The 276,439-nt window shown below is 51.2% G+C and overlaps 14 protein-coding genes and 1 non-coding gene across 26 annotated transcripts; 7 read left to right on the plus strand and 8 right to left on the minus strand.

Annotated features, from left to right (window-relative positions):
* Positions 1-8,794: 8,794 nt before the first annotated feature.
* Positions 8,795-17,392, minus strand: D2HGDH (D-2-hydroxyglutarate dehydrogenase). The gene is made up of 9 exons (XM_059479302.1): positions 16,969-17,392; positions 15,750-15,807; positions 14,700-14,839; positions 14,072-14,265; positions 12,774-12,942; positions 12,054-12,197; positions 11,502-11,644; positions 11,211-11,376; positions 8,795-9,616 (listed from the first exon to the last, which is right to left on the minus strand). The coding sequence occupies exons 1-9, from the start codon at positions 17,237-17,239 to the stop codon at positions 9,342-9,344; spliced, it is 1,560 nt and encodes a 519-aa protein (XP_059335285.1). The 5' UTR covers positions 17,240-17,392; the 3' UTR covers positions 8,795-9,341.
* Positions 17,393-17,562: 170 nt separating this feature from the next.
* On the minus strand, positions 17,563-26,197 carry ING5 (inhibitor of growth family member 5). Of its 3 annotated transcripts, none has more exons than XM_059479761.1 (8): positions 26,016-26,197; positions 25,395-25,466; positions 24,607-24,773; positions 23,153-23,264; positions 22,372-22,465; positions 20,782-20,917; positions 20,540-20,601; positions 17,563-20,000 (listed from the first exon to the last, which is right to left on the minus strand). In XM_059479761.1, exons 1-8 carry the CDS (start codon positions 26,050-26,052, stop codon positions 19,958-19,960), a joined length of 723 nt encoding a protein of 240 aa, XP_059335744.1. In that variant the 5' UTR covers positions 26,053-26,197; the 3' UTR covers positions 17,563-19,957. The 3 variants fall into 3 exon arrangements, with proteins under 3 accessions (XP_059335744.1, XP_059335745.1, XP_059335746.1); XM_059479762.1 differs by lacking the exon at positions 26,016-26,197 and adding an exon at positions 25,621-25,772; XM_059479763.1 differs by lacking the exon at positions 26,016-26,197 and adding an exon at positions 25,604-25,739.
* Positions 26,198-26,223: 26 nt separating this feature from the next.
* On the plus strand, positions 26,224-31,755 carry DTYMK (deoxythymidylate kinase). The gene is made up of 5 exons (XM_059479764.1): positions 26,224-26,369; positions 27,008-27,116; positions 28,236-28,326; positions 30,558-30,755; positions 31,237-31,755. Exons 1-5 carry the CDS (start codon positions 26,240-26,242, stop codon positions 31,345-31,347), a joined length of 639 nt encoding a protein of 212 aa, XP_059335747.1. The 5' UTR covers positions 26,224-26,239; the 3' UTR covers positions 31,348-31,755.
* Positions 31,756-32,917: 1,162 nt separating this feature from the next.
* ATG4B (autophagy related 4B cysteine peptidase) lies at positions 32,918-52,162 on the minus strand. 3 transcript variants are annotated; one of them, XM_059479632.1, is made up of 14 exons: positions 52,114-52,162; positions 47,067-47,165; positions 46,572-46,643; positions 44,492-44,590; positions 43,969-44,070; positions 43,506-43,578; positions 43,126-43,205; positions 39,814-40,010; positions 38,827-38,905; positions 38,058-38,203; positions 37,003-37,059; positions 36,498-36,591; positions 35,526-35,606; positions 32,918-34,669 (listed from the first exon to the last, which is right to left on the minus strand). In XM_059479632.1, exons 1-14 carry the CDS (start codon positions 52,121-52,123, stop codon positions 34,596-34,598), a joined length of 1,263 nt encoding a protein of 420 aa, XP_059335615.1. In that variant the 5' UTR covers positions 52,124-52,162; the 3' UTR covers positions 32,918-34,595. The 3 variants fall into 3 exon arrangements, with proteins under 3 accessions (XP_059335615.1, XP_059335616.1, XP_059335614.1); XM_059479633.1 differs by lacking the exon at positions 35,526-35,606; XM_059479631.1 differs by lacking the exon at positions 35,526-35,606 and having other exon boundaries at positions 37,899-38,203.
* A 654-nt stretch (positions 52,163-52,816) lies between these two features.
* THAP4 (THAP domain containing 4) lies at positions 52,817-70,118 on the plus strand. Of its 2 annotated transcripts, XM_059479688.1 has the most exons (6): positions 52,817-52,974; positions 53,828-54,984; positions 64,386-64,545; positions 66,389-66,498; positions 67,483-67,586; positions 69,790-70,118. In XM_059479688.1, the coding sequence occupies exons 1-6, from the start codon at positions 52,898-52,900 to the stop codon at positions 69,907-69,909; spliced, it is 1,728 nt and encodes a 575-aa protein (XP_059335671.1). In that variant the 5' UTR covers positions 52,817-52,897; the 3' UTR covers positions 69,910-70,118. The 2 variants fall into 2 exon arrangements, with proteins under 2 accessions (XP_059335671.1, XP_059335672.1); XM_059479689.1 differs by lacking the exons at positions 52,817-52,974; positions 53,828-54,984 and adding an exon at positions 57,888-57,981.
* A 7,352-nt stretch (positions 70,119-77,470) lies between these two features.
* Positions 77,471-99,400, plus strand: TRPM2 (transient receptor potential cation channel subfamily M member 2). The gene is made up of 33 exons (XM_059479076.1): positions 77,471-77,545; positions 80,385-80,651; positions 80,986-81,071; positions 81,503-81,671; positions 82,227-82,407; positions 83,191-83,357; positions 83,801-83,981; positions 84,585-84,646; positions 84,829-85,029; positions 85,313-85,415; positions 85,629-85,750; positions 86,639-86,989; positions 87,294-87,431; positions 88,775-88,904; positions 89,173-89,318; positions 89,434-89,546; positions 90,005-90,224; positions 90,805-90,923; positions 91,203-91,335; positions 91,471-91,642; positions 92,042-92,225; positions 92,406-92,584; positions 92,737-92,869; positions 92,988-93,075; positions 93,716-93,803; positions 94,088-94,239; positions 94,729-94,805; positions 94,893-94,994; positions 95,378-95,464; positions 95,592-95,697; positions 96,538-96,639; positions 97,302-97,418; positions 98,230-99,400. The coding sequence occupies exons 2-33, from the start codon at positions 80,457-80,459 to the stop codon at positions 98,353-98,355; spliced, it is 4,530 nt and encodes a 1,509-aa protein (XP_059335059.1). The 5' UTR covers positions 77,471-77,545; positions 80,385-80,456; the 3' UTR covers positions 98,356-99,400.
* Positions 96,497-96,581, plus strand: LOC132077897 (Z6 small nucleolar RNA). Its single transcript, XR_009419158.1, has one exon. It is a non-coding gene; the product is annotated as a Z6 small nucleolar RNA (small nucleolar RNA).
* A 2,488-nt stretch (positions 99,401-101,888) lies between the features above and the next one.
* On the plus strand, positions 101,889-102,737 carry LRRC3 (leucine rich repeat containing 3). Its single transcript, XM_059478891.1, has one exon. The coding sequence runs from the start codon at positions 101,889-101,891 to the stop codon at positions 102,735-102,737; it is 849 nt and encodes a 282-aa protein (XP_059334874.1).
* A 3,227-nt stretch (positions 102,738-105,964) lies between these two features.
* TSPEAR (thrombospondin type laminin G domain and EAR repeats) lies at positions 105,965-120,553 on the minus strand. The gene is made up of 12 exons (XM_059479536.1): positions 120,436-120,553; positions 116,761-116,981; positions 116,449-116,687; positions 115,122-115,212; positions 114,218-114,374; positions 113,418-113,549; positions 110,797-111,029; positions 109,344-109,530; positions 107,267-107,496; positions 107,003-107,190; positions 106,380-106,481; positions 105,965-106,199 (listed from the first exon to the last, which is right to left on the minus strand). The coding sequence occupies exons 1-12, from the start codon at positions 120,551-120,553 to the stop codon at positions 106,046-106,048; spliced, it is 2,052 nt and encodes a 683-aa protein (XP_059335519.1). The 3' UTR covers positions 105,965-106,045.
* A 10,338-nt stretch (positions 120,554-130,891) lies between these two features.
* On the minus strand, positions 130,892-149,226 carry UBE2G2 (ubiquitin conjugating enzyme E2 G2). Of its 4 annotated transcripts, none has more exons than XM_059479105.1 (6): positions 149,146-149,226; positions 143,618-143,653; positions 143,487-143,532; positions 138,108-138,226; positions 134,523-134,663; positions 130,892-132,809 (listed from the first exon to the last, which is right to left on the minus strand). In XM_059479105.1, the coding sequence occupies exons 1-6, from the start codon at positions 149,186-149,188 to the stop codon at positions 132,697-132,699; spliced, it is 498 nt and encodes a 165-aa protein (XP_059335088.1). In that variant the 5' UTR covers positions 149,189-149,226; the 3' UTR covers positions 130,892-132,696. The 4 variants fall into 4 exon arrangements, with proteins under 4 accessions (XP_059335088.1, XP_059335090.1, XP_059335091.1 ...); XM_059479107.1 differs by lacking the exon at positions 149,146-149,226 and adding an exon at positions 145,590-145,700; XM_059479108.1 differs by lacking the exon at positions 149,146-149,226 and adding an exon at positions 144,327-144,345.
* Positions 149,227-150,185: 959 nt separating this feature from the next.
* On the minus strand, positions 150,186-152,934 carry LOC132077652 (small ubiquitin-related modifier 3-like). 3 transcript variants are annotated; one of them, XM_059479476.1, is made up of 5 exons: positions 152,914-152,934; positions 152,475-152,613; positions 152,040-152,097; positions 151,131-151,254; positions 150,186-150,827 (listed from the first exon to the last, which is right to left on the minus strand). In XM_059479476.1, exons 1-5 carry the CDS (start codon positions 152,932-152,934, stop codon positions 150,765-150,767), a joined length of 405 nt encoding a protein of 134 aa, XP_059335459.1. In that variant the 3' UTR covers positions 150,186-150,764. The 3 variants fall into 3 exon arrangements, with proteins under 3 accessions (XP_059335459.1, XP_059335460.1, XP_059335461.1); XM_059479477.1 differs by lacking the exon at positions 152,040-152,097 and having other exon boundaries at positions 151,131-151,202; positions 152,485-152,613; XM_059479478.1 differs by lacking the exons at positions 151,131-151,254; positions 152,040-152,097 and having other exon boundaries at positions 152,485-152,613.
* A 7,866-nt stretch (positions 152,935-160,800) lies between these two features.
* PTTG1IP (PTTG1 interacting protein) lies at positions 160,801-170,249 on the minus strand. Its single transcript, XM_059479132.1, has 7 exons — positions 170,149-170,249; positions 167,685-167,737; positions 166,296-166,404; positions 163,624-163,729; positions 163,453-163,518; positions 163,020-163,066; positions 160,801-161,562 (listed from the first exon to the last, which is right to left on the minus strand). The coding sequence occupies exons 1-7, from the start codon at positions 170,225-170,227 to the stop codon at positions 161,519-161,521; spliced, it is 504 nt and encodes a 167-aa protein (XP_059335115.1). The 5' UTR covers positions 170,228-170,249; the 3' UTR covers positions 160,801-161,518.
* A 16,509-nt stretch (positions 170,250-186,758) lies between these two features.
* LOC132077415 (diacylglycerol kinase beta-like) lies at positions 186,759-217,504 on the plus strand. The gene is made up of 25 exons (XM_059479114.1): positions 186,759-186,976; positions 192,591-192,842; positions 195,132-195,208; positions 196,562-196,727; positions 198,435-198,665; positions 199,799-199,969; positions 200,681-200,730; positions 201,266-201,340; positions 201,445-201,564; positions 202,678-202,795; positions 203,070-203,158; positions 203,472-203,588; positions 203,701-203,799; positions 204,145-204,258; positions 204,343-204,416; positions 205,086-205,160; positions 205,744-205,829; positions 206,681-206,770; positions 207,865-208,025; positions 209,297-209,361; positions 210,835-210,925; positions 214,295-214,496; positions 215,014-215,134; positions 215,243-215,303; positions 216,451-217,504. Exons 2-25 carry the CDS (start codon positions 192,776-192,778, stop codon positions 216,547-216,549), a joined length of 2,619 nt encoding a protein of 872 aa, XP_059335097.1. The 5' UTR covers positions 186,759-186,976; positions 192,591-192,775; the 3' UTR covers positions 216,550-217,504.
* A 4,098-nt stretch (positions 217,505-221,602) lies between these two features.
* ETV5 (ETS variant transcription factor 5) lies at positions 221,603-233,568 on the plus strand. The gene is made up of 12 exons (XM_059479209.1): positions 221,603-221,751; positions 221,925-222,012; positions 222,121-222,168; positions 222,271-222,321; positions 227,072-227,201; positions 227,295-227,558; positions 228,984-229,243; positions 229,854-229,913; positions 230,303-230,371; positions 230,731-230,900; positions 231,525-231,626; positions 231,761-233,568. The coding sequence occupies exons 1-12, from the start codon at positions 221,707-221,709 to the stop codon at positions 231,980-231,982; spliced, it is 1,509 nt and encodes a 502-aa protein (XP_059335192.1). The 5' UTR covers positions 221,603-221,706; the 3' UTR covers positions 231,983-233,568.
* A 16,519-nt stretch (positions 233,569-250,087) lies between these two features.
* BOK (BCL2 family apoptosis regulator BOK) lies at positions 250,088-275,861 on the minus strand. 2 transcript variants are annotated; one of them, XM_059479256.1, is made up of 5 exons: positions 275,642-275,861; positions 274,430-274,773; positions 267,611-267,739; positions 256,884-257,047; positions 250,088-251,185 (listed from the first exon to the last, which is right to left on the minus strand). In XM_059479256.1, the coding sequence occupies exons 2-5, from the start codon at positions 274,650-274,652 to the stop codon at positions 251,165-251,167; spliced, it is 537 nt and encodes a 178-aa protein (XP_059335239.1). In that variant the 5' UTR covers positions 274,653-274,773; positions 275,642-275,861; the 3' UTR covers positions 250,088-251,164. The 2 variants fall into 2 exon arrangements, with proteins under 2 accessions (XP_059335239.1, XP_059335238.1); XM_059479255.1 differs by having other exon boundaries at positions 250,088-251,189.
* Positions 275,862-276,439: the final 578 nt, after the last annotated feature.

Raw genomic sequence — 276,439 nt, forward strand, 5'->3', positions numbered from 1 at the left:
GGCAAAATCCCTTCTGCTGCAGGAAGGCAGGCTCTGTAGACCTCTGCACCTTATCACCTCAAGGCATCCCTCAATATTTTAGAGTTATTTACTTAAATAAAGGATTACACAGTGCCATTCTGCCTCCAAATATTCACATACATTCAGCACACACTCCAGCCTAACTGAATGCTCCCAGAGACCCATTTTGTCTGGACATGCCCCACACCAAACAACAGCTAGATTTTGTCCCTGGAGACACAGGGAGGAATGAAGGTTTGAATTATCTAGGCCAAAACTATTTTCTCCTGGAATGGTGAGTTTTAAGGAGCAAGAGTGACTGATCTCTGCAGGACATGGTCCATGCAGGTGCCAATCATCACACAGAAATGGCAGGCTCCTTGTCCCAGGGGTGACAAACACTGCACTATCATGGCATGGTGCTTGTTCCTGGGATGGATGGATGGATGGATGGATGGATGGATGGATGGATGGATGGATGGATGGATATCTGCCTTCATGTCACCATGATATTTTCTGAAAAATCTTCTTTGCCCAGGATTCTTCTCCTGGGAAGCTGGGAAGCTTCAGCATCTCCCTGTTTTTCTGCTTTGAAATGTGATTTGGAGAATTGCTTACCCAGGAAGTGAAATTGTTTTAATTTAATGACCAATCATGGTCCAGGTGTCAGACTCTCTGGTCAGTCATGGGTTTTTATTATTCATTCTTTTATAGCCTCTTGATGTATACTTTCTCTTTCTTTAGTATAATTTTAGTATAGCATAATATAATATAATATAATATAATATAATATAATATAATATAATATAATATAATATAATATAATATAATAATCAGCCTTCTGAGAACTTGGGAGTCAGATTCTCATCTCTCACCTCATCCTGGGGACCTCACAACTCCACACCACCTTCCAGCCCAGGGAACAAGCAGGGAGTGGTGACATGGAGGGGGCTCTGCTGCTCCTCAGCCCAGCAAAGGTGGGCAAGGAAGGTGTCCAGAGGAAGAGGCAAGGGCACGGATGCAGGAGATCCCAGGGAGCAGTGTGGGAAATGGAGACCCTGGGGATGAGAGAAGGGCTGCAGGTACACAGGGTGCAGGTCAGTGCACTCATGGAGTCCCGTCCCCATCACCCCCTGGGCTTGGCCACCCACAGTTGCACTGTCACGGCTGTCACTGGCTCCAGGGTGACATCCCCACACACACTGGGGGAATGGGGGGCTGAATAAACAAATCTCCCACACAGCAAATTGATGGCACCTTTCTCTTGCAACAAGCCTCCATCATTTCTGCACATCTTGTGCTTGGGAACAAATGAGCTCCTGAAATGTTTCAGGGTTTTTACTGACAGAAAGGGTGTAGGATCTTCACCTGGAGCATACACAGTGTTTTGAACACAGAGTGACTGCTCTCCCAGAAAACAGCTCAGGGCCAGTGTGGGATTTGCTACCAGACCTGCTTCCAGTGCTCATTCCAGAATAAGACATGACAACTGTTTGAAATTCTGCAGAGAATGATTACATCTCATGCTCTCTGTGCTTCAAATGCATGCAATGGAAATTATGAGAATATCAAGAAGCATTTGGAAAATGCTCTCATGCACTTGGTGTGTGGTATTTGGGGTTGTCCTTTGCAGGACCAGGAGTTGCACTCAATGGTCCCTGTGGATCCCTTCCAGCTCAGAATATTCTGATTCTCTGTCTGCAAACCTGCACTGGGTATTAACCCCAGCTTGGCCCCCACCATCCTGGAACATTTCTGTGAGAGCCTTAAGCTGTGTTCCCTTAGTGTCACACCCCCTTTGTCACAACATTGCAAGTGTCTGACCTGCACAGCATCATGGAATTGTTTAGGTTGTGAAATACCTCTAAGATCTGGTGCAGAAAAGTTCAGGAGAGAAAGCCCAAATCTGAATGCTGTGCTGAAGTTACCTGAATGAGCCTGGAAAACCTTTGAGCAGCACATGGGAGACACAAAATTCTAAGAAGCCAAAAAACCCACGGAGCACTTGGCGCCAGAGGTTCCACCTGCCTTTCCAGCCTCTGTTGTGTTTTTTTTCCTTCTGGCAAGAAAACATGGAAATCTACCTCTCTTACACAAAATCTACCTCTCTTAGAGGTGCAGCTATAGATGCTTTAAGGCCTGTGACCCCCTTCTTGTTCCTTTGGCTCAAGCCAAAAATAACAGACATCTGCATCAAACTAAAAAAGTTCTTTTAAATTGGAAGACCTGGAACACAGGCAAGAAATACTGATGGCAAAATGAATCCCTTCCCTGGAGCAAATTGTAACTAACTCTATAGTTATTTACAACTCCCAGGGATGTCTGGAAGCAGACCTTCCTGCAAAGCAAGTTTTAGTTGGGCACCCCCAGCCCTGAGCACCCTCTGCCCTTACCTTGGAGTGCACCCAGGGCTTTTCATGCTGCTGCAGGCTGGGAGATCTCTCCCTTGCAAACTGACTCCAGTGCCTGTTTGTCTCCTCTGGCTCTCAGTGGCCAAGTCTCTATTTCTAGCATCTGCTCCCTGCTATAAATGGCTGGGATAGGTGAGGATGAAGGAGTGGCTAGGTGTTCCCACAAGGGCGTGGGAGTTAATTAATAAGCCATGAAAAGTGCTGGTATCCAGGACATCAGCAGGGCTATAAAACAGCTGCCTCGGGACACGGGCGTTTGCAGCAGCTTTGCTGGGAAGGAAAGGCTGAACTGGGATTCCTTACAGGGAATCCTGGCTGCAGGAGGGAGGCTCACAGGGGCTGCTGAAGGGCACTGGACCTTTGTCACTCTGCACCAGGGGCCACGGTCAGTGCCTGCTGTCCCTTTTGTCTGCTTCTTGCTCGGTGGGTAAGGACAGGAATTCCCTGCCAGATGTATTTGGCAAGAGCAAATTAGGGACAACAGCAGAACAGGAATGGTGTTCACCTATGGAAAATTCCTCTTAAAACATTAGACTTCAAATTTTGGGTAAAAAGGCAATTATTGTAGCTGGAGGTTAAGAGCTTAATAGACTTGGGATATCCAGGCCTTGGGAGGGAGAAATTTTGCCCCTAAAGGGGCATTATTTTATGCTTAAACTTTAAATTATTAACAACTGTTACAATTGGTATTATGCAGGAATTTTAGATTCCACTGAGGCTGCTGTACACCAGGACTCCACAAACTGGGTTTGATGGTTGCAGTTTGCCCTGGGAGAGCAGAATCTGTCCTGCAGGTCTGGAGGTGTCATCTCCCTGCTCCCCATCCTGGGATGAAGCCAATGCTCTCCTCATTTGGGCAACTAAAAGTGCACCCACACCTCCCAGCCTGGATTAGGGGGCACTGAGCTGTTACTTTGGTCTTTTACAGCCATGCTGAGTTCCATGCACCTCCTGGTGGTGCCCTGTCCCTCCCCTCACACAGTGCCACCTTTCTAACCCTTGTGTGCTGCTGGCCCCTCACCAACAGCCAAACCCTCAGCACTCCAGCATCCTTCACCTACACTGCTGCATTTCCAGAGCACACAAACACACAGCAGCATTTCTTTTTAAATCACAGCTCCCCCAGACCAGCCCCAGTGCTTACCAAGATGCAGAGATTAGCAAGGTGTAGGGTTGCTTTCCTTGAGTTTCTTGGTAGAAGCTGAGTCAATGTGCTCTTTTATGGAGAATTTCTAGGGTTACTCCTGGCACAGCCCCAGCTGCTGCTGGCAGCGGGGGCAGGTTTCACCGACCTCTTTCTCCTGTTACATTACACACGTCAGCTCTGCCATTTCTTGCTACCAGGAGCTGGTAGAGCCCACAGATCACAAAAGCCCATTTTTTACACTTTTACAATTGATTCATTGCTCTCTCCTGGGGTGTCGTGCACGAATTGTCAGCTTTGGTTACACCAAAAAAAAAAAAAATTATGCCGGGCATGAATACTTGTCCTGATGTGGAGGTGGGCTGGGGCAGGGAAGGGCAGCCAGGTGACACAGAATTGGTGAGCTGGGGTGGGATTCATCACTCCATCCTGCTCTGCTTCCTGTTGGGGTCAGGCCCTGGGGGAGTCAGCCCTTGCAGCAGGATGCGGACAATCAGAAGGTGGAAATGCAATGTGAAAAATGCATGTAATTTTTATTGGCTTTTTGCAAATATTAAAATTAATATTATATGTGTTGTGTTAGAAAGCAATGCTGTATTAATCCTCTTAAGTAGTGTGTTAAATATAGTTTTAGGTTACAACAAAATGTTAAAATAGAAACTATGCTATGTAGGATACTTTTTCTAAAGAAGGGCTTGCACTGAGATAGCAGCCACAGGACACCTGGATCTTTCAGGGAAAAAGAATTTATTGCCCTCTTATCAGAAGAAATGAACTTCTTCCTGCCACCAAGGCGCTGTCAGGATTCAGAGGAAGAAGCTGGCACTGACCAGACAGAATCCTGTGTTTGAATGGAATTTATGCATCATGTCTGAGGTGTATGAATATGCAACAGGCTGTTGCTTTTAAGGGTTAATCCTCTGTTAACGTGGGTCCTTTTTCGGGCTTATTTTGCCCAGAAAAAGTCATCCGGACGTCCATAACTCTTTGTATTTATTGTCTCATATTGTCCTAATTCAATTTGCCCAAATTATTATTACTCTAATTGTATTACTATTAAACTTTTAAAATTTTAAAAACAAGTGATTGGCGTTTTTCACATGCAAAAACTCGCGGGTTGTGAAAAGGGCAGCTTAACAGGTAAAGGAAAACCTGCACAAACAAGCGAATCGAAAGGAATTCATTCCCTGCCTCCTGCCGCAGGTGGGTGTTCAGGCACGCCAGGAGAGCCGGGCTCCATCACGCGTAAAGGTGATTTGGGAACATCCCCTTGGTCCCTCCTTCCTCCCCGGTTTTATTGTGAGCGCCGCCTCCTCCGGTGTGAGAGAGCGCTGTGCTCGGCCCGGTCAGCTGTGCCCCCTGCCAGCCCCACGCTGGGGAGGAGCAGAACAGACCTTGGTGTTGTGTAAGCAGCACTCAGCAACAGCTACATCATTCCTGTGCTTCCATCGCTGATCCAAACACAGATCCAGACCAGCCGCTGTCGAGAAAATTAACTCTATCCCAGCCATAATCCTGTACACACAAAGACAAAACCAGTAGAGGCAGCCAAGAGGACCACTGGTTCTAAGTGCAGAGCATTCACAGCATTCTAGTATTTAAGTCTGTCTCAGAAAAATTAGAGTTTTGGACAAGAAATGCCTGTCACAATGATTCTTTTTAAAAATACACATAGACACACCCTGTCTCTCCCTGCTATAAACAACAGTGACCATTATGTGAAAGCATCACTGAGAACCCAGAATAAGATTTAGGAAAGATAAAATAACCCTACACTCACTCGTCCCTTGTATTCCCCCAGGAACTGTTCTATTGTTCAGTGAAACAGTAACACTTACATGGAGCTTTAGGATCTTCAAGTGTAAGGAAGATGTTAAATGGAGCTGTGCCAGAACTTCCCTGGCCACAGCCAAGGGTTGTGTGTGTCCCTCCTGAGCACCCTCTCTGTACACAGCTGAAAAAGAGAACTATGGAAAGTTCCACTTCCCTTTCTCTTTTTCCCTCTGAAAAGAGCCTTTCATGTGGAAAGTCTGTATTTTACACAGTGATGGTCAGTAGTTTAGGGGGGGGGAAAAAGAAAGAATGGTGTAGGAAAAGGGCAGAAAATGTAAACAGCTTGATTCAGAGCGAGCTAGCAGCATCAGGCTATCCTGGCAGAAAGCAAACCCTGGAGATTTCTTTTCCAAGGACATCTTGGACTTCCCATGGCTTTTCATCACCCACACCCAAGCAGCACAGGCTGACTGTGTTGCACAGGCTGTCTTCTCTTTTCACAGAGCCACAGAATTCCAGAACCATTTGGGTTGGGAGAGACCTCCAAGACCTTTGAGCTCAGCCTGTGGCCAATCCCCACCTTGTCACCAGCCCAGAGCACTGAGTACCACATCCAGGTATTCCCCTGGGCAGCCCCTACCAGTGCCTGACCTCTGTTTTCATGATAAAATTCTTCCTCTTTGCAAATGATGGCATTGTTCACTTTGCTTCAGCCCAGAAGAGGACAATCAGCTCCTCTCTGACTGGTCCTGAAGGATGGAGAGGTGGGGAGTGTCCCATAATTCAGAGAATGGGTTGAACGGCCAAGAGTGGAGAGCAGGACTAGGTACTGGCAGGCCATGGAATATATGGAGGTATTTCTGTCAAAAGCATCCATGTGGCCAAGCTGAGAGAGATGTGATCTTAGAACTGTATTGAGAAAGGCATTGCAACACATTGCTGAACACAAGCCAGCATCCTTAGTGCAGTCTGACAGCGTGCAGCCTTGTAGAGATTGTGTTCTGCCTTAAAACAGAAGAAAACACTCTTTAGGATGGTTTTTCTTTGAAGAACAAGGCTCTGGATGGAACATTTATTTTACTGCTCTGTGGAACAGCCAATATCACAAAAAGCAGGTAGTGGAGAAGATGGCTACTGCATGAGATACCACCTTCCCTTCCCTACTCTCATGGCATCCAGTAAGGCTTTCCAAACCAGTACACCTGAGTAAAATCCACCAATGGGCTCCCTCTGAGCACAGCCTGAGCCAGCTTGTTACCTGTCCCACGGCTCACCCAGGCAGTCCAGGGGAGTCACAGAATCACAGGATGGTTTAGGTAGGAAGCTCACCCTGTTCCAACCCCCCTGCCATGGGCAGGGGACACCTTCCATTAGGCCAGGCCACTCAAATCCCTGTCCAGCCTGGAGAGGATTTGTGGGAAGGAGCATAACAGGCTTTGCTGACATCCACTGCTCTGCCCATGTTGACAGAAAACATCCTTTCGTTGTAAAAGATTATCAGCTTAGTGAGACTATTTACCTTTGGAAAATGCCCTGGCTCTTTCTCATCACCACCTGCTTCATTTGGATACAAGCTTAGGAGTGACCTTAGGTTAGGAGTGACACGTATCAGTAAATAAGGATATAACTAACAAACACCAAGTAAGCCAGGAGGTGAATGACTCACTGCCTCTGTGGCAGAAAGGTGACTGTGGTTTTGTACAACAAACCATAAATTACAAAACAGACACTGTAGCAAATAAAACCAAACCCCAAAACCAACAAACCCCTTCATGTTAGAATAGAACAGTTCAGCTGGAAGGAACTTAGGACAATCATCTGGTCCAACTGCTTGACCAGTTCAGGGCTGCCCTAAAGTTACACCACTGCTCAAATGCCTCTTGAACACTGACAGTCTGGGGCATCAACCATGGTGCAGTATTTCATTATTTGCTGTATAAATGTCCAGCCTGAACCTCCCTGGCCCTGCTTTGAGAGCAGCATTCCCATGAGATCAGCACTTCCCTCTCCATGCCCCCTCCTCAGGAAGCTACAGAGGGGATGAGGCTGTCCCTCAGCCTCCTTCTCTCTAAGCAGACAAACCCAGAGCCCTCAGCCTCCTTCTCTCCAAAGCAGACAAACCCAGAGCCCTCAGCCTCCTTCTCTCCAAATCAGACCAACCCAGAGCCCTCAGCCTCCTTCTCTCCAAATCAGACAAACCCAGAGCCCTCAGCCTCCTTCTCTCCAAATCAGACCAACCCAGAGCCTTCAGCCCCCTCCCAGGTCACACCTCCCAGCCTGGTTCTCCTCCTCTGGGCACACTCAAGCCCCTTCCCCCATCTCTGACCCTGGAGCTCTCTGGGTGAGGCTGCCCAGAGCTGAGCACAGCCAGGCCATGCCCTCTCCTGTGTCGGTGTCCCCAGGATGCCACCTGCCCTCCTGGCCATGGTTCCTGCTCAGCTGCTGCCCCAGCACCCCCAGACCCTTCCAGGGCTGCTCCCCAGCCTCTCCTCTCCCAGCTCAGCCTCGTGCTCAGCCTTGCTCCCCCCTGAGTGCAGAACCCACACTTGGACTCAGCAATTCTGTGCAGAGCCCTCTGCAAGGCCTCTCATCCCAGCACAGAGTCACAGAGTGGTTTGGGTTGGAAAGGACCTGAAAGCCCATCCCATTCTACTTCTCTGCTATGGGCAGGGACACCTTCCACTAGACCAGGTTGCTCCAAACCCATCCTTCTGGTGGGTTTATCACTCCAGGTTATCCCAGGTATTATCCAGCCAGGTTGGGAGGGATAATTTTACACCTCTATGTGAGAGCAAATCCAGAAGCTGGGTCTCCAGCATCCTCTCCTCTCTGGCCAGTCCTTCCAGCACTGCAAACCTGTACATGGGACAACACTGACGCTTATTTGAGACAGCCTGGAGGCGGCACCACTAAAGAGGCCATGGCCAGATGTTGTTGTGGGCTTTGGGACAAGTGTATTAGATAAAACAAGTGAGGAAGTGTCTCAGGTTTAGCTGGGTGTGTATTAAATTACCATCTGTTAAAGGCAGGGCAGTTTTTCTCTGTTAATTGGCAGTTTATTTTATCTCTCCCCCAGCCAACCCTCCCTGCAGGAGATCTCTGCTGTCCATGGCCACTGAGTGTCCCTGCAGGGCTGATCCAATGCCAGCATCCCATGGGGAGATGCTGCGCCCAGGGGAGGAGCCAAGCATTCCTGCCTGGATCCAATCTGAGCCTGGCACAGCACAGCAGCCTTTGCCCCCTGCACTGCCAGAGGAGCAGCTTTCTGCTGCCCTGCATGGCCAGAGGGAGCCCAGGCCCATCTGCAGCAGCCCTGGAGCTGCAGAGGAAAACTCCCCCCTTGTGCAGGATCCCTGCTGCAGCAGAGCCACAGCTGGCACTGCAGGAGGGCTGAGCCCCCCTGGCATGGGGCTGGGACACCTCCCTGGCACACAGGGGGCAGGGACTGCTCTGACTCTGTCAATGGTTTTGTTTGTATTATAGCATTTTTATTTTAATTTTCCTAGTAAAGAACTGTTGTTCCTATTCCCATAACTTTGCCTGAGAGCATCTTAATTTCAAAATCATAATAATTCAGAGGGAGGGGTTTACATTTTCCATTTCAGGGGAGGCTCCTGCCTTCCTTAGCAGACACCTGTCTGTTCAAACCAAGACAGGAAAAGCAACACCTTCACTTGGAAGATTTACATCCACAGGCTCTCCTGTGTCTCTGATGCTTCACTTGCACAGCCGAGTGAGAAAATGCCTCCTTTGGCTGCTGTCACTGATAAATCAAAGCAAATCCAAGGGGACAGAGAGTTGGAACACTCATACATACACACAGTGTTTGGTTTCAGTGTTCAGACTAAGAGGAAACCCAGCAGCGTGTTCTTCAGCAAGAGCAACCCCATTCCTTTACTTGTTCCATCCCACTAACAAAATCAAAAAATCAAAATCCCACTCCATGTTCTTGCTGATCCAGAGTGCTTATGGCCCAAGTGCAGGTGCAGAGCTGGAGCTGCTCTGCTGCCTCCTCAGCACGTGCTCCTGTCAGGAGCTGAGGGCAGAGTCTTGTAGGGGTTGAGGATGCCTTTGGGGTCCAGCATGGCTTTGAACTGCTGCATGAGCAGCACTGCCTCGTGGGGTTTGCTGTAGTGAATGAAGTGCCTCTTCTTGAAGCCCAGCCCGTGCTCTGCACTGATGCTCCCACTGCACCTCGCAGTCCACTCGTACACGAAGGGCTCGATGGCCTCCAGCAGTGAATGGCTGTAGGACTCTGCAGTGATGTTCAAGTGCAAGTTCCCATCTCCTGGAAGAAAATATTGCACAGCTGGGTCTGGGAGAAAAACCTGGTGGCCCTGCAATGGATACTCATTCCTGTTCTCAAACAACAGGGCCTTTGTTAGTCTGCAAGCAGTGCAAAAAGGACAAGCTCACTGTCCTACAAACGTCAGCCTCTCCGTGCACAAATAATTCAAATAGGATCTTTGCTTTTCCATGCTCCAAGTGCAATATTTGAGGAAAGGTTCTGAGTTAAGCTACTTTCAAACTCCAACTTTTGTGATTTTCAAATTCCCACTGTGCTGCATTAACGTTAGTGCCACCACCGTGATGCAATGACAAAGACATGCCCAATGGCATTTCATAATGATTATTAGATTTTAACAGGGTCCTTCATCACTTTTTCTCTCCCTATTATGTTTGTGCAATGCTCTAAATGTGCTTTGGCACTGTGTCAATAGAAACAAAGAAAGCAGAACAATTTCTCCTTTTGCCACCGTGTGTGACAGTATTTGATTAAGCACAGAGCTGCTGGGTACTCCAAAAGACAAAACACACAAAGAAAAATACAACTTGCTCATCCTCCTCCTGCATCCTAGCAAACCCTCACTGCACACAGCTTAGTCCTCAAAGAGCTACCAACAGGAAGCCTTTGTTATGCAACGTGTCTTTCAAATGATCCCTAATCAAGTGTGCTCAACAGTGTTCCATGGTGTTTTTTTGTAAGAGAACAGCTCTCCTAAATGCCCAGTTTACCTGCTTGTAAAATCCGATTTGTTTCCCAGCAAGCTGATGAATCTATCAGCCTTTCTGTGCATTTATCATTATCACTCTCTGTTGGAGAGATATAAAAAACTCACAAAAAAACTGATTTCCAGTAGGATGAATCACTTTGGACAATAAAGTGGTCATCTGCCAAATGTGTCTAAGTTCATCAACCAAATTGATGGTCCAATTGAACAAATCACATATTTAAATAGAAAGTACACAGCAAGAAGATACAGATGACCAGTTCCATGGCTCACTGGCCAGCAACCTGCCATCAGTATATGGAAAACAATCTGAAAGCAGTGAAATTCAAATACCCTGATGCACCTTCCTCTTCCACAGCCCTCAATTTAAGCCTCTCACCCACAGCATAGAGGGGCCATCACCTCCTTCCCCAGCACCCCTGTGGCATTCACATTCTCTGACAAAATCCCTTTGCCCAGGATTTTTCTCCTGGGAAGCTGAGAAGCATTAGAGAAAAGGAAAACAATTCTTATCTCATTTGCTTCTCCTCTGTTTTGCTCATGTAAAATGAGTTTGGAGATTGTTTACCACAGGTGATTGTTTCATTGGATTCTGGTGTGAGTTGGTTTGACTCATTGGCCAAGCTGTGTCAGGACTCTGGAAAGAGTCACGAGTTTTCATTATTATCTTTTTAGGATTGTGTAGGTATCCTTTCTGTATTCTATAGTATAGTATAGTATTAGTATAGTATAGTACAGTACAGTATAGTATTCTTTAATATAATATAGTATGATAAAGTGATAAATGAGCCTTCTGAGAACATGGAGTCAGACTTATCATTCCTGCCTTCCTCAGGGCATTCCCTGCAAATCCAACACACCCCCACTTACCCAAGTGGCCATAGCCCACCACGTTTTTGGCACTCTGGCCCAGCCGAGCCCTCATGTCAGTGACAAGGTCATAGAGCTTCCCCACAGGCAGGGAGATGTCGTACTTGTACACGTAACCCTCGTGAGTGAGGGCCTCGGTGATCCTCTCCCGCAGGCTCCACAGCACCTGAGCAATGAGGGATCACAGAAATCCAGTTAGCTCTTGGGTTCCATGCATACACCAAGAACACCTCCCTATATAAAACACAAATCCACCCAAAGAGATTTGTAGGACAGGAAACACTGACTTGCCTTTATTTTCTTCTTGTCCGTTGCCACAGTTCCATCAGTGACCAAACCAGAAGCCATGGCCTGCTCTAGGAAGTTGTGCAATTTTTCTTCATCATGAGTTGAGTTGGAGCCCGAAGTTTCAATTAAAACATAAAAAGGGCTGTCTGAGAATGAGAGTAAACAAAATAAGTAGATGCCCTGGGGCAAAACAGAAGAATTCAGGGCAGATTTTGGAACTTTCCCCACATGTTATGTGCCCAGACTCCCTGGTGCCAGAGAGAGCACTTCACTGACATGCTAGATCATTTATTAAGCAACCACTTCCCAGAAAGCTAGCAGTTTTGTGAGGACAAATACAAGTAAAAAGTCTCATCTTAAAAGATAAAAGGTGTTTGGAATTGATATACTAGATACGAAAATTATGAGGGACGCCCACACTATCACCAACCTTTTAAAAAGTCAGTGAGTCAACTTTTTAAAATGAGTCACTTTTTAGAAGTGTTTAAAAGTAGTCTAAAAATCCCCAATAAGGGGATTCCCTGCCCCTTTCTGCAGTGTGAATATCACTGGTACCTGCCACTGGGCTGGACAGCTTGAGGTGTGTCTCAACCAGTTCCATGCACTTCTCATCCATGAACTCGTAGGCAGACAGGATCTCACCCAGCATGGCTCTGCAGGTTGTGAATGTTTCCAGAACCTTGGCAAAACTCTGACACCCTTCAGACAGAACAAACAGCAATCAGGACCAAAAAAACAGACACCACCCCAAACCCTCTGCAGGTTTCTGAGAAGTAAAACAACCTCAGTGAAGGTTCCCCACAAAGAATTCTGGACCTGCTGAGGGACATCCAGAAGCAGCTTTTAAGCAGCCTGGCCACATACTGATCCAGAGCCTGACCTGCAGATGTGATTTCTCAGCCTTGCCTCATCACCTGGTCACTCACCTGACTCCTGGATGGTGGCTGCCTCTGCCTGCTGTCACAGTTTTGTCCTGCTCATCTCCTGAGTCTGTCAGGCCAAGGCCCTCCCTCACCAGTGAGGGGACTGTCCTGCCTGCCTGCTCACCCTGCTAAGCTCCTGGCTCCACTTTCCTTACAGAACAACCTGCCCTTGCAGATATTTCAACAGATATTAAATACCTGCACAGGTATTTCAGCACAGAGTCCTACATTATTTCCCAGAAACCAGTTGATGCTGGCAGTGCAGCTCAGCAGGCTGAGCAATGCTTTCCCCTCTCTATCCCTACTCCCAGCCTTTGAATTCAGGTGTGAAATCATTCATATCAGCTTCTACCTAGGAATGCCACATTCACAGCCTTAGGCCTCTGAGGACAGAGGATGGAGACAGCAGTGATAACTCCCAAGGTGCCCTCGGATCCGATGAAGAGCTGCTTGAGGTCATAGCCCGTGTTATCTTTGCGCAGAGAGGTCAGGCAGTCCAGAGCTGAGCCATCAGCCAGCACCTGTGGGAACAGGGGCCCAGTCAGAGCACCTGGATAGGAAACTGCTGCCTTTGGGCATGAACTTATCACCAAGTGATGGGAAATGTCACTCCCCTTGAGCTGCAGCCCATTCCCACACTGCTCCTCCATTCCCAGCTCTTCCCCTGTCTATGACCTACCCAAGCAGGATAGAGTAGGTATTTCCCTCCTATTTCTTTCCTTCCATCAGGACAAGTAATAACAGGAGATCCACTTTGCTTTGCTTTTCTTACTAATGGTGGAGAAGACCAGCCATTCTCTGCAGCCCTAGCTCCCACTATCCAGCAGAAACAAGGAAAGCTACTTGAAACAGTGAACAGTTAAGCAGAATGAAGTAAACCCTCTGCCACTTAAATTAAGGCTGAGTATCTCCTAGACAGGTTATTAAAGGCTATTTTCACATTAGAGCCAAACTGACCTCAGACAAATGCTCTCCTTTCTAGTCTTCACAGTAAAACAAAGCCATGCTTTTGTTCCCTGCCCAAATTTTGTCCCCAGCCATAAAAACTTTCATAACTCCTAATCCAGCCTTTACATCCCAACGCACTTGCCAGCAGGACAGGAGCAGCTGAGGAGCAGCAGAGGCTCTAGGGCAACCAGCAGCCAAATGAACCCAAAGCAGACAGCTCTGTTATGGGGTGGGCTTTAAACCCTAAGGTAATCCTCAAAGTCCCATCCAACACAAACCAGTTTGTGATCCTATGATTCTATTAAAATCCAAGAGCAGCCACTCTTGGATTTAGAGTGGATTTAGAGCAGCCACTAGGAGAGAGTGATGCAGGACGGATTTAGCAGAGTGTTCCAGAGGAACCAACTCCATGCAGATAACCTGGGATGCTCCAACCCTTCCCTACCTTCTTTTCACTTGTCTGGATCAGAAAAACGCCTAACACCACCTCTGTCAGCAAGCACTGGAAGTCAGAAACTGGAAACTGCAGCAGCAATAACATGCTACAAGCATGAAGATGTGCTGGCCCTTCTCAGAAGAGCCCACCGAGGAAAAGAGTGGGAGCCTGGAGAGGAACGTGGCAGTGTGCTGGACAGTTAGAGGAGCAGGAAGCAGCACAGCAGAGGATCACACAAGAAGGGAGCTGCCAGGTACTCGCCTTACCACTTGCAGGCCCAGCACGGTCCCTCGCAGAGAGCCGTACCTCAGCAGCCGCAAGCCGCCGGCGTTGGTGGCCACGTTCCCCCCGATGTGGCAGCTGCCCTTGGCTCCCAGGTCCAGGGGCATGATGAACCCCTGCTCCTCCAGGTACTCACTGAGCCTCTCCAGCACACAGCCTGCCTGGCACACAAGGATTCCTGCAACACAAACACCATGCTACAAGCTGATGGCCAAGAAGAAGGTGCTTCCTCAAGAAGCAGGAGCAGTTTGAGCAGATACAGCCACCACTTTCTTCAAAACTTCCTGGGATTCAGTTTAAATGCACAAATCTGTGCATGATCCAGGGAACTGCCCCCTCCTCAAGCCTCAGGGAGTTTTGCTATTGTCTCAATATCTCATCACCCACAACTCTGGACTGGTAAAACACAGGCACATTAAATGCATCTCTGCCTGTTGTTCTCCCTCTTTGAACAGAGATTCTCACACCAGCCTGAACCCCCAAATCCAAACAAACCTCCTTATGAAGCTGCTGGGCTGAACCCTGCTGATCCTGCTGCTACCTGTTCCCAGGAAAATGCCTGCTTTGTGGCCTGGGGCTCATTTCTGTGCTTCACATCCCTGGAATATTTACCAGACACCTTGTCAAAGCTGATGATCTGGTTCATGAGAGCAGTGGAGAGAATGATCTCATCAAAGACAGGAACACTGCCCCCAACAAGGCCTGTGTTGCCCCCCTGAGGGTTCACTGCCAGGTTCCTCTCATGGCAGTACCTGGAAAGAAAAAGGTTTCTGAAGTTTTATGCATTTAAAAGCCATAATCAGTCTGTCAGAGAAGTTTCACCTCTACGTGAATGTTGACTGTTGTGACAGCACTCCTTAAAATTAAGCAGCATTTCACAGAAAAATGAAATTGATGGAAGGAGAGAGTTTCAATGGCAAAGTGAGAAAGAGCAGCTCCTGTCTGAACTCAGCCCAGGGCTGAGAAAAGAACCAACACCTGAGGTTAGGGCCCTGTGGATCTACACATCTGGCACACATCTGCCTGGAAAGCACTGCTTATGTTTCTACAGCAGTCTGTTTTAACAGCTTGGGCTCCCCAGCCATCCTCTGGCAGTGCTTTCAGACATGCTGCCCTCCTCATCCCAAGAAATTATACCCTGCAGGCGACAAAATGTGCACCTGTGCCTCGGCACCTGCCACATCCCTGCCAAGCAGCACCCAGCACATCCCTCTGAGCTCACTGCAGCTCCTGCACAAGGGATGGCACAGAGCCCATGGCACCAGAGCTCCTTGAGCAGCCCTGCCTGCCTTCCCTGTGCTCTGCATCCTGTTCTAACAGAGCCAGGAGCACGTTCCTGCAGCTGTCAGCTCCTCAGCCAAGCAGTGACCTGGCACAGCACTGCCCAACACGGGCTGTGCTCACACCAGTGAGGGTAAAACAGACCTTCAAACTGCCTGGCTCTGCCCTAACCTTCTTCATCTTTTCAAACAGACCCTCCTGAATCTTTCACAAAACTGCTCTTTTCTAATACCTAATTTTAGCCATTTATCAGAGCAGAAAAGTCATGAAGAAAACTAACTCAGCAACTTAAGGAATTGATGTCTGAACACCTACAAGCTCCCTTCAGGTGCTGGATCATCCCTGAGTCAACCCAAGCCCAGCAGAAAAGGTGTGTGTTACCTGAGAATCTGAGACACCTCTGCCGTTGTCTGGGGCTTCAACACCAGCTGGCTGCAGCCTGCAATGAAAGCAAGGGACTCTCAAGGCAAGCTGTGGCTCTGCAGAGGTCAGAAAGAAACAGGGGGGAAAAGATGAGGTGGGAAATAACAATGTTCCCTCCACTGTTAGGCATTTCAACCACTTTGAAATAACAGATATTTCAACAGCAGCCTTTCCCTTTAAGCCCTGCAAAAAACTATGCATGTATTAGGTAGACTTGGCTGCCACTGGAGGCAATGGGAAATTATTTAAATTCTCATGAAATCTTTGAGAGAAGCAAGAGAGAATTCACAATGCTTGATTTGGAATCACAGGATGATTTGGGTTGGGAGGGACCTACAAGTTTATATCATTCCATGGGCAGGGACACCTTCCACTATTCCAGGTTGCTCCAAGCCCTGTCCAGCCTGGCCTTGGGCACTTCCAGGGGCAGCCCCAGCTGCTCTGGGCACCCTGTGCCAGGGCCTCAGCACCCTCACAGAGAAGAATTTCTTCTCAATATCCCAGCCAGCCCTGCCCTCTGGCAGTGGAAAGCCATTCCCCCTTGTCCTGCCACTCCAGGCCCATATAAAAAGTCTCCCTCCCTCCTTTTAATAAATCCCCTTAAAGTACTGAAAGGCTGCAATAAAGTCTCCCAAAAGCTTTCATATTCTTTTCTGAGGTTCAGTCAAAACTGTTGGCTGAATCAACTTGTCTCAGGAAAAATTAATTATTAAGTTAGAGGGTTTCGATTTTTTTTTTTTTTTTATTTTTGAGAAAGCCTTTAAGTTTACCAGCTATCAGGTAATTCTTAATGGAATCAATTTATGAGAAAAACTCATTTTGGATGCGCAGGCACTCATCTGCTCTCTGGTGACCAGTGACAGGACCGAGGGAAGAGCTGGAGCAGTGTCAGGAAAGGGTTAGGGTGGATATCAGGGAAAGGTTCTTCCTCCAGAGAAGGCTCCCCAGGGAATGGGCACGGCCCCAGGGCTGCCACAGCTCCAGGAGCATATGGATAACACTCTTAAGCACAGGGTGCGATTGTCGGAGTGTGTGTGGACTCCATAATTCTCATGGCTCCCTTCCAACTCTACGGCCTGTACAGATACGATCCGCCATCAATAAAGATAAGCTTTCCTTTAGCAAACTCCTTAATTAACAGAGGCACGGAGGAGGTTTCACCCCGCAGCTCGCTTACCTCGCACCGACTTCAGCCAGTCCACATTAAATGGCTTCACCTCCTCCTCGCCGGTGATGACCCTGCCGGGCATGAGGCGCTCGAAGAACGCCACATCGCCATCCGCCAGCCGAGCAAAGGGCAGCCTGCGCACCGCGTACCGCTCGCAGGTCGGCACCACCTCCCGGGAGCCAGCACAGCCCCTGGCCCGGGGCACACCGGGGAGCTCCCGGTTCGCTCGGCAGCTCCTCAGCCAGGCGGCCCCGCGGCGCCACACGGCTGCGGCAGCCATGGCAAAACCCGCGGCTCCGCTCCGTGAGGGCAGCGCGGCACTGAGGGCAAGCGAGGCTCTTCCGCTACTCCCACCGCGACACGCAGCCTCCCCAGCGTGGTTTAGCGCGGACCGGGAAGGAAAATTCAGAATTAGCCCGGTAAAACGGGAGATTCCAAGGACGCTCGGCGGCGGGGACGCGCCTCACTCCCAGCCGCCAGGGGGCGCTGCCGCCCGCCGCGATGAGCGCGAACGCGCTCAGCGCGCGCGGGCGGCATCGCCCCCTGGCGGCCGGAGGTTGCAACAGCACCCCCCTCACACTCATTCCCGCCAAAAATAACACATTTATTCCCAAAAATACTTTATTTATAATATAATCCAACATCTCCAAGATTCAAAAATACAGATATACATTTTTTTTCTTTTAAACTTTACATTCCTTAATTTTTTTTTTTCGGGAATTGGGTGAAAGTCGGTACGGACCTCCAGTTTGGATGAGCTGCAGTAAAGCTGGGCCCCCCCCTCCTTTGTGGGGTTTTTTTTGGGGGGGGTAATGTTTAGTGGGGTATTCCTTTTGTAGGAAATATTTTAACACTGTACATTCAAAAGTCAGAAGGTTTCAATCTTTTAGTAAGCAAAAATGAAGGCTGCTGGTATTTCTGTCTACAAGGAGTTGTAAAAATTCTCTACAATCAGGTGTAAAAGGGCAGGAGATGCTCCTGAGCCCATCCAAGCCCTGAACTGGCATGTTCCCAGTGGGAGAGTTTATTGCTGGTATCAGATCTCAGATGCTTTACACATCACAGGTGTTGTAAAGAACAGAATATTGTACCTCACACTATTCATCATTCCTAGCAAATTATTCTTTCTTTTAAGGGCTCTACCTTCCAGAGCTTGTTTTCCTTTTTGCTTTGCTGGTTCAAGTGGAAAATGCTCATCAAAACACCAAAAATACTTCTAAAAATGTGGGTTTTTTTATCCTACCTGACCAGAATTTTAGAGCTGAGGGAAGTCATCTCCACACTGGCTCACCCAGAGCTGCTCCCTTCCCTCATGGCACATTTCCAGCAAGATCTCCAGAGTGAAATTTTGAGATTGTTTCCAATCAAATGCTTAATCCACAGCAATAACAAAGCTTAGGAAAACCAGGAAGAGAAGCTGCCTGCAATACCATTGTGTGGGAGGGGAAAGATTACAGGCTGGCTCATGAGGTACCACAAATTTGCTCTCATGAAGAGGCACGAAGAAGAAGAAGAGGGCTCACTGAACCCCAGGTTTGTGTGACTGCTGCTCCTCCTCATTCCATCCAACACTCTGGCTTAATAATTTCCATGTGCTACTCTGAGGGAGAAATGACAAATGTGTATCAAAAATGTGCATTTTCATGCACAGAACTGCAGGAATTTCATCTCTCTGTGATACAATGCAGTAAAGACACCTGCAACACCACACTGGAAATGACAGCACCCTGAAGACAAGGATTTTTGCCCAAAATCCATCTCTTTTTCCTGCCATAAATCAATGTTCATGGAAAAGTTGCCTCACAACTGAGAAATTTCTTCTACATCAGCAGCAGGCACAAAGCCCCACAAAGAGGGAAGGAGAGGTGGCAGGAGCTGTGTTCTACTTTCCTTCACTGCTAAACACGAGTAAGAGGCTCAGTGTAACAGGAAAAGCCTTCTTTCTTTTGAAAGCAGGTGCCAGAATCTGAGTAGAAGTGTTTTTAACCTTCTGTGCTGTTTTTTCAGCAGAAGAAAAATTTATCTGGGAGTTTCTTGGTGCCTTTCAAGCAGCCTGTACCAAGAGCTCCTGCAGACTGGTATGGAAAGCAGCACACAGCCCTGCAAAGAGCTGCCACCAACACCCACTGGGCACCAGAGCCAGCAAAGTTCAGGAGTTTGGGGCTTTTTTTTTTCCTCCTTTCACCAGCAGGAAGGAAACCTGGAATACTTTCCCCACTACATCTTTCATTGAAGGCAGGGAAGCCTCATGATGCAGGAGACAGATACAAAAGCAAGACTTTGCTCTTCCCTCAACCTCTGTATCTCAGAGGAAGGAAAACACAGATTTTTGCTTTCCAGCTCCTGATTTCCTCTCTCTCTTCTGCTACAGCCACTAACACTGTGCTAATGCAAGGATTCACATTCATCATCTGAAAGGCAGCTAGACAAGTCAAGAACATGCAAATGTGGCCAATTAAAAAAAAAAGACAAGAAGTTCTAACAGAACATTCCTGATGGCCTTCTTCAACAGCAGAGCCACACCATCATGGGAACAAATAAATATCCTCATGGAGCCTTTCCCTAAAACCTGATTTCCTGATTTACCCATGGGCCACACAGGCAATCACAGCTAGCAATTCAGGCCTTCATCTTATTTGGTGAATAAATCCAACTTTCTCTCTCTCTCCAAGAATACTGCAGGTTTCATCTTCACAGTGATGTACTCCAAGAATCTTCAGGGAAATGGAAACAGCCAGAAAAGGCAACACCCTCCCTCAGTATTATTGTGCAAGACTAACATAAATAAAATCTCCGTGGCAAAGGGATTTGGGACTCCCTCCCAAAGTCATTGTCTTAGGAAAGAACAGGAATTTCAACTGGCCACTGGATAATTAAATATCATACCAGAAAAAGATGGAGGATAGACTAACAAAAAAGAATCAAAGGTAATATTGCAACATGAATGAAGGAATATATTAAATTCTTCTTGCCTCGGCGCTGTATCCCCCTCTACTCCTTACTTCTTTTTCTTTCTTTCCTGAACACAACGAGGACAAAACCTGTAGGAAAAAAAAAAGAGGCAGCAATTAGCTCCTGAAATTAACAGCACAGAGACTGAGAATTGTTTTTAACATTTGGGCACAATTAAGCCTATTTCTGACAGGCAATTTGTTAATTTGATTAAAACGGTCCATTAGATAAAAGTAACAACCCCACAATCCTTTCCAAGATAAGCACATAGTAAAATCCTGACAAGTCTTCAAAATTTGCCTCCAGAAGTGAAACAAAGAGGCACCTGGGTCTGTTTTAGGCACAGCCACAAGCAGTGACAATGCAAACCTCAAATGAAACATGTCCCTGTGTATACAAGCCTCAGGTCAAAACCTGCTCTGTTTATCAGGCAGTTTTGCTCCCATCAGTACCTAAAACTTCTGTAGAAATAGATTTTAACAAGAAGGTTAATCTTGTATCTTCTACCCTCAAATTAATCCCCAATCACAGAGGATGCAAACTGTCTGGGTCACAGGAGGGTTTTAATTCTTGCTGAAGCAAACTGCAGCCTGATAAAGACCCCAAAGCTGAATGCTGTCACACTCACCATTTCCCTTTTGGTTTGGTGGTCAGGTCCACACATGCAAAGTGGAACCACTCGATTGGGCACTGCAAGAGAGAAAGGAAAAACCCACAGAGGAGATTGTTAGTGGCTCACAAACATTGCCATCATTTGGTATGAGCTTAGTGAGCAAGGACTGAGCTAACTGAGCAAGAACCCCCTCCTTGGACTGTACAGGGTTGGGAGGCAACAAACACCTGAAAGTCACTAATTTCTCAAGTGCTTACATCTGGGTTGTCACAGCCAATCATCTCTCCATAGGACACCTGGTGACACAGGCAGTAGGTGGGCTCGTTGGGATCCACTGGCATGTCCAGGACATCTGAGGGATGCACTGACAGGATGGTGTCAGCAAACTCAGACCTGTGGGCAAGGACAGAGTCAGGACAAAACACTTCTCAACTGCAGACAGCACTGTGTTACAAGGGCATGGCTTCCCACTGCCAGAGGGCAGGGTTAGATGGGGATACTGGGAGGAAATTCTTCCCTGGGAGGGGAGGGAAGCCCTGGCACAGGGTGCCTGGAAAAGCTGCGCCTCCCTATTAATGAAATCACAGAATCACAGAATCACAGAATTTTCAAGACTGGAAGAGACCTATAAGATCATCTAGTCCAGCCGATGTTCTAACTGTTCAGCTAGATCATGGCAGCAAGTGCCACATCCAGTCTTTTTTTAAATTCTTCAAGGGATGATGCCTCTACCACCTCACTGGGTAAATGATTCCAGTTTCTGACCACTCTTTCTGTGAAGTATTTCCTTCTTACTTCTAACTTACATCTAGCTTGACGCATGCTCCTGGCCAGACTTGGAACAACCCAGGTTAGTGGAAGGTGTCCCTGCCTACTGCAGGAGATGGAATGGGATGGTCTTTAAGGCCCCTCCAAACCCAAACCATTCTGGGATTTGATGTTTTCAAGATGTAAATCCTACTTGGGAAAATCAGTGTTTTGCAGTATCTTCCCTAAACCACACTGGGCCTGTTTTAGAGTTTGTTTTACATTACCACAATCCATAATTAAAATCATAAGGTAGGTTGGATCAAACACAGCATGACAGGAAAGAATTAAGAGAGGGATTTGTAGCTGTCATGAGTAAAGTAACAAAATTACCATACAGATCACTCCTGGCTGTGGGTACAATAATCTGTTTGGGGTTTTTCCCAACCTGTTTCAATATAGATTTTTTTCTCATTGTCAGGTATGAGTGAACTCTCTTACCCTGACAGGGATGTGCTGACATGCCTGTAGCAGAGCATAGAAACTACTTTTAGTTTCCTGGCACCTGAAAATATCATAATAAACCAAGCCCCTATAATATAAATCCCATCTCAGAGAGGGGACAAGCTTTCCTCCTTGCCTCTCAAAATCAGATTATTCAAGGCTACCTAGGACACAAGTCTGTGAAAACAACCCCCCAAAATTCTCCAAGATTTCTAGAACAGCAGCACAACATCAGTTTCTGTCCTGATGGCCAAGTGAATTTCTTTTACCATCACAACCACAAGCAACTGTTAAAAATAGCCCTGTGACAAAAATCAAAGCTATTTTCTCTCAGCTTGCCAACAGCAACAGGAGACTGATCTTGTCCTTCCAGTCAGAGTGTTCCAAGCATGCTGAGCTTCCACATGCCAACCAAGGAGTTAATTAACAATGCTGGCCTGTCCTAAGCAGGACATTAATGAAATGGAGTAAGACCAGAACACTCTTAACACTGCTCACCATCTGGACATGACTCATAAACAGGGTAATATGAGCCTGTGGAAAATTCATCAAGTGTCAAGCCCAGGGCCCTGGAGCTGTGCCTGGCTCTGCCTTACCCTCCTTTGAGCTTCTTTTTCTTTGGTGTATCTTCTTCAGATGTTCTCCTGCCTCGACCACGAGAGCTTCTTTTGTCTTTCTGACTTCGTCCCTCTAGAAAGGAAAAACAACCCCATCACTTTATCTGAGTGGCAGAAACATCCCCAGCTGCTCTTTTGATGCATGAAATCCCTATTTAATATGCAACTGAGTAATCCTTATTATATATGTAATTGAATATGCTGCCTGAAATGCATTTTAAGCCACAAGTACACCAAATTAATAACAACTGAGCACCAAGCTCTTGTGCTTGTAGTTTTGGCAATAAAGCATGTCATAAACAGCATCACACTTGATTAGACATGCAGTGGTTTTTTTCATCTCAGTGTATTTTAAACACAGTTAATAGATTACTCAATAACTAACATAACTTTTATCTCCACCTTCTTGCTCCTACCCCTTATTTCATTGTTCAAAGGCATAAAGCTGCGCTGCTGCTTTTAATTTTAAATCATCTTTTAATTCCTAATTTCTCCCAAAGCTAAGACTGTCACAGCAGTGCAGTTTTGGCACAGCACCCTCTTTAGAACCAGTAACAAGCTCAGGATGAAACAGTGCCAGTAAATTTGATCCCAGCACCACATTTCTCTTCATCTCTTGCCCACTCTAAGAGCATTAAAAACAAACAGAACAACACATTTCTTTCCTTCCTCCACAAATAACAGCTTATTTTACATCTCAGCTTTCCTGCTTTGATACTGTGTGCTGAAAAAGGTTCCCAACTGTGTAAAATTCACCCACTTTTCAGGCTCCTGGATGCAGGGGTTTCAAAGTCGCTGCCTTCCAGTTTATCTTTGAGATCAGCTTCAAAGCGCGCCAGGTCCGCATCCAGCCGGCGGATGTGCTTATCCACCTGCCCCGAGAGGAAACCACAAACTGAACTGCACAGAAACACCCAAAAGCAGAAAAAAAAGAGCCCCAGACAAAAACAGGAAGGGCTCAAACTCGGCTGTTATCAGCAGGAGCAGTGTGGTGGGGCAGAGCGAGGCAGGAAAGGGGTATGGGGTGGGGAAAGGGAAATGGCACACGCAGAGGAAACGAGGAGGAAAAGCACAAGGATCCAACCCCTCCACAAGCAGGCAGAAAGGAAGAAGGGAGGCAACAGAGAGTTAAAGCAACTCAAACTAATGATTTTCAGAACAAAACAAGATGAGAGATACTAAAAAAATTGGTTTTGTCCCTGCAATTTTCAAAATTGAAAGGTAGTTCTTGAAATGTGTCAAGCTGAGCAGTTTGGGTTTTTCCCATGGTATCCACTGTCATGTGAATCAAAGTTTAATAATAAACACAGACAGAGGGTGGCTATCCTCAATATCAACTCAACACACACTAATTAAGTACCTGGTACTACTCTGGCTGCAATAAAGTGACTTTCAGAACAGGGATTTCAAGTCATCTCCCCCAAACTGACTGGCAATTTGTTAATTGTGCTGCTGCAATAGTTTGTCATTAAATGAGTTCATTAGTTATCCAGGGCATCGATATCCTGGGACATCATTCCCTTTTTTGCAGTGTTTGATAGCAGCCAAACACCTACTGCAGCTGCAGCAAAACCCCAAGCATCTCTGCAAGCTGGACAACAAACACTTAATACAGTCAAAAGGATTCCCCTCACTCAAATTTCATCCAGGGGGTAAAATAAGTGGAGATGAGGATTATTCAATGGACAGAAGGAAAAAAAAAAAAAGTGGAAAGATGCATCTTAAGAAATGGGATGCATCTTAAGGAATGGGGTTTTCTCCCAAGGTCCACAGAGGAAATTTAGATGTCCAATAAACCAAGGCAACAGAGCAGAATTCCTGCTGTTCCTCCACAACACAGCACAGCAGTTGGCTTAAAAAAAAAACCCAATTTGCTTTTAACTAAGTGTGTGCCACATAAATTATCAGTGACAGAGAGCTGCTGGGGAGGAGGGAGTGGGGTAAATTTGCTGGCATTATCACACAGCAGAGGAGTACTGCTGATAAAGCCACCTCCAAGGGGGATAATCTCACTAATTCTTCAGCAAAAGAGAAACCTGGTGCCAAAGGAGAAAGTCTTTTGGGAATGGCAACAGAGAGAAACATAAAAAGGACTAATAATTTGTTTTGATAGTAAATGTAGGTCAGAAAAAAAGAAAAAGTGAGGGTAAGCTGACACTGTGAAGCATCTCCACGTGCAGCATTCCAGAGGATGCCCATTTTTCCATGGCTCACCATCTCATAGGTCTGCATGGCCAGCTGCACTTTGTCATCACTGTACTCCTTGCACTTGCTGTAGGCACTCTGGATCTTCCTCAGGTGCTCCACCCTCTCCTCAGGTACCATGTTCTTCACAGACTCAATGTAAGCTGCTGCCAGGCTGTCAATCTCTGCTTTCTTGTCTGGAAAAAAAAAAACAACAGGCATTTTTGCTTTTCTATTTCCATTTAGGAGACCCTTCCTGACAGCTGTTATGCTCCCCTCAATTCCTTAATGCATTTTCTTTTTTAAAAACAAACCCAGTTAAGCTAAAGGTGTTCATTCTTTTCCACTTGTGCTGTGATTCTGCTTTCTTGAGCGTTCTACAGCTAATTCAGAAGTTGATTTACAGTTAATTCACAGTTAAGATCATGAACTGAACCTGTGGGTTCACAAGTTTCAGAACATTTTACTAGTTGGGCCATCACTTACTGCTCTGATGGTTCCAAGTTAAAATAATTAACGTGCAGACAGATACCAACAAAAGCTTCAAAAAGGAAGAAAAATCACCCTGTAAGACACACAGGAGTCTAGAACTTGTAAGATATGGAAACAAGTGGAAGGAAGGCCACTGAGTAGAGTGATCACAGAGCTACGAATGTTAACTGTAAACAAAATCAAGTCGTGCCATGTGAGCTGGATCCTCACAGGAGAGAGGCAAACCCTGAAGAGCACTGAGCCTGAGAGGAGGAACAGCCATAACCTCTAAAGCCCGGCCTCCAGGGGGCTCTCCCGGCTCTGCCTGCCGGAACACCTGCACGTACCTTCTGTCCTCTGATCCAGCTCCCGCATCAGCTGGAAGTTCCTCTGCAGCTCGCACGGCAGATTCTCAATACCTACAATAAAAACGCTTCTTAATTCTCTGAGCAACCTTGCCGATGAAAGGTGTCCCTGCCCATGGCAGGGGCTGCAACGAGATGAGTTCTATACCAAACCAATAAACCAAACCAAACCCAGCCTGGGATTCACGCACCGTGAGTGCCCGCTCACCTCAGTAGGCTTTGAGTGTTGGAACCACCCAGAACCACGGCCCAGCCGAGGGGGCAGCGGGGCCGTGAGCAGAGCAAAGGGGCGTGAGCGGGGCCCCGAGCACAGGGAGGGGACGGGAGCAGGATCCCAAGGGGAAGGAGCGAAACCCCCACCCCGCAGACCCCCAGAGCCGCCATGGCTTCACTCCCACTCCCCAGCGCACACCGCTGACGTAACCCGACGCCGGCTGATGACGCAATCCCCGTGCCGCCCCCCCCCCCCACTCCCCCGCGCTGCCCATGGCGCAGTTTTAATTCCCGCGCTGCCGCTGCCGCCGCCGCCGCCCCCGCCCCGATCCCGCCGCCCCCGCCCCGTTCCCCGTCCCGGCCCCTCCGCCGCCCCCGCCCCGCGCTCACTGTCCAGGTAGTGCTCCAGGTACATGGCAGTCGCCATCTTGCGGCCCGCGCGCCGCTCCCCGCCGCCCGCCGGGCCCGCATGACAAGGCCCGCGGCCTCATCCCGTATTCACGGCCCGCCCGCCTCCCATTGGCCGCCGCCGCCGGGGGCGCTGCATATTCATGAGGGGCGGGGCGGGCGGCGATTGGCGGGCGGGGCGGAAGGGGCGGGGCCGGCGGGCGGCGATGGCGGCGCGGCGCGGGGCGCTGATCGCGCTGGAGGGCGTGGATCGCGCCGGGAAGAGCACGCAGGGCCGGCGGCTCGTGGAGGCCCTCAGGGAGGCCGGGCACCCCGCCGACCTGCTCCGCTTCCCGGGTACGCTGGTGAGGAGGGAACGGGCGGGGAACCGGCCGGAGGATCTCCCGGCGCGCCCGAGCTCTGGGCGGGCCCGCGTTTGAACGGAGGGACCGCCCTGCTCTGAGCGATAGAGCCCTCCCACCGTGGACGGACAGACCGCCTCCCTCCGACAGACAGACCCCCGGGTGGATAGACCCGTCCCGGACAGACAGACAGACTAGGGTGGATAGACTCCTCCCGTCCCGGACAGACAGACGGACAGACTCTCATCCTGGGTGGACCGAGCTCTTCCCCCCCAGCCTGTCACAGGCAGGTAGATCCAGCCCTTTATGGACTGACATTCTCCCACTGTGGCAAATAAACATCCCCCTCACTCTGGACAGACCTCCTGTCACTTCTGATGAACAGACAGACAGACTGATCTCAGCCCATCCTGACAGACAGACTGACCCTGCCCTGCTCAAACCAGCCTCCCACCCCTGACAGACAGATCCCCACCATGGATGGACTGACCTCATCCCATCCATGACACACAGACAGACGCTTCCCTGCTCTTACCAGCCTCCCACCCCTGACAGACAGACCCCCAGACAGACAGACACCCCTCTGGGAAGAGCAGTTCAGGACAGCCTTTGCATGTTCTGTGTTTCCTGCAGACAGAACGACAGAGATTGGGCAGCTGATCAGCTCCTACCTGGGCAGGGAGAAGAACCTGGAGGACCACACCATCCACCTGCTCTTCTCTGCCAACCGCTGGGAGCACGTGTAACGTGGTGTCTGCTCACTTGGGAAAGGAAAAGGGCTGGGGTGGGGTCCCATGGGGTTTGAGCTGGCAGGGGGCACAGAAATACAAGAATGTGATCCTGTTGAGACAGAGGAACAGGCTGGAAATGGGGTCTTAAGGGCTCAGATTTAATGACAAAATGGTTTGGGTTGGAAGGGACCTTAAAGCCCATCCAGTGCCACCCTGGCTTGGGCAGGGACACCTTCCACTGTTCCAGGTTGCTCCAAGCCCTGTCCAGCCTGGCCTTGGACACTGCCAGGGATCCAGGGGCAGCCACAGCTTCTCTGGGCACCCTGAGGTGCCTGCCCACCCTCACAGTGAAAAATTTCTTCTCAATATCTCATCTAACCCTGCCCCTGTAATCTTAGATCAGATCCCACAGTTTGGGGTTTTTTTGGAATCATTGGTGCCATATTTCCAACTCCTGTGCTGGATTAAAACATTGGGCAGCTGAGACTGAACCAGTTCAGGCTGTGAATTTATTCTCTTTCCTGAAGGTGCCCTGCTTTGCCAGGCAGCCCCTGTGGGTGACAGGGCTTAAGGAATTGTGCCCAAATTTCCCCTGGAGCCAAAGGCTGTGTTCAGCCATGACTGGCTGTCCTTGCTTTAGTCACAGAGCCTGTGTATGGACATGGGGAAATCACTGTTGGCTGTTGTTTTTACCTAGAAATACAGATTCCAAAATGTTCTCATTTTGCAGAAAAGCTTTGCTGGCTCTGCTGTAGTGGCAGTAGAAGACACACAAGTGAGCTCTAAGAAGAAGTGTCATAAATAAAGGTGGCAGAGCTGATCACAAAATCTGCTGTACCACCTACAAAGGGAAGAGGACCGAGCTGTCCATGTCAATATAATTAATTTGTGATCTCGCTTGGAATCCCTGGAGCTGCCTAGAGCAGTGCCCAGTGCTGGCACCCTGAGTTTGGGTGTCATGAAAAAGAGTGTTTGGTCAGTGCCTGGTGGGGAATACAAACAGCTCTTCACCTGCATCACAGCTGACCTCCCTTAATGATGAGATATTTTGGAGTTTTAGCTGAGCTCCTTCCATTCCTGTCACCACAGAGGAGTGCAGCTCTGTTATTTTATCTCCCCCATGGTTCCAGACCGATGATGAAGGAGAAGCTGCAGCAGGGCATCACGGTGGTGGTTGACAGATATGCCTTCTCTGGAGTGGCCTTCACGAGTGCCAAAGGGGTGAGTGACACCTGCAGCAGCCCCTGCCCCTCTCTTGCACCAGGCTGTTGGTGTGGATGGCCCAGGGGCCATTCCTCTGGGAGGTGAGGGGTGGAAGGGTCAGCTCAGATTTCAACATGGCCCCACGCACCCCCACACCAAACAGAAAAACTCATTTGGTGACTTTTTGTAACTCTGGACTGGAAGCTGACCTGTGTGACTCTGGAGAATGATTCTGGAAGTTTATTAAAGACTCTGTGTACTTGCTCAGGCTGCTGGCCCATCAGTTTGTGGAACAGAACCACATGCATTAGAAGGGACCTGTGGAATTCAGCCTCCAGCAGGGCTGACAGAAGCAAGCCTCTTGGGCCTACATCCAGCCAAGGTCTGAGTATCTTCAGGGATGTGGATCCATTCCTTTCTCTGCTCACCTTCAGAGTAAAAGTGGTTTTCTTCATTTAGCCTGAATTTCCCACTTGTCCTTGCCATGGGCAGGGACACCTTCCACCATCCCAGGTTGCTCCAAGCCCTGTCCAACCTGGCCTTGGAAACTCCCAGGGATCCAGGGGCATCCACAGCTTCTCTGGACACCCTGAGGTGCCTGCCCACCCTCACAGTGAAAAATTTCTTCTCAATATCCCATCTAACCCTGCCCTTGTAATCTTAGATCAGATCCCACAGTTTGGGGTTTTTTTGGAATCATTGGTGCCATATTTCCAACTCCTGTGCTGTACTGGATTACAACATTGGGCAGCTGAGGCTGAACCAGTTCAGCACCCTCACAGGAAAGAATTTCTTCTCAATATCTTGGGAATTCCCCCTTGTGCCTTTTGGCTTTCAGAAAAGTCAGCTCTGTCAGCCTCCCTTGGAGCCATTCTGCACAGACACTTGTCCCACTCCCTCAGAAGTGTCCTGTTCCTGCTGAGCAGCCACCAATCCTCTAGGAGTGGCCACAGAAGCTCCAGCCATGCCTGCAGCACCAGCTGTGACCTGCATTCATTCCTGCCCAAGCCTTTTCTGCTTCCTGGAAGGATTGATGAGATCCTGGGCCCCCAAGCCCTGCACCCTCACCTGCATCTTCTCCCACCCTCCTGCTTTCCTGGACATTGAGACAGATGCATTGAAGCATTTAGGTGCTAATTGGGTGTCTGCAAAAGCCCCAAATTAAGAGCCAGGATGTGTAACACAAGCTGATCACCCCAAAATAATGATCCCAAATCCACATGGGCACAGCAAGGAATGCCCTGCTGCTTTCTTGTGGGGGAAAAAGGGTGCTTAAAGTGTCTGCATTTCTTTGGATGTAGCTGGTGACCTGGAGGTCTCAGCTATGTGGATGCCACCCTTGGGAACAGGGATGGCATCCTTTGCTGCTGGAATGGGCCTCCTCTGCTTCTTAAAAGCTGGAGTTTGGCATGTTTTTCACTCAAGAATCATTCCCAGGAGAAGGGGAGATGTTGATGCCCATACCTAACACAGAAGTCTGCTGGCTGCCAGATCTCACACCCAAAATGTTGTGGCACTTTCAGCTCCTCTTATCCCCTCATGGCATTGAAAAACCCACTGCACATACATGCCAAAAATACCCATTTACCAGGATACAGAACATCTGGGGAGAAACTGGAGGGCAGATGTGCCAGCTCTCTTAGAGGGATTTAAGATGTGGATGAGCAGTAAGTGGACTCTGTAGTCTCACCAACATCATGGATTCATTCATGGATGCCCTGGTGAAACTCTTCAAACCTGTCAGCAAAATGCAAAAGCTGGCAAACTGCATCTGTTGTGTCTGGGCTGAAATTCCTGGGGAGGTGAGTATTGGGAAGGAGCCTCCATGGGCTCAGAGAGATCTGCATTGCAGCTGTGTGGTGTTTGTGTTTGGGAGCAGCTTTCTTCTGGACTCAGCAAGTTCTGGAGTGGTAAAGGCTGTGTGGAGGCTCAGAAGGTGCCTTGGTGGAGCTCAGATGGGATCTGCAGCAGAGGCATGAAAAGATTTCACTCTCTCCAACTTAAATAGGCACAGAAGGTGCTGAACACCTGACAAAACTTGCTCAGCCCCAAATGAGCAGGGCTGAATTCCCACATGCTCAGCTGGGCTATCACCTGTGCAGTTCACAGCCTGTGCTGAGTTTTGGTGTTGGCAGGGTTGCAATCCCTGCCATCCTGGGCTGTTCCTTCCCCACCTCACTCTCCAGCCAACCTGCTGCTGTCCTGTCTCTGTGTCTCACCTCACACTCTCTTGTCCTTGCTTGGGGCAGAACTTTGGCCTGGACTGGTGCAAACAGCCTGATGTTGGGCTCCCAAAGCCAGACCTGATCCTGTTCCTCCAGTTAAACCCAGAAGCAGCAGCAGAACGAGGCAACTTTGGACAGGAACGTTATGAGACCAGCTCCTTCCAAGAGAAAGTTCTTCAGTGCTTCTATTGCCTCATGGAGGACAAGAGCCTCAACTGGAAGGTGAGAATTAACTCTAATGGGTTTGTCATGGACTGGGATGGGGGTCTTTAGTGAGAGCTCCCAGATTTTGCCTGTCACATCCCTGTGCTGCCCCTTCCCACTTTGCTCAGTTGGACCCATTGGGGACCAGCCAAGGGCACTGTGAGATGTGGCAGAAAGGGCAATTCCCTGTTCCAGGAGACCTGGGATGAATCCCCAGCTTACCTGCCTCTGTCACAAACCCCAGACACTGCCACCAAAAAACATCCAGCAGCAGCTCCTTCTGTTTACCTTCACCCATCCTCACTTCTACTTCTGAAATGTCTATTCCTACCTATTTTGATTTCTCCAGAAACTGCAGAGAGGAGGTGTAATTAGCTCATTTCACTACTCTGGAAGAATAACATTGAGTAATGGGGGGTAAGCAGATGTTAACAGCAAGGTTTTTCTGATTTCTGTGTTCTCTGTTATCTGTCCTGTATTTTTGTTGTCTTGGAAACAGACAGTGGATGCTTCAAAGAGCATTGAAGACTTGCACAGAGAAATCAAGTCCATTGCAAAGGAAACTATGCAGGAGGTTCAGAATAAACCTTTGGGAGAACTCTGGAAATGAAACTTCACACAGGTCTAAAAGAATAAAGGAAAGGTCACTTTTTGTATCTTCTGCACTTGGATGACTGTGACATGCCAGCAGCAAAGATCCTGTGTATTCTTTTGGGTCCAACATGCTGCTGATGTCCTTTTTATTTTCTGCTCCTCCCTTCCAGCGTGCAGAGTCCCTTCTGCATTTTTTAAATGAGCATGCCATGAGTGTGTATAAAATTCCTTGTCAAAACCTCCCTGTTCCAGCTCCAGTCCTGGAGTGCAGATGTGGATGTGGAGCTCAGGGCCATCCCTGGACACAGACAATTCCCATTTTTAGGGAAATGCCAAATTTCTGATCATTCATCCTCTAGAAATGCATCCCCCCCTGCTCAAACCAGTTTGTAGAGGATTTGCTAATAAATTACTCTTTTAAGCATTTGGCACAGGGCATTTTTTTCAGTATGATCATTTATCTTCTAAAAGGATATATGGGAGGTGAAAGTGCTGCAGTTTAGGCACTAAACCCAGGGAAAACTGTTTGTTAGAGCTGTGGGAAAAAAGGGAGAGGAATTCAAGCCTTCTCCCCAGCTGTGAGCAGGTAAGAACCTGAAATAAGTGGATGTGCTCATAGCAAGGCCAGTCTGGAGGACAAGTGGCACATAAATTATTTTAGAGTGGCCAAGATGAGAGGAACAGTCACTGGTGGCTCCTGCACACACCCCAGTGCAGTTTGAAAGCAGACCAGCTGTGAATCACCCAAATCACCAGAACAAACGTGAATATTAATAATTTCCAAAGGACACTGAGGGATGGGCATGGCCAGGGGAGTTCAGATCTCTCTGCTGAATGTTTGACTCACTTTCCAGCAGGGTGGACTGCTCTGATCTCCACAGACTAAACCCTCTCTAACTCAGAGAGAGGCAGATTGATTCAGGAGCAGGAAGAGGAAGCTAAATATTTAAAACATTGCTAGTACAAGCATCAGCTATAATGGCAACAGCTTCCCCTCACAGCTGCCCAGCACTTGGCAACCAGACACTCCTGGTGAAGGAGGTGAGCCCTGCAATGCTGCATCAGGCCCTGACAGTAACACTGGGACAAGGCAACACTGAACAGCCAGAAATGCCTGTTAAAGATCTAAGGGAGCTGAGCTTAGCTCTGTCATTGGGGTTGTGTGAACACTCAGGTAAAATCTTGTCTGGCAGAGCTGTCCTTAAAACATACAACCATGAATGTGAATTAACAGTAGAATCACAGACTGATTGGGGCTGGAAAGGGATCTTAAGGATCATCTTTTTCCATGGTCAGGGACACTTTCCACTATCCCAGGCTGCTTCAAGCTCTGTCCAAGCTGGCCTTGGACACTTCAGGGATGGGGCAGCCAGAGCTGCTCCGGGCAACCTGTGCCAGGGCCTGCCCACCCTCTGAGTGAACAATTCATTCCCAGTATCCCATCTAAGCCTGCGGTGGGAAGCCATTCCCCCTTGTCCAAAGTCCTTCTCCAGCTCCCCTGGAGCCCTTTACACACTGGACTCTCCTGGTGTACTCCATACCACCCACCACTGCCTTCAATGTGTGCAAGGACATCTGGACAGGCAAAGATTTTACATCTGTTTATTCAGATAGAAATTGAAAGCAGATGAATGGAGCACAGCCCCACTTCCTCTGCTGCCTCTTCCCCTGACTACAAGAGAGAAGAGGAGAAGCAGGCAGAAAGCAGCAAATAATAATTTAGTGACAGAAGCATTGTGGTTCCCAGTTCAAACCTCTGCTTTCGGGTATCACAGGGACAGTTAGAGCATCAGTAGGTCAGTCACAGGGGAAACAGGACATTTCTAGCCTGGTGGCACCACCCTTGGGCACACCACCATCATCTGACAGGTTCCAAACCTGAATGCACAAACCAAAGCCTTGTAAACAGGGTTGAAGTGTGCAGCACACACCGAGGAAACCATGGCAGCACTTCCCTAGCAGTGTGCATGGAGACAGCTCTCCTCCACAGTTTACCCTTCTCTCTGTGGAAGAAGGGCCCCAGGCAGAGCTACCAGCTTAAAGTAGCTAAAATTTCCAGTATATTTGGACCTTTTCAAGGCACTCTGCCGTTCCTGGGATGGTCACCTGACAGGGGTTTCTCCAGGTTAGCTCCTACAGCACCTCTGGGCACACTCCACAGGGAGGGGAGCTGGCAGAGGCAAGGCAGCAACACAGCTCAGAAACCTACTCGACCTTCAGGTACCTCTTCTGCTTTGAAAAGGGAATGTCTGACAGGAGGAGCTGCAGGAAGTGCTGACCAACCCATCCAGGGCACCTCAAGAGGTTTTACAGCTTGCGTTTCTGACAGGACATCACTCCCTAGTCACCATGCCAGCACACTGGTGGGCAGGCAGAAGTCTGGAACATGCCTGGCAGAGCTCTGCTGCCTTGTTTCAGCTCTCCCAGCTCTTTTTTCCAGGGCTGTGGAATTCAGTTTTCTGTTCAAAGCAGCTTTCCTGAAGGTACTTGCAGTAGAGACTATTCCATTGTAGAAGCACATGGACTGACTCACTGAGCAACACACACATTTTCTACTCTTCCATTCCTTCTGTTACTTAAACTGGGATTGAGATGCTCTCCAACAGCACAGCACTGCTCCAACACTTCACTTATTGAATTCTCAGTCACTTGGAAGTTCCCTCAATCCCCTTTCTACAGGCTGTGGACAGGAGAGGTAGTGCTGAGTGTCCTGCAGAGCATGAACAGGAGTTTGTACCGTAGGGACCTGCACTCCGGAGGCTTCACAGCTGTCTGTGGGACGTGGCTGCTGTTCCTGGCATTGTGAGCTGCAGTCCAGGCTGGCCAGTGAGAAGGGAAGCTGCTAAAGGCATTAACTGGACCTTTCTCCTGCTAAATGATGGGTGGGCTCTACTAAAGCTTCAGAGGGGAGTCCCCATGGGAGGATTCAGCGCTCTAATGATTTCCGCGCCTCCCGCGGAAGGCCCGGCTGACCTGCTGCTGTAACAGATAGGCTTGGAGCTCCTAAGCACCACTGCATCCACTTGCAGCAGCTGTTTGCTGCTGAGCCATTGCAACTGCAGCCAGAAAGGCTGGAACACCCTCTGGGTTCTTCATCCCACTGCAGACACCGCTCCGAGGCTGCACGGAATGCCGGCATGGACGGGAGGCAGGGATGGCAGCAAGCGCCTATGAAAACCGGTAGCCCCAGGCTCTCGAAGGAGCTTCCCTCCCCCCTTCTCCCCACACATACACAAATTTGCAGAGTCAGTTTCCTATTTGTTTTCAAAGGGACAGGATTTCAAAGTCTTCATCTTCCGAGTCAAAGAACCTTTCCAATCTGTCGGCATCAGAGGAGTCTGGAAGAAGAAGAAGCAGAAAGTGCTGCCTCAGTGGGATGCTGTGACTGGCAGTGAGACCAGCAACTGGAGGGCATCACAGTTTGAGTGCCAAGGGCCTACAAGTTCTAAAACTCAGTGACAAACCCTAGTGAGGGCTCTGACGAGGATAAGAAGGTGTCAGTGGTATGGAAAATGCCCTGGAGAGAATTACATGGAGCACAGAAGCACGGCATCTTTCACAGTTCCAAACACATTTCTGCTGCCACTGTTTTGTACAACCTTCCTGTGCCCCAGCTCTGCATTAGCAGGAGACTGTTCTGCCTCAAGAGGCTCAGAACAGGAGCACTTGCCAGGTCTGGACTAATACCTATGAAGATTTCTGTCCCAGTTAAGAGATACATTTACCCCTATGTGTTAGAGAATCGTTTCTGCTATAGTTGGTTTTGGTGCAACTGTTAGGATATGTAATTACAACGTGCACTCTCCTAAAAGCAATTAGCACAGTTCACTTTGTGAGGAAAGGTAATGTCAGTTGATCCCACCTCTCCATCTTCCAAGTATATGGTGAAGAAGGAGCTCACACTTAAAGCAACTTTAGCACAGGGGGAAGGAGAAACCTTTCTTAGTTCAGGCTGGACAGTTACAGAATCCCAGAATGGTTTGGGTTGGAGGGGACCTAAAGATCATTCAGTCCTGCCCCCTGCCATGGGCAAGGACACTTTCCACAATCCCAGGTTGCTCCAGAGCCTGTCCAGCCTGGTCTTTGACACTTCTAGGGATCCAGGGGCAGCCACAGCTTCTCTGAGCAACCTGTCCCATGGCCTCACCATCCTCACAGGGAGGAATTCCTTCCCAATATCCCATCTAAGCCTACCTTCTGGCAGTGGGAAGCCATTCCCACTTGTCCTGTCACTGTGTGAAGTCCTCTCCAGCTTTCCTGGAACCCCTTTAGGCCCTAAAAGGAGCTCAAAGTTCAATTACTCCTTCTAGTGAGAGACAGGACTAACAGAAAAAAATGGCCTTGGCAGATGGGAGAGGCTCTGCAAGCCAGGGAAGAGGAAGAAGGACAAGCAGTCCATTAAAAAACATTTTTAAGAGTAGGAAAGACATTAGGGACAATTTAAGACAGGCAAGGATCAATTGGCAGTTTAAGGGAATGGAGCATGCTTAACAACAAAGGACAGTGTGATAATGAAGGCTTTTAAGGAAGGAGGGCAGAGAAAGAGAGAGAAAGAGAGAGAGAGAGCAGAAGTGCAGGTTGCCAGGAGGCCTCTCCAAGCCTGGTGACAGGATAGGCTTGCCCACACACTCACTGCTTTTGGCAGAAGCAGCCAATGGCTTTATCTCCTGCAAAGTTTGCTCATGTCATTAATGTGATAAGCAGAGCCTGACAGGCAAGGTTAGGGCCCAGCACTTGTCCTTTTTCCCACTGGTAATGGTAATGCCAAGAAGGAGGGAGTGCCTTATGCTGGAACTGAGTGTGACCAGCCCTGTCTTGGAGCATTTTCATTACCCACAAACTCAGTTTTCAGCCTTTTCACTGGACACTTTTGATTCCTCCAAACTTCTCCTCAGAAACCACAGAGTCACACTGCCATGACAGCCTGTGAGCTTGTTTGTTCTTCTGCTCAGTGAATTATTTTTAGAATAATTCCCATCCTGAGACACTGTGGGATCTGCAAACCTCTAGCTGAAAGCTGAAGAACGATACCAACTGACCCAAGAACTCCAGGTTAAATTCCAGTGGGAACAGGAACATACCAGCAGTCATAATATAATTCCACATGATCTGCAGACAGCCAGAGGGAGGGGCTCACCCCCAGCTGTCCCTCCCTGGTGGCCTCACCTGGTGTGAGATTCAGGACGTCGGGGTTGGAGAAGTGGGAGGGCTGGCGTTCCACCAGCTCGAACATGGGCAGCGCTCCTCTGACCAGGGACAGCTGTGGAGACACAGCACAGCCATGAGAACCACAGCTCTGCACTGCTGGGCTAACAATCATCTCTGGGCACTTCACTCTAGCTTTTGAATCACATCATTAACAGGATTTCAGAGCTATGCTCCTTTAGGTAGTTTAATAAACTTTTTTAGTATGCTTAAAACGGGGTCATGCTACAGAGAACATGGTCTCTATGCAGTGGTTGGAAACAAAACAATACCTGATATTCCTTTCCCAGGGACAGAGAATCAGAGAGAGGGAGATCAACCATTCCCTCATCACTGCCAATGTCACCACTAAACCATGTCCCCAAGTGCCACATCCACATGCCTTTTGAACACTTCCTGGGATGGGGACTCCACCACTTCCCTGGGCAGCCTGTTCCAATGCCTGACCAGATCTATTAACACAAACCTTTTTGATTTGCTGGCACCAGTCATTAAAGTCTGCCTCTGTGTTGCAGAAAAAGCCCTGAAAAAATAAAAAAAGAAGAAAAAGACTTTATCTTTTTATATTTTAGATTGATCATCTCAGACTTAAGGCCCTGTGTCAACGCCAAGTACCATGATCGGGATTGGGAGCAGTTACTACTCCTGACTGCCTTGCTTTAAAAATGTGCCTCAAGCTGCCCTGTTAAACTGAACAGTCCACAAAGGCTTGATGTGAGTGATTCTCCAAGGGCTGGAATCATCAGTATTTTCTTTACTGCAGAAGGAAAACCAGGGGGAACAAAGGAAAGGCATCTCTGGTTCAACAGAAAACAAGCCATGGTGCCTCATCATATGGATCCAGGAATGGAATCAGATCTGCCCTTCAAAAGGCTGGAATCTAAGTCCAGACTAAACCCCAGAGAATGACACTGCTCCACGAGGAATGGTATTTAACTGCCATGCAAGGGGGATGTCACTGTCGAATTTTATGAAAAATCCCTTCACCAGGATTTTTCTCCTGAGAAGCTGAGAAGCCTCAGAAAAGAAATGTAAACAATAATTATCTGCTTGCTTGGAACATAGTTTGGAGGTGACTTACCAACAGAGGCACCTTGGATTGGTTCCATGTGAATTGTTTTAACTTAATAAGCAACCCAGTCCAGCTGTGTCAGACTCTGAGTCTGTCACAGGTTTTTATTATCATTCTTGTCTAGCCTTCTGATGTCTCTCTTTCTTTAGTATAGTTTTAGTATATAATTTTCTTTTAATATAATAGAATATCTTAAATAATAGAATATCTTAAATAATAGAATATCTTAAATAATATCTTAGATAAGAAATCAGTCCTCTAAGAACTTGGAGTCAATTCTCATCTCTCACCTCATCCTGGGGACCCTCACACCAACACCGCAACAACGGGTGACCACAGTGGGACTTCCCTGACACAAGCCCCTGTCTGTGAGGAGCTGCTTTACCAGTGTCACCAAAACCCAGAGCAGAGCAGCCCAGAGGGCCCAGCCCATGGGCAGCAGGACCCACCACGGCGATGGAGGGGTCGAGCTCGGCGATGCTCATCCTGCACGGGGGGTGCTGGCAGTGGAAGCTCTCGTCGGGGAGGCAGCCGCTGTCGCCGGGCTCCACCGCCGGCTGCGTGGTGTGGGGGTCCAGGTAAATGAGCTCCTCACCTGCCACCAAGGCAAGGACACATCAACAGCATGCCACAGGCTGAGGAGAGCTGATACAAGGAGGAGGAAGGGCAACGGCAGAGCCAGCTCTCATAACCACACAGGGGAATTCACATTCCATGGACGCCTTCCAGCCACTTCCCCAAATGCTTCTCAGCCAGGCACAGCTGCCAGCACAACCACAGTGGCCACTCCACTGTGACACTGGCACTATTTGGGGTTTTGTTCCTGCTCATCCTTTTCTGGGTGAGCTCAAATAGACCCCAGGAATCTAAAGCACAAATAACATGAGCTCTCTGGCAGACAGGAAACCAGAGAGAAGGAGGAGAGTAATAGGAGTTTGTAGGGTTTGAGGAACACCTAAAGAACAGTTAAATCCAGCCAAGCTGCAGAGGGAGGTCAGCTCTGAATGCAGGAAGCAAGCTCTATGCACTCCACAGACCACATTTATGCAGTGGAAATTTATGGCCACTGCTCAAATCTACATCACTCAGCCCACAGCAGCCTCCCACACTTCCAGCAGCATGCACCACAGGCTAAGCAGGAGTGTGTGCCACCCCACAAGCATTTTTTAGCCAGGGGGAGATTCTTTGGACAGCCTTTGCAGGCCTCTGGGCACTCACCTACATAGCCAATGAAGTAGTGAGCACTGTTTGGCTTCCCTCCGATCACTCCCAGGGACTGGGGCATCATGAAGCAGTGCTGGAAAAGCAACACAGAAAACACACAGCTGACAGACAGTGAAACAACAGGTGGCAACAAAGGCAAACATCCAAAAATGCAGTGGGAAAGATGGACAGGGACATGGAAAATCAGCAACTCTAGCAGCAAAACCAGCCATTTCTGGAGAAAACTCCACACAGGGCTTTCTAGGAATGTGGAAGCAGCTCAAAAACACTTAACTGCTGACAGGAGTAGACAGGTGGACCAAGTGAAAGAAGCTGCACTACTCTAGGACTTGGCTCTGCTGCATTCAGTGGCAAGATCCCTGGAGCTGTCATCAGGTTGCAACAATGCTCTCAGGAGAGAATTCAGGAAACAGTTTAAGTTCTTTATCCACCTGCAGCAGCCAAGCCTGATCTACTGAGTTAAGGGAAGTAACCTCCCACAAATCTGAATCTGGAGGTCTCTCACCCAAGCTCAAAGCTTGCTAGCATTGTGCTCCCTAATTTGTGTACACCCTAAATTCTGCAGCTTCTCAATACTCCAACCTGCATCCACCTGACAGCTCTTAGCCTCAGTCTGTAGCACAAACTTCAGCATCTGAGCCAAGGGGAGTGTGCAACACTGTGTTAATTAACACTCAGGGTATAGCTGTGCTGAACAAAGGCTTCAGCAGCTTGGGACCATCTGCACACAAAGAGAGGCTGAGAGCTAAGCTGTGAAGTAAGATCCTCAAAAGCAAAAAAACCCAACCCAACCAGAAAAGGCCCAACCCCTCAAGCCCTTCCATTTTCCTGACTACAGCTTGCAAGAACCCATATCCTGACCTCTGACAAGGACTGTCTCTAAACACATTTTTCTTTTGCAATAACTTCTGAGCAATTACTTAATTCATAACAGGATCCTTTATCATCCCCCCAGCAGGAATTGAGCTCCAAATTCCCTACCTTTAGTGTTTCAATGTAGGCTTCATTGATCTCTGTGAGCCCGAGGCGGAGAGGTATCAGCAGCACCAGTGGTTTCCACAGGGGGAGCCTCCCTCTGAGCCCCAGGTCCTCTGGGCACCCATTGTAGAGCACATCTGACTCCAGGGCAGGGCATGCTGCAGCTCCAGCACATGGCACATTGGACTGGCACAGCCTCCCTGGGGGAAGGGAACAGCAGCACAAAGCATCAGGACTGCTCCCAGACCTTCAGCCATCCCTCTGATCAATAACTGCTCTTTACCAGAAACCTACAGCATTTAAACCCAAGAGGAGCTTGAAGAGGTTGAGTGCTGGGGCTGTGTGATGTGTGCTGAGCTCACACCAAGCCTCAGCAGCTTGTACTCACAGCTACCAACTGCTGGGCAGCAAAAATGCAAATTCTTCCAGAATGCAAATTCTTCTGAGCAACCACCTGTGCCAACAAAGCTGGAGGGGTTGATTAGCAGGTCAGACAACTGTCCTGAATTCACAAAGCTTGTAGGCAGAAAGAGGAAAGTTCTGGAGTGTTCAACTCCAGAAGAGTTCATGAATGAACAGCATTATGAGTTAACACAGGAAATATTCACCTGTTAAGTGCTGCAGCAAGATACAAACATGGTATTTGTCTAGAGTAGTTATAATCTTCCTAAAGGTCACAAAAAGCTTCATAAATTTTCTTGGAGATCATTCACAAACTACTTTACAGACCTAAAGCAGTATGGTCATTAAACTCTGCATTTTCAGCATGAGCTCTGCCTCTAAGATATGGGGCAGCAGAACTCCTCAGGGCATACACATGGCACAAGCACTCTGCATCCTCATCCTAAAGGCTTGACAGACACACAGCCAGGCTGTAATGCACCCAGGTTATGTAAATTCTGGTCCAGAAACACCTCCAAGCCTACCTGTCTCACTGGCCAATTTAATTACTTGCTGGGTGTGTGGAAAAAAAAACCAAACAAACCCAACCCAAACCCCAAAGAAACCCACAGCATGATTAAAGAATCATGAAGCCAAGGCAGCTGGACAGAATGCCAGAGGCTCATTTAATTTATTCCCAGCTTAAACTGAATGCCAGGACACTCTAGCAGGTAGGATGTGATGTAAACAAACACCTTAATCACCAGCCACTTGTCAGTTCAGGGTATTTGCTCACTACTGACACCTTCAAACCCAGCTGAATGAGGACAATATTACACCCAAATTTAGAAGAACCAGGACTTTGATTTAAAGCCTCAGGACTCCTCCTGAGGAGACAACCTACACATATGTCTGCAGTTCCTCAGGGAGAAGGTGTATGTGTGCATCTGATGCACAGGCACAGGTTACCAGAGGTTCTGAGGAAACTCAAAGCCATTATTTGTAGCCATTTCTCCTGCTAAATCAGGTTATTTGTTGCAGTAGCCTGCCTGTCCAGATGATGTGAAATCAGCTGCCAAGCCAGGGCTGCTGCTGAATGGGGTGTCACTGCAGGTTTCCTCATCTGGCAATCCTGCAGTGTGGATGAACATACTTACCTGCAGTTTAAGCAGCAGAGAGCTTGGCACAGGCTAAATTCACCTTGCTATCTGGCAGGCTTTGCAGTTCTGTGTCCCACAGCAAAGCAGAACCTACCTAAAGCTTCCCAGCTGGATCCAAATCATTTACTGCAAACATATTCCAGCAGATCTGACATGACACCTCTCCTGCTGGCAGGTGGATTCAGCTGCCTTGGATTTTCACCACCTTTGTGATTCTCCTCCCTCTCAGGTCTAGCTGAGATGCCCTTTCTCATGGATAAAGATTTATGTTTCTTCACTGCTGTAACAAAAGGCATTTCCTGTGAACCTTTGACTGAACCCTATCAGTGACAGAATTAACAGATGTATGAAACAACACTACTTTTATCCACAATGTTTGGGGCACAAGGTATCAAACACAAACCTACAGATATGTAACACATCAGAACCACTCTCACAGTGACTTTCAGGCCCTGAGCAGGTACATTATGATCCATTTTTGAGGAAAACAAGCACACACACCCCTGCCCATGACAAGTTGTATGGATATGTCACTTGAAGCAGCATCAGTGCTGAGCAGCCAGAGCCTGCAGCACACCTGAGCCTTGCAGCCAGCATGCTTCAGCTCTAGAAGTGATATTTGCAGGCTGAAGATGAAATAAAATCCAATTTCTGTTTTAAAACTAGCCTTTGTTTAAGCCAAGGGTATGAGCATATGCCTTCAGCTAAGGTTAGGCTGAAGGCTGAGGCCCAACTGAGCCTACCTGACAAGAGATGTGACTTTACAAAGGGACTGTCCTGCACTCCAGGCAAAAATTGCCTGGCTATTATTGATCCTGGCCTGTGGCAGCCAAGCCAGCCTAAATGGTGCCTGCCACCATCTCAGCTGTAACCTACCCCAGCTGTTTCAGCCCTGCCCTGGCAGAAACACTGCAAGGTTTGTGCTGGGTAGGCTCACTGCCTCAGGAATTAGCCTGGAGCAAGGCATGGGAAGGCTGCTGAGGCCAGGACCATGCAGGGCTGCAGCAACCAGCAGTGCAGGAGCTCAGCTTTGTAGCTTTGGTTACTGCAGTGCTGCAGGCAGGCTCAGGATGGGCAAGAAGAGCTGCTCCAGCCTCCAGAGCCAGCCTGGGGGCAGGATGTCCAAAAAGCAAAGAAGCAAAAAAGAAGAAACCACCAGAGAATATTCCTTAAAATGATGAGATTGGTGGATTCCCTTCTTATTCTCTCCCCTTGCCAATTTTGGCCTTTTTCTTCTTCAGATCTGTTCTGGCTTTCTTACTCTGTCCAATAGCAGAAACCCCCCTACCAATTATGTGAGAGCCATTTACTGCTTGCTCCTTGTGGCCATAAACAAGTCTGACACTGCCTACCAAGCAGCTCCCATAGGCTGTCTGAAGGTCAGCAAACCTCCTCTCCAGATCCAGAGGCATCACCAGATTAAATGGAAGTCAAACAAGGCCCTTCCTTGCCCTAAAACAGCAATTCTCACCTTGTTTTAGCACTTCTGGACACAGGTTTCACAATGAAGGGACCTTAAAGCTCATCCAGGCACGGACACCTTCCACTATCTCCCAGGGAAGTCTAAGCCCCATCCAACCTGGCCTTGGACACTTCCAGGGATGAGGCAGCCACAGCTTCTCTGGGCAACTTTGTCAGGGCCTCACCACCCTCACAGAGAATAATTTCTCAAAGACAGAACATGTACTTCATGCTTGCTGTGCTCTCCAGCTCTTTTCTGGGCTCTTGTTGCCCAGGATTTACCAACCACACTCCAGCTCTGTGTGACACTTACGGATTTCTTCCATCACCACTGTGTTGTCCATGGCTATGTGCACTGCCAGGGAACTCCATGTATCAAAAGTTGCAAGTTTTCTAGAGGAAAATTAAAAACAGATAAGTAATGAAGGATTAATACAACTACAAGGCAGAGATGGTGGTGTATCAGAGTGGAGAAACTGGATTAGGAGAGACTGGTGTTATCAGTTAGGTGTGAAATGTGCTTTGACATGGGAAAGCTGCTGTTAGGCAACTCCAGCCTATTCCAGGGAGCTGCCTGCTCATCTACTGATGTGAGGGGAGGATGTGAGAGGAGGGAGGGTGTTATTAAAGGCAGAAGGTGCCAAACACCAACAGCCCCTGATTTGACAGAGAAAAGGAAAGGGCAGCACTTACTTGAGCACCTGTGCCACCGTGTTGGGGCCGTACCACTGGCCTATGGATTTGCCCTCCCCGACTCCCATCTGGGCTGCAGCACAACAAAAAACCAGAATAACACAGTCAATAACTTGACCCACACTGCATCCCCTCCTAATCAGGCCTGTATTTAATAGGGAAGAGTTCTCACTTGGAAACTTTATTGAATCAGCAGTATTTAGTGTTTTGTGGGGGTGAGAAGGAGACATCCTGAAGGACTGCAGAGCAAATCTTTTCTCTAAAGTGCAGCAGCACAGAAGTTCCAGGGCAGTGTTGCATCAGAAGAAGCTTTGATCACTAGACCACCCCTATGACCTGAGCTCTGTTCACCCCACAGGAAACACTGGATCAGGCTGCTTCTCTGATTTTTCAGGGAAGTTTATATCAAGGTGAGAGCCTTCCTTAGCCCATTTGCTACATCTGAGCATTTCTCTCTTCTTACCTATCTGGTGAATGGAGTAGTAGCTGTCTTTTTTGTCAATGAAGGCATTAAGAACATTGAAGTAATTATCCATCTGCCTCTTCCCTTTTATCCACCTCCAGTCTAGGACAGACAAGGTATATATGAAATAAACATGGTACTTATTAACAACCAGAGGCTGCAAGCGGCAATTCTCTTCCTGTGTATTGACCAACTCAATTTTCACATTGTCATATTATTACTAAGCATCTGAGGCATTCCCAACAGTAAAGGGCTAATTTTAAAATAACAGAAAACATTCTTACAGCTGGGGTAAGATCCCATCACCCACAGAAAAGCAAATAAACAAACATAAATCAGAAAATATAAATATTCCCAGAGTTCCAAGTAGACTATTCTCTTAACAGCCCTGAATTTTAGAGGAAAAAAGTTACAGAAGCCTCAGCAATTCCCAGCTGTGTCTTTGTTATCTCTGTTCTTCCAAGTGTTGCACTCCTGGGAGCACATGGCCCTGGAGGTCAGTGTGGGCTGTGCACTGCTTTACCTCTTCCCAAATGCCTGCAGACCAAGGCCTGAGCAAAGATCATCTGGCCACAGCGCAGCATGCAGCCCCAGCCCGTGTCAGAGGTGGGACCTGTTCCTCCTGCAAACGAGGACAGAAAATAAACAGGGGATGAGTGGTGAGACAGAGCCAAGAGGGAGGAAAATGAATGAGCAGCAGGCTCACCAAGAGATGAGGCAGGGAATGAGGGTGAGCTTAGCTCACACAGCCAAGAGTGAGAACCAAAAATGTGGTTATCGATGAGTAACTTAGTGGCATCCTTTAAAAACAAATAAATAAATTCCTCTAACACTAACTGAAAGGGGAAAAAATCCCAAGGGAAATCTAAACAGCCCAAGGGAGAGCTGAATTTCTCAGGAGAACAACAGCCCTTGAGCCTGGCTGCAGACTCTCAGCCCAGTTCTGACATTCCTACATGAAGGTGTTCGTTAAAGATGACTCTTGTAATCCTCATCATGAGAAGGCAACTCACCCTGCAGAACAAACCAGTCCCAGGGAATTCCCACTTCAGAAGTGGCTACAAATAAAATTCTGAAGTGAACAATGTAGTCAGGCCAAAAAAACCAAGGCACCAGCCAAAAAAACCCTACCCAAGCAGTGAAAAAATACACATCCTACATATTGTTGGAGAAAGCTGGAAAATTTAAGACAAGCTTGTGCTGGAAAATCTAAGACAAAGGACACAAGGCTGAAAGCATTTCCCTGACAGATCTTCCAAATGAAACTGCTGCTCCTCCGCTGCAGCTCTGGCTGTTAGTACAAATAACAGAGATCAAATGTTCAGTGTGATCACAGCAGGTAATCTGTGCCTGGGCACAGCTTCTGCAAGTATTTGTAATACTGCTTCCTTCTTTTGGTCCCAAACAGGGAGAAAAATTACCTGGAGGACTATTTAATCAGCTTCTCAATGGTCACCAGTTGTATTCTATAATTTCACCAGTAATTCATAACATGTACAAATTCCAAAAGTGATAATGCTTCACAAAATTAGCATTAGACTAATTAGTTCCCTAAGCCTTACAATAATTAAGTGGGCTAGCACAGAGGGAAGGGATGAACAGTAACAGGGGTGACTGAGAGAAAAAATACTAGAAAAGGTTTACTGTATATGACTTGCAGATCATATCTGTGGTGTAAATGGGAAATGACTCAGAAAATGGGGTCTGTGTTCACCCCACATGCCTTTAATGACTCACAAGGAAACCAAAACTGTGTCTGTGAGCCAGTTAAACATGTGCTAACCCTTTGTTCTCAAACATGTGTTTAACTATGGTGCACAAACATGAATTTAAAGGGATTAAACTGCATCAAAGATGTCTCAGAGCTTGTGAGGCAGGGAGCTTCCCATCAGGGAAAGAACAGCACAAGCCAGAAGGACCAGTTAGGAAGAAGTCTCTTTTCCAAAGCTGAGCCATGTTCCTTTCCCACTGACTGCTGGGCATGACAGGGACAGAAGGGGGACATGGAGTCCCATTTACCTGCTCTTAGATCTCCTCTGACACACCTTGCACCCAGCACACAAACACAAATCCCAGAAGAGGCCATGCAGAGTATCTGAAGGAACCCAGACATCCTCCTTTGAGCTCACTGGGAAACACTCCCCTGTCACTACAGCTCCTGTGTGTGACAGACACTGCAGGCACAAAACTCCCCCTAGACAAACAAAACCCCCACACAGAGCCTGGAGCAGATGCACAAAGGCAGCAATTTCTGTAGCATTCTCCAGGCTTCATCATTTTAATCCACTCAAGACCATCATTCAGCAAATATTTCACACTAGACTGATGTAGGATGTGATGAAGCACAAAAATCCTCCCATGTTGCCTAAAAAAAGAGCAGACTTCCCAAACTTCTCCTTATGTCCCTTTAAAAACCACTTCTATCCCTCCTACCCAAGGGGATGAGGAATTCTCATTATCAGATAAACAAAAAGCCTGTCTAATCAATTAGATGAAGCAGATTTCACACTCATGAATGGAAATGATGTCATGTTTGTGGGGACTGCTTTATTAGGCATATCCAGATTATAATCATTTATTTTAGAGTCCCCCAGAGTACATACCAATAGCAGGGAAGTTCTTTCTGTAGGTGAACCAAAGCCTAGAGGTCACATCCAGCAGGATTTCTTCCTTCTCTGCAAAGTGTTCAGCATGGAAAGGCACACACATGAGGGGGGCACCCACACTGCTAAACCCACATCCCACCCACCCTCCCAAGGGATTCTGCTCCTTAGTCTGCAGACCCAGAGGCAGAGGCTGCCTGAGGAACAGGGCAGTACTGCTGTGCACAAAGTATTTCCTTTGCCCCCCAAAATAGCTGCCATCAACCCAAAGACACCAGGGCCAGAGGCAAATTATGAAGCAGCAAACCATCCTTCTGCCCCCTGGCTGCCCTCATGACATGCCCCAACAACTCCCACATGGTAACTTCCTGCACAAAAATATTCCTGAGCCCACGGAAATGGCCAGACAGACAGAAGCATGGCAGCTAAAACCCAAGTGCAACACTAACAAAGTCCTGTGGAGCCTTAAAGCATTGCACTGAGCACAGAAAATACCTGTAAAAACACTGTATTTCCTGCCAAGGATCCAAACAGGTTCTTTGGTCTCAGGGAAGTCTTCATACTCAAACCTGAGGGTGTCGTAGGTAAGCGTAGCTGGAAAGGAGAAATCACAGATATTTGATAGATTTTCCTTTTGTTTTTAAAACCAGACAAAGCTGCAGAATCAGAGCTGCTGTGGCCCAGGGAGTCCCAGACACCCCCAAAGGCCCTGGGCTGGCAGGAATGGTCCCAGGGCTCTGCACTCAGCTCTGGGGGGCACAGACCCAGCCCTGGCTCGCTCCTGGCTGCTCCACAGGCAGAAGAGCAGCAAGATTTCCAGGTTAGGCCAGCTCCAGCTTCTGCCTGGGGCAGAAAACATCTAAAGCTTCACCTGGCAGCTACACCATTCCCCAGAACAGGCAGCAGCATGCACACCATCAGCTACAGCATTGATGTTGAGGGCCTCTTTTCCATCCAGCAAAGTGGCTCAAATCCTCTTGCAGAGAACACAAATTTTGAGGGAAGAACATGCAAAACACAGATCACATTAAGGTGGAAACTAAATCTTGTTCAAGAAGCACAATACCCAGCAGAAACTTATACAGGTGTCACCCCACAAAGTGAGGAACACAGAGCTGTGAAGATGTGCTCATGCAAAGGTGAGAGGCACATCTTTTGTCTCTTTTACTGATTTCCTTCACAGCCTGGCATCCATCAGAGCCTAAAAATCCAGGACCATGACAGAAGAACCCAGCAGCCCAGGCTGCCCTTGGATCAGGATTCAGCTGCTGTCCACAAGGTACAAACAACAGGGAGGAAAAACCAGAGGAGCTGGATGAGCTGTGCTCCACTAGATCTGTGTTTGGAAACATGGACTTGAAAGCAGTCTGGGAATTCTGGAAAAGACCCACATGATTTTAAAGGTGACAAATCTGTAACAAAGCACCTCTAAAATTTAAAGCAGAGCTAAGGCAGACTGTTAGAGTAGTGACTGAAAACATCTCTCACAGCAAATGCAATCTGTGGTAATGTGATGAGTTTAAAGCAGGACAAAGGAGCCACAAGCTCCTGTCAGCCTGGTTCTCTGCACAGCCACCCCTCTCCATGGGACACACATTTTTGGTTTCTCCAGAGTAACCTGCTGCTACAGAAGACATTTTGGCCTCCTGAAGTAGCTCAGCTTTCTAATGTGGGCTCCCTGACCTGGAATTCCAATTCCAAATGTCCAAGAAAACACTCCAGCAGATACCATCACTAAGACCAACAATCAGGAATCACAGCAGCAGAAATGACAACAGGCTCCTACATCAAATTTTGAATCAGATTCTGCCTTGATTCCAGCCCACAAGACTTAAAGCACATTCTTTGTGTGAATTAGTCCTTAAGATTAACTTTAGGTACCTTTAGGATTGCACAGGCCACATGTTCCCATTGCCACCCCATGATGGGACTCCTCAGCAAGCTAAACAAAACAATTCTGCTTGCACAGAAATGTCCCAACAAATTACTGCTGCAGTCTGCTCCTCTAACAAACTTCAGCAGGGAAAGGAAGGATTTCTTTCCCATTTACTACCCAAACTTGCAAATGTCCAGATTTGAAAAGGTAAGTGACATGATTTTAACATAAATACTGATGTTCTCAGGAAGGTTTTGAAGCTCCAAGGAATATTCTGTGGTTTGTCATGTATCCAATTCTCTGTCAGGAGTCTCAAATAGCCTGAAGAAAATGAGTGAAACAAGGATGCTACACAGGAACATCCAGCTATCCACAATCCCTCCTTCTCCTTCCCAGCAACATTCCCTGAGCTGCTCAAATATCACAACCTCTGCAGCTGCACACTTTGCAAGGACAGGATTTGCAACTGGACACCTCACAGCAAGGATCAGCAGCTGGAAAGGAGCTGCTGGAGTCTTTGCCCTCCCACCAAAGCTCAGAGAGGAAGGGGGCAGCAGATAAAGGGGGATTTCCAGCTGGACCAGCCACGTTGTGTTCAGGGAATGCAGCACGTGTGTCATGACACGGCACATTGGGGAGGAGAGTCCCAGGTTTGCAGCCCAACATCTGGCTCTGTACAAGGCTCTGTGTGTCCAGCTGTGCATCCCAAAGAGGTGGTCAGACATTTGTGTTGGCATCTGGGGAGAAAATATTTGAAAAGAAAGGCACAGATACTAAATGCAGGAGTTCAGGTTTCTCCTTCACAGGGATGAAAATCCAAGAGGTTGCTCCCAGTTAGTATCAAGGACATTCTAATGGGAGCAGTAAACTCCTCACAAGGCCTGAGGTCACTGAGTGCTTCCTTTACAAGCCTCCAGCACTTTTCCAAAGTCCATCTATTGTGCTATTGCCCAGATGGGTTAAATTCCAGCCAGTGGGACCCAAACAATTCAGGCAGGGCACAAAGAACATCACAGACTGCACAGGAGCCTTTCTCTCCTTCTTACAGCCAGAGATGAAGAAGAGAAATCCATCTGGAAATTCACCAAGCAGAAATCCTGTTTGAAGCTGCAGAAGCTGGGTGAGATCAGCACATTTCTCAGGCAGTGCTCCAAAGCTTCACCTTCAGAAAGCCCTCAGTCTATTTTAATTACCGACCTCTGAGCATCCAGGACAGTGGAGCAGCAGTTTCTGCAGAGAAGGATGTGCAGTCTCTGCACATCAAACACAGCAGCTCAACTTCACAAGGTTTTAGAGTTAAAAAGCAGAGTGTGAGCCCTGCACAGCTCACCCTGAAAGGCAGCCTTGCTTTCCAGGAGCCCTGCACACACTGGGAGTGAGGGGAGGCTGCCTGGATTGCTGCCCCATGGCATCTGCAGAACACCTCACCCCAGAAAGCCTCAGCAGGAAAGGCAAAGCTTTGTACATGCCACAGCAGAATCCCAGGATGGTTTGGGCTGGAAGGAACCTTCAGGCTCATCTCATTCCACCCCTGCCATGGGCAGGGACACCTTCCAATAGACCAGGGTGTTTCAAGCCCTGTCCAGGAACAATTCCAGGGATCCAGAGGCAGCCACAGCTTCTGTGGGCAACTGTCCCAGGGCCTCATCACCCTCACAGGGAACAATTCCTTCCCTATATCCCATCCAACCCTTTGGCAGTGGGAAGCCATTCCCTGTCACTCCATCCTTTGTCCCCAGTCCCTCTCCAGCTCTCCTGGAGCCCCTTCAGGCCCTGGAAGAGGCTCTCAGGTCTCCCCAGAGCCCTCTGCTCTCCAGGTGAACACCCCCAGCTTTCCCAGCCTTTCCTCACAGGAAATGTGCTCCATCATCTCTAAACACACAGGATCAGGGTAGAAAGCGACATTTCCCATTTCCCCTCCTCTCTCATAGCCTTAATCAGCACAATGCCACACTGGAGACAAAAACATTGTCCCAACTTGTATCAAGCACACCCAGAGGCACAGCTGGGCGCTGGGAGCAGCCCCTGAGTGCTGCTGCCAGTTTGCAAACCTGCTGGAGGCCAGGCCTGTGACAGCCCCTGAGGGACCACAGCCAGAGCCATCTGCTTCAGCATCAACTCTGGGAAACAAGTAACAACAAGTGCAGGCTCGGGTGACTCAAACAGAAACACAGCAGGTGATTTTCACAGCACCAACCACCACGGGCAGCCTGATGCTGAAGAACTCCTCACAAAAAATAAGAGAAGCTGAGCTTTGAAGCCTGGCACTGCCACGCTTCCCTTCCCAAACTGCTCCAGGGGCTTCTCCCTTCTCTGAAAAGGCTCTCATGCCTTCCCAAATCCTTTCACATCCAACTAAGGATGAGAAATGAGGTGGATGATCTCTCCTTTAGCTGATACAGGCACCTCACCCAAGGCACAGGAGGAACACAGGTGGATGTGGAACATTTCAGAGATAGTCAAGAAGAGAAGGTAAATTTAACACTTTAGTAAAACACATTGCTCAAAAACACCAAACAGCTCAAACCCTTACTTCTGCCCCTTGCAGAAGAAAGATTAAATATTTTCAACCTCCTTCAAACAAGACAAATCCTGATTATCTGCGCACCAACAAGGAGTTAAGAGACAGACAGTGAGGAAAGTCAGGCTACTGAAGGGTGGTGCTTTCTTGAAGGCCTGAAGCAAACAGTTCCAAGTTTTGCTGTCAGCTCGCTGACCATCTCAGGAGCAGGGCTGGACACAGAGGGGCTTGAGCCCAGACATTCTCCTCCTCCTCCTCCTCTCAGGGAGGAGGCCCAGCCCCACCACCCACCACAGCCAAGTTTTCCTTTGCCTTCACACCAAGGGAAAGCAGACGCATCTCCCGGAGCAGGGTGCAGGCTCAGATGTGACATTGGGGACGCTCTCAGCCGGACCACAGCGACACCAACAGCGGCACAAAGGCCGAGCCAAGCCAGGAGAGCCCTGGGGAGGGACAGGGGACAGGGATCCCGGCACGCCGTGCTGGCCATGCGGAGGAGGAGCCCAGGGAAGCGTTTGTTGCTGTGGAACAACACTTCTCTCCGCCGAGGGGGTGGGAGCCGCTACTACGCTCAGGCTGGAGGGAAGCGGGTCCCAACACAAGTGCGAACATTTATTTTTACTTTACCCCGCACGAAACCAAAATCTCTACCACCAGCAGCTTTGCTAGAGCCCTCTGTGAGGGTGATGCGTGCCTGGGTCGCCTTTCTACCCCCGAGGCACCTTCTCAGCGCTCCAAAGTCCCTCTCTTACCCCCCACGCTGCCCTCCTGCCCCTCAAGCACTGGGGAGACTCCAGCCCTGTCCCCGCTCCGGTTCCCCCCGGGCAGACCCGACCCGGCTCCGGCAGAGCTCCGAGCTTTCGAGGAACGACGGCAGCAGTGGGGCTGTGGAGGGCAAGGGGGACTCGCCGCCCGGCGGCCCCGCAGCCGCCGCCTTCCCCTTCGCCCCACCAGAGGGGCGGCCGGTCCCGGAGGGCCGCGGCTCCCAGGGCCGTGCCCAGGGCGGAAAGCGGCGCCTTGCCCGGGGAGGCCGCGCCGCGGAGCCGCGGGCCTCGAGCGGCCGCCGGGCCGGGCTGAGCCAGGCCGGGGAGCCCCGAGGGGAAGCGCGGCCGCCGCGCCGCGGGCAGGGCCCGCCCGGGACCCACCTGCGTCCATGGCGGCCCCACCGAGGCTGCGGCCGCCGCCGACTCTCACGCCCGGCGCGGCCCTGCGCGGCTGCTGGCGCGACGCGCCTCTCCCGGCCAATGGGAGCGCCGCTCGCCGCCGGCCCCCGCGCTGATTGGCTGTCGATGGGCTCGTCACAGCGCGGCGCCACGCGCTGGTGCCCGCGGGCAGGGAGCTGCCATGTTGCCGTACGGAGCGGCAAAGCGGAGCGCAGGGCGGCAGCGGGCAGGCGGAGGGGCTGAGGTTGGGGCTAGAGGGCGGCGCGGAGTGTGAGCGTTCGGCTCCTTGCGCAGAGCGCCGACGGGCGGGTCCTGTGACACGTACACCTAAGAATGATGTGATAAATGGGCGCCGCCATGGTGTTGTACGGAGCCGGCCCAGCCCCGCCCCTCCGTTCCCCGTGAGAGTAAGCCCTTCCACCATGCCCGCCCCACTCGGAGACGCCTTTCAGGGCTCGGCTGCCAGGGACCGAGCGGCTCGTCGGGAGGCGGACGCCCAGCTGCGCCGACGAGGCAAGAGAGAGGCCCCGGGAGCGAACCCCCCTTTCCCCACCTGCCTAGCGCCGTACAGCTGCAGCCCGGCCAAAATGGCGGCGGCCATGTGGCGGCCGCCATGTTGTGCCGTACAGAAACCCCTTCCCCACCGGCGAGGGGCGCCGGGGTGACCCGGCTCCGCCATCTTGCCGTACGGCGGCGCGGCGGGGCCGGGGCCGGGGCGGGGGCCGGGGCGGGCCCGGCCTGCCGAGGGCGGCGGCGGCGGTCGGAGATGGTGATCTGCTGCGCCGCCGCCAACTGCTCTAACCGGCAGGGCAAGGCGCGCCACGGCGCCGTCTCCTTCCACAGGTAAGGGCGGCCCGCCGCAAGTGCCGCGGCTGGGCCGCCCGCTCCCCGGTCCCAATCCCGCTCCCTTCCCCGGGCCCCCACGGCAGCGACCGCTCTTTGTTTCCCTCAGGGGAGACCGGCTCGGGGCTCCCGGATCCGGCAGCCCCGGGCGGGCAGCGGGAGCGCCCCTCGCCATGGGGCCGGGCCCTCCCGGCCTGTCACCCCGACCCTCCCCCGGTCCGTGCCCCGCCGCCTCAGCCCTCGCTGGGGATGCTGCCGGCCGTGAGTCCCCGGGAAAAGTCCCTGTCTCGGGAGTCCCATTGGAAACGGAGCCCGGCTCTCCTGCTCAGGGGCTTTCGTGTACTGCAGGCATTTCTACAGCTAATTAAATGTTATTAAGCACACTCGGTGTGAGCAGCAGCCGGGTTACGCTGGGCAGCACGCTGGCTGAGCTGGGTGCTTTGGTGGTGGGCACATCCCCATTCCTTGGGCACAGGCTGTTTGTTCCTCCTGGGGCTGGTGAGCGGAGTAATGGATCGATTGCTGATGCAAATGGAAACAACACCTTTGTGTCCTACGCTTGTTGTGAAGTGGAGCTGTTGATGCAGTGAATGAATATGAAATGTTTCAGACCAAAGTGAAATAATTCTTAAATGAGTGTAATTTCATTTGTAAATGAGCGTAACTTCCCAAAACACAACTTTCCCCAAAATCTCCTAAACCAAGCCGTCACCTTGGACTTGGTCACCTCAAAGGTCTTCTCCTACCTCAACAGTTCTATGATTCCATGGTTCTGCAATTCGTAAAGTACCAACCCTTCTGATTCCCAAAATGTAGCTTGTTTTTTAGCGGGTTTTCTCTGTTCCCCTTTCAGATTCCCTCTGAAGGATTCGAAGCGCTTGATTCAGTGGCTGAAAGCTGTTCAGAGAGACAACTGGACTCCCACCAAGTATTCCTTTCTCTGCAGCGAGCACTTCACCAAAGACAGTTTCTTCAAGCGGCTGGAAGACCATCACCGTTTGCTGAAGCCCACTGCTGTCCCCACCATCTTCCAGCTGGTGGAGAAGAAGCACGGCAAGCTGGATTATGTCAGGAGCAGAAGGAAAATAGCCAGGCAGGTGCTGGTGAAGGATGGGGAGGCCCCGCAGGAGGGAGGCGGTGAGGTAGCACATAGGTCTCCATCTTCTGGCCAGGACTTCATGGTGATGCAAGGGACGAAAGAGATGGAGGAGGCCACTCTGAAAGAGGAAATAGGATCCGTGCCCAAGGAGGAGCAGGCCCTCCACAGCCAGCTGGACGGCCCTCGGAGAAGGACGTTAGGGGATCATTTGGGCACCAAGGCTGGGGTGCAGGTGAAGCCCGAGAGGTCTCCTGGCAAGGACTGTGCCAGGGGCAGCTGGGCAGGGAGCTGGGTGGCAGACAGGAGCGGCGTGTCCGTGGACGATTTCACCCCTCCAGCCTCCGGTGCCTGCAAGTTCATCGGCTCCCTGCACTCGTACAGCTTTTCCTCCAAGCACGCCAGGGAGAGGCCGTCTCTCCCCAAGGAGCAGCTAGAAAGGAAAAGGCCAAAGAGAGACGTGGAGCCCAGCTGCAGCAGCCAACCGTTGGGGCACGACAAGGCCGTCGCAGAAGCGTCCCCGACATCATCCCTCACGGCCACCCCCCAGAAACCCTCGCAGGGTCTGTCGGCGTCCCCGGCCGACCTGACCCCTCGTCCCGCCGCCGAGGCCGTGCTGGGGCGCAAGGGGGACACGGACGCCAACCCCATGTCCATCAACGAGGTGATCATGTCGGCCTCGGGCGCCTGCAAGCTCATCGACTCCCTGCACTCGTACTGCTTCTCCTCGCGGCAGAGCAAGAGCCAGGTGTGCTGCCTGCGCGAGCAGGTGGAGAAGAAGAACGGCGAGCTGAAGCTCCTGAGGCAGAGGATCAGCCGCTCCGACAGCCAAGTCAGGAAGCTCAAGGAGAAGCTCAATGAGATGAAGCGCAACACTTTCCCTTACTTGAACAGCCTGATATCCCAGGACTGTGGTCAGTATTGCCAGGGGTGCTGTGCTGCACTCAGGTGGAATTCCCTGCTTTCTTAAGTTGGGGGCTGTGAAAGGTGTGATGGGGAGAAGGTGTGACACTCTGGGAAGGAGGAGTAGCAGCTTCTCTAACACCAATGGATACAGATTAAAAAATTCGCTCAGTGGGCCCACAAGTTAATTCTTACACCCCTAACCTTTCCAAGATGTGGAATCAGAATTTAGATTGTGGTGTTACAGGCAACTCTATATGAATTTATTTTCATGAATTTATTTTCTTTTCTTTCTGAATTATTTTAACTTATTTGTGATACAGTGGCTCCTACTAGGATTTTCCTTCTTCCTTTGGCAATGCCTGTGATTTTTTTTCTGGTGTGTTAATGAGCTGTCCTAGCAGCAGGTATCTGGGAAATCTGTTATTGTCCTCAGTGGCATAAGAAATACTTTTGGTATTGGATTTCATATACTGCACTCAGTATTGAGGATACAGGAAATGCAAGTGAAGTGGGAGGTATCAAATATGACAATGTCATGAGGCACATTGAGGTCACAATTTGTGAGCAAATGTCTGATCCTTTCCTCCCTTTTAAGGCAGAAGAAGTCAGGAAACATAATAAAGCAGGGAGTGATGGAAGATACTTCTCTATCAATTACAAAAATAATAACTAAACACCATAAAGCATAGGGGAACTCAGTGAGGGATCAGGTCATGTAAAAAGTTTGTTAGAAATCAAATGAGGCCCTTCTTCTTCTTCAAAAAAAAAGTGTCTTTTAATGTACAATGTGTACACAGTGACTGATTGCAAGGTGCATTTCAGGGCAGGAGTTTGGGACCCTCTAATGGTGGTGTGTGTGTGGCTGATGAGAAAACTTTGGGTTGCCTTGGGAAGGATTTGTGATGTGGGGCTTGCTTGGAGAAGTTGTCACCTGTGGAGGGTTGGTGTCTCCTGCTGGCTGATTCTCACCTTTCCTTTAGGAGAAACACTCCATGGCTTCTTCTGGGGATGTTGGGAAGTCAGAAAAGTGATGCTGGCATGGACAGCATGTTGTAGCATGGCCAACTTCCTCACTAGGGGAGGAAAGTAGACTCTAAAATTCATGAAGGTTGACACCCAGCACTACTTTTCCCATAGGTATCTAATTTTTCACAATATGGGAAAACTCACACTTTTATTTGGGTGGAGAGGGGAAAAGTTTTGCCCTGGGAAATCAGCATAGTCTTGTTTGTACCTTCTGGTCTGTGTTTTTATATTGTTTAGGTGTCAAACTAAAGAAAATAACTAAATACAATTTTAGGGTTCCATAGTTGTCATTCATATATATACATATATTTATTTATACATTTATTTTAAAAGGTGTCTGCCTTTGTTGGAATACCTTCAATACTGAGATACTAATTGCAGAAGGAGTATCTTTAGAGATTTTTTTTTAATTCTTGTAAGCACTATGATTTTTCTCCTTTTTCCCAAGATGAGTGTTTTCATAGATATGCCTTTAAGAAGTGAAAATTTTATGTTCTTGTAAAGATATTTTTAATATATGAGTTACATACTCTATTTTATAAGGGAAAATGTAAGTTTTCCTAATGAACTGACCAATTCATTACCCATTCTCCCATCTTTTATCAACAAAATAGAGATCAGTGTGTGAATATCAACCATTTTGGCAGTTTTAGCTTGGCAGGATGGGAACTTTTTTAATGGGTTGGTTGGTGACTGACTGGCTTTATAAAAATTTTTTTAGCTTCATCTTGGTGTTTTTCTGTTTTGGACTCTTTTTTTGTGTGCTTGTAGTACTAGTTCATGGCAGTGAAAATAGCTGATGAAGTGCAGCCAGATGAGTCTGGTTCATGCCCAGACACCAAGTTTTACTGTAACACAAAGCTGAGTTCAGAAAGGCTTTTCATTTTCATAAAAATACATCAGGTAACACATTAGGTTAATAATAGTCTTTGTTAGCAGCCCTGTCTCAGTTGTCCCAGCTCATCTGATGTGTGGTTGAGGTGATGGCTTTAGCTGTGAACCTGAGCCTGCATATTTTTTTCTGCTGAAGGCAGTTCCTTGTGTGTAAGTACCAGACTGGGCTGACCATGCAGGTTGTTACCTGTCTGCATCCCTCACCTTCAGCTGCTCCCACAAAATCCTGAGCACAAAACACCAACTTTAGGCCCACACCCACTCAGCAGGACTTCATTTCAGTGCTAGTTCTCACATATTTTCCTCTAATGAGACCAATAAATTTCTGCTGGCTGTCTCCAAGCTGCAGCAGGCTGGGAAGAGCAGGTTTGTGCAGGGCTGCTGCCCAGCACTGCCTGCCAGCCACACTTGGGGCTGGGTGACTCAGGGTGCCCAGGTGGCTCCAGCTCCAGCTGTCACCATGTGCTTGAGGGCTGTTTCCCAACCTGTCTCACCCTGGTTTAGGAGAAGCCCCAGGCTGTCTACAGCACAGCTGAAATGGTGGCCTTTTCCATCTGAATTTTGAATTTAGGTGTTTGTTTGGTAGGAAAATATTTCTTTCTGCTTCATGAGGTCCATGGAGGCTGAGGAATGCTGCCGGTGGATGAGTGTGGTTAGGCACAGTGTGCCAGGCAGGACAGGGTGAGATGTGGCTTCTGGAGGATCACAGGATGCCCTGGGAGAAATGAGGGAGAGCCAGCAAACCACCAGAGATGTGTCCTGGAGAAGTCCTGGGTGTCCTGACAGCACTGTCTGACCTTCTTCTTCTGCATGAAGGTTTCACAGCTCTGCTGTGCTCACTCAGACAGGAGATCCCAGCAGCTCCTTCCACAGCCCCACCTCCTCCTGCCGTGCCCCAGTTTGGTCTGGTTGCAAAACTACATCTCCCAGCAGGCAGCAGGATCAGTGTTTTACCCAAACATGAGCTCACTTCCCTCTTGGCCATCTTGGCACCCTGCACAGAGAGCTTTCTGGGGCAGGGGGGGCTGCAGGTACAGCAAATAGCAAAATATCTGCAAACATGGCTGGGCATGGAGCAGACACAGGTAGGATTCCATGGCATTTGAGTTTCTGGGTTCGTCAGAGAGGTAAAACTTGGAATTCAGCTGTTTGGGGGTATGAGGAGCCTCTTCCATGCTGCATGTCTGTTTTCATGAAGGTCATATTAAAGGCAGGAGAGTTTGCAAAATGAGTTCATGTGAAAAACGCTTAGAACTTTACTAGGAATCTGTGGGAAATCTGGCTTGGATTTGTCTTTGAGTACCTGTGCAAAGCCAGTGTAGAAATGGGGTCATTTACAGTTTTACATGCAAATGAGGCATAGTTGGCAAACTTTGGGCAAGCAGAATAACAGAGCACTTAATGCATGGTTTTGTGCTGAGGCGGAGTCCTGAGACCTGGCCTGTGGGGCCTGAGGTGGTGGCAACAGATTTCATTCATGCTGCAGAAAAGGAAAAGCAAAATCCCATTCCTGACTGGCAATGAGAAATGGGATTGTGCATGGTTGGAGGTGCTGTGCTTTCACCTGGCTGAGAAGGATTGGTGTCCAGCTCAGCTTGAAACTGAAATGTGTCTCATGGGTCACAGAGATGTGCTGTCAGGAAAATTGCCTCCAGGAGGCAGTTGCATGTTAACTTGGAGCTAGATTTTGGAAGAAAACTGCTTTTATTCTGAGCCAGCAGGTGCTGCTTGTGATTTTTTTTTTGTGCCCTGTCTGGGGTGGGAATGGCTGGGGTAGAAAACTGGTCTGTAGGGTGAGCATTGCAAAGAACAAGAGAGACATAAAGTAAACTGAGAGTGAGATAAGGAGTAGAAATATGTGTGCACAGGGCTGAATCCATGGCAGGAGGTATCTTGAGAGATTTCACTTGGGTGGGAGGTGAACTGTTTTGTGCTCAGCATGGTGCAGACACACCAGCTTTGGGACTTGGTTGAGGGTGGTGGCTCTTTGACCTCCTCCTTGGAGAGAAAGGCAGTTGGAAGGGAGCAAACAAGACTTTTTGCACTGCTGTTGGTTGGGTTTTTTTCAGTGGGATGGTCTTGTTCTTTCCAGGTGGTATTTTTTTTTTTTTTTTTTTTTTTTTTTTTTTTTTTTTTTTTTGTTTAATAGTCTGTAGAGTTTGTGCATTAAGCATTTAATTTTGCAGTGAGTTGGCAATGACTCACAACAAAAACCCAGCTTGCAGCTAGGAAGCAATGAAACAGCAAACTAAGGAAAACTGGAGAGAAAGTCAGGCTGAGCTCAGGTAGGGTGTTTGGTTTCTCATGATAGAGTAGAATTTAAAAAAATATTTAAATATTTTCTCTGTGTTATGTAAAGCAGAACTCTGGCAATGACTACAGGCAGTGGAGCATTACCACCTTGGAACTTGGCTAGGAAATTAATTACTGAGTGTGAATATAATGCCATTTCCAGCTTTTGGAGCAGAGATGGGATGATCTGTTCAACAGCTGATCTGCTGACACACCTGGTGGGATGCATCTTTCTTGGGGGAGAAAGTTCTAGCACAGGAGCTGGGAGAGCTTGTTGATAGGGCCTTAAACTAGCTTGGAAAGGGGAAAGGGACAAAACCAGGGTCAACAGCGAAGGGCAATGGGCTGGAGTCCCTAAACTTGAGGGAAGCAGCACTAATAGGATCCCTAAATCTGCATCACCAGGTGCTGGTCACAGTGCACCACGCCAGAAATGTCTCTGCATTAATGCACCCAGCAGGAGGGACCAGTGAGGAGCTTTGGCCCAGTCTCAGAGATCTGGCATCAGTGAAACCTGGTGGGAGTTTTCCCTGTGACTGGAGTGCCCTGAGGGACAGTTCCAGGCTCCTCAGGAGGGACAGAGGGGTGGCACTGTGTGTGACAGAAGGGTTGGAGTGTCAGGAGCTCACAATTGGCAATGGCACAGTTGAGAACCTTTGGATAAGAATCAAAGGGCAAACAAATAATGCAGTTTCACTGTGGGAGTCTGCTCTGGACTTCCCAGCCAGGATGATGACACTGACAAATTATTCCTTGAGGAATTAAGGGATGATTCCAAGTCAGCTGCCCCAGGGGACTTCAACCTGCCAGGAATTAAGTGGGAGCATCCCACAGCTGGTACAGCCTGGGCCAGGAGGCTCCTAAGACACCTGCATGACAACTTTATGGAGCAGGTCCTCAGGGAGCTGACTTAGAAGATGATCTTCATCTCCTGCTTGTCATCAGAGAGGATCTCATGAGCAAAGTGAACTTTGAGACCACAGAGCCATCACCAAATCTCTGGTGACAGGAAGAAAAGTGCCTGAAAAACCTCAACTCTGGCCGTGAAACCTCAGGCTGCTCAGGGAATTAATGAGTAAGGTGCCCTGGGAAATGTTTCTGCTGGGGTCAGTGCTGGTCACTTTTAAACATCATCTCCTAAGGGCACAGGAACAGCAGTTCCTAAATGTCAGAAGGCAAGCAGGTGAGGCAGAAGGCTTGGCTGGCCAGGGATTTCTCTTGGAAATAAGATGGAATGGTGGAAGATGCCCAGTGGAAGCAAGGTCAGGTAATGTGGGAAGGACACAGAGGTGTTGCTCCCCACTGTATGAAAATTCATACAGGCAAAGCTCAATTGGAGTCAAAGCTGCCAAAACTGCAGAGAAAAATAATTTTTTTTCAAATATATAAATGGCAAAAAGCAGTTTAGAAATAACATTGCCCTGCTCAAGGATGAGGATGGTCACCTCACAAACAGGGACAAGGACAAGGCAAAGGTGTTTAATGCTTTCTTTTAAACCCAGTTAGCAGCTGTGCTGAAGGAAGAATTTCAGGGAACTGCCAGGTTGATGCTGCAGACCCCTCACTTAGAAGACTCAGGGATTTTGTTTTGGGGATTTTTGGTGAGTTTTTTATTGTTGTTGTTGTTGTTTGTATAATTTATTCCCTCAAGTTTTCTGTAGGAAGTGTTCCCCAGCTCAAGGAAACGGGTTAGCTGCCTTGTTAGCAACCAGCTGGCCCCTCACTGATAAAGCTGTGTAGAATTTGTGCCAGCTTAGCTTTCTGTGCCAGGGATCCCACTCAGAAGCAGGGAGAACTCAGCATCTCCTGGTGCAAAGCCTGGACAGCCAGTTCCAGTGCAGGGTGGAATTTGGCTTGGAAACTTTCTGGGGATGGAAAAGATGTAGGAACAGTCTGTGAGTTTGGAGGGGTGGAGCAGGGGCAGGTGTTGAAATAGAACTGACCTGTGTGCTCAGGGCCTGGGTTGTGGCCTGAGTGACTTCCTGAAGGAAAGAGATCAAGGTGATCAGGTTGCTGATGGGTGTGTGGTTTTGTTTCATGAGTGTTGTGTGAGATCTTTTAGAACCACAGGATGGTTTGGGATGAAGGGACCTTAAAGCTCATCTTGTTCCAGCCCCCTGCCATGGGCAGGGACACCTTCCACCTCACCAGGTTGTAGAGGAATGGGGTCTTGGAGATGCTGGGTCCCTAATGGCTTCCAGGAAGTGCAGAAGGTGACTCCAGGAATGTTTTTGTAAAGAAAGAGGATGCAGAGAGAGCTTCCCTGTTATAAGGCAAAAGAGGAGCTGTGCTTATGAATGCAAGAGAATCTGCATTTAAGAGCACCCCCTCTGAGTGTGAAGATTTAAGTGTGCAGAAGGGTGACCAGGGTCTCTTGTGCTGCAAATTCTCAGATGCCATTTGCATTCTTGATACTATCATACACTTACCTGTTAAGCCATTAAGTGGGGTTTTGTCAAAATTAGTGGGGTTTTTGTAAAAATGATGTGCCAGGAGTTTAGACCTTTAAAAGGGATATACAGGCTCCTTCATCAGTGTCTTGACAGTGACTGTGTCTATAAACCTGAAATTTGAAACAAAGCAGCTCAGCATAGAACTTCTTGTTGCTACAGTAGTCTTGCATTTACCTGCCCCAACCATGACATAAAAAAGCAAATTGCTTTTCAAATAGCTGTGGGTTTCGCTTTTTTTTTTTTCTGGTGGATTCAATCAGACTCTCTCCTGTCTGCCTCCCCTCTTGCTTTTCCACTCTTCCAGCCAGGAAGGAAAAAATTCTTAGTGCACCAGTCAGAGCCCAACACTGAAGGTAAGAAGAGCATGGGATGAGATCAGGATGTCTGCACCCACCACACTTCACTGTGCCCCTGGTCTTTGCTCACTTCTGCTGCTCTTGACTTTTCCAAGCCACATGAGAATTAAAGAGCTCTTTAGCTTTGCTGCCATCTAGGTAGTTTAGAAAAGTAATAATGATCATTTGGCTGTGCTGTTTGCCCAAGTGCCAGAGACTTCAGGATGTACAGTTCCATCTTCACTTCTCAGCTGGCTGCAACTCCAGCCCTTGGGAGGTGAGACCAGCTCAGGCACCTGCAGCCAGGCTGGGTGCTGCACAGCAAGGCAGTGGGATGGTGGAAATGGCTTCCCTTGGCTTCTCTTGGTTTATAATCAAGTCTAAAGAGTGGGAATGGCTACAGCCATTCCTTTCATCCGTTGTTTGGATGCTTTTCCTGAAGTGCAAGCAGCAGAAAGTGAAGTGCCCTATGAAAGCACTGTGGTGACAGAAACTGTCCTGCTCCTGGCATGCTGACCCAGGAGAGGGCAGCAGCAGCCCAGGCTGCAGGCTCCTGCAGCTTTTCCAAAGCTTTGCTTTTCACTTCCATCATGGGAAATGAGCCTGCAAAGAGCTTGAAAAGAAATGCAGCAGAGAGTGAAAGGCAAACAGCTGGAGGGAGGAGCAGTATGCTGCTTATCCACAGAACTGTGTGTTCCCCTCATGGAACTGCAAAGGTGAGTACAAGGAGATACTGTGCAGTACACTGACACTGCTGCACAGGCTGTGGGAACCCCTTTCCAAGTCCTGGGGACTGCACAGTCTGACAGGGTGTTCTACAGATCCTGGCTCTGATGCTGTGGACCTCTATCACTGATTTCCTAGTGAGCTCTCATGTTTCCTCATGTTGCTTCCCTTGCGAAATACTTAAGGATAGAGCAAAGCAAGTAGCAGCACTTTACTGACATGGGCTGGCTTTTCACACGTGCTGTCTGTGGGAGAATGGGTACCACAAGTGGTCTCTTTAGCCAGGAAAGCTGCTCTTCCTTCTCCTCTGGCATTGCAGATGTGGACTGTCCTTCCTCCTTGCTCAATCTTTTAGCCTGACATTTCATAAAGAGCACAGTGAAACTCAGACTGGTCAAGCAAATTTTGGCCATAGCTTTACTCTTAGGTTGTGATTTCTGCCTGCAGTTTAGTCTGTGCCCTTTAGATCAGCCAGGCAGCTTGTTCTTGTATTCTTGATCTCTAGGTGTGGAAACACCCCCCTGCAGCACCCACCTTGCCAGGATGAAATATTTCTGCCATGCAGGGGAAGAGGCCATGCTTTAAGCTTACTTCAGTCATATTTCTCTGCATAACAGACTACTGAGAGTAGCAGGCACCCTGTTTGTGTGGGAATCCATCTTTCCCAACATCCCACGGGTGATGTTTTGCTTTCTATACTTACACCTTAGTAATGGATCTGCTCTGCTCTTTACCTGGCTTTAAATTGTCTGTCTCCATTTTTCTGATGTATTTTTTTCAGGTCACAGCCTCTGAAAGTAAAATGCAAAACTGTTTATCAAAACTCTCCTACAACACCAAGCCTGATACAGTTCAAGAGGCATTTGGACAATGCTCCCAGGCACATGGTGTGACTCTTTGGCATGGTCCTGTGCAGGGCCAGTAGTTGGACTTGGTGATCCTTGTGGGTTCCTTCCAGCTCATCTTATTCTGTGGTTCTGTAAAATGATTTGTTAAAGAAGTTTTAACTTTGTGAAATAGGCCTTGGTTGCTTTTTCATAACTGCAGTGACAAAGGGAAGTGTCTTTCTCTTTCGTTTACTCTTTGCCTTACAGGCACCCAGGTATTTTTAAGATGTTTGCATTAGTCCAGAGCCTTAGTAGAACAGCTTCTGAATGATCCTTCCTTGTCTCTTTGTACAAGTTCAGGCCATTGTTAACCTCTTAAAAAAATATTATAGCCAAACTTTGATCTTGAATATGCACACAGCCTGATTTTCTTTTGAAATGAGGACTCATTTCCTGAGCCTCTGAAACAAACAGGAACAGTGTGTGCTCAGTGCTTGAGAGAGATCAGCCCAGAGTGTTAGAGGCTTCATTATCATTTAATGATTATTCTTTGTGCTGAGCTTTCAGTCATCTTCTTCCCTGCATGTGGCTGGGAGTGGGATTTTCTTTCAGATCAAGCTACAGAGAGGAGTCAGAAATGAACCCACCTGCAAGAGTGCTCTCTGTGTGGAAACAGACCCACTTTCCATGACTCCCCCTTGGAGCTGGCACTGCTCTGAACAAAAGCATTCCTGTGCTGTTGAACCATTTCTGAGGTGTTTTGTGTTCACCTCCAGCCAGCTGCAGGCAGCTCACAGCAACCTGCAGAGCACAGATCCCTGAGTTTTCCTTCTTCCTTCTGTCTTTTGCTCCACAGAGACTCCCCAGCTGAACCCTGTGATGGAACCCCTGTCCTGGATGCTGGGCACCTGGCTCTCAGACCCACCAGGAGATGGCACCTTCCCTACAATGAAGCCCTTCCAGTACTTGGAGGAAGTGCACATCTCTCACGTGGGACAGCCCATGCTCAACTTCTCGTAAGTCAGGGGATCTGCCAGGCTTGGCAGCAGCTCCTGGATTGGAGCAGCCGTGGATTTGTTGGTTGGGTTTCTTTTCCAGTGGCAAAGAACAGAAATTTTCACCTTAATTCATCAAAGTACATAAATTTCCACCTCATTTTCAAAACAAGATGATGATGCTGTGGTGTGTGACTGCATGGTCTAACTTTGATTTTCCTTGAAAACTTGTGATTAATTAGCATTACAAATGCCAGCTACAGTGGCCCATGAAGGGTAATTTTAGATGATTAGCTTTAAGGCATTTACAGCATAGTGTGGCAAAAGCTGATAGGCCAAGAAATGCTTATAATATATTGTAATTAAGAAATAGCTTCTGGTTGAGATAGCATGAGTTATAACATCTGTATTGTCTCACCCTTCACATTAAACTGAAAATGGAATAAAAGTTTTTAAAACACCTCTCAGTTGCGCCATCTCTGAGTCAGAAGAGGGCATAATCTGACAAAAACTTGTGATTAATTGGCATTCTGTGTGAAATTCCCACATAGAATAAATGGAGGAGCTGTGACATGGCTACCAGGTGTCTCCATTTTAAGCTGTAGTCCTCAGTCTTCACCACTGTGAAAATCTGAGAAAAATTAGTGCTTATCAAACGATGTGGGACAGGAGGCAGGTAGCTTAACTACTTGTTTTGGCTTCAAGTGGTTGTTCTAAGAAAAATCAAAAGAAATCCAGAGAGAGGGAAGTGACAAACTGGCTACTGCTCAGTAGTGCTCCAGTGTTCCTTCAGCAGGGGTGAGTTGGAAAGTGTGTTGCTTTGAAAACCAAGAAAAGAAGAATTACAAGATGGAAGTGCTGTGTGAGAGATGCCCTGTGTTCCTGGAGTGTGCTGGAGCTGCCAGCTCAGCCTGGGACTGCTTTAGTCCAGTTTCCAAAAGAAACAGAGCTCTGACAGTCTTGCTCTGGCTGCACCTCCCTCCCCAGCTTGGGAACAGTTCCTTATTTGAGTCACCTTTTTCTTTTTGCCCCTCCTTTTCTTTGTGTGTCAAGAAGTTACAGACCTGTGAGCTGTTGAGCTTTAGGAAGCACCTGGAAAATAGGCAGGACAGTCCCTGTATCCCTTAAATGCTCCAAGCACTGAAAACTGCCTGATTTAAGTTTGTTTTTCCTTTGAAAAGTATAATCACCCATCTTATGGGGGACCAAACCTACAGTTCTTAAGGCATCCTGAAGAATAAATAAGAGTCTGAGCTGAATTTGTTATCTTTTTGGAGGAAGTGATGGGAGAAATATGTCTGCTCTGTTGCTTTCTACAGCAAGGAATATACAGACAAAACAACTTTTCCAGGTGTAAAAACTAAATAAGGATGATACAGTAATTCCAGATATTTATTTGAGAAAAGGAAGTTTTTGAGACACATGTGGCTTCAGCGTCTGTGAAACATCTGAGAGGTTTCTGAGCTAGTTCTTAGAAAGAGCCAGGGGTCATGGAAGGTCCAAAGCTTGAACTTGAACTTAAGGACTTAAGTCTTTAAGTTTGACTTAAAGACTTAAACTTCAAGACTTAAAGACTTGAACTTAAAGACTTGAACTTAAAGACTTGAACTTAAAGACTTGAACTTAAAGACTTGAACTTAAAGACTTGAACTTAAAGGCTTAACTCCAGCTTTAAGAAATAGCTGTGCCTCTGTAAAGTAACCGTATTTCTCCAGGTTTTCATCTCTCAACTGTGAACTGCTGTCAGTCTTTTACACTTCAAAGAATACTGCAGGCACTCATGGGGTTAAATAAGAGGAAAACAGGCCAGAAAATGTCTTTTGAGTGCAAAACCCATGAGATTTGTGCTCTGGTTTGCCCTCAGGTTCAACGCCTTCCACCCGGACACCAGGAAGCCCATGCACCGGGAGTGCGGCTTCATCCGCCTCAAACCCGACACTAACAAGGTGGCCTTCATCAGTGCCCAGAACACAGGTACACTCCTCATACCCACTCTGGGGAAAAGTAGAGGTTCTTACCCTGCTGGGCCATTTCATCACTTTTTCAGACTGTTCTTGCACCTCTGATGGTTTTATTTAATTAATTTTTCCCTGTCGGAATCGCTGCTCTTTGGTGCTGAACACACAGTGGTTCCTAAACTAAGAGAGCCTCCCAGTGTGTGGGTGTTTGAGAAAATTCTTGCACCTCTCACAGTTTTATTTAATTAATTTTTCCTGTCAGAATCACTGCTCTTTGGTGCTGGACCCACAGTGGTTCCCAAACTAGGAGAGCCTCCCAGTGTGTGGGTGCAGCACCTTGGTACTTCTTGCTTTATGGGGACTGAATGAGAGAGGACCACATCTCAGTTATTATGAGTGAAAGTGTTAAACCCCAGTTGATGCTGAAGTTTGCATCTAAAATGACAGATTTGAAGGGAGGAGTGCCAGTCGTGCTGTGACACTCATGCTACACAGTATGAATAAGTCCAGCTTTCCATGTCTGAGGTTGTGTGGATCTGCAGTTGTCAATAAATAAAATTAATTAGGGCAAATAAAACCATTCTCCACAGGGAGGGCTGGTCTGTTAAGCAGCCTAATAGAGCATGGAATGGTTTGGGTTGGAAGGAACCTTAAATCTCATTGCACCTCCCTGCCATGGTCAGGGACACTTTCCACCAGACCAGGTTATTCCAAGCCCTGTCTGACCAGACTTTGAACACTTCCAGGGATGGGGCAGCCACGGCTTCTCTGGCCTCACCACCCTCACAGGGAAGAATTTCTTCCCAATATCTAACCTAAATTTCTCCTCTTACAGATTAAAAACTTCCTCCTTGTCTTGTCCTTATCTGAACGCGTAAAAAATCCCTCTTCCTCTTTTTTATAAGCTTCCTCTTAAGTACTGAAAGGTCAAAATTACAATTGTGACATGCTTAAATAACCTTTGCAGCCTAATAATATGTGTGCCCTTGCTTTTCCCTAGGTCTGGTGGAGGTGGAGGAAGGGGAGGTGAATGGACAAGAGCTGTCTATAGCTTCTCACTCCATAGCCAGGATCTCCTTTGCCAAGAAGCCCCATGTAGAGCAGGTGAGTGCACCCAGAGTGAGCCATTCCTATAGCACTGCTTGTCCCAGGAGGAGTCTGGTTGAGAGGATATGTTATTTAGCATGCTTTAATTACAGAATGCCATCAGAGGTTCTTGGAAGTACTGCATGGCATCCTGGCTTATTTCTGTAAGTGCCTTCAGAACAGATTTTGTACATTATGAGACCCAGAGGGATCATTATGATAAAAACTGACAGGCTGGATGAGACCAGCTAACCCAGAATCCTGTCTCCAGAATGGCCAGTAGCAGGTCCTTAGGGAAGAAAAGAGGAAAGTCTTGTCTAAATACTCTTATGGCAGTGGGATTAGTTATTAATGCTGGTTTTCTGGGTTGATTGCAGTATGAGGATGCAATTTAAGGTATGGTCAGTACTGGGCCTCATGAGGATATTTCAGGAACACCTGCAGTTCTTGCTCTGTACTTTTCAGAGCATTCAGACCTTGCTCTGGGCTCTTTTCCCACCTGTGGCTGCAGGGTGGGGCTGGCTCTTGCTATCAGCTCCACCTTTGGTTGGCTGCTTTTGGGGGTTTGACTTTTTGGGTGTGTAGTGGGGGTTTGTTGATACAGCTGGAGGGGTACAGGCAGCTGTGAGTGCAGTGGCACTGCTGGAGTCAGTGTGGCATCCTGAGGTCGCCTCTGGAGGTGTCACTGTCACATCTGAAGCTGTGGTGGCTGAGCAGCAGCTGAGAGACAAGCTCTCACAGCCTGGTTTTTGTGTGCTGTAAAACTTACCCTTAGACAGCAGAGAGCACAAGTTTGTGCAGATGTAGACAAAAATTTGATTTGCTTACACAGATAGTGTCCTAACTTTGGGAAGTCCCATCTCCCCTGCCTTTGGGTGCATGTTTTCAGGTTTCCTCTTTCCCAGGAACAGCTGTAGTGCCTCCTTCCCATAGCAAAGTAAATTAGATCCTGTGGGTGTCAGCAGGGAGGCAGAGCTCTGGATTGCAAACATTTAAAGGGACTGTCCTCTGAGTTGCTGCCTGAGCTGTGGGCAGATGGACTGACAGGAGGAGAGGGCAAAGCACAGAAAGCCAGCAGATATATTCCTAATTGAGGGCTCCAAGGCTGGCCTTGGCTGGAAGAAGGAAGGAAGCTCTAGGGCTGGAGATCTGTGCTCATCTGGCACCTGTGGGAAGCTCAGGCCCAGGGACTGGTCCTAGTGAGTGTCTGGGTGTGGAATGAGAGGAGTTGTCAGGAAACCAACTCCAGAGCCTTTTCTCCTTCACCAAGAGCAGCTTAAATTACCTGTGAAACAAAGAGGCCACAGTTTTGTGAGAAGGACGTGTGTGCTGCTGCTGGAGTTGCTCATTTTGAGAAAACTTCACCATATTGTTGCATTCCTGGTGAAAAGTGATTCAGGGTGGCTGTGGCTTGGCTGAGCTCTCACTGAGGAAGGAAGGCTCATTTCCTGCACCAGGCTGTGTCATGAGTGATTTAGGTTGCTTGAAGAATCACCTTTAAAGGTGTTATCAATGCAGATTTAATACAAATTTGTGAAAGCACAGCTTAATGAAATTATGGCAAGGTTCCCTCTGTTGCTACTCGTGGATGAGAAGGGGCAAGGACAGCCTCCATTCTTTATTGGATGCAGGGGGGATATGCAGGAGAAGAGGAGGCTGAGGGGAGACCTCATCATCCTCTGCAACTCCCTGAAAGGAGGTTATAGCCAGGTGGGGGTTGTTCTCCTCTCCCAGGCAACCACTGACAGGACAAGAGGACACAGGCTTGAGCTGCACCAGGGGAAGGTTAGGCTGCACATTAGGAATAAGCTGTTCACAGAAAGGGTGATTGAGCATTGGAAGGGGCTGCCCAGGGAGGTGAAATGGTGCAGTCACTGTCCCTGGAGGTGTTTAAGAAGAGCCTGGATGTGGCTCTCAGTGCCATGGTTTAGTTAATAAGATGGAATTAGGTCATGGGCTGGACTTGGTGGTCTCAAAGGTCTTTTCCAACTCAGTTAATTCTGTGAACATGCCTTGTTCCATGGGTAATGGGCTTGGAGCTGGTGTTGTGGAGAAGGCTGCTTTCTTTAGGAGACAAACCTCCTTGTTCATTTGCCTGCTGTAGCGAGGATATCCTTCAGCAGGCAGGTGGATGGCAAAGGGAAGAAAGCCCAGGTAAGGCATTCACCTTGTGGACACTCATTGCTTGATTTCCTTATTTCTTTTCCTCCCCCTGGTTTAGATTACCAGAAAATTCAGGCTCAATTCCGATGGGAAACTCGAACAAACTGTCTCAATGGCAACCACTACGCAGCCCATGACTCAGCACTTACACATCACCTACAAGAAGGTGACACCCTGACACCAGGAGTGCTGGGTCACCTCCCTGAGGGCAAGGAGCAAGGACATCATGCACCAAGAGCAGCAGCAGCTCAGGAGCACAGCATGGCAGACCCCAGAGCTGGCTGCCTGTGCTCATCCCTTGGGCCCCAGAGCTGCCTGTCCTGAGAATGTTACTCAGATGTTTCTGTAATGGTATATAAAAAAAAAAATAAAAAGCTTTTATTTTTATGGCTGTGTCTTTGCTGTGACTGCAAGGTAGTGCTCATGGAGGGGCTTTGTGCTGCCTGGTCATCAGTAGGTGTTGGGGTGGAGATCCAGCCTCCTGGACAGCCTGGAGAATTTTGGGGGAGCCACAGGTTCTGGAATGGGTTTGCACTGCAGGGAAAGACCCTGAAAACTGCAGAGCCTGTCCAATGAAACTTGGCTTGAATATCAAGAGGGAGCACCTACACCTTGCTTTGGGAGTTTGTCCAGCAGTTTGAGGGGAATTGCTGCAGTGTGGGAAGGTCAGGGCCAGACTTCAGTGCAGAATATCCCAAGAGTTTGGGGGACAACAAGCAAGAGAAACTGCTAACGGTGGGGCTCAATCTCCAACTCTAAATTTCCAGCTCTGGAATCAGGATGCAGCCATTGTGAGACCTGTCATCAAGTCACTCAAAAATGAGGGAGGCAGAACACTTTGATCACTGCTGGCCTACAGCAGAGATTCTTCAGCAGTAATGGACCAGATGAGCTCTGCAGGTCCCTAGCAGCCTCAGTCACTCTGGGAGTGTAACAGTGGCACAGCCCCACCTCAGCAGGGACCACCTGGAAGGGATCTGGGCAAACACTGAGGTGTGCAGCCCACTGCCAGGTGGGCTTTGTGCCACAGGATCTGTCTCTGTGTATGGGGGAGCTCCTGGCTGTGCCCCTCAGAACCCTGTGATGTCACCAGAGCCAGGATCACTCACCTGCAGTGGGTAACCATAAACAAACTGTAACCCCCAGTGCTGGGCAGTGCCAGAGCGCTCAGGCTGTGACCCACAGCAGCCGAGGAGCTTCTGAGTGCTGCCAGAGACCGAGGAACCTCTGAATGACAGCAGGGACTGAGGAGCCTCTGAGTGCTGCCAGTGACTGAGGAGCCTCCGAGTGCCCCAAGTGGAAGCCAACTTGTCCTTCGAGTCCTGCCAGCGGCCGAGAGCAATCGAGCCCGGGAGCAGCAATGGCAGAGGTCAGGGAGGAGCCCCCAGCGCCCCGGGCCGTGCGGGTGTGCCGCATCTGCGTGGATTTCCTGCAGAGCCCCGCTGCTGCCGTGGAGCCCTGCGGACACGTGTTCTGCCACGCCTGCATCCAGCCCCAGGCCGGGCCCGACGCCGCCGCCACCTGCCCGACCTGCCAAGGGCCCATCGGGGGCATCCGCGTGCTGCAGGGCCAGGAGAGCCGGGCCGGGCTGGCCCCGCGCCGGCCCCGCCGCCGCCTCCATCCCTTCGTGGTGCGCTGGCGCCAGCGGCAGCAGCGGCAGCAGCAGCAGCAGCAGCAGCAGCAGCAGCAGCAGCAGCAGCAGCAGAGCCAGAACCAGCAGCAGCAGCAGAACGAGCAGCAGCAGGAGTAGGCAGCTCCTGCAGGTGGCCAGCACTGCACATTCTCCCATGGGGACAGGGCCCCGAGCCCCCCCGGGCTCCAGCAGCATTCCCAGAGAGTGCCGGAGGAGCTGGGCAGAAACAGCCAGGGCAGGCCTGGCCTGGGGACCACGTGCACCTCCTCCCCTTGATCCCTTTTGATGTGGATCCTCCATGGCCCCTCTGAAATGAAAACCAGCATGCTGAGAAGGGCCTCGCCTGGTTTCTTCTGCTCCTTTGCTCATTAGTGCAGGACTGGGGGAGTGGGGGCTGTGGGAGAGGGAGGGATGTGGTTGTGGGAACTTGGGCAGAGGGTGGGATAAGGCTGAAGAACTGGTGGAGAGGAATAATGTGGATGTTGGAACTGGAGAGAGACTGTCCTTGGTTGGTTCTGTGCTGCTTTGCCTATTCCTGGGGGGGATGGAGCTCAGCAAGAGAAGAGAAAAGGGAGAGCCCCCTGGATCCCTCAGCAGATTCCTAAGGGAGTAGTGCCTGCTCTTTCTGAGGGCCAGGGTGACGACAGAGACTGAGATGGAGATTGGGGCAGACCCTCCTCTCCTTGCCCCACAACAGCTGGAGGAGGCAGCCCTGGCACAGCCACCAGCTGCAGGGCACTGCCTGTGGGAGAAGGGACAGCCAGCACAGACCTGTTCAGGGCATCTCCTCTGAGGAATCCCAGAGCTCTTCCCCATTTGGGGCAGCACCAGGAGCTGTGTGGTGGCTGTGCATCCTCATTGTCACCCTGCTCTCCATCCCCTTCCATGACCCAAGTGGCTGCAGAACTCCTGGCATTAGGACTGAGCTTCTGCCCACAGCTCCCTGCTGCTTTGGCGAACCTTGTTTCCCAGGAATAGCCCTCACACATTGGTGTCAAGAGTGTTGGAGGCTGTGTGTGCCCCAGGCAGGGCAGCCAAGCATGGGGTGAGGCTTCTCAGGGTGACCACAGCCTCACGGTGCCTTCTGCCCTGGAGATGGATGGAAATCTGGAGGTGTAGGTGGGAAAACCCTGGCAAGCAGGAGGTGGCTCTTTGGTACTTCCCAGCACCCTCCTGCTGGAGGCCCCAGGCTGTCTGTAAGCGATCCCTTGGAAGGAGACATCCTTCATGGGAGCTGCTCAGAGACAGGGATCCAAATGATCATGTCTTTGGGGCATGGAGCAAAGAGGCAGGAGGGATTATCTCTCCCTGGCAGACCAGGCATGTGTCAGGACATCAGAATGGCTTCACCCCTGAGGAGAGGGGAAGGGCATGGACACCCTGAGATCCATGTTCTGCAGAGAGGTTCCCCCTTGGGAACACAGCAGTGCCAAGGCAGCACCACGATGGCTTCTGGGGGGATGGAGAGGGGTCATGGCTGAGAGAGGCTTGGAGTGTGATCCCAGCTCCAAAAATCCCCATGAAGCTGGTCCCAGCTCTGCTGTGCCTTGGCAGGAAAAAGCATCCTGGATCCCAAACATTCCTATGGCTGAATGTGACCTGGGGCAGGGGATGTGTGTGATGTGTGTGCAGGCACAGCCAGCCCTCCATGCTCCCACTGCTGCAAATGGATGTTAACTTGCTGGGAATTGCTCTCAGCCCTGCTGGTTTCTAGCTGGGCTTTTAGGAGGAGCAGTGGGAACCACCCTGGTGCTGGCTCCAGGCGAGTCCCACCGGCCCATGGTGGTTTTGGCATGTGCAAAAATGAAATAAAAGCGCTGTTCTCTGGGGAGCCAGCCAGCCCAGAGCGGATGAGCGCTCCCATTAATGTGTCATTAATGTGCAGCCCTGGCGTCGGCTCTCTTGGCACTGCAGAGGTAATTACAACCCAACTATAAAGCCTTGCACATGGATTTATTTACTGCCTTATTAGCAGCATCTGTTCTCCCAGAGAAGTGGCTCAGCTGTTTGCTCTCGTTCAGGGGAAGCAGTGGAACTCACCTCCTTGGGCTGGGGAGTGAGCTGAGGGAGCTGAGCACACCACTGGGGTTCCATTCTCAGCTGAGGGAGCTGAACACACCACTGGGGTTCCATTCTCAGCTGAGGGAGGTGAACACACCACTGGGTTTCCATTCTCACCCTGTTGGTGGTTTAGTGCCTCTGCCCAGCACAGCATGAGGCGGGCACAGAGCTTCACCCCAAACCTGAAGGACGTGGCTGTGTTGGAGATCCAGCAGCATTTCTCTTCCCACCTGTCTCCTAGCACTGCCCCACAATGTTTTATCATCACAAAAATCACAGACTCATGGAATCATCAAGTGGGAAAAGCCCTCTAAGATCATTGAGTCCAACCATCAACCCAGCATTTCCATTGGACATGTTCACCACTAAACCATGTCCTCAAGTGCCACATCCACACATTTTTTTGAACACTTCCAGGGATGGTGACTCCACCACTGTGCTGAGCAGCCCATTCAAATGCTTGACAAGCCTTTCAATGAAGAATTCTTCCTTAATATCCAGCTTAAATCTCCCCTCGTACAGCTTGAGGCCACTTCCTCTTGTCCTGTCCCTGTTCCCTGGGAGCAGAGCCTGATCCCCGCTGGCTGTCTCCTCCTGTCAGGGAGGTCTGGACAGCAAGAAGGACCCTCTGAGACTCGTTTTCTCCAGGCTGAGCCCCTTTCCAGCTCCCTCAACCATTCCTTGCAAGGTTTGTGCTCCAGACCCTTCACATCTCTGTTTCCTTCTCTGGACACAGCTCTCTTCTCCAGCAGGAGCCATGGGATGAGTGGCCCTGGTGCTGCAGACCCTCAGCTCTCTCAGAGCTGCAGTTCCCTGGGCTCCCAAGGGTTTTTCTGCTGCTGCTGAGCCACAGCAGCCAAATCACTGCTGCAGCATCCACTGCCTTGGCTGCTGGCCTGGCCTGGCTCTGCTGCTGAGCACATTTCCCAAGGAAAACGGATGCTGGGTTTGTTAACTGAGTGTTGTGGCAAATGCAAGTTAAGTGGCTGCAAATACACCAGAGAACCAGTTCATTCAGGCACAGAACATAATGTCCAAAAGGCTTTTGTTGCCTGTGGTTCCTAAATAAAAATTCACATGTGGCCCATGCCAACCAAGGTGCCAGGTTGGGATGCAAAGCTTGGAATTACAAAGTGTAAATATTTATTCATGGGTGTGAGATGTCCCAGCCAAATCAGGCACCCAGGTGGGTTTTTTTATGAGGTTCTTACATCCATCCCATGCTCAGGTACAGCACAAACTGACTGAGCACTGACACCCACACAACAGATCTCCAGTCACAGTAAAACTTGGCAAAGCTGCTGTTTCTGCTCGTCCATGGATCCAGGTGTCCTTGAGTCCCTCTGGCTGCAGTGACTGAGCTGTGACACCAGACCAGCCTGGGAGGGTCTCAGAGCTTGAGATGCTGTGGGACCTTGGTCATCCCCGGGATAAAGCTGTTCTTTATCCCTCAGAGACTGCTCTAAGCCTCCAACAGCAAAATCCTTCTCTGCAGGGTTTGTTTTACTTCAGCACAAACAATACCAAAGTCTTCAACAAAGCTCCACTTCTTCCTTATATCAGTGTTTAATTACTATATATAGTATATGTATACATAAAATTAATATACTTTGGTACTATAAAATGATGTTTGACAGTTATAAAAGTGATTTTTTCATCACATTTACCAAGCCTGTCACATACCTGAGCCTCCATCAGCACCACCAGGCTGCTGCTTCTTTCTGGGACCACCCATCCCCCAAGCAGCCCCTGCTCGTCATATCAGCTGTCAGAGAATTAAACAGTTCATGCCTCAAATATTAATATAGGGTTTTTTCTCATTATAAAAAAAAACTGTATAAAGAACCTACAACCAAAGAAACCTCCCTGAAGATGCCTGACTGGGACTTTGGACTGAAAGCAAATTGCTGAGATTAGATAAGGGGAAAACCCTGTCACAGCACATGTCACAGTTGAGATGGCCACAATACACAGAGTATCACCACACAATTTCAGAAAGGTTCAACCCATACAGAGCAACACCTTACCTCCTCAGAAGGCTTCAATCTCTGCCCCTCTTGTTCTTTAGCCCAGCCTTTTGTCCCCTCCTGTTGCTGCCCTGCACCTGTGTGCCCTCTGTTCCCTTTGGTGGTTGGTCAGTGCCCCTGGGCACTCCCTGGCTCATTGCTGTCAGTGCTGCTCACCTGCTGCTCACAGCTGTGCCCATTGGGGCTCAGCCCCACCCCAATCACCACAAACTGTGTGCCTACAAAACCCATTCCTCAGTCACCTGAAGCAAACAAGTAAAAAGGAAAAGAACGTGAGCCAGCCCCAGCAGCTGTGCTAAGAATCATCTCTGGCTTTCTTTGGGGTGGGGGAGGCTGTAGCCCACAGACCCTTTTGCTGGGAGTTAGTTTGCACAGATTTCCCTCCCAGCTGAGGTGGAGGAAGAAGTTTTGGTGTGCTGTAACCTCTGTTCAGGGGCACTGAACCCATCCATCCTCCCTTACACAGATTGCCGTGGAACCCCCAGCCCAGGGAATGCCATATCCACAGGACATTCATGTGAGAGGCAGCTGAGGTTAATTAATCCATTAATCCATCAAAGCCCCCCCCCAAGTCATTCCTGAAGCCTTCCACCACAGGACTGCACGGGATGCAACAAACCCAAAATCTGTGGTGAGAGACAATGGCAAACTCCCCCCTGCCACCCCTCCCTTAGTGAATTACCTGGATTTTCCTACCTGGCCTGAGCATATATTAAACCATTGAATTCTATGCTTTTTGGGGGGACCTTCACCACCAAGAAGACTAGCAGGAGAGAATCAGCAGAACATCACTGAGATCCATGGAGTGCTGATATTTTCCTTATTCTGTCCCTGTTTTTGTCCCTCTTTCCGTCCCCCCCTGTAGGAGTGTCGGGGGGTAGCACGGTCGGGATGGACAGAGACAAGAGATCTCTGCAGCCAGGTCAGGAACTTGGGGTTCATTGCAAAGGGCCTGGGTGCAGGGCCCTGCTGGGATTTGGGGTTCATTGCAAAGGGCCTGGGTGCAGGGCCCTGCTGGGATTTGGGGTTTATTGCAAAGGGCCTGGGTGCAGGGCCCTGCTGGGAGCTGCCAAACACAGCTCAGAGCAGTCCTGAGAGAAGAGAGGGGGAGAGAGGATGAGAGGGTAAGGGAGCAAAAGTGTAAGAGCGTAAATGGGTAAGAGAGCGAAGTTCCCATTACAATACCATAAATCTTCTTCTGTGTTGAATATTCTGATTCTCACTAACCAATCTAGTACAATATACAAATTCTATAGCATTTACATACAGCCTATAAGAATCATTACATTACCATACTGTGCTACATTTTAAACCCTAAAAACTCCTCTTTGGGCCCCTTCTGCCAAGCTGTAGGGTCTGCTCTGACCCTTGGAGCTATCTGCAAGCAGAGGGTGTTGTTCCATCAAAAGGGGATTGCCTTCAGCCAGCCACACCATTGTTTTCCAGTTGTTTAGCAACTAAGGTATCTCAAACCTTGCTTTCATTTCAATCTCGCCTATAGTTTCTATATTCTCAAAATCTTTTGCCAGACAATCATATTTATAAGGCTTTCCTGTTTCATCTTCCCCAGCACCCCCCCACCTATTTCCTATTTCTTTCTTTCCCTCTCTCTCTCCAGTGAATTTGATATTCACAGTCAGATAAACCCCATACCATTATCACTGGCCTACGTGACAGTGACATTTGCACCTTAATTCGGGCAGAGGCACTTCTGACATCCTCAATAACCACATCCTGACGCCTGCCCCGAGGGGTTTGGGTGCAGTGAGCCCTGCCCACCTGGGGCTAGGGGCATCGGGGGCTCACTGCGGGCACTGCCAGGGTGACTCAGCCTCTCCAGCAAGCTCGGGCCCGCCTGGGCTCTGCAGCTCCGCGGCTCGGATCGCTCCTGCAGCCTGATTTGCTGGGAAGCTGCCAGCGGCTGCCGCCTCCTCCTCTCTGCGGGCAGCTCTGCCCCGCTCCCCGCTCATCACCGCTGCCTCTGGTGACAGAATGACAGAATGACCCGGCGGAGCGGAGGGACACGGGGCTGAATGGCTGTGGGGGCACGGGGCGGAGAGCCGGGGATGCGGCCCGGGGATGCGGCACGAAAGGTACGGGCGGCGCGGCAGGGTGTGCCGGGAGGGGCAGCAACTGGGGCAGCTCGCAGGGGTTTAGGAACAGGGGCAGTTTGCAGGGGTGCAGGATCATCACGGGTCGTTTTCAGGGGGTTTAGGAGCAGGAGCAGATTTCAGGGGGTTCAGGGTCACAGACAGTTTTCTAGGTTGGCAGGATCATGGGCATTTTTCAGGGGGTTTAGGATGACAGGCAGTATCCAGAGGGTTTAGGAACAGGGGCAGTTTGCAGGGGTGCAGGATCACGGGCAGTTTTCACGGCGGGCAGGATCGCGGGCAGTTTTCAGGAGGGCAGGGGCAGTTTTCAGGGGGTTTAGGATCAGGGGCGGTTTTCAGGGAGGGCAGGAGCAGAGGCAGTTTTCAGGGGGTTTAGGAGCATGGGCAGTTTGCAGGGGGGCAGGATCAAGGGAAGTTTTCAGGGGGAGCAGGAGCAGAGGGGCAGTTTTCAGGGGGTTTAGGATCAGGGGCAGTTTTCAGGAGGGGCAGGATCATGGACAATTTGCAGGGGGGGGCAGAAGCAGGAGCAGTTTGCATGGGGTTTAGGAGCAGGGGAGGTTTTCAGGGAGGGCAGGATCACGGGCAGTTTTCAGGGGCTTTAGGATCACGGGCAATTTTCAGGGGGGGCAGGAGCAGGGGCAGTTTTCAGGGGGTTTAGGATCAGGGGCAGTTTTCAGGGTAGGAAGCATCACAGGCAGTTTTCAGGGGGTTTAGGATCACAGGCGCTTTTTGGGGTTGGCAGGATTACCGGCAGTTTTCATAGGCGTAGGGGCAGTTTTCAGGGACAGTTTTCAGGGGCTTTAGCATCAGGGGCAGTTTTCAGGGAGTTTAGGAACGGGGGCAGTTTTCAGGGGAGCAGGATCAGAGGCAGTTTTCAAGGGGAGCAGGATCAGAGGCAGTTTTCGAGGTGGGAAGCATCATGGGCAGTTTTTAGGGGGTTTAGGATCAGGGGCGGTTTTCAGGGCACCAGGATCAGGGGCGGTTTTCAGGGGGTTTAGGATCAGGAGCAGTTTTCAGGGGTGCAGGAACAAGGGCAGTTTTATGGGGGGCAGGAGGAGGGGCAGTTTTTGGGATGGGAAGCATCACGGGCAGTTTCCAGGGGGGGCAGGATCAGGGGCAGTTTTCAGGGGGGCAGTTTTCAGGGTGGCAGAATCAGGGGCAGTTTTCAGGGGGACAGGATCGGGGCAGTTTTCCCCCTTGCGCTCCCTCCTGCTGGGTACTGTGACCACCCCGTGTGCTGAGGGCCAACCTGACCCCCTCAAGCTGGGAGGCAGGCAGTGTGTGCCTGTCCTTGTCCCCAAGCCCCTAAGGACAGGAATTCCAGGTACTGGAGGACAGACAGCTATTCCAGGTGCTGGAGCCCTTCCTGCATGGGTTTATGAGCTGTTTGTGGCCATGCCCCAAGCCCCCACGAGCCTGTCTGCCTTGTGGGGCCACGGACAAGAATTAGGAGTACATTTGACCTTATTTCAACTGCTCTTTCTCCAAAAATCAGATCTGCTGGGGGTTGTGCTGATGCAGAAACCCAGCCTGCCAAAATCTGCCTCCCAAGGTCAGTGGGGCTGTGGGAGATCCCAGGAGGGAGGCTGATAAAAGAGCTTTTCATTGCTACTCCATGATTTAGCATCAGCATCCTTGTTCCCACAAGGACTCCCCACCCTTGGGTGAAATGAAGGATTTGGCTTGAAGAAAGCAGAAAAAAATCCTCCTTAAACACAGACCCCACAGCTTGAGCAGAGCATCACCTGAGCCTGGTGCTTCCTCCATTACCTAATCCCAGCTCTCCTGAGAGGACATCACCTCCCTTAGGCTCCAGAGACCCCAGGAGCATTTCCACCTTTGCCCCAGCAGCTCTCCCATCTCAGCAAAGGGGCTGTGGGTGTTCAGGGGGGCATAGGAGTTCTGCAGCAAGCCCATGTGCATCTTGGGGCTCTCAGGACACCTTTGCAGGGCACACAGGACTCCGGCACCCAGTCCCTGCAGCCTGCATGTCCATATTCCCAGATTTTCCATGCAGGGCTGTGCTTAGACTGCTCACACAAGAGACCTAGTTTCTGCTCTCCCTGCTGCCAGAAATATCCCAGCTGCCTGCAGTGGAGAGCAGGTGAGGAGAGCCACAGGCTGGCAGTGCTGGGGCGCTTTGGGGATATTGAGGGGCTCCCCCAGGGAATTGTGCTGTGGTCACCACAGACGTGGGGACACCCTGTGTCAGGATTGTGCTGAGGGGATGGCAGGTGGGCCACCCTCCCCCTGGCAATGATGGATGGGGCACCTCAGTGCTCTTAGCTCATGGGCATCCTTTTGTTTTTGAAGGCCAGGTTGGAGGGTGTGACGGTGTGCACAGGGAAGAGATGAGGACCTGACTCCATGTTTCAGAAGGCTGATTTATTATTTTATTATATATTACATTAATACTATACTAAAAGAATACAAGAAAGGATTTCATCAGAAGGCTGGCTAAGCTAAGAATAGCAAAGAAAGAATGATAACAAAGCTTCTGTCTTGGACAGAGAGTCCAAGCCAGCTGGGCTGTGATTGGCCATTAATTACAAACAACCTCATGAGACCAATCACAGATGCACCTGTTGCATTCCACAGCAGCAGATAACCATTATTTATGTTTTGTCCCTGAGGTCTCTCAGCTTCTCAGGAGGAAAAATCCTAAGGAAAGGATTTTTCATAAAAGATGTCTGGCTTGGAGAAACCTGCTAGAGGGGCAGGTGTCTCTGCCCTTGGCAGGAGTGTGGAAGGAGATGAAATTTAAGGCCCTTCCCAATCCAAACCATTCTGGGACTCTCTGATTCTCCTCCACTGCCCTCAGGATGGGGATGCTGAGGAGCTCCCAGCCTAGGATCAGGAGAAGGGAGGCTGAGAAGCCCCGGACACAGGAGCCATGTCGGCGCGCGGGCGCTGCGCCAGGGTGCTGCCCTCCGAGCTGAACAAGGTGTGCCCCGAGAGGGGAGATGAGCCTGCCACGCACCCCAGCAAGATGAGCGACTTCGAGGTGGTCCCCAACCTGCAGCAGAGCAGCAGCAGTGTCTCCAGGAGCAGGAGGAAGGCTCATTTCCCTGCTGGCAGCAATGAAAAGGCAAGTTCAGGGGGTGCTGGAAGAGGGGATGGCTGGGCACATGCGTGAAACAGCATTAATGAGTGGCTCACTAACAGGAGCATTAATAACTGATCAGGTTGGTTTTAGGGACAGACAGAAAACCCCCAGACATCTGAGGCACATGGCCAGCACTCATATCCCTTCTCCTTCGAGTGCAGCTGGCTTTGTCCTTGCAGACAGTGATGGAGCTTTCATCCTTCACACCCCAAGAAGCGCCCAGACGTACTCCCATCTCCATGGTGTCTGACCCCTGGAATAACTTCTGGCCCTTTCCAGAAACCCTGACCCGTAGCTGCTTTTCTTGCTCCACCAGGAAAATCTCATCTCCTGGATTCCTGAAAACATCCGAAAGAAGGAATGCACCTATTTTGTGGAAAGCTCCCAGATGTCAGATTCTGGGTAAGTGAGGCACTCCATCCTTCCCTCCCCTGCAGGAGAGCAGAAGTGAGGGTTGATAACAAAGCTACAGCACCAGAAATCCCAACTTTCTGTCACAGGGATTCACAACCCTCTTTCTAACTGGTTGTTCAGCATGTGGTGAGTCACCACATGGCTGAGATTCTGTGTCCCAAAGAAAAACATTTCCAATGCTTTTGCAGGCAGTCATTTCCACCCTAAATATTTCCATCCTAAATCTCTACCGGTGGAAATATTTGGCTTTTTTCACTTAATTTCCCCCCCCAAACATTGTGCTTGTTTCTGCACAAGTTCTGAGCAGGGGGAGCAGCTGGGTGGGAGATGTGGGGTCCGTGATGCTCCTCAGGAGAACAGCACCTCCTGCCCAGGCTGAGGTTGGGGTTTCTCCATGGAGCTCTCGGTGTGTTTTTCAGGAGGATCGTTTGTGAGTGTGGCTATCTCAGGGAGCAGCACCTTGACGATGCTGCCAAGCCTCCCATCTTCCTGGGGAAGGAGTGGGACCCCAGCAGGCACATCCAGGAGATGCCAACGGATGCCTTCGGCGATATCCGCTTCACAGGGCTGGGGCAGAAGACAGGGAAGGTGATCTGCTTGTCCCCCCATGGGTGTGTGGGGAGTCAGTGCTTGGGTCAGTGAAGAGCTCATAGGTGTCGTGGGAGAGGACACAGAGTTTCCTGTGGATCAGGGCGATGGTTATCTTGGCCATGGGCAGGTTGGCCACCTGTGCGATGACATGGGAGATGGCACAGGAGCATTTCCCTCCTTGATGAGAGGACATTGGGAAAGGGTGGAATTGCCCCAAAAGCAACAGTGACTCAGGCAGTGGAGGGGTTGGGACAGGACCCCTCCTCTCAGCCTTAAACCCTTTCTGAAACCACAAGACTCATGATTCAAGGAGTGGCTGTTCCCTGTCCTTGCCCTCAGATTTGTCTGGGGAATGTTTGTTCCCAGGAAAGTGAACAGGAATAGGGTCATGGACATAGACCTGGACCAGCAGCAGCAGAACTCTGCTGTGGAATGGTGTTGGGAAGCCTCTGGGGTGGGACAGGAGGAATTGTGCTGGAGGAGGTGTCCTGTTACCCTGACCCCGTGGTTTATATCCAAAATAACAAATGTGCGTGGTCCCTTTTCCTGCAGTACGTGCGTGTCTCCTCGGACACCCCCCCAAGGGTCATCTACCACCTCATGACACAGCACTGGGGCCTGGACCCCCCCAACCTGCTCATCTCAGTCACTGGGGGAGCCAAAAACTTCGTCATGAAGCCAAGGCTGAAGAACATCTTCCGGCAAGGGCTGGTCAAGGTGGCCCAGACGACAGGTAAGACACCACAGAATAATGACATTGCAGAGTCATAGAATAGTTGGGGTTGAAAGGGACTTTTAAATGTCATCTGGATGCAGAGGGTCTGTGGTGGTGTTCACAGGGGTCCTGGGAAGAGGGAAGAGATGAGAATCTGACTCCATGTTTCAGAAAGCTTATTTATTATTTTATTACATATATATTATGTTAAAACTATACTAAAAGAATAGAATAAAGGATTTTATCAGAAGGCTTGAAAGGAAAGGAAAGAGAATTGAAAGATAACAAAAGCTTGTGAGTCTCAGAGAGTCCAAGACAGCTGGACTGTGATTGGCCATTAATTAGAAACAGCCAAATGAGACCAATCACAGATGCACCTGTTGCATTCCACAGCAGCAGATAACCATTGTTTACATTCTGGTCCTGAGGCCTCCAGGCTTCTCAGGAGGAAAAATCCTAAGGAAAGGATTTTTCATAAAACGTGTCTGTGACAAGGGTCTCCCTGTGGTTGTACCTGGCCATGCCAGGCTCAGTGAGCTGGGCTGCTCTGGTGGTGCTGAGCTGCTTTGGGAGCTCTGTAGGTCCTACCTGGACCATGATCACCAGGGATGGGCTGCTCCTGCTCAGTCACAAAAGAGGCTCAAAAGGTGCTGAAGAAGGCATTGCCTGTGCCACCAGGGCAGGGAAGGGACATCTCTTGGGGAATGAGCACCCCAGGGACCCACAGCCACACGGGGGAGGCTGGGAGACGGCTGTGGGCAGAGCCTCTCCCTTCCCATGGCCCTCTGTGCCCCCTCCCAGGAGCCTGGATCATCACAGGGGGGTCCCACGCTGGTGTGATGAAACAGGTGGGAGAGGCAGTGCGAGACTTCATGCTGAGCTGCAGCCACAAGGAGGGCGACATTGTCACCATTGGCATTGCCACCTGGGGGACCGTGTACAACCGCGAGAGCCTCGTCTGCCCCATGGTGAGCCAGGCAGCCCAGGGAAACACAGCTGGGCACAAGTGATGCTCACAGAACTCCAGAATGGCTTGGGTTGGAAGGAACCTTATGGCTCAGCTTGTTCCACCCCCTGCCATGGGCAGGGAATCTTTGATTAGACCAGGTTGCTCCAAGAGCCATCCAGCCTGGCCTTGAACTCTTCCAGGGATGGCACCAGGCTGGAATTTGCTGAGAAGCCCCTCCACCCTGCCCAGTGGTTCTGTGCTTCTCCTGGGTGGACTCTTGTGGGTGTGAGGGACAGTGGAGCATGGGGCAAGGCTGACATGAGCGCTGTGGGGGCACAGGGACAGTTTGGCCAGACTGTCCCCAAGTGCTGACCCATTCCTGTCCCCACGTGCTGGTCACCTTGGCTATCTGCTGCTCCTCTGCCAGGCTTCTCCCAGAGTGTCTCCTCCTGCTCCTTACAGGGGGGCTTTCCTGCTGAGTACGTGCTGGATGAGGAGAACCAAGGCAGCCTGTCCTGCCTGGACAGCAACCACTCCCACTTCATCCTGGTGGACGACGGGACCCACGGGAGGTACGGTGTGGAAATCCCCCTGAGGACCAGGCTGGAGAAGTTCATCTCTGAGCAGACCAAGGTGAAAGGAGGTAATGGCAACACGCAGCCTGGCCTGAGGCAGGGATGGGCCATGCCCTTGGAATGGTGTCCTTCCTGGGCTCCAGCAAGGGGCTGTGGCTTCCCCAGAGGATCCAGGCAGTGTCTGAGAGGATTGCCATGATAAATGTGGAACCTGGTTCCTCCGTGACACAGATCAAAGAACCTTACTCTACCAGACTTATGGGATCACTAAAGGAGTCCCCAAACCTTGTGATGCTGAGTTGTTCAGGGAAAGTAATTTCTCCCACAGGGCCAGGTCCCAATGGAGCTTCCAGACATCACCTTCTCACTGTGCAGATGATCTCCTGCCATGGCACATGCACTCATGTGCTCACAGAACCCCAGAACCCCCTGAGCCAGAAGAGACCCATAAGGATCCTCAAGTCCAACTCCTTGCACAGAACACCCCCAAAAATCCCACCATGTGTCTGACCTGCCAGACAAACACTGGGCATGGTTTTCCTCCCCTCCCCTGAAGCCTGACGTGTCAGGGACACTGCTCACACCTTGCCTTCTGCACTCCACCACTCAGAGGAGACCCTATGCGGGGATCAGCCCTATGGGAAGGTCACCCTGGGTTTGCTTCCCTGCAGGTGTTGCCATCAAGATCCCCATCGTGTGTGTGGTGCTGGAAGGAGGGCCTGGGACTCTTGATGTAAGGAAGTGCTTGTGGCAAGCTGAGGCAGGGGTTCAGAAGAGGAACAGCCCCTTCCCGGGGTGCTGCTCCCGTTGGTGCCACACGGACAGGAGTGCTGGCAGCAGCAGAGGGTGCCAGGCTCAGAGAGGGCCTGCAAGTGTCTGGCTGGGATCCTGACCAAGCTCCCTGCTCTGCTGCAGACCATCTACAATGCCATCACCCACGGGACCCCCTGTGTGATCGTGGAAGGGTCGGGGCGCGTGGCCGATGTCATCGCGCAGGTGGCCAACCTGCCCGTGGCCAAGATCACCATCGCCCTGATCCAGAGCAAACTCAGCGTCCTCTTCCAGGACACCTACGAGCTCTTCACTGAGAGCAAACTGGTGGAGTGGACCAAGAAGGTGAGTCCCCTGCAGCCTTTGGGAGACCAAAGAGCAGCAAGGGTCCCAGTGGGGAGTTTAAGCCTCATCTGCCCCCAGGCACTCTCATCATTGTCCTGGTGGGCACCCCAAGGGCTCAGGCTCCCTTTGGGCACAGAGGGAGTGTTTGTGACCAGTCCACGGTGGAGGACACAGCCCAGGGGTTCTGCAGGAGATGGAGGGCAGTGAGGAATTGCCCAGCACAGTGGGGAGCAGCAGGAAGGAGATGCTGCTGCTCAATGCTTTGCCCATGGCTCTCCTGTAGATTCAAGACATCGTGCGGAGCCGGCAGCTCCTGACCATCTTCAGAGAGGGCAAATATGGCCAGCAGGACGTGGATGTGGCCATCCTCCAGGCCCTCTTCAAAGGTGAGGGCTGGGGGCCTCCCTGGAAGGATGGGGCAAGGTGAACAGGACAGGGGTCAAGTCACCTCCTACCTCTGCTTGACTCATGGGGTCACCAAAGAAGTCCCCAAACCTTGTTCCTGGGGAGAGATGATTATCCAAAGGGCCACACACCCAAGGAAGCTCCCAGGTGGTATCTTCTCCCTGGGTGATGCTCCCCGTGCACTTTGCATGCAGCATCCCGAAACCAGGACCACTTTGGTCGGGAGAACTGGGACCACCAGCTGAAGCTGGCCGTGGCCTGGAACAGGGTGGACATTGCCCGGAGTGAGATCTTCACAGATGACCACGACTGGAAGGTAGGGCCATGCCTGTGCTGCTTGTCTGGTCAGGCTTACAGCTCGGCGGGCACTTCTCACCTTGGCTGTGCCCAGGGAGAGTTTTCAAGGGGTTTCTCCTGGACCCTGAACTCCCAGTGCATTAACTGGGGCTGTTCTTCAAAAATGCTCTCAAACACCCAGAGCAGAGCTAAGCACACACAAAGGCAATTGGTATTTTGCTCAAAACCAGTGTTTTTAAACACTCACCTAGAACTCAAAATACCTCTTGACAGCTCTGCCCTGTGGTTTGTGTCTAAATTCTTCCCTGCTCATACCTTATGAGTGGGGCAGGGGCCAGCTCTGCCATCCCTGCTGTTGAGAAGCCAAGGCTGAGCAGGGCTGTCTGTCCTTCCTGATGGGGCTGTGGAACTTGGAAGGGATTTTCCTATCGCAGTCAACAGTTTGGATTCCCCCAGCTCAGATACCTTTGATGAGGCTGGGAAGGGCTGGTGGGAGCTGGGAACCCAGAAGTGAAACATTTGAGGATAAATGCCCCAAATGTTGAAGGTCAAGCTGGCAATCTGGACACCTGCAAGGTGTCCCTGCCCCTGGCAGGGGATTGGAATGAGATGAGCTTCCAACCCAAACTGTGCTGTGATTCTGTGATATTCCTGAACTTGGGATAGGTGGTCTCTACCCTATCCATCCCTCTGCCCAGCAGCCAAGGGGACAGAGGTCTCCACTGCCGCAGAGGAGTGCCCTCTTCTAACGCCCTGGGAACATCCCACAAGTTTTAGTGCATGCCTTGTGCTCTTTCACATCCAAAGACTCCTCCTGTGCTCAGGGATGAAATCTCCCCCCCGAGTGAGGAGCACAGTAGGAGCTCTGAGACCAGGGAGCCCCTCACCTCTGCCTCTGCCCTGCCAGCCCTCAGATCTCCACCCCGTGATGGCAGCCGCCCTGATCTCCAACAAACCCGACTTTGTGAAGCTGTTCCTGGAGCAGGGAGTGCGCCTCAAGGATTTTGTCACCTGGGACACGCTGGTTTACCTCTACGACAACCTGGCGCCATCCTGCCTGTTCCACAGCAAGCTGCAGAAGGTGCTGCTGGAGGAGAGGGAGCACACGGCCGGCTCCAAGGTGCCGAGGCTGCAGATGCACCACGTCTCGCAGGTGCTGCGGGAGCTGCTGGGATGCTCCACGCAGCCCCTGTACCCCAAGCCCAAGCAGGCGGAGCGGCCCCGGCTCTCCATCCCCGTGCCGCACATCAAGCTGAACGTACGCATCTCGGGTTACCGCTGGGGAGGGAGGGACACCGCCTCCGGGTCTCTGTCCTGCTGTCTGCTCAAAAATGCTCCTAAAAGTGCCTTTTAGTCGTCTAAAGGGTGCAGCTTCCTACAGCTGTAGCACTGTGTGGATGCGTGATGCTGGTGGGGTGGGTGCACGGTGGATGCACCACTCCACCTGATCCCGCTAGAAAAAGTGAAAATCCCAGGATTAATCCAGTCCTGGGAGGCGGGCAAAGCCCTTTGCATGGGTGCTGGAGGCAGCAGCAGGCGTTTGAGCATGGCACACCTTGCAGGTGCAGGGCTCCAGCCTGAGGTCCCTCTACAAGCGCTCTCCTGGCCGAGTCACCTTCACCATGGACCCTGTGCGTGACCTGCTCATCTGGGCCGTGGTGCAGAACCGCAGGGAGCTGGCAGAGATCATCTGGGCACAGGTACTGTAGGAGCCAGGGGGGTGGGATGGTCGGGATGGATGGAGATGAGAGATCTCTGAAGCCAGGTCGTGGAACTTGGGGTTCATTGCAAAGGGCCTGGGTGCAGGGGCCTGCTGGGATTTGAGGTTTATTGCAAAGGGCCTGGGTGCAGGGCCCTGCTGGGATTTGGGGTTCATTGCAAAGGGCCCTGCTGGGAGCTGCCAGCCACAGCTCAGAGCAGGCCTGAGAGAAGAGAGGGGGAGAGAGGGTGAGGGGATAAGAGAGTAAAAGGGTAAGGGAGCAAAGTTCCCTTTACAATACCATAAATCTTCTGTGCTGAATATTCTGATTCTCACTAACCAATCTAGTACAATATACAAATCCTATAGCATTTCCATACAGCCTGTCAGAACCATTACATTACCAGACTGTGTTGCATTTTAAACCCTAAAAACTCCTCTTTGGGCCCCTTCTGCCAAGCTGGCAGGGTCTGCTCTGACCCTGGGGCCTGTCTGCAAGCAGAGGGAATTGTTCCATCAAAAGCGGATTACCTTCAGCCAGCCACACCATTGTCTTCCTGTTGTTCAGTAACTAAGGGATCTCAAAGCTTGCTTTCATTCCAATCTCACTTATAGTTTCCATATTCTCAAAATCTTTTGCCAGACAATCATATTTATAAGGCTTTCCTGTTTCAGCTTCCCCAACAAGGTACCACAGCCCAGAGCTGAGGGGCTCACATTGAGCCAAACCTCACTGTCCTGATCTTGATCCCAGCCAAAAAGGACCCAGTTTGAGGGCACTTTATATCCATCCCCAGCCACACCATGAGGCCAGATCCCTCCCTTCCTGGCCAAAACAGGCAGAGGGGATGTGCTGGGCCAGATGTGGGCTAAGTCAGGCTGAGAGAGCCCTCAGGCAGCTGGGGTGGAGAAGGCTTCCACTCATAAACAGCATTCCAGGACAAGGGGCAGTGTAACTGGTGGCACAGTGAGCATGCCAAGAAGCCACCCTGTCCCATCAGCCAAGGGCAGGGCTGCTCCCGTATTCCCCAGGCAGTGGGTTATCCACAGGTGAGCTTGGCTCAGCCCTAGTCACGGCAAGGTGTTCACCCTGAGCACCGTGGCAAGCTGTCCATCCTGAGCTTGGCTCAGCCCTTGTTGTGGCAAGCTGTCCTTCCTGAGCACCATGGCAAGCTGTCCATCCTGAGCTTGGCTCAGCCCTTGTCATGGCAAGCTGTCCTTCCTGAGCACCAATCTGCTTGGGCCACCCTCCCTCCTTCCTGTGGCAGCTGGGCAGATCTTGTCAAGGCTTCTGGGACGTGACAGACAGAGTGCCCATGCTTTCCATATCCTCTTCTGTGCCAGAGCCAGGACTGCATGGCAGCTGCACTGGCCTGCAGCAAAATCCTGAAGGAGCTGGCCAAGGAGGAGGAGGACACGGACACCACCGATGACATGCTGGCCCTGGCCGAGGAGTACGAGCACAAAGCAATTGGTGAGCAGGAGGGCACCAGCACCCCAGGGCTGCTCCTGTCCCCCCCAGAGCTGCTCCTGCATTCCAGGGCAGCTGAGCTTTACCCAGGAGATGTCTGGGGGGTGAGAAATGAGGGTCCCATCCCCACAGTTGGGGATTATGGTCCACAGGCCATGCCCATACGCTGGTAGGAGTATCAGTGTGTGGTGCCATGTCCTGATCCAGCTCAGAAGGGTGGCTCTGTGGGCCCCAGAGCTCAGCCTCCTCCTGCTGGTGCTGGCCCTTCCAGGTGTGTTCACAGACTGCTACCGCAAGGACGAGGAGAGAGCCCAGAAGCTTCTCACCCGTGTCTCTGAGGCCTGGGGGAAGACAACCTGTCTGCAGCTGGCCTTGGAGGCCAAGAACATGAATTTTGTGTCCCATGGGGGTGTTCAGGTGGGCTCCCAGCAGTGGTCCCTGGAGGGAATGTGCCCAAGAGTTCCTTGTGGGTGGCTGTGTCACTCTGCCCTTCAGCCTCTGTAGCCAGAACTCTTCTTTCTCCTCTTCACAGGCTTTTCTAACCAAGGTCTGGTGGGGGAAGCTCTCAGTGGACAATGGCCTTTGGAGGGTGATCACCTGCATGCTGTTCTTCCCCTTGCTCTACACCAAGCTCATCACCTTCAGGTATTCTGACAGCTGGGACACTCTTGCATTGTCACAGACATGTTTTAAGAAAAATCCTTTCCTTAGGATTTTTCCTCCTGAGAAGCTGAGAGGCCTCAGGAACAAACTGTAAACAATGATTATCTGCTGCTGTGGAATGCAACAGGTGCATCTTTGACTGGCCATTAATTAGAAACGACCAACGTGGACCAATTGATTGGCCATTAATTAGAAACAACCACATGAGACCAATCAAAGATGCACCTGTTGCATTCCACAGCAGCAGATAATCATTGTTTACATTTTGTTCCTGAGGCCTCTCAGCTTCTCAGGAGAAAAAATCCTAAGGAAAGGGTTTTTCATAAGACATGTCTGTGACATTGCACTGAGGCAGGGCTTCCTCCAGCCTCCCCCTGTGGCTGGCTGGGCTGGGGGAGCTGCTGTGGCATCTCCTGAACCCACATCCATCCCTCCTGCAGCAGGGAGAAGAGGCTGCAGCCCCCCATGGGCTGCCTGGCGCGCCTCCGAGCCTTCTTCACAGCGCCCATCGTCATCTTCCTCATGAACACCCTGTCCTACTTCACCTTCCTGCTGCTCTTCGCCTACGTGCTGATGGTGGACTTCCAGCCCGCGCCCTCCTGGCGGGAATACCTCATCTACTTCTGGCTCTTCTCCCTGGTGTGCGAGGAGACCCGCCAGGTGTGGGCAGGCTGGCAGGTGGCACAGGAGGGCACACAGCCCTCTGGGTGCTCCAGGAGGTGCCACCACACAGCTCGTGTTCCCATGCTGCTTCTTGTGTCACCCCCTGTTCCGAGAGGTCCTGGCACGTGGAACCAGCAGATTCCTCATCTCTGAGGCCAGGGATTCTCCTTGGCTGCTGTGGATTTGCACGAGAAAATGCTGTAGGGCTGGTGGGCTTTTCCCAGGAGGTGTCTGGTGTCTGTTTTGGGAATGTCAGGAGATGGAGGAGCTCTTCCTTTGGGTGAATTCCCAGTAGGATTTCCAGGTTTTGCTTGACGTTTGAGATTTTCCAGCTTTTGCTTCAGCATCTCAGTGCCTTTCTCCTCCAGCCTGAAGAGCCCCAATGTCCCTGGTGTCCCCATGCTCCTTCCCAGATGTCCCCATGCTCCTCCCATGGCCCTAGAGCAAACCACATAGGCTCAGGTTGCCTTTGGGACAGTGAGAGTATCCATTGATGGCCAGATGATCTGTGTGTGCTCCCTTCCATCCATGAGACACATGAGCATCTTGCACCCAGCCCCTTTTCTCTTCCCAACAGCTCTTGTATGATCCAGATGGACTCGGGATTGTGAAAATGGCTTCCCTGTACATCAAGGACTTCTGGAACAAGCTGGATATCTGTGCTATCCTGGTCTTTATTGCAGGGCTGACTTGCAGGTGAGCTGCAGAGCTCAACAGTATTTTCACAGAATTATGGAATCTCAGAGTGGTTTGGGTTGGAAGGAGCATTAAAGCCCACCCATGGGCAGGGACACCTCCCACTTTCCAGGTTGCTCCAAGCCCTGTCCAACCTGGCCTTAGACACTTCCAGGGATGGGACAGCCACAGCTTCTCTGTGCCAGGGCCTCACTTCGCTCTCAATAATTCCAACCTAAATGATTCTATATGGTTCTATGGTGGCACTGAGGTATTTCCTTTCCTCTCCTCTGTGCCCAGGCTGATCCCATCAACGTTATACCCTGGGCGCATCATACTGTCCCTGGCGTTCATCATTTTCTGCCTGCGCCTGATGCACATTTTCACAGTCAGCAGGACACTGGGGCCCAAGATCATCATTGTGAAGCGCATGGTGAGAGCTCCCCCCTGTCCTGGGGGGTGAGGCTGGACCCTCCTGCTGCAGCAGCTGGATGTGCCACCCCTGTCATGCCATCCTGGAGAGGGGCTTGCTCCAGGACACAGCCATCCTCCCCCTGTGTCTTTGCAGATGAAGGATGTCTTCTTCTTCCTCTTCCTGCTGGCAGTGTGGGTGGTGTCCTTTGGGGTGGCCAAGCAGGCTATCCTGATCCACAACGAGGAACGTGTGGAGTGGCTGTTCCGTGGCGTGGTCTACCATTCCTACCTGACCATCTTCGGGCAGATTCCCTCCTACATTGATGGTACAGGACACTGGCTGTGGCAGCCACGGCCTAAGCAGGGTGGCTGTGATAACCATGGCACAAGCAGGGTGGCTGTGATAACCATGCCATGAGCAGGGTGGCTGTGGCAGCCATGCCATGAGCAGGGTGGCTGTGATAACCATGGCACGAGCTGGGTGGCTGTGATAACCATGAGCAGGGTGGCTGTGGCGGAGCTGATGTACCAAACTCATGCCATGCTGACCCATGGAAGTGCCACAGAGCTGGCAGTGAGCAGAGCACCTGGGATGGCACAGATGGAGGTTTAGTCCCTGCCTGGTGCTAAGCTGCCTGGATGCTGGCTGCTGTCTGGGAGCAGAATGTGCTCCAAAATACACTCAAGGTTTGGCCACCACAGAATCACACTGTGCTCTCCCACAGGGGTCAACTTCAACATCGACCAGTGCAGCCCCAACGGGACCGACCCTTATAAGCCCAAGTGCCCGGAGACAAACGGGGACAACAACACACCCATCTTCCCAGAGTGGCTGACAGTCATCCTGCTGTGCCTGTACCTGCTCTTCACCAACATCCTCCTCCTCAACCTCCTCATTGCCATGTTCAAGTGAGTCTGGGGGGCTCTAGGTGTGGTGGAAGCGATGGGATCCCATTCAGGGATCATAGATGTGGTAGGAGTAGCTGCAGCTCGGGGCTGATGAGGGAGCTGGGTAGAGCTGGGACACCATCCAGCCACGCTGTGCCCCCTGATCCGCCCGGCACGGCTGACACCTGGGCTGTGCCCCAGCTACACCTTCCAGCAGGTGCAGGAGCACACGGACCAGATCTGGAAGTTCCAGCGGCACGACCTGATCCAGGAGTACCACGGCCGCCCGCCCGCGCCGCCGCCCCTCATCCTGCTCAGCCACCTGCAGCTGCTGCTGCGCCGGGGCCTGCTCCGCCAGCCTGCCACCCAGCACAAGCTCAGTGAGCACCAGCACCCCCTCCTGCCCTCTGCCCCCTCCCCAGGGCATGGCACCGCACACCGAGGCACAGGGCTGGGCACAGGGGCTGCGCTCCTGCGGTTTGGGATGGATGGCCAGGGGTGTGACAGCGCTGCCGTGCTCTTCCCTGGGCAGAGGAGAAGCTGGAGAAGAATGAAGAAGCTGCCCTGCTCTCGTGGGAGATGTACCTGAAGGAGAGCTACCTGCAGCACCAGCAGTGCCAGGAGAAGCAGAACACGGAGCAGATGATCCGGGACATTGCACAGAGGTATGGCTGCCCCCTGGGAAGGAGATTCCTTCTGTCCTTCGGTGTCCTGGGCATGGAAGAGCTGGGATCAGGGCAGGGGTGGCTGCTGAGGGTGTTCCAGCCTGCACTCTCTCTCCAGGGTTGATGTGCTGGCAGAGCTGCTGGACTTGGACAGGGTGAAGAGGACGGGGGTAGTGGAGCAAAGATTGGGCTCTCTGGAGGACCAGGTGAGGCAAAAGCAGAGCAAGAAAGAAGAAATTTTTCCAGGGTCTGAGTCAATTGAAAGGTGAAATTTTTCCAGGGTCTGAGTCAATTGAATCAGAACATAGAATCTCTCTGAATCAATACCCTCTGATGTGACAGTGTTCACAGGTGTCCGAGGATGAGGGAAGAGACGAGGATCTGACTCCATGTTTCAGAAGGCTTGATTTATTATTTTATGATATATATTATATTAAAACTGTACTAAAAGAATAAAAGAAAGGATTTCATCAGAAGGCTAGCTAAGAATAGAAAAGGAATGGAATGATAATAAAAGCTTGTGGCTCGGATGCTCTGTCTGAGCCAGCTGACTGTGATGGGCCAATTATTAGAAACAACCACGTGAGACCAATCACAGATGCACCTGTTGCATTCCACAGCAGCAGATAATCAATGTTTACATTTTGTTCCTGAGGTCTCTCAGCTTCTCAGGAGGGAAAATCCTAATGAAAGGATTTTTCATGAAAGATGTCTGCAACAAACACTAGGGCACAGCCAGGATCACAGGGTGCGGCGGTCGGTGCCAAGGGTGGCGGTGCCAGGGCAGGCTCCCGTGGCACTCAGGGGACAGTGGGGCAGGGGGTGACCCTGTGCTGTGCCCTGCAGGTGCACCAGAGCGCCCAGGCCCTGCGGTGGATGATGCAGGCGCTGCGGGGCAATGGCTTCAGCCCGGCAGAGGATGTGCCGCCCGTGGGTAAGCACAGCCCGCTCCTCCCCAGCAGCGCCAGGCTGGGCAGCCCTCACACCCCTCTGACAAGCAGGGAGACACAGGTTCCTTTGCTCCTGGGAGGTTTGGTGTCTCCATGAGCTCATCCAGCCTTTCCTGAGTCCATCCCCACCCTCCCCTGGGGTTTGATGGCAGAAGAGAAGCCAGGGGACACCAACATCCCCATGGAGAGACTCAGCAGGGCCCCAGCCCACAGTGCTGGACGTGGGGCCCTGCTTTGTGGGACCCTGCTGTCTGTGTCTGCCCCACAGGCTCCTCCACAGCCCTGGGCACCAAGGAGCTTGCCCTGGAGGGGAGGCCCGAGGAGAGGCAGCCCCCGTGCCACGTGCTGGCCCGGAACCTCCTGTACCCGGGGTCCCACATTCTCCGCTTCCCTGTGCCCGACGAGAAGGTGCCCTGGGAGGTAGGAGCTGTGAACAGGGGCACTGGGGCTGGCAGGGGAAGGTTTGAGGCACATCCTGACAGTGGTGGGAAGAGGAGCCCATCATCCCATTTGGCAGCTGTTGTTCTTCCCAGCCCTGGGAGGGACCCTTGGCTTCCCGGAGTCGCTGCTTGAGTGACCCCAGAGAAAAGAGCTGGGATCCATCCCTGCTAGGGCCTGCAGTGCCAGGAATGCCTGGGGATGCTTGGTGGGACACAGGGCATATAAGCACCCACCTGAGCATTTCCTGAAGCACGGCTGGCTCAGGGGCAGGGACAGGATCGAGTACTGGCTTCCACGGGGGTGTGAGCCCTCCAGCCAGGACTCTGAGCTCAGCCCCCAGCAGAGCCTGGAGCATCACCTGGGGAGCATCCCACGGGCTGGGCAGAGGGAGAGACTGGGCCCTGAGGTGTCCCTGGGGTCCCAGGGGGACTGACAACCTGGGGGCTGACCCAGCCATGTGTCGTGCAGGTGGATTTCCCGCTCTACGACCCCCCTGCCTACTCGGCTGAGCACAAGGACATGGCAGTGCAGGACCCCTTCAGCCTGTGAGTGTCCCCCCAGGGTCCCCAGCCCTCCTCCCTGCCCTGGTGGCACAGCCAGCCCTCCCAGCCCGGCTGCCTCCCACCCTGCAGCTCCTTGGAGTCTCTGCTCAAGATCAACTACAACACCATGGACGGGCTGATCGACCGGCAGAGCTTCCACGGGCTGTACACCGTGCAGGACGGGCTGCCACTGTGAGTGCCACTGTCACTGTGCCACTGTGAGTGTCCCTGTCACTGCCACTGTGAGTGCCACTGCCCCTGTGAGAGCCACTGTGAGTGCCACTGTCAGTGTGAGTGCCACTGTGAGTGTCACTGCCACTGTGAATGCCACTGTGTCACTGTCACTGAGTGTCACTGTCACTGTGAGTGCCACCCCCATGGCAGCCACCTGGCAGGACAAGCACGGGCACACAGAGAGGCCAGAGCTGCCTGGGCACATCCATCCCATCCCCACTGTCCTACAGGGCAGGGATAACTGCATGGGCTGACCCCCAAAAACAGCCCCAAAATGTGGGATGCAGGGGTAGGGAAGGGTTCTGGGGTGCCCAGAGGGAGCCCTCACTGTCACCCTGCAGGAACCCCATGGGCAGGACGGGGCTGAGAGGCCGTGGGAGGCTGCACTGCTTCGGGCCCAACCATGCCCTGCACCCCGTGGTGACCCGGTGAGTGTGGGGTGGGGATGTGGGGTGGAAAAGGGGCCATGGGGTCACCCCAGAGACCTGGCCAAACCCCAACACTGCTGGGCAGAGGGGAGCCACAGCTGCAGCGTGACAGGGGCCTCTCCCACAGCTGGAGGAGGAACCTGGATGGGTCCATCATAAGGAAGAGCCTGAAGAAGATGCTGGAAGTGCTGGTGGCCCAATACCCCCTGTCAGATGTGTGGGCACTGCCTGGGGTGAGAACTGGGACAAAACGGGGAAGGGGAAGGGGAAGGGACCCACAGAAAAGGGGGAATCACAGGTGTGTGTCACAGCCTGGTTCAGGAGGTGCCTCTGCCCCTCCTGCAGAGCCCCTGTGTGATGGTGTTCACAGGGGTCTTAGGATGAGGGAAGAGATGAGGATCTGACTCCATGTTTCAGAAGGCTTGATTTATTATTTTATGATATATTATATTAAAACTATACTAAAAGAATAGAAGAAAGGATTTCATCAGAAGGCTAGCTAAGCATAGAAAAAGAAAGAACGATAACAAAGGCTTGTGGCTTGGACTCTGTTCGAGCCAGCTGACTGTGATTGGCCATTAATTAGAAACAACCACATGAGACCAATCACAGATGCACCTGTTGCATTCCACAGCAGCAGATAACCATTGTTTACATTTTGTTCCTGAGGCCTCCCAGCTTCTCAGGAGGAGAAATCCCAAGGAAAGGATTTTCCATAGAAGATGTCTGTGACATACCTGCATGCCAGGCTGCTGGGGGAGCAGTGCTCTCCTGACATTCCCCCACTCACCCTGACCCCCTGCCTCTCCCTCCTCCTCTCCATGGCTTCATCCTTCATGTGAGCCTGTTAAGCCGTTGGCAGAGCATCCTTTGGCACACCCTGGATCAGGCAAACTCAGACATACACTGGGGCAGAGCTGAGGGCTCTGAGCAGCAGAGGGAGGGTGGGAGGCACCAGCAGCCCTTGTGGCATCTCCTGCAGTGCTGGCAGGCCTGATGGCCAGGCTGGTGGCAGGGAGGGAGGCTGCAGTGTGCTGGTGGCAGCCCCAGTGCTGACATCTGCTTTGGCACAGGGCTCCCTGGAGCCAGGGGAGACGCTGCCACTGAAGCTCAAGTGGATCCTGCGCAGGGAGTTCTGGCCCCAGTTCCAGAACCTGCTGAAACAAGGCACTGAGGTGGGGACACACAGGGGTCACAGGAGGGCTCAGACATGTGGGCATCACTATGGATGGCACACAGGTGTCATGGGGACATCACCATGGCACGGGGACATGTGGGCATCACCCTGGGTGGCACACAGGTGACATGGGGACATCACCGTGGCACGGGGACATGTGGGCATCACCCTGGGTGGCACACAGGTGACATGGGGACATCACCGTGGCACGGGGACATGTGGGCGTCACCCTGGGTGGCACACAGGTATCATGGGGACATCAGCATGGCACGGGGACATGTGGGCATCACCATGGATGGCACACAGGTGACCTGGGGACATCAGCATGGCACGGGGACATGTGGGCATCATGGGCCATGTGGGTGGCACAGTGTAGAGAGGCAGGGTGCATTACCTCTTGGCCACTGCTCCCACCAGAAAGGAAGGGGCAGGGGAGGTGAGGATGTGCCATAATTCGTGTCTGGGGGTCAGGGAGCAGCACAGAGACCCCAGGGGAGGGCTGCCCACACCAGTCTGTGCCTGCAGCAGTGGCTCCCCATGCCACTGGGAGTGGGACTCTGGTCTCCAGCAGGGCAGACCTGCTGGGCACTGCCCCACCCAGCCCAGGGTGCCCTCAGGGAGGTGCTGAGGGCTCTGCTCAGGTGCCATCCCCACACACAGGTGCACAAGGGGTACCTGGACGACCCCCGGAACACAGATAATGCCTGGGTGGAGACGGTGGCCATCAGCGTGCACTTTGACACCCAGCACGACCTGGAGATGAAGCGGCTGAACTCGGTGAGGGGCTGCCACCCCCGGGGCTCCCTGGGCACAGCAGCCACATGTGCACAGCCACAGCCCCACAGGGCTCTGCTGCATGCAGTGGGGGAGAGCAGGGGATGAATGTGGGGTGGCACCAATATGTGTGCCCCAAAAACAGGCAGGGTTGGGGATGGGAGGTGCTGTTGAGTGTGGCTGGCAGCACATGTGTGACCGTGTTCACAGGGGTCTGAGGATGAGGGAAGAGATGAGGATCTGACTCCATGTTTCAGAAGGCTTGATTTATTATTTTATGATATATATTACATTAAAACTATACTAAAAAAAGAGGATGAGGGTAGCGGAGCAAAGATTGGGCTCTCTGGAGGATCAGGTGAGGCAAAACCAGGACAAGTACCCAAGAAAAGTGAAATTTTTCCAGGGTCTGAGTCAATTGAAAGATGAAATTTTTCCAGGGTCTGAGTCAATTGAAAGGTGAAATTTTTCCAATTTTTCAGTTTTTTCAATTGAATCAGAACATAGAATCTCTCTGAATTAATACTCTTTCATCAGAAGGCTAGCTAAGAATAGAAAAGGAAAGAATGATAACAAAGGCTTGTGGCTCAGACTCTCTGTCTGAGCCAGCTGACTGTGACTGGCCATTAATTAGAAACAACCACATGAGACCAATCACAGATGCACCTGTTGCATTCCACAGCAGCAGATAATCATTGTTTACATTTTGTTTCTGAGGCCTCTCAGCTTCTCAGGAGGAAAAGTCCTAAGGAAAGGATTTTTCATGAAAGATGTCTGTGCCCCACACCCCTGTGTGACATCTGTCCCCCTGCAGTTCCTCCAGGGCTGTGACCCCGAGCTGTGCATCCGCTGGCAGGTGCTGGACAAGAGGATCCCCCTGCACGCCAACCACAAGGAGCTCCTGCACAAGGTCTCAACCCTCCTTGGTGCCTACTACTGAGGCCTCCTTGGGCACACACCAGGCTCTGGCTGGGACCTGCAGCTCTGGGAACACGGGAGCTGCTGGAGCTGAGGTGCTCTGGGTGCCTCTGTGAATGTATGTATGCCGCAGGTCTCTGGGAGGAAAAGCGTCCCCTCCCTGCCACCTGAGCCACCAAGTTCAGCCCCAGCTCGTGTCTTGGTGCTTCCACATCAGCCCAGAGCACTAGCCCAGAGCTTGGGGCACACAGAGCCATGGGGTTTCCCTGTGAGATGGTCCTTCTGTCCACTCCAGCCTGCTCTTGGCTTAGGGTGGGCACGGGGGGCTCACCAGCCCCAGCTGCCCCTCCTCCAGAATATCCATCCCTGCTCCTGCTCCTGCTCTGAGCCACTGCCACAGATCCCAAAGGATTGCTCTGGGCAAGGCCTGGAGTCCCTCCTGTGGTGGCTGCACCCACATCTCTGATTGCCTCAGACCCAACAACATGGTCCTGAGCTGTGAGCCAGCCCTCCTGAAGGTGTGAGCAGCTCTTGGCTTGTATACCTATGGATTCACAGCCCTGCCATGCCCCAAACTGTGTGTGATCCTGCTTGTGTATGCTGAGCTTGTAGCTAAACCTCCCTCCTCCCCCTGAGCTGAACGTCACCTGCCTGTCCCCACCCTTGTGCACATGGGTGGGAGGTGGCAGCTTGCTGGGACACAGGTGACCCCTGCTCTGTGGCTCCTTGGGCAGGTGGGGACAGGAGAGGGGACATCTGTGTGTCGATCCCAGACATCCCTGCTTTAAGGGGTCTTTCACTCACGTTTCTGCTGCCTGCCCTGGGGAGAACAAGGCACTGTGGACACACTTTTTGTCATCCAGAGGAGCCCCATGATGGTGTGTTGTGCCTGGGACTGCTCAGGAAGGGATTTTGGTTCCCCACCTCCTCCCAGTGGATCAGACCTGGCCAGCCAAGGCTGCTCATCCCACACTGGTGCCCACCATGGCACAACTGCAGTTTCACCAGTGCTGCACGTGGCTTTGGCAAGGGGAGGGGCTCAGTCTGGCGATGTGTTCAACCCAGCTCAATAAACCATTATTAAACACTGCAGGCTGCTGGTGTCTGACAGCTGTTTAACCAGGGGCTGCTCCTGGGGGCCATGCTTGGAGCACACCCCCAGGATAAGCCCAATTCCCACCCCAATCCTGTACAAACCCACTTTGCCCGCAGCGATGGCTGAATCACAGAAGGGTTTGGGTTGGACGGGATTTCAGTGATGGTTTCATTTCAAGCCCCCTGCCATGGGCAGGAACGGCTTGCAGCAGCCCGGGAGAAGAGAACCCGTTTAGAGCTGATGTGCTCGAGAGGACTGGCCCCGTTCAGAGCTGAAATGAGAGCTGTGCTCTGAACTGCTGCAAGGCACCTTCTTCCATCGCTCCTGGGCTGAAGTCTGCTCCCGGTTTCCCATCACCTCCAGGCCGGGCCCCGGCTGGGGAGGGACGATTGCGCCTCACAGCAGCTGATGAAGGTTCTAGACGGGCAGCCCGGACCGCAGCCTCCCAAACCTGCGGGAATCTCATTAGCAGCGCTCAATTTGTGCGCACTGGGCTCGGCGCGGCCACTCTCCCGTAGCCCCTGGCTGTCCCACCACGCTGCTCCTCCCGTCCCCATCCCCATCCCCGCCTCCCTCCCCATCCCCGCACCGCTCCCATCCCATCCCATCCCCATCCCCATCCCCGCACCTCCCGGTGCCGCCGCGGCGGGACCGCCCGGCCCGGGGAGCGGCCGCAGCAACAGGTGGGGCCGGCCGGGACCGCGGCTGAACCGAACCGGCACCGACACCGACACCGACACGGTAAGCGAGCCCCGGGCTCCGGGGCAGCGGGGGCGCGGGGTCGGTGGTGCTGCGCGGAGGAGCCCCGGGTCCCCGGCAGGGCAGCGGGGTGGGCTGGAGCATCTCCCCCGACAGCCCCGGTGCGGGGAGGCTGCGGCTCCTGAGAGCCCCCGAGCCCTTCCATGCGGTGGGACCGGCCCCGGAGAGACGGAGCTGTGAGAGCTGCCGTAGCCCGGGGCATTTTGCGGGGCCGGAGGGAGTCCTGGGAAGCCCAGCTTCATATCCCTGTGCAGAATCCACTGCAGTGGGCAGGGCTGCAGGCAGAGCTGCAGATAGCATCCTTCAGGTATGAGCACACCTCGGGTGTGAGCATCCCTGAGGTGTGAGCATCCTTTGGGTGTGAGCATCCTTTGGGTGTGAGCATCCCTCAGGTGTGAGCATCCCTCGGGTGTGAGCATCCCTCAGGTGTGAGCATCCCTCAGGTGTGAACATCCTTTGGGTGTGAGCATCCCTTAGGTGTGAGCATCCCCCTGTGGTACCCTGGGCACACCTGAGGGATGCTGCTGTTGCCAGGGGAGTGCCATTAGCAGAAGGATTCTGGTACCACAGGGACAACAACTTGGTGCCCATAATGACACCACATGGGACATTTAATTCCCGTGAGAAATGTTCCCTTGGCCTCTCAGACCTCCCCTCAGTGAGGGTCTCTTCTGCCAGGCTGGCCAAGGCAGCAGCAGGGACATGAGCAGCACCAAAGGCAGAGGAAAGGTGCCCCACCTGCCTCACCTCCTGCCTTGCCCCTGGCAGCACTGGGGTGTCCTCTGGGGCTCCTGCATCACCCCCTTTACTGTGCCAGGCTCCTCCCCTCCCCTCCAACCCCACAGTCAGGCTGTCAAACCACACTCTTCATTTACTTTAAAAACACAAACTCTCCTCCAAACACTTCTTTGGTGAAACTCGTGGAAACCTGGCTTGTACCAGCTCACACAGAAGGGAAGGGAAGGGAAAGCAAAACACATCTTGTTATTTAAAACCCTGGTGGTGATTAAATCACTCTGATGATCCTTGGAGTCTGACTCATCACTTCTTTTTAAACACAGGGTTGGTGAGACAGGGATTTGCTGCTGCTGCTCTCCAGTAGCAAATTAATGCATCCCCCCTGGAAACTGGCAGCAGGATGGGGCAGAGCTCCCTTTGTCCACTGGGGTGGTCCCTGCAGAGACAGGGGTAGGGCAGCTGGGGTTTCTATTTCTAATTAATCCCAATTAAGCTGTCCTGGGAAAGACAGCCAGTGTCACTCCAGTCTCATGAGCCCAGCCTCTCACCCCTTTGCCAGGCACATCACACAGGAGCCATGCCCTCTGTTCCAGGCAATAATGCTGACTCCATGTTTCAGAAGGCTTGATTTATTATTTTATGATATATATTATATTAAAACTATACTAAAAGAATAGAAGAAAAGATTTCATCAGAAGGCTGGCTAAGAATAGGAAAAAAAGAAATTATGACTGACCGATACAGTCTGGACAGCTCGGCGGTGATTGGCCATTAATTAGAAACAACCAACATGGGCTAATCAAAGATCTACTTGTTGCATTCCACAGCAGTAGATAATTATTGTTTACATTTTGTTCCTGAGGCCTCTCAGCTTCTCAGGAGAAAAAAACCCTAAGGAAAGGATTTTTCATAAAACATGTCTGTGACACCCCATCCCCTCCACCCACAGCTTCCCTCCAGCCATGGCAGAGGCCTTGCAGGGATGCCCAGGGACTCTCCTGGTGCCCAGGAGCTGCTGCCATGCCCGGGGAGCTGCCAGGGGCCGTGCCCAGCTGCCTGCCTGCAGGATGACCCTCACCAGCACCAGCAGCATGGCCCAGGCTTTCTTCTGCCTCCTGCTCTGCATCCCCTGGGGCAGCTCCTGCCCGCCCAGCTGCCAGTGCACGGAGCGGGCCGGGGCCAAGGCTGTGCTCTGCAGCTCCCAGCACCTGCAGGAGATCCCCAAGGACATCCCCAGGGACGCGGTGCTCCTCAAGCTGGACCCCAACAGCATCACCAGCATCCCCAGCAACGCCTTCAGGCACCTGTCCCGCCTGCAGGAGATCGACCTGTCCCGGAACGCCATCGAGCACATCGACAGGGCGGCCTTCAGAGGGGTGGCGGCCGGGCTGAGGAGCCTCGACCTGTCCGGGAACCGCATCCGCAGCATTCCCAAGGAGGCGCTGCTGGCTCTCAGGGCCGAGCTGCGGCTGGCCAACAACCCCTGGCGCTGCGGGTGCGCCCTGCAGGAGCTGCTGGGGGCGGCGCGGCTGCACCCCGACTCCGTGCGGGACATCACCTGCCACACGGCCCCGCGACACGAGCTCGTGGGCAAGCCGCTGCTGCAGGCGCTGGGCAGCGGCGCCAACCTCTGCAGCGTGCCACGGAGGAGCACGGACGTGGCCACGCTGCTCGCCGTGTTCGGCTGGTTCGCCATGCTCGCCGCCTATGTCATGGGCTACGTGCGACACAACCGGGAGCGCTCCCGCGGGCACCCGCGGGCACCGCCAGGCACACGGGAACGGGCAGAGAGCGCCAGCACCGCCCTGTAGTGAGGGCTGGGTGCCGGCTCCAGCATCTTCACAGAGAGCCCACGGCAGTGAGCACCAGCCTCGGGGTCTCTAGCTGCTCAGAGTGACCCCAAAATATGTTAGAAAGTGTGACCATGTTCACAGGGGTCTGAGGATGAGGGAAGAGACGAGGATCTGACTCCATGTTTCAGAAGGCTTGATTTATTATTTTATGATATATATTATATTAAAACTATACTAAAAGAATAGAAGAAAGGATTTCATCAGAAGGCTGGCTAAGCTAAGAATAGAATAGAAAAGAATGATAACAAAGACTCTGTCTCAGACTCTCCATCTGAGCCAGCTGACTGTGACTGGCCATTAATTAGAAACAACCACATGAGACCAATCACAGATGCACCTGTTGCATTCCACAGCAGCAGATAATCAATGGTTACATTTTGTTTCTGAGGCCTCTCAGCTTCTCAGGAGGAAAAATCCTAAGGAAAGGATTTTTCATAAAACGTGTCTGCAACAAGAAAGTCTCTTTTCCCAGCTCGGCACTCAAAGGAGTCAGAGCTCTTCATTTCTCGCTCTCAAGGTTGTTTATTGTATCTTATCTATAAAATTCTTTCTCCTGCCCTGCTGAGGTCCATCAAGCAGGACAGTTCCAGGCACTCTGCCTGCCCCAGGACAGTGTTATCTTTTTATACTAAAAACTACCTGCACAATATCTACAATTACTTTCCAATACCTATCACCTATGTTAGACAGTGAGCTTCTACTCTAAACCAATCTGTCAGTGCCACCATCACAGCAGAAGATGGAGGCCAAGAAGAAGAAGAAGGAGAAAGGCTGGACACATCCAGTTCCCTCCATCTTGCCTCCTGAACCCCCATACCAAAACCCCAAAATCTACTTTTCCACCCCATGATAAATTCACTGTTATTCCAACTAAACTGTTGTGGCTTGCTGATCTTCATCTAAGGTTGGTAATTTGCTCCACGGGTCACAATCAAACCCACAGGTGTTTTGGGCTCTGTGCCAGGGTCTCTGAGCCCCCTGGCAGGGTCCTGGCCATCCTGGACAGCCAGAGGGATGCCCTGGGTTCCCACACCATCACAGCAGAAGATGGATGCCAAGAAGAAGAAGGAGAAAGGCTGGACATGCCCAGATTCCTCCATCTTGCCTCCTGAACCCCTGTTCTAAAATCCCCAAAAAAATCTATTTTTCACCCTGTGATAAATTCACTATCATTCTACTTAAACTTCCGTGGCTCATAATTCTTCATATAAGGTGGGTAATTGTTTTTTCCAAGGGCTAAATCAAAGGCACAGGGTCTGGGGCTCTGTGTCAAGGTCTCTGAGCCCCCTGGGCAGGGTCTCGAGTACTGCAGGGCAGCCAGAGGAATTTCCTGGGTTCTGACACACCAGCACAGCCCTGTAGTGAGAGCTGGGTGCAGCTTCAGGCTCATCCACAGGCAGCCCACGGCAGGGAGCACCAGCACCACCCAAAAGGGCAGGGCTGGGTGCCAGCTTCCAGCATCTTCACATGGAGCTCATGACCACCTGGTGGGCATCAAAGCTTCCTGGTGGGATTGTCCAGTGCTTTCTCCAGACCAGTGCCACCAATCCCCCCTCCCCAGCAAGGCTGGACAGAGCAGATGACACGGGACACCCCACACGGGCCCGTCCGTGGTGACAAGCAGCCTCAGGCAGAGCCTTTTTCCCCACCAGAGCTGGGCTGGCAGGGAATGCAGCCCCAGCACACCCTTGTGGTTGGGAGAGGTGGGCTGTGGGGCCAGGAGGTCCCTGCAGGGGTGCACAGGGGTCACTCCATGCTGGCTCCAGCCTTGCCAAGGGCAGCACAGCCTCCCCAGGGCCCTCAGCGCCAGGGAACTCCAAAGCCTCTGCTTCCTCAACAAAAGAAAAGCCCTCAGGGTTTGTGCTGTGCTGGGAGATGAGCGTCCAGGGAGGGTGGTGGTGCTCATGGTGCTTGGGGGGCTTATCCTAATCCAATCTGCCTAAATTCAATGTACCAGCACAACTCCCATTAGGCACCATCCCCTCCCACCCTCAGCTGAGTCCCAAGCAGGGACCAGCTGCCCAAACACATCTGATCTTGCCTTATCTTGCCCTTCTCAGGCTGAATTAGAGTTGTTGCTCACAGCTCAGTGATGGAAGCAAATCAAATTGTCCCTTTTCTCACAGGGGAGAAATGGTCCTTCCTGGCAGAGCCAGCTGCACTGAGCAGGGAGTGTTCAGTGAACAGGGAGGAGAGGGGAGGGGAGGGAGGGATGCAGAGGTTCCCCTGCAGGTCTGGACCCTGCAAAAGTTCAGGCTGTGACCCCTCCCCAGCTCTTCTTGATGGGGCTGGCACCTCCTGAGTGCTCCCAGTGCCAGGATGGGTGTCCCAGCTGAGCAGGAATCCATCCTGGCTCTGGGAAGGCTGAGAGGGGCTCTGGCACACCCAGTGGGTGGAACAGAGGGGCACCCCCAGCCCAGCACACTCCTCAGCTCAAGGCCACCCCATCCTCACTGGGCTGGCCATGGCCATTCAGGGGTGATTTGCTGGGTGAAGGGACGCAGAGCAGCATGTGGGAGAAAGGCTAGGTGCACACACTTTATTACAGCTCTGGTTAAGCAAAAGAGTCCCCCCAGCAAAGGTGAGGAAAAGAAAAGAGGCCACAGTTGCACCTGAAGCAGGTTTGGGTTTTTCCCCACTCCCATGGCAGCTGGGTGGGTCCAAATGCAAAGCAGGTTTGCTCAGGGGTCCCTAACCCCAGGCATGGAGCAGTGCTGGCCCTGGAGCACACCAACAGCTCTGAACTTGTTGAAGGAGAACCAGCCCAGAGAGGGAGATGGGCAGCACTGTGGCAGTGGCACAAAGGTGACATGAAGAATGGCTGCAATGCCAAACCAGCTGTCCTCAGGAACATCACAGCCCAGGCAGGCAGAGCCAAGCCTGGACACACTGTTCCCCCACAATTTCTCACGTGTTTACTCCCCTGTGCCATGCACCCAGCCCAGCAGCTCCTGACCTGCTCTGCCTCTTCCTTCCCTGCCTTTGTGCAGGCTCTGGGTCCCTCCTGGGCACTGGAAATTGCCTGGAACCACGGTTCTGCTAAGCCAGGGGATGCACCCACGCTCCACAACCTTGGCTAGGACATGGTGGTGGCAGAGCTTTCCCAGGAGAAACAGCCCCTGGACAAGGCTGCAGAGAGCCTGGAGCTCCCTCCTCCTCTTCCTCCTTTCCTGCAGCAGCCCCTGCCCGGCTGATGCTCCGATGCTGCAGCCATTCCCGGGCTCTGTGTCCCTCTCTCCCGACGGGCTGGGCGTGTCTCGGCTGCCTCAGGTGGTTTTCAGCCTGAGCACCTTGGAGAGCGGCTCCCTGGCGCTGGAGTAGAGCAGGAAGGAGCCCTCGGCGGTGTGGAACGCCTCCCAGTCCCTGCAGCCCACCGTGGGCAGCTGGTGCGCTGCCACGAAGCCTTCGTAGCCCTGCCACCTGCACAGGGAGGGCAGGGTGCCATGGGGATGCCACGTCCCTGCTGTGGTTCAGGGTGTGATGTCCCATCCCTGCCTGGAAACAGGGAATAATCCTGCCCACCCTCCCTGGGCAGGTGCAGCAGGGTGTGCCCAGGGTTGTTCCTGCTGGCAGCAGCCCCCAGCCCGCCCTGTGCAGTACCTGTAGATGATGCTGTTGACAGAGAAGGTGAAGCCATCGAAGGAGTTGGCCACCACCAGGAAAGAGTCGTCTCCCACCGAGAAGAACTCCCAATCCAGGGCACTGGGGAGGGAATGGGCAGAGGGACAGGTGAGATGACCTCCATGTGGCCACCCCACCCCAGTCTCTGACACATAAAAATCCCTGCTCTTCCCCCCAGGCTGCTCCTGAAAGAAATCCACCCTCATTCCCAAAGCTAGGCTCTTCTCCCAGCTCCCACTGGGGTTTGGTGCCAAGGAGCCATCACCCAACACCCTCCCCACCAGCCTCAGGCCCTGGGAGTGTGAAGCCTGCAGGAACCCTCCAGGAGACAGGCAAGTGCAGTTTTAAACTGAAAGAGAAGAAGCCCTGGCACAGGGTGCCCAGAGAAGCTGTGGCTGCCCCTGGATCCCTGGAAGTGTCCAAGGCCAGGCAGGACAGGGCTTGGAGCCACCTGGGGTAGGGGAAGGTGTCCCTGCCCATGGTGGGGATGGAATGAGATGGGATTTAAGGACCATTCCCACCCAACCATTCTGGGATTCCATGATACCTTTGGGGTGCTCAGGGGTAGGACCAAGAAGCACCCTGAACCCTTGCCCAGGTACCTGTAGGTGAGAAGGTCCTGGAATTTAACAAACATCTGGGCCGTGACGTTCAGCTCATAGATGGAGGAGTTGATGGCATAGAAGTTGGAGGGTGCTGGCATCCCACTGTCATAGCTGTGGCTGTTGGCCACAGCCAGGAACACTCTGTCCCCAATGTGGAAAACCTCCCAGTCAGCTGCACCAAACGTCTGTGGGGAAGGAGGCCGTGAGGAGCTGCATGTGGCTGCCCTGTCCAAACACAGAGGAGCAGGGGCCAAGCCTTACCAGGATGGACTGGAAGAGCTGGAAGGAGCCCCTGAGCCAGATGTAGATGTGTGAGTAGATCCTGGTGGAGGTGCCATTGAATGTGTTGGCCACAGCCAGGAAGGAATATGGCCCAATGGTGAAGAACTCCCAGTCGTAGGCTCCAGAGGTAGGAATGGTCTGGTTGGTTTCAAACAGCCCTGTCCTGGGGTTCCACCTGTATATCACACTGTCTATGTTGTGGTTGTTCCCTGGGGGACACAGATGGGCGCCATGAGGGAAAGCAATTCCTGCTTTGTGGAGGAAACAAGACCCCAAAATAGGCTCAGCTCCATGAATATTTGCCAGCAGGTCTCGAGGCTGTTTGTAAGTGACCTGCTGCTCCCCAAGAAGTAGCCAAAGAGATTCTACAGCCTCCATCCCTACCTAAAGACCCCTCCATCCCTATCTAGTGTCTCCATCCCATGGAACACACCAACAGCCTGTCCCAAGTGCTCTGCAGCAGCAGCAGCTTTGTGGCAGCCCTGGGAGAGGAGGGACAGGCAGGGGCTTTGTCCCCACACAGGCAGCACTCCAGAGGCTCCCTGCCAGCAGCCCAGGGTGGACAAGCTCTGCTCTGTGGCAGGGATGTGTCCCTATGCCACAGCACTTGTCACAGTTGAGACAGCCACCATACACAGAATATCACCACACAATTTCAGAAAGCTTCAGCCCATACAGAGCAACACCTCACCACTTCAGAAGGCTTCAAGCATTGGCCCTTCTTGTTCTTCAGCCCAGCCTTTTGTCCCCTCCTGTTGATGCCCTGCACCTGTGTGCCCTCTGTTCCCTTTGGTGGTTGGTCAGTGCCCCTGGGCACCCCCTGGCTCATTGCTGTCAGTGCTGCTCACCTGCTGCTCACAGCTGTGCCCACTGGGGCTCAGCCCCACTCCCAACCACCACAAACTGTGTGCCTACATCCCCTAAGCTCCTGAAATTGTGGGCTTCCCCCTGCCCTAAAGCTCCATCCAGCTCCTCCAAGGCTGAGGATCTGGCTTCACCTGCAGCACTGCCTGGTTACGTAGTACTGGAGATAAAATTGAAAATAAGCAGAAAGATTCAGCACAGACCCTGTCCCCACTCTTTCTTTGTCCCCTGCAGTCAGAACCCAGAGGGTGACTGTGTCAGCCACTTGCTCAAGAGCTTTTCTCTCCTCCCAAGGCCTTGGGAGTCCCGGGAGACCCCAGGCTGAGTGTTCAGCTCCCCTGCACTCCTCAGCATGCACAGGGAGCCTGCTCTGAGCAGGGCACTGCCAGGCTTCCAGACTGCTGGGAAGGATGAAAGCTTGACAAGAAAGTCTCACAGATATGGATGCTTAGCAGAAAGATTTTTGAATGTCAAATCTGAAGAAGGAATAGAAATGAAAGCAAGTTTTTATATAGAAGAAAATAATTGCTGAGCCAGTTTTACTGGATAACCAAGGAAGCAAAAGGTGTGTTAGTTAAAAGGGGTTTTTATGACTTAGAGCAAAGGATAAACCCATCTCAAACAAGATATTTTTAGCAAGAAGAAAGATAGCACAGGCCAACAAGTCAGCAGATGTTGCAAGTAGAAAAAAGGTCTCAGAATTTTCCACTGCAAAAAAGCTGGAAAAACAACTTCTAGCTTAAACTGTAATGTACTAACTTTTAGTGACTGGAGAATAGTAACATGGATATGGTATTCACAGTAGTTATGACAGGCTATAGATAATAGTTAAGGTATAGATTGGTTCTGCTGTATTAAGATGCTCAGCAAAGAAAAGTATATAATGCATTGTAACCAAAAGAAAAGTATATAATGCATTGTAACCAAAAGAAAAGTATATAAAGCATTGTAACCTAAACTAAGGGTCTCCAGACCTGCCTGCAGCTGGAGCTGACAGCTGTGGGCACAGCTCTGTCACCCATGACCCTGGACTGCTGTAACATCTTGGATGGAATAAACGGCATTTTGGATAAAATAAACTGCATTTTGTATACAATAAACTGCATTTTGGAGAGCTGCCTGGAATCCCACATCCCTCATTTCAGCTCTTACAGCAGATACCCCCCTGCAGGGAGCCCTGAGGGCTGGCTACCTTCCCTGTGGTTGACCACAGCCAGGAAAGCCTCTCCCTGGATGACAAAGGCCTCCCAGTCGCGGGCGCTGTGCGTGCTGATCCTCTGGTACGCCAGGAACTTCGCCTTCCTGCGGCTCCACTTGAAAATCACTGAGAACTCCTGGCCCCTCTCGTTCTGCTCAAAATTGGCCACTGCCAGGAAGATCTGGAAAAGGAAAAGCCCAGGTGGCTTGGGTTTCTTCTCCTCTCAAAGCAGCATGGGCAAGAAAATGCAGGGGGAGGCGGGATGGAGGTGGCTGGTGTGGGATGAGATGGTCCTTGAGCTGTCCCCACAAAGTGGGGACAGGGACCCAGTGGCCTCTGGGGGTCCTGCCCCCATGGCAGGGGCACAACTGGCAGCCAGCAGCTCCTAGACAAGGGGAGGGAGAGCTGAGCTGTCTGCACTCACACCCTCCAGGCCCAGGAATGGGGAGCATGGACGTGAAATGCACTGGGGAAGGAGGGAGGTGACAAACCCCTCTGAAGGCAAAGGTGGTTCAGAACAAAAAAAAGGCATAACAATGACAATAATGCTAACAATTCCCTGAGACAAAACATTTCCCAGACCAAGAAACCCCTGTGGAAGTGTAAGGGACAAGAGTGGTGCAGCAGAGGTGGCCAAGTGCAAGGCAGGGAGCACATCCGAGCTCTGTCACGCTGTGCCACCCCAGTGTCCTTCAGATGGAAGGACATTATGCAGAGATTATGGCCCAGTTTGGGCCACAAAGAGGCACAGGGACACAGCCCAGAAAGAGGAAAGAGTCAGTGGGAGTGTCTCCTGTCTCCTGGCCTGTACAGGACCAAGGCTTTGTTCAGCCACCCCCAAGGACAGGGCTGGGCTGTCCCCCCACAAAAGGTGAATCCCCAGCCCTGCTCTCCCTGCAAGCACCAGTCCATGGAGCCCCTTTGGGGCATCCCCAGAAACAGCTCCAGTGGGAAGAGAAAACCCTGGGGACAAAGCCAGAATGGGTCACAACAGAGGGGGAACAGTCCCAGCTTCCCTGGGAGCCCTGCACAGAGCTGGCTCCCAGCAGATGGCTTTCCTGGGCTCCCCCCAGGTGCTAAACAGCTTCCCAGGGAGAGAAACCAGGCAAATCCTCTGCTCAAGCCCCAGGGCAGATTGCCCATGGGAGAAGAGGCAGCTCTGAATTCCTGGAATAATTTAAAAACAAGAGAATTTTAAAATGCAACAAGTTGGACTCAGCTGGCCTCAAGAGGGAAATGCAGGCCCTGATGGTACTTCAAGACCATAGGCAGATCTCTGAGATGCAGCTACCTGTATTCTCTAAACCTATATTCTCCAAAGTGATATTTTCTAAACCATGTCCAAGACTCCAGGCTTCAGAGAACCCAGTGCTGGGCACCTGCAGTTTATACTTTACACCTTCAGCTTATACACTGCAACATGGGAGCACCTTGCTGGCAGGCTCACCTTCTTCCCAATGGTGAAATACTTCCAGGACTGTGCCTGGTGTGTGGGGATGTTCTGGTAGTGCACAAACTTGCCATCAGTCCACCTGTAGATGGCTGATCCCGGGGGTGTCAGCCTGTTGGCCGTGGCTGCAAACAGCCCCAGACTGGGGATGGTGAACACCTCAACGCCCATGGTCTCCGAGTTGGTCACCAGCTTCTGGTGCTCCTCCACGTAGTCCAGCCTGGGTTGGACTGGGAGCACACAAAGAAAGAGGGATGAGGTTAAAAACAGGTGGGTTTTAGCTGGAGAGGAGCTTATCGTGGATATTTTTGCCACCAACAAACAAGAGGAATGGTGAGGAGGACTCCATTTATATCAGAAGGCTAATTAATTACTTTATTATACTGTATTATTCTATACTATATCACATTACATCTAAATTGAAATTGCCAAGCACTCAACTGCCCAGAATTGCAGTCATATTTTCTGAAAAATCCCTTTGCCAGGATTTTTTCTCCTGAGAAGCTGAGAGGCCTCAGAGGAAAAGAAAAATCAATAATTATCTGCTACTGTGGAATGCAACAGGTGCATCTTTGATTGGTCCATGTGGTTGTTTTTAATTAATGGCCAATCACAGTCCAGCTGTCTCAGATGCTCTGGTCAGTCACAAGATTTTATTATCATTCCATTTCCTTTTCCTGTCAAGGCTTTTGATGAAATCCTTTCTTCTATTCTTTTAGTATGGTTTTAATATAATACATATAATAAAATAATAAATCAGTCTTCTGAAACATGGAGTCAAGATTATCGTCTCTTCCCTCATCCTGGGACCCCTTTGACACCACCACAGAGAATCTGGTGACTGTCAGCCCACGGTCCCAACACACACAAACCTGGATTCTAATGGTCAATGAATCAAAACACTCACACCAGAATCCAATTAATTACCAATTCCCTTCAGGTAAACAATCTTCCACAATGCATTCCATTTGTGAACAACACAGGAGAAGTAAATGAGATAAGAATTGTTTGGGGTTTTTTTCTCTGAGGTTCAGAGGGTGTGAAACCCAGAAATATTCTTGGCCAGAATTTTGCTTTGCTTTTCTCTGTGAAGAGAAATGTGGTGACCCTGCCTCAGTGGCACCTGCTGCTGTGCAGGGCTCTGTGGGGCACATGAGGGTCCTGGTGCCACTGGGGGTGAAGGGCCAAACCAAGGGGTGGGAAGAGGCTGACTGCAGCACATCCAGCCTTGTTCTTCCTGGGAGCAGGGAATAACCCCATGGCACGGATTTGGATCACTTTGGTACATTCATCCTCAAGAGAGCAAGGAGGAGATGACAGCCAGAGAGGTTAGGGAAGGCTAAGACAGAATTAATGCCAGAAATTGGAGCAGAAACCTCCAGAGTGGCCCTGATAGCAGGCAGATGGGCACTGGAAGGGACAAAGGGCAGAAAGGGCAGTGTTTGGTGGCACCAAGGGGCACAGGTCAGTAAGACCCCAGCATGAGCTCTCCTTGGGAAAACAAGGACATCATGCCAATCCTGATGGCTTCCAGAGGTAGGGAAGGATAGAGGGTCCAGTCACTGCTGTGGGGAACAAATGGCTCATCCAAACCCAGAAAAATGCTGGGAGAGGAGGGAAGGGAAGGACAGCTCAGTTAGGGACTTATCCCATCCTCCATGTCCTCTCCAGCGATCCTGGGAAGACAGCCTGGAGTGAGTGACAGTACCAGTAGATGAAACCCATGTAATTAAAGAACACCCATCCATCCCAGGCTCTGGTTGGCTTTCCCACCTTGGTACTCCCACTGATTTCCTTACCAAGTGTTCCACCAGGGCCCAGATGATATTGAGGCCTGTGTCTGCCACCCTCCCAATCATCCCTGGTATTTCTGGCAGCTTTTGGGTCTCTTTGTTTCCTTTTATTCATCCCACAAACACTTTTGCACTGGGGCAGCACCCCAACACCCTGAGCATGGCTCTCTGTGGGGTGAGCTGTCTGAGCAGACAGGTCAGGAGCTCATCCTGCCCAGAAAATTCCCAGGAGGGACAGATAACTTGGAGAAGCAGAGAGGCACTTGAATCCAGAGATGCTGTGGAAGCATCATGGGCACTGAGAGCAAAGCAAAACCCTGCCAAGCAGAGCACAGACAGGGGCCCCCCCAGCCCCTCATTGCTACTGACTCCCATCCCAAAGGGGTTTGGGGGGCAAACTGTGGCATTCACATGCCCTCTGAACAGAGAGAAGCTGTGAGACAAGCAGAGAAGAAGGAAAACACAATTCTTACCTCGCTTGTGTTGTGATATAATAGAATGCAATATGGAAATTGTTTACTCAAAGTGAGGATGTTTTGTTCTCTTGGCCTATCAGGGTCAGTTGTGTGTGTGTGTCAGACTGTCATGGGAGAATCAGAGATGAGTGCAGTGTGAGCAGTGGTGAGCAAGAGTGAGTGCATGGCAGATTCAGTTTAGATGAAATATACATAGTATGGTACAATAAAGTAATTCTTTAGCCTCCTGATGATGGAGTCAGATGCATCATTTTCTCTCCCCTTTGTCAGAGTCACCTTTGCAAAAGCAAAGCTCAGCTCCTGCTCTGCTGCAAGGCTCTCCTTCCCTCCCCAGAGCCTCCCCGGGTACCTTCCAGCATGGAGAGCCAGGCGCTGCCGTTGCACAGGTACAGCCCTCGCCGGGAGGCGTTGAACCAAAACTGAGCCTTCTCCTGCTTGGAGCAGCGGGGCCGGGCCCCCAGGGTCACCTTCATGTCAGTCTCTGGGCACAGAGTGTTGTCATTATATTGCAAGAGGTCTATTGTCATTACATTGCAAGGGTTCTTTGTTGCCAGAGTTTTGTACCTCCGTGACATTTCTTGTAGGCAGCTCCTCTGGGCACTGACTCTTCTTTGTCCTCACAGCAGCCAACTAACTCCAGTTCCCACCAACCCACTCTTTTATAACACTCTTCCTACTGGCTACAGCTGTGGCCTGTTAACATCAGGCCTGCTCCTAATCCTTAATAATTGGCTCAGCTGCAACTCTTTAGGGGGTAAGATTACTTTCTATACCACCTTTATTTGCTTATGTTCTATCCCCCTACAGGAGAGGAGCCAGGCAGGAGTCTCTCAGTGCACACAGTGCAGGAGCACAGAGGCAGGGAGGACAAACATTTTGGTCTCATCCTCATCAGGCAGTGGGGAAAATAGAATCCCAGCACAGATCTGGGAAAGCACAGACTGGGACAATCTGTGTGGGGTCACTGACATGAGCCCAGGGAGCCAGGCAGGGCCACCCTTTGTGTTCAGGAAGATTTTGGACAGGGATCCCAACACACACATTGAGAAACAGAGAGTGCTGGGGACAGGAGCACCCTCCTCCCCTCTGCTCCTGCTTCATTCCGAGCCCCTTCCTCTCTCTGCTGAGAGCCTGCCATGGGGCACTGACCGTAGGGGTATTTGAGCACCTCGTTGCTCACTGCCTTTGCAGGGACATCCTGGAGGACACTGGGCACAGAGAGCGTTGCCACTTTGAAGTTCAGGCCGTGGCACATCCGGGGGGTGGCATCAGCTCCTGGCAGCAGCACAAGCTGTCTCAGCAAGCCCTGGGAAAAGTGGGGGCACAGGGATGGAGACCAAGTCCCACGGATCACAGAATGGGAGCTGCAGGTAATCCATGCCTTGGATTTCCTGCCTTCCCTCCTGGGATGCAGTGTCACAGACATCTTTTCATTAAAATCCTTTCATTAGAATTTTTCCTGCTGAAGCTGAGAAGTTTCAGCATCAAAGTGTAAACAATGGTTATCTGCTGCTGTGGAATGCAACAGGTAGATCTGTGATTGGTCTCCTGTAGATGTTTAAATTTACTGACCACTCATGGCGGAGCTGAGTCTCGCTCTCTGCCGAGACACAGATCTTTGTTATCATTCTATTCTATTCTTAGCTTAGCCTTCTGAAGAACCTTTTCCTTCCTTTTCTTTTTAATATAGTCATAATGTTATATATATATCATAAAATAATAAATCAAGCCTTCTGATCATACAGTCAACATTCTCATCTCTATCTCATCCTGAAAACCCCTGTGACCACGGTCACAATGCAGAAGTGCCCACAGGATTTGTGGGCAATCTAACAGCTGGGGCAATCTAACAGCTGGAGTAAGGGGAGCACTGGCATGGGGCTTGGAGCAGCTGCCTTGCTATGCCTCCACATGGCAGGGACCCACAGGAGGGACTCTGCCTTCTGTGCCATGGCCCAAGCCCTGCCAGCATAGGGGACTGACTGTGGGTCACCCCAGAGCCAGCCCTGAGCCCCTCTGGGCACCCTGGACAGCCCAGAGCAGGGGCACCTACCGTGAACACGCCTTTCCTCCTCCTCCTGTTGCCCAGGTAGAAGCTGGCTCTCCTCACCGACAGCGAGGCTGGAAATGGGGTCTCCACCACCCTGGGGATGGGCAGAGGAGAGGTTTCACAAAAAAGGGCAGTTTCAAAGCAGTGGCCAGAGGAGGTGTGGGTTAAAAGGGAAAATAACCTAGGTGTCAGTTCTTAATTGGAAAAGGGAAAATAATCTAGGTGTCAGTTCTTAATTGGGCAGTTTAGCCTTAAAAGACCTTGTAACAAGAGATTGTTGGCCATTTTGTGCCTTCTAATGAAAAGCTGCCCAACTCACAGTAGTGGGACTGTTTTACTGATAAGAAACAATAAACACCTGAGTCCCAACATGAAATACTGTCACAAGTCTTCAATCCAGACCCAGAAAAACCCACAACTGGGACCCCCTCAGTGGAAGAACATCACCCTGCCCGCCCTGACGAGCCCCCAGCACCGCTCCCAACCTACACATCCTTGGGGTTCTTAATTGGATAGTTTAGTTCTTAATTGGATAGGTTAGTCTTAAAAGACCTTGGAACAAGAGATTGTTTGCCATTTTGTGCCTTCTAATGAAAAGCTGCCCAACTCACAGTAGTGAGACTGTTTTACTGATAAGAAATAATAATAATAATAATAATAATAATAATAATAATAATAATAATAATAATAATAAACCTGAGTCTGAACACGAATTACTGAACACAACCTACACATCCTTGGGGTTCTTAATAGTTTAGTTCTTAATTGGACAGTTTAGTTCTTAATTGGATAGTTAGTCTTAAAAGACCTTGGAACAAGAGATTGTTGGCCATTTTGTGCCTTCTAATGAAAAGCTGCCCAACTCACAGTAGTGAGACTGTTTTACTGATAAGAAATAATAATAATAAACCTGAGTCTGAACATGAATTACTGTCTCAAGTCTTCAATCCAGACCCAGAAAAACCCACAACTGGGACCCCCTCAGTGGAAGAACATCACCCTGCCCACCCTGACGAGCCCCCAGCACCGCTCCCAACCTACACATCCTTGGGGTTCTTAACTGGATAGTTTAGTTCTTAATTGGGTAGGTTAGTCTTAAAAGACCTCGTAACAAGAGATTGTTGGTGTTTTTGTGTCTACTATGAAAAGCTGCCAAACTCACAGTAGTGAGACTGTTTTACTGATCAGAAATAATAAACACCTGAGTCCAAAGATGAATTACGTCTCAAGTCTTCAATGAATTATGTCTCAAGTCTTCAATCCAGACCCAGAAACACCCACAACTGGTGGAAGAACATCACCCTGCCCGCCCTGCCGAGCCCCAACCTACACATCCTTGGGCACGCTGCAATCCACCGTCAAGGAGAAGGACTGTCCGGACACCGCCAGGACGAGCGTGTGCCAGCGGCTGTCGGAGAGGGACACGTTGGGGAAGGTGACGCGGCTCTGCCATCCCCCAGCGCGCTCCTGGCTCCAGAACATGAAGTGCAGCTTGTCGGGGGCGTAGCGCATCCCCACCAGCACGCCGGGGCTCTCCTCCACCATCAGCGTGAAGATGTACTCGTTCCTCTGCAGAAGGGCACGGGCTGGCACCTGCGGGGCCGTGCCAAGCCGTGCCATGCCCAGCCGTGCCCGTGCTCACCTTGGCGGGGCGGCGCAGCGCCCGAAGGGTGACGATGATGGAGAACTCCTCGGGGAAGCGGTCGCAGTGGATGAAGAGCCGCGAGGCGGGGAAGGCCAGGGCGCGGGGCCGCGACGCCGAGAGCTGCAATCCCCGCAGCCCCTGCACCTGCAGGACCCGCATGCCCCGGGCCAGCGCCCCGGGCGGCACCGCCTCCGACAGCACGTCCAGCGGGCGCAGGTCTGTGCCGAGAGACAGCCCAGGGCGTTACCCCCAGGTGGGATGTGTGGGGACTTATAAAATTACAGGGTTTTGGGAAAGCTGAAAAAGGCAGGCTTTAGATAGCGGCAGAACTGTGAGTAGAGCTAAAGCAGCAGCCATGAGATAGGTCAGCAGAAAAATTATTTAAACTGTAGGAAAAGCAAAGGCAAATAGAATAATAGCTTGTGTATTAATGCTTGTCTCAATAGCTTTCTAAGCTGCAGAAAGTTTATCTAGCAAGATATTAAGAAGGTTAAAGCTTAATAACGGAGCTCTGTGCATTGTGTTTTAAGGCTTATAAACAGATATTGTACTGGAAATAAGCAAGCCTTGTTTAACCAAAGGTACATGTGCTTATGGTGATTGGATAGAACTACTATCAATGTCCTTTTGCTTTGTGTGATTAGTTGAGAAGCTTATAAAGTAAGTTGTAACATTAAGTTTTTTGGCCTGCTGCCTAGATTGTGAGCTGCTAGCACCTTCCCATTATCATAATCATGTAATGAGACTGATGCTGAAAAATAAACAGCTCGAAGCCCTTTCCACTGCAGCCCCGTCTCATTCATGTCTGTAAATAGCCCCCCTTGCTGGTGTCAGGATGGGGTACCCGGAGCTGGCAGAGCAGCAGGATGGGCTGGCGTGCTGCAGGAGCGTGCCAGTCCTTCCCTGGGGTCTGCCCCGAGCCCCTCTCCAGGGCCAGAGCAGAGATTTGCCCTGCAGACACAAGGCTGGCATCTCCATCGCCACAGCGGGAACAGCGAGAGAGCAGAACCGTCTCACTGAGGCAGCTCTGGGTGCTGACACTGGAGCTGGGACCTGCCAGCCAGGCACACCCTCGGGATCCCCCCGCCCCAGCAGGCAGGGATGCAGTCTGATCCCTTTGGAATCAGTTGTGAAGGGGATGGGGGGAATTGTTCTCAGGGTGACATCCCCAGATTGCAGTTCCCCAAACCACACTGGCTTCAACAATTGGAACACCTTCCTCAGCATGGTGGGATGAGATGGACATCAGCCCTTTGGCATCAGTTATGAAGGGCATGGGGGGAATTGATCTCAGAGTGACATCCCCAGGTCACAGTTCTCCAAACCACACTTTGGGTTCAACCACTGGAACACCCCAACATGGTGGGATGAGGTGGACATCAGCCCTTTGGGATCAGTTATGAAGAGAATGGAGGGAATTGTTCTCAGGGTGACATCCCAGATGGCAGTTCCCCAAACCACACATTGGGTTCAACAACTGGACCACCTTCCCCAGCATGGTGGGATGAGGTCTCCTTGCTCAGCTGCTTCCAAGGCTGCCACAGCCCTGCTCTCAGGGCAGTGGGGAACAGCTCCACCCCTCCGGTGCCGTTCGGGCTCTTCCAGCCCAGCCCTCATTGCATACACACACTCTCCCAGCAGGCACCAAAACCACTCATTATAAATAATTACCCTCTCCCCAGAGAAGGGAGCGCCGTGCCCAGCCCCAGGGCATTGCCCCGGTGAGAGCACACAGCACAGCAGCACCAGAAAGTGCCACCCCATGGAGCAATGCCAGCTCCAACATCGTGGCACAGGCAGGGCTGGAGCAGCTCTGGGGGTTTCTCCTGGTCTGGGACCCTCCTGGTTTTATTTCGGAATGGTTTTCTGGCAGAGGAGGGAGATGGTGGGGAGATGGTGCCCGAGAGATGAAGCCGCTCTTGGCAGCACAAACCATCCCTGATTCGGTCCCGCCCCGCTGAGACCTGGCTTTTAGCTCCAATTTGTACTAATAAATCCGGGCTGCTGGGGCACAGCAGGAGGGCTGGGAAGGAGGGAGCTGCGAGCAAGGCTGGGCTGTGTGTGTGAACCCAAACCAGCTGCAGAAGGGAAGCGCTTCCTCCAACACCAGCCCCGTTCCAGGTGGGCAGAGCCAGGAGGAATCTGCTCATGTGGCTCCATCCAGAGCAGAGCAGGGACATGGGTGAGGTCCTCCCCACCCTGGCAGCTCTGTGTGCCCCCTGCCCACCCCACTGCTGGTTTAAGCAAAGTCCTGGTGGGAGGGGGGGTTTGACTGGAACAGCTTATTTCAGAAATGCATCACTCAAGCAACAGCCAGTTCCTGTTTTCCCCAGCAGAAAGTACAAGCTGAACTCAGGCTTGGATTTGCAGAGGGGTTTAGGAGCCCCCAGCTGCCCCTGAGATGCTGAGGGTGAGCTGGGGGAGAGCTCAGCTGGGGCTGGAGGCTGTGGGCCAGGAAGGGACCAAACCCAAACCCCTAAATCCAAAGGGCTGCCCCCCACATCCATCACTGCCAAGGCTGGCAGGGCAGCTGGGGGGCTCCAGCCCAGCTTGGGCAGCACAGATGCTGTCAGGGGACCTCGTGCCAGGGTCTCCAGGATGATGCTGGGGCCTCAGCACCCCCAGCCAAGGTTGCTTGGGAACAGCAGGGACATTCCCAGAGAGACTGGAACCCCTCAGGGAGGAGGCAGAAACTCTCCAATCTCTCCCTGGTTTTCTTCTCACATCACCTGGGCTGGAACAAAAAGCAAACACAGTTGCCATCAAACTGGGACAAGCCCTAAGCAGCCCCAAAAGCGGAGGCCAGGCTTTGCTGCCCACCCAGCACAGGCGTGGGGAGGGGATGGCAGAGCTGGGGCACCAGGGCCCTCCTGGGCTCGGGAAATGAGGTGGGATGGGAGGGTGGGGATTGTGCCTGTCAGAGCACAGAAAATCCGGGCAGGAGGGACTTTCCAGGGGACTTCATGGCTTTTTCCAGTCCTTCCCCTCCCCTCTGCCTCCACTCCAGCAGAACCTGGGACAACGCCTGTGCAGCAGGGACGGGCCCAGCTCTCCCTACAGCTCCCACAGGGCTGGATGCTCCCCTGGTGGCACTGTGGGGGCTGCAGGCACAGCAATGACACCATCCATGGTGCTGCCATGCAGCCCCTGAGGCACCTCTGTCACTCGGCGCATTGAGCGAGCACTGAGCACTGAAACACCTGGGCTGGGATGCCAGGAGAGGCTGACCCAAATCACAGCACACTTTCTGGGCTGTGCCCCCCAGAACAGAGCTCACCTACTGAGCTTTGCCCCCCAAATCAGAGCTCACCTCTTGGGCTTTTCTCCCCAAATCAGAGCTCACCTTCAGGGCTTTTCTCCCCAAGTCAGAGCTCGTCTCCTGGGCTTTGCCCCCCAAATCAGAGCTCACCTTCAGGGCTTTCCCCCCAAATTAGAGCTCACCTTCTGTGATTTGCCCCCCAGAACAGAGCACACCTCGCGGGCTTTGCCCCCCAAATCATAGCACACCTCCTGGGCTTTTCTCCCCGGAACAGAGCTCACCTCCTGGGCTTTGCCCCCCAAATCATAGCACACCTCCTGGGCTTTGTCCCGGCAGCGTGGGGAGCATCCCAGCCCGGTCCCGGCAGGTGAGCCCACCTGTCCCCGGTGCAGCACCCCCGGCCCGGCTCCTACCTGTGCAGTGCTGCCAGGTCCTGCCCGCCCGGGTGAAGCCCCCGCCGCTGGCCCAGCGCAGCAGAACCACCCAGAGCAGCAGCGGCGCCGCCATCGGGGCCTGCCCGGGGGTGTCCATGCACCGGGACCTGTCCTGGCACCCCCGCGTCGCCCCGGTGTCACCGCCGGTGTCACCTGCAGCCCCGCTCGGTGCCCGTGCCCGGCCCGGGCATCGCCCCCGGGGCACGGCCGGCCCGGCACTGCCGGCTGCAGCCTGCACACAGACATTTAAATGAGAGGTCGGTGGTGGGAGAGGAGGAGTCCCGACTCCTCCGAGAGCTTTTATCTTTTGCCCAACCCTCTGGAAGGCGGCTTTGGGGAGGGATTTTTTAATCTTTTTTTTTTTTCTTTTTTTTTTTTTTTTTTTTGCTTGCTTTCTTCGCTTCCTTTAATTTTTGGTGATTCATTTTTCTGAGCTCACATGGGAGTAGGTGAGAGATTCACCCCTGCCTGGAGAGAGGCGGGGTGGGAACCCTCCTGCCCCTAAGTGAATTGGTTTTCAGCTTGGATTGGATGAGACCAATGGCCAGATCCCAAAAACTGTGTATTGTTCCCTCAGAATTGTCCCGGGCAGGTGATGCACACCCCATGCCCCAGGCAAGGCTCCATCCCCTGCCACCAAAGTGCCACCAACTCAGAAACCCTGCAGGTTCTGCTGCTGCAAGGGAAGCACCAGCAGTGGGAAAGCTCCCTGCTCACAGTGAGAGCTCTGCTGGGCTCCACCAGCCACAGAACCAGTCTCTTCCATTCCCCAAACAATTGAAACAGGCTCCCACCCCCCTCATCCCCACAGCCTCCCTGCGAGGCGAGCGCTGCAATGGAAAGCGGATTTTTGGCGAGGACCAAACGCCAAAAACTGTGTCACAAACTGGGGGTTTTGTCAGCGAGGAGGAGCCAGAGCTGGACCCACAGCCGTGTTTGCTGTCAGTCTGTCCCCACCCCAGAGTGCTGGGAGTGAGAGTGCAGCCCAAGGAGTGCAGCACCATGCCCACACCTTGGTCCCACAGCCCAACAGGAGCTGTGCTGAGCCCCACGAAGGGCAAGACAGCAGAACCTTGGTGCCTCTGTCTCAGAGCTGGAGATGGCTGTGTGTCTGTCCAACAGCCCTAGCAGGGCTGCATGGAGCCCCCCATCCCAACAGCCTCCCTTGGGCATCCCCAAAATTAGGGTTCTACCAGGATTGTGCTTAAACAGAGCTTGACCTCTCTGCAAGAGACGAAACACTGCTGTCTCCTCATCCTCATCCTCATGCTAGGGATGTGTCCAGTGGCACAGCCATAACCAAACCTGGGGGTCCTGAATGGCACCTGGGAGTTCCAAATGGCCCCTGTGAATTCCAAATGGCAGCTGGGGGCCCTGAATGGCAGCTGCTGGAGGTGAACACAAGGCATGCAGGAAGACAAACCATCCCATCTCCCCTGACAGGCACAGTCCCTCCTGATACTCCTCACAGCCCTGAGGGCGCCCACCAGGGCTGGGACTTGGAGCAGTCACCCCACTGGAACCCCAAGCCATCTCCAGGATGGAAATTGGTGTTCTTGGTGTTCCAAGCATGTCTGGCAGAGAGGTGGGCACTGGAGGGGAGGCTCCTGTCAGGTTGGAGCCGGGGAAGGCATCACAAACAAGAATCAGAGCCACCACATTTCCCAGGGCTGCACACATGTGTCAAGTTAAGCGTGGCTTTGGGAGCTGGCAGAGCTGCCCTGAGCAAGGGATGGATTTGGGGAAGGCTCCTGCTGAGGCTCTGCCAGGGTCCAGGGAGGGAGGGAAAGTCCTGGCGGAGATTCTGAGTCCATTTGTTTTCCAAAAGGGATGCAGCTACCTTTCAGTGCTTTCTTGGCCAAAAAAAACCAGTCAGTGGGGACATCCTCAGAGCCAAGGACACGCTGTGAGACACAGGGAGACCTGTGGGCGTCCAGGCCAGAGGTGGAGGGACTGAAGCCCCCCAGTGATGAGCACAGAGGACGTGGTGGGCTCAGGCTGCTGTTCAGCCACGTTAATGAACATTCTCCAGGTGAGGACAGGGACATTGAAGGTCCTGAAGGGTTTTGCTCCTCCCTGGGCTGGGATGCTGGCAGGAGATGGTGGAGTGGCTTGGCCAGGCCTGGTGCTTTGCTCCTGCCTGGTGAGCCAAGCTGTGATGTGAAGTAAGGACAGGGACACATCGCTCCCCGCTGTCACATTGGGCCCAGGACCTGCTCCGTGTCCCCAGGACAGTAGGAAGTGGTCTGCAAAATATCTCCTAAGCACACAGGCTGCACACATTCCTGTGTGCAGCAACAAGCACGAGGGGATGAAATAAAAGAGACAAACAGCAAGACGTTTGCCTAATTCACATGGGGCGTAAATAAAACCATGTGGTGGCTCCACAGAACAAAATGATCCTTGGGTTTTCACCAGAAAGGTTTGGCCCTCCCTGGGCTAGGAAAGGTTGAGAAAGCCATCTGCAGGCAATCCATTGGGAGCAGAGCTTTCCTGCAGGGGACAGTGTGAGGAGGGCACCTCGCTGACGCCAGGGCCCGGCTGGACCCTGCGCACGGCGGAACGTTCCTGCCCTTCCAAGGCTGTAACTCATTCCTTATTATTTGCAGACACAAAGCCGTGTTTCAGGGCTTCATGCCTTATTCATTTCAGTCTTTATTCCTCACATCTGTATATAATCAGAGGATCCTTTAGGTTGGAAAAGACCTCTAAGTCCGTCAAGTATTTTTCCTCTGAAACGCAGTGCATGCATCAGCAAGGGCAGAGCTTTGAGGGACCCCATAAGTGACTGATGGAAAAATGCCCATCCCATGGTATCCCCAAATTTTGTCTGCACCAGCAGGGCCAGCAGAGCCTGCCACACATCCACGGGGAGAGAGCTGGAGGTCAGTGATGAGTCCATGGAGTTGGTCTCACCTGTGTGAGCAGCAGGGTGGGCATCAGCCCTTTGGGATCAGTTATGAAAGGCATGGGGGGAATTGTTCTCAGAGTTACATCCTAGATCGCAGTTCTCCAAACCACACTTTGGTTTCAACAACTGGAACACCTTCCCTAGCATGGTGGGATGAGGTGGACATCAGCCCTTTGGCATCAGTTGTGAAGGGAATGGGGGGAATTGTTCTCAGGGTGACATCCCCAGATCGCAGTTCCCCAAACCACACTGGCGTAAACAACTGGAACACCCTCCCCAGCGTGGTGGGATGAGATGGACATCAGCCCTTTGGCATCAGTTATGAGAGGATGGAGGGGAATTGTTCTCAGAGTGACATCCCAGATTGCAGTTCCCCAAACCACACTGGGTTCAACAACTGGACCACCTTCCCCAGCATGGTGGGATGAGTTCTCCATGCTCAGCCACCTCCAAGGCTCCTCCCTTGTCACCTCTGTCCTTTCTCCCAGGCTGAACATCTTCCCTGGAGCAACCTGAGCTCCCTGAGTCCAACCCAGCACCATAGAACAGTTCCGGCAAGAGATCCCCACCCCAGGAAACCTGTCAGCGTCGTACAGAAGCGCAAATGTCTTTAACCCCAACGCCTTTCAAAAGCTGAATTCCCAGAAGTTTTGGAGAGGTTCTGCCAGAAAAAGCTTTTTGAAAGACTGGGAGGATTGCAAAAGGCACAGTTTTTAGGAAAACCACCAAAAAAAAAAAAAAAAAGCACAAAGCCGCCCCAACGCAGCAAGTCCTGCTGCCAGCTTCCCAGCATGGAGCTGCCTTTGGGAGCAATCCCTGCCAGCCACCAGCATCGTGTCCCAGAGCCCTCCCTGGCCCCACACCCACTGCCAGCCCCGGGCAAGGAAGGAGCTGGGAGCCCCCAGCCTGTTTTGGCCATGGCTTGCAGCCCATGTGCCCGTCCAGGCAGCCAGGAGGAAGCTGAGCATCCTGCCCTGCATTTGGAGGACACATGGCAGCTGAGCTGGCAGGCTCTGAAAGGGCTCCAGAAAGCAGACACTTAACTTTCACCAGTACAAGGGAAGACAGGCTTTGAGACCATGCTTTGAGACCACACTTCCACACTTCCCAGAGCTGTTTCACATGGGGCTGTGCAGCCCCCACAGCTGCGTCTCCCCTCATTTTGCCCTGCATGTGACCAACAGCTCTTCACTATTGCCTGTCCCTTGTTGATGTAGTTGTTTTAATTTTTGTCACCTTCCCCGAGTGTGCCCAAACCTGTTGAAGAGGCTGAGCCACCTCCCCACAGCTGCAGGATCCCCAGACTCACCACTTTGGATGGACAGCATCCAACCCAAGCACACTGACTGTGGGAACAGTGCTCTGGGTGTTTTCTGTAGATCTCAGAGGCAAAAGGGCAGGACAGGGGCCTGCAGGTCACTGGGTGGTGGTGCAGGGGATCCAGGAGCTCTGCCTGAGCCCCCTGCTCCACCTGCAATGGGAAAATTCTGCTTGGCTTGGAGCTCAGCTGAGATCTGTCCACAAAGGGAATAAACAGAGATCAGAGGCCAAGGGGAAGGAGGCAACACTCATGTTCCATGCTCGCTGCCTGTGCTTTAATCTCCTTCAGCAACGGCTCTTGTCCCAACACCTGGGGTTGTGCAGAGCAGCTGGGGTTTGGAAATACCTGAGATTTCCTCCCTGCATCAGGATCAGCAGCTCAGCAGGCTGAGCATGCACACCCAGGGGCTCTGAGTGGGGAGCTGCCAGCTTGGCCAGGCAAACCCCATGGCAATGCTCTGTGCTGACCTAGAGATGTGGGCTCTCCATCCCTGAAAATGACCAAGGCCAGGCTGGATGGGGATTGGAGGAACCTGGGCTGGTGGAAGGTGGATTGGAGTGAGATGAGCTTCAATATCTCTCCCAACACAAACCACTCAGGGATTCTGATGCTGTGATCTCTCTCTGTAGGCTGCCTTGGAGCTACACCTGAGCCCCAGGGCTGGCTCTGGCATGGGGAATCTCCCTTGGCAGGGCAGGGGGAAACCCTCCCACGCCTCTGCTTGCAGCCCTTTGATCTGGGCAGTGACCACAGCACCAGCTCTCAGCAGGCAGATGGCTGTCAGCAGCACAGGGAGCCACAGCAAGGAAACCCAGGGATTTTCCCCACGTGCTCGGGCCCACTGAGGGCTGGCAGGGATAGAAAATGGGAAGCACAGTGCTGAAATGATCCCATGGCTGCCAGGCTAGGGTCCAGTCAGCAATTTCTGTGCCACAAATCCACCTCAGACCGCCTGCCCATGGAGAGCGTGGGCACCACAATCCCCAGTGCTGGCAGCAAATCTGGGCTGAGATCACAGGCTGAGTCCCCGCAGCAAACAGCAGCTTCAGCACCCACAGCCATAAGAAACCTCCTGCCCCAGACACAGAGAATCACTGGCCAATTTTATCTCTCACTGGCATGACAATGTCAAACTTTAATGTGAAAAGTGCATATTATATGGCTCTACGCAGATATTTACTATATGTATTTGATTGTATTGATTAGTAGTGCTGTATTAACATTTTAATAGTGTGGTAAATTTAGTTTTGTAGTTAAAAGGTAACTTTTGTAGTTAAAATAGGAACTATGGATGTAGGATATATATTTTTTTTAAGAAAGGAATGAGGTACTTGAACCGGATAGCAGCCACAGGACACCTAAATCTTTCAGAGAAAGAGAATTTATTGCTCCATTATCAGAAGAAACTAACTTCTTCCTGCCTTGCTCAGGCGTGAAGACACTGTCAGGATTCAGAGGAAGAAGTTGATGATGACTAGACAGAATCCTGTGTTTGAATGGAATTTATGCATCATGTATGACATGTATGAATATTCAACGGGCTATTGTTTTTAAGGGTTAATCCTCTGTTAATGTATGTTCTTTTTCAGGCTTGCGCTGCCCAGAAAAAGGTACACTGTCCGTAACTGTTTGTTTCTATTGTCTCATATTGTCCTAATCCAAATTGTCCAAATTATTATTACTCTAATTATATTATTATTATTTTATAACCATTTTATTACTATTAAACTTTTAAAAATTTTAAAACCAAGCGCTTGGTGTTTTCCACATTAATTCCCCCAGGAGCAGCGATCCCGGCTCGGAGGAGCGGGGCAGGCGGCAGGACAGGCGGGCTCTCCGTGCCCACCCGCCGGCTCCCTCTCCTCCGACATCCGGCAAGGAAAGCGAACAAAGGCAGAGAACAATTCCTATTGTTTTCCATGACTTTCTTCAGGGCGGCTCTTCCAGCGCGATGCTGCTGCCCAGGCTCTCCGGCTGAGGCACCGCGGCCCGCTGCGCTCTGGGGATGGGGTTCCCCTGCCACCGACCCTCCGAGCCCTCCACCAGCACACAGACAGCTCTGCCAGCAGGGTTACCCACCCACCACGGCTCCTCTCCTACTCCACAAGGAGCCACAGCAAGGAAACCCAGGCATTTTCTGGGAAAATTCCCACTGGGAATCCCTGAGGTGCTCAGGCGTGGGAATATGGCAGTGCTGGGTTGATGGTTTGGCTCCATGATCTCAGAGGTCTTGTCCAAATGAACGATTCTGTGATGACACCCAGATTCCTGTAACCAGCCAAGGAACAGAGCCTGTGGTGGGGAAGGGGTGAGCTCAGCATGGGCTAAAAGTGAAGGAGATCATCACCCTGATCACTTCTCCAAGTGAAGATCACCCTCATCACTTCTCAAAGGGAAGGAGAATCACCCTGCTCACTACTCAAAGGGATTGAGACCACCCTGATCACTTCTCAAAGTGAAGGAGAATCACTCTGATCACTTCTCCAAGTGAAGGAGATCACCCTGATCATTTCTCTGGGTCTCCAAGGGGGAACAGAAGCATCTACAGAAGAATCATAGAATGGCTTGGGTACGAAGGGACCTTAAAGCTCATCCACTGTCCCAAGTTGCTCCAAGCCCCATCCAACCCAGCCTTGGACACTTTCAGGGACTGGGTAGCCACAGCTTATTCTCTGAGCAAAGAAGGAATCTACTGTGTAAGAGAGAATTCAAACTATGAGTCTTGTAGGATGGTGACGGATGGATAAAATAAAGCAAATGCCCCTGGTCACTTACTGGGTGTTCCAGGGACAGATGCTGAAAGTTTCAAATGTTAAGTGAGGCTGGACACATTGGACAAGTGGCTTCTCCAATAATACTGATGTTTTTGTAAAGCCACACTTCATACAGAGCCTTGGGAACTTCCCACAGCCCACAAACACCAGGCCTCCCACCAAGGCCATGGTTCCAAGGAGAAGATCCCATATCAAACCAGGATCTGGCCAAGGACAAAGCTCAACTTCTAACTGCCTCTCCAGACAAATTGAGCTTGAAAACACCTGGACTCCAGCCTGCCTGTCTGCCATCCTCCTCCATTGCCAGGTCTGGTGAGAAAAGTCGAGCTCTGGGTGAGCAAGGCCCCTCTGGAGCCACCCTCACAGCAAGCCTGTCAGATACCAAGGAAGGATCTCCAACCCCAGAGGTTTTTGCTTCAGAACAAGTTCACCTGATTCAACCCACTCCATATTTCACCATTTCCTAGTTCCCAGAAGGACGAATGGCAAGGGGAAGCAAGGGGATGAGCTCTGCTGTTCATTTTCAGCTGGGGGACCTGGGCATGCCTCTAACACACCTGTCTCACAGAGGGAGATCCCCCAGCACCTGACCTGCTGAGCAAGCTTGGAGGGATCCAATCTGATCAGATCTCAGGGATCTAATATGAAGATCCCTCAAGACAGTGATCCTGGTGGAGCACGACACCAGGAGAGCAGTCTGTGTGAGCCCATTCCAGGCAGACTTAGCAAAGAAACCCAGATTCATTCAACATCCCCATGCCAGCCCAATTGGGTTCAATCTGCCAAATTATTTTGGCATGGGGAGAACTGTTTGGGGCCCAAACTTCCATCCCAGCTGTGGGTGGAGAGCCTCCCCATGCAGGGCCCTGCACACAAGTGTGTGGGTGCCCCCCAACCCCTGCATGTTGCATCCTGCATTTCTCTGCTTTGAACCCACCCTGGCTGCAGCAGGGGTGTTTGCCTTCCCACCTCAGGGAGCTCTGGCCCAGGACAGCTCTTCCTGGCTGTGGCATTCACATTCTCTGAAATAAGTCCTTCAACCAAAGGGTTTTTCTCCTGGGAAGCTGAAAGGCAGAGAGAGGCCTCAGAGAAAAGGAAAACAATTCTTATCTCATTTGCTTCTCCTGTGTTGTGCTCATGTGGAATGTGTTTGGGGATTGATTCCCACAGGTGATTGTTTCATTGGATTCTGGTCTGAGTTGTTTTGATTCTTTGGCCAATTGGGGCCAAGCTGTGTCAGGACTCTGGAGAGAGTCAGCAGTTTTCTTTATTATCTTTTTAGCCTTCTGTAAGTATCCTTCCTGTATTCTTTACTATAGTGTATTATACCTTAAAGCCCATCCAGTCCCACCCCCTGCCATGGGCAGGAACACCTTTACACTATCCCAGGCTGCTCCAAGCCCCACCAACCTGGCCTTGGACACTTGCAGGGATGGGCAGCCACAGCTTCTTCTCTCAGCTACAGTTTCTTCTCTTCCTTCTGTATTCTTTAGTATAGTAGATTATACTATAATATACTATACTATACTATACATAATAAATTAGCCTTTTATACTATAATATAGTATAATAAAGTAATAAATTAGCCTTCTGAGAACATGGAGTCAGATGCATCATTCTCTCCCTCCATTGCTGGGTGTCCCTGGCTGGAGGGACTGCCAGGTATTGGAAAATGCAGATCTGAAATACCCAGGTATTTCAGATCTGTGCTGCTTGTCCTTTCCATCCTCACAGGGGTAAAACACACGGAGCATCCTCACCAGGAAGGCACCTGGCACAGAGCTTCCCTGCTGCATCCATCCCAGTGCACAACAGCACCTTCCATTCAGGATATCACCCCAGAAAGGCAAAAAAAAGCTGGCAGGGAGCCCAGGGCTGGCTCTGCCCACGAGCTGCAGCCCTTTCATGTGGCTCCAACGCCTCTCATACTTTCAAAGGCACACCAACCCACTTAATGGATGTCTCACAGCCCACTGTGTGTGTTCTGACACAGCCCCTCTGCCAAGGAAAAACAACAGTGAGCGTGTGTGGATGTGTGTATACACAAAGGATTGACAGAGGATGTTGCTTGCATTTTTACAGCTTTGTTGGAGGGTTTGGTTGGGATTCTTTTTTTAATATAAAAGCCTAAAGCAAATACAATGCAGAGAAAAGGATTTTTTAAAAAAAATCTTTAATACTTTACCTACATGCATAACACCTGTAGAGCTCTGACACTCCCCAAGGAACATGTTTTATAATAAGTGTTTCAGGCTGAAAAAAGACAACTGCTCAGAAAAACATTGCTACTGACCACTACTGCACATCCTGCCAACATGAGTGCTCATTCAGGGACACAATTAAGTCTTTCAGGGATGTCTATCCCAGGAGCTACACACCAGCTTTGCAAGCTTTTACCTTCAGGTGTTCCCCAGCTGCAGGAGCTGAACCCTCCTGCTTCATGCAAGGATTCTGTTTGTGGCAGAATAATGAAGTTTTAGGGTATTTTGGCAAATATAAGCAGGGAATCTAACCTTTAAACCTTCCCTAGAATTCCAGAATGGTGTGGGTTGGAAGGGACCTTAAAGCTCATCTCATTCCATTCTCTGCCATAGGCAGGGACACCTTCCACTACCCCAGGTTGCTCCAAGCCCTGGCCTTGGACATTTCCAGCCTGTGCCAGGGCCTCACCTCCCTCACAGGGAGAAATTCCTTCCTAAAAGATCACAATGAACAATGAATTTCAATGCACACAAATGCTCACCCTCTGCCTTCAGCTGAGTAAACAGCCACCAGGCAGGACAGTTGTCAGCTCAACACCAAGTTTCAGTCCTCTGAGGTGAACTTCTGCCCACATTCTGCCACCTTTAAGACTGAGAGGTAGATATGGTCACTGGGTGGCTTCAAATGCCCATCAGCAAGCCCACTGCATGTCAGTCACCTAAAAAGAAAGGTTTTTTTACTTTTGAACAGAGATTTGAGGACTATGGGAGCTCTGAGTTGGAACTGGGCATCTGAGAAACCTGCTTGAGTGGAAATTATTCCTGTTTGTGGCAGGGGGTTGGAACCAGATGGTCTTTAGGGTCTGTTCCCATCCAAACCATTCAGTGATTCTATGATCTACATGTTCTCCTCAAATCCAAGTGCTGATACCAGCACATTCTGAATGAATTCACCTGTTGCATGTTCACAAGAACTTCCTAGGCCAGATACATGGATATAATGACAAACTACACATCTGCCCACTGTCAGATTTTTATAGTTTTCTTTGAATCACCCACTGCCAGCATTAGAGACAATACATTTGCCTGGAAAGCCCATGCTGTCATGTCAGCTCTTTCACTCCTAAAGTATGCCATGTTTTAGCTGGGTTAGAATGAACCCTTCCACCCCTTTGGAGCAGGTCTCTTGGCTGTGTGGTTACTCACATACAACACCCACTGCAATACATTTGTGTACAACTATAAAAGGAGAAAATAGAAGCACTTTATTTTCAGTATACAGACTAAATCCCACCATAAAATCAAGATAATGAGCAAGCACACATGAATAAAACACTCAGCACTTAAGCAAACCCCACTTTTGCCAGGTCTGGGTTTCTGCAGTGGATCCTGCAGCTTTCCAGGATTGTTCCCAAAGGTGGCTGCAGTACTCCCAGGAACAAGCCTCCCTCTACTACACAAAACACTCCCAGTTTGCATAGAGTGCTACATTTTCCTGTATGCCTTGAAATACTAGTTAGGTACAACACTATTTCATCATCTCTGCTCCCAAACTATGTCCAGTCCCACTTCCACCCTGACATCAAAGCCACAATTATTTCTACAAGGAGGTAAAATCAGCAGGTTGTAGCAATACAACTCTCCAGAGGTGCACAACAATGGCCAAGTGTGATCTGCAGCACAGACAGCAAGACAAAAATGCTGAACAGTTGTACCACACACATGCACACGATCACCTCTGCAAAGCTTTCTTCATGGTGTGACTCCTTCCACATCACACTTTTTCACATTTAAAAAATAAAAACCAGCCCTTGTCAAATTTAGCCCATTTAAAGCTGCCAACAAAATTGGGTTCCATGTGCTATCAATGGGCATGTTATTGCTTGTAGTAAATTGGAGAAATTTGGACCTACACATGAGATTGGTTTGCAAAGCAGAAAGGTCAGCAGAGGCCCCTCAGCAGTTTTAGGAACTGACCAGCTGGAATTTCCTGCACACTGGCTACAACACTGCAATGTCCAAAGCACACCTAGTACCATCCTCCAGCAAACAGCCCATCCTCTCTGGCTCCTATTTAACACACAGAGCACTCAGTGATTTTTGTAACTCCATCATGCTCACCTTGGCTCATTCACCTGAAAATGGGTGACAGGTGTGATGGCAGAGCAGTGCCAAATCCTCTAAGCACTCACATGTCACCAGAGTGAGCTGGTATTCTTGCAGAGCTCTGAACATGCCCAGCAGAACAAAAACACCCTCACTGGATTTTCCAGCTGCCAATGACCCACCTCAGCCAGGTGACCTTGCACAATGCAGCCTTCACACCTTGTGCCTCTGAGTGTGGAGTTTACAGCCGAGTGTCCTCAAGGATTAATAAAGCAGCTCTTGGGATTGCTGCCAAGCCAACAGTGACTCAAAGGCTCAGTACAAGCTCATAGAGGTACATGGGAACACCAGGCCATTCCAGACCCCAGCCAGCCCTCACAGCTCACTGCCTAAAGCTCCTTTCTTTGCTAACACACCTTGACTACAGCTCTGCTTTACAGCCTCTCCTGCTAACTACACTCTTCAAATCAGCTCTGACTGCAACTGCTGCCCTTAACCTACCAAGTACAGAATGGATAGAGTAATTCCTGTCTACTGCTGCTCCTGAGATGCAATGCTACCTACAAAAACACAACTAATTCTGCCAGCAGATGATCCAAACTGTTCTCCAACAGCAGATGGGTGAGGGAGGGCTGCAGATTGCCAAATCTCCAGGCTTTCCACACCACAAAGGAAGGTAGCAACAAGCAGCCTTTGAAACAGCATTGTCTCTGTATTTTTCTCTACCATTGAATCCCTTTTCCACACAATTTAGTGAGTGAACTAGAGGCTTCTCTGGAGCAGTGGAAGAAAAGAAATGGTAAATAAATAACGAATTATAAGAACTAGGCCAATAGTTTTACAAAGTTTTCCTTTTTGGTACCAGCACTGAGCACTGCTCATTTCCAGGTGGAGAGAAATACAAAACACTTCAGTCTCTCTGTGAGCTTAAAGTCCAAGTGACTTCTGCACAATCTGCTTGGCAATTTTGTTAAACTGTTCTCTGTCTTCCCGCCACATCTTGGAGGCGTCTACGTTGGCTCCACTTTCATCATTTGGCTCTGAAACAAGAAAGACAAAGGCAGGTGGGCAATGGAGCCTCTTGCTTCTTCAGGAATGTCACTTCCCCAAGGGTTTCCAACACTTCTCCGCCTTGAGGCTGCAGAAACACCACTGCAACAAATCCAGTGACAGCTCCTGCACTCCCAGAAGGCTCTGATTTAACTGACCACAAGAGAAAGGATATCACAGCAAGTTTGAGTTTAGGCAAGAAACAAGTGGCACAAGATGTGGCACCCCCAGTACAGTCAAGGGCTTTTAAAACCACGTGTTTCTCCCTGCACAACGTTTTTTTTTCTTGTTCTCCAGCTTCCCAGACACAAAACCTCTCCAAGCAGGCCACCCAAACAGGCTGTCCCTTGTTGGGATGGTTTGTTCTATTAAAAAACAACAAAATAACCTGAGGAAACCCATGGAATATGCTTTCACTTCTGCAACATCTTTCATCAGATGATTTCAGAATGCTTTATAGTGCTGAAGTCCCAGGGGCTCCCTGTTTTTTATGGGGGTAAGGTGAAACCCAGGACTTACAAGGTCTGTGGGCAGCAGGACACTGTCCTGGGGTTCCAGAAGGCACTACCACACTCTGCTCACCTCTCTTGTCACACCAGTCACACCAACCCCCACCCCAGCCCAGTTCATGGCAGTATCTGGGATCCATCCTTCTCCACATGGTCCTGATGGTGCACCTTAAAAGCCAGCAGGTGAGCAGGTCCCCAGCCTGGAGAACCTGGGCTTACACCACCTGCACAGCCAGGGCTCACAGGTTTCCAGTGCCCTGAAAGAAGCTGGCCACTGGTGTTTTAGCCTAATTTCTCCAAAAGCCATGGGAAAAACAGGATGCAGAGGCAGAGGAGACCAGGTGGCTCCCACACTTCCCAGTCCAGGTGAGGCTGCACCACAAACCAAACCATGGGAATCCCATGGGTACTGTTTGTCTGCTCAGCTTCCCGACTGCAGGTTACTATTCCAAAGCTAAAACAGCCCCTTGCACGAATCTGTTGCTTGCTCTTTGGTCAACTTTGCAGCTTCTAAACCCATTTATCCTTCACAACCAGTTCTAAGGGACATGGCTCTGCCCTCTTCAGGCAGTTCAGTGGCTCTATCCACTGTCTGGAAAATGATCCATTTTCCAGAGAGCTGTACATGACACAGCTGATCCACAGCCCTTGTTAGATTTAGGAAAAAACATCTGAAAGGCTCCACAAAAAGGTTTTCACCCCAGGTCTTTTCTCAAGAAGCCTTCCTCTGAACCAGAGATGGCAGAGAGGGGAACAACAAAGACAAACAGAGTGTGCTGGCTTCTGAACCAGAGGCCATGGGCTCCAGTTTACTGTACTGGTTAGGTCTGATAGCCCTTCAGCTGCCAAAGCCAAATCCAACACAGGCTGTAACCTACAGCTTTAAACATAAAGAACAGCACAGAAAACACAGAGAGGGCTTTGTCCAGCTGAGCCTTTGGGACCACCTGATCCATCTCTACTGTCCCAGGTGCTACCAACCTGGAAGGAAAGCCTTGCAGTAACCCCCATTACTAATTCAGTTGCATTTTTTCCAACCCTTCTCAGAACACTGGTTCACCAATAAATAAATAAATCCCAAAGCTTTAAGAACTGTGGCTGCTGCTCAGCAGCTTTCCACATGCTTTGCTCAGTGAACAAAGCAAAAAGCAAGATGCTACATTGAGGAAGGGCTGCCAGGACAGCAGTGCTCACCTGCCAGCATGCTGACAACAGACAGGAGGATCTTCTCCACACTCTGCACGGGGCTCCACCGCTCCGCGCTGCTCTCGTAGCCCATGGGATCATCCCCAGGAGCGTGGAGGATGGAGATGCACACCCTCCCATCTGGGTAAACTGCACAAAAAGCACACAGGATTGCTTGTTATTTAGTGGAAATGATCAGCATCTCCATCTCTTGGGCACAGATCAGCCTTAAGACTTAGCTCTTCTATGATTAAAACTAAATCCAGGTTTAAATTTCCTCTATAAGCAAGCGGACACAAAATACGAAAAACAAAACCCCAGGACAAATCTTCTTTAAGCAACTCCTTCCCCAAGTGCCTGTTGGGAACACTTGTGTCATTTAATAACCAGAAAGGCTCCATGGAAGAAATGAATGATGCAGCCTGGTGGAATAAGGCAAGAATTTATGCACAGACACAGCTCCAAGCAGGTAAGCAGTGCCACTTAAATGGAAATGAATGCACTGAATGCACATTGGAGTCCTCCACTGGACTGTGACCATGAAAAGCATTACACAAAGGAGGGAAAAGTGTTATATATATTATAAACATGAGAAAAAAATAAAGTGTTATGTTAAATATATTATGAACAGTAGGACTGATCTTTTTTTGAATATTACTGAGGTGCACTCAGAAGAATTCCCACTACTTTATTTTTTTTTTTTGCTTAAAGCCCAGCTGCATTAAAGCACCTGGAAAGAAGGAAACCTATGAATTAAGGATCCAGGTGCTTCCCCTCCCACCTTTAGCATAAGCAACAGTAAAAGTTGTCTTCACAGAGACTGGACTCCACTGACTTGGTAATGAAACCAAACAAAGGTTGAAGAGGCACCTCAAAAGAAAACTGCTCTACCAACATGGCTTAATTCTCCTGCATGGCAGGCTCCTGAGGAATGACAATTTTAATGCAATAATTTCAGGGCTTCTATTCCTCAGGTGGCCAAGCTGGTGCCATTGCCAGGAAAGCAAGACAAAACAAAAAGTGGGAATGACTGCTGGAAGCAGCTGTGCTCATTTCCAGCTCCTTCCATTCACCCAGCTATGCCCAAGCACGTAAACACTGTGGAGCACTTTTATTCCCAGTCCTTCCTGCAGCCCCAGGCTGGGGACTGGAGCTGCTCTAACCATAGCTGGAAGAGGTGAAATCAGTGCTGAATCAGCACTTCCTGCAAGCCAGGAACCCACTGGCAGAAGGGATTCATTCCTGTTCCTGTGCAGTGCCTCATTTAAAACAGCTGGAGCACAGCAGCACAGGCAGGACATCAAAGGCTGGTTGCAGGAAGATGTATGGATCCTCTCTGCTCTGCTCAGGTGAGACACACCCCTGTCCAGCTGTGGGGCCCCAACCTGAGGACGTGGAGCTGTTGGAATGAGTCCAAAGGAGGCCACAGAGAGATGCCCCTGAAACAGGCTGGGAGTGCTCAGCCTGGGAAAGAGAAAGCTCCAGGAGACTTCAGAACCCCCTCCAGTGCATAAAGGGGTTACAGGAGAGCTGGAGAGGGACTGGGGACCAAACATGGAATGACAGGACACAGGGAATGGCTTCCCACAGCCAGAGGGCAGGGATGGATGGCATATTGGGAAGGAATTGTTGAATTGTTCCTTGAGAGGGTGGTGAGCCCTGGCACAGGTGCCCAGAGCAGCTGTGGCTGCTCCTGGATTTCTGGAAGTGCCCAAGGCCAGGCTGGACAGGGCTTGGAGCAGCCTGGGACAGTGGAAGGTGTCCCTGCCCATGGCAAGGGGTAGAACAGGATGGGTTTTAATTTCCCTTCCAATAATCCTTCCCAAAGCACCTATTACCTGTGATGTCCCCACACTGATGCTCAGTGCCAGTGCAAGCAATACCATTCATCACTTTTTAGTTACTTTTGCCAGGGTATCCAAGGTCATTTTAATATAACAGAAAACAGTTCCATGGTATCCCAATTCCCCCTTCACACAAGATAAATTGCAAAGATGAGGGGACACAGCAGATTTTAAAACATTTTCCTTGTGATTTCTCACAGGGGGAGAAAAAAGTAGAAAAAGCACAGCCCAGCCACCCCTTTCTGGGTAGAAGCAGCCCACCACAACCCCAGTGAGAAGAAACATTCAAGTGTCTACTTCAGGTGATCTCAGCCTCAGACTGAGAAGACTCAGAGACACAGGGCTTAAAAGAGCTGAGCTGACCATCCAGTGTGTTCCAACTATCCCATGGAAGAAACACCCATGTGTAAAGCCACTCTTTAACACAGGAGTCAGGCAATTTGTGCCTCTCCACACCCCACTCCCCCTGGCAGTGCTGCACACAACACAGCTGCAAGCAGTGAATCTCAAGCCAAGGCCACAGCTGGAGCTGCAGGGACAAGGGTTTGCTCAGGGAGACCAGTCCTGGCAAGAAGTTTGGGCAAATTAGTCCAGCTGGAGCAAGGTGCTGACATGGCCACACTGCTTCCAATGCCAAAGTGCTCCAGATGTGGTGCCACAATGCCTTGGGCATGTCCACACAGTTCTGTGCTGGGACATGCTGGTGTGTCCTCTACAGGAGAATAAAGATGTGGATTAAATGGGCAAGAACCTTCACAGGTGTTGCTTCCAGGAAGGAATAACAGAGAAACTTCAAGAAATTGCAAAGTTCCTTGTATATAGGGTGAAAGAAATTGATTCCCAGCTGAGATTGTGACCTGTGTTTTCCAAGTGCAAGAATGTCAGCTGAAGAGGCAGCACTAGGCAGGAGCACAGCATTTGCCTTTTCCTTAAGGAACTTCAAGGGTTTTTAACAAAAACTTAAAAGTTTTTTCATGTCCAGGGCTCAAACTTGTGAGCCATATTTCTTGTCACTGCAATTACTCCCACTGAAGAGTCTTCAGATAATATTGTCACCATCACAGACTCACTAAGGCTGGAAAAGGTCTCTAACTCAATCAGCATCACAGAGCAAAGGCCAGCAAATTCTAATATTAAACACCTGTAAATGTGTTGTCTGCTTGGACAGAGCACTGTATTTCAGAGAGATCCGCTCAAAAATGTTTAACCTGTGATTTCATGGGGCAGAAGCCATGCTGCCTAATAAAGCTGCACCCATGAACAACTTTTCAGTCATTAAAATAACACAAAAGTACCTAAATACAAGCCATAGAGCAAGACTGAGTTCATGGTATGTTGGGACAATGCTTTCAGGCACATGGTAGCATTCTTGGGGTGTCCTGCATACAGTCAGGAGTTGAACACCACGATCTTGATGGGTCCCTCAGGATATTCTATGATTCTTTGTCTAGAAAGAGCCTGCATTAATTCACTAAGTCTCACATCCTGTACAGAAGATTTAGAGGTATGGAATTTGCTGGAATCTTTTTAGGATGAGCAAAAATTTTATGAGGAATAATGGGATAAAGATAAAAGGACCTTAAGACAGAGCAAAACTGTTGGGCAGCTGAATGCTCGTGCTGCCTGCTCCAGGTTGGGGAGGGAGAGAACCACCCTTGGGAAGAATGCCAGATCTGCTGCTGCAAAAGTTTCTTTTTAAGCTGCACAAGCAACTCCAACCCCGCTGTGCATCCTGCTGCATGAGACTCACTGTTGGGATGGAACATCTCACAGGTGAACCTCATCTTGGGAGGGCTCAGCGGGTAATCCAGTGGGAAGCTCAGGATAGCAGGGAAAACCCCATACTCAAAACAGGTGTCTTCAGGACCCCTGGAAACAGAGAAAATGTTATTCACCAAAGTTTTAAACAGCTCTTTCATCCAAATTCTTGTCTAATGAGATGTTTGAGGCATGGGTTACATCGTCTTCTCCAGGAAACAAAGAGTTAAGGCGCTCTTACCCCACACCTCATAAACTTAAATCCAAATATGAGGCTTGGGAGGCAGGGGGGAAATCAAAGCTTGCACGCTAAATTACTAGGAAGGTCACAACACTGTTTAATTAGCAGGGTGTGTCTGGATATAATTGGAGTATCTGGCTCCAAGGCATGTTCCAGGATTTGAGTGTCTGCACGTCAAGTGAAAGCAGAGGCAGGTGTGGGACTCCTGTGCCTTTGAAGATACTGTTATGCTCTGCAAGACAGAGATGTCAAATGCTGGAGCTCAAAATTAATTTATAAATGCCACAGAGATCCCAACTGCCAGTATCTAGCACAACCACACAAACACTTATCACTGTCTGATGCAGAAAGCACAGCAAAGCTTGGGAAAAATAAAAACACAGCTCAGAGACCATAATTGTCAGAAGACATGCAGGACAACAATGTGTCTTTGCAGACTTCAGCTATTGAATTTGCCCTCCCTCCAGTGCAGGTGGAGAACAAATGGCTTCATCAGGGCTCTTGTAGGAACATTTCCTTATTGTGTTCAGAATCTAGTTCAAAGTGCAGCCGAGTTGACAACATAAAGACAACTATTTTACCCTGCCTACATAAAACACTTGTGGAAAGTGAGCAAAAACCAAGCTGTTTGTGAGCAAAAAACAAGTAATAAATCATTAGCCATGATGTATTCAAACTTGATGAACCATCTGGAAGTTGTAACACAAACATGATTTCCCTTGATTGGAAAGATGACGAAAAAAGCTTCAGCACTAAAAATTGTTGCCAAGGAAACCTCATGTATTTAGTAAAAAGCCATTCAAACAAAGGTTCCAGTGTCTGGGAAATAAGGGTTAGGAATATATTCATGCTTCCTCCTCCCGGTCCACATTCTCCATGCCAGAAAGAACATTAAAGTTGGTGAGCAGCAAATCCTAAAGCACTGGAAGACCATCTCAAACTTGGGGATTCAAAAGACTTGGCTGGCAGATAAACACAAGAATTTGGCTTAAATCACAAAACCTATGTGATTTAAACATGAATATTGACACAGGCAGGAAAGGTAAGAGAAATGCACCAACATTCTGCAAGAATGAAAGCTAAACTGTCTCAACCACTTTGTTCCCTTTCTGGCCTTTTCCCTAAATTTAGTCAGGATTCAATTCACATCTGAGAGTAAACTGAATGCATTTTTTCCTGACCATTTTAATTCCAGCTGCATTTTAAAGGCTTATTGTTGAACTTCTGAGAGTATGTACATACAGGCATTGAAAAGCTGGTGGGTGTCTATGTTCTGTTTTGAGAGCAAACCCACAGCCTTAAGGGCTCTTCTGTCAAATACACTCAACCCAACATACTCCATTTTAGGCCCTGTATTATGTGAGCAAAATGCTTTTGTTTCAGCCACTCAGCGCTGCCAGGATCAACTTCAAAGAAATTATTAAAGTTAATCCAAGACAGCATTTGCAGCTACAAAACACTCAGCATTTGAACTTGACAGCATCACTTTGAGCTCACAAAGGACATTGGCAGGGCCAGGGAGGTAAGGGCATGGCAGCTGCTGCAATCACCCCCTGCTCTGCAGTGATTCCAAAGCTGACAAGAAGACAAAACATGAAAATGAGAAGCTCTGCCCTCCAGGAGCTGGCTGTAACTCATGCAAGGGGCAGAGAAGAGTGGTGGGGATCTTCCAAATAGGAGAGAGAAGTACCTTGAGGAGAACAGCTTATGGAAATTTGGAGAAAAGGCTCCTCAGGGGGGACCTTCTACAACTCCCTGACAGGAGGGTGCAGCCAGGTGGGGGTCAGGCTCTGTCCCAGAACAAGAGACAAATCAAGACGAAACAGCCTCAAGTTGCAACAGTGGAGATTTAGTTTTGATATTGGGAAAAATTTCCTCCCTGAAAGGGTTTTTCAGGCTGCCCAGGGCAGTGGTGGAGTCACCATCCCTGAAAGCAATCAAAAACCATGTGAATGTGGCACTTGGGGACATGGTTTAGTGGTGGATTTGTCAGTGCTTGGGGAATGGTTGGATTTGATGCCTTAACAATTCTGTGATTCTAATTCTATAATCACAGCTTCACATACATTTGCAAACAGCTTATTTGTGAAAAGATGCTGGAAAAACACCAAACCCCACAATCATCAGATGCTCAAAAGGGGAATGGAAACAAAAGTCATAAGCCTAATTATAGATCTAATTACCTTTCTAAACAGCTTTGTGATAAGTTGACTTCAATTTACGCTGTTTAGTTTTCAAGCAATCTTTAGGCTAATAAAGTTCTTAACCATTGCATACTTTTGTGTCTTTTGGGGATAAACTTTAATAGCAACACACACTTGTACATGCCAACCAGAGAGGGCAAAACTTGGCCTTGAAATGTTAAATCCATGAACACAACACAGCCTGGAGGACCTCACGCAGCGCCAGGGAATTGAGCAACACAAGGCAAACTCTCCTGAAATGATGTTGCAAAGACCTGGCTTTCAACAATGCTCCCCACCTCTGGTCTTCAGAAAGGTTTTCACATGGGTATTTTCAGTTCTGTGCCCATCACACTCATTTTGGGAGTGTAAGATTTGCTCTCTCCTTTATTTATTATGGTCTCAACATTTATGTATTTCACATTCCTCCATCATTGCTGCTGCAGACAAGAACACTGGAGATACAAATAATTATTATTTCCATTATTTAAAAATGCTTTGTTTTATCTCCAAGTTAAGCTCTTACATCAATCTATGTAACATTACCCAGCCTACCTTTGAATTGACAAATGAGAGATGTCTTTTTTTTCTTAGGTCTCTTTTTTTAAAGTTATGTGCCATTATATAAAGCTCTAGCTTTATATAAATTTGGTGAAGGAAAGAAAGTATTCTGCTCTTTTCACAATTATGTTTCTTACCATTTGCACTTCATCTGTGGAAAAATTTGCAGGCAGCTTTACTCCCATCTTTACTTCTCATCTGCACACCTCATTCCCTGAATCTCACACAGCACATCTGAGATTACACAACACTGGAGGAGACCACCACAGACAAATACAAACAAGTCATGTAACTTACTTTCCAAAGGCATGGCAAACACTGCTACTAACAAGATTTGTAAAGAGATGAAAGCAACCCAATGTGTTTGGGGTAAACCTGTTTCTATTGTATCACACCTTCAAAACTGAGCAGATCTTAAAATATAACTTTATTATGACACACACACAATGCAGAAACCAAAATTAAAGCGCCTCCGCCTCTCATTTTACGCTGACAAAGACCTGAAGCTCAACACTCAGCACTTTAAAGGGCTTTCAAGTCTGCAGAGCAGCTCCTCTGCTCTTTAAGGATGTGACAGGAAACATCAGAAAAGGTGTTTTCTAGGCAATTCAGAAGTACCTCTGAGAGTCTCTCAGGAAACCTCTACCCAGGCACAGCACTTTGCTAGGAGGAAGCACCAATAAGCAGGAATTTCCTTCCATGTTCCAAGAAGTGCATCAAACCCTCTGGGATTTCCACACTGCCAGCAATCACAGCTGCCTGACCTGAAATCTGGCCCATTACAAAGCAGATGTGCTGACTATGCCTCTCACAGAAAGCCCAAGACCCTGCAGCCAAAAATCTCTGATGTCAGGCAACAGAACAACCAATTTCCATGCCAAGTGTTTCTTTTCAGGGAACGGAGCTACCAGGAAGCACAACCTGTTATCCCAGGAGAAATCACTGCACATAAGCAGAGGCATTTGCCAACTCTTGCCATCAATGAGCAAAACAAGCAGTGGTCATCCAAACCTCCACTCAGCAAGGTCTAAAATAACTCAGAGCCATGCAGCAGCATCACCCACACAGCCACTTTGTGTGGAACAGGGAACTCAGCTTTTGGATTGGTTGCACCCCTGAGCCCAAGAGACAGAAATCATGGTTTTCATCCCTAGATAACAGATTCCAAGCAAACCCAGCTAGGAAAACTCTGCCACCCACACCAGCTGAGAATCTCCCCAGTCAGCACTGGTGGTTGCAGGGAAAACCTGCCCAGATCAGAACAGGCACAGAGAAAGCAGGGTCACAGCCACTGCCAGTCCTCTGGGACAACCCAGGCCTGGCAGAAGGAAAGGAAATCCCCAATTCTTACCAAAGGAATCCTGAAATACAGAGCCAGGATCCACCCCAACAACAGACCACCAGCTTCAAGGTGGACTCAGTGGTCTGGAACTTCTTCATCTTTTAATTGTGCAGTATTTCCATAAACTGTCAGATGTGAGTGACAAACATCTTTTTACCTCTCCTCTAGCATTTTAGAAGTTTATTTTGTAAAAATCACGAGTTTTTCTATGTACTCAAAGTTCCCAAAGAAGGTACAACATGAGTAGGAGTACAAGAAAGAGAGAAGACAACCTGTAAGATGCTGGGCAAAAAGATTTTGTCTTTTTCATGGCAAATTTTGCTACCAACAACCACACCCACCAGCTGGGGAGTGGAAGAGAGAGAACACAGCTTTGTAAAGGAGTTTTCATCAGCCCCAAAACACAGCAGGTCAGGATCAGAGCTATTCAACAACAGAAGAGTGAATCTTTTTCTACACAAAACCACTGCATCCAACCCCTGACAACACCAACTGATTCATGAACTGTAAAGAACTTCAAAAGAATTTTTACTTAAATTTCAATACTTTTTCTGATCAGAACATTTCAATATTCCAAGAAAAAATAAATAGTAAATAAACTAATTTTAGACATTGATTTTTTTCTCCTGTGACTAATAATTTGTGTATTTTGCTCCACTCAAAGCTTGTCCTGCACTTGCAGATAGGCAATAGGCAGATAGGTTCCAACAGGTATGTGTGATCTACAAGAAACTGTTTGTTTCCTACAGTGTTTGTAAATGTAAATAATATCCAAGGGAGCCCAAATGAGGATTCTTGACAAATTTGTGAGCTTGTTATTATGACACCTGTACAAGAAGCTATGATAACAAGTTGTACACATCACCAATGTTGCCTCTGTCACTGTTTAAAGTCCAAATTAAGTCCCTGTTTGGATCAGAGGAGTTTCCACCCCAAGGCAGGCCAATGCTGATGTCATACAGAACTGACAGTACTTTTTAAAATTCCTGCTCTCCTAGAAGCTCATCACAGCTGATTTCAGACACCAAACAGAATTTAACTCACATGATCAGGGCCTCCCATTCAAAGAAGTTCTCTTCATTCATGGGACCTGTGAAAAGAACAGAACAATGCTCAGGGCTACCTGAACACAAGGTCACAGCTCCAGAGGGCACAAACCCTGCTCAGCTCCTCACCTGCCACAATCCCTTCTGGTGGGTTCAGGGTCAGCTCTGCAAAAACACAAACACAAGGAAGATTGAGGGGATTTGTGAGCCCAAGCATTTCAGGGGGTGTGTTTGAGTGGCCATGGCTTAGCACAGGGGCCCCACCACCATTGCTTAATGCAGCACAGTGTTCTAGACAAAATTATTTGGCACTTTGGGGTTTTCCAGGCTCCTAGAACTAGCCTTGGAATCACAGAATTGTTTAGGTTGGAAAAGACCTCTGGGATCATTGAGTCATCTGTCTTCACAGAGGCAATAAATTAAACCTGAGAAGGAAGACAAAAACATTTCACAAAGCCTGGGAAACACTTTTTTCTTGCACCTCCGTGGTATCTGCTGCAAACCATAACAGCCTGAAGTTTGTATTCCTGTAACCTCTCCAGGTTTGATGCACCTCAGTGCAAAACCCAGAACAACACAAAACCAGGAGAAGCAGACATAGGAGAATTCAATCCAAGCTCCTGCATGGCCTGGAAAATGTGAGTTAAAAAAAAGCAGCATCAATAAAACAGCCATGGCTGCACAGCAAGTTTGGATCCATCAATCCTCACTTTCTGTAGGAAACTGATACAATTTAAAATTCATGAAACAATCTTTAGCAGCACCTCAAGCTGTTGAAGGCCAGTACAGCACATGCTGATAAAATAACAACCACATTTTCTCTATCTAGTGGACTGACCATCAGTTTCTAGGTTCTGATGTTCTGCAGGGAGGCAGCAGCAGCTGAGGCACAGCTCAGCCACAAACAGGCAACCAATTCCTGGGGGCTCAGCACCAACACCAGGGCTCTGAGTGAGCCATGGGGCAGAAGGGGACACTCCCAGCTGCTTATCCAGCACAGTGTTTCCTCATCAATGGCCTCTGGAGCACCTCAGTAACACACAGAGCACAGCCAGAGACACTTGACCTAATTTCTGTCCAGGCTGTAGGTGAAAGAACAGATTTCTGTCTTATAACTGCTCCTTTAGTGCAGCATTCAAAGATGCTGAGATGCATTGCCAGGAGAGATCTTCAGTTTGCTCTGAGTGCCCTTAACCTTGGCACAGCCCTCTCTGAAGTTCCAAACCCAGCAGCAGACTGAAACTCAGCCCTGCTGTTTTCCACACGTCCTGGCATTCCATGGCAGGTTTTTCCAGCTTCACAGTGGGTCTCCAGTAGCTTTTCTTGTTGATGTTTTTAGACAGAAAGAGGGAGATGTCAAACACAGGAGCTCCTGGAATCATTTTGCTCCATCTTGTGGTTCTCTCTAGGAAGAAAATGCCTCTGATGTTTCCCTGGAAAAGCTGGTGGGCAGCCACATGGAATTGTGTCATACAGCACTCCAAGGAGAACAGGGGCAATGGGAATAAACAGCCAAAGGCCACAGAGCAAAGGATCTTCATGAGGACAATTCTCCACTTCCTTGCTCAGCTCCCCCCTCAGAGAAAGGTTTCCATCCTCAAGGATCAGGTAAAGCAGAATCTGGGAACTCGGGGGCACAGGAACTTTGATTTTCCATTGGAGCTTTGATTTTCTATCTTGTAGTTCTCCCCAAGAAGAAAATCCCTCTGCTGTTCCCCCGGAAAAGCTGGCAGCAGTCCCTGTGGTGGGCAGCCACCCAGACACATGGAATTGTGTTATACAGCACTCCTAGGAGAACAGGGGCAATGGGAATGAACAGCCAATGCCCAGAGAGGGTTTTCATGAGGACAGAGGTTCCATTCTCCATTTCTTTGCTCAGCTCCCCCCTTAGAGAAAGGTTTCCATCCTCAAGGATCAGGTAAAGCAGAATCTGGGCACTCTGGGGCACAGGAATGTTGATTTTGAGTGGCTGCATGTGATCACTGAGAAAGATCTCCATGGAATGGTGACTCCTACCCTGTGACTTTCCCCAGAGCTGTTCAAAAGGAAACTGAGAGCCCAGCTGAACATGAAGCACAGGAGCTGACACAGCATCACTCACCAGAGCCTCCAAAGCAGGGTCACTCCAATGGAATGCCAGGGAGGTGCCCAGTTATTTGTGAGTGAGCAGCAGAAAGCAGTGAAAGGCTGAAATCAGTGCTCTGATCACATGCAGAGTGACTCTGACAGAGCAGCTAGGCCAAACTCAGTGCAGAAATTTTCCACAATAGCCAATCTAAACCTCCCCAGGTGCAACTTTTTATTTGTTCCCTGGGAGCACAGCCAGATCTTGTGAGCTTAAAACGGAGCTGACACCAGACAAACGTGATGCCTCTATCAGGAATCCAGGGCAGGTTTGCTGCACACACAATCAGCCCTTTCCTTTTAATTTCTCTGCTCTTTGTGGAGTCGTTATCAGCCAATTCCACCGTGGAGATGGTTCTCAGGAGAGCTGAAAACACATCTTGTTAAAGAACTGAAGAGACTGAGATCATCCTTAAAAGAGAAGTTCAGCAGTGTGATTCCTAAAAACTGCAGCAAACCTGCAAGGGGATTAAAAGCCCAGGACTCAGGAAATATTATGGGTATGTGCTCAGTGCAGTATCTGACAGCATCTGGACTGAGAAAAAGTCAGTTTTCTTCTGATTCCACACAATCTCCCCAGGCACTAAGGATGGGAGGTACCCCCTAAAGCCCTGCCAGGTTCAGAAGGTTTATCATTTCTGTGACTTCCCAAATCTCACAATTAACATAAATCTTTTATTTTCAGCCTGACAGCACTTCCAGAGAAACCTGTTGGCATTACAATCCACTGCCCTGCTGCCTGTTTGTGCCAGGAAGGAAATCCAGTGCATCCAATCAGGCACTGCAGTTCTCAGGTCTCTAGAGATTTAATTCTTCCAGATTTAATTCTTCCATTTTATACTTGAAATTTCAGCCAGCACAAGACATCTTCAAGATCTGATACTGTTTCTTTACTTCAAGAAAGAGTAAACACAGAAAAATAAGGTTTCCATCTTTTAGCTCTCACAAATATAAGCTACTGAGAGACTTAGGTCAGGCCTTAATACTATTATACATCTAGAATTAACAACAGGCACATGTCTAATAAAAATGATGCCCTCTTTATATCTGATTTTTTTTCAGCTTTATCCAAACTAGTTCTGGCAGAGTAGACAGTAAATCTGAAAAAGAAAGAAATCAAACAAAGATCTAAATGAGGACAAGAAACCAAATCTGTGTCATCTGGATGCCCACAGCTTCCCTTCCTTCTTCAAAAGGAAAGAAAACCAGTGCAATTTCACAGCCTCTCCCAAAATGCAGTAATATATCTGGGCTCCAACAGGTAGAAACTCCTCACAATGTCAAGAATTTTTCACAGAAGGAAATGATAAATCTTTAAATTAAGACTTAGACAGAGTGTGGGCATGCAGAGAAAAAGATGAAAGACAAAAAATTGAAAAAATGGAAAGAATCAGAAGTCTGGTAAGGAAAATACACCCACCAGCAAGGCACTGAGTGCCAACACCACTGTTACTACTAGAAGTAACTAAAGGGAAGAGATAGAGGAGAAGAGAGACAGTAAAGAAAAAAGAAATGTCCACAACTTTGTAGATAGCACACACAAGATTTCACCCAGGGTGAGCAGGCAGGAGAGGGTCACTGAAAACCATTCCCATGCCCACATTCACCCAGGGCAACACACATTAGGAGGGAGAAACTTCACACTGAGCTGAACCTCAGGCTCCAGCCCTGTCCCAAGGCAGGACTTGCTCCTTCTCTGCAAAAAGAGGCAGCAGAACTGCCTACAGCCAGGAGCTATTTTTATTTTTCGTGATAACTTTAGCTGGAAATCTCTACAGAGCTAAGAGATTCTGCAGAGCTACAATTAACTGCCAGTCTTTAGAGAGACACAGGGAAAGGTTGTGAGTCCTAAGTGATTCTGGGGTTTGTGCTAAAGGAAAATAACAATGCACAGACACCAAAATGTCTGTTTTACTGCACTGCTGCAGCACAGGTTTCCAGAAAGCACTGTGCACTCAGCCAGTTACATTCATTTTTTACAATACTGTGTTTTATTGGGCATGGGAAAGTGCTTGTAAAGGCAGATCACAGACAAAACATTTATCTCTGTTCCTGCCTAGTGTTACCCTGGGAAACTAGGCAGAGAAGCTTCACTTCATGCCTGCCTGTGGCATTAAGTAAAAATCTTTCTGAGATAATTTAATATCATTTTTCCTAAATACTTTGTTCATACAAGACACTCCAGTAAGATCTCTGTGCTCCTCAACAACAAAGGATCATAAATGTTTCTTTGAGACTTAGGGCATTGATATGAGAGGACAGAAGCAGTGCCAAGATTTTCTGTGGTTGTTTTTCAGGTCACTGCCTCTGGATTACAACAGGAAAATGCAGATTTCTAGGGCACACATTGTCAGCATAATCTCCAGCTGGATGGGGAGCTCTAGGTGCCCAAACCCTGTGCGACAGCTCAGCTCAGAGAGCTGCAGAGCAGCCTGAGAACAGCACAGTGCTGGCAGAAAATGTGTGTCAGAAATACTTTCATAAAGGCTGGAGTATTCCTCTGAATGATGACAGAAACAAGTCCCCATGCCTGGACAGAGCACAGGAAGTGACCTTCCCTGGAGCAGAGCCTGTTCTTACAGCCCAGCTCCCACCAAACATTTCTCTTCTCCATTCTACTTCCTTGCTGTAAATAAAACCCAGAGCATTAAAGCCCAAAAGCACCTAGGTACACAAACAGGTATTTCTTGCCAACAAAAGGCACTTTTGGACATGTCTCACTTTTGGACATGTCTCAAACCCATCAGGGAGCAGATGAGCCATCCCAGAAGCTCTGAGATTCCCAAAGGTCTGGTCTCTGGTCCCTGTGGTGAGCATCGCTGCAGCCACATCCCACAGTGGTTTTTAAACAAACAAGTCTACTTTTTCACTACTAAATTCGAGTTTAAATCCTTTTACTAGCCATTCTGCCTCCATTAAGGACTTCATAGAATTCCAGAATCATTCAGGTTGGAAGGGACATTAAAGTTTATCTCATTTCACCCCTGCCATGGGCAGGGACACCTCCCACCAGCCCAGCTCGCCCCAAGCCCTGTCCCACCTGGCCCTGGACACTTCCAGGGACCCAGGGGCAGCCACAAGCAGAAGGATCTGCCCTGACAAACACCTCGAATTACCTCTCTTGTAATAACAGAGATTTCCATAGCTGTATTCTGTTCTATCTGGAAAATTTAACAAGGAAAAACACCAAAATAACTGGCCACATGCCCAGGGTTCCCAGCCTGCCCCTGGAACAGCGGAATCCCAGAGGTGTCACCGCACACCGAGCTGTCCCCTCGGTGTCCCGGCGGGACAGGGGGCAGGACTCCCTTCCCACAGCCCCCTCAGAGCGGGCAGTGCCCCGTGCCCGTCCGTGACCCCCAGCCCGCCCGGGAGCTCTGCACGGAGCCACAGAGGAGCCGGGGCACGGCGAGGCCCGCGGCCCGGCCTGCCCGGCGGCCGTCACGGCCCCGCCCGGCCCGCGGGTCCTCCCGGGCTTTGGGAGCGCTCCCCTTTGTGAGGGCAGCGCCAGGGCCCCGGGGAGCGCCACTCACGCTTGTACTCGGCCATGAGCCGCTTCAGCGCCGTCCCCGCCATGGCGCGGCCCCGCCGCCGCTTCCGGGTGCGCGGCCGGAGCGGCCGCGGGCGGGGCGGGGCGGAGGGCGGCGCTCTATCCGCCCGCTTCGCCTCTATGGTAGCGGCCGGTCCTCCCGCCGGTAGCAGGCGGAGCGGGAAAACCTCTGTATTCCCTGTGGGAAACGACGGGGAGGATGCAGGAGAATCCGCAAAATGCCCCATGGAGCGGGGGTATGCGGAGCGGATTGCCCGGAGCAGCGCCCACACGGGATTTCCTGCACAGAGAGCGGAGAGCCCGGCCCGAGTCCCTGAGGGGATCCGCGGGATATCCCAGCCCAGCTACCGCCACCCTGGAAAAGGGAATATGCTGAAATCTGCCTTTCCAGCCAGATTTCAGCAAGAAGAAGCATAGATAACGTGAATAAATGTTAAGAGAAAAGGCTGGGGGTGATTCCATGGAGCAACAGGACAGCCTGAGTTAAAATTCCTCAGGAACGGGCTTCCTGGAGCCCAAAACACCACACAAATAATTAAACCTCAGCAAGGCTGGAGGGACAGGACAGCAGCTTATTTGACGACACCTAAATGTCTCTCCTCACTGACTAGCTCTTCTGCACAGTTTGGTGACATTAAAAGGCATTTCCCCCTCTCATTTACCAAGTTTATATACCAAAAAGAGGTATTAAAAAGAAATCTGAGGCCACAGACTTCCAGTGCCCACAGAGAAAGACTCAAAGTTAAGGGAGCAGGGCAAAGGGACCGATGCTGCCCAGCCCTCAGCAAACACTGGAATTTCAGTGGTGGGGTTTTTATCACCTTGCACAACAAAAAAACATACCTACTCTATCACAAGCATTAAGTTTTTGGACCAGCTGCCTAGCTACCTCCAGCTCTGCAATAGTGCAGGACAAAAAAAAAAACATTTTTGCATTAAAAAAGTATATTTTGGCCTACTTTATCATAATATGAAAAACCACATGTAAACCTGATGTATTTAAACCCTATCCTAAGCACTGTATTGTGTTCTAGCCCCAGTCAAGGGCAGGATGCTGCCCAAGGGATTGAATGAATTTGTAACACTGAGCTAAAAACTTAAAACCTGTATCTGTGTTCCTTCTCTTGGGCACATCTTAAAAGGAAACTTTTACACTCACACTTGGCATGAAAATACATTGAACTATTTATATATTTTGAGTTAAAACAGAGGGACAAGACGAACCAGAGACGGGAACGAACACTCAGTGTCCCAACACATGCATGAATGCTTAGGCCACAAGTTTAAATAAAGAAAAAAAAGAGATAATACAAACAGTATTTTTTAAAAAGGCTAACAACAGAGAGACAACACATACTACTTAATCTGAATTTTAAATGGTGAAATTCAGACATAGCTCAATCCCTGCAGATACTATTTTGACTTGTGCACACAGAATGTCAAAGACAACAAGCAACTTTGGTAAATATCCTGAGAAGTTTCAAAGAACCCTGTGTGATTGGCATGTTCATCTGTTCCCTAATAAAACAGCAAATCCAAGGAGAGATGAGAGAGCGGGGTGTGATGAGGATCCTCAAACTGTTCTCCAAAAGATGCTGTGTCTTAGCAGCCTCCTCCTGTCTGCTGCTGGTACACTTCGATCGTGTCATCATGTTCCATCTCCAGCTGTGGGAGTAACACAGGAATTATTTTAACATCTTAAAAACATAGAAATGACAAGTAGTACAGAAAAGTTGAAAAACACATGCTGACAAAAGCACATGGCTCTCTGCTCCTAATCAGCATTTCAGGAATAACTTTAATTAACTAAGACATGAAACACTTTCCATCAGTCACTGCACAAATTTGTTGGAACATGCTAAACTCACAGCAACTATTTCAGGATCATTTTGATTTCAAGCCCCTTTGATCACCACTCAGACACCCGAATATCTGTGTAGCAATTTGCAGTAAGAGTGCTTTTCATACCTGTGCAGGTGTGTCTGCTTCTTTAATGGGCTTTCCATCAAACAGGAACATAATGTACCTCATTGACAAGCCCTGCAAGTTCAAAGTTATAGATGAGAAACCACACTTGATTTCTGAATGCAGACTAAGTGCTCATGGATTTACTGTCAGAACACATGGTAACAAAATTAACACCCAAAAGACAAGGGGGATGACACGAGATAGATTTAGATTAGGTATTGGGAAGAAATTCTTTCTCTGTGAGGGTGGGCAGGTCCTGGCACAGGTTGCCCAGAGAAGCTGTGGCTGCCCCTGGATCCCTGCAAGAATCCAAGGCCAGGTTGGACAGGGCTTGGAGCAACCTGGGATAGTGGAAGGTGTCCCTGCCCATGGATGGGCTTTAAGTTCCCTCCTAACCCCAAACCATTCAGTGATTCTCTGATTAAGATTTAACCACCAGGACACTGAGCACATTTGTCTTGCTGTCTACATTGAGGAAGGTCAAATGCTGGTAACTTTACATTGCCCTTAAAACCTGAGTTACCACACTACTAAATCATGTTCTGATAGTGTTTAATCACATGAGGAAGTCTTTATTCCCTGCATCAGGGATTGAGGACCTTGCTCTGCCCTCTAAAATCCATGTGATTCACACTTGTGTCACACACAGGAATGCTAAAACTCCTGTGCCTCTCCAAAACCCCAGATGTGTCAGGGTGCAGCAGGCACAGAGCAGGGCAGAGTGTAAAGTTTGAATAAGCAAAGAAAGGATCCTGCAAGTAACAAAGGACAAACAAAATCTGACTCTGTTTCCAAAGCCATTCACATGCCCACCCTTTGCTCTGTGTAAAATTGGGAGCTCCAGGCTCAGGAACTGAGCTGTGGGATTCATCCTTCAGTTCAGGATGGCCCTAAGGAATAGCCTGTGACACCTGTGGGACACAGGTCACAACTGTGCAATAGGCAGCAGGAGACACAGGAGGGGCGAAGAAAACAATGCATGAGGAAGCTGTGGCATAGAAGAATTTGTTTTGTGCCGTTTTCCAAACAGAAAATGCACTCAAAGTTGATGAAGTTTTTGGAGATGAGGGTTAGTGCATTGTCTCTGAGTCAGGATCAGAACTGGAGGAATTTTTGTAACTGTGTCACGGGACATTAGGGAGCATCTGAAGAGGAAGAGGCAGCTTCCATTCAGCATCCCCGCTCCTCATTCTCCCACACACCTGGACACCCTCAGCCTGCCCACAAGCGTGTTCCACGAAGCGGGCAGAGAAGCAGCGAGGGTTCCACCAACACGGGGACGCTTCCCCGGGGTGTCAGAGCCCTTTGGGTCCGTGGGACTCCCCACGGAGCCCCGGGCCGTGCCCTCGCCTACCTGTCGGCAGCAGTACGCCTGCATGAGCTTGCTCAGCGGAGTGTGCCGCTTGATTCTGAACTGCACCACGGAGCCGTCCTGCCCGGCAACTCTCAGGTCGATGTGCTCGTTCTCCGTTTTCACACCTTCCTGGACGGAAAACTGCAGGATGCGGCGGGCTCAGAGCCCCGCTCGGGCCGGACAGCCCCCGCCACATCCCGCGGCACCTCAGCCGCTCCTGCTGCCCCCGGCCGGGACACCTCGGCGGCCTCGCGCCGCGGGCGAGGCGGAGCCGCACCACAGTCCCGTCCCGCCCCGCCGGGACGAGGAGAGGCGGCCGCTCCTCGCTCCCTCCCTGCTGCCCGCTCCTCCCCTCCCACCGGCTCCTCCCGTCCCGCCTTCCAGCCGCTCCCGTTCCGCCGGCTCCTCCCGCGGCTCTCCCCGCCTCACCGGGGGCTTCTCCTCCGACATGGCGGGGGGCAGCGGGGAGATTGCGCTGGGGGCGTGGCCAACGGCCAAGGGGCGTGGCGGGACCGCGTGCAGGCGCGTCCCCGCTGGGCCGCAAGGGGGCGCTGTGCTCCGGAGCGGGGAGCGGCGTGAGGGGAGCGCCCGGGACGCCCCAAAACATCCTCGGGACACCTCGAAACAGCCCCGGGACACCCTCAAAACACCCCGAAACAGCCCCTAGACACCCCAAAACAGCCCCTGGACACCCCCGGGACCGCACCTTCTCGGTCGCACGGCAGCTCCTGCGTGAGGGGAAACAGGGGACGAGAAGCCTTCCATCAAAGCACCTAATGTCTCCAGTCTAGCCCAGACCAGTGCTGGCGTGTTCAGATCCCCTTTAAGGGGAGGAGAGGCAAGTGTGCCTCGATCCACAATTGAGGAAAGAATTAGATTCTAAACATACCCGAAAGCGAGATTAAAACACAAACGAGGTTAAATGTTGGGATCCAAAGCGATAGTTCAACCTTTATTTTTTTCATAAAGAAAAGTGGGGATAGCCAAGAATAATTAAGTGAAGCAGAGGGAAGGTGTTACCACCATGGGTCCAGCCCTGCCTCACAGAGTGCAATGGGTCTTTAGCTTCTGAATTCCATCTGACAGCTGCCAGTGGAGGCAGATGGACCAGCACTGTGGGAGGGCACGAGCAGACAGCAAAGACTCCCAGACTTTGTAGATTTAGCAGCTGCAGCTTCTGTGGCACTTCCTTATAGAGGGTTTTGAGAGTGGCAATGTCATGTCCACCTCAAAGCAACAGCACACCCGTGGGCAGATTCATGTTTGCTCCCTTGAAGCTGGTCGTTGGAATCCAGCCGAAGTTTGCCTGATGTATAAAAAAATTTATTGCTTGATTTTCTCATATATCAAAGATTTGCTGTTTGGTACCCTGATGTATCAACTACAAGCTCTCTTTGTGACTTCAAACAGGGTTCATTTTCCAAAATAAAGCAGGAACTAAACTTTTTGCTAAAAGCAGAGTAAAACTGTAATTTTCAAACTTGAATATTCGAAGAGGCAATGAAGAAAAGCATTCCTTACTTTTTACTCGGTCACTACACAGGGCAGGGTGAGAGCAGGGCAGGAGGTTGGTCCTGAGGGAGCTGCCCCTGCATGGAGGGGCAGAAATGGATCCGGGTTTCTTCAGAGGAAAGCCCCTAAATATGAGATCTATCCTGGCTGAATCCACTTCCCCCACAGGCAGTGCCCTTCAGCCGGTGGCCAAGGCTGCCTCCTCCAGCCCTAGGAGTGTTGTGGGGCCAGGAGAGAGGCAGAGGTTCTGCCCCAAACCTCCATCTCACCCTGGCCGTGAGGAAAGCAGATAGTGGTCCCTTCAGAATATGCTCAGAGTCTTAAAGGATTTTCCCTTTTCCATTCTCTTTCCCGGCTGTGCCCCCTCAGAGATGAGCAAAGGCGGCACAGAATCAAGCAGGAATGGCCCCTGTTGGGGTCTTAGGAGCTGGATTTTTTTGTTTTTCTCTTGAGGAATTTTCCCCAATATGTGTTGCCAGGATACAGTAATGACTGGATACTTAAGAGAGACGAAAGAAGTTGTCAGTTCAGGGGAAGGGTGCACCTGGCTAAGTTCTCTGTACCTGAGGTTTCCCGTGGAGGGCAGAGATACCTCGAGATTTGGACTGGGAAAACGGTGTTGGGACTGGCCTCTGTCTTGTGCTCTCAATATTCGGAGGGGAGAGAGGCTGCGGTCGCTGTGGGGAGAATTCATCACCACTGTGGCGTTCTGCCTTCTGCTGCCTTTCTTCTACTGTGAGTGGAGCTCTGCTCATAAGCTCCTTGCATTGGGACCCTATTAACACCCCACCTCACTAAAGAAGGGGCTTTTCACCACCTGCTCGGCTGCCTCAGGGGAAAACCCCAGGCTCCCGAGCCCGCCTTTCCCTGTCCCCGCCGCTTCTTCAGCACTGCTCCGAGCATTCCCTGCACTATAGCTCTTCGTCCCCTGCCTGCTGAGACGCCCCGTGGTTCCCGCTACAGCTGTGGAGTTTGATAAATCTCATTTACCACCATGGATTGTAAAGCAAGCCTTCCTTCCATCCCTGCCCGTCTCGGTAGAGCCACCATTAATTACCGCGTGGTCGCCGAGCTGGCACCGGAGCGCCCCCTGCAGGCGCGGGGCAATCACCGCCCCCGCCCCGTGCTGCCCGCCGGGAGCCAGCAGCGCCCCTGCCGGCCGTGCCCGGAACTGCAGCGCAGGGGAAAGTGCCCGCGGCCGAGAGAGGCTGACACTGGGTTTGTGCTTCTGTTTGGGGCTGCTGTAGTTATTGCTGTTTGTTTCCCTTATTAATGTTTCTTGGATTTGTTATGCATTCGTGGCAGTCACCCTAATCATTGTGTGTACTTGTATTAACTGTTACAGTTGTTGCAGCACTTTGGGCTGGAAAATGAAGTATTGGGACTTGCCTAAAAGAGACAGTCTCAGTAAAAGGGGGTACTTGATAAATAACACAGAGACTAGAAATTTTCAGTTCCTCTGAAGTTACTGAATAGAGCTTTAGGGCTAACTAGCAAAAAGGATTAAAGGTATGCATAAAGGAGGATAAATGTAGCTGGAACCAGTGGAGAAAAAGATAGAGGACTACAGAGGAGTTTTTTTTTTGCAAATTACATAACAAAAAACAATAGTGCATGCCCAAAGAAAAAGTTCAAAAAAGGTATATTGAGTAATACTGAAGCATTCAGTGAATATGACCACCAGACCCCCCCTTTAGATGACCTCCAGGACCAAAAAAGGACTTCCAGTAAAAGGCGAATGCATGCAAATTAGTTCTAGGGAAATGGTGTTTGCGTATTAGCTGGGAGGTACATTGTAATGAATATGTATGATCAGGATGGAATAAATACCCTGTTGTGAACTTTCACCACACACATCAGATTAAAGGAGGTACACTTCTGTGTGTCCAGTTCTGATAAAGAATGCTGCTTTCTAACACTTCAAATTGAATAAAAAAAAAGTTTATTTCAGAGCGAACATCCTAACAAACATCCGAACATCCTAACAAACATCCTAACAAACATCCTAACAAACATCCTAATCTCCTAATCTCCTAATCTCCTAATATCAATATCCTACTCTATCCCTAAGTTTCTAAAACTATATGCTTTCCCTCCCACAACTCCCACTCTCCTAGTCTTGAAGTAATGTGCAAACAATGGGCAGAAGAAATCAGACGAGGCCCTTCTCATCATCCTGGTTTGCAGCTCGGACGGGCCATGGAGGATCCACATCAAATCAGAACGCGAGGTTGCGGTGCTGGTTGTCCCCTGCGGCCATAGCTTGAATTCCCCTCGGTGGCCGCTGTCCCAGCCCGTTTCTTCGCAGGTCATCCAGCTCTCTCCGGGGACGCTGGCGGGGCACAGGGCTCGGGGCCCTGTCCCCATCGGCCAGTCTGCGGCGCCGGCCGCCTCCGGGAGCCGCATCCTCCTGCGCCTCCTGCTGCTGCCGCTGGCGCCAGCGCACCACGAAGGGATGGAGGCGGCGGCGGGGCCGGCGCGGGGCCAGCCCGGCCCGGCTCTCCTGGCCCTGCAGCACGCGGATGCCCCCGATGGGCCCTTGGCAGGTCGGGCAGGTGGCGGCGGCGTCGGGCCCGGCCTGGGGCTGGATGCAGGCGTGGCAGAACACGTGTCCGCAGGGCTCCACGGCAGCAGCGGGGCTCTGCAGGAAATCCACGCAGATGCGGCACACCCGCACGGCCCGGGGCGCTGGGGGCTCCTCCCTGACCTCTGCCATTGCTGCTCCCGGGCTCGATTGCTCTCGGCCGCTGGCAGGACTCGAAGGCTTGGCTTCCACTTGGGGCACTCGGAGGTTCCTCAACCTCTCGTGGGACTCAGAGGCTCCTCAGTTACTGGCAGCACTTGTAGGCTCCTCAGTCACTGGCAGCACTCAGGTTCCTTGGTCACTGGCAGCACTCAGAGGCTCCTCAGTCACTGGAAGGACTTGGAGGTTCCTCTTCACTCACTGTCAGGACTCAGATGGTCGTCTTCACTCACTGGAGTAATTCAGAGGTTCCTCAGTCACTGGCAGGACTCAGAGGCCCCGTCAGTCACTGGAATAACTTGGAGGTTCCTTGGTCACTGGAAGGACTCAGAAGCTCCTCACTCACTGGAGTAACTTGGAGGTTCCTCGGTCACTGGAGTAACTCAAAGGCTCCTCGGTCACTGGAGTAACTCGAAGGTTCCTTGGTCACTGGCAGGACTCGAAGTCTCCTCAGTCACTGGAATAACTTGAAGGCTCCTCGGTCACTGGAGTAACTCAGAGGTTCCTCGGTCACTGGAGTAACTCAAAGGCTCCTCGGTCACTGGAGTAACTCAGAGGTTCCTCGGTCACTGGAGTAACTCAGAGGTTCCTCACTCACTGGAGTAACTCGAAGGTTCCTCGGTCACTGGAGTAACTCGAAGGTTCCTCGGTCACTGGAGTAACTCAGAGGTTCCTCACTCACTGGAGTAACTTGGAGGCTCCTTGGTCACTGGCAGCACTTGGAGGTTCCTCCTCAGTCACGGGCAGACTTGGAGGTTCCTCACTCACTGGCAGGACTTGGAGGCTCCTCAGTCACTGGCAGCACTCAGGTTGCTCGGTCACTGACAGCACACAGAAGATGCCCACACGCTGGTAGCACAGAGGCTCCTCAGATGCTGGCAGCGCTTGGAAGCTCCTCAGCTGCACTGGGTCACAGCCCGAGTGTGCTGGCACTACCCAACGCTGGTGGTTATAGTTACGCAGGTGGTGTCACAATGACCATGAGTGACATGGCCTGACATCACAGGGCACTGAGGGACACACCCAAGAGCTCCCCCATCCACAGAGACAGATCCTGTGGCACAAAGTCCACCTGGCAGTGGGCTGCACACCTCACTGTTTGCCCAAATCCCTTCCAGGTGGTCCCTGCTGGTTTCCATGCCATGTGCTGGGGTCTGGGGCTGCACCTCCCCAGGGAGAGGACTCTGCTCAGCCCTTGGTTGAACTTCAGGAGGTTCCATCAGCCCATTTCTCCAGCCTGTTGAGAAATGTGGGACCACAAGACCTGTTGAGGTCCTTGTGGGTGCACAAGTCACCCACTGGCATCTCAGCAGCTCCTTCCATTGTAGGAAATCCAGCAAAGTTGCTGAGGGTGCCCTGGGCCCCGTTATTCAGGCCACTATCAAGAAGGAAGAGGAGCGGTCCCAGTACTGATGCCTGGGCTACACTGATGAAGATGATCAGCCTCTATCTCAGCTTCATGCTGCTGATCAACACCCTCAAAATAAAAATGAGTATCAGCAGTTAAAATCACTTCCTCACAGGGCAGAACTTATTTGCAAAGTTCTGCCTCCGCCAAGCCTCCTGCTTTCTCCAAACTCATGAGAAATATCTGGCTGATCATTTATCAACCCCAGTGAGCATTTTCCCCTTCAAATACAGCAGCTCTGGAATACAGCATAGGATCTCTTGAATCTTTTGCCTCTTCCACCACTTTTCCTGAAATATACCTGGTATTTTCCTGAAAATACCATTGTAGCACTACACACTGACACCACCTCTTGGAATCATTTTGTGCCCTTTGCAAAGAGACTGGGGTTGTTTGGCAGAGGCTCTCCAGCACCAGGCACCTCCAGGCCCTGTTTCTACCAGAGGAATTTGACCTGAGTGGTCTGCTGCCACCATAGCCCTGCTGTGGATGGAATGGAAGAGGCTGTGATGACAGCAGGCCACCCCAGCACAGTTATCCACCTGCAGCTGGGCAGCCTGTGCTCACAGCTCAGTCTGTCCCTGGGGTTTCACTCCCAGAGTGTTGGCTGTTTGTCCCACCTTTCCTATCACATGGCTGGAATTGGCCTAGTGCCACCTTTTTGTGGCTTTATGTACAGGGCTGTAGAACTCTCCTTGGGCTCAAAGCCAAGCTCCCTGTTAGATGTCATTAACCCCTTCTTTCCAAGTTCCCTTGTGCATCCTCCTGGTACCCACTGCAGATGGTGGGGCACTGTCCCACTCCTCAGCTGTGGTGTCCCCATCACCATCTGCTTCCCCATCCCACTCAGGACAGATTTCCATCATGGCAGCCTTGCAAAGGACCAGTTAATCCTCATGAAATATCCTTTTAGCTGCCAGGCTCCACTCTCAGTTACACTCCCAGACCTGAGTGGCACCTTGGCCACCCAAGGACACAGCTTCACCTCCCCACCATGGCCCAGCCAAGCCTAAGGGTTCACCAGCTTTTCAGTGCCTCAGCCACATGATCCCTGCCCACAGCAACCTTCCACAGGAGGAATTAGAAACATCAGGAGTAGCTCCATGCCAGGCTATGGGAGGCAGCCCCCGGAAGGAGGATGCTGGAGCCCAGGATGAGAAGAGAGGACAAAATGCCTCTGTCCAGGGACACTGGGTGCTGCCCTGGCAGCATGGCATGGCCTCTGTTTTGTCCCCAGGGCACAGCCACATTCCATCCACCATCCATCCTGGCTCCCAGCAGGTCTCTCTGCTGCCCTGGCTCAGCAGAGGAGGACAGAGCCAGTCACAAGTGGGGTTTCAGGAAGAGGAACTTGCTTGCACGGGTCCCCCATCCCTGATAGGTTTGGACACATCACCCCTTAGTGCTGGGAGCAGGGCCAGCGGGAGCCCTCAGGGAACACAAAATGAATTTACTGGTCCCAGTCCCAGGGCAGGAGGGGGACAGGAGCCTGGTGCAGGGGAAAGGCAGCTCAAAAGGCTTTAGCACCAGCTGTCCCTGGGTGTTGGTGCCTCTCAAACAAAGCCCCCACAGCTTTCCCTGTACCTTTGGTTTGCAGAGACACCATGGGCCCTTTGGGCCAGGACAACCAGGACCCCTGTCAGCACTTTCCCTTCTCTTTACTGGGCTCCACAGTTCATCCTCCAAGCCCAGGGGGATTCCAGCCAAACGGGGATCTCTGGATCATCACCTCACACTCCTGGCTCCTGCCAGGCAGCACCGAGTGCAGCCCCTGCCCGGACACAGGGTGGGAGAGCAGAGCAGCCACCAGAGAGCCTGGCAGGGCCAGTCCCTTTGTTCCTCCCACCCAAGCCTCTTCCGGCATAGCCAGGGACAGTCTGGATCAAAAGTCACCTGCAGGCCCTGCCCTTGGGGTGTGCTGGCAGCAGCCAGGGCTCCCGGCCCTTCAGCTCCCCAGCTCAGCTGGAGCAGCTCTGCTGAGCTCCACAAACATGGAGAGGGAGACTTGGATCCCAGCCAGGGCTCCAGGCCCTCCAGCTCCCCAGCTCTGCTGATCTCCACAAGCCCAGCCCTGCAGAGGGAGAGTTTGATCCCAGCCAGGGCTCCTTCAGCTCCCCAGCTCTGCTGAGCTCCACAAGCCCAGCCCTGCACAGGGAGAGTTTTACCCCAGCCCATGGCAGTCCCCCCCAGGCAGGAGGCCACGGGCAGCTTTCCCCAGCCCAGACTCTCCCATCCTGCCCAGCCTCACAAGGGGCTGTGGGTGCTGCATGGGCAGCCCTGGGCAGCTCCATCCTCCTCCCTAGTCCAGTTCCCTTGCACTGCTGGGGCTGCAGGCTGAGCCCCCAGGCCCCCCACATATGCAGGGGCTCTCTCCTAGAGATCCCAGGGACAAAAGGCCAAACTCTTGCCAGAACACCCAGCTCCTTCCTCAGAGAGCAGCCTTGCTTCCATCCCCAGCTCTTCCTAACACCTGAACATCTCTGGGAACTGATTCCTCCTTTCAAGCCCAGCAAGAGCCCGAGGCAGCCTTGCTTCTGCCTCCCCCAGCTACCCCCAAGGAGTCACAGCCACATAACAGTGATAACTCCATCTGCCACTACTCCCAACCTGTGCCTGCTGTGGAAGCAGAATTAAACTCTTTCAGACCAGAACAGTAATTGAATCAGTTTAATATACAGTCAGCAAATTGTAAATGCACTTGAAACTTACAGTATTGCTAACAGATGTGGCCATTGAGCCCAAGACCACCTTTCTAGAAAGCCACAGAGAGGTAGGAAAGGTGGGGCATTTCCCCAGATTAGTTGCAAGTGAGAAGGTGCACATAGGCCCTTCCTCCTGGAAGCACCAGATCACCAGAAACTTGTGCTCTTTGAGAGGACTGCTAATGTGCTGGGATAAGTGCAGGCACCTGGAGTGACAGCCAAAGCCTCCTGCTGACCCTTATGTCAGGAAACTCTTGCTGGCTTTTGCATATACTAGAAGAAAAAAAAAGGGAGCAGAGCAGAAGAGCCTAGCTCTGTGTGCATGAAGTGTTCTTGGTGAGGCAGGAGTGAGGGAGGTGTGACATTGCTTTTGCCCTTGGCTGGGACAAGGACTGTTCTGTGCATTGCTTTGGACACCACAACCACCCTGGGGTGAGTGAGAAGAAATGCTCCATCCTCCAGTATTGCCACCATGGCTTCTTGCACCAGCAGGGTAAGAGCAAAGCCCTGGCCAGACCAAGCACCTGGAGTGGGGACAATGGTGTCACCAAGGATTTGGGTCATCTTCTGTGGCAGTTGAAGTGGCACCATGGCGGTGGGGAGAAGCTGGAGACTTTTGGCTCTGCAGAAGGCACTGTTCACCAGGGTGGGTGGGTGTGTCTGGAGATGCTAATTCTCAAATTTTGCATAAGGGTTCTCTTCCTTGAACAGGCCTAGAAGAGAGGAGACATTTGTTCAGACAGCAGCTCCCACAGTGGTCACAGCCAGCAAGAAAACCAGTCCTGGGAAGCAACTCTTTGTCATTTAAGCCTCCTCAAGCCTCCCAGCTGCAGTTCTCCCAAAACACCTGCTCTTAATTGAGCAGTGCCCACAGTCAGCACTGTTTCACTCTCTCTTTCTCTACAAGAGGAGACATCTATTGAGAAGATTGACCTGATGGCAAGCTCCTCTCCCAGGCAGTCCATGTACAGTCCAGGTAAAGCAGCCTGCCTGATCTTCCAGAGTGCTCCCTCTGCACACCCCTTCTGTCAGACTGGACTTACAAGCAGACTCCCAAATTAAATTAGAACTGTTCTTAGACTTGTTTCCCTGCTCCTGCATTGAGACTGGGAAGCAGCAAGGCAGGGTATGGGGCTGGAATTTGGGCTAGCAACAAGCCACATGCCATGCTGTTTGCTGCTTTCCCAGCTCAACACTTCTGAAGAACAGTCACAAAGGACAAGACTGCAAACTCTGGGGTCAGGCTGCAGCCAGACAGCCTTGGCATGGCAAGACAGGCCCAGAGCACAGCTCTTCCATGGGAAGATGCTTCCCATCCAAGAGCTCCTTCAAGAACAGCTTTGCCTGCTCTTTCTTCCCCAAAGGAGCCTGCCCATCCAGAGTCCCTGGGATCTCCTGCCTAACCTGGACCTGCAGCAGGCAGCAGCTGCAGGCAGAGAAAAGATCTCTAGTTTTCCCTACAGCCTCCCCAAAGCCAGAGACCACCAAGTGCAGCATGCATGAGCCCAACTGCCCCACAGGCAGACACTGGCAAAGCCCCTGGCAGTCCCAGTGGGCAGGCTGTCCCATGCACAGAGCAACTGGCTGTTCCCTGCTTCCTTCCAAGCTGATGTTCCCCTGGCCCAGGTCCTTGGGACTCACCTGAGGGACAGGTCAGCCCCAGGAGGGAGACTGTGCACTCCCATCCCCAGGGGACTGAGACACCACTGCTGGCACAGAGGACCAGAGGGATTGGGGTGGGATTGGTGCCTGCTCTGTGCTCCTGCAGCTCTGGGCATTCTGATTCCTACCTGGCCCCACAGCCCAGGCTGCTGGCTCACCACAGGGCTACTGGAGGGCTGTGCCTGAAGGGTAACAGCACCATGATGGTGCTGTGTCTGTCAGCTTCTGCTTCTCCCCTCCAGTCAAGCTCCATCAGCTTCTCCCACATGAAGGACACATTCTGGGGAACATTATACATTTCCTCTTCCCTGCCCAGGGAAATTAGCCCTGTGTGGGCTCACACACCATGAGCCCGGCATCTCTACACTTATTCTGAGCCAAGAGAAGCAGGGACCATGTTTTCCCTGCTGGCCAGGTCTCATTTACAGCTGTGACCATGGCAAGGAGCACAGTTACAGAGGCTGCCTCATCTAAAGCTTAGTTTGAATCACTCATGTCAGCACTGTACCGTATTTCCTTCGGATTTCATCATGCCGTGATTTCATCTCTGCTCTCCTGCGAGAGGCAAACAGAAAAGCCATGAGTCAGTAATTGCTGGTACAAAAGGGAACAAAAAGAGCCAGAGCTTGCTTATTCCCAAGCAAGGGAGCTCCAGGCTGGCAGGTTTGCTTAGCCTCCCACCTCAGGGAGGCTCTAGGGACCACCAGAGCCCACATGTCAGCAGCCCTTTGGGAGCTGCATACACAATACTTGTGATGCTACATCCACGAGTCACCCCAGCATGACATTCCTAATGTCATGACATTCCTTGTGTGTGAGCTAGGGCTGAAGCAGCCACTGACTGCATGTGTTGAGCCCCATGTGCCTCCTGGCATCATGTTTGATGGCACAGACAGAAGCCAAATCATCCTGCAGCCTCAGGGCCTGTGGTACAAACTCACCTCTCCTCCTGCCGCACCCGCCGCTTCTCCCGCTCCCTGGCTGCTCTCTCGTCATCCTTGTCTGGCCTGGGAGACAAAAAAGCCCTTCAGTGCTCTCAGCACTCAGTTCTGCAGCAGCACATGGCTGCATCTGAGCTGCCCCACAGTCAGAGGACCCCCTCCAATACTTGCTTTTTGCTCTTTTTCTTGCAACAGCAGCAGCAGCAACAGACCCCCAACATGATCAGAAGCGTTCCTCCCACCACGGACATGGCAATGATCAGGGCTTCAAAGTTCACTGAAGGATTTGACAAAAACATGTTTAGCACACACAGACACATCTGCCTGGGGTGACAATATAGGATCACAGGATCATTAATGTTGGGAAAGCACTCAAAGATCATCAAGTTCAACTGTTCCCCCAGCATTGCCAGGTCTTCCAGTAAACCATGTCCCCAAGTGCAACAGCTCTGTGTTTTTTGAATCCTTCCCGGGATGGTGGCTCTACCACTGCCCTGGGCAGCCCGTTCCACTGTCTGACCACCCTCTGAGTAAAGAATCTTTTCCTTACTATCCAACCTAAACCTCCCCTGGTGCAACTCGAGGCCATTTCCTCTTATCTACAGCCATTTTCTCTTGAACATACAGCTACTGTCACCAGCAGCTTCAGTCACTGGGCTGTAGATGTGCAACCACCTGGGAAAGCAAATGGACATTGTTAGCTGTAGATAACAATGTAGATATACCAATGTAGATATAGCAAGTGTTGGTACCCACAAATAAACACCAGCTGAGCACATGTCCCTGCTAACAGGAGTGCTCAGTTACTGGCTGTGAAGAAAGGCAAGGACAAATGCACTCAGGTCAAACTCCTCTGGCAGAAACAGGAGCAAAACCATCTTAATCACTAAACCAGGTAAAAAGTAACCATCAAGGGAAAACACCCAACAACTGAAGGCTTCAGGGTTAAGGAAGGATCTCTGACAGGGTGGAATTGCTGTCCATGGGAGACAGCCTCAGAAGTCATCTCTGATGAGATGAGCACTTAGAGGAGTCTGAAGTCCTTGGGCAAGAGATAAACTGAAATAAAATCTGTTGAGATTTATCAGCTTGGGGGCAGCAGTGCTGCTCAGGCAGCTGAGGGCCAAGTCCTGCTTCCTGCACTGACTGCCACGTCTCCCCAGGGCTGGGGGGCTCTGCTTGCCCACACACACAACAAAACCTGCTGGAACACAGTGAGGCAGCAGCCACAAGCCCTGGTCCCTGCTCATCTTTTTCAGCTCCTGCAGCAATGGCAGCAGAGACACCAGCCAAAAATGTTACTTCTAGATGCCAAGGATTTCAGGCAACAACAAAGAGGAGTTTATTCCAAGCATGGTTCAGGCTGTTCAGAGACTTGTGCCTGTGGAAATATTTGTTTAGGAGCCACTTTGTACACAACAGCCAGGCTACAGAAATCTCAGTGCACCTGAACTTGCTCAGAGCACTTTTGAAGGTCATTCAGTCCAACTCTCTGCCATGGGCAGGGACATCTTTCACTAGACCAGGCTGCTCACAGTCTGACCTTGAATGTTTCCAGGGATGGGGCATTCACCATCTCTCTGAGCAGCCTGTGCCAGTGCCTTACCCTCATTGTAAGAGATTTCTTCCTTTTATCTGCTCTAAATAGATCCTCTTTTAGGTACTCCAGCCTGAGCTGACTCCACCACTGAAGTGGTTTTCAAAGCCTGCAGCAGTTTCAGTGCTTCTGAAACCCTTTTGGGGTTTCAGGATGAGCCTTGGGTTCAGCACCCCCCTTCCCACACAGAGAGGTCTCTACAGAGCACCAGGCACTCCTCCAGCTGATGACAAAGGCTAAGTCACACACACCAAAAATGCAGAATCACACAAGAGCTAATCTCCCACAGGACTAATCTCCTCATAGCAAGTTTTGCAAGCCAAGGAATGTGATCTTCTATAATGAAACCTTTTGTGAAGCTACTCACATCAAAACTAGTATTTCAAAGTCTTACAGAAGTTTCAGAAAAGCATACCACAGGGCTCACAAAGAGGAGATTCTTCCTCCACAAGCAGAAGAGCAGTGTGAACTCTTGTGGGCAGACAGGAGAGCTCAGCCTCGAGCACAAGAGATGACAGGCAACAGCAATTCAGCTCCAGGCTCCTCATCAAGGGGGTGGGTGAGAGCAACCAGCCCCCAAAAGCTGGCTCCTGTCTGAGCATGAACATGCACTAAGCTTGGTCTAAACAAGGCACCAAAGTCTCCAGAAATCCTTCAGAAAATGGAGCAGGAGGGAGGAGAGGCAGCTGTCCACCAGAAAAAGCTCCCAGAGGAGACCTGCATGTGCAGGGGTGGTTTTAGAGGAGGTTTTTTCTCAGGTGGGTAAGAGCTGAGCAGGACTGTGGTACACTCAGCACTAGAAGCACACACAGGTTCCCAGAGAAGTCACCACACCTCTGGTTCCATGAGCCCACGTGGGACAGTAGCCACATGAAGAGCCAGCAGCGGTGCACAGAGTGACATGGCAGCTGCAGAGGAGAGATCTTCTGGGATTCAGACACCAGCAAGGGCTGCACAGGCCCACAGAGAACCTTCCACTGCTGCTCCCAGGTGCAAGCCATGTCTGGAACCTCCATCACACCACAGCAGAAGAGATGTATTTTGGAGCAGCTAAATCCTCACGGGTCCTACTTGCCAGAAGGCAGGAACTGCTCATACTCTGCTTCCCCGCCCACGCTCCAGCAAGTTTGCAGAACCTTGACTGCCTTCAGCCTGTCACTGCTGCACTGGCAGAGATGGGAGGCAGGGGAACCTCCCACAGCAGCAGGCAGGCACTCCCACAGTCACAGCCCAGGCTGGCACTTACCCCAGCAGACTCCCCAGCGAGCCGAGCGCAGCTCACACAGGTCAGCCGGGGGGAGGATCCTCCTGACAGGGTACTCCATGCACCTCCTGCTGCTGGCACACCACAGGCACTAGGAGACAGGGAGCAGGCAGCACAGAGTTACTCCTGCACTGCCAGTGACCCACACTTTGCTTGGCAGCCACAGCACAGGCTGGCTCACCAGGTATCACCCAGCAGACACAGGATGCTCAGGAGTAAGAGCTGTGTCAGCACAGATCACACTGGGAGAGGGGAGTGCAGAGTAAAGATGCTGAGACTCCTTTTCCTGCCTTAGAATTGTAGACTATCCTGAGCTGGAAGGGACTCATAAGGATCATTGAGCCAACTGCTGGCCCTGCCCAGGACAGCCTTAAGAATCCCACCATTAATAACACAAATCCTTTATGTTTATTTTTGGGATAAGAAGAAAATCTTTGAGATAAAGCACTCCACACACACAAAGCTGATGAGCAGGAGAGGTGTGCATGTGCCCAGCTGTTACAGACATCTTCTATGAAAAATCTTTTCCTTAGGATTTTTCCTCCTGAGAAGCTGGGAGGCCTCAGGAACAAAATGTAAACAATGATTATCTGCTGCTGTGGAATGCAACAGGTAGATCTTTAATTGGCTCATGTTGGTTGTTTCTAATTAATGGCCAATCACAGTCAGCTGGCTCAGACAGAGTCTGAGCCACAAGCTTTTGTTGTCATTCTTTATTTTTCTATTCTTAGCTAGCCTTCTGATGAAATCCTTTCTTCTATTTAGTATAGTTTTAATGTAATATATATCATAAAATAATAAATCAAGCCTTCTGAAACACGGAGTCAGATCCTCATTTCTTCCCTCATCCTCAGACCCCTGTGAACACAGTCACACCCAGCCACCACCAGACCATCTGCAGAGCTTTGCATGCTCCTCTCCTGGTGGCACCAACCCCAAACCCAGCATTCAGAAGGGTTTGGTCAAACTGGTTCTGGCCACATCAGCTGCAAGATCTGACTCAAGTTCAAGTTTGCTGATATCTGTGATAAGGCAGCAGGGACTGGCAGGACACCAGTACACATCCTGCACCCACCCAGTGCCACAGCCCAGCTGCTGCAGGGGAACTTGACCAGCCAGCCCAGCCCACTCAGTCCTTTCTCCAAGCCCATTCATGAGGAAGCAATTCCATTACTCTAATCTAAAAGCACACAACAAAACCCACCCAGTTTCTAGCAACCTCTCTCCAGAGCACCAGAGAGGGATTGCCCTCTCACCCTCATAGGTGGGTGGAATTTGCAGCATGTCTGGGACAAGGGACCAGCCCTGCTTCCAGGAAGGAAACTTTTTCAAGGGTGGTGAGAGGTTGGGAATCTCACTGCTGCTACTCACAGTGACATTTTTCAGGCATTCTTCACAGCTCCTGTTCGTATACTGGCGACAATCTGCAGGAAGGAAAAAAAGAAAGACACCTCAGGACTTTGAAGAGCTTCAGTGCTTTAAAACTCTGGGGTTCTCCACACCTGCTCCTGCCCACCACTGGAGCTGCTGCAAGAGCCACCAGCTTCAGCACGTGCTCCCTGTCATGGTAGGAAGCCCAAATGCAAGGCAAGTTCTGCCTTGCTCTGCTGACAAAGCCCTAAACTGTGAGTTCCTCTCTTGGGTTTTATTTCCCCAAAAGCCTGAGCATCAGCTGTGACAGTAGGGCAGCCGAGGGACACAGCTAGAGTCTGTCTGGAAGGACCCTGTGAGGATGAGGGCAAGCAGTGGGTGGGTGATACAGTCCTGTGGCACCAGATGATGGAGCAGCTCAAGCAAACAAGCCCAGACACAGAAGTTGCTACCAGGAGAAGGAGAGGAGCACACAGAGCTACAGATCCTGCAGGAGGCCTGCTGCTGCACATGAGGGCTGTGCCCTACCCCAGCCAGTTCATCCAAACCTTCCTTCAGCAGGACACAGTCCAGGCAATGGGAGCAGCACTGCAGCCAAAATCTGTGCTCATGTTCAGAACCTGTTTCCATCCCCACCTCTTTCCAGACCTCAGTTCTACAGACACAGGTGGCTCTCAGGATCAGAGCCACCATGGATGAAGGCATCCAGCTGGGCAGGGAAATGGATAAAGTCTGAACACAGGACAAGCTGGCCCCATTCTGAGCTTAGCTACAGCTCCCAGCAGTGCTCCTGGAAAATGTCTTCCTACAGGATATTCACCTGCAATTCATTGCTGTGCTTCCCCAGATCTGCAGGAAGGGTGCTTTGCCAAGCCCTCAAGAATGAGCCGTTTAAAACTGATTCCTGCTCAAGAGTCTAAGCAGCAGCCTGTTTGACAGTGGTTTAAAAGGAAAACTCAATTTGCCTGACCACTCACTGCTGGCTGAAGGATCATTGCTTTGCAGTGTCGTAATCAGGAAAAAATCAATCCCAGAGGTGCTTGTTTTCCACTCTCACAATCAGCAAAGCTGGATTTTCTCCCTCCAGCTGGCAGGAACCCTCAGCTATGACCCACTGTCAGCAGTCACATGCTCTGTATAGCCTTCCAAACAACTGGGCAATTGATTAACATAGCTCAGATAAGGGTGTTTACACACCAGAGAGGCTGAGATTGCAGGTTTTAAACACTCTGAAGCTGCATCTTCTCCAGCCTCAGTTGAAGAAATAGGGAAGCACAGCAGTGCCTCTGCTGCTCCAGGACTGTTCTCTACCAGGAGTCACAGAACACCCTCCCACAGCACAGGAGGCCAGTGGTGGGCAAAAGTAGAACTTGTGGTTTTAAATAGGCTTTGCTTTCCCCCAGGATATCCCCTCTCTCTAGCTTGGGGCATCATCCTGCAAGTCATTAAGTCAAAGGCAGCGAATTACAGCTGTTGGGGAATGGGCTGCTTTGAGGACAGCACAGCCCTTCAGGATTTGGTTTGTCCCAATGTCCCATTCCAGGTGAGCAGACAGCTCCCATGGCATGGCACAGGAAGCACTGCACTGCTCAGGGACAGAGACACCACAGCAGCTCTTGCTGTGCTAAAGCCACCTGGGTCATGCTTTTGACAGCTGGCTACAGGAGGAGTGAAGTGAATGGAGAACAGCTCCTGGCTTGGAAGAGGGGGCAGACTTCTTAGGACACTCTGAAGGCAGTCATCCCCACCCTCTGCTACAGCTTCTTCTCCACCTGGAGCAGCACCTCTGGGAGCTCTGCTCCATCCCCAGCCACTAAGGAGGAGCAGCTGGACACCCACCCATACCCAACAACACCCATCCATGTCCGACAACACCCATCTTCTTCCTGGTCTGAGGCTGCCCAGCCACTGTCCCACACCCTCCACAGGGCCATCAGCAGGAGCCTGGCTGTCCCGTGGTCAGGACAGGTAAGCAGCTCTCTCACCTGAGCTGTTATCATCACTGAATCATGGAATGGTTTGGATAGGAAGGGTTTTAAGCCCACCAGGGGCTGGGACCCTTCCACTATCCCAGGCTGCTCCCAGCCCCGTCCAACCTGGCCTCGGACACTTCCAGGGATGGGGCAGCCACAGCTCCCCCGGCTATGGAAGTTCCAGTGGAAGCCGGAAAAGCGGCGAGCAAAGCTCCACTTGCAGCACTCACCAAACTTTCCCCACCTCGAAGGGACACACCGGGCTGGGCGGGATCCCTCCGTGCGGAACTGTCCCCGAGGGACAGGGCCATCCCTCCCTGCCCTCACTGCCCACAGCCCCTGACCAGCGGCCACCCGCCCGCTGCTGCCGGCCTGCTTCCCGCCCGGACACCCACAGAGCCGGGCTCCAAAGCCGCTGCCCGGCCGCGATTTTGGGGTGCTGTGCGCGGAGAGCCCTCCAGCCGTACGGCGGGGCCGCGGTCACCGCTTACCTCCGGCCGCCTCCTGCGCGGCCACGGCGGCGGGCAGCAGGGCCAGGGCCAGCGCGCAGAGCGGCAGCGCTGGGGCCATGGCGGAGCGGGCCGGCACTGGGGGCGGCCCCGCCGCTATGTAGGGACGGCCGGGGGCGGGTCGGGGGCGGCCCCGCGGGGCGGCGAGGGCCGGGGGCGGCGGCCGGAGCAGCTGTCACGGGCAGAGAGAGCCTCGGGGCTGCCGGAATTCACCGAGACCTTGCTGGCCCTTACCCTTGCCGGACCTTACCGGGGACCCGCCGGCCGTTACCGAGACCTCGCCGGCCCTTGCCCTTACCGGAACCCGCCGGCCCTTACCGGGACCCCTCAGCCCTTGTCTTTGCCCTTACCGGGATCCCACTGGCCCTTACCGGGAGCCGCCGGCCCTTACCCTTACTGGGGACCCGCGACCCTTACCGGGGACCCGCCGGCCCTTGCCCTTACCGGGACCCCGCCGGCCCTTACCGGGGACCCGCCGGGCCCTTGCCCTTATCGGGACCCCACGGCCCTTGCCCTTCCCGCCTGCCCTTGCCTTTACCGGGACCCGCGACCCTTACCGGGGACCCGCCGGCCCTTGCCCTTACCGGGGACCTCGCCGGCCCTTACCGGGACCCCTCGGCCCTTGCTCTTGCCCTTGCCCTTACCGGGACCCGCCGGTCCCGCGGCCGCCCGCAGGAGGGGGCCAGACCCCCGCGGGAGGAGGAGCGGGACAGAACCGGCCTTTCCACCAGCTCCCCGGTTAATCTCCCCAGGAGACCCACCCCCAAAGGGTCCCACATCCCTTCCCGCACCGGTTCATCGATTGTTACAGCACGGAAGGGTGTTAATGTAAAATAAATGTTAGTTCTCGTGACACACTGTGATGTGATGGGGTAGTGGAGTTTTATTGGAGAGTTTGGGATTGTTCGTGGTGAAGTAAAACAGCCTGGCCCTGCAGAGAAGGATTTTGCTGTTGGAGGCTTAGAGCAGTCTCTGAGGGATAAAGAACAGCTTTATCCCGGGGATGACCAAGGTCCCACAGCATCTCAAGCTCTGAGACCCTCCCAGGCTGGTCTGGTGTCACAGCTCAGTCACTGCAGCCAGAGGGACTCAAGGACACCTGGATCCATGGACGAGCAGAAACAGCAGCTTTGCCAAGTTTTACTGTGACTGGAGATCTGTTGTGTGGGTGTCAGTGCTCAGTCAGTTTGTGCTGTACCTGAGCATGGGATGGATGTAAGAACCTCATAAAAAAACCCACCTGGGTGCCTGATTTGGCTGGGACATCTCACACCCATGAATAAATATTTATGCTCTGTAATTTTAAGCTTTGCATCCCAACCTGGCACCTTGGGTCAGCACTGGCCAGGCATGAGTTTTGTGACACACAGCGTGCTAGGAGCTCCCTCCTGGGCAAAGCCCTGGCCTCACACCCATGTGCTCCAACATTCAAGACATGAAAAGCTGCATCAATATAAACAAAAATATAAATATGAGGATTTTCACATGCTGTAGGTCAAGAGTGAGCTGGGCACTGCCCTGGCACCCCCAGATGCCCCCTCGAGGTGCAGGCAGGAGCAGGCAGCCTGGCACGGGCAGTGGGATGCTGAGGTGTGAGTTACCCTGGTACTGGCTCTATGGCCAGACCCTCCCTTGGGTTTTGACTGAGGGACTGAGCACTGCAGGACGTTCTCTCTGGGAAAGCTGGCTGGGTTTTGGAGGGCAGGTGAGGAGTGAGGGGTGCTGTGAAGGTACCTGTAGGTGAGGATGGGAGGCAGCTCTGCAGTGGGTGCCAGGAAAAAGCTCTGGCTTGGAGTCACTGACACTTCACCATGGAGGCAGCTCAGGGAGCAAGAAGAGAATATTTTAGATTGCCCTAAACAAAATGAAGAGGATAACCAATATTTTTCAGCAAAACCCCAAAGAAAGCAATCCCATATCTTGAACAAACAGTGACACTGGCCACCCCTGCATTGTGGAGCTCACCATCCATCTGCTCAGAAAGCTTTGTCCTCCCTGCCGTGTTCTTGGTGTCCTTGAGAGCCAGATGGGCTGGCTGCTGGTGACAGAGCTCCTGCAGGCTGGGAGCATGAGTGGCCAAAGGCGCTGAGGGTCGGCATTGTCGGGGAAGATGAAACAGGAAAGCCTTGTAAATATGATTGCCTGGCAAAAGATTTCGAGAATATGGAAACTATAAATGAGATTGAAATGAAAGCAAGCTTTGAGATACCTCAGTTACTGAACAACTGGAAAACAATGGTGTGGCCAGCTGAAGGTAATCCCCTTTTGATGGAACAAGACCCTTTGCTGGTCCAAGGGTCAGAGCAGACCCTACAGCTTAGCAGAAGGAGTTCAAAAAGGAGTTTTTAGGGTTTAAAATGTAACACAGTATGGTGATGTAATGATTCCTATAGGCTGTATGTAAATGCCATAGGATTTGTATATTGTACTAGATTGGTTAGTGAGAATCAGAATATTCAGCACAGAAGAAGATTTACTGTATTGTAATGGGAATCTTGTTCTCTTATCCCTTTACTCTCTTATGCTTTTGCTCCCTTACCCTCTCATCCTCTCTATCCCTCTCTTCTCTCAGGACTGCTCTGAGCTGTGCCTGGCAGCTCCCAGCAGGGCCCTGCACCCAGGCCCTTTGCAATAAACCCCAAATCCCAGCAGGGCCCTGCACCCAGGCCCTTTGCAATAAACCCCAAATCCCAAAAGGCCCCTGCACCCAGGCCCTTTGCAATGAACCCCAAGTTCCTGACCTGGCTGCAGAGATCTCTGCTCTCCATCCATCCCCACCGTGCTACCCCCTGGCTCCTACCCGGCTGCAGCAGGGCTGCGGGATCTGCAGCGGGGGCTGAGCAGGATGTGTGTGTGACACACAGAGGTGCGCTCGTTCCTTCCTCCCTCCGCCACAGGCGAGCGCTCTGCTGCCAGCAGCCGCCTGTGCCTGTGCCTGTGCCTCACATCTTGGCAGCTCCTCAGGAGAAACACGGGGCTCTTCACGTGTGATGGGCACTTGGGCTGTCAAAGACATGGGAGCTGTGTGTTTGCTGCAGGTGCTTGAAGCTGGGCAGGCGCTGATAATCACCCTGGTGTTTGCTGACACAGGGGAGTCTCCCTGAAGCCCCGACACCAGAGTCACTGCCAGATGCTTTGGGAAGTGGGAGGAAGCACCAATCGAACCACTTCTGTTTGCACAGCACTTAATTCCTTTGTCCTGGGTCTGTCCCTGAGGTGACACCTGGACTACAAATCATCCCAGTGGCACGGGCAGGGACCCAGGCAAGGAAAGTCAGGGGAGACCAGAACACCGCTCTGATCCCAGTGGCCTCTCCTCTCCCTCTCCTTATTTGTCTCTGAAGGGGATTTTCAAACCCTTCAAGATGGCCTCAAGTGGTTTCCAAGGCGACGGTGCTAGAGTCATCACTGCCATGGAAACCCTCTCTTTGGCATCATATAAATATTTCCCTTCAAGGAGGCTGGATGAGTGGGCGATGCACTATTTTCTAGCACTCCCTGGCTGCAACAGGACAACCTCCAGGAGATGGGAGGGAGCTTGGGAGGTTAAAATTAGCTTGCCATGCTGGCCAGCAATGGAAGGAGGTGATTGCTGATGTTTCAGCCCAAAACCTGGGGTTATTTGTGTCAGCGGGATCCAAATGATATAAATTTACTCTGTAGGGAGACAAAAATGAGAAAAAGAAAGGCAGGGAGGAAATAAGGTTGAAAACTTGTGCTTTTTTTTGCCGTTCTTCAGAAAAACTTCATAAAGTTTTCCCTTTAATGCCAATCTCACATCCTCTTGGGTCAGAGAGGGGGGTGAAAACACGGGCTCCTCCATCCTGGGAGCTCCCGGGGCAGCTCAGAAATCCCTGCTGGCTGGTGGCTGCTCAGAGCTGGCATGGTGGGGACAGCCACGTGCTGGGCTGGTGTCCCTGCCATGCAGGGCACTGGGGATGCTGCTGGCAGCCCCTCCAGAGCTGTGCCCCAGGGATGAGCATCCTGGCTGGGCAGGGCTGGGGGGATGCTGGGCTGCAGCTCTTGGCAGAACCACTGCCCCTTCGGGGACACTACAGCACCAGGAGGTGTTTTGGGGTTCCTGTCCCAATGCCTGTGCTCAGGGTGTCACAGACATCTTTTATGAAAAATCCTTTCTTCAGGATTTTTCCTCCTGAGAAGCTGAGAGGCCTCAGGAGCAAAATGTAAACAATGGTTATCTGCTGCTGTGGAATGCAACAAGTAGATCTTTGATTAGCCCATGTTAGATGTTTCTAATTAATGGCCAATCACAACCCAGCTAGCTCAGACAGAGTCCAAGACAGAGCCTTTGTTATCATTCTTTGCTATTCTATTCTTAGCCAGCCTTCTGATGAAATCCTTTCCCCTATTCTTTTAGTATAGTTTTAATATAATATATATAATAAAATAATAAATCAAGCCTTCTGAAACATGGAGTCAGATCCTCGTCTCTTCCCTCATCCAAAAGCCCCTGTGAACACCGTCACATCAGGGTGCAGGCAGACAGCTCTCCCTGTGATCCTGTGAAGGTGTTGGGGAGTTGATATGACAGAAAGGAGGCAATTAAAAGCAAAGCAAAGCAAAGCAAAACACTTCAGCCTTGAATATGCTCCCAGGAGAGGGTGAAATACTCCAAGACCCCCATCTGCCTGCACCCTGAGCATAGGCAGTGGGACAGGAGCCCCAAAACAGCTCCTGGTGCTGTGGTGTCCCCTAAGGGCCGGTGGTTCCTCCAAGGGCTGCAGCCCAGCATCCCCCCCAGCCCTGCTCACCAGGATGCTCAGCCCTGGGGCACAGCTCTGGAGGGGCTGCCAGCAGCATCCCCAGTGCCCTGCATGGCAGGGACACCAGCCCAGCTCTGGCTGTGCCCAGCCTTGGGGCACAGGCTGCCAGCAGCATCCCCAGTGCCCTGCATGGACACCAGCCCAGCTCTTTCTGTCCCCCCCACCCCGTGCCAGCTCTGAGCAGGCACCAGCCAGCAGGGATTTCTGAGCTGCCCCGGGAGCTCCCAGCGTGGAGGAGCCGCTGTTTTCATAAACAGAGACGTCTGCCTTCAGCAGCGGGGCCGGGCTCCGAGCCGGGCCAGGCTCTGCAGAGGGCGTCTGTGCCCGGCTGCTGTAAACACCTCCTGTCCCCGAGCAGATGGCTCCTCTCACACCAAAGGGCTTTCCTGACAAACAAAGCAGCGCCGCACGCAGCCCTGGAGCTCTCCTGGCTTTCCTGGAAGAAGGAAGGGGATGCTCCCTCCTTGCTGCGCTGCCCGGGCTATTTTTAGAACTGCATAGCAACCAGAGGATGGGGAGACACGGTGTCCCCCTGCCACCCTCTCACCTGCTGGCTGCTGGCCTTTGGCAGGGGCTGGGGATGGGTGTGGGGTGATGGCTGGGCTGGAGAATTAGGGTTTCAACTGATCACCCCCCAGCACGACCCCAAAAAGTCTCCCAAGAGGCACAGAGCTGCTCCAAGACCCACTTGCTCTCCCCACTCTGGAGACCAGCAAGGTCAGACCCCAGCACCTGCTTTCCTCTTTCTCCCTTTAGCAAAAAAAAACCCCAAAACAAACCCACCCTAAATCCAGAGCAAACAATTAAAATGTTCCAGCTGCTGGCTCAGAGCAGCAATCCCAGATAAAACCCCAAGGATCCGCCAGCTAAAAATAGTCTGAGCCCCATAAATTAAACAAAAGCTTTTTGCTGGGCTCTTGGAAAGCCAGTTCCAGTGCAGTTTTCTCTATGTAAGGTATAACTCTAATGGTATTTGTTATTATTAGCCCTACCTCCCCCGTGTCACCGACCTTCCCAGCACCATTGTTTAGGAACAGGAATTTTACAGAGCCAGACTTCTTCCTCCTGGCAGCTCCTCTGCTGGAGTGGGATCCCACCTCAGCCACTTTCCTGCCTTTTTATATCAGTTCAAACCTTTTTTTTTCCTTTCGGGCAACTGATTATTTGATACTAAGACATCCTATGTTTTGTAGGGCCACCCTCATTTAAGGCCTGTCTCAAACATCTGCTTAATTTTTATCCCTATCAGCTGTTCTGGGAGCTGTGGACCTGTAAATAAATTCCTGCTTGGAATGCAAATGTATTGGGCAGCCGTTAGTGGATACTGTACAAGCCAACATGCATGTAGGGGCTTGTCTCACCTCCTTTCTGTCATCAAGACTATTAATATTTTCTCATATTATATTTTATAGATATGTGAATGACTTACAGCTTTCTGGGAGTTTTCTCCTCCAACCCTTGAAAGAGCCTCCAGCATCCCACTGCCTCAAGCACACGTGGCCAGCTCATGAGGATGAGTTCCCTCCAGTCCTTCTCCAATGCTTTTTCCCAGCACTCCATGCTGGGTGTGAGGAGCACATCCAACACCTCCCTTCCCATTTCAGATATTTAGGCTTTGTTGCTTTCTCTATGGGCTTTTGCAAAAGTATTTCACTTACTGCACCGGGAGCAGCTGCATCCCAAAGCCACTGAGATCCCTTGCTCCATCCTCATGCTGGACTTGGATTTTTTTGCTTCACTTGCCAGTAGTTCTGTGGCTGAGTAATCCAGCCCACATCTCCAGGAGGTGTGAGCAGCTCAGAAAATCCACACTGCCTTTTCCAAGTGCAAGCAGCATCTCCTTGCTGAGTTTTTCTCAGCTTTCCATCCCAGCAGCAGGACTGGCTCTTCTGCAGCCACCCAGCAAAGCTTCTCCTTGCTGAGCTGTGTGTGACTGAGTCTCCACAGGTGCCACCCACTTGTTGTGGCCCACATTTTTGGGCTCCCTGCAGTGTTTTTTAGGCTGTCAGACCTTTCTGGGCAGGGTGTGAGAAGAGGACAACTCTCCTGGTTCCTGCCCAAGGGTTGGAGACAGCCTGAGAGCTCAGCACCCACATCTGCTCCACCCTCAGCACCATTCAAGGATGTGCAGGAGGAAGGGTGATGTTCCCATCATCCCACCATGGCCTTGGGTTTGTAACTGTGTTTGTAAACATGCCTCTACCTGCCCCCTCAGCAGGGCACAAAAAAAAAATCCTCAACAAGCTATTTTAAGTGAACTCAAACCAAAAAAAAAAAAAAAAAAAGGAAGAAAAAAAAAAGAAGTCAACTCTGAGGCTGTCATGTCTATATTTAGTTGGAACTTTTCTGTCCAGGATTCAGACTCTATTTGGAAACCCTGTGCCTTGGCATGCAGCCAAGCATCTCAGTTTTATACAGTAATCCCTCAGCATATGGCATTTCTGTTCTCCTGGTGACTGCGGCAGCCTGGCACGGAGGGCTTTCAGCTGAACCCAAGAGAAGCTGTCTGGCTCAGGATTCACATCACAGACCCAGAAAGTCTTTTTATAGCAACATCTTTTTGGGGAAAAATCACTCAGAGTGCCCCTACCCCAGGCCCCAGGGCCAGGAGGGCATTTTTGGGATGCAGGCCTTGGGGCATTGCTGCTGGCTGCTGCTCTGTGGTGATGGGGATGAGGATGTGGCACATGCCAGGTCACAACCCCAGGTATCCCTGGTTGGTTCAGCCATCAATCTGGGAAACAGCTTCTGGCTTATTTTGCCCCTCTCTCCACTGAAAATGTAATAAAAATTCTCATCCATTATTCTGAGATTTCACATGCCAGGACTTCTGGGATTGACACAAATATTGACCAGTGCATGATGTAGTTCCCAGTATGAGTTTTGTTCCAGATGCTACTTCAGTGTCAAAGTTTTGTCCTGACACCTGCAGGTGTCTGATGAATGTTTGTGGAAGCAGCATCCTTGTGAATCCTGCTCCTCTCCTCTCCTCTCCTCTCCTCTCCTCTCCTCTCCTCTCCTCTCCTCTCCTCTCCTCTCCTCTCCTCTCCTCTCCTCTCCTCTCCTCTCCTCTCCTCTCCTCTCCTCTCCTCTCCTCTCCTCTCCTCTCCTCTCCTCTCCTCTCCTCTCCTCTCCTCTCCTCTCCTCTCCTCTCCTCTCCTCTCCTCTCCTCTCCTCTCCTCTCCTCTCCTCTCCTCTCCTCTCCTCTCCTCTCCTCCTCTTTAAGATTAAACAAGTCTTGTGACAGCCCCTCTCATGAAAACTCAAGAAACCTCTCATGAAGGTAGCTGAGAGTAAACTTGCAGATTCTGAGTGCCACACACACTTCCCACTCCGTGGCAGCTGTGGGATAGGGAGAGGCAGAAGCCAGATGAGGAAAGGTGATCACACAGTTATTTATACAGCCCTTCCAAATATTTGAGGCTCGTGACACGCGTGATGATGTATAACAAAAATATCTCCTTCAGAAACCTTCCAAGTTAAATCCCACATCCGTGTTTGAATCCAGGAGTTGAAGGGATTTAGGGAAGTGTAGACTTCCAGTGATTCTTATCACTGGCAGTGAGGAGCTCTCCAGCCAGTGCCCAGGGCTGGGAACAGAGCTAAAACCCTGCAACACGACTTTCCCCTCAATGGGGACAACAGGCTGGGCCACCTGTGGGAATAACACAAAGGGGAAGTGTTGGGGAAGATGAAACAGGAAAGCCTTATAAATATGATTGCCTGGCAAAAGATTTCGAGAATATGGAAACTATAAGCGAGATTGAAATGAAAGCAAGCTCTGAGATACCTCAGTTACTGAACAACAAGAAAACAATGGTGTGGCTGGCTGAAGGTAATTCTCTTTTGATGGAACAACACCCTCTGCTTGCAGACAGGCCCAAGGGTCAGAGCAGACCCTACAGCTTGGCAGAAGGGGCCCAAAGAGCAGTTTTTAGGGTTTAAAATGTAACACAGTCTGGTAATTTAATGATTCTTACAGGCTGTATTTAAATGCTATAGGATTTGTATATTGTACTAGATTGGTTAGTGAGAATCAGAATATTCAGCACAGAAGAAGATTTATGGTGTTGTAATGGGAACCTCGCTCTCTTTACTCTTCTTTGCTCTCTCATTTTCTCTTTACCACGCTCTTGCCTTCTCTCTCTTTCCCACTCTCTTTACTTCTCTCAGGCCTGCTCTGAGCTGTGTTTGGCAGCTCCCAGCAGGGCCCTGCACCCAGGCCCTTTGCAATAAACCCCAAATCCCAGCAGGGCCCTGCACCCAGGCCCTTTGCAATAAACCCCAAATCCCAAAAGGCCCCTGCACCCAGGCCCTTTGCAATAAACCCCAAGTTTCTGACCTGGCTGCAGAGATGTCTCATCTCTGTCCATCCCAACCATCCTCCCCCCCCGGCTCCTACAGGGAAGGGTCTGTGGGGATGCTCAGGATCAATACCTTTGATCTGGGGACCCCCCTATCCCCAGCAGAGGGGAAACTCACAGTCCCCTGCAGCATGGTGCTCCACACTGCTCAACATAACAGGGTTTCTAGTGAAATTGGTTTAATTTTGCTCACTCAGGAAAGGCCAAATCATCTGAGGGAGCTCTGCAGGGCTCAGGAGCTGGAGGTGGCACCAGACCTTCCCTGGGCTGGCCAGTCATGGCAAAGCTCAGTTCACACCACGATGCCATGCTCCACCCTAAGGCACCCCTCTACAGGTCCCTTCCTGTCACCCTGATTTTTTTAAGATTTTCTAGGCCTTCTGATGTTTACATTCTTGTAGCAAATTTTCTCACACACTTTCTGTAAATAACATTGTTTTGTGTAGGGGGACACAGCATGGGTAAATGAAGGTGGTATAGAATGTAATCTTATCCCCTAAAGAGTTGCAGCTGAGCCAATTACTAAAGATTAGGAGCAGGCCTGATGTTAACAGGTCACAGCTGTAGCAAATAAGAAGAGTGTTATAAAAGAGTGGATTGGTGGGACCTGGAGTCAGTTGGCTGCTGCAAGGACAAGGAAGAGTCAGTGCCCAGAGGAGCTGCCTACAAGAAACATCAAGGGGGTACAAAACTCTGGTAATATAATGACAACAGTTTTGCGTTCTTTTATGGAAGAGTAGAAATTTGATGGGCTGTTGGTTTGCCCAGTGTCATTAGAGAGGTGGCACTGTTACCCTCCAATCCACTGTCACTTTTAGAGAACTACAAATGTTAAAGTCAGAAAATAAACTTCCCTTTTTCTTCACCTCGAGAGCAGCAGTGTGCTCGTGTTTATAGTGACCCCTTCCCCTGCTTTGGGGACCCCAATGGACACTGCGGGGTTTGGCTCCCCTTGATCCCGCAAGGCATCCCCAGCCCTGGTGGGAAAATCTTCAGAAGAGGCAGCAGAGCACGTTCCTGCCTGCCCAAATGTCTGCTGCAGCTGAGGCAAGCTTTCCAGAGCTTTGCACCACCCACCCGCGTGTTCGCTGCAGCCCGGTGATTCATCGATAGCCACTTGACTCAGCTCTACCCTTTCATCGTGCCTGAATGTGGCATTTCCCAAATCACATGAGCTTGTTCTGCTGCTGTTCCACACCTCCAGGCCCTCCTGCTCCAGGAGTGCCCTCTGCCCAGTGACACGTGCTGCCCTGAGATGACACAGGGCTTTGTCACTGCAGATTTTATCCCCACAGTCTCCCCACCATCCTTCTCCTCACAGACAGGGATTTCCTTCTCACAGTTATTGCTTCATGCAGCTGCCTGTGTCTCTTGGGACAAGGACAAGACAGGATGGAGATTCTGATAAAGGCTGCTGAAAACCTGTTCATTCTTTTGATTAAGGATCCATGTGCACATTCTCAGGTGAGAGGGGTGTCTGTGGCAGATAGTTACATCCTCAGAAAGTGACCCACAACTGGATCAACACATCCCAAAAGATGCCAGGAGTTTCCCAGGAGCTCTGTGCTGCAGGGAGGATTTTATTACACTCCTGATTTCCTCTCTTTCACGCTGGGGTGTTGGAGCTCGTGGTGCCAAATGCTGCCCCAGCCTGTTTATTAGTGCTGATTGTAAAACCCTGGCACCAGCACTCCCAATCAGGTCTCCAGAAATCCTGCTGGATCTGCTGCCTTCCAGACAGATGGGCCTTATTAAGAGGTGTCACAGCGCTAACAACATCTGACAGCTCCTGTGCTCCCTCCCCTGCTCTTCCCCTCACAATCTGCGAGCCAGGCAGCAGCCAGAGATGCAGGCAGGAGGCAGATCCCTCTGCTCCCACACCTGCCCCGAGGGCACAGAGCTGGGGCTCTCCTTTCCATGGATTCCTGCACTCTGAATTTGCTCCATGCTCTTCCCTTCTCCACCATGGAGGCACCCAGCTGCACCCATGGCTGTGCAGTGAGGTGTCACCCCCAGCACTGGATGCTTGAGGTTGCAGATGATACATCAAGATCTCTTACAAGAGGGAGTTTTCCATATATTTTGTGACATTTGGGATTTTTTCACTAGGTGCTCTGTGCCAATGGGTTCTGATGTCGTGATGCTGTGACATTATTGTGTTCTGAGCTGTTGCATTGTCACTGTGGCCATCTCAAGTCTAGAAGAGGCCACAAAGTTGGTTGGAGGGATGGAATCCCTGTCCTATAAGGAAATTGTGGGGATTGTTCAGTCTGAGGAAGAGAAGGCTCCAGGGGGGCCTTCTCAGTACCTAAAGGTACTCTTCCAAGAGAGCTGGAAAGGCACTTTGAACAAGGACAGGGCTAGGTGATAGGACAAGGCAGAATGGCTGTACACTGACAGAGGACAGGCTTAGACTGGATTTGGGGAGTAATTCTTCCCTGTGAGGATGGTGAGGCTTTGGCACAGATTGCCAAGAGAAGATATGGATCCTGCTCCTCCCCTCCCTGGAAGTGTTTCAGGCCAGTTTGGATGGGGCTTGGAGCAACCTGGGATAGTGCAAGGTTGTGACAGTGTTCACAGGGGTCTGAGGATGAGGGAAGAGACGAGGATCTGACTCCATGTTTCAGAAGGCTTGATTTATTATTTTATTATATATATTATATTAAAACTATACTAAAAGAATAGAAGAAAGGATTTCATCAGAAGGCTAGCTAAGAATAGAATAGAAAAGAATGATAACAAAGGCTTGTAGCTGGGACAGAGAGTCCAAACCAGCTGACTGAGATTGGCCATTAATTGGAAACAACTCTATGAGACCAATCCCAGATGCACCTGTTGCATTCCACAGCAGCAGATAACCATTGTTTACATTTCATTTCTGAGGCCTCTCAGCTTCTCAGGAGGAAAAATCCTAAGGAAAGGATTTTTCATAAAAGATGTCTGTGACAGAAAGTGTCTCCACCTGTGGGGATGAGAGGTTGGAACTGGATGACCTTTTAGGTCTCTTCAAACCCAAACCATTCAACAATTCTATAATTCTGTGGTCACCTTCTATCAGCTCTGGGTCACTCGAGGGGAAATGGGGCAGGGGTGAAACTGAAAGTACCCATGGGTGCCCTGACCACTCTCAGTCTCCCTGCTGGGTGTCCCCAGCCTGTGCTGAGCTTCTGGGCTCTGAGTTAGCCATGGCTCTTGAGGCTCCATGCTCCCAGCTCAGAGTCCTCCTCCAGCCTCAGGAAGAAGCTGCTTTGCCAAAATCCCTGACTCACACCATCTTTCCCTGACAGCAGGCTGGTTCTGCAATCGGAGCTGGGCTTGGGCACGAGCCACAGAGCCCTGGAGAGCTGCTGCTGGCACTGCTGTGGATGTTCCTTCTGGCTGTGCTGCTGCAACTCTCTCTTGCTTCCTGTCAGCCCCATGGTTTCCCAAATCAGAGTTATTTCACCCTCCAGAAAGCCATCCTGCCTAGAAGTCACCCATGCAGTTCTCCAGGTGCAGAGGCAGGGATGGAATCAGCTGGCAGGCAGGTTGTTGTTCCCTCTGTGATGCTCAGCACCCCAAGGCTTGGGAAAAGCCTGCTGGGGTGACACCAAGTGCTTTGGGAATACCCACAGTGGTGAAAGAGCAAGTGAGTGCCCTGCCCTGCCTCTGGCTCCTCTCAGTGCCTGCAGGAGCCCAGCACAGTGCCCAGGGACACCCAGATCACCATGGCTGGCTGCTGGGAAAGAGCCAATTTGGCCGCGTTGGCATCTCCTGGCACTTCAGTCAGGTCCCTCTCAGGGGACATCCCATCCCTGCAGGGTTTTCTAATTTCCAACCTAATCTACCTCTCTCCAGGCTCACTGAGACTTAATATAACACTGGCAACCACCCATGAGCTCATCCTTCTCCCAGGGAGCAGATCTGTGCTGAGCAGGGAGCAGATCTGTGCTGAGCCGAACAAAAAAATCATCCTGGAAATTTCTTCTGGTTTTATGGGGGTTTTATCACCTTTCCTGTGGTCACTGAGAAATAACTGGGCTGTGAAGTGCTTCCCAAGCAGCTGTTTGTCTTTGGAGCAAGAGCTGGGACTGGGGGAGCCTGGGCTCATTTTCATTTTATCTTGACTGCAATGCTCATTGCTCTGCAGTTCCCATTTGTAATCACACGTTCACTAAAATAATCAAGTTATAATTGCTTGGGATTCCTTCTCTCCTACGTCACAGAGCCCAGGAGGGGAAGCAGAGCTACAACTGAGTAAGCAGCCAGCCTTGGCATTGCCTTGGGCCAACATTTCAAGGGAAAATTAACCAGAGTTAAACCAAGAAGAGAGCTGATAAAAATCTCCCAAAATCTGCCCAGGTGACAAAAAGAGATTTTTAACCTCTCCTTTTCTTGTCATACTGAAAAAAAAGCATCTTCTTCTCTGTGAGTGCCCCCAAAATAAGGCTGGATCAGTGCCCATCCTTTGCAGGGCAATGCCCTGGGTGTGCCCAGGGTGTCAGGGAAGGTTCAGCCCCAGTCCCTGCTGGGTTTGGGCTCTGCCAGGGGCAACCAGGGAAAGAGAAGGAATCACTGAGCACAATTTCAGAGCAAGGAATCATGAGTGACTCAGGTTTAGGAAGAACAATTTTTTGCCAGGCAAAATGTAATGGCTTTTTTGGACAGGGATAGAAAACAGGGCTGCAGCTCTCATTAACCCATCAAATGCCTTAATCTGGGGAGTGAGGCTTGGACAGACCTGCCCTTGAGGCTGTTGTGCCAAGGGGCACCTGCAGACACACCTGAGGTTTGGTGGGTGGTGGGGCATCCCAATGGGATGAGCAGAGGGAATATTGGGAAACTGGCAGGGACCAGGGAGGCATCACAAATGCCCAGGGTGGCATCTCCATTCTGGCAGCTTGTCCTTCCTGCTTCTCCAAACTGGGCTTTTCCTCCTGCATGTGCAGAGACAGAGCTCAGAGGCTCCACAGCTCCTGCCAGCCCCCTGGCACATGGGCACTGCCACCCAGCAAAGGGATCCAGCAAAGGGATCCTGCTCCTCCTCATCCTCATGGGCACTGCCAGCCCAGCAAAGGGATCCAGCAAAGGGACCCATCCTGCTCCTCCTCATCCTCACAGCTCCTGCCAGACCCCCTGGCCCCAGCAAAGACATCCTGCTCCTCATCCTCAGGTGTGCAGCATGGTCAGGGCTTTCAGACTCAGAGATCAGTGTAAAGCAGGTCTCCTCCTCCCAAATCTGACCCCAGAGTCCCACTAAGGGAATCAATCTTGGGGGGTGAATCTGCAGCTTCAGTCCTTTTAGGGACTGGGAGTGTGTCAGGACACAGACACATCATCACTGGGGCTTGTGCCTAACCATAATCATTTGGTTTTTCTGCCCTTTTAATTTACTAATTAATCCCTGGAAGGGATACTCACTGGGATGCAGGGAAAGAATGAAACTCTCTCATCTGGGAGTGCTGAGGATTTCACCAATAGCCCTGGCAGAGCAGTCCAGGATCTCAGTGGGCCAGCAGCTTCTCATGATTGAACTGGCCACACTGCCTGGAAAAAATATTCATTCCTCACTCCTGCAGGGCCATTCCCATGGCTGGAAAACCTGTGAGAGCTCCTGGCTGTCTGGAAAGCCCTGGGAGACTGCTGCTGGCTGGAAAGGAGGTAATAAAGCATCCTGAGCGTGTTGCTCCTGTGAGGGCTGGGATCAGCCCTGAGCTGGGAAAGGCATCATCTGCTGTGAGTTTTCTTTTGGGAAAAGGGCTCTGTGTCTACCAGCTGAGCCCTTGCAGGAGGAATTTCACCAGCCCTGGGCAGGTCTCTTCCTGCCCAGCCCAGAGACCATGAGCCCTGGCACCCTGGATGCAGACAGACACGGGTGTCTGGCCAGGAGACTGCTTCATCCTCATCCTCCTCCTCCTCCTCTCACCCGTGTGTTTGACAAACTGCTGTCTCCATGCTGTAGTTGCTAATGATAAAATTCATTTATTATTCATTTCCTACCCTGCCTCCCCCACAGGCTTTCCCTGCTTCCCACCCCAGCCCTGCACTGTGCCCTGAGGCCCCACTTCTCCATCCTCATCCTGGTCCCTAATTCCTGGCATGGAGAAATAAGCCAGAGAGGATGAGGACAGGGCTGGGACACTCAGGGGACAGGAGATGCCTCCTGCTTTAGCCCAGGGCTGACACAGGTTACAGCTCCTGAGGGACATGGCTGGCATGGATGGGAGCAGAGAGCTCAGGCTCCTTTCTCCTGCTCTGGAGTGTGACATTTCTCTGTGCTCTGGCACAGCCCACCATCAGAGACCAGTCAGCTCTTTGAAGGGATGCTCCTCTTTCCCAGGCACAGCTGACAAGTGCCACCATCAGAAGTTAAAGGTTTGACTCAGAGGTCTTTTCCCACCTAAATGATTCCAGGATCCTGTCTCCCCCAAAACTGGTGTGTCTCTGGGGACTCCATCATTCTCAGCATCCCAGCCAAGAGCCCCAACCCTTCTCTCTGGGGTCCCAGCCAGAAGAGAGGGAGGGAAGGTGGGGCTGGGGCTGGAGATATCCCCACATAGAGCAGGAACATCACCTAGGACTGGCACACAGTGAACAGCTGTGCCTGTGGAACCTGCTCCTGTTTCTCTCAAGAAAGTTCAGTCCCAGCTGTCAGTCTCCTTCTCCTGCTCTTTTTTTGAAGTTGGAGAGCTACGTGCACAGATCACGTCTCTAATTAATATAAATATAGCAAAACATAAATAATAGACATGCCTGAAATAGTGTCACTCCCAAGCAGGCAGGCAGACGCGTCATGGAAAGAAAATAAAAATGCTTTTTATCTGTTTTGGCATATTTTTTTTGTTTGTTTGTTTTCGGTGGTTTGTTCTGTTCCTGAGGAAAGAGCAACCTTTGCCATGGGTGAAACTGTCTGGAAGTGAGAGACCGAGGTGCAGGGGGAGGGAAGGCCCGCGGAGGAGTGAAATGGGGACTGCGATGGGGATGGGATGAAGATGTGGATGGGGACATAAAAGGGGATTGGGACATGAACGAGAATGAAGATGGGGACGTGTGAGGGGATGGGGACAGGCACGGGGAGCGTAAGGGAGCGTAAGGGCATGGGGAAGCGGGGAAAGCCCCGCCGCCGTGGGGAGGTGGGGATCCATCACCAATGAGTTTCATGGTGCAAACCCGTCTGTCTCCCGCCGCCCCCGCACCGGCTGCTCCCGCCTCGCTGCTCCGGGCGCTGCCCCGGGCCCGCCGGGCTCTTCCCTCCAACTCCTCCTCCTCCTCCTCGTCTTCCTCTCCCTCCCGGCCCGGCCGCCCGGTGCCGGCGGAGGCGGGCGGAGCGGAGCGGGGCGGGCCGGGCCCGTTCGCATCCCCAGCCCCATCCCCATCCCCGCCCCGCCGCGGGAGCGCCGGGCTGAGCAGCGCTGCCAGACACCGCCAGTACCGGAACCGCGGGGCTGAGCCACCCTCCAGGCACCGCCAATCCCGGAACCACCGGGCTGAGCAGCTCTGCCTGGTACCGCCAGCTCCAGAGGCACCGGGCTGAGCGACCCTGCCCGGAACCACCGGGCTGAACAGCTCTGCCCGGCACCGCCAGCCCCGGAACCGCCGGGCTGAGCAGCTCTGCCGGTACCGCCAGCCCCGGAGCCGCCGCCGCCGCCGGTCCCGCCGATGGCACCGCGCTGCCGCCGCCAAGTAAGGGGACAGCGGCCGGGGGACGCGGGGCTGGGCGGGGGGATCCTGTGGGCTCACCCCTTTCAGTCGTGGGGAATCCCCCGGATCCGCTCGGGATTCCCCACCCCACGCGGGAGCGGCTCGGCAGCGCTCGTCGAGCCCCGTGTGCCGCCCTCGGAGCCCGCGACCCTCACCCGAGGCAGCCCCGACCCCTTCCCCGGCGTTTTGGGAGCGGGGCAGTGCTGGGGATGGGGAATTGGGATTCCCTGGTTTGTGGTTCCACTCCTGAGGAAAGCTTCCTGAAGGGTGCAGAGAGGACAGCGTAGCCTTGTCCGCAGGGAGAGGAGGATGGCAACCAGCCCCTAAACCCCCCTACACCACCCTAAACCCCCCTACACCACCCTAAACCACCGTCCCTGGTGTCTCAGCGTGTGTTGGTTCTCAGCCCGGCTATAAAACCACCACAGTGCTTTGGCTGGGCAGAAGAACAGCCCGATGCAGCTGCTCCCGTGTGTTGCCAGGCTGGAAAAGCTCGTTAGTGTCTTTCTTGTTAAGTAGGAATTGCCAGGGCTGTTGGCTTTGGGGGTTTTGGGAGGGCTGAGGCGGTGCTGGTGTGGCTGGCCCGTGGAAGTGGGATGGATGTGACTCGTTCTGCAGGTTGTGTTGGGGGATGAAAGGGGAGAATGATTTTCAAAGCCACCAGGAAGCAGCTTCATCCTGCACTAGTTGTGGTTATAACCCACGGGACTCATGACCACAGGATTTCTGCAGGGAGAGAGAGTCAGAGCTTCCATCTGACAGGTTTGGAGGGGTCCTGTAGTCCTGCGCTTACGTGTGCAAGGTGATGGAATTGGGTTCCTGGGGTGGATCCCAGTCCTTCCAAATGCTGCAGGCCCAGCATTTGCTGCCCTGTCTGGTGTAGGAAAGGGTTTTTCCATGAGACAAGATCTGTTTTGAGTGAAACCTGCAGGTCCAAGGGGAAGGATCTTGCACCAGAGATATCCTAGCTCAGATCCAGTCTGCTCTGAACTCAGCCAGCAAAATTATTCTCTAAAAATCCAGCAGTACTAAGTCAGGAAGTTGTTGGTGTCTCTGGGGGATGAGCTGAGCTGTCCTGGCCCTGGCAGTGGGTGAGTTCCAAGGAAGGCTGTGCTGCCACAGGGTTGAGCCAAGCTCTCCCAGCACCCAGCTGGGAGCTGGTGCAGCCACAGCCCAGCCCTGGGGCTGGAGGGCTGGCTGCAGACACCCACCTTTCCCTGTGTCACTGGTGCCTGGATGCTCTGGGCACCCCTGCCAGCACCTTTTATCACCCTGGTGCCATTAGGGTGTCCAAAGCAAAGCTGGCGTGAAGCACCTGGACAGCGTGCCTTGCTCTGTGTGGGTGTTGCTCAAAGGGTCAGGGCAATGTCTAGACAGCAACAGGTTTGGAGAATGGAAAAACCCCATCCTGAGTGTCCTCCTGAGCTGGCAAAATGCAGGAAAAGTGCCTTCTCCTGTGGCTGCAGAAAATAGTTTGAGCGTGACTTGGTTGGGGTTTGTTTGCTGCAGTGGGACAGGAGGGATTTATACTCCACCCACCGCCTCAGGGGCCTCTCCCCATCCAACACAAAAATAGGCTGATCTTTCCAAAAGATGGTGGGGGAGGCCTGGAAAATGCCATTCCTGCAGGGACCTGCCATGCTTGTGCCCCAGGAGATGTGGCACGTGACTGTGGCTTCTGCAAGCCCGGGCAGGGAGGCAGGGATGAGCCCAGCATCACTCCCTGCTGTATCCCACTGCTGCCAGGGAGCTCTGCATGTGTGTGTGAGCTCAGCCTCCTCCTGCCACCTCCTGCAGCTCAAGGAGCCCATGGTTTCCTTCCCAAAGGGCATCTGGAGCAGGAATCTCCTGTGGGGCAGGTGCTTCAGCCCCATCCACACGTTTCCTGTGGAGCTGATGGGAGGCTGGAGGCTCTGCCAGCACCTGGGAGCTGCCAGCCCAGCCCGTTGTCTGTGGTGCTGTGCCCTAACGTGGGCAGAGTTGGGTCCCCATTGGCAGGGAAGATGAAACAGGAAAGCCTTATAAATATGATTGATTGTCTGGCAAAATATTTTGAGAATATAGAAACTATAAGCGAGACTGAAATGAAAGCAAGCTTTGAGATCCTTTAGTTACTGAACAACTGGAAAACAATGGTGTGGCTGGCTGAAGGCAATCCCCTTTTGATGGAACAACACCCTCTGCTTGCAGACAGCTCCAAGGGTCAGAGCAGACCCTACAGCTTGGCAGAAGGGGCCCAAAGAGGAGTTTTTAGGGTTTAAAATGTAGCACAGTATGGTAATGTAGTGATTCTTATAGGCTGTATAGTATATGCTATGGGATGCTATAGGATTTATATATTGTACTAAATTAGTTAGTGAAAATCAGAATATTCAACACAAAAGATGATTTATTGTATGATAACGAGAACTTCGCTCTCTTAGCTCTTACCCTTTTTACTCTCTTATTCTTTTGCTCTCTTACCCTTTTACTCTCTTACCCCTTTACTCTCTTACCCCCTCAACCTCTCTACCCCTCTTTTCTCTCGGGCCTGCTCTGAGCTGTGTTTGGCAGCTCCCAGCAGGGCCCTGCACCCAGGCCCTTTGCAATAACCCCAAGTTCTGACCTGGCTGCAGAGATCTCTGCTCTCTGTCTGTCCCGATCATGCTACCCCTGACGCTCTGACACCCATCAGTAGCTGTGGCCCTGGGGGACAGGTGGGTGGCAGTGGGACAAGGCTCCCAATGCCACGGTGATGCCAGAGCTCTGTGCTCTGCATGAGGAGCTGGATCTTCCATCCACAGCAGCACCTGGAGCTGGGGAAGATGGCTCCCAGAGCTGGGAAAACAGCTCCTCTGCCATCCCACTGCTTCTGCTGCTGGGATTCCCCATCCATGAACACCAGAGGTGCCCAGGGGCAGCCCTTTCTGAGGGACATGGGCTGTGGCCTGGTCCTCTCTGGTGTCCAGGCTCCAGTCACCACTGTGGGCCGGCCATGGCTCACTCCAGCCTGGCATTTCATTTCTCCGTTGATGCATTTCAGGCCCTACATGGCTGCGCCCTGGCTCCCACAGAGCTGCACCCATCCCCGCTCCCAGCAACTCCTCTTCCATCCCTGCATCTGCCAGGATGTTCCAGCAGCTCCCCAAGTGCTCCAGCCCTGCTCATTCCCTCCCAGGAAGGTTTGGCAGGCCCCAGGGTCTCCCCTGTCCTGTCCATCCTCCCCCATTGTGAGTCAGGGCCCGCCGGTGAGCGCCTCCAGGCAGGGTAACCCGGTGTTATTTGTAACACTAGTAGGGAGCTATTTTTAGAGAGAGGCAAATTTGATTTAATAGAACATAATTTGCCGCTGACAATTCAGAGGGCGGCCAAACGAGGAGCAGCTGGATTCCTGAGGAGGCTTTTTCCTGCCCTTCCTGAAAGCCGAGGCTGACGTGCCACCAGTGGCATTTGTTATTCCAGCAATTGCTGGGGGAAAGCCCCTTGGGATGGCCCAATTAGCTCTGCTATGCTTTCCTTCTGGAGCTTTGTGCTACCCCATCACCCACCAGTAAAAGAAGCCAGGGATGTTTTTGCTGCCCTCAGTGCCCCCAGATTCCTCTGAGGAGCTGGAGCCAGCCAGGTCCCCCCCTTTGCCTTTTCTTCTGCACTCTCAGCCTCTCCTTGGATAAGTTTAGGATAAAAAAGAGGTTCTGATCAAATCAAACAGCTTGTGTGCCGGGAAAGTGGAGTCTGTGTGTGCTCCTGGGCATTTCTTACAGGCTGAGCTCTTCTGGACTAGCCTTGGAGGTGGTTTGGGACAAACCCATCATCCAGCACAGGAGCTAACACCATATTCTTGCTTATGCTTTCAGCAAGATGAAACTCCCCACAAAACCAAAGACATTGGGTTGTTTTTCCCTAGCCATAGCCCTGCCGTGTCCAGCCTGTCCCCAGTTGGTGGCACGGGACAAGCTGGGGTAGTCACAGGCTGCAGGCAAGCTGCCATGGGGCTGCAGGGCCCCAGTGAGGGTGGGAAGGTAAAATTTTCCCCAGGATTTATGAATTATCCACCAGGAATAACATTCCAGTGAGGGCACTGCCCCCTGTCCTGGCACAGCCCTTCCTGGGCAGGAACAGCCCCTTGAGGGGTCCCCAGAGCCCTCCAGGCAGCTTCAGGGGCAGCCAAGAGGTGCCAGGCCATGGAGGGGTGGAACAAGAGCCCAGTGACTTTGTCCTCCAGGACTAAGGAGGATTGTGGCATTGAACTCTGGCAAACGTGTGGCCAGGCTTTGGTGGGCTCCTCTCTGTGTGCAGCTGGAAAAGCCCTTGGCAGCCACCCAGGCAGCCCTCAGGGGTCACCATCCTCCCCACAGCCCCAAAGAGGGTTTGCTCCCTCCTCTGCCAACACCAGGCTTTACCCATGGGGCCATCTCTTGCCCTGGAGCAGCTGAATGTAGAGCCACAATAGCATTAGTGCAGAAATGTGGGTAAAATCCTGAGGATGGGGACTGAAGTGACTGCTCCTGGTGCACCCCCATATGTGAATATCCCTGGGGACTCTCTGTGGGGTTGGTGTGGCTCCCCAAAATTACTTGTTCCTCTTAATCAAGGGTGTTTTTCTGTGATTGGAAAGGTGCAGCCAGCTGGGGGATGTGGGTGCTCCCCAAGCATCATCCTAAATCCTGGGATCCTTCCCACCTCATCCTTGCTCTGCTTTCTCCAGTCTGTCAGCTTAGGCTGGTGGAAACTGGGAGCCAACATTTAACAGGGAAACAGCCCTAAAATGGAGATCAAACTCCATGGAGAGCAACCACCTCCTCCAAATGCTGCCCTTTGCCTGATGACCAATTTGATTAAATGAAAAAGACTAAAAAATTTTGAAGCTTATAAATGGGTGGGCTGGAGAGAGCCCTTTGGTCAGGGTTTTTCTGTGGCACTGTAGATTTTCATTTACAATGATTCTCTGGAAGTAAACACCAGCTTCAAAGGTGCAGGAGCACGCTGTAAGTTTGTATTCCCTGCTTCCAGTTTTTGCATCTTCTTTAAATAATCGTGCCCTTCCTTCTGCTCCCCTTGCTGGGCTCCCCTGGGAAATGCTGGGGTGTCACAGGCATCTTTTATGGAAAATGCTTTCCTTAGGATTTTTCCTCCTGAGAAACAAAATGTAAAAGAAGATCTGACTCTATGTTTTAGAAGGTTTGATTTATTGTTTTATGATATATATTACATTAAAACTATACTAAAAGAACAGAAGAAAAGGTTTTATCAGAAGATCAGCTAAGAATAAAAAAGAAAGAATGATAACAAAAGTTTGTGGTTTGTGTTCTGTGTCTAAGCTAGCTGGGCTGTGATTGGCCATTAATTACAAACATCCTCATGAGACCAATCACAGATGCACCTGTTGCATTCCACAGCAGCAGATAACCATTGTTTACATTTTGTTCCTGAGGCCTCTCATCTTATCAGGAGGAAAAATCTTAAGGAAATGATTTTTTATGAAAGATGTCTGGACAGGGCAAAGCCCCCTGGCGCCCCATTTCCAAGCTCCCACCACTGAAGGTGACTGTTCCCAGGGACAGCAGGACCCTGTCTCTGCCTCCTGCTGACCCCTCCTCTCTCTCTGTGTCCCCTCCAGGCTGACCAGGTGCCCTGAAGCTCTGGGCTGGCTTCTCCCAGGCTCAGCAGGATGATTCCATCAGTGCCAGTGCCACCCCTGCCCCTCTCCCTGCCGATGTGACCGAGCTCTGCTGGCACCTGTGGCACTGAGGCTGGCACAGAGGCAGTGGCTGGTGGCCCCTGCAGTGTCCCTGCTGCCCAAAGATGAGTGATGGCACGTGGATCTCGCTCAGCCCCGCTGAGTTTGCCCAGCTCCAGCAGTACACAGACTGTGAGTACCCTGGGATGAGAGGGTTGGGTGTGCTGAAAAATCCTGCTGATCTGTGCTGCACTGGTGTCCTACCTTTCCTCAGTGTCCTCCTGGACAACTAGGTGATTCCTTAGGTTTTTATGAAGCCCCTGACCCTCACCTTGGCTGGTTGGGTACCCCTGCCAGCCTGGCTGGGAGGATGGAGCTGAGCTCTGGGGGCTGCACACATGAGCTGGGCTCAGTCCGTCTGAAGGCGGTGGCTCCCACGTTCTCAGCAGAGTGAAATGCCAAGCAGGAAAAGCAGCCTGGCTTTTCCCAAACACACCAGAGCTGCTCCACAGCCTGCTTTGGGCTGCCAGCTCTCTGCAGTAATTTTCCTTAGTGCTTTTGCAGAGCAACACTCTGCTGCAGCTACTGCTGAGGAGAGGAGATGTGCAGCAGCACCAAAGGGGTCCTGGAGCTGGGGGAAGCTGCAGACAGAGCCTGGGTGAGGGCCAGAGGTCCAAAACCAGGTCCTTGAGGTCCAAAACCAGGTCCTTGAGGCCCTGCCTGCCCCAGAGCTGGAGTGTGGGCGTGCTGTTTGCAGCAGAGGATGGAGAAGCAGTGCAGCTCGTGAAGGTGCTGAGAGCAGGGCAGGGTAGGGCAGGAAAACCACAGGGTGAAGGGAGAAGGGTGTGAAATTACAAGGGTGTTGCTTTGCAGAATTGTCATCACCCTGGGGTGAGCAGGCTGGCTGGGAGATGACTGAGAGCCATGGTGAGCTCTCTGAGGCTGTCTTTGGGGATGCTGTACATCAAAATGGGCTGGGGACAAGTTCCTCATGGCCATCCCACCCCAGCCCACCCTGCTGAGAGCTTTTTGGGGCATTGCCTTGCCAAGCAGAATCTGGGAAGGATTTGCTCTTCCCCTCAAAGCAAATGACCTGGCCAGCATGGGGATGGGACAGCTCTGTGCCCTCTTGCTCTCCTCCAAAGAACATTGGGATTATTTTTTCCAAGTGATGCTCCTGCCACACCAGCCAGAGACCTCAGGCAGAGCTGTGTGTGTGCAGTATCCCTCTGTGCATCTCATTCTGCCTCTCTGGAGGATGATGGGCTTTGCTTTCCTCAATCCCAGACCATGGAACACCCTCTGCAATGCTGGCCTCAGAGCACTGATGGCATCTTTCAGTTCCATTAACCAAAGTGTGGCCAGCAAGGCTGCAGCAGGGGCAGCTGCCTTCTCCCATGTAGGATGGCTCAGCACTGGAGAATGGGATTTGGGGGCTCTGAGGATGCCAGGATCTCTCTCCTTGAGTGCCCCAGACATCCCTGGCAGTGGGGACCAGTGCCAGGTTCTGTCCCCAGCACAGGGCTGGGGGGGATCAGAGCCAGCACAGCCACCACGTGCAGAGAGGATTTCCCAGTAATTAACAAGGCTGGAGTGTCTGAGAACCTTTTAATTGCACATGCCCAGGGATGTGTGTGAGGTGAGGGCTGAATGTTCACTCACCTTGATATTTTTTTTTCTGTTTTTCCCTTTTTTTCCCTATTTTGAAATGATGAATGTCCCTCCAGACACTCCAGCCTTAAGGACACTCAGCCAGGGTGTGTGGAAGTTTGCATGGACAAATCCAGTGACAGGACAAGAAGGAATGGCCACAAGCCACACTAGGGGAGGTTCACATTGGATATTCAGGAAAATTTATTCTCCAAAAGGGAAGTCAAGCACTGAACCAGTCTGTCCAGGGCAGTGGTGAAGTCACCATCCCTGGAGTTATTTCAAAGCCATGGAGATGTGGGACATTTCTATCTTAGTGCTGGTTAATGGTTGGACTTGATGACCTTAGAGGGCTTTTCCAACCTAAATGATTCCATGATTCTATGAATACAGTTCTGTTTCTCCCTCCTGGAGATACCAATGGGCATCCCAAGGCAGGCTGTGGGATGAGTGGCCCTGCCAGGGGATGATGAGTGGCCCTGCCAGCAGCCACCTGCACTGGGGCAGGGACATGCAGGGTGTGCTGAGCACGCCAGAGCAGCTGGGACTGGAGTGTGATCCACGCCTTCCTTGCTTTGTTCTGGCTCTGTGTTTATTTTCATACTGGCAAGAGGAAGTTCTCTGTGTATGTAAAGCTCCCAGACCAGCTTTCCATATCTGCCCTGCCCTCTGAAGGTGGAAGGGGAAGCAGGGCATGCCCGGCCTCTTCCCGGCACGGACGGATCCAGAAATTGTACACCCAGCACATAAACCCCTCTGCAGCACCCTGCTGGTGGATGACAGAGGCAGCCCAGCAGGGCCATGCTCAGCAAGGTGCTTTTCTCTCCCCAGACTCCAGCAAGAAGCTGAAGGATGTTCTGGAGGAGTTCCACGGGGACGGTGTCCTCTCGAGGTACAACCCCGAACAGGTACGGCCCCGTGCCCGCTGCTGTCCCCCCGTGCTGCTGGCACCTCCAGCCCCTGCAGCCCCCCCAGCCCAGCTCCCCCAGCTGGGAGCAGCCAGGGGAAGGCAGGGCTGGCTGCTGGCCCCCAGATATCCCCGTGGTTTTGCTCCCAGAACTTCATTCCCCAGCCATCCCCAGACCGTGCCCGCTGCATGGCCATCCCACCTTGCTGAGAGCTTTTTGGGGCATTGCCTTGCCAGGCAAAATCTGGGAGGGATTCACTCTCCTCCTAAAAGCAAATGACTTGGCCAGCATGGGATGGGACAGCTCTGTGCCCTCTTGCTCTCCTCCAAAGCAGGTTGGGATTATTTTTTCCAAGCGGTGCTTTCAGAGGGACCTGTAGGTGTGCCAGCAGGACAGAGCCTTGTGTGGGGCTGTAATCACTGGAATCAAGGCAAAATGAGAAAAACCAGTGGGCTGAGCATGCAAGGAGGGGCACAACGGTACCTTGTGCCCTGTGGGGCTGTAATCACTGCAATCAAGGCAAAATGAGAAAAACCAGTGGGCTGAACATGCAAGGAGGGGCACAAAGGTACCTTGTTATTCCAGGGCACCACAGGACCCTCATTCCAGCTGGGGCCACAAAAGCCATTTAGAAATCATCATCCTCCCACCATGGCACTGCCCAGCAGGGAAGGAGTGGGCACAGAGTCCTCAGGAGGAGGAGGACAGTCCCCATGGGGCTGGGCTGGAAAGTTCCACCGCTCTGCCCTTTCCTGCCACTCTGTGATGGTGTTCACAGGGGTTTTCAGATGAGGGAAGAGATCTGGATGAGGATCTGACTCCATGTTTCAGAAGGCTTGATTTATTATTTTATTATATATATTACATTAAAACTATACTAAAAGAATAGAAGAAAAGGTTTCCTCAGAAGGCTAGCTAAGCTAAGAATAGAAAGGAATGAATAACAAAGGCTTGTGGCTGTCTGAGCCAGCTGACTGTGACTGGCCATTAATTAGAAACAACCACATGAGACCAATCCCAGATGCACCTGTTGCATTCCACAGCAGCAGATAACCATTGTTTACATTTTGTTCCTGAGGCCTCCCAGCTTCTCAGGAGGAAAAATCCTAAGGAAAGGATTTTTCATAAAAAGACATCTGTGACACCACTCCCCCAGCTCCTGCTGTCACCTGGCTCAGCCACACTGGCCTGGGCATTGCTGGGTCCCTTTAGGTTACCCCAGACACTGGGATTTGGGAAAGCTGCAGTTCTGGGGAGGGCTCTGCTGTGCCCAGTGAGGGGGGCCCAGGCCGTGCAGCCCCTCATGGTGACCTGGGCCACCTCCATCCTCCTCCTCCTCTCTCTGCTCCCCAGCCCATCGACTACGAGGGTTTCTGCCTCTTCATGAAGACCTACCTGGAGGCTGACGTGCCCGAGGAGCTCTGCCAGCACCTCTTCACCTCCTTCAAGCGTAAGATCTGCCCAGCCTCCCCCGAGAGCCAGCAGCAGAGCCCTGGAGTGCCCCAGCACAGCACCCTGGGTGAGCCAGCCCTGCCACCCAGCTGGGCACTGGGGCACCACGCTGCCACAGGAATGGAGCTTGGGGGTGGCACCTGAAGGGGTGGCACCTTTGTGCCAATGTTATGGTGTAATCTCAGTGCTTTTATGAAAATATATCTATTTTTTTAATGTTTGCTCTGAGATGTGACTAGAAATAGAGAAAAGTAGGCTTTGGCTTAGGAATAAAGGAAATAACTTCATTAATTTACAATATGAACACACAGAACTTAGAATGAAAACTTTCTAAAACCATTTTTTCCCTTCTAATTTTTAACATAACACAGTGAGACAAAACTTTGGATTTTTAATTTACTATATTACCTTTTAAATAATTGACTCTCAGTTCATTACTACCTTTTAGAGAGTCGATTTTTAGTTTATTAAGAAGAGAGGAGTTTTTTTACTATAGGGTCTTTCAGGAAAAGAGAGAAGTTTTTTTTTTACTATAGGCTTTTTTAGGAAACACAGTTGAAACTTTATGCTTTTATGTTACATGTTTGGAGAACATTTGCTATTGTGACTTTTTTAATGTTTGTTTAGTGTATTTACTACTGTGCATGGACTAGGGCTGCTTTTAGCGTTTTTCTTTTAAGGATGTTTTGCTTAGTTTTAAAAAAGTAACAGTTTTTTATTTTTGGGATGCTAGGTTTTTTTTTAATTTATTTTTTGGGGTTGAGGGGTTTTGAGAACAGAGATTTATTTTTTTTCCTGTGGCATATAGACATATACAGACAGCTCCATCTGTCAGATGGGTTGCCAAGGCTGCTGCAGGGAGGGGTTTCTCCAGGATGCAATGGAGAAAGTGCAGAGGAAAGGACATTCAGAGCCCAAGTCCCTCTGTCAGCATCTCTGTACAGGCTGAGGTGGCCTGTGCCTGTGTCACACGTGCCAGCAGCCACCCTGCACCCAGAGCAGGCTGTGTGTGCCAGGCACCCAGCCCTGCCCGGGTGCATTCCTGGCTGGTGGTGACATCTGCTGAAAGCACCATAAATTGCAAAGGGAAAAGGGAGCACGTCCCCAGCTCTGGCTGGTGATGGAGGAGCACATGCTGCCTGCTCTGAGCACTGTGGGGCTGTCACCCAGGGATGTGGGCACTGCTGGGCCGGGCAGGGGGGACAGGAGGGTAAGGGGGCACTTGTGGTGCCCCTCAGAGAGCCCTGGTGTGACGGTGTTCACAGGAGTTCTTGGATGAGGGAATAGATGAGGATCTGACTCCATGTTTCAGAAGGCTTGATTTATTATTTTATTATATATATTACATTAAAACTATAGTAAAAGAATAGAAGAAAAGGTTCTCATCAGAAGGCTAGCTAAGAATAGAATAGCAAAGAATCATAACAAAGGCTTGTGGCTCGGACAGAGAGCTGAGCTAGCTGACTGTGATTGGCCATTAATTAGAAACAACCACATGAGACCAATCCCAGATGCACCTGTTGCATTCCACAGCAGCAGATAATCATTGTTTACATTTTGCTCCTGAGGCCTCCCAGCTTCTCAGGAGGAAAAATCCTAAGAAAAGGATTTTTCATGAAAGATGTCTGTGGCACCTTTCTGGGGCTGGAATGCCTGGGGCTGGAATGCCTGGGGCTAGCAGAGAGGGCACAGGGTGAGCACCCAGCACCAGTTCCTGTAGGTAGGGACATGGACACTGTGGTGTCACACTGCCCCTGGGCATGTCTGCTTGCAGGGATCAATGGGAAAAGCCTTCGAAGTGCCCTGGGACGAAACACTCCAGAGCCCAAGGGCAACACAGCCGAGCCCCAGCCAGCATCCCTCACCCTGGCATCCATCCCCAATGCCTCCCCCAGCTGGTCCAGATCATCCTCCCAGAAATCCACCACTGGCACCACCTCTGCCCACAACTCCTCAGGCTCCTCCAAGATCTCCTCCGTCTCTCTGCTCAACCCTCAGTCACCAGGTGAGCTTTGCTGGGGCTCCACAGGGACACTGGGGCAGTGACAAGTGACAAGCCCTTCCCAGCTTCTGGGCAAGTCCCCAGCATTGTGGCAGTGACCTCCCAAACTCAGTGGGTTCTGGGCATCCTGGCAAACTCAAGTTACAGATCCCATCCCACAGAGCCCCCATAATTACCTGGCAGCACATTGTAGCGAGGGGGAAATGGGCAGTGAGTCACAGCTGCCCCTTGCCCCAGCCCCTGAGGAAAGGCTCCTTTGCCAGGAGCATCCCTCCTGCCCTTGGCACGGGCATCAGTGAGCCTGGGCTGTCCTGGCACCCTGGCAAGCTGCCTTGCTGCCCACTGAGCTTCTTCCTCCCTCTGGGTGCATGGTTGTGCCCATCAGGACACGTTTCCATGGGCTCCAGCTGCCCATCCTGCCCATGGCTGCAGTGATGGAGGTGTGGCAGTCTGCTGTATTTGAGAGGACTCCCATGGCAGGGAGGAAGGATTGATTAATCTGACTCCATGTTCTCAGAAGCCTAATTTATTATTTTATGATACTGTATTATATTAAAGAATGCTATACTATACTAGAGAATACAGAAAGGATACTTACAGAATGCTAAAAAGATAATAATGAAAGCTCGTGACTCTCTCCAGAGTCCTGACACAGCTTGGCACTGATTGGCCAAAGAATCAAAACAACTCACAGCAGAATCCAACAAAACAATCACCTGTGGATAAACAATCTCCAAACATATTCCACATGAGCAAAACAGAGGAGAAGCAAATGAGATAAAAATTGTTTTCCTTTTCTCTGAGGCTTCTAAGCTTCCCAGGAGAAAAAGGGATTATTTTAGAGAATGTGAATGCCATGGGAGTCAGCACCACAAGGACTGAGTGGCACTGGCCAGCCTTGAGCCTGTGATGGCACCAGCCCCAAATCTGCTTCATGCCCCCAGGCCTGCAGTGGCACCCGGCCCCAAGTGCCTTTTTCATCCCCATTCCTTTGTCCCCTCTGTGTCCCAGCCCTGCCCTGTGGTGACACTCAGTCCCACACTGAATGGGTCCCTCCCCCAGAGTTCCCATGTCCCCCCGGTGACAATTCCCGCTCCAGTGTCATCCCTGTGTGTGGCCTCTGTCCCTGCCCACAGGCACGAAGAACGTGGAGAAGAGGTTGCCCTTCAGCCTGAGGAAAGGCTCCAGCTCCCTGAAGGCCACCCCTCCTCCTCCTCCCACCCCTGTGGCCCAGGTGGTGCACCTGAAGGACATTGTCTGCTACCTGTCCCTGCTGGAGAGGGGACGAGCCGAGGACAAGCTGGAGTGTGAGTGTCACCCTGGCCTGGGGAGGGGACCAGGGGCTCAGGGTGTCACCTGCGGGGGGGTCTGGCTGCTCCTGTCCACTTGGGAAAAACCCTCAGCATCCCCTTCTGCTCCTGCCTGTGTCTGTACTACTTGTGTGGAAGTTTGCATGGACAAATCCAGTGATAGGACAAGAAGGAATGGCCACAAATTACACTAGGGGAGCTTCAGATAGGATATTCAGGAAAATTTCTTCTCCAAAAGGGAAGTCAAGCATTGAACCAGGCTGTCCAGGGTAGTGGTGAAATCACCATCCCTGGAGTTATTTCAAAGCCATGGAGGTGTGGGACATTTTTATCTTAGTGCTGGTTAATAGTTGGGCTTGATGCTCTTAGAGGGCTTTTCCAACCTAAATGATTCCATGATTCTGTGAATACAGTTCTTTTTCTCCCTCCTGGAGATACCAATGGGCATCCCAAAGCAGGCTGTGGGATGAGTGGCCCTGGCAGGGGGTGCCAGCAGCCACTGGGGCAGGGACATGCAGGGTGTGCTGAGCACAGTGTCTGCCCAAGGGGCCTTGATTCTCCACAGCTCTGGGGTCCCATCTCAGCCTGGCTGAGCCAGCATAGTGCTGCTCCCACCCTGGAGCTCCAGCAGCCTGGAACAGGGTGTCTGGGGCAGCCTGGGTGCCCTGGGGCTGGGCTCTCATCATCATCACCGTCTCTCCTCCCCAGTTATGTTTCGCCTCTACGACACCGATGGAAATGGGCTCCTGGACAGCTCGGTGAGCCTTCCCTTGGGACACAGGGAAGGGGCTGGGAATATGGGTATCCCCTGCCCTGCTGAGGGGCTGCACAAAGGGGCAGGGGTGTGGGGAGGGAGGAGGAAAGCAGCAGCTGGGCTGCAGAGCTGGGGATGACATGGCAGCTCCGCTGCATCCAGCACGAGCTGGGGAAAAATCCACCCACCAAGAGCTGTAGCACTACATCAGGTCATGGTGTTTGAGGGAAGAAAAAAAATCATGCACAGCTCCTTCTGCTATGATGTTTTTTTCTTTGTTCTTTGGGTATTGCCTGTGAAACCTGCTGCAAATGAATCTGGTTTTTCAGAATAGTTCTTCCCAAGGAAAACCCTTTATAGATTTTCTTGCAGGGCAGAAGGCCCTGAAAAAAAAGGAGCATCCATTGAGGACTGGGGTGTTGCTGCCCCTCCTATGTGGGCATTTTGGGATGTAGAACCTGGGGGCTTGGGGCTGGACACTCTGCTGATGCCTGGAGCCATCCCTAACCCTGAGCACTGTTTTCTGTGTGTGACTTTAGGAGCTGGATCGTATCATCAACCAGATGGTGCATGTGGCTGAGTACCTGGAGTGGGACTCCACCGAGCTGAAGCCTGTGAGTGCTGGGGCTGGGGGCACCAGGGGCAGCTCCAGGGGCTCTCAGCCAGAGCCCTGGGTGCCATCACTGTCCCACACACCACATTTTGTGTCCCCCTCCAGATCCTGAAGGCCATGATGGAGGAGATAGACTACAACCACGATGGCACTGTGACGCTGGAGGAGTGGATCCGGGGTGGCATGACCACCATCCCCCTGCTGGTCCTGCTGGGCATGGAGACAGTGAGTGTCCCTGAGGACACCTGGTCCAACCTACCCCCAGCAACCAGCCATGCACTCATAGAACACCCCACAGCCCCTGCTGACACCGCCACCCTGCCCCCTTCACCCCCAAACCTTTCCAAGTTATTTTTGAGCTGCTGTGCCCAAGCAGGCTGGGCTTGCTCCTTGCTATTGCAGTGCATTCTAGTTTGATGAACATTTAATCAAAGCCTAAAATGAGAAGGTCACAGTCACAGCTGCCCCTTGCCCCAGCCCCTGCCAGCCCCTGAGGAAGGGCCCCTCTGCCAGGAGCATCCCTTCTGCATTTTAGATACCTAAAATGGCATTTCAGATACCTAAAATGGCATCTCCTCTTGTAGAGTGAGCCTTAAAGAGCAAAGGTGGGGCTGTAGGGACCTCCTTTATTTCTGTCTTGTTTTTCCATCCTTTTGGCCTTCATTTCTTTCAAGTGCATCCCTGGCCATCAGGGAATAATTTGCAGGGAAAGAAGGTTTTGCTCATGGTTTCCCTGTAGAGGTGGGATGGTGGACAGGCTTTCTGGCAGAAAAAATCAAGAAAGCAGGGCATTTTAGCTGGCTCCTGCAAAGGACTCATGCCTGGCCCCAGTTTGTGCTTTTGTCACCCCTTGGTGGCAGTGGTGGCTTGGCCCCAAATGTGAAGTCACCTTCCTGTCAGCTGCCAAGATCTTCCCAGTGGCTGGGCTGTGCCAGGGCAGTGGTGAAGTCACCATCCCTGGAGGTATTTCAAAGCCATGGAGATGGGGGACATTTCTGTCCTTGTGCTGGTTAATGGTTGGACTTGATGATCTTAGAAGGCTTTTCCAACCTAAATGATTCTGTGATTCCATGAATACATTCCTATCTCTCCCTCCTGGAGATACCAACTCTGTGGGAGCTGGAGCTGGATGTGCCCAGGGGGATGCAATGCCAGTGATGCTCTGGGGAGCACCAAGAGAGAAGGAAATGGGGAGCCCATGATCCTGCCAGGAGCAAACTCCCAGAAACACCATGGGGGTTTTAGGGGGGAAAAAAATTATTACAATGATGGGCTGAGGGTGCTGGGACTCTTGGCAGCAGGGGAGTGACCTCCACCCTCCACTTTCTTGCCCTGCAGAACGTGAAGGATGATGGGCAGCATGCCTGGAGGCTGAAGCACTTCAAGAAACCTGCCTACTGCAACTTCTGCCGCACCATGCTGCTGGGGGTGCGCAAGCAGGGCCTCTGCTGCTCCTGTGAGTCCTGGCCAGAAGGCTGCACTCCCAGTCTGCTGGCTCCTGCCACAGCCAGTGCTGCCCTGGGGATGGAGGATTGGTCCCTGTTAGTGCTGAGCCCCATGGGTGTTGCAGGCTAAGCGGGGAGGGGGCAGTTGCCATGCTGGGGAGCGATGCCGACCATTTCCTTGGTGGCACTTGGGGTGGTGGTGCCCTGGTGGTAACAGCTGGACTGAAACTGAAATGATTTCAAACCTAAATGATTCTGTGCCTTTATGATTTTCTCTCTCACCAGTCTGCAAGTACACGGTCCATGAGAGATGTGTGTCCAAAGACATTGCTTCCTGCATCAGCACCTACGTTAAATCCAAGAAAAACACAAGTGTGAGTAGCAGCTGGTGCATTTCTGAGCCACTGGGTGTCCTGGTCTCCTGCTCTGCCTTCCCCTGGGTTTTGCTCCTCATATCCTAGGCAGCAGTTCATGGGCATTGCCAGCATCCAGAGCCTTGCAGGATGCACCCCATCCCCAGTCCCCAGGCATCCACACCACCCCCAGCTCCAAGATTTGCACAGGGGCAGGGTTGGATCAGCAGCATCCTGCAGGACAAGCTGCCAAAATCCTGATGGACACCCTTAGCAGGAGGGAGGTGCCTGTGGGTCAGTGGGTGCTGTGCCACCGTGTCCCCGTGCCTTGCAGGTGATGCAGCACACCTGGATCGAGGGCAACTCTCCTGCCAAGTGTGACAGATGTCACAAGAGCATCAAGTGCTACCAGGGCATCACTGGCCTGCACTGTGTCTGGTGCCAGATAACGGTGAGTACCCGGGGCTGGGTACACCCTCAGTGCCTGCAAGGCCAGCTCTGGGCTCCTGCTCAGGGCAGGGCAGGTGTCCTCTGCTCCATGTCCCTTCCTCCCACCCCTGCAGCTCCACAACAAGTGTGCCTCCCATGTGAAGCCAGAGTGTGATGGGGGCCCGCTGCGGGACCACATCCTGCTCCCATCCTACATCTGCCCAGTCGTCCTGGTAAGTGCACCCCTTGTCCTGGTAAAGTGTCCTGGTGAGTGCCCCCCTTGTCCTGGTAGAGTGCCCTCCTTATCTTGTAAAGTGTCCTGGTAAATTCCCCTCCTTTTCCTGGTGAATTCCCCCCCTTGTCCTGGTAAATTCACCCCCTTGTCCTGGTATATTCCCCCCTTGTCCCGGTGAGTGTCCCCTTTGTCCTGGTGAGTGTCCCCCTTGTCCCGGTGAGTGTCCCCCTCCTCCCTGCCAGTGATGGGGACCCAGCAGGTCCCTGCTGAGGCTGCTGTGCCTGCCCTGGCTGCTGGCACTGCCTCGTGGGCAGGGTGGGCACCCACTCCTCGGTTCCCAAAGGACAGGCAGTCCCACTGCCGGCGCTCCGAGAGCGACTCCCCTGCCAGCACCAGCCCCGAGGACAGCCAGGCCTTCAAGTTCAACTCCACCACCGTGGATGGCCAAGGGCTGCAGGTGGGTTCCAGGTGCTGCAGGTGAGCTGTGCCACTGAAAACTGCACAGGTTGAGGAATTCACAGGTGCCTTTTCTGCCCCCCAGATCAGCCCCCAGCCCGGGACGCACCCGCTGCTCGTGTTTGTGAACCCCAAGAGTGGAGGAAGGCAAGGGGAGCGGTAGGTGGGGTCCTGCTGGGCATCCCTCCTGGTGTGGGAATCACCTTCATGCTGTTAGAAATGAGTACTCCAATTTAATAATTAAGGAGGCTTATTAAATAATAAAAGTATTAATTTGGAAAAAGCCACAAGCAATTTCGACTCTGAGCCAGGCAGTCAGAGTTGGGGAAACCCAGGATTTGGCTTCTATTGCACCAAATCCCCGTGGGTGTCCAAATGTCATTTCTAATGTCTATTTCTAAACTAAAAATGTCATTTTTCATTTTATACAGTCTTTTGGGCTCTGGAAGGGGCTTCTCTTTAGCATATTTTTGCATATTATCATAGTTTTTCTTTTGTGCTGCTGTGTTTCCTGGTGGATAACTGCTGGAATCCTGTCAGTGAAAACTTTTTGGGATAAACTTCTGATGATGCCTATCAAATACATCCTGCTGAGGTCTTGTCAGATGAAAAAAATCCCTTGAAATATCCTTCCCTGGAGACAGTCATCCTCCTGGTGTTTGAATTTCTATCCTTATCACTTACCTCATTACTGCCTGTTGCCCGACGCTGGTATTAGTACACAGAATGCTGTGTTTTTAAATTTCCCTTGGCAGTAATTATTTTATAACATATGTTACAGATTATTTTATAACATAAATTACATCCCTGCTGTCTCTCTCCTGCCAGGGTGCTCCGGAAGTTTCACTACCTGCTCAACCCACGCCAAGTGTACAACCTGGACCGTGGCGGGCCCACGCCAGGGTAAGGAGCTGCTGCAGGGGATCCTGTCAGGAAAATTCATCCACAAACACCACAGCTTTATGTCCAAAAAGGAGACAGAGGAGTCCTTTTGGCTTTATTCCAATAAAGGGAGAGGCCATGGGGCATTCCCCTGGGGTCTCTCAAATTTTTGGAGGATGCAGCCTCCTTTTTATCCCAATTTCCCAGCCACATTTCCCTTCTCTCTTTCCCCATTGGCTGAGGTACTTGAGAGGTTCAGATTTCCCAAAACACCTGATACCAAAGATTCCCCTCTAATGTATAAAAACCCTCCCTTTTAATTTTTAATTCTTATGGAATTTAGGGATTTCTTTCTTCCCCATTGTTTCTTTCATCTCTCAATGTCTAATTTCATTTATCAACAAACCTAAAGTTTATTTGTAAAAGTAAATATATTTTTCCATTCATCAATCAGTGGAATCCTTCCCGTTGCTTCTTTTATCTTCCAGAGTTAGTTTTATCTACCAGCAGACCCACAGCTTGTTTGTAAAGACAAATCTGCTATGTCTCTCAATCCTGTGCCCCCTCTCTCACATCACCCCTTGTCTCTCCTGGCTGTCCCCAGGCTGAATTTCTTTCGTGACACCCCAGATTTCCGTGTGCTGGCCTGTGGAGGGGATGGCACAGTGGGTTGGATCCTGGACTGCATAGGTGAGCCAGGCTCAGCTGTGTTCCTGCTGAGCATCATCCTCCTGCATCCTTGATGGTGTGCCTAAGATTCCTCAAATTCCCCCAGAGAAAGTGGGGTGGGGATTGTGAAAAACACCGATCACTTGTTTTTAAAATTTTAGAAGTTTCATAGTAATAAAATGTTATAAAAATAGTAATAAATAGTTATAAATAGTTATAAAATAGTAATATAACTACAGTAATCATAATTTGGATTAGGACAATATGAGACAATAAAAACAAAGATTTACAGACAGTCCAGGTACCTTTTTCTGGGCAGCATAAGCCCAAAAAAGGACACACATTAACAGAGGATTAACCCTTAAAAGCAATAACCTGTTGCATATTCATATACCTCATACATGATGCATAAATTCTATTCAAAGACAGGATTCTGTCAGGTCAGTGTCATCTTCTTCCTCTGAATCCTGACAGTGTCATCCTACCTGAGCGAGGTGGGAAGAAGTTCATATCTCCTGATAATGGAGCAGTAAATTCTCTTTCTCTGAAAGACTCAGGTGTCCTGTGGCTGCTATCTCAGTGCAAGTCCTTTCTTCAGACAAAAAATATCCTACATAGCACAGTTTCTATTTTAACCTTTTGTTACAACCTAAAACTATATTTAACACACTACTTATGAGAATTAATACAGCATCAGTTTCTAACACAAGACATATAACATTCATTTTAATATTTGCGAAAAGCCAATCATAAAATGCGCGTTTTTCACAGTGACCCTTAGCCAGCAGCATCATTCCAGGGACACAGGGAGGAGCAGGGAATGAGCTTTGCCAGCCCCAACACTCTCTTTTCTCTTCTCCCTTGCCCTGCAGATAAGGCCAACCTGGTGAAGCACCCGCCGGTGGCCGTGCTGCCCCTGGGGACAGGCAATGACCTCGCTCGGTGCCTGCGCTGGGGAGGAGGTGAGCACAGCCCTTGGGAACCCTCAGCATGGCCATCCCCAGGGCAGAGAGGGCTCCCGGGCTGCTGGGGTGCAGTTCAGAGCTGCATCTGAGCCTGGTGCCTCTAAATCCTTCCAAAAAGAGCAGCTGCTGCTTTCTGAACCCTCCATAGCTGGGTGTGGGAGCGTCAGGGGGTAGCACGGTGGGGATGGACGGAGATGAGAGATCTCTGCAGCCAGGTCAGGAACTTGGGGTTCATTGCAAAGGGCCTGGGTGCAGGGCCCTGCTGGGATTTGGGGTTTATTGCAAAGGGCCTGGGTGCAGGGCCCTGCTGGGATTTGGGGTTTATTGCAAAGGGCCTGGGTGCAGGGCCCTGCTGGGATTTGGGGTTTATTGCAAAGGGCCTGGGTGCAGGGCCCTGCTGGGAGCTGCCAAACACAGCTCAGAGCAGGCCCGAGGGAAGAGAGGGGGAGAGAGGGGGAGAGAGGGTAAGGGAGTAAAAAGGGTAAGGGAGTAAAAAGGGTAAGAGAGTAAAAGGGTAAGAGAGCAAGATTCCCATTATAATACAGTAAATCTTCTTCTGTGTTGAATATTCTGATTCTCACTAACCAATCTAGTACAAGATACAAATCCTACAGCATTTCCATACAGTGTATAAGAATCATTGCATTGCCATACTGTGTTACATTTTAAACCCTAAAAGCTCCTCTTTGGGCCCCTTCTGCCAAGCTGGCAGGGTCTGCTCTGACCCTGGGGCCTGCCTGCAAGCAGAGGGAATTGTTCCATCAAAAGGGGATTACCTTCAGCTGGCCACACCGTTGTTTTCCAGTTATTCAGTAACTGAGGTATCTCAATCCTTGCTTTCATTTCAGTCTTGTTTTCTATATTCTCAAAATCTTTTGCCAGGCAATCATCTTTTTATAAAGATGCTTTCCTGTTTAATTTCCCCCAACAATGGGTCCTGCCCAAGCTTTTCCATTTGGAGAGCCCTGCCATGAGCCACAATCTCTGCCTCTGCTGCAAGGATGTGCCATAGCAGCATCCCCAGTGCTTGGCACCTGCCTGTGACATGGCTGTGCTCCCCTTCATCCTCCTTCATCCTCTTTCCCTCCCAGGCTATGAAGGAGGCAACCTGATGAAGGTGCTGAAGGACATAGAGCACAGCACGGAGGTGATGCTGGACCGCTGGCACATCGACATCATTCCCACTGACAGGGAGGCCAACGGGGATCCTGTCCCATCCTCCATCATCAACAACTACTTCTCCATTGGGGTGGTGAGTTCCATGGGGCAGGAGTTGGTTTCTTCCCTCCCTGTTCCTCCTTGCTCACTCTCCCAACCTCCCTCCATCTCCTGGTGTTGAATTTGTAGGCAATCCTGATATGGGAAGAGATGAGAATCTTGACTCCCTGTTTCAGAAGGCTGATATATAATATATAATATATAATATATAATATATAATATATAATATATAATATATAATATATAATATACCATAATATGTATTATTATATATATTATATTAAAAGAAAATTATATACTAAAACTCTACTAAAAGAATAAAAGAAAAGATTTCATCAGAAAAGAAAAAAATAGAATTATAATAAAAGCTTGTGGCTGCTCACAGCCTCGACACAGGTGGCTGTCATTGGTCATCAAGTAAAAACAATTTCACATGCTAGGTGAACAATTCTCCAAATCACATTCCAAAGCAGCAAAACATGGGGAAGCTGAAGCTTCTCAACTTCTCAGGAGAAAAGATCCTAATGAAAGGATTTTTCAGAAAATATGTCCATGACATCCTGGTTTTGGGTTTTTTTCTGGTTTTATTGTCATTTGTAATGGCAGCACCAAGACACATAAGCAGGCATGGGATCTCTATCTTCCCAGCAGGAAAGTTGCAAGAATGGGTGTGAAAGGAGCTTAAACGGTGTTCAAGGAAGTTTGGGGTGCCAAAGACAAGGACACCCCACCTGCCAAGACATCAGCAAAGCCTTGCTTTGGTGTTTAGACCCATGTTCCCACATTTTACTGACCTAGGGACGTTGGGGAGCCTGGGGAGGGTGACAGCCCTGCACCATGGGGGTCAGTCTGAGAGCAGGAGTGTTTTGGGGAGAGCCCCTCTCTTCCCAGGGGCTTGCAGCATTTTTATCCTGTGCCAGGGCTGCCCCCATGGCAGGGGTCACTCACCTGCAGCACTGCAGGATGCTCCTGGGCTCACACTGGCTCCTGCTAATGCAGATGGCATTTGGTGACAGGGCTTAAACACCCCCCCTGTGCACAGGGAGAGGTTGGGCTGAGTTTCAGGAGAGCTGCCATCCTGCCAGGGGAGCTGCCAGGTTGCAGGACCTTGGCATGTCCTCAGAGCCCCACTGGGTCCCTCCATCACCTTGGGCCACCAATGTCATCCTCAGTGACACCATGTCACTGTGCCACAGGGACCAGCATGAAGAGCTGAGCAGCCCTGCCCTGGCTCATGCCCAGGGGGCACAGGGTGTGGGTTCTGGTTCTGTTTCTGTGCCTCTGATGTCTCTGTGCTCCCCACAGGATGCCTCCATCGCCCACCGCTTCCACATCATGAGAGAAAAGCACCCCGAGAAATTCAACAGCAGGTGAGGGCTCCCCAAGGACCCCCTGAGGGCTGGGGGGGTTTGGGGGGACCCCTTGCCACCCCATGGGGGCACCCAGCACCCCATGCACCATGCCAGGAGAGTTTGGGGTTTGTACAGCCTGAGGGGACAGGCACCAGCCATGGTGGGGGTTTGGGATGCTCCTTCAAGTCCTGTGCGGTGTGTCAGGCTGCTGAAACTCAGCCACACCCCCAGTTAGGTTCATTCATGCTTTATAATTAGTGTGGAATGCCAGGACAGGCAGGAGCAGGCCAGGCAGGGAGGGCAGGGCAGGCAGCAGGTCACAGCTCGTTCTGCTGCGCTCAGGAAATGGGGTGGTGGCAGCAGGAGCTGTGACTGGTGAGCCCCATCCCAGGTTTAGAAATGCCTCAGAGGACCAAAATGTCTGGGTCTGCCCTCAAATTCAGCTCCTCCTGGATTACAGCTCTCCCAGCTCCCCCTCCAAGACTGGCCCAGCAGCTGATGCAGGGAATGAGCCACGGTCAGGGGGTGCTGAGGCTGCTGAGCTGTGGGACACCCCCTCCATAAAGTGCCCTGTGCTCTGACAGCACACCCCATGGCCAGGGAGCACCCATGTCTTGGTTTGGAAAGACAGGAGTCTGCTAAGGAAGGCAGGAGCCTCCCCTGAAATGGAGAATTTAAACCCTCCCCACCCCTCCCAATTGCTATGAATTTTAAATTAAGGGGCTCTCAGGCAAAAAATATGGCAGCAGGAAGAAAATAACAGTTCTTTAATAAGGAAGAAAATAAAAGGATAAAATGAACAATGCAGTACACTAGAACAACAGTGACAGAGTCAGAGCCCAACCTGACACCCTGTGGGTCAGGGTGTTGGTGGCAGTCCCATTGGAATTGTGGCTCAGCCCTCCTGCCGTGTCAGGGGTGGTTCTGCTGGAGCAGGGATCCTGTAGAGAAGGATGGATTCTTCCTCTGAAGATCCCGTGGAAGGAGAGGCAGCTCTGGGAATCCCATGGAGAAGCCATGCTGGTGTCTCAAAACCTCTGGATTATATCTGGGTAGGAATGCTTGGCTCCTCCCTCTGGGCTCACATCTCCCAATGGGATGCTGCAGTTCTTATCAGCCATGCAGTGACATTCAATAGCTGTTATCAGCAGATGTGAGTGTGGTCACTCAAAGAGAGAGATAAGGCAAACTGCCCACTTGACAAAGGTAATCTGCCATACAGGTGGTAATGGAAAACATCTTGCATTGCAATCTTCAACAACCCAGCACCCCCATCCTCCCCCTGTGATGGGTGTCAGAGCCACCCTGTGACAGCCCCAGACACCCACACACTCCCTAGGGCCAGCCTCCCTCTCCACCATGGCTTGTGTCCTCACCCATGGCTCGTGTCCCCACCACAGCAGCTCCATTCAGTCTCTGGCAGCCCCTCCTGCTGCTGGCTGGGGTAAGATGTGCTTCCAAGGGGGGTCCTGACATGTCTCTGTGCCCCAGGATGAAGAACAAGCTGTGGTACTTCGAATTCGGGACCTCAGAGACCTTTGCAGCCACCTGCAAGAAGCTCCATGACCATGTTGAGGTTGAGGTGGGTTTCCTGGCATGGTCCCTGGCTCTAGCCATGGCACAAATTCTTTCTGGATCCCTCAGCTGTTTGAGGAGAGGGTGCCACCACTTTGACCCCTCCCTGTGGCAGAAGGACAAGGCAGGACCCCTTATTCCACCACACTGCAAAGCCAGCCAGCTGTGGGCAGAAGAATAATCTTGTATTCCCCCACTTCCAGCTGTATTTGAGAGCATGCCTGGAACATTCTCCCTGTAAATTCTGCACTGCTCCCAGCCCTCATTGGATGACATGGAAACAGCCTTTAATTAGAGCTGGGAGGAGGGCCCGTGGTTGCTAAGAGTGCTGTCACTTCTCTGTGCTGGGGATTTGGGCTGTAAACTTCCATCTCTTCTTATCTCTGGATAATCCACCCTTTTATAACTTAGGCTGGAGGGTGAGGGGAGAAAATAGCATTTGCCAAGAGGTGGTGGGTGCAGGGTGCTGCTGGTGGGCACAGAGCAGAGCTGTGCCCATGGGCAGAGGGATTTGGATGCCCCGTTCCTATACAGGGAGTTTCTTCCCAAAGCCTGGGGTGGGTAGCTGCACCCTTGGAAACTTGTGGGAAGGGGCAGGAGCAGCATCACAACCATCTCACCCCTTCCCCATCCATGCTGCACTGTCCCAGGGTGGATAAAATCCGTGTTTGTGGAGTTGGGTGCTGCTGGAGATGGGCACAAGGTGCCCCCTGTTCCTTCTCAGGGTGCTCCCCACCGAGTGTGCATGCCCAGCAGCCGAGCCCACGGGCAGGAAGGGGTTAACCCCACAGCGTTTGGAGTTGAAAGGAGCCGCCTGTCCTCCCTCCAGCTCCCAGGCAACTGTCAGCCTCGCAGAGAAATAGCAGTTTTGTTTTGGAAATTGGCACTCCTTCCCCCTACAACTCCTGGAAATGAATTTGCTTTTTCCCCCAGCTGCAAATTTCTCCTTCCAGCCTCGCTGCCGTCAGCTGCCCCAGCTCAAAGGGCCCATTGTGGCTCCCTGGCAGGAGCAGGAGCAGGAGCAGGGAGGGCTCTGCAGGGAGAATCCACAATCCAGAATCGCTCCTGCCCGCGGCTCTGGGCAGGCGTGGGCGGCTCTGGGCAGGAACAGGCTCCTGCTGCAGCATCCCAGCATCCTGCACTCCTGCCAGCCAGCTCCAACCCCATCCCATCCCACCCCACTGATTCCATCCCACCCCATCCCATGCCATCTCACCCCATCCCATCCATCCCATCCCACCCCATTGATTCCACCCCACCCAGTCCCATCCCACCCCATCCATCCTATCCCATCTCATGCATCCCACCCCACCCCACCCCATCCCACTGATCCCCCTGATCCCACCCCATCCATCCCACCCCACCCCATCCCATCCCACCCTGTCCATCCCATCCCACCCTATCCATCCCATCCCATTCCATCCCATCCCATTGATCCCATCCCACTGATCCCATCCCATCCCATGCATCCCCCCCCATTCCATCCCACCCCATTCCATCCCACTCCATTCCATCCCATCCCATTGATCCCATCCCACTGATCCCATCCCATCCCATGCATCCCCCCCCATTCCATCCCACCCCATTCCATCCCACTCCATTCCATCCCACCCCATCCATCCATCCATCCATCCATCCATCCATCCATCCATCCATCCATCCATCCATCCACCCATCCCACCCCATCCCATCCCATCCCATTGCTATCCACTGCTCAGAGCATTGAGGTCTTTTCTCCCCCTACAAATCACAATATCATTACATTGTACTGAGAACTTGGGGATTAACATCCTTTCCAAGCCTTGGACAGACAGCTCTTCCTCCCAAACCAGAAGATTCCTGCTTTTTTTGCTTTTTTTTTGCTTTTTTTCACTTTTCTAAAAATAAGCTCCTGCAGCACCAGGGGAGGCAGGAAGGATCTGGCACATGGAGGTGTGAGCACCCAGCTCCTCACACACGGGGCTGGAGTCCTCAGCAATGGCCACAGGGGTGGGAAAAATCAGCTCCAGACCTTTGTTCAAGGAAAACACCCAGACAAGGAGCAGCTCATCAGCCCATTTCGTTCCTCTCAGCACAAGAAGTGAGGGCAGGCCTGCCTTTGCATCACCAAAATGCAAGGACAAACTGTGCTGGGATTTGCTGAGGCACAGAGTGGCAGGTAAAGAGCAGATGCCTGAAGGAAAATAGGGATGTTTTAGAGAAATTCAAGCTGGATGGAAAAGTGGCTGCTTTGACCAGAGGTGTTTAGGAAGGAGGTCCATGTCTGGGGAGTGTGACAAGAGCTGAAGTTAGGAAATGCATTTCCATGGCTGGTGCTTCCAGTTCTGTGGGAAAGCTGCAGGCAATGGATATTTTAACTTGCACAGGGAATTTTCAGCCCTGCTGCATGACAGCAAAGCCTGGGATGCCAGTTCTGTGTGCTGTGCTGTGCTTTGCTCTCCAAAACCTGACATTTCTCCCTCTGACACCTTCCCCTAATTTCCTTCCAGCCTTATTTCTCTTTTCCAAATGGCGCTTGAAGACAAACTGGTTTGAGCTACATTTTGGGCAGCCAAACTTTCCAGTGCTTTGGAGTCAGTTTGGATGAGGAGAGGGGAAAGGCAGGTGCTGGAGCTCCTAGGGTGGAAGCTGCTTTAGGGTCAGAGGGGATGTGACAGTGTTCACAGGGGTCTGAGGATGAGGGAAGAGATGGGGATCTGACTCCGTGTTTCAGAAGGCTTGATTTATTATTTTATTATATATATTATATTAAAAGTATACTAAAAGAATAGAAGAAAGGATTTCATCAGAAGGCTAGCTAAGAATAGAATAGAAAAGAATGATAACAAAGGCTTGTAGCTGGGACAGAGAGTCCAAACCAGCTGACTGAGATTGGCCATTAATTGGAAACAACTCTATGAGACCAATCACAGATACACCTGTTGCATTCCACAGCAGCAGATAACCATTGTTTACATTTTGTTCCTGAGGCTTCCCAGATTCTCAGGAGGAAAAATCCTAAGGAAAGGATTTTCCACAAAGATGTCTGTGACAGGGTGGTGTTGCCTCCCATTTTGGGTGACAGCACTGAGTCCAGCCAAGTTTTTATGTGCTCCTCCAGAAATTTCCTTTTTGAAACTGCCATTTTGGACCTGTGATAAAACTCCTATGGAAGCAGAGGGGAGAGCAGCACAGGGAGTGTCAAGGGCAATAACTCTAGGAAAAAGTGAGGGGGGTGTTTGGATCTCCAGCCCCACCACTCTGGAGCTGCCAGTGTCCCCTGGAGCCACCCAGTGTCACTCTGTGCCCAGGGAGCCACATTTCCATGGCAGGGAGAGGAGGGGGCTCCCTGTGGTGGGCCCAGCTCCCTCCTGACACCCCCCCTGTGCCCTGGCAGTGTGATGGGACCCTGCTGGACCTGAGCACCACATCCCTGGAGGGCATTGCTGTGCTCAACATCCCCAGCATGTACGGGGGCTCCAACCTCTGGGGAGAGACCAAGAAGCAGCGTGGCTACAACAGGCTGGGCAAGAAGGTGCCAGACAAGGTGCCAGGCACAGTGGTCACCGATGCCAAGGAGCTGAAATTCTGCGTGCAGGGTGAGTGGGGGGCACCAGGGCAGGGTGGGGGCAGCAAAGGTGGGGGCAGCAGTACCAAAGGGCTGCAGGGGACAGCAGGGGTGGTGCCCTGGGGACATCCCCACTCCTGGGTGGGTAAAGGGTGTGGGAGGCTCATAGGGGTGGGTGTGAAAGGGGACCCTGAGGCAGAGCTGTGCCATGGCCAGGTGTCCTTGCTGGTGGCCCAGAGGAGCGGGAAGAGCTGTGAGAAGAGGCCATCCCCTGGGATTTGAAGGGGTGCCATCATTTCATACACTGCAAACAGTGCAAGGCCTGGTGAGGATCTGGGCTGGCACCACGCAGACCCAGCTGCTCTTCCAGATTTTTTTCTCCAAAGATTTTGGCCGCCAGCATTGCCCAGTGCTGGGAACACCCAGCTTGGTGGTCTCAGGACACAGAACACGTCAGGATAAATCCCCTCAGAGCCACCAGCACACCCTGAGGGTTCCAGTGAGGGCAGGAGGAGGGGGATTCCAGCTCAGACCCCTGTGTCCTGCAGACCTCAGCGATCATCTCCTGGAGGTGGTGGGGCTGGAGGGCGCCATGGAAATGGGGCAGATCTACACGGGGCTGAAGAGCGCGGGGAAGAGGCTGGCCCAGTGCTCCTCCGTCATCATCAGGTACTTGTCCCCTTCCTAGGAAACCTGACACCCGTGTCGCCGAAACCCGACACCCGTGTCACCGCCTGGCACCTGTGTCACCAATTTCCCCTTCTTTGCGCCTTGCAGGACGTCCAAGCTGCTGCCCATGCAGGTGGATGGGGAGCCCTGGATGCAGCCGTCCTGCACCGTGAGTGCCCAGCCAGGGGCTGGGGATGGACAGGATGGGCAGCAGGGGTGGCAGGGGGTGGGGATGGGCAGCAGCGGTGGGTATGGGTAGCAATGGATGGGTAGCAGGGGTGGCAGGGTGTGGGGATGGGGAACAGAGGTGGCAGGGGGTGGGGATTGGGCAGAGGGGGTGGGGATAGATAGCAGGGGATGGAGATGGGTAGCAGGAGATGGGCAGAGGGGGTGGCAGGGTGTGGGATGGGTGGGAAGGGTTGGCAGGGTGTGGGGATTGGGGAGAGGGCTGGTAAGACATGGGGATGGACAGAGGGGCTGGCAGGGTGTGGGGATGGGCACCAGGGGCTGGCAGAGTGTGGGATGGGCAGGATGGGCTGGCAGGACGTGGGGATGGGCAGGAGGGGCAGCAGGGTGTGGGGATGGGTGGCAGGGGCTCCCAGGGGGTGGGGATGGAGCAAAGGGGGTGGCAGAGTGTGGGATGGGCAGGAGGGGTAGCAGGGTGTGGGGATGGGGGTGGCAGGACATTGAGGATGGGCAGCAGGCTGGGACAACCTTGGCTCCTCCTGGCAAAGCTGCAGGGTTTGGAGGGAAGCTGGGGCTGGGTGTGGAGGGAGCCTGGGGCTGGGTTTGCAGGGAGCCTGGGGCTGGGTTTGCAGGGAGCCTGGGGCTGGGTGTGGAGGGAGCCTGGGGCTGGGTTTGCAGGGAGCCTGGGGCTGGGTTTGCAGGGAGCTTGCGGCTGGGTTTGCAGGGAGCCTGGGGCTGGGTGTGGAGGGAAGCTGGGGCTGGGTGTGGAGGGAGCCTGGGGCTGGGTGTGGAGGGAAGCTGGGGCTGGGTTTGCAGGGAGCCTGGGCTGGGTTTGGAGGGATCCTGGTGCTGCTGCTGATGGGTGCCACAGAGCTGAGCTGTGACTCCGTGCCCTGCACTCATCTCACTCCCATTCCTTGCTGGATGGGCACACAGCATTCCTCTCTGGGGAGCTGCAGGAGGATTCCCTTCCATTTCTCCTCCTCCTCTTCCCATCCCAGCAGGACCTGGATGTGATTCCAGAGCTCTTCCCCTGGTGCTGAGTTGCTCCCACCTCCATGGGGTCACTCCTGAGGGTGCCTGGGAGGGCTCAGGCTCCTCTCACTGAGAGGAGAAAATTTTCTTTTTAGGTGAAAATTACCCACAAGAGCCAGGTGCCCATGCTGCTGGGGCCTCCCCAGAAGAGCAGCTTCTTCTTCCTGAAGAGGAGGAACAGAACTCGGGATTAAAGCCTCACCAAGGATCCACAGCCTGGAGCATCCCAGCATCCCACCTGGGGATTGTTTATCCTGGGAAGGTCTTGCAGGCTCCTTCCTGACCACCAGAAGCATCCTCTCCAGCTGGGATGGAAGAAGGGGGAGAAGGCAGGCTGGAGCAGTGAGCACATTTGCTGGAGCAGCACTAGGACTGGGATTTTTTTTTTTTTTTTCTCCCTTTATTTAAATTCCCTCCAGCCAAGCTGCCAGTGAATGTGCCCCTGAGGCAGCACTGAGCTCCATTTATTTATTTATCCTCCTCCTGAAGGCCACTTGATGTCTCAGTGGAGTGGCTTTGTCCCCCAGTCCTTGCAACGGGAGGAATTATTTATTTCTTTAGCCCAGAGGAGCCAGCTCAGGCCCTCACCTCTGTGCTGTGGGGTTTGAGGGAGATGCAAGAACCATTGCTGCCAGCCCAGTGGGACAGGCTGGGGACAGCCAGTGCACAGGGACAAGCCTGGGGTGCATGGCAGGAGATTGTGTTTTTACAGGGAAATGGCAAAAAAGGGAATTTTGGGGGAAGCAGCCCCAGCTCTGGGCTTTGTGTTCATATTTATGTATTTATTTAGCAAACTTTGGACAAAAAAGGGACTCTGGTGGTCACCTTTATAGGAGCCCAGATTGGACACAGACACCACCTCCCTTCTCTGCTGGACTTTTCCTCTCTCCTAAATCCTGCCAGCCTCTCCTGGGGGCTGGAGACCAGAAACTCTTCTCACTTTAAGGTGTCCCCAGCACCTTTTACACACCTGCCAGTGTGCTCTGCCAGGCTGGTGCTGCCCCTGTGCTGCAGGGAGTGGGGCAGGGTGCTTGCACCTCCCTTTCTCTAGGGCCAGCTCTCCCCACAGCCCTCTGCAGCCCCAAGAAGCCTCACAGGTGATGGCAGCTGGGATGCACAGGCAGGTGTCGGTGGCATCACCCCTGGAAGGACAGAGCAGGGGGTGCAGCTTCTCTCCAGGGACCAAGAAGCAGATGGATGCAAGGAGTTTGTGGTGGTCTGGATGCACTCCCAGGGGCAGGAGCTGGCAAGGCTGGCCATGGCAAGGGGCCAGCAGTCACCCAGTGCCTCCAGCAGTGAGCCTGCACGCAGGATGCAGCCACATCCTGAGTTAAACCTGCTCCCTTGGGCTGCTGGAGGCTCCTGTGCTGCTGGGAGCAGCAAAACTCCTGCTTGTCCCCACTGTGTCCCTGCCACAGGGCTGGGACAAGTCACAGTGCCCACCCAGTCCCTGCTGATGCTGCAGGTCCCTGTTCAGCAGCATTCCCTGGCAGAGGGTGCTGCCAGCTCTGCTCCAGAGGGGCTGGGAGGGACCTGCTGGTGAGCTGTGTGCCCAGGCAGTGTCACTGCAGGGCATCAATCCACTGCTGTTCTCCTCCTTCTTCTCCTTCTCCTTCTCCTCCTTCTTCTTCCCCTCCTTCTCCTTCTCCTTCTTCCCCTTCTTTTTCTTCCCCTTCCCCTTCTTCTTCTTCTTCCCCTTCTTCTCCTCCTCCTCCTCCATTGCCAAGGGCAGCAGTGCCTCGCAGCCCCACACCTGGGGAGGGTGACAAATCCACCTCAGCCACCTCCAGACCTGGAGGTGACAATCTGGGGGATGGCAGCACACCAGGCCAGCAGGTTTGGTTCTGTTTCCCTGCCCTCAGGGCAGTGTTTTGTCCCAGTTGGGGATCAGCAGTGCTTGGGCAATGAGCTGTGGTTTTCCTGCCCCTTGTTCCTGTCACAGTTTGCTGGGCTCTGGGCAAAGAGCAGCCCTGGGGGCTCTGCTGGGCTGTGCTGGCAGAGCTGGGAGGGCACTGAGCCTGCCCCTGCTGCCTTGGGCTGGAATCAGGGCTGAGCACTCAGCACGCCCTGCAGGGCACAGCGAGCCCAGGGCCGCACTCTGGGCCATGGGACAGTGACACACCAGCAGCACTGCCAGGCTCCAGCCAGACACCCCTCTGGTGGCCAGGGAGGCGATCCCTGCCCCAGGGGCTCCATCTGCTCCCACACTGCCAAAGGCCTGGGCCAGCAGGCCTGCCAGCCCCCACCTCCTCCTTTCCCTGATGGTGCAAAGCTCCTGAGCCCAGGAGGAGCCCACGTGGGCTGGGATTGCAGCTCCCCCTCCTCAGCCTGGTGGTGCAAAGCTCCTGAGCCCAGGAGGGCTGGGATTGCTGCTCCCACCTCCTTTCCCTGAAGGTCCTGAGCCCAGCAGGGACCCACAGGGGCTGGGACTCCACTCCCACCTCCTCACCCTGATGATCCTGAGCCCAGCAGGACCCCCAGGGGCTGGGCTCCATGCCAGCTGTCCCTGGTGCAGGGAGGATGAAGCCATTGCAGCTGGGGGGCACCTGAAGCCTTTATGCCCCCATTCCCCAGTGCCTCCCAGTCCAGCCCAGCTCCCAAGGGCACGGGGTGGAACCGAGCCCCCAAACGAGCCCCTGGGCACTGGGGAGCCCCAGCTGGAGCTCCAGGGGCTCAGCCAGTCCCTGTGTGTGTCCGTGTGTCCCGTGGTGGTGCATGGAGTGGTGTCCGTCGCGTGTGCTGCCGTGTGCGCCCGGCTGCTGTGGCCTTGCCTCCAATAAAGATGGTCATGAACTCCTCAGCTGCTCCTGGCCTGCCCGGGGGTCATTCCTGGCCAGCTGTGTCCCTCTGGGGACACAAAGGGACAATGCCACTCCATGCTGCCGGGGCTGAAGGGGTGCGGGCAGCGATGGAGTGGTGCTCAGTGCGAGCTGCATCCGGCTAAATTTGGAGCCTGCAAAAAAAATTTTTTTTTTTTTTTTTCATCAGTGGGGGCTAAATTTAGCAGGCACCGGTCACCATCCCCCCCTGGCAGCCCTGGCTCTCCAGGGGTTTCAGCTCTTCCTGTGAGCTCCCACCCATCTGTCCCATGGCTGTCACCTCTGCGTGTCCCTGGGGTGCTGAGCAGCTCCAACCCCAGATCTGCAGCTGCCCTGTTGTACCCCCAGCTCTCCCTCATCCCCACTGCCCCCCGTGCTCCCCAGGCTGGGTTTTGCCACCTGCCCTCCCATGTGTCATCTGCTAATTTTACCTGCAGTGATTTCATCTGTGCAGAGGGGAAGTGAGAGCCTGCAGAGCCCCCAGGAACGGGCTCAGAGCAGCAAGGACACCCCGTGCCCTCTGTGCTTCCTGCCCCCATCATTCCAGCTGGCACATGAGCTACCTGCCACGATCCCTGGGGGACTCTGGGAGCTCACCAGTGACCCAGCAGCCACAGAGCAGCAGCCCAAAGGCAGCTGGGCAGCTCGCCCAGGACACTGACAAGCCCATGGGCTGAGCATTTCAAGCTGGCCAGGACATCTCTGTGCTGACAGGCTTCTCAATCCCTGGGCAGCTTCCCAGGATCCGAGCAGAAGGTTCCTCTCCTTCCCAAGCTGGGATGTGCAGACTGTAACCAAACACCTTGTTTTTGCCTTCTCCAGCAATAACTTCCTAGTCTGCCTCCACAGCAATGTGAGGCCTCCCCACAGCCCATTTATCCTGTCCCTGAGCAGCCACTGCCAGCTCCCCACGGCAGGTCTCACCCCCTTCTTACAGGTGGGGAAACTGAGGCACTTAGCAGGGAAATGCTGCAGTGAGGGGCCTGGCAGGCACCCAGCAGCCCCATTGTGTGCTAAATTCATTCCAAAACCTCTGGGACGTTCAAGAGCGTGTATCCATGAATCTGCTTGGAGGGATCCGTGGCTCCAAAGCCTTTGCAGGTGGGAACTATTTTTCCCATGCCCCATTTTAAAGGCAACTGTGGCTGCAGGGCAAGGCTGCCAAAATCAGTACTCAGGCTTGGCTTAGCCCTGAGCTCGCACGGACACTGCCTTGTTTGTGTGAAACCACAACCCAAGAAAGCAGAGGGGACCCCAGGGCCTGTGAGGCCCGAGCTCTGTGCCATCTGCGTGCCTTGCTGTGTGCCAGCTTCTGGGGCACGTTGTGCACGGACCCGCTCCTTCTCTCCTCGCCACGCTAAACCCGGACCCGAAGGTTGTAGCCCCAATTCTCCCTCCCCCAGGCCGCCCGTTGAAGCCCCATCCCCGCTGCTGCAAAGGGCCGCGGCCCCTTTAAATCCTGCGCGGCCTCGGCCCCACCCGTCAGTCTTTTCCCCCTTCTATTTTTTTATGAATGAAAAACGTTCGGGGCGGAGCCAGGCAAATCCCCGCGCGCCCATTGGCCGCCTCCGCCCCCGCCCACTCAGCCGTTCTCAATGGTGCTCGGCGGAGCGGCGCGCGGGCGGGCGCGGGGCAGCTCAGCAGCCAATCAGATGGCTCGGGCGGCGGAGCGGCGGCACGCCATTGGCCGGCGCGGAGGGTAAACAAGCAGCGCGGGGCGGGGCGCGGTGGAGGCCGCTGGCTCGGGGGCTGCGGGCCGGCGCAGAGCGGCAGCGCGGTGCCCGGGCTCCGAGAGGCGCCGCTCCATCCCCGGCCCCGCTCCCGCCTCGTCCCGCCGCCGCTGAGGCTGCGGCGCCCCGGCCGGGTAGGTGTGGGCCTGGCGGCGGGGCGCAGCGCGGCCGGGGCGCGGGCCCGGGGCGGGGGCGGTGTTTATGAATGGCGCGGGCCGCGCGGTGTGAATGGCGGGGGGCGCGCGCCAGCGGGCGCTCGAGCGCGCGCCCGGGGGAGAAGCGCGGGGAGGGGAAGGGGGGGGCGGAGTTTATGAATGGGGCGCGCGGGGTGGCGTGGGAACGAGCCCGGCTGCGGTGAGGGGCGGGGGAAGGGAAGGGAAGGGAAGGGAAGGGAAGGGAAGGGAAGGGAAGGGAAGGGAAGGGAAGGGAAGGGAAGGGAAGGGAAGGGAAGGGAAGGGAAGGGAAGGGAAGGGAAGGGAAGGGAAGGGAAGCCAAGCGCGGCCCTCCCCGCTGCCTCCCCCCACTCCCACGGCGCGTGATGTCACGGCCGTTTCTATAGAAATTAGGTGACATCACGAGCCGGGGGGCTGCGACCCGCCACGACAGGAGCGGGCCGGCTCCCCGGGGAGGCGTGGCGGCACCGAGCCAGCCCCGGGGGTGGCAGGGGCCACGGTGTGACCCCTCCCCGTCCCCGTCCCCTCCGCCCCCAGGCGCGCACCTGCCGGAGCCCGGGCGGGACCCCCCTTCCCGGGCCGGCGTCGATGCTGAGCGGGCCGGGGGCACTGCCCGCTTCCCCCGCACCATGGACGGCTTCTACGACCAGCAGGTTCCCTTCATGGGCCCCGGGGTAAGTTTGCCCACCCTGATCCCCACGTTGACAAGTTCTTGCCCGAGCTTGGGGACACCCCGTCATCGGGTCACCCACTCCTCATCCTTGAGAGTGCCCCCCTCGTCCTTGGGGGCACCCCCAGCCCTGGGGGCTGCCACGCTCACGGGCAGCTGTCACCCTGTCCCTTGCAGAAGTCCTGCACAGAGGAGGGCCGAGGCCGGCCGGGGTCCGATAGAAAAAGGAAATTTTTGGAGACCGACCTGGCCCACGACTCGGAAGGTAGGCAGGGCTGGCCCCGTGAGAGCGTTGTTTTACAAATAATCCTGCAAATAATGGCAGCTTTATTTATTTTTCTGTGGAGCACATAAGTCTTTCACTCTGTTGCAGAGCTCTTCCAGGATCTCAGCCAGCTCCAAGAGGCCTGGCTAGCTGAAGGCAAGTCTTCACCTCCTCCTATTGCCGTGTAAAACCTCTCTGTGAGCATCTTTTTGAGAACTGAAAAAGCTATAAACCCACTTTTTTTTTTTTTTTTTTTAGCTCAGGTCCCCGATGACGAACAGTTTGTCCCAGATTTCCAGTCTGACAACTGTGAGTGATCGTTCCTGGGTTTTGTTCTCCGGGGGGAGACGTTTGGGTGCCTGTGCAAACATTTGCACTGGGTTTGGAGCTGCTTCCTTGGGAGCTCAAACGTGAAATCATGGGCTTTTGGGAGAAAGCACGTGTGCTTTGGGTTCATCGAGATGCAGCGTGCGGCCTCCTGCCTTTTGTTAACGGGGAAAAACCATGGCCAGATGCATGGAAACGGCTCTGAGCTGCTCTCTGGGCTCCTCTGAGGTGTGATGCTTATTCCCAGCGAGGTGCATTCCCTCCTAAACCCTCCTTTTCCTTTTCAAGTGCCAGAGATAACTCGTGCTGGGCTGCTTGGTTAGCCACAATCTCTGCAGTTTTCTAGAGCTTTTCCGAGCCCTGGCCCGGCGCTGTTGGCAGGAGCGAGCGCGAGCGGTGAAACTTGAGCCGCTTTAAGCAGCATTAATCACTGGCAAGGCAGCCTCTCTAAAAGGAGGCCAGTGAAAATGCAGTCCCTGGTGAATTGCATAAGAGCCAGAGTGGGTTCTGAGCCGGGCTGTGTTGCCAGAGAGGGTTGGTGGCGAGGGCAGGGGCCGGGGATGGCGCGTGGGGCTCCTCGCACGGCGCCCGGGGGAGAACGGGGGCGGATTCAGGATGTTTGGAGCTGTTACCTGGCAAACACAAGTAGTGGCTTGGTGTCGGTGGCTGGGCTTTGCTGCCGAGCCAGGCAGCCAGGGAACTCGAAGGAAATCAAATTTAGCCTGCAGTCGAACAGATTTTCTCATTCCAGCTCTGTCACAGCATGCAGCGGGGTATCTCCTCCTGTTAATTATTGCTCTTTGGTTACTCTGGAGTGGGCAGCTTGCCATTGAGCCCGTCCAGACAGCCCGAGTTTCAGATGTGTTTTTTCCCCCCTGTCTCCCCTGAGATAAAAGGCGAGCCCGGAGTCAGAAGCACAAGGGTCTGTTGACATCCCCAGCACAGCCCAGCAGCTCTTGCTCGGAGCAGCAGAAACTGCAGTGTGCGTGGGAGGGTGGCTCTTGAAGCTGAAGCTGTTTCCAGTGCCTTTTGGCAGTCTCTTTTTCCTTGTAACCTGAAGAGCTCAGAGAGGAGAGGCAAACTTTTCTGGGTGATGCAGGAAAAAAAGAGGAGAAGGAGAAAAAGGCGTTTATTTGGTCAGGACTCTTAAAATGTTCTGATTTGCTCAGCCTGTGGAGCTGGTGTTGAAACGATTTTGTCACTTGAAAGATCTGCCTGCGTGGCTCCCTGCAGCAATAACCTTCTTTATCTTGCCTGGGGAGAGAAAGCAAAGGTCTCTCTTGCTGCTGCAGGGTGTCAGGCTGAGGCAGAGGGGAATGGGAAGCCCAGCTCTTGCATCCCTGCACTATTGAGAGTTTTCAGAGCAGAGAAACTCCAGTTTTGAACCGTGTGCCATGTAGAAAGGGAGAGAAGGATGGCTGAGGTCTGCACCCAGCTTTCACTAGCAGGGACATGCTGCCTTCCTGGGCTGGCAGCCACAGTGGAGTTCAGCACCCCTTGGCTTCTGGGGAAAGGTAGATCCCTCCTCAGTCCCTGTGGATGTTTGTGGGCTCTGTTTCTGCAGCTCTGTGGCTCCATGCCTTTTCCCTGCTGCTCTCTTATCCTGAGCAAACCTCAGCCTTGTGCCCCATCTTGCATTCCCAGGGCCAAGCTTCCCAAAAGGGACGAACCAGGCTCAGTTTGGACCCCGCTGCAGTGGGGAATGTGCCACGTGGAGTCTTGGAGGTGCTCAGAACCCTTCTTGCCTTGCTGAAACCCCCTCATAGCTGCCTGCAGCTCTGCTAATGCCCACTCTCTGTTCCCAATTCCATAGCCAAGATCCCAGCAGACAGGGTATTAAAGCTGGGGCCTGGTAGCACAGTAACATGGAGGGCAGTGGGTCGCTGTGCTGGGGAGGAAATCCCACTGCAAGGAAAGCAAGGCTGCTCGACATGAGGGATGCATTGTTCTTAGTGCCCTGGACTGGTGGCAAGAAGCCAGATTCAGAGCTTTTCAGTTGCCCAGGGAAGTGGTGGATGCTTCCATGGGAGGCAGGAGGCTGTGGTGACCCCACAGAGCTGAGCATGCTGCACCCCTGGCTGGGCATGGTGTGAGTTCACCAGCAACGTGTTCCTGTGGCTGAGGGTGTTGTGTCTCCACTGATTGTTTAAGTACCTGGGAGGTGATGGCATCATGCTGAGGAGATCAAGCAGCACCAGAAGGGATTTTTTAATCCCAGGGTACCTGTGTCCTCCCCTGCCCAGGCAGCACGTGGCAATAACCACGGGCAGGGCACGGAGTTTCTTCCACACCAGAATGAGAGAGGGAGGTTTGTTTGTGAGGAAGAGCTGTTCAAACAAAGGAAAGCAGGATCCTGGCTTCTATTTCTGACTCCTCTCCTGGTGTGACCTTGGGTGTGCTGGGGGATGGAGGGGCAGGCAGAGCTCGGCTCCAGGTGACAGCTTGAGTGGGTGCCAGTGTCCCCGGCCTGGAAGTGTGGTTTTGTTGCCTTCCCTTGGCTCATTCAGAGGAAACCAGTGCTCTCTGAGCTTAATCTCATGGAGGTCCAGTCTTGCTGCTGGGTGGGAATAACCTGCCCTGTCCTCCAAAAAGGGTTTCACTGGGAATTCAAGTCCTCGAGCGGCTCTGTGGTGTCACCCTTTTCCGTGGGATGGTTGGCATTAGGGGCATTTCCAGTTCCACTGCTTGCATGGCACTGGGAGGGTTTGTGTGAGCCTGCCCTAGCTCCCCTCCTGGCTGGGCACAGCTGTGGCACATGTGGCTGGTGTCCCCAGGGTCCCTCCACCTCCGGAGGGGCTGCCAGGCACCCTCGTGTGTCCTCACTGCTGCCGTGCCTCAGCCTTGCTGTGGATCTGCTGACACATCTGCTCCAGCCCTCTCTAGAGCCGAGCTGCTCCCTCTGAGTATTTTTCTGTATTTTTTTTTAGCTTTTAATTACAGTGCCCAGGGCAGGACCGGAAAGGGTAAAAGCGCTTTGTGCGCCCGCCGTTCCTTTGAGGTGTTGGGTGCTGGGTGCTGCTCCTCCCACCTGGCTGCCAAACCCAGCGTTTTCCCCCCAAAATCTGCCCCTGAGAGCCCCCCAGGCTCCTCCAGAGCCCGGCTGGCCGTGAGCTTGGCACTGGAGCCGTCGTGCTGAGCAGCGCCGGCCGTGTTTGTGTAAGGAATCCAAACGTTGCACAGAGCCCCGGCTTGGACAGCTGGTCTCTGTTAGGATCTTAAGGCTCATTTCCCTTTTTTTTTGAATGGCAGTGCTAAGCTCTGGGGAAATTTTTCCTTTCTTTTTTTTTTTTTTTTTTTTCTTTTTTTTTTTTCCCCCTCCCTCAGCCACATGAATGGAGCGTGCTGCGAAGTGTTTGAGTGTTTGTGAATGGAGGGTGGTGCCTGCTCGGGGACTGGAGGCTTTTTTTTTTTTTTTTTTTTTTTTTTTTTTTCTTTCAATGAATAACCAGACCCCATTGTACGGCTGGCGGAAAAACAACTCTGCTCCAACAACACGGAGCCTGTTTGGGAGAGCCATGCCCGCGATAGGCAGCTGGAGCCCTTCCAAAGCCAGTTCCCCTTGGCTTTCCCATGGCTCAGGGGGTGCCTGTGCTTTGCTGCCGCCATTCTGCCCCCCCTTTTTTAGGGCTGGAAGTGCTGAGAGTGGCAAAAGCTGGCTGGGGAGGGGGGAAGGAGGAGTGGGATAAATCCAGGGTGTGGGGGGCTGTGCTGGCTCAGCGCTGGGCTTTGTGTTTCAAATCCTTCTCGGCTGCAGGGGGGGGTTTATGCCCTTGGTACCAGCTGTATGGAGGCCTTTCCAGGGGGGATGGGTAGGAAAGGGGAGTCAGCAGCTCTTTAAAGGTTTTGACAAATTAGGGGGGCAGCTAATTACCTGGCAAGCTGTGAACAGTTGTCCTGGAGCTATTTGCTCCTCTCCAGTGTAGCTGGGCTGTGTTTAGGCTTCACATGAAGCTAATACTCCACTTCCGATTAGTCTTGGCTCTCCTCTGAGGCACTATTTAGGTACAGAGCTCTGAGGCGCTTTCCCTTTCCTAGGGCGCCTGCTTTTAGAAATTAATTAGCTTAAGCGTATATTACTCAGTTTATAATTATATATATAGCAAGCGAGCTTGGGAGTGGGTGGAGAGGATTTGGGTTTAATGGGATGTTTGTCACTCGAGCTCATACAATTGTGGGACCCCAGGACCAGATCCCATTGGACCACCTGGGCTGTGGGGTGGTGGATCTGTGAGTGGGAATGGCCCTCTGAGGGCAGGTTTGTGGCGTGGGAATGCCCCTGTGAGGGCGAGTGGGTTGGTGTTTGTGAGGCCCTGGAGCTTCAGTCTGTCACCCCCTGCTCTGTGTCACAGCCACTGCCTGTGGTGCCTGGGCTCTGCTCCGCTCACTGAGGGGCTGGTGATAGCAAATGTCTGATCTAAAGCTGTTGTGGAGCTGCCTCACAGCCCTTGGAGCCCTCCTGGGAGCAATATCCTGGGCTGCTGTCACTGTCCCAGCTCTGCCATCCTACTTCTCAGCCAGTGCTGGGGTCTGGCAGGGCACCCATCACCCTGGTTCAGCTGCTGATGCTCCCAGGGCATAAAAACTCAGCCCCTCACCCCCAAGCACAGAGCTGGTGCTTGCAGGGCATAACTCAGCCCCTCACCCCAAGCACAGAGCTGGTGCTTGCAGGGGCGGTGCTCCCACGGCCCTGTCCCCCGTGGGTGAGCCTGTGTCCCCCTCGCTGTCCCCGCAGTGGTCCTGCACGCCCCACCTCCGGCCAAGATCAAGCGGGAGCTGCCCAGCCCGTCGTCGGAGCTGTCCTCCTGCAGCCACGAGCAGGCTCTGTGTGCCGGCTATGGGGACAAGTGCCTCTACAACTGCTGGTAGGTAGCCGGGGCACTCCGCTGCCCGCAGAGCCCTCGGGGGGTGCTGTCCCTCGGTGCCACCGCCATCCCCCGGTCCTTTTCCCCTGGCAGTGCCTACGACAGGAAACCCCCCGCCGGGTTCAAGCCATTAACGCCGCCCGCCACGCCGGTGTCCCCCGCGCAGCCCGGGCCGGCGCTGCCCCCGCCGCCACCGCCGGGCCCCGCCGGGCCGGGCGCCGCTCACGGGGCCACCCCGGGCCCGCAGGCGCTGCAGGAGCAGCGGCAGCAGCCGCCCTTCGCCGTGCCCAGGCCGCCGCACCCGCCCATCCACATGCCAAAGATGATGTCTGAGAACCAATTCCCCGCAGAGCACAGGTAAGGCAGCCCCCGGCGGCCACAGGGGTGCCCCGGGGCTCTGTGGGCACTCTTGGGTGGGTTGGTGGTCCCAAATTGTGGGGGAGAAAGAGCCACAAGGTCCCGGTAAGGAAGTGGCAAGTTTTGCCACATGGCACCACAGCCGACAACGTTTCTCCCACCAAGTGCAACCACAGCACGGGGACAAAGGCACAAGCATTTCTCTTTCTCATGCTCCTTCCAGTCCCTGAACGCTGCAGAGCCTTTGCCTCCCTCTTGGGAAGGGCAGGGGAGGCAGAGTCTGACTCCTGCATCCTCCCCCGTTCCAGCAGGTGCTGGTCCTGAGTCAGGGCTCTGCTCTCCTCATTCCCACCCACTGCAGCTCTGCCTCCCGAGCCCTGTTGGGCTGTGGAGCTGTGCCCATCTCTGTCCTGCCCGTGTGCACCCTGGGCTGGGGGTGGCCCAGAGCTCCCCATGGCATCACCATGATTTAATGGGCTGTGGTGGGAGACCCCTGTTCCCTCCTTCCTCTCCAGGCTGTGGCTTCACTCCCCATCACTCCCACGTCCCTGGAGGCTCTGCCAGTGCCTTCCCTCACCCTGGGTTTCCTCCTGTGGGCATGGGACAAGATGTGGCAGCCTGGCAAAGGCCGTGCAGTGGGGCCAGGGAAGCCCTTGGAATGGGAATGTGCCCATCCAAGCAGGCAAGCATCCCTGCCCAGCAGAGCTCCGTGTGACCTTCAGGCTGTGCAGGGGGCTGGCTGCGACCCCTTGGGAAGCATGGTGCCAGCACAGGGCTTGGGTTTCATTCAGGAAGGGCAGAGGGACACGGCTCGGAAATGGAGTAATCCCAGCCCGGCAGCTGGGAGGGCTCGGGTTACAAAGGCAAATGGCGCAGGGCCCGGCGGAGAGGAGCCGCACGGAGATCCAAGATCACTTTTCAAGGTGCCGGAGGAGGACGAGGGGATGTGGCACCACCCCCTCGGGATGGTCCCTCACCCTTTGCCACCTCTCAGAGCCGTGGTGGCAGCACCACGGAGCCCAAAATAGTGCTCCCTGCTGCCGGGTTCAAGGTTTAATCCCAGCTGCGCGGGCGGATTAGCAGCGGCTGGAGCTGCGCCGTGGATTTGGCTTTGCGTAAGCGCCCACCCCTGCTCAGCATCCCTGGCCCCTGCCCCCCTCGGTGGGCACTGATTTTACTGAGTTACAGAGATACCAGCTCTGAGGGGTGTTTTTTGGTCCTTTTCTCATTCCTTTCCAGAAGGCCAGAGTGCTTTACTGTGTTATCTGCTGTTCCATCTTGGGGTCCTCAGTGCTTAGAGGGGCACAGGCTTCTCAGCACCCCATGGTGGCTATGCTTCTGAGGAGCCACCCCAGCTGTCAGCAGCTCTGGTTTGGGGTGGGAGCTGCCCCCCACTCCTCAGTAACACCCTGTCCTTGTCCCCAGGTTTCAGAGGCAGCTGTCAGAGCCCTGCCACTCCTTCCCGCCGCAGGCCGGGGTCCCTGGGGACGGCCGCCCCCTGTACCACCGGCAGCTGTCGGAGCCCCTGGGCCCTGCTGCCCCCCGCCCCCCTCAGGGATTCAAGCAGGAGTACCACGACCCTCTCTACGAGCACGGCGGCCCTGGCCTGCCCGGTCCTCCTGGGCACAGCTTCCAGCCCCCCATGGGCATCAAGCAGGAGCCCCGGGACTACTGCATTGACTCAGGTGGGTGTGGGCCAGGGGACAGCCAGGGGGGCTTCAGTGACGCTCCAGGAGCAGAGCATCTCTGCCATCAGCGTGGCAGGGGCAGGGTTGAGCCTCAGGCTTTGCTGTTTTCTTTCCTCCTTTCCCAAAGCCAGGGCATACAGCAGGAGTTCACCTGATGCCAGTGGTGTGGTTGGGGCTGTAGTCCCAGGCTGGGGTGCCCCACAGAGCCTGGTGGATCCCCCCCATGGCTCTGGCCTAGGGCCAGCTGTGATTGCTGGCTGCTGGACCCTAGCAGCATCACGGAAAAATCCTCTAATCGCCTTAGGACCTAAAAATACCCCAACCTCGGGATGGAGGGTGGCGCAGCCAAGCAGATGATAGGGGAGGTGCAGCAGTGCCTCCCTTCATGTGGGACCTGTGAAAACTCAAGCTGCTCCAGTCTAAATTCCAGTGCCACCCCAAATCATACTGGGTTTCTTTTTCCCAGTGTTGAGGGTGGGTGTAGTAGACCAGGGAGCGTGGGGAAGGGGAAAGATTCCCAGACTTCACTGCAGGACATGCTTGGGGTAAAGAAAATGTGCCAAATCCATGGGTTTACTGCCCTAATGTAATTTCATTTCCCCCTCAGAAGTGCCTAACTGCCAGTCCTCGTACCTACGGGGGAATGTCTTCCCCAACAGCCATGACGGTGAGTGACTCCCCCACTGTCCCCTGTTGTGACCCCATCCCTCCCCTGTGCCAGGCAGCACTCCCTGGGCACCCAGGAAACACCCATGAGAGCACTGTGGGGCCTGTAAGAGCCACACGTGCTGGCACCAGCCCCAAAAGCAGCCAGCAGCCCCTGTGAGGGCACAGCAGTGCCATGGAATCTGGGATCATGCAGAGCTGCCAGTAGGGTTTGGGAGCAGTGAGGGGGGCAGAGCTGCACAGCACTCAGCCACTGAAGGAAATGGGAATTGGTCTGCTCCCTGAGCTGTGGATGGGGTCCTGAGCCGGATTCAGCCAAGGCAGGGTTTTCTGGGGTCCAGCCAGGGTGGTGGAGGGACCTTATGCTCACAAAGGGTTTTTTCCCCACAGGATTTTCATATGAAAAGGACACACGATTGTATTTTGATGACACGTGCGTGGTACCTGAGAGGCTGGAGGGTAAGTCTGGCCCCAGGGGAGCCTGCAGGGGAACTGGGGCTCATGGAGGAAGATGTGGGGGCGCTGGGATCTGCAGTGCCTGGCTTGTAAAGCCAAGCAGTGTTGGCACGGTGCTCTGAGAGCTGCTGAGCATCATCCCACGTGGCAGCTTGGCATCACTGCCATGCTCCATCTCTGTCACTGACACCTCCCTGCCTGCACCACCATCCCCAGCACCTCTCCCACCCCATGGCCTGATGCCGCTCAGGTGTCTCAGCACAGGGATGACCTGTGTTGCTGTACATATCTCCTGCTGGTGGCACAGCCTGGGAGAGGGGCAGAGCCAGGCTGTTTACCCAGGTGTCTCTTTGTGTGAGCAGGTAAAGTGAAGCAGGAGCCCACCCTGTACCGCGAGGGCCCTCCCTACCAGCGGCGTGGCTCCCTGCAGCTCTGGCAGTTCCTGGTCACCCTCCTGGATGACCCTGCCAACGCCCACTTCATCGCCTGGACCGGCCGGGGCATGGAGTTCAAGCTGATCGAGCCTGAGGAGGTATGAGAGTCCTGCCCTGGAGCTGGGGATGCCTGGGGGGTGCAGGAGTGGATCCTTCCTTCAACCTTTCACTGCCCCTTGGCGTGGCACGTGCTGGCTCCCAAAACTGGCAGTGCTCACCAGCCATGGTGGTGTTGCCTCTCTGCTGTGCCTTGCTGAGTTCTGCTGCTCTGCCCTCCTTCCCAAGCTGCTCCCATCCTTTGCTCTGGGTTTCCAGCAGCAGCTCCGTGCTGGAAGCACACGGCTCCACGGGAGGGTGACACAGAGGAAGGAGCAGTTTGGGGAGCAATTGAGAGCAGCTGTAGGCAGCCCCGAGCTGCACATTGTGGGTGATTACCCGTAATGTCTCTTGCGCCATGCATGGAAATTGCGGTATTTTGAAGCAGCTTTTTTGGCAGGCTCTGCCTAATGAAATGACTTTTGATTTGGCCCCTGATCTGGCGGTGGCTGTGTGGTCACAGCCTGAGCATTTATCATGGCAGGCAAGGAACCACTCCCAGACCACGGTGACACCTTCACTCCAGCTGCCCCAGCCCCCATGCCAGCCTCTAGCCACATTTCAGTTGTGATTCCCCCTGAGGATCCCTGTCCCAGCCCTGATGGCTGCCCCCTCTCTCCCTGTAGGTAGCACGGCGCTGGGGCATCCAGAAGAACCGACCAGCCATGAACTACGACAAGCTCAGCCGCTCCCTGCGCTACTACTACGAGAAGGGCATCATGCAGAAGGTGAGACCACAGCAGGGTGTGACCATCCCCTGTTGTCCCAGGGTGCAGCAGCACGGGGATTAGGTCTGATGTGAGGTGTATGCTGCTCCCCTAGGGCAGGGAGATGTTCCCTCACCCCCTTGTCCTCCCTGCAGGTTGCCGGCGAGCGGTATGTCTATAAATTCGTCTGTGACCCCGATGCCCTCTTCTCCATGGCCTATCCCGACAACCAGCGCCCTTTCCTGAAGACAGAGCCGGACTGCCCAGTGCCCGAGGAGGAGACGGTGCCCCTGACACACTTTGAGGACAGCCCTGCCTTCCTGCTGGAGATGGATCCCTGCGGCAGCCTTCCCTACGCGGAGGGCTTTGCCTACTGACTCGGCCGGCTGGCAGAGCCATTGGCACTAGCGCACGCACCTGGGGCAAACGCGGTTTTCTAAAGAATATTTTTGGCTGTCCATAAGAGGGGGAAAAAAACAAACAAACAAACCAAACCACGAAACCAAACCCCAGCGACAAAACAGCATGGGTGCACACGCAAATTCGAGGAATTTAAAATGCCCCACGTGTGTCGCCGCCGAATTCCCACCCTTCCTTTCCAAGGGCTAGTGCACAGGACTGCCCGTGGCTGGCACCTCCTGCCATGCATCAGTGCGATGTCTTGGGGCGCCGGGAGCCTGAAGGCGCGGTCTCTTGCCCAGGCCCTGGCTGTGGCCGTGCCCCAGGGCTGGGCTGCTGCGTGGCTGCCGAGCCAATTGTCACGACAATCCGCTTTGCATCGAGCACAATCCGCGTAGCTGCCTTGTGTGGTGGAAAGGGCTTTGATTTGCACAGAGAGAGAGGAGGGATGTGGGGGGGCCGCCCGGGCCAGCGCCCCGGGGCTGATGTGCGCAGCATCCTACCCCAACCCTGAGGAGCCTTCTGCCTTCTTCCTGAGCCCCCTCCCCATGTAACCTCCTGTTGTTCCCATAGAACCTCCTGCATCCTCTCCGTGCCCTCCATCCTCCCCAGCTCTGGCTCTGGGCCATGGGTTGCATTTTGGGGGAGGAGACCCTGACACTAACTTCCTCTTCGGTTGTTTTTTTTTTTTTTTTCGGGATGTTTTAGGAAAATACTAAAGGTTTCTAAACTGATTTTTGTAGATTTTTTGTATTTTAAGGCAAAGCTATTTTTTGCAGCTCGGCTGCTGTCCCTGGAGCCCCTGGGGACGCCCCAGTGGCTTTCCTGGTGGCAGGGGGAGCCCTCGATGCCCGTGGCTTCCTGGGATGGCTGCTGAAGGACCTGGTCCACTCCATTTCACTGCTCCAGTCTTCTTTCCCAGGGGAGCCAGGCCTGAATCCCAATAGTGGCCCAGCTATGCTCCCCCTGCTCGGCATGGCCTCGGAGCTGGGCTGCAAGGCTGAGGTGGGCAGGGATGGGGGATCCCCCCCTTCCTCAATCCCCACCTCTCTCCAGCTCCCCCCACCCCTCGCTGCACCTCTTAACACTCCTCCACCACTCATATATCCATACCTGCCTCCCCTGCACCAGGCTACATGTTTTGTTGTAAATGCTGTATAGGAATTTTTTTCTCTTCTTTAGTTAGCTTTGGTTGGAATTTTTGTTTGGTTTTGTTTTGTTTTTTTTTTTTTTGGTTGGTTTTTTTTTTTTTTGTCTGATTCTTTCTTTTTTTTTTTTTTTTTTTGGGAAGTATGAAGATTAACTCTACAATGACTTGGTTGCTCTCCCCAGGGTGGCTGCAGTAGCCTGTACCCATGGGGGAGCATTTGGTTTCGGGAACCCCACCCTTGGGGGACAGGTTTTTAACCATTTGCTCGGTGTGGCAGGTCTGCAGTGCAGAAGGAGTTAATCTGAGGACTGATTTGAAATATCTTTATTCAAGCAGGGCTATGTATCTCCTGCAAAGCTGCATTACATTCTGTACTGTGTACAATAAAGGATCTTGCTTCCTGTTCCTCCCTGACTGCCTGGGCTCCTGCTTGGCCTGTGTCTGGGATGCTGCCTGTGCTGTGAGGAGCCCTGGATGTGCTTGTGGGGTCTGTAGTGGTCCAGGATCCAGCCCAGCACTTGGGGCCTGCAGCATGGTGTGGCTGGAGCTGGGACCAAGGCACCAGGGCTGCTCTCTCCCCAGCTCTGGATTTGTTGTTCCTGGGTGTGGATGATGCCGTGGCTTTCACAGCCACATCCTATGAGAGGATACCTTTGGAATGGGGGTGGCTTCTGCCCAGTCAGTGCAATTTAATATTTCCTCTTGCCAGGGATTCTCTGTGAGTCCTCCACTCTCCTGGAAACCCGAGTACCTGTCATCAAGCAGGGCTAAAGCTGGTGGGAACCTCTCAGGACAGCCCCTCCACAAGCCACTGGCAGTGGTCCCCCATTGCTAGGCTATGAAAAATTCGGGGAAAAATTTGCAGAAAGATGGAGGTGGGTGGAGGGCAAGGGCTGTTCTGTGTGGACTTTATTCAGCTGGAGGGTCTGTGTTTTGCCTGACAGGCTGGAAAAGAACTCAAGCCCCCCAGAACTCCCAGTGCCATTGGCCTCAATTCTAACTGGGCTGAGCCAGGGTCTCCATGGACATCCTGTGCAGGGTGCTGGTGTGATGCTGCTGGAGCTGCCCTGACACGTTTCCTCTTCCAGTTTATTTTCAGAGCCCAGCCAAACCCCTCCCTGGATGTGGCAGGGGAGGGATGAAAGGTGCTTGTGTGCCATGATGGTTTTTACACCCCCACCCCAGCTCCCCTGCATCCCCTGCTGGCTCCCAGCCACCTTTCTAATGGCTCCTTAAGCTGCTCTTCCATCATGCCTGAAGTATTAAGCTGCATGGGGAAGTGTGGCTGTCTCCCAGCCCAGGCAGGGCAAAACAGGCTCTAAAACATCCAGCAAAACCAATCCCTCTGGCATGGAGCCTTCAAGGAGCTAAATCAGCTGTTTAGCCTCAGGAGACATCTTACACTCCCAACCCATCCCATCTTTATTTTCCACAAAGTTCTATCCTCTGCCCAAGGGTGCAAACCCAGGTGATCTGAGCTCCAGACAGTGCCTGGTAATCCCAGCCCAGTGGGGATTTCAGCAGGCTGAGTGCTGGGGCTCAGGATGGGCCGGGGGAACTGGGGGCACCGGCAGCGCGGCCGGCGGGCAGATGGCCCAGGGGGCAGAGCTGGGACCAATTATGGAGGGTGAGGATGAGGATGAGCAGATAAAGCAAAGCCTTCCAAAGCCTTCATCAGGCATCTTGGCACACCACAACCCTGACCCTGGCCCTGCAAATCTTGCTGTGGGCAGGGCTGGGGCCCCAAGGGTGTCTCTCACTGCTCTTACCAAAGGGAGAGGTTGGGAAGAGGGGTTTTTCTGTTCCAGTTTGTCAGTGTGACAAAAAGGGTTCAGGCCACAAAGGGTTTGATACCTCACTGGCTTTTATTACTTAGGACACCAAGAATTTGATCCTGCTGTGTGTCACCCCTCCCTGTCGTCACGCTCCATCCAGAGGGGATGGAGCTGCCCTGGGTGCCTGGTCCCACTCATCCCCACCCCGAGGCTGAGGGACAAGGCAGAGCTGCTCAGTGTCCTGCCTGCAGCCTCCCAGGGATGGGGGCAGGAGCTCCCAGCAGAGCAGGGGCTGGACCAGCCCTTGCCAGGAGCTGGGGAGATGGAGGGGATGCAGATGGAGAAGCCTGTGCACTCCCTTATCACCTCCTGCCCCATCAGGTGCTGCTTCCAGACACAGGGATGTGCATTCTTAGGACGTGCTCCAACATTCCATGGGATGGGGAGCACTGCTGTAGCTGCCACCACTGTGCCCCCAGGGCCAGGAATGGCTCAGGCTATCACTGCTCCCTCCTCAGGACTCACCACCCTGGTTGCCTCCACCCATATTCCCATTTGCCTCCTGCCTTCCTCCCACTCCTCCCAACCCCAGGGGAGGATGAAGAGGAGCAAGAAGAGATGGTGAACAATGAGGAACCATTCTTGGGAGGATTCATCTATCCAGGCTGGGGAAAACCTTGGTGTTGATGTCCAATCCTCCAGCTCACAGCTTCCACCTCTGTGTGGTCGTTGTGGTAAAGAGCCCATCACAATCTGTGACACTGGGTAAGCAAACAATAAAATGACAGCTGGTATTGAATGGTTAAACAAAACAAAACAAAACAAAACAAAAAAAAAACCAAAAACAAAAAAATGGAAAACAAAAAAAAACCCCCAAAAATGGAAACCAAACAAAAAATGTGGTTTTTCCTATTTTCTTCTTTTCATGGTCTCTCTAATGTGCCCCAAGCTCCCCCCTCCCTGGAACAAGAGTTTGGAGTTAGCAGATGGTCCAAGAGGCACAGGTTAAAAATCATTTGGAAAAGAGGAGCCTGTAAAAGGGAGAGGATCATTACAAACCTTTACACATCCATAATTCATGGAGCACATTTCTGCTCTCCCTGTCTTGGAAGCATATAGCAGGACTGGAAAATGTTCAAAAAGCAACAGAGACAGCCAAGGGTCTGCTCTGGCTCTTCCATGGGAGTGTATAAATAGTCTGGCACTTCCGACTGGGGCAGGATTTGTGGCTCAGGGGCTTCATATTTAATAGCCCATGACAGAGTTTTCCATTGCTGCCTGCAAGAGCATTTTGGGGAAGAATTACTGCCCACGCAGCTCCTGGCAGGGCTGACAGGGCCAGAAGTTGAGGCTGGAGGTGCTGCAGGGCCCACCAGGGGCAGGGAGGCACAGCTGCCCCCTGGCCCACGTCCCTGTGCCCACGGTGGTGGCCTTGTGCCTGTGCTGGGCAGCTGGCTCTGCCAGGGAGGCAGGTCACATCACAGCGGCTCCTCTGCTGCCCAGCTCCTCAAACACTCCATGTTTTCAATAAGTGGGTGATTTGGCTCTTGATTTGGCTCTTAAACACCTGGAGCAACACCAGCGGCTCCATGTGTGGTGCCAACTTCAATATGAGTCAACCCCAGAGGGAAAAAATACCCAAAAACAAGCACACCAAAAACAAAACAAAGAAAACAACAACCAAAAAAGATCAGGCAAGCAAGATCTGGGCTGGTGAGTGAGGGAAAGTGAGGAGCTTCCACCTGGGGGTGTGCAGGACACCCAGCTCCCCTCACACTGGTCTGGCACCACCTCGTGGGTGTCCAGCTGCTGCTCCTGGCCACCACGGGGTTTGGTGGCAGCACATCTGCAGAGCTTTTGGTGTCCATATGTGGTTCATACTCTGTGGCAGGCAGGGCTTCAGGCACAGCTTGTTTCCCGGGGCTTCTCCCTGCTTGGTGCTGGCTTTCCTGGGAGATGTGGGTCTGTGTTGGTGACTCCAAGCCTCTCACTCCTGGCAGGCTGCAGGAACAGGGAGACCGCTGAGACCACCCTGTCACAGACATCATTTATGGAAAATCCTTTCTTTAGGATTTTTCCTCCTGAGAAGCTGAGAGACCTCAGGAACAAAATGTAAACATTGATTATCTGCCGCTGTGGAATGCAACAGGTAGAACTTTGATTAACCCATCTTAGATGTTTGTAATTAATGGCCAGTCACAGTCAGCTGGCTTGGACAGAGAGCCTGAGCCACAAACCTTTGTTATCATTCTTTCTTATTCTATTCTTAGCCAGCCTTCTGAGGAAATCCTTTCTTCTATTCTTTCAGTATAGTTTTAATGTAATATATATCATAAAATAATAAATCAAGCCTTCTGAAACATGGAGTCAGATCCTCATCTCTTCCCCAGTCCAAGAACCCCTGCGAACACGGTCACACAACTCCTCCTGTGCTCCACTGAGCAGGGGCCCAGGGCTCCACCAACACCCCAGAACCCCAGAACCCTCCAACACTGAGCTCCCAGCCTCTCACAAGGCACTAACGCTGCAATAAGCCTTTAAGTAGCTCCTGAAACCATGAGCCAATTGCTGAATTAAAGGCTCTCAGAGCTGCAGGGGAGGCTCCTATTATCATCCTCTTATCATTAACTGTGGCAGTAACTGTCTGTTATTCCTGTGTTCTGTAGGTGCCCATGGACTACTCCCTGCCATGGGGCACCTACACAGGATTTTCTGTCTGGAGAACCTGAGGAACCTGCAATCCTGAGGCAGCCATCCCACCTGGAGGAAGGTGTCCCTGTCCACAGCAGGAGGGTGGAACTAGGTGGTCTTTGAGGTCTCTTCCAGCCCAAATCATTGTAGCTTTCTTTGATTTCTTGGCCACTTTTTAGAGAGGCAATCAGCAGGACCCCAGGGGCTCAGATTTTGGAAGGAGGGTGCCCCCACTTGGCTGCAGAAGCAGGAGATCCCCCCACCCTGCATTGAAGGGCTGGGTGCTCACCTGGCTGGTGCCTCCCTCTGGCCAGGAGAGGGTCCTGGGCAGGGTCAGCCTGGCTAAGACAGAGCAAAAGGTGCAAGATGAGGTTTAATTCCAGCTGGGAGTGGAGCCAAGGTGAGGGGCAGAGCTGGGACCTTGTCTGCAGCACAAGGAATAAGCCATTCCTCTTATTTAGAAGTCTTTTTAGTTTAATATAAATAAAACCATCCCGGACAGAACAGGCAGCAGATGAGGTGAGAAACCCTGAGCTCCCACAGCACTGGGTCAGCACAGCTGCACCCCTGCACTCCCAGCTGATCATCCATTGCCCTGCCATAAATTCTGCTGGGATTCCTGGAGGGATCTGATAACAAATCAAATGGCACAGCCAGGCCAGCCCCTGTGCCATCCCTGGGCCTGGCACCCTCCAGGGCTGCTCCCTGCAAGGATGAAACAGCATCTGCCAAGGGTGACATGAACCCAGGCTTGCAGGGATCTCTTTAAAAAAAATCATCTCTCGGTTTCTTGGCCACCTTGGACCCAGGAGAGGGCAGCAGCAGCCCAGGCTGCAGCCTCAGCTACCCTTTCCAAAGCTCCTTTTCATGCTCAGAGACAGCAGAGAAAGAAAAGCAGTGTATAGAGGGAGCAGCGAAGAGCAGAAAGCCGGTGGGTGGGCTAGTGGTGCTCTCCTGGGCTTCAAAATTTTTTGCTTTCTAGATGGAAGTGGAAAGAAAACAATCTTTCTTTGAAAACAAATTAGGGTGCCAGGGCTTTCCATGGCAGTCTCTCATTCTTTTGGTGTCAGTGATCCCTGTGGATGCTTGTCACAGCACCAAAAAGTGAGGTGGTGATACTGGGAATGTTCCCAATGGAGGTGGGAGGAAAATATGTGCAGAGTGTGCCCATTGTGCTGCCGCAGAGATGCTGAAAGCCCATGAGATCCCCACTGTGGAGCTCTTACAGCTTCACTCAGAGCCCTCCAGGGGGATAAAACGAGATTACCAGTGCTGCACAGGCACGCTGGCTGCCTTGGTTGTGCCTGAAGGAACAGGAAAGACAAGGCTGGAAATAGGGACATTTTCCACTCCTCCACCCTGGCACCCCACACAAGGGCTCCCCCCAGCTCAGTGCACTGCTGAGCACTGTGAAACTCAGGCTCCCACTCCCAAGGCAGCATCAGAGGTGTGGGTCAGCACCTCCTGGGGCAGCTGTGGCATTTCCACCCATTTCCATCCTGCTTCCAGGATGAGCTCAATGGGTGACTCACAGAGCAGGTGAGGGGGAGGAGACACCCTCAGCCCCAATTCCTGCCCTGCATTCCCAGCCACCTGCTCTGACAACAGCCAGCCTGGTGTGCAGCCAGCCTGGGTTTGCTGAGACACTTCCATTTCTGCCTGGCTTGGCGTGCCCCGAGGCACAGGGGCAGCAGTGCCCCACTCCTGGCTCAGAGCACACAGCTAAACCCTCAGCCCTCTGTTCCCTCATGGGTTTTTTTTGTGTTTGGTTTGTTTTGGGGGGTTTTTTTTGTGTTTTATTGTGGTTTTTTTTTTGTTTTTTGTTTTTTTTTGTTTTGGTTTGTTTTGTTTTTTTTTTTTAGTTTACACCCTCTGAAATCACAGAAGTGCAAAATTATTGCTTACCAAAGCTGTTCTCCTGAAATGAGTCATGAAACAAGGAGTTTTGTCACTCTGCCAGACACAGCCTGGCTGCTTTTCTAAACTGAATGGCACCAGGGAACAGCTTGCTCCTCCCTTTGGGTTTCAACCCACCTGCACCTGGTGGTACCAGTCTCCCCCCAGAGCCTGCAGAGAGAATTATTCCCACCTGCATTATTCTCCTGCATTGTTCCCCTGCATTATTCCAACCTCTTCAGACCACCAGTCCTTTGTACCCCATTTTTGGGTGAAGCTCTGCAAGGTGTGCTAACATTTTGGTGATGGTGTGCTTTGTACAATGCAGCAGCTTGTTTGGGGAGCCATCACTGTGTGCACAACTCCTGCAAAATAAATCTCTTATTCAGATCAGCCAGTCAGGGTAGCCTTGTCCATCCATCCATCCATCCATCCATCCATCCATCCATCCATCCATCCATCCATCCATCCATCCATCCATCCCAACAACCCAACATCCCAATATGCCAACATCCCAACCTCCCAGCATCCCAATATCTCAATATCACAGTATCCTAGCATCCCAACATCCCAAAATCCCAACCTCCCAGTATCTTAACATCTCAATATCCCAACATCCCAGGATACTAATATCTCAACATCCCAGTATCCCAATATCCCAACATCTCAATATCCCAACATCTCAATATCCCAGCGTCCCAACATCCCAGCATCCCAATATCCCAACATCCCAACATACCAGCATACCAATATCCCAAATCCCAACATCCCAGTATCCCAGCATCCCAGCATCCCAACATCTCAATATCCCAAATCCCAACATCCCAACATATCGATATCCCAACATCCCAGCATCCCAGAGGGCAGAGGTGGAGGATCAGCAGCAGCTCTTGAGGCTGTGCTGGCTGAGTGGTAGCAGAGAAAAGCAGGAAGCTAAAGTGGGAATTATCAGAAATGGACACAAGCATGTTCTTGCATCCACTTTGCTTTCTGGAGCATGGTGTTGGCTGGGAAAGCAGTGTGGCTGCCATCCAAAGGGCACAAACACCAGATTTCATTTAGAGTTTGTGTGGATAACTCCACTCCGTGGCTTCAGCTGCATTCACAAATCCATGTTTGTACCTGCAGAAGCAGCATCCCAGGCCTGGGAAGGCAGTCCAAACTCTGCTTCCTTCTAAAATGCTTTTTTTTTTTTTTTCTGGTTTGTTTCGTTTTTCAGGAGTTGCAACAGTCTCCTTTATTTAATGGCTTTATTTTTAGTACTTTATAGGACACACATCAGCAGGGAGCCAGAGTTTTTAATTACAAACATTTCAGCAAAAATGGGCCATCTCACTGTGTGGTGGGTCTCCTCAGCATCATGCTGCTGCCTTGGAGGCCTTCCTGCCTGTGGGCATTAGAGCTGGCTGGGAGAGGCTGGAGCTACAGGGATGAGGGTAATGTTTAAATTCCCAGACTGTTTTTGAGTCAAATAATGTATTTTCAGCAGGTTGAGCTGTTCCTAAAGGAGAAGATGAAGGTGTCAGGTTTTTTTCTAAACCTACTCCTTATGTTCTTCCAGGAGTACATTTGCAAATGTTTTTCCCCTTTTAGAGCTGTTTTTCTCAGTCTTCTCTGTGCACTCTTGACACTCCTGCTGCTGGAAAGCCAGGCCAGGAAGCTGGTGCCTGTAAATCCCATTTGTCTGTGCTGTGTATACACACCTCTGTCTGGGACCCAGGGGCCCCTTGAGATGGTGACGTGCATGAGAGCTCTGCAGGGACACAGCCCTGGGATTTTCCCCACCTCCTGGAGCTCCAGACTGTGGGAATCAGCACTGGAGCCTCCCCAGGAGAGGCCACTGCTCTCCATCACACCAGGCTCTCACAGCTGCCCACTTAACTGCACATTTTAAGGGACCAGCTTAACCCTGCTCTGCTCGTGACCTGGCAATGGCCACTTCCAGGAGCTGTCAGCCATGCAAAATGGGATTAATCACGGAATCATGGAATGATGAAGGTTGGAAAAGCCCCCTGAGATCATTGAGTCCAAGGCCAGCACTAACCCACATCTCCAAGGAGCCCCTGTCCCAGTGCCAGCCTGTCCCAAAGCCACCACTGCGGTCACCAAGCCTCTGGGGAAGGAAGAGCCTCCCTCTGCAGAGTCACCCTGAGAGTGACAGACACTCCCTGCAAATGCAGAGGCCAACTGTGCTGTCCTAGGCTGGGTCTAGGGTGCCAAATCACCCTGGCCAGTCCTTTGGTAGCTCTACTCTTCCTTCTTCCCTTGGTTTCTGGACGTGGGATGGGAATGTTCAGCTCTACACCCATCCATCCATCCATCCATCCATCCATCCATCCATCCATCCATGGATGGGAATGTTCAGTTCTACACCCATCCATCCATCCATCCATCCATCCATCCATCCATCCATCCATCCATCCATCCATCCATCCATCCATTCATCCATGGATGGGAATGTTCAGCTCTACACCCATCCATCCATCCATCCATCCATCCATCCATCCATCCATCCATCCATCCATCCATCCATCCATCCATCGTTGGGAATGTTCAGCTCTACAATGGCAGCAGGGCAGGAGGGCCATGCCCCTTCTTTCCTCCCAGTATTTCACTCCCTCACAGCCTCAGGACATCACTCCGAGAAGTCTCTGGAGTTAAATTGGAGACACTTTGCTAAATCTTCCAAGTGAAAGATGGCAGGATTAAATTCCACTTTTGATATAATCCTCAACTCTCTCTTCAAGGCAAACGCAGCTTTGCCTCCAGCCCTGGCTGCTGCCTCCATGCTGAATCACTCTGATCCCAAAGTAAATAAAGCTCTTTGAAAAAGGGCAAATGTTTTCTCAGCTGCTCTTCTTCCCTTCAAACGCAGGGCTGAGTGAAATTTTTATGTCTGCAGACAGAAACATATGCAGTCAACAAATGCTCCTTGCTAGGAAGCTGTCTCCACAAGATAACTGGGTTTTGGAAAGTACACTGAGAATCCATGGGATACTCCTGGACCACACTGCTCTCCTTACAGCTTTCCTTTCTCCTCTCCTTAAGTGCTTTACATTTTATGGACTCCTAAATGAGCAGATTTAAGGCACTGCACATTAATCTTGGCACGTAGACAGCTCAGGCTCCTGGTGTCCTCAGGACCTTGTTTCTGCTCAGCCCTGGAGCTGTGTTTGCTGTGGGAGACAGCAAACAGAACCAGTCCCTTGTCATGAGAAGCAGTGGTGATCTGAAGGGCCAGAGCCCCCTGTGGGGGCCAGGCTGCCTCCTGCCAGCTGCTGTCCCCCATCCTGCAGGTCTGTGTGCTCCTTCTCCTCCAGCTCCAGCTCTGAGAAACCTCAAACTGACAGGAAACCTTTCTGCCAGCTCTGAGGGCAGAGCACACCACTCAGCTGCCCCACACATCCTTGCTCCCTCCAGAAACCCTCTCAAGGCTGTGAATCCAATGCCACAACACCACAGACCATTCTACTAACATTTTATTTTTATTAAACTGCTTAAATTTCAGCAAAGCTGCTGTGCAATTCTTCCACTCTTCCCCCTGATGTGCTGCAGGGTTTGGGAATGGTGCCTGATCATTTAGCTCAAGCTAGCTCCAACCCCCAGCAGGTTTATTGCTTGTAATAATACACAGCCTGGGCTTGACTCTGAGAATTCATTGCTCCCCCTCAGAGACAAAACACTGCTTTGAACATGTCAGTATTTTTAGTTGTGCTGTTCTCCTCCTCCAGTTAAAACCCAAGGGCACAGATATTCCAAGCACCTTTCCCCAGCTCAAAGTAATCTACCACTAGGCACAGATTACAGGCTCACTGAGTGCCAGGGTACCCAAACCTTGCAGGAGGGGCTCTCAACACAATCCTTGGAGTTTGCTCCCTTCCAAAACCCAGTTCTGCTCTCTCTTTTCCCTCTCTGTGGAAATACAATTTACCAACCCTAACAAAAGGGAAAATACACCAGGAAATTGCCATGCAGGGGAGCACCCAGCTCTGCCTTGGCCGGGGGAGAAAACAATGTGCTGGCCCAGGTGGGCATCAGCCACCCCCAGCCAGGAGCAGTGCCAGGGAGCTGGGAGGGAAAGCTGAGAGCAGAAGGCAAAGGGACTTGGCTGGCAGAAGCTTGCCAGGCTTTAAAAGGGCAGTCTGGCCACTTCTGGCTGAGGAACTGAGAGCAAGGAATGTTCGAGCAGCTTAGCAGCGATTGAATTGTTCTTTTGAAGTGACAAGGAGATCAAAATAAAAGGCTATTTTGGTTTTTTTTTTTTTTTTTTTTTTTTTTAATCCCCTTCTTAGATTACCAGAAAATCCTGGCTCAGCTCTGGTGGGGAACAGGTACAAAGTGTACCCAGCCACCACTGCACAGCCCCTGGCTCTCACTCACCTCCACAACAGGAGTGAAATGGCAACACCACAATGTTGGGAGGGCTTCAAGATCAACTTTCAGGTGGCTTTGTGTCCCTTGGGCAGTGGCACAGGGCACTGGGAGGATGGATCTGCACAGCGAGGACCAGGACAGGATCTGCAGCTCCTGCCAATGAGGGCTGGGTGGGACACTGGGAGGGCTGGTCCTGCCAAGCAGCCCCTGCTCTCAGCTCCCATCCCAGCAGCGATGCTGCGGGGCCTTGGCGCTGCCCATATCTCAGGATTTTGGGGTTGAGATGACTCTCAAGGTGTTAGAAAGTTTTTTATTCTTCAGCCTCACGACTGAAGAAGAAGCTGAGATTCGTTGGTTTTGTTTTTTAAGGCTGTTTTCCTTATCTATTCTATTCTCTCTCTGAGATTTGTCCAGCAGGTTGGGTTGTGGCACAGCAACTGCTTTTGGTGTGGTGTTAACTTTTCATATTAAGAACTACATGTATTTTATTTACAATAATTTTCTAATACTTATTACTTATGTTAGACAGTCTGTCTCTATTCTAAACTAATAAAAAAGTGTCACTATTCCAGTAGAAGATGGAGGACAAGAATAAGGAGAGGACACACTTAGATCTTTTCATCTTCTTTCTTGAACTCCCATTCTAAAACCCCAAAATTCTACTTTTTCACCCTGTGACAAATTCACTACCATTCCACTCAAACTCTTGTGGCTTGTAACTCTTCACACAAAGTTGGTATTTTTTTTCATGAGCTAAAATTGAAGGCACAGGTGTTTTTGACTCTGTGCCTAGGTCTCTGAGCCCCCTGCCAGAGTCTCAAATTGTCACCATGATATTTTCTGAAAAATCCCTTTGCCAGGATTTTTCTCCTGAGAAGCTGAGAAGCCTCAGTGGAAAAGAAAAACAATGATTATCTGCTGCTGTGGAATGCAACAGGTGCATCTTTGTTTGGTCCATGTTGGTTGTTTTTAATTAATGGCCAATCAGAGTCAGCTGGCTCAGACTCTCTGCGAGTCACGAGATTTTATTATGATTCCTTTCTATTCCTTTCAAGCCTTCTGATGAATTCCTTTCTTCTATTCTTTTAGTATAATTTTAATATATAATTTTCTTTTAATATCATATATATAATAATAAAATAAATCAGCCTTCTGAAACATGGAGTCAAGATTCTCATCTCTTCCCTCGTCCTGGGACTCCTGCAAATTCACCACCACATCAAATCACCCAGGGCAGCCAGAGCTCCCAACACCCAAAGTCCTCCACAGCCCAAACCAGGTGCCCTTGAGGTGGCTGAAAGGGAATGGGGAATAAAAGAATTTTATCTTGCTTAAACACAGAGCTCAACAAAAGCAAGAGAGAAGGTCACGAGATAGGGACAGAAGTGGAAATTGGAAACAGCAGGGGGCTGTGTTTGACACCAGGAGAGAGGTACAAGCAAGTTTTCCTCCTGATGGAGAAGACTCCAATGCTGTCCTCTAAAGGAGGCCATTTCTCCTCAGTTAAAGCTCTGAAATAAACATGCTTTAAGGAAGGAAGCTGGAAATTCCCTTCCCAACTCCTTCCTTCTTATTTTCTTCCTTCTGTGAGAGGGGAGGTTTTTTCCATCTGACCTTGCCTGGACATGGTCTGTCTGCCATGTGATTGACCCAGGAGCGTTCCCTTTCCCACAGACTTGAACATGCAATGCATTTCCAGGTCCTGGGGACAGTGAAAAGTTCAATTGAGGATTGCTCTGTTTAGCTGTGCTGGGGGCTCATAATCCCAGTGGGTCAAAATGTTTAAAGAGGTTACAGGCTTTTCTGAGGCAGTATTTAAATTCCAGCTGTCAAACCATTTGCATCGAAGAAATTTGTAGCCAGCAGTACATTCAATTGCTGTTTTCTTGTCATTAATCTGGTAATATGCATTGTTTTCCCATTGCCATAAGAGAGTAATTAATCTGTGGCAATTTTATGCCTATAAAATGATAAATAGTAGGCCTAAAACAGTGAAGAAATTGGAGGGGACACGCAATGATGACAGCCTCATCAAAAAGGCTCTTGGCCAAGCCCTTGGAATGCCTTCAGGGTTTCATCTTTTTCCCCATCTTTCTCAAGAATTTGATCCAGACTTTTCAGGGCCTGATCTTTTAAGAAACCCATCTCAGGGACTTGCAATCTGCTTCATATTCAGTTTAACTGTGCACAAAAAAAAAATCCACTTGCAGATTTGCACATTAAAAAAAGAATTAAAAAAAAATTTAGAGGTTTTTCTTGGGGTCTATAAAATGAGCATGAAAATGAGGAAGTTTGGTGTTGCAATTTCCTGGGAAGCCTCAGTCTCACTCCCTGCCACTACTGTTCTGTACTTTGTTCTGTAACAGAGATGCAGGTCTGATAAATTACAGGCGTCACAGACTGTTTTCTTTCCCTTTGCAGGACAAAAAGCAGTGCAGGAACAAAGGTGACATCTGCTGCCAGGCTGAGATCCCTTTCTTGGTGCTGCTTTGAAGAAGGTGAACCTGCTGCAGGTGTTTGATATGGCAGAGGCACCAGCCAGGCTGTGGCTGGGCCAAGGCCATGTCCAGCACACGATAAGCACTTCTGAAATGCTTATCACTGAACCTCCCCAGCCAAGAGGGCTGTCCTGCTTCCCTCCTTTGTGAGAAAGGGTTTTCTGTTGACTCGGTGTAGGTTCACTGCTGGGAAGGAGGAAAGTTTGACAAGAATGTCTCACAGATATGTGTGCTTGGCAGAAAGATTTTTGAATGTGGAATCTGAAGAAGGAATAGAAATGAAAGCTTGATGTAGTTTGATATAGAAGTTTTGATGTAGAAGAAAAGAATTGCTGAGCCAGTCTTACTGGCTAACCAAGGAGGCAAAGGGTGTGTTAGTTAGAAGGGGTTTTATGACTTAGAATAAACCCACCTCTAACAAGAAGATGTTTTTACCAAGCAGAAAGATAGCACAGGCAAACAAGTCAGCAAAGTTGCAAGTAGAAAAAAGGTCTCAGAATTTTCCACTGCAAGAAAACTGAAAAACAACTTCTAGCTTAAACTGTAATGTACTGACTTTTAGTGATTGGAGAACAGTAACATGAATATGGTAATTACAGTAGTTATGATAGGCTAGAGATAATAGTTAAGGTATAGATTGGTTCTGCTGTATTAAGATGCTCAGCAAAGTCTATAATGCATTGTAACCAAAAGAAAAGTACATAATGCATTGTAACCAAAACCAAAGGGTCTCCAGGCCTGCCTGCAGCTGGAGCTGACAGCTGTGGGCACAGCTCTGTCACCCACAACCCTGGACTGCTGTAACATCTTGGATGGAACAAACTGCATTTTGTATACAACAAACTGCATTTTGAAGAGCTGCCTCGAGCCCCACATCCTTCATTCAGGCTCTTACTACTCACTACAAAGAAACAGAGAATGAGGCTGGTGTTGGAGGGGGATAACCCTTAATGGATCAAGTTATGTGAACAAAGGCAAGATGAGGCTCAGGTCCCTCCGGGCTCCACTCTGCTGTAACCCCTGGCAAAACTCAAACTCTCCTCTGCAAAACATTCCACAGCCCCAAAAATACTTCAGGTGCCATTTTCCCACCTCCATCCAACCCCTTCTTCCTCCTCCTGCTTCTCCCTAAGCAGCTCCCATGCTCCCGCCCGACCTTCCCTCACCTTCCCCGTGAGCCCCCAGTTTTTCTGGTGGCACAGAAAGGCAGGGGACAGCTGGAGCTTGGCTGGGTTCTGCAAGAGCCCACCAGGGTGAGCAGCAGCCCCTTGTCCCTGTGCTGAGGGGAGGTTTGTCCCGTGCCACTGTGACTGCTGCCCTTCAGCAAAAAGGGATGGAACTGGGACTGAAAGGTCACTATGGACAGGGAACAGCCCCCAAGACAACTTTTAAGTCTGTCTCACTTAGAATATTAAATGTGTGTGAAACAGCTCAAAAAAAAATTATGGCATCCTTTACTACAAGCAGATTTCTCAAGCAGATATTTGGGAACACTGGGGAAAAAGAATGAGGGGTTGGTTTGGGGTTTCTAGGTTTTGATGCTGGAAGAGGAACAACTGAAAGCTTTTGGTATGAAGAGCACAATAATACTAACCTTGATGCTTGTTTTTTTCTTGTTTTTCTCTAACAACTAAATGAATTAGGTCTACTCCTAGGACCTTCACCAATCATTTAAAAGGAAAATGTTTATGAGGGTGATAAACAACCAACCCTGATGTCTCCCATCAGGTAGGACTGGCAAAAAAAGAAGAGGGAATAGAAAAATCACAGAGCCGCAGAAGAGCTGAGATTGCAAAGGACTCCTGGAAGAACTCCAAAATGACTAAATATTACAGACAGGACAGAACACAACATAAACACTTGTCTGTATTGTGCTTAATACTGTTAGTTCCCAAAAGCACAGTGGTGTGTGCAATTCTTTCTGCTCTGTTGTTTATTTTGGTGACCAGGCTGGGGGTGATGTGGTTATTGCAGGAGTGAGAAGGGTTGAAGGGCCCTCCTTTAACACCAAGTGCAAGGTGAGCAGCACACTGGTCAGCTTTGGCATGTGTTTTGCAGGGACTGGCAAAGCCAGAGAGAAGCCAGAGAAGTCTGATAGAGAGAAGCCAGAGAAGTCTGATAGCTATTGAGTGGAGCCCCAGGATCTCTTCTTTATCAGCAGCTTCCAGGCTGAGCCTTTGTGTGCCTCTTGTAACCCCCTTCCCACCCACACACATTCCTTTCCAGCAATGCTGCTTTATTTGGCTTGTCATTATCTTCTTGTTAAATCCACTTAATTGGTGCATTTAACTCTTTGTGCTCCTTAATAGATTCTCTGATATCACTTGCTTACTGAAATAAAAAAGCCCACAGCCTCAAGTATGGATTTCAAAACAGCATCTGAATTGAGACAGGTCTTGCCAGTCCCATTTACCCCATGAGACTCGAGGCAAGCTGGACTTGATGAGCTGAGAACCCATCCAAGTCAAATTCTGCACACAGCCAGGGTATTTCCAGAAATCCAAAATCTCCTTTTCTACAAGCTCCTTTAGGACAGCAAATCTGCATCCCCTGCTATGGACTATAGAGCTTTTAGTGCCTCTGTTGCAGACTGGAAGGGTTCCTCTCCCTGCTACTCAAAGGTGATCAGTGCAGTCCCCATGTGCTCTGTACCTGCTCTGAATTTCCACAGCCAGATCTACCAAGAGTCTAAGGAAGGAAATCCCAACTGTCAAAGGAAGGAAATCCCAACTGTAAGTGATGCCAGCAAAACCCCTTATGCCAATATGTCAGGAAATTTAAAAAATTAGATGATCCTCTGGCAATTTGGTTTTATCTGGGGAATTTCTGCAAGCTTTACACACATAAAAGTGCCCCAACAATATGGCACCATCAGCTGCATCTACGTTGGCAACTCCATCAGTGTAACTCACCCCAAAGTCCCTGCAGCCACTGCCCAAGGCAGCACACAGCTCTGGTGTGCAGTGGAGGCTCCCTCCTTTTCAGTGAGTGTTTTTGGTGAAGGATTGGGGATGGAGGTTACCCTAGAAGGGCTTTGATCCACAAGAATTGCTTTGCTGCTGAAAATGTGCTTGTAGACCAAGCTGGCAGAGCACTCTGCACTGGGGGTGCAGCGCTTAAAGCTGGGAACCTTCATGCCAAGGTGCAAAGGGCTGGGGCAGAAAAAGCAGGAATGTGCAAGGATTCAACTCCCACACATCCTCTGCTGGGGCCTCTGCTGCTCAGGGCACAGCACTACTCACTGTGAATACAGACCTGGCCCACAGACAGTACCCAAAATAAAGGTTTTGCTTTATTCTCAAAACTCCTGGAGGAAGAGTAAAGCCCCTCTAAATGTTTGGGAGGGAAATCTGGGGGGAAAAAATGACCAAACCTCCCCCTATAGTGCCACATATTCTTAATCCATTTTTTTCCTCCCATACTTTTGGGAGCAGGGAGTCTCCAGAAGGCTTTGGCAGAGAAGAGACTGCTGACATCAGGAGGGCCCTGCACCTCTTGGTGGGAACAGCATGTTTCTGACATGGCAACAACATGGGTTAAATTCCAGGCAAGTCATAGCTTTAACATGTTAACATGCTCTACCAGGGGAAAAGCTGAGGTATTTTTAGCATGGCCAGAGTGTTTGTCTCTGCACTGTTCTGGCCTTTTTTGGAATTGTTAACTCTGCTCTGGAAACAAATACAATAGCCTTTGCAGCAGTGAAATACCACTTATTTTCCTTTATTGGTTGCCACAAAGAAGACTACTGAGTTGTACTTGAAAGAGATTAAAGGAGAAACATACATCAGCTGCTTTCAGCACAGCTCACTGCTTTCACAATGCCAGCCAGACCACTTGCTGCTTCCCTATTTCTGCCCACATCCCGCAGCCTTTCCCACTTCCATGCTTAGCTCTGACAGAATCTCAGTGGAGAATGCATTTTTCTTCATGATGAATCATTTTTCTTCATGGTTTCATCCTGAGTTGCTACTTGAAGGCATTGCCCCTTGCTCTCCTGTTTGACTGGGGTGAGCGCAGTTAGAGGGGTCAGCAAGACACACATTGCTCTGTCATCCTGCCCCTCACACCAACCTCCAAGACACGGCAGGGACAAGCATCTGCTGACAGATTGCTTGGTTTCATCTCATTAAAAACCCACCATGCAGTGCTGGGCAGAGCCCACCGAGTGAATCAGGGATAAAGGAGGAGATGGAGTTGAAGCACAAACAAAACAACATCAACACAAGGCAAGTCTGAGGGCTGAAAGGGAAATCATGTGGAGTGAAGGAGGGACTCTCCCCCTCTCCTATTTCCTTATCCCATTTGAAACAACATTCCCTTGCTCCTCCCCTCTGCCTGGGGCTGGCAGAAGCATGCAGCACAGCCACGAGGAGCAGCCACCTGACAGCCCCAGCCACACCTGGGCCACACATGCAGGACACCCAGGGAAACAAGAGTCTTGGAAGGATTAATGGTGAGAGAGGCTCCTGTGGCTGCAAATAGGAGACTGTAGTTGATCATCTGCTCCCACTTGATGGGAGAGGAGAACAAGGCTTTTTTATATTGTCCCAGTTCTTCTCTTCCTCCTCTTCAGAGATTGCCATTACCAGTCTGGAATTACTTCTCCAGTTACTTCTCGCTGCTTCTGGAGTGGGAGAGAAGATGGGGCAAGGGGACTGTGTTTGGCATCCCAGACTCATCTCTCAGGCAGCAGGACGAAGAAGATGGCCTTGAGGAAGTGCCCAAAACTGCAAAGAGCAGCCACGAGCCAGTGGGAGCGAAGGCTGGGGTCAGTGTTCACCACGCACTTTGTGATGTCTGCCTGAAGAGGAGGGAACAGAGATTGTCAGAGACACCCTGAGACACCCCCTGGCATCTGCACCCTAAGGAGCAGCTCAGTGTCACAGCATAAAAGACTAAAGCTTGAATCAGTTATTAAATCAGTAGTTTGGTCTCGTACATATACAGGAGTTGATAAACACTTGTCATGTGCTATATAGGTCCAAAAATATTTTGGCAAAACTGTGGAAGTATTATCATTTCTATAGTCCTAGAACACTCTCAGCATAACTTCCATAGGTTATTGTTCAACTGCTTCAACACCTCCTATGAAGCTGCTGATAAATCTGTGACTATCCCCAGCCAAAAAGATTGAGCTACTGCACCAAAATCTCTTGTGCTGACTCCTGAGAACTTGCATTGACTTTCCTCAGCCTTTACAGCTTCTTTGTTGGACATTTACTGCCAGGTCAGTCCCTTTTGCAGGCTGTGCCAGCCCCACACCCCATGGCACCACCCCTGCTGCAGCACCAGGTGCTGGCTCTGACACTTCCACACACTCCAAGTTATTAAATCAGGCTCAAGAGCCCTGCAAAATGCGCTTTACTAACTCCCCACACTGTCCCCCTCTTCAGCCACCCCTGGGGACAGAAATGCTACAGGAAGATTATCCAGCACTTCTCATTTTGGATAGCTAAATGCAACTTTCTTGCCCTGTTCAAAAGGTCTAGGAATCCTCAGCAGCATCAGCATTCCCATCCTTTTCTGTAAAGCCAGATGCTTCCCAGAGGTTGTCCTGGTTAATATCAGCTCAAGTTGCTTGTACATTTTCTCTTGCCTTAATGCTTTATTTGGAAGGCATTCAAGCAAGACACCCCCCAATTTAAATCTAAAGCAATGCAAGCTTTGTAGCTTTGTTTGAGGAAATGCAAATGCCAGCAGGGATGCCTCCCAGATTTAAAGACGACTTGGGCAGCCAGTTTCAAGTATTAATGAGAAGTTGGCCTGCAATAACTAAAAAAATTTTTTAAAAAAGGAAAAGAACCCCATCAAATTGATAGAAACAGGCTCTCAGCTGGCATGGGAAGGAGAAAATGGAAAATATCAAGAAGGTGAAGTGAACAGGACAGAGGTAGAGAGAAAAATGCATTTTCTGGTGCAGGAATCAAAATTAAAAGCTTTGCCCATGATATAACTGAGTTCTGGTTAAACTCCAGCCCAGCACAAGATGTGGACTGAGGCTGTGTAACAGGGGGTGCACTGTTAGCACATCAGCCCCATGTGCTTTGCAGAAACAGATTTTGGGAACAATAATCACATCACAAGGATAGCAAACGCTCACAGCCCCAAAAGTTTTTTCTTTACAAGCTCAGCTCAGCAGCCTTCCAAATTTGCCTTCTAACATAAATCTCTCATTGACCAAGCACAGATGAGTGAGACTCTCAACCCTGAAGTGTTCCTCACCAAAACAGGCCATGAGAGATGATAATAATCTTCTCTATTCCCTCTGCCTGTGCTCAAGGCATGCATAAGCCTTGCCTGACCAACCTTGGTCATCATCAGAAAGGAAAAAGGGGCTGAAGGGACAAATCCCAGAGTCTGGTTAGTGGGTAGAGCCGCACTAACCAGCCCCATCATCATCTACAGACCAAAGCTGTGCTGCCACACATTCCAGCAGCTCCTTGCTCACCAGGTCAGGAAGGCTGGCCCAGTGCAGCTCACCCCATTGCTGCTCTCCTGGGAGCACCAGCAGGAGCTGAGCTCATGAACAAGCCACAAGCAGAGACTGCAGAAGGGAGGAACACAGAGCATGCAGTGATGGGAAGGAGCAGGATGGCAGGAGAGAGCTGCGTCAGCACCAAGGTGAGGAAATGCTGCTGAAAAACACAAACACAGCAAGCAGAGCCCAGGCAGTGAGCAGAGGATGCTGCAGTGAGGTACCAGTGGTCACAGGCATTGATCTGTATTGTGGAGGAAAGCAAGGTGGGTCTCCCTGAACACTTCCAGCACACTCACCCTATTTGCATTTGAAAATAGTCTGAACTGAACCTGTCAGATTCCAGCAGCCTGCATGGGGTCAGGTTTAAAACACTTGTGTCAAACTGTCCCTTTAGCCACGCAGGACCTGTCTGAACACACATTTTAGGGCACCTGATCCTTGAGAAACACAAGCTCTAATGGGCTTTAGTGCCTCCTGTGAGCCAGTACAACCAACCCAACCCACCGGGCTGATTACAGCTGTGAGGGGTTAACAGCCAGGTGAGGAAATGAACTCCTCAAAGCCCTGCTCTGTTCTCCCAAAGGCAATGACCTCAGTGCTCTAACCAAGAGGAGCTGCACTCAGAAGCACTTACACATTTCTATGGGGCTTGCTCAGATAAGCAAAATTGCTCAGCTGTTTAACAATTGCCTCAGCTGTTGTTATCCAAATCAAGCCTACCTGATAAGGCAGTGCAATTGAAAACTTCAAAGCCACTTAGGACTTTTTGCCTGGCCAGGCACTGATAAACTGTTGCAATGGCAGTTTGATATGCTATGTTAATTGTTCAAACAAATTCAAGTCACCTACACTGCTTTGTAGCAAATGCTGCTAAAAAAAAATTAAATCTTTCCATTCCACTGTAAAGCCACTACTGAGGCTGCAAACTCTTCCCAGGAGGAGATGATGCCTCAAAGGTTCTTTCCTGCTCTTCCATGCAGGTTTCAATTGGTCCTGCACTCTTCTCCACCCTATGGAAGCAGCATGGGAACCTGCTGCTGAATGGAGAACCCCAAATGCCTTCCCCAAGTCTCCTTGGAGTCTTTCCTGGACCAGCTCAGGGATGGGGGTTATTCTTGGCAGCCTCAGCCTAGGCTGATGAGTAAGAGATGGGGAACAAGGATGGCAAGCCAGGACAAACCACCACAGTGGGTGAGAGGGCTCCACCAAGGAGCTGCTTGGTCTGGCCTGTGAGTGAACAAGGCTGGGAAATTCCTTGCTGCAGTGCCTACATCAAGAGAAGAACATTCGGATAGGCACAGCACGAGATGGGATTAGCAGCATTTCCCCTCATTTCTAGAGGGAAAGTATTTCCTTTTCAGAGCCCAGAGCTGCTGATCAGGGTGTTGGAAATGGCTGTATCAGGACAGCCCAGCAGCTTTCACAGGCCTGTGCTTGATGAGGGACAGTAAAGTTGGCTTCCCTTCCTTGGGGCCAGATCCCAGGAAAAATCAGCATGGATTCAGCAACCCCAACAGGAATGTGCTGTCCCTCTAAAGGGGCATGGCTGGAAAAAGAGCAAGCAGTGGATTTATCCCCTCAGCTGCACAGAACCAGTGCTTGTAGCCACAGCTCTCTTCATAGAGAGCAGATAGGCACAACTTCCCAAGGGTATTTCCTGGGAATGGCAGCGAGGAACCTCAGAGAAACAGAAAACATTTCCTATCTCCATTCTCTGCTCCTGTTGTTCTTGCACATGTAAAATGTGTTAAGAAGACTGCTTACCTGAAGGGATTTAGTAATTAGATTCTAGTAATAGTTCTTGATATTAATTAAGCAATTAGGTCAAAACTGTGTCCTGTCTTGAGACAGTCACAAGTTTTTCTTTAGTATTCTTTAATATCTATTTAGTATCTCAAGTATTTTAATATCTCTTTAGTATAGTATCTCTTTAATATACTATAGTATTAATGTAATATAGTATAGTTTTAATAAAACAATTTTTAGTATCTCTTTAGTATAGCATCTCTTTAATATACTATATTATTAATGTAATATAGTATAGTTTTAATGAAACAATTATTCACCCTTCTGAATCAATAGAATCAGACACCAATCATTCCCTGGGTCCTAAGACCCTACATACAATAAATGCTGGTCTGGAGATGGGTTTTGCAGCTTGTTTGCTATGCAACAAATTTTTTCAAAAATATCCTTTTGGAACGATCCAAACATTCTGTTTTGAACTCTAATGAAGCAATACATGAATTAAAACAAGATGCTAGCTTATCAGAACATGCAAGTTTTACCAAAACAAAATAAAAATAGCTGGAAACTGGAAAGAGATGTGTTCCTACACAACATTTCTGTTTTAATGAAATTAGACCTTAGGGGGAAAAAAGTTTCAGAGAATACATTTCAAGCAGGTATGCAGTTAAAGAAAGCCTGAAATGATACTGAGACAGGGACTGGCATTCACAGGCAGGAACAGTGTCACTTAATTCCAGGATATTCTCTTCACCTGCCTCAGCACAATTAATTTTTGGAACATAAAATGAAACAGATCAGGGCATTCAAATCAAAGGTTACTTTTAGCCCAACCAAACAGCTCCCTGAGACAGCTGGCCTCAAGGTGACACAGTTTTGGAGACGGCAGGGATGATTTAAGGTAGGATTGGTACTTAGTAAGTGCAAGGGATCCCAAATCAGAACAATGATACTTTCCCAGTTTTTCTTCACACTCCTGAAGAAATCAGGGAACTGAACCAGCTACTGACTGGTTGGGAAGTCTCAGCACAAAGGAGCAATACTCAGTTTGGAAAAAGACACCCCACTCTCTCCAGACGTGTATGGGTGAGGAGCCTGACCATTTCCTGACAGCTTAGGAATACATTTCACCTGTTGGAAAAGAGGGAATTTGCATGCCTTGGGAACAAGATGTCCTATGAACCGAGTGGTGTCACAGGGCAATATTTTGCCCCAAGCAGCATCTGCCCAGCAGCACACTAGGGGATCCAAGGATCTGTGTCTGTGTCCCTGCCTGGTACATGCAGACAACCCCCAGCTGCCAGCCAGTCTCTCCACTCAGCTGGGGAGGTCACTGGGAAGGTACTTAGCTATGCCACAGCACCAAAATAAAGTTTTTCTATGAACCATCCTCCACAGGAACCAATGCTCACATTAAGTACAGAGAGACCAAAGGAATCCAGTGCTTAGAAGTGAAGTGAGAATTAAGCTGGCAGGCCTCATTTGTTACCAGTTTCTAAGAAACAGCTGGCCAAGAGTATCACAGAATCAAATGGTTTGGGTTGGAAGAGACTTTAAAGATCATCCAGTTCCACCCCCTGACACAGGCAGGGACACTTTCCTCTAAAATCAGCCTGCTCCAAGCCCCATCCAACTTGGCCCGAACACTTCTAGAGATGGGGCAAACCACAGCTTCCCTGGGTAATCTGTGCCTCACAGGAATGACCCTACAGTGTCCCTCTATGAATGGCTGATAGCTCTGGAGAAGATCAGGAACACAACAGGTGATGGTGGGCCAGGACTGAAATAATAATAATAAGGAGAAGGATGAGAAGAAGGAGGAGAAGGAGAAGGAGAAGGAGAAGGAGAAGGAGAAGGAGAAGGAGAAGGAGAAGGAGAAGGAGAAGGAGAAGGAGAAGGAGAAGGAGAAGGAGAAGGAGAAGTGGAAGAAGGTGAAGAAGAAGGAGGAGGAGGAGAAGAAGAAGAAAGAAGAAGAAGAGAGGGGGAAGAGAGGAGAAGAGAGGAGAAGAAAGGAAGAAGAAAGGAAGAAGAAAGGAAGAACTACTGATGGTTTTGAGGATGGGACCATGAGGCAGTAACAGAGTTATGTAAGTCTAGCACAGGTGTAAGGGGTAAGTAGGACAGAGGTGGCCACAGCATTGTGAAAGAAAATCTCCCACAGCCTTTTTCTGCATAAAGCTGCAGAGAGCACACTCTCACTTCCGCTAACTGGGATATTTTCAGGTCTGGGCACAGAGAAACAAGTCCAATGAGACATGCAGCATTTCTTACCCAGCCTCCTCTCCTCTTCAGCCACGTCACCAGGGTCTTGCGCACGAACTCGCCCAGGCAGTCCACGATGGTGTGAACCATGGCCGGCTGCGCGTGCCGCACGCAGTCCACGGCCAGCCCTGCTGCCACGGCGTACAGCGACACCACCTTGCCCCACGTGATGCCTGCGAGAAGGGAAAAGGACATCATATTTGTAAAAATCAAAATGAGCAATGTGGGACTCCAGGCGGCTCTTCAAAGCGCAGTTTATTGCGTACAAAATGCAGTTTATTGTATACAAAATGCAGTTTATTGTATTCAAGACATTACAGCAGCCCAGGGTGGTGGGGTGACAGAGCCTGTGCCTACAGCTGTCAGCTCCAGCTGCAGGCAGGCCTGGAGACCCACATCCCTCCTTCAGGCTCTTACTGATGGTGCCCCACGTTGGGCGCCACTGTAAGAGCCTAAATGAGAGATGTGGGACTCCAGGCAGCTCTCCAAAATGCAGTTTATTGTATACAAAATGCAGTTTATTGTATTCAAGACATTACAGCAGCCCAGGGTGGTGGGTGACAGAGCCTGTGCCTACAGCTGTCAGCTCCAGCTTCAGGCAGCCCTGGAGTCCTGCACCCCTAAATCAGGCTCTTACTAATGGTGCTCCACGTTGGGCACCACTGTAAGAGCTGAAATGAAGGATGTGGGACTCCAGGCTGCTCTCCAAAATGCAGTTTATTGTATCTAAGAGGTTACAGCAATCTAGGGTGGTGGGTGACAGAGCCTGTGCCTACAGCTGTCAGCTCCAGCTGCAGGCAGCCCTGGAGTCCTGTATCCCTAACTCAGGCTCTTACTGATGGTGCCTCATGTTGGGCGCCACTGCAAAAGCCTTTATGAGCAATATGGGACTCCAGGCAGCTCTCCAAAATGCAGTTTATTGTATCCAAGAGTTACAGCAGTCCAGGGTTGTGGGTGACAGAGCTGTGCCTACAGCTGTCAGCTCCAGCTGCAGGCAGGCCTGGAGACCCTTAGTTTAGGTTACAATGCATTATATACTTTTCTTTGCTGAGCGTCTTAATACAGCAGAACCAATCTATACCTTAACTATTAGTCAGTCAGATATCTAATCTCCCAGAAGACAGCCTTCCTGCCAGGCTGCCCTGCCTGCAGCAAGTGCTCCACAGAAGCTGTCCTAGCAGCTGGGACCTTCCTGTTGGTGTCAGGGATGAGTGTGGGAGCTCAGCTCGAGGTACCAGCCAACCTCCTGGGGCTGCCCTGGGCATAAATCCTTCATGCTCAAACCCTGCAGTCATAAATCCCTCATGCTCAAACCCTGCAGTCAGCTGCCCCTCATCAGGCTTTCCTCAGGACCAGTGACCTGGAAACACAACCCTTTCGCTCCCCTGCACACAATTTACTTTATTATCTGTGATAGCCATATTTATCAAGCACACTGGGAAGTATTTTACAGTGTTGGGTCTCTGTGGAATCTGCGCAAAGTCTCTCCCAAACACAGGCAGAAGCTTGGTGAAGTTCTAATGTTTAAAAACCACACAGAACTGTTCTCAAAGGATTGCAGCAAGGTGAGAGGATGGAAGATGTGTGCAGTGATTAGATGTATGGATCAGGAGGGGTTAAACACACCATTAGAAAACTGGATGTCCTCAGCAAGCAAAAATACAATTTAAATGGAGTAAAACAATCCCTCTTTCTTTCACTGCACTCTCAGATCCTCAGGTAGCCTGGACCAGCTTCGGATGGAGCCCCAGCCTCCTCACAGCAGTTCTCATTGCAGCAGAATGCCCTATATTTCTTTAGAAAACCTGCAGATTTCAGAGCATTTCCACAATTCTTGCACTTGGTGCTTCAAAAGGGACACACTAACAATTTTAGGAATTGCTTACTTTTCTTTTCCTTAAAACAAAAATAAAAAACAAACTAAACTTTAGAGGAACTCTTCAAATGTCAGCCACGGGAATACTTTGTAAGACTGAAGAAAATCCATTCAGCATTACATTAGTCATGACAAATGGGATTTTTGTAAGATAAAAATCTACAGATGAACCTTTTGTGAGGCTCTCAAATCTCCTGTGACACTCTGTCCTTCCCCAGAACTATCCCTGAGATCAGGGGAAGTTTTTAATGTAGCTGAAGCGACTGTTCTTCTTTTGGCTTTACTTGCTGAGCAGACCCTGCGGTGTCCCTGACACCAGCGCTGTCACTCAGGAAGTTCACTCCCTGCTTGGCATTCACACTATTTATCTGCCTTTCTCACATTGTGTGTCACCATGACAGCCAGCAGAATGAGCCAGGAAGAGGCTATGAAACCACACAAGAGTAGACAGAAGGGTTCTCCCTGCAAGGAAGAGGCTGTCCAAGTGCAGGTCACTGCAGTTCTACCCAGTGAAAGAGGCTTTCAGGGGTTACACTCCTTGCTGATGATATATTCAGGACCAGAGCCTCAGCTGGCTGATATTCAGCTTTAGTATAAGTCACTTTTGCAGTTCTCCATCCCTGCAGAAATGTGGTTCCCTGCATCTTGAGTTACATAACAAAAGTTACCCAAAATTCCAGGGAAGAGTTCACTGGCTTACTCCCAAGCTTTTGCTGACAGCACTCCTCAAATATCTGAAGCAAGTCCATTAGCTCTGAGATATTTACGTGGCAGTAACAAAGACTGACAGGACTGAAGTCACTCTGGTGCAGAAAAACAGCTCCAGTCCTGGTTAATGCTGTTTTGAGCCCAAAATAGAAGAAAAGTGTATCCACAACCTGTGAAAGACAGAGACCCAGCACACAGGAAAGCAGATTGCTCTAAGGCACATCAGTCCAGAGAGGATGGAGAGGAACCATTCAGCTCCAGTTTCCCTGCTAAGATTGTTCCTGCTGCAGGATTTGCATGAGGGGAGTGCTCCTGGGACATGAAGAGACCCCTCTCCCTTTCACAGCAGAAAGAGATCAGGTTCTTGGTTAATAATGGTGATGGATGTGGAGGGCTCAGGGCATCCTCCTTCCAGAGCACCCCCAAAGGGGTCAAACCAATCCTTCAGACTGCCTTTCCTGTTAGAGTCAGTCCATGGGGGCAGGAGAGGAGGAAATCCCTGCCTGATTTCCACTTGTTTGAGTCCCCTTTGCCACTGCTGGAGGCAGAAGAGGGAGGCAGCAGGCTGGGCTTCTCACTCACAACAGCAGGGCACAGCTTATGCTCCTCTTCTCATATTGTAGGAAGCAAGGGATGAGCAGGCACCTCCAACACCAGGACCATGCTTGGGGCTGGCCCCTTTCCAGGAGGGCTCCAGCACCCACCCAGCCCCAGGCAGGAGAGAGCAGCAGCCCCAGCAGTTCTCCTCTGCCCTTTCCCAGGACACCAGCTCCATAAACTTTTCTCTCTCCAGAAAACATGGGTTTAAAGGTTTTATGTGTTCAATGGGCAAAGTCTGTGCAATGGTAAGTGATGTTATGTTGCATTTACTCCCCTTGGCAGGGGCAGAGGAGCACAGTTGCCTCTGTCAGTGCCTCTGTCCCCTGTGATGTCCAGGCCAGGTTCACAGTGACACCAGTGTGATACATCTCAGCAAAAGCTGGAATTGCATCTCCCCAGTGCACATGAGAAGTGAAAACACATTGGCTTGCTCCAAATCCCTCAGAAGGGCTGGCTGTCATCCACACTGGGTGAAACAGGCACTCATCACCAAGCAAGACAATCCATTCACAGCTTCCCACTGCGTGGATTAACATGCACAGGAGCTAACAACAACAGGGAATGGAAAGCTGGTCCAAAAAGGAACCAGAGAGAGAGAAAGCTCTGCTCACAGACATGGAACAAAAGGATGTGGAAAAAGTGAAGGGCTGCTTAGAAGGCATTATTAAAAAATAAGAAATGCAAGTTGCACTCCCTAGGCCAGCCATGGAGCTGAAGGTATGTAAACACTGCTGAGCCCAGGGGAAAATGAATTAGCAGGAGAGGAATGCTCTTGAAAGTATTCCTGCTCATATGAGCTTGTCTGCCCCAGGGGAGAGATGAAGAAGCCATGAGACATCAGGGCACCACACAACAACCTGAGGTTATTCAAACAAACTCAGCATCAAAGCCCTGCTCACAAATCAGACCTTAAAGAAACACCAGCCACTGCTGCAGTCCAGCAGCTGGGAGAATGCAGCCAGACACAACAAGCTTTGGAGGAGAGAAAAGCTGAGAGGGGTGTGCACAAGGCAGGAAGATCAAGCCATAAGGCCTAAGCGATGAGGGAGAAGCAGGATGCTGAAGAAGCTGAAGAGCACCAAAAAAAATGCGGCTCTCTCCATGAATTTGTCGATACCCACTGAGAGCAGAATTCCAATTTCTAACAGCATTTCAGAGAAATGGTCTGGGTTGGAAGAGAATTCAAACCTCATCTCATTCCAATCCCCTGTCACGGGCAGTGTTACACCCCAGTCACTTAATTCCAGGATTAAAACCAAGGTTCTTTTGCTCTGCATAGATTCAAAGGAGAAAATCCCAACCAGATATGATCAAGAGGTAAAAAAAACCCTCATGAAAGTTTGCTGGCAAACTACAGAAAATTAAGGAACGTTGGCAAAAGAGTAAATGCAACATAACATCACCTACCATTGAATAGACTCAGCCTACAGAACATAGAAAACCTTTAAACCCATCCAATGCCATGTTCCATGAGAAGAGAGAAGAAGAAAGGGAGAAAAACAGAAAGACAGGAAAGATACAGAAAAACAGACTTATAGCTACTAACTGCAGTTCCAGCGATGTAAAACTCCAAAATGAAGTAGGGTCTGTCACTGTGATATTTTCTGAAAAATCCCTTCACCAGGATTTCTTCTCCTGGGAAGCTGAGAAGCCTCAGAGAGAAATGAAAACAGTAATTATCTGATTGCTTCTCCTGCTTTGGAATGTGGTCTAGACATTGTTCACTAACAGGTGCACGTTTGATTGGTTTCATGTGAATTGTTTTAACTTAATGACCAATCATGTCCAGCTGTGTCAGACTCTGAGGAGTCAGTCACAAACTTTCACTATCATTCTTGTTAAGCCCTCTGTCTGTATACTTTAATTTTTTTTGTATAGTTTTAGTATAGCAATGTTATGTTGTGTTATGTTATATGTTATGTTATGTTAGCCTTCTGAGAACAAGGAGTCAGATTTTCATCTCCCACCTTGTCCTGAATACCTCGCAAACCCCACAGGGTCAAAGGACAATGTTCTTTCCTCGTGGTCAGGCTTCTTAAAGCTTTGGCCCATCCTGGCCCTTCCTCCCAGGTGGGATTTGCAGTTTCTTGGACACACTAGGTGCTGCCTTCATTGTGCCATGGCTGACAGACACTGCAGGGCTGGGGGTGCTGGGCCAGGGCACCACCCCAACACAGCAAGGGCTGACCCACCCCACCACACATTCCAAGCATCCTAAGATGTCTCAAAACAAATTCTTTTTTCCACTCTCTGACAGGCAGGGACACCTTCCACTATCCCAGGTTGCTCCATCCACCTTGGCTTTCAATATTTCCAGGGATGGGGCAGCCACAGCTTCTCTGGGCACCCTGTGCCAAGGCCTCACCTTCCTGGGGAAAAAATTTCTTCCTTATATCTAATCTAAACCTACTGCCTGTTAGTTTGAAGCCATTCTCCCTCGTCACTCCAGGCCCTTGGGAAAATTCTCTCTCCAACTTCCTTGTTGGCTCTTCCAGGGGCTTGGAGGCCATATTGAGGTCACCCCAAAGCTTCTCTCCTCCAGGCTGAACAACCCCAGCTCTCCCAGCGGAGCTGCTCCATCCCTCTGCTCGCCCTGGTGCTTCCTCTGGACTCTCTCCAGCAGCTCCAGGTCCTTCCTGGGCTGGGCCCCAGGGCTGGAGACAGCTCTGAGCAGGGCACAGAGGCAGAATCTCCCCTGCCCTGCTGCCCAGCACAGAGGTGGGCTCTGGGTCTGTTGAGGATTGCAATGCAAGTTGTTTTCCATTACCATCTGCATGGCAGATTACCTTTGTCAAGTGGGCAGTTTGCCTTATCTCTCTCTTTGAGTGACCACATTCACTCCTCCCTGGGGAGGGGACATTGCTGATAACAGCTATTGAATGTCACTGCATGGCTGATAAGAACTACAGCATCCCATTGGGAGATGTGAGCCCAGAGGGAGGAGCCAAGCATTCCTACCCAGATATAATCCAGAGGTTTTGAGACACCAGCACGGCTTCTCCACTGGATTCCCCAGAGGAACAGCAGTTGCCTCTTCCACTGGATCTTCAGAGGAAGAATCCATCCTTCTCTACAGGATCCCTGCTCCAGCAGAACCACCCCTGACACTGCAGGAGGGCTGAGCCACAATTCCAATGGGACTGCCACCAACACCCTGACCCACAGGGTGTCAGGTTGGGTTCTGACTCTGGCAGTGTTGTTCTAGTGTACCGCATTGTTTATTTGATCCTTTTATTTTCTTCCTTTCCTTATTAAAGAACTGTTATTTCCTGCTCCCATATTTTTGCCTGAGAGCCCCTTAATTTAAAATTTACAGCAACTCAGAGGGGTGGGGAGGGTTCACATTCTCCATTTCAGGGGAGTCTCCTGCCTTCCTTAGCAGACACCTGTCTTTCCAAACCAAGACAAGGTCCCAGTACACAGGGCTGGGGCATCCCCAGCTCTCCCCCACCAGCACCCCCAAGTCCTTCTGCCAGGGCTGTTCTTGATCTGCTCATCCCCAGCCTGGACTGGTCCTGGTGGTTGTCCCAGAGCAGATGCAGCATTAGCACTTGGCCCTGTATAACCTCATGAGATTCCCATGGGTCACTTCTCCAGCTTGTCCAGGTCCCTCTGGATGTCACCCCATCCTTCAGGTGTGTCAACAGCACCAGTCAGCTTGGTGTCACCTACATCCTTGCTCCTGCAGGGAAAGTGCTTTCTCCTCAGAAAGAACTTACCCTACATTCCTGTTACACAGGGCTCACTTCAGCCCAGGCACTCTTGAAGAAAAGCCAAACCCAGTAAAAACCAGGCTGAAAGCTTTTAGAAAGCCCTCATGCCTAGCAGCTCTCACCAACAGGGCAGAACTGCTTCCTTTGGGAAAGGAAAATGCCTCCCCCTTTTCTACTTCTGTTTTTCCACCAAGTGACCTCTTCCTTCGGGCATTTGTTTTAAAACGTAAGGAAAAAAATGTCAGCTTAGCCAGGCCCCAAACCAAAGCTTGTAGAAGGCAGGGGAATGTCTCCTGCTACCTGCAGAGCAGCTTTGGACCCCACATGAGAACAGGTGGTAACGTCACAGAGGTGATGGTGCTGCAGATGCTTCTTCACCATCAAGAGCAGATCAGGTCTCTGCAGTGCTTTGTCTCCACACAGGGTGGGCTCAACTCACCCTGAATAACAAATGAGATGTTTGGAAACAGGGGAACAGAATACAGCTTGAGCCTAAAGGCTCTTCTCCCAGATGACAAGCCATGGGACAAGAGGAGATGGCCCCAGATGATGTTCAGATTGGGTATTAGTGAAAATTTCACTAAGAGGTATTGACCAGGCTGCACCAGGGGATGTTTAGATTGAATATTAGTGAAAATTTCTTTTTTGAGAGGAGAGGCATTGAGCCAGGCTGCACCAGGTGATGCTCAGAGTGGGTATTAGTGCAAATTTCTTCTCTGAGAGAACAGGCATTGAACCAGGCTGCACCAGGTGATGCTCAGAGTGGGTATTAGTGAAAATTTCTTCTCTGAGAGAACAGGCATTGAACCAGGCTGCACCAGGTGATGTTCAGATTGGGTATTAGTGAAAATTTCTTCACTGAGAGGACAGGCTGAACCAGGTGATGTTTAAATTGGGTATTAGTGAAAATTTCTTCTCTGAGAGGCATTGAACCAGGCTGCTCAGGGCAGGTCTGGGCTCAGTCAGGACTTGCAGACAGCGTGGACAGGAAATGAGCACAGACAGAGCTACAGTGTGACGACTCAAAACCAGACCAGAATGTGGAAGATAGACATGTAAAATATTAAGGAGAAAACTTCTCCAGAAAAAAAAAAAAAAAAAAGGGGTCAAAATCCCCTGCTTCCTTGCTGCAAAGGCATTTTAAGTGACTAGCAGGGCTCCCCAAGCTGTCTAAGCACTGTAGTGTCAGACTGTAGCTGTTGTCTTAATAAACTTGGTAATTGGCATGAAAACTCACCCTGAACTTGAGTGTCTGGTTTCCTTTGCTCAATAAGAGCCTCTCCTCTCAAGTATGGAAAAAAAAAAACAACAAAACAATAAAAGGAATGAATGTCTGGCTGCTACAGCCAACTCCAATTTGCTGGATTTATTGTTAAATGCTGAGTTTTGAGACTGCAGTGGGATCCAGGAACATTAAAAAACAGCAAACTCCTACCCCTCAGCCACTCAGCAACCTTCTACCCAGGAGAAATTACAATTACAAGCTGATAAAAGCAATTAAATGCACAACTTCCAGCAGAGATGAGAAAGAATTAAGAACAGAGCGTGGAGAGCCCTGGGAAGGTTTGAATCAGCCCACTAAAATCCATTTCTGCAGCAGGGTGGCTCCAGAGGAGAGGCAGCAGAGTCCAAAGTCTCCAGCATTGTCAGCCCCAGAGGGCTGAGTCCAGATTCTATTCTTAATACCCTGAAAGGTTTAGAACTATGAGATATGATCCCTACTTTAATTTGAAACTACCCACACATTTGGCTCCTGAGTTGAGAAGTGAAGAACACCAAAAAACATAAAAAAAGCAGCTTTCCATGAATTTGTTAATACCCACTGAGAGCAGAATTCCCAGGAGGCAGCAGGGTTTCTCCCCAGCACCACAGCACACACAGCCTGCCTCCCCTGCAGCATTCCTGGCCTCTGCCTTAGCTCTCTGTGTCACTCCAGCTCTGGAGGTGGCCCGGCCCCAATGCTGTAGTCACCTCACATCAGCTGCAAATTGCAAATTGCACCTGAGTCTGGCAGCTTGAGTGTTGTTTTTCAGTAAAGCTCAGCACTAAGTGACAAGACAGGGCACCTGCACTCTGTACCATCCTCAGTGACACATTCCTGCCATGCTTTCCCTCTCTCTGAGCTCCCAGGCCCTCCCAAGCTGCAGCCCAGGCGTGCTCTGAGAGGCTGGTGAGGGCTGCACAACCAGGCACACAGTCCAGTTCCTCCATTTCCAGTGACACAGCATCAATTTCCCTAACCCAGGGAGTAAAATCTGCCCTGATCAAATTGCCAGCAGCCGTGGGCAGTGCCTGTGTTGAGATCTATTTTGCCATCTGGAGAGGATCTGCGCTCTCCACCACAGGGCTTCAGACCTTCTGCATGCCAGGGCTTCTCCAGAGTGTCAGTGGTTCCAGATAAAGCAGTTATTAACAAAGTTCTTTGTGAGGGTTAAAAGGTTTTGAGTGAGGTAGCCTATTTGAAAGTACAACTGAAACCTGAATTTCTATCCTGTAGCAAGTACTGCCAAAGTGACAGGAGTCCCTGCATCCTGTGACACCTCCATGCTATTGTCACTGGTTTCAGTGGTTTCATGCTGCCAGCAAGTTGCTTGTTTGGGCTTTTTTTGCCTTTTTTTGGTTTTGTTTCCAATCTTTAACATCTACCATCCCTTCCACAGACAACACAACAAGACACTGCAGAAAACCTATAACCATGTCAGAACCTGCCTGACATAAATCCCTCTGAAAGGCTTCTTTTCCTCAACTCCCACAGGCTGCTTTTCCAGTTGTGAGCAGGGATTGTTTCCAGGAAAAGCTGAATGCAGCACAGGGCTTATTTTTGCTTTTGACCATCATCTCTGGAACCAGTCTAACAGCAGCAGCAGCACACTCACATCTAAGCAGAGAGAAAGCTCAAAGCACCTGCTCATCTGGAACAGCCTTAAGGAGCAGGGCTTCCCCAACATGAGAAAGGAAAAGGCTGCATTGCATCTCTGGGTGTTGCTGTGGGAAAGGAAGCCAGGAGGAGAGGAGCTCTCTGTGATGAGCTGATTCTGGCTCCCAGCATCAGCAGCCTGAGCTGGAACAAGGGAGACTCCCAAACAATGAATCTCCTGCAGCTGCCAAAGGTGAGCAAAGGAGCTTGGAATGAGTGACCTCCCTCTGCAATGAGGCAACAACCACCTCCTAACGAGGAAGGGCAGGAGGTGCCTTCTAGAACGAGGCAGAACCTACTGGGAGGATATGACAGCCCAAGACATTTCCCTGCCAGCAGAGAGCAGCTCTCATTAAATCATTAAAGCAGGGCACAGTGCCAAACTGCCCACAGCCCTTTCAGAAAGCAAGCCCCACCTTGCAGGCTGTGCCTTCTCCAAGAGGTGTTGAATAATACCCTTTCCTTGACTCAGAGATGGGGCAGCTGAGAGGTGCTTGAAGAACTTTAATTCCATTTTCAGTCTCATGAGAAGGGTGAGACAATACAGATGTTATAATTCACATCATCATAATCAGAAGCCAACTATCTCCTAATTACAGTACATCATAAGTGGTTTTTGACTTATCAGATTTTTACCACATCATGCCTTACAACCAATCATCTAAAACTACACCTTGTGGGTCCCACTAGAATGAATCTCTCTTATTTGTAAGACTATTTTTTTTTGAAACTTTTTTAGCTCTATTTCTTTCTCAACCATATCTCCCCTATTCCACACCATTTCCAAACCAACATTTAGAAGGCAATTCCTTGTCTCAAATTCAGACACAAACACATACTATGTGAGAACTCCCCACAAACCCATTCACCACAGGAGGTGGCTCCATCCCTGCTACTCTGTGTGTGTGCGTGGGCACCATACCTGCAGTGAAGATCTGCGTGGCCACGGCCAGGAAGGCGTCGGACACCACGGACTCGGAGTGCAGCGAGATGTTCAGCTGCCGCGCCACGTTCCGGTACACGTTGGGACGGATGTACTCCAGCTCATCCCCTGCCAAAACACAGCAGGGTCAGCTGGACACAGCACCAAGCCCTGCTCCCACCCTGGAGGAGTCCAGGGATGCCATCAGGTGAATGGGATCCAGCTCATCCCCTGCCAACTAACAGCCAAGGTAGGCTGGAGAGAGCACCAAGCCCTGCTCCCACCATGGAGGAGTCACAGCTGGTCGCACGCCAGGGATGCCACCAGGCAAAGAGTCTGAAGCCCTGTGGAAATCCAGGGCACCACAGGGAATATTTCTCTGTCTGCTCTGGGGTGCCCTGACCCCCAGGGGAGCACTGGCTTTGACCCTCATTCATGGAGAAAGTTTCTCAGACTTCAAGATAGACCAGAATCCACAAAAGTGTGGAATAGATTATAGAGTAGTGCAGGGGTATCACTTGGTTAAAAATTGAGGTTTTGGGATTTTTGTGCGTTGTGGATGGAAGCAAGATGGAGGGCACAGGGTGTTGTCCTGGGTTTCTTCTTCATGCTGCTTCTTCCTCTTCTCCATGGGTTTGGGTGGCATTTTATGATTGGGCAGAAAATCTGCATTGCGGGCTCTGTGGGATCAGTTATTGGGTTAAAAGGGAAAATAATCCAGGTGTCAGTTCTTAATTGGATAGTTTAGTCTTAAAAGACCTTGGAACAAGAGATTGTTGGCCATTTTGTGCCTTCTAATGAAAAGCTGCTGAACTCACAGCAGTGAGACTGTTTTACTGATAAGAAATAATAAACATCTGAGTCCCAACATGAATTACTGTCTCAAGTGCCTTCAATCCAGACCCAGAAAAACCCACAACTGATACCCCATAAAGCCCAGCTCCACCTGAGTTTAGGCAGGCAGAGGAGTGCTTAGGGTTGCTCAGAAGCAATTTCCTCCCATCTGCGTGGAAATCACAAATCCTCTGAACAGACAGAGACACAGCTCTCTCCCAGGGTTTTCCTGGGAAGCTGTGAGAAAGCTCAGAGAAAAGAATGAGGAACAATTCTTATCTCCACTTGCTGCACCTGTTGTTATGCACATGTGGAATGCGTTAAGGAGATTTGTTTACCAAAGGGTGATTTCTTAACTGGACTTCTGGTGATGGTGTTTTGGATTCATTGACCAATTGGATCCACGGGTGTCGTGACTGTCTGGCAAGGGCAATGGGTTTTTCTGAATAGTATAGTATTGTGAAAAATGTGTGAATGTATTTTATTTTATTGTGGATGTCTTTTATGATTGCCTTTTTGCAAATATTGAAATGAATATTCTATGTGTTATGTTAGAAAGTTATGCTGTATTAATTCTCTTAAATAGTGTGTTAAACAAAAGGTTAAAATAGAAACTATGCTATGTAAGATTTTTTTTTAAGAGAGGAGTGAGGTATGCCTACTGAGACAGCAGCCACAGGACACCTAAATGTTTCAGAGAAAGAGAATTTATTGTTCACTTATCAGAAGACACAAACTTCTTCCTGCCTTGCTCAGGCCTGAAGATGCTGTCAGTATTCAGTGGAAGAAGCTGACCAGACAGAATCCTGTGTTTGAATGGAATTTATGCATCATGTATGAGGTGTATGAATATGCAACAGGTTGTTGTTTTTAAGGGCTAATCCTCTGTTAACAGGTGTCCTTTTTCGGGTTTATTTTGCCCAGAAAGAGGTACCTGGACTGTCTGTAACTCTTTGTTTCTATTGTCTCATGTGGTCCTAAATCCAAATTGTCCAAATTATTATTACTCTAATTATATTACTATTTTTATAACCATTCTAATACTATTAAACTTTTAAAAATTTAAAAACAAGTGATTGGCGTTTTTCACAATATCATATAATAAAGTACAATAAAGCAATTGTCAGCCTTCTGCAACCATGGAGTCAATGCTAATTATTCCCCAGCAGGGAATGCTACTCCCATACATCTGCACCCTGGGACTCCTAAAGGGAGCAGGGACAGGCAGGGGCCCTGTACCAGTGGTGTGGCTGCAATAATCCCTGATATAAATGCTGTTCCCAGGCTGGCTGCCTGCCTTTCCTGCAACACAGGAGACAGGCCCCAGATAAGCAAATCCATGTCATTTTATTTCAGAAGTGAGAAGGAAGCATGAACGTGGTGTTGTGAGGTCCCCAGGATGAGGTGAGAGATGAGAATTTGACTCCGTGTTCTCAGAAGGCTTATATTATATTATATTATATTATATTATATTATATTATATTATATTATATTATATTATATTATATTATATATACTAAAACTATACTAAAGAAAGAGAAAGGCTAAACAAGAACGATAATGAAAGCTCGTGACTGACTCCTCAGAGTCCAACACAGCTGATGGTGATTGGTCATTAATTAAAAAACAATTCACATGTTTAGATAAACAATATCCAGACCACATTCCAGAGCAGCAAAGCATGGAGATGAGGCTTCTCCTTTTCCCAGGAGAAGAAATCCTAGGGAAAGGATTTTTCAGAAAATATCATGGTGACACATGTACATCCATTGGGAGCTACGCCCTTCCTCAGCACCCCATCAGGCTTGTACAAAAATGCCTCCAGTGCAAGAGAGTGACTCAAGAATGCTGAAGACTGATGAAAGCCAAGGATCCACCCAGAGCTGCACAGCATTAATTAAACAAAGAGACTGCCAGCTGTTTTGTGCTCACTTGAGAGTCAATCTGGAGTTCTTTCTCTCCTTCAAATGGTTAAAGAGAAGTTCATCTGCATGGCTGACTGCTCAGCAGCAAGGTACCTGACACACACAGAGATGTGTTTTCACCTTTCTGCCCAGCTGGGAAATGGCAGGAGGTGTCAGGCCAGCTTGAAGAACAAAACACAAACACCAAGGACAAGCAGAGAGCCTCCTCCAAAAGGACCGAGCTATGGGGCTTGGGAAACAACAGTAAAGCTTTTCCTTGTGTCGCAAAATAAATAAGTTTTTGAGTAGTAGAATTAATAAAGCCCAGTTTCCAAGGGATTTCTCTCTCTGTAGGGGTTCATGGATATTTAATGAAGGTTGCACAGCTGCTGTAGGAGCGTGACACTGCAAACACCCCATGGGACCAAGCCCCTTTCTGCACAGAGAGCCCTTTTTGGCTTGGATTTAGGACACACTGTGTTCTTCTCCTGCACAAGGGTGCTCTGAGAAGAGGAAGAGGTATCCCAACAACTTTATATCCCACTGTAAGACCCAAGTGACTTGGCCCAGCCAGGGGGCAACTGATCTTCTTCAAAATTTTATTTATGTGAGAGATAAAAAAGAAGATCTCACTGCAATCAGGACCTTTTCACAGAGCCATTAGCTACTGATCCTTAATTCATTTATCTGGCACTCAGCACAAAGGCAAACCCCAGCTCTGCAGAATTCCACAGCTGAGCTCTCCCAGCCCTTTCTGAGTAAGGGATTGTCCCCTGTTTGACAGAAAGAGGAAACCTGCCAACACGTGGTCAGCCCTGATAAGAGGAAACCTTACTTGGACTACCAACAGCTGTTTTCTCCCCCCAGGCAGCACACAGGCTTCCTGGAAAATGTCAGGAAATGGGGATAGCCCTGCTTAACTGGGCCCAGGAGCCTGGGATCAGCACTTGGCAGCTGCCACTGCTCCAACTCCCAACAAGCAGCTCCTGGAGGCCCCAGATGAGATCAGGGTTTGGTCGGAGGCACACATGCCCTGTTCTGCAGCAAGGCACAGGGCAGGCAGCAGCATCCAGGGAAGGAAAGCACAGGAAAGCATTCCCAAGCTTGGAGAGCCTCCCTGCCCAGCAGCACCAGGACCTCCACGTTGGTGCTGGTCTCCAGTGCCCTTGTTCTGATTTGCAACATTTAGAGCAATCTGGGGGCCTCTCCTTTCTCCAGTGCTTATGGAGGAATTTGCAGGGCAGCAGTGGCAGTTTGCAAGTGCAGAAGCTCATGGCAGTGGTCAAAGGGCACCTCCCTAGGCCTTGGCCAGAGGAAATACAAGTTCAGATAAACCAGCTGAAGCCCAAGTCCAGCAGTAGCAGTGCCCTAGAAGATGCCAGATGCATTGTGGCAATTAAGTCACTCACTCTGGAGAAAACCCTGCAAAAACACCCAGCTGAGAAAGGCTGCTCTAAGTGCTGTGGGAACTGGTACCCAGCTGGAGACCTGTGCCCATAGAATCAGTTTGCTGCTGGGCTTTCTTACACTGCTTTGTGACTTTGAGCTGTTGCAGGTCCTCAGAAAAAGGCAACTTCATAGAAACCCCGTGCTGAGCAGTGCTCCAAGAGACTGAGGAGACTCAGGCAAGGGAGCTGTTTAGGGAAGATCACCAAAACCAAAAGCAGAGAAGAAAAACCTCTTTATTGCAGTGGTCAAAGGGCACCTCCCTAGCCTTGGCCAGAGGAAATAAAAGGCCAGATAAACCAGGCCTATGGCAGACACAGCACCTTGGTCTGGGCTGCCTCATTTGCCTCATACCATTAGGTTTTACCATGCCTGACTCATTAATTGCACTAATTAGCTGCTAAGCCTCACTGAGCTGATGGAGTCTCCCTCCCTGTGACCTCCAACAGCATTGCCTGTGCCCAGCACCTCTGCTGGCCCACCAGAGCCTCTGTGTGCAGGTGGGCTAGGAAATACCCCGACTTCCATCTCCACAGGCTTCTCTGCACTGTCATGAAGGAAGAAACTGGTGCTGCTTGTTGCACTGCTCAGGAAAGGGCTGAGGATCAGCATTGCTGGCAGGTGGCTGGACACCAGCTGGCCTGGTGCTGGTCAGAGCAGAAAAGGGGAAAAGAAAGGGAAGGGCCACGTGACAAGTAAAGTTTCCAAAGGAACAGGATGGAAACTGTTCTTCATCCTAATGGGGAGCACTGCTCACCTTTCTGCTTTCATGGTGCTCTCCAAACAGATTGGCTCAGAGAAGGCACCAGGTTCCTGGGACTATCAGCCAAATCTTCCCATCTGGACAATCCAGGAGACGCCTTCAGATCCTCAGAGCCACCTGCCTGCCCTTCAACGTGTTCCTGGCCACCCACAGAATTTTGGGTTGAAAGCACAGAAATCTCAACCCCCAACGCAGGCAGAGAAGAAAGGAAGTACAAACAGACAGTGGGATTGGCAGAAGAACAAGAAAATTCCCCCCAAAACCAAGCAACCACTGGAAACAAAAGCAGAAGTAAAATCAGCGTAGAAGAGAAAAAGTGAAAAAGAATGAATTAAGAAAAAGAAGTCCTTTAAAACAAACCCAGCTATGCCTTAAGAAGAAACTTAGGATAATATCAAACTGGTAGAAAGGGGAGAAAGTGGGAACACCAGCCCTGGTCCTGTCTTTGTTAGGCCCAGCTAATGCTGACTTCACCAGACCTGTTTGAACTTTGATGTCATTAAATCAGATGCAAATGCTGGTGGTAGTTTCCAGCCAGATGTGAGCTAATATACCAGCCTGCAGGCAAAGAGGGATGTTGGGAGCAGCTTCCAAGTATAAAGGTGTTGGGTTCCCAAATGACAAACAGGATTTTGAGCCAACTTGAGCACACAGGATGCTACACAACCCAAAACAAAAGACCAGGCAACTGTTAACATTTAAAAGGTGCTCCTGGTACAAACTCTAAAGATTATCTTCATGTCACCAGGCATAACCTTCAATCTGCTCTCCCTGAAGCCCTATTGTTGCTGTGCTGTGAAGGTGGCACAAATGGCAGTGTGTGCCACACAACATCAGCCAACTCCTTCCTGCTCCAGCTAAAAGCAAGAAAACTCAGGTGTTGCTGAATAACCAAGATAGAGAAAGGAAAATTAACACACTGTCATGAAATCAGCTTTTATAAAATGTCCAATAACACATTTTCTGAGCATCTACGCCCAAATGAAAGCTGGGTGAGCTACTGCTGAAGCCCAAGTCCAGCAGTAGCAGTGCCCTAGAAGATGCCAGATGCATTGTGGCAATTAAGTCACTCACTCTGGAGAAAACCCTGCAAAAACACCCAGCTGAGAAAGGCTGCTCTAAGTGCTGTGGGAACTGGTACCCAGCTGGAGACCTGTGCCCATAGAATCAGTTTGCTGCTGGGCTTTCTTACACTGCTTTGTGACTTTGAGCTGTTGCAGGTCCTCAGAAAAAGGCAACTTCATAGAAACCCCGTGCTGAGCAGTGCTCCAAGAGACTGAGGAGACTCAGGCAAGGGAGCTGTTTAGGGAAGATCACCAAAACCAAAAGCAGAGAAGAAAAACCTCTTTATTGCAGTGGTCAAAGGGCACCTCCCTAGCCTTGGCCAGAGGAAATAAAAGGCCAGATAAACCAGGCCTATGGCAGACACAGCACCTTGGTCTGGGCTGCCTCATTTGCCTCATACCATTAGGTTTTACCATGCCTGACTCATTAATTGCACTAATTAGCTGCTAAGCCTCACTGAGCTGATGGAGTCTCCCTCCCTGTGACCTCCAACAGCATTGCCTGTGCCCAGCACCTCTGCTGGCCCACCAGAGCCTCTGTGTGCAGGTGGGCTAGGAAATACCCCGACTTCCATCTCCACAGGCTTCTCTGCACTGTCATGAAGGAAGAAACTGGTGCTGCTTGTTGCACTGCTCAGGAAAGGGCTGAGGATCAGCATTGCTGGCAGGTGGCTGGACACCAGCTGGCCTGGTGCTGGTCAGAGCATTGCCTGTGCCCAGAACTTCTGCTGGCCCAAAAGCCTCCTGCAGAACCTCAGTCTGGTGCAAATCCCTCCATCCCAGCTGGGCTCCCCCTGCCAGGACTCACCAAGCCGCAGCAGTATGGTGGAGACCTCGGCCAGCTTCCCCCCGGGCACCGGCGCGTTGTGCTCGGGTTTGCTCCAGCTCACACCGGCCTGGATCAGCCTGGAGTTGATGTAGTCTCTGCACAGAGCCTTGGCTTGGGACACAAGCTCTTTGTCAGTGGGAGACCTGTCAAAAACCTCCATCACCTCTGCAGCAAAGACTGAGGAACGACGCAGCACCTCCATCCTGGAGTGCACGCACAGGCTACAGGGCTGAGCCGCAAGAGAATCTGTCCACCAGGAGATGTCCTCAAGGTCTGTCAGAGATCCCAGCAGCTCTTCTCCACAGCCCACCTTTTCGTTTTAGCTGGTAAATAAAAGCATCTGTGAGTCCTCTAGCATTGCAAAGATGTAAATCAGGAGTTCAGGAACACAGCCCAAGTCAATAGCATCACATTCGCAAAACATTTCTCTGGGTCCACCTTACAGACAGGGGGGAAAAGTCTTGCATCTCTCAGCCACTGACTATCCCTGGAAGCATGGTTCACAGAAAGGCTGCAGTTTGGAACTCTCGAGGTGTTTCCTCTTTTCCCATTCGGATTTGGCAGTTCTAGAATTACCCATCAGACAGACTAGACAGTCAGAGCATGGAAACACTTCATACAATGTGCTGACAATCTCAGCTTGTTTCAATTAAACTGGAAAAAAAAAAAAAAAAGAACCCCAAATACCAGTTCCAGTAACCTCAACCAGATGTCAACAGACATTCCAGCTCAGTAGGTCATGGATCTTTCTGAAGAAATGGCACTGTTGCAAGAACCAGACTATGGGAGCATTGGAAATGCCTTGATGGAGACGCTTATTCTGAGACACATTCTCGGTTTAGGTTTTTGTTGTGCCATGCTTTTCCCCCAAAACAACGTGCATACTACTACTTGAAAACATCTAGCAGTAGGAGAGAAAGCAAAGCAGAAATGTAGATTTTTGAAAAGGTTTAAGCTGTGAATGCCTTAAGGGAAACGTCAAAATTTCTTCAGAGGCACCTGAATTCATCTGCTGATCTGAGTTTTTAACCCAGTGCTGCTTCTGAAGTCAGAGTCAGACCAGTCTTTATTCAGAGGTTAATAAATGCATTTTTCAGTCTGCATTTCAGTTTCACACACCTACTTACAATGACAATTTTCAAACAAAACACAGCCAGTTATCCCAATTTCCCCAAGAAAAAACATATTTACCTCTCATGTTGCACTTTTTCCCCCCTCAGTGATTTCTTTTTGGGCTTGCTTTCGTGTTGCTTTAGAAGATCTGCATCACTGGTTTGGGATTCCCAGGTGACTGTCACCCTCCTCTGCTGCGCTTTCCACGGGGCTCTGTCAGCAGCACATCCCGGGATCCTTGGGCTTGTTCTCCTGCTTTTAAGGGACCAGGCGCCGAGGAAAGCTTCTGGCTTTAGCCTTGTAAGGAAGATGAAATAAGCGGGAGGTGGGGTTGCTGTACCCAGAGGGAGAGCTCTCTCCTCCCCTCTCGTCTCTCTTAAGGAGGCTCGCTGCTGTTCTGGGCTTGGCTCCAGGCTCGGGGCGAGGCTGCGAGCATCATTTCTGATCAAACAGAAGGGGATGGATGCACTGCTGAAACAGGGATAATTCCTGCTGGATTCCCACAGCAGCTCCTGCAGAGTTGATGCTGGCCAGTCCATTCATACCGCAGCCAAGTGGGGGAATTGTGCTCTGTCATATTCAGCCGTGGGTTAATCCTACACTTCAATCCCTGCCATCATTCTGGGCTATGTCCCTGCCCATGCAGGGGGTTTCAACCCCCAATACATGATCTGTAAGGTCCCTTCCGACCCAAACCATTCTGTAATGCTACAATGATTTTATGATTAACATGGAGATGTTGGGAAGGATGAAAGTTTGACAAGTCTCACAGACATGGATGCTTAGCAGAAAGATTTTTGAATGTAGAATCTGAAAAAGGAATAGAAATGAAAGCAAGTTTTGATATAAAAGAAAAGAATCCATTTACTGGATAAC

This window comes from Ammospiza nelsoni, chromosome 10 (assembly GCF_027579445.1).
Source record: "Ammospiza nelsoni isolate bAmmNel1 chromosome 10, bAmmNel1.pri, whole genome shotgun sequence".
In the NCBI taxonomy this organism is placed as follows: domain Eukaryota; kingdom Metazoa; phylum Chordata; class Aves; order Passeriformes; family Passerellidae; genus Ammospiza; species Ammospiza nelsoni.

Bases quoted from the DNA above. Each gene is read 5' to 3' on its own strand.
- D2HGDH (XM_059479302.1), bottom strand. From the start codon at position 17,239: ATGGCTGCCGCAGCCGTGTGGCGCCGCGGGGCCGCCTGGCTGAGGAGC. The intron at 11,377-11,501 runs GCAAGTCAGTGT...CTCATTGCTCAG, and splicing joins CGGACAAGAAGAAAATAAAG to GTGCTGTGGAGCCTGCGGGA. The intron at 9,617-11,210 runs GTAAGTGGGGGT...ATTTTCTTCCAG, and splicing joins GGTGGGCTATGGCCACTTGG to GAGATGGGAACTTGCACTTG.
- ING5 (XM_059479761.1), bottom strand. From the start codon at position 26,052: ATGGCGACTGCCATGTACCTGGAGCACTACCTGGACA. The intron at 23,265-24,606 runs GTGAGCCATGGA...CTCTCGGGGCAG, and splicing joins CCATGCAGACCTATGAGATG to GTGGATAAGCACATCCGCCG. The intron at 20,918-22,371 runs GTAAGGCAGAGC...CCTTGCCCACAG, and splicing joins AAAAAGAAGCTCAAAGGAGG to GTCTGAGTTTGCTGACACCA.
- DTYMK (XM_059479764.1), top strand. From the start codon at position 26,240: ATGGCGGCGCGGCGCGGGGCGCTGATCGCGCTGGAGGGCGTGGATCGC. The intron at 28,327-30,557 runs GTGAGTGACACC...TGCTTGGGGCAG, and splicing joins CCTTCACGAGTGCCAAAGGG to AACTTTGGCCTGGACTGGTG. The intron at 30,756-31,236 runs GTGAGAATTAAC...TCTTGGAAACAG, and splicing joins ACAAGAGCCTCAACTGGAAG to ACAGTGGATGCTTCAAAGAG.
- ATG4B (XM_059479631.1), bottom strand. The intron at 36,592-37,002 runs GTTTGTGTTAAT...GTGTCTCCACAG, and splicing joins GGTGCCAGCAAATCAAAAAG to CTGTCCCTGGTCAGAGGAGC. The intron at 34,670-36,497 runs GTGAGGCCACCA...TTCTTCTTCCAG, and splicing joins CGTCCTGAATCTCACACCAG to ACTCCTCTGATGCCGACAGA.
- THAP4 (XM_059479688.1), top strand. From the start codon at position 52,898: ATGGTGATCTGCTGCGCCGCCGCCAACTGCTCTAACCGGCAGGGCAAG. The intron at 54,985-64,385 runs GTCAGTATTGCC...TTTGCTCCACAG, and splicing joins CCTGATATCCCAGGACTGTG to AGACTCCCCAGCTGAACCCT. The intron at 66,499-67,482 runs GTACACTCCTCA...GCTTTTCCCTAG, and splicing joins CATCAGTGCCCAGAACACAG to GTCTGGTGGAGGTGGAGGAA.
- TRPM2 (XM_059479076.1), top strand. From the start codon at position 80,457: ATGTCGGCGCGCGGGCGCTGCGCCAGGGTGCTGCCCTCCGAGCTGAAC. The intron at 89,547-90,004 runs GTATTCTGACAG...TCCCTCCTGCAG, and splicing joins ACCAAGCTCATCACCTTCAG to CAGGGAGAAGAGGCTGCAGC. The intron at 93,804-94,087 runs GTAAGCACAGCC...TCTGCCCCACAG, and splicing joins AGAGGATGTGCCGCCCGTGG to GCTCCTCCACAGCCCTGGGC.
- LRRC3 (XM_059478891.1), top strand. From the start codon at position 101,889: ATGGCAGAGGCCTTGCAGGGATGCCCAGGGACTCTCCTGGTGCCCAGG.
- TSPEAR (XM_059479536.1), bottom strand. From the start codon at position 120,553: ATGGACACCCCCGGGCAGGCCCCGATGGCGGCGCCGCTGCTGCTCTGG. The intron at 115,213-116,448 runs GTAGGTTGGGGC...GCCCATCCCCAG, and splicing joins TGCAGCGTGCCCAAGGATGT to GGTGGTGGAGACCCCATTTC. The intron at 107,497-109,343 runs GTAGCCAGCCCT...TGTGTCCCCCAG, and splicing joins TGTGGTCAACCACAGGGAAG to GGAACAACCACAACATAGAC.
- UBE2G2 (XM_059479105.1), bottom strand. From the start codon at position 149,188: ATGGCGGGGACGGCGCTGAAGCGGCTCATGGCCGAGTACAAGC. The intron at 138,227-143,486 runs GTGAGTTAAATT...CTCTGTTTCCAG, and splicing joins GAATGGGAGGCCCTGATCAT to GGGTCCTGAAGACACCTGTT. The intron at 134,664-138,107 runs GTGAGTCTCATG...CTTTTTGTGCAG, and splicing joins TGAGATGTTCCATCCCAACA to TTTACCCAGATGGGAGGGTG.
- LOC132077652 (XM_059479476.1), bottom strand. From the start codon at position 152,934: ATGTCGGAGGAGAAGCCCCCG. The intron at 152,614-152,913 runs GTGAGGCGGGGA...TTTTCCGTCCAG, and splicing joins TGTCGGAGGAGAAGCCCCCG to GAAGGTGTGAAAACGGAGAA. The intron at 151,255-152,039 runs GTCACAGGCTAT...ATGAGCACTTAG, and splicing joins GTGACCTGTGTCCCACAGGT to TCTGCATTCAGAAATCAAGT.
- PTTG1IP (XM_059479132.1), bottom strand. From the start codon at position 170,227: ATGGCCCCAGCGCTGCCGCTCTGCGCGCTGGCCCTGGCCCTGCTGCCC. The intron at 163,519-163,623 runs GCAAGTATTGGA...TTTGTCTCCCAG, and splicing joins TGCAAGAAAAAGAGCAAAAA to GCCAGACAAGGATGACGAGA. The intron at 163,067-163,452 runs GTGAGTTTGTAC...TGCCTCTCGCAG, and splicing joins CGGGTGCGGCAGGAGGAGAG to GAGAGCAGAGATGAAATCAC.
- LOC132077415 (XM_059479114.1), top strand. From the start codon at position 192,776: ATGAGTGATGGCACGTGGATCTCGCTCAGCCCCGCTGAGTTTGCCCAG. The intron at 192,843-195,131 runs GTGAGTACCCTG...TTCTCTCCCCAG, and splicing joins GCTCCAGCAGTACACAGACT to ACTCCAGCAAGAAGCTGAAG. The intron at 215,304-216,450 runs GTGAGTGCCCAG...TTTTCTTTTTAG, and splicing joins GGATGCAGCCGTCCTGCACC to GTGAAAATTACCCACAAGAG.
- ETV5 (XM_059479209.1), top strand. From the start codon at position 221,707: ATGGACGGCTTCTACGACCAGCAGGTTCCCTTCATGGGCCCCGGG. The intron at 222,013-222,120 runs GTAGGCAGGGCT...ACTCTGTTGCAG, and splicing joins CCTGGCCCACGACTCGGAAG to AGCTCTTCCAGGATCTCAGC. The intron at 230,901-231,524 runs GTATGAGAGTCC...CTCTCCCTGTAG, and splicing joins AGCTGATCGAGCCTGAGGAG to GTAGCACGGCGCTGGGGCAT.
- BOK (XM_059479255.1), bottom strand. From the start codon at position 274,652: ATGGAGGTGCTGCGTCGTTCCTCAGTCTTTGCTGCAGAGGTGATGGAG. The intron at 257,048-267,610 runs GTATGGTGCCCA...CCCTTCTCGCAG, and splicing joins CACGCAGATCTTCACTGCAG to GCATCACGTGGGGCAAGGTG. The intron at 251,190-256,883 runs GTAAGAAATGCT...CCTCCTCTTCAG, and splicing joins TGAAGAGGAGAGGAGGCTGG to GCAGACATCACAAAGTGCGT.